The sequence below is a fragment of the Nesoenas mayeri genome (genome assembly GCF_963082525.1).
Source record: "Nesoenas mayeri genome assembly, chromosome: 12".
In the NCBI taxonomy this organism is placed as follows: domain Eukaryota; kingdom Metazoa; phylum Chordata; class Aves; order Columbiformes; family Columbidae; genus Nesoenas; species Nesoenas mayeri.
In genome coordinates, this window is record NC_137547.1 from 20477661 (window position 1) to 20723378 (window position 245718).

Here is a 245718-nt window from a genome sequence, read left to right on the forward strand (position 1 = left end):
CAGCATGGCTGCAAAGCTTAAGGAGGAGATTGAGGTGCTGAGGACCATCAGGGAGTGTGAAAAGGAAATGGACTGATGGAGTAACTCCCTGGCGTGGCGCTCACAGAGGCTCCAGGGGATATCCCCAAAAGGTGATGAACCTGAGACAGCCCCTGCCCTGTCACTGTTGGGCAGAGGTGGGGGACAGAAAAGATGATGAGGGTTGGAAGTTAGTTGCCATGGGCAACCCCCCTCCCTAGCTGCTTTGCTTCCCCAGGTGCCCCTCTGTAATAGGTTTGAGGCCCTGGATCTTGAAGAGGCGGTAGGTGAAGATGTGGTGCAGGGCCCACCTATGAGGTCACATAGAAAGAGGCCGTTGTGAACCTCTGAAACTCTTACTCATTTGTGTGTTTTCCAGTTCAAGCTGTGGTTGTCAAATCATAGCAAAGCTGGACCAGTACAGAACAAGTGCAGCTGTGGGAATCTCTGCTTTACTCGGGGGGAGTAAACTGTTTACAAAATAGAGAAAATTCATTCCTACAAGTTTCACCTTTCTTTGTTTTCTTTGAATTTGCATCAATTCAAAGTACCAGAAGGTTCCAATGATTCTCAATTCTCACTGCAATAATTTTATTTTTTAATTCTATATTTATTTCCGTAGAAGTAAAAAAAAACCTCACCAGATAAAATATTTCTTCTGTGCAAACTTTTCAATCTTAAATTTATTTTTAAATTCGTGAGTGTAACATTGGGTTTTTTTACCTATTATTATGCTGCAAAGCAGGCAATACCTTTCTGTTTATATACTTTGAAGCATGCACATGGAGGTGAATCCCTGTGGCTTGTCTCAGTGTAACATGCTCTTTATCCCTATTTTTAATAGCTTCCTATAATCATTCCTCTGGTACATAGAAAACCTTTTGTTCCCTTTTGAAATGTGCTTATCTTTCTTTCTTAGAAAACTATGAAACAGAAGTGATCAAGAGAGACTATTGATTCCAGAGAGAGTGATCTTGAAAGCAAAGGGGAAAACCACAAAGGGACTGGCATATTTTTGTGCTCGTTTCCATGGGCCATGGCACTCGATTGTGACGTTTGTATCATGTTCCCAAATGACAGATGAAGAGAACATTGTTCTAGGAGTGCAAGTAGTGCGATTCAACAGGGTGAAATTTCCTTTGATGGAATAATGTTTTAATGGGGTACATAGTGTGCTCCAACCATCAATAGAATAGGTGCTTATTGCATACCAGCATATTTACATTAAGTCAGCTTATAAAATAGATGATTGTGTTTGCTTTCTGTTTTGTGTCCTGTTATCGAAGGAGGTGCCACTGCATAACTGTTTCCTGGTAGTCAAGGACTTGGCAATAGATCTGTGGAAAATAGGGCCTCTCATTTTCCTTGCTGGTGTATAGTTGTGTCTGTAAAGTACACGATCTTTAGGCTAAAGCTGTCTTCCACAGATAGAAAGCTTGGAAACACAAGAGCGTCTTTGGCATCCTGTTATTCAAGGCCTGGGAATAAGTGTTCTACTGCAATTGGGAAGTGTGGATAAAAATAAAAGGCACTAAAATAGTCTGTGCCATTTTTTTAAATCATTTGACCTGGTTGCAGTCCATAATCTTAATCTTTTAAATGCAGGAGAACAAAGAAATCTAAGGTAATTCTTACTCTTCTAAAACTATACAAACACACCCAAATGCTTTTGAAATAATTGTTTTTAAAGATCCCCTGCACTGTTTCATGTGCTTTTAAGGTAGATGTTATTCTGCATGCTATGGTGATGCTTTCTGGAGCAATCGGTAGTCAGAATGTGTCAAGTCTCGCAGAATTTCCTTGGTGGGATCTTCCATCTGCTATGGATCAAAGGTCAGCAAGTCTCTATATAGTAAATACGACACACCTGAATTTCATAGCAAGAAGCTTCAAATTAAATTAATTTGACGATTTCATTTAAATACATTAATGAAATAAACAAAAATGTGTCTGTTCAGCATGCCAGCACTACAGTCTAGTAAGAGTTCCTTATTGCCAAGTTTCAAAGAAAATGTCATCTCCTAGTTATTCCATCTTTTAAAAGTTAAAGTTCACACAGCTAGAATACGCAGGTCACATTTGTATTGTTCTGTCACATTCATGCATAAACCAGTAATTTGACAAATGGCTTAAATTTTTTGCTCATAAACTGTTACTTCCATTGGAAGATTTAATTAAGTGCCTTATTTAGGGCACCTTTTTTAATACCATGATGTGGTGGCTTCACACTGATGTGGTGTTTTATGATGGAATACGTGCCAAATAAAATGGTTCTAATCTATCATTTAAGAGTAGGATAACTATCACAAGAAGTGAGACAAAAAATACATAAACCTCTTACATATTCTTTCATTGTCAAATCATGTTTTATTATGAAAATATAGAAAGAGAAGGAAGCACACTAGTTTGCAGCTTATGCACATACACACTTTTTACCTTTCTAAACATAAAAATGTCAAAAATAGAATATATCTGGTTTGCAATGTATTCTTTTTAAAGGCAAGCAGACTGTTAGTGCATGCAGCAGTATATTCTTGGGGGCTTGTTTGTGTAGACAAAGTAAGAGCATTAAAAGCCTAACTTGTCATTACAATAAAGTGAAATCTGCATCCTTTGTGGAAAAGACCAGGAGCATCTGTTGGTTCTGTGCCTCCTGTTCTGAAGTCTTCATGTCACTAAGCACAGATTTGCAGTTGGAGAAACCTGGTCCAAGTACACTCATTAACCAGTGCCTACTTGAGATGCTACTTTGTAGTGCACTAGTACTAGCAACGAAAATTAGAGCAGACAGAAATCTTCCTTGCTTGCAGGCTGTCCCCATGATCAGCTGGAAGATGGAAAGGTGGCTGAAATGTATTTCTTGGTATGATTGAAAAATAGCTGAGGTTTAATTGGATAGATTGTCCTAGTTTTTTTAAAAACAAGACCACTTCAAGTTTTCCCACGTCCCACTGTGAGAGGGACGTGTTTGAGGAGGGGTGGAGCTGCCTTGCTTTAAACTTTGACATACACGCAGATGTCTATTAAGTCACTCTTACATAACGGGTTTCTGGGTGTGGGAGAACATATAGGTAAGACAGTTTTGATTCCTTGTAACGCTGTGTGATACGTTTGCAAATGAATGTAACAAAACATGCATAACTGCAGGTTAGATATGTCTATACCTAGAATGTGTCAGCCCTAGGTGTTGAATTTAATTAATATACTAGTAATTAAACAAGTTAGTATTTTTAACATATGTTATATATGTGTGTTTTACCATTTTTAAATCTTTGTCTTCTGTGTGAAAGGATCTTTTTTTCCTTCTTCTCTGTCAAAATATTGTTGTAAGAATTATATGATCATTGACTATTCTGATCATGAGAACTTTCTTCTGCATTTTTCCTGCTTCAGAAATCAGTAACATAATATTACTGTGACAATTGTTAGACAAAGACAGCTTTCCTTTCAAAATTATGATGAGTTCTATTGTATTCATCACGGCTTCCTTTTAGTCATTGGCCTCTAAACATCCCTTCTAACTTTTTTACTTTGGGCTCTGATGATAAGATGACACGGAAGTGAGTCAATGAATGTGAGAGATCATTGGAGTAGGTGGAGTAATATTGTATTTACTTGTATACTTCTTACCCTCTGGTGAACCTTTTCATGGTTTTACTGCATAAAAAGGAAAAACCCATACAGTCAGGATCTGATTTTCAGTGTCACATCCTATTAATTTGATTTTGTGTTCTACTTTAGCTTTAAAAAGTGATTTTTTAAAAGACAGTTTGCATTTAAACTAAAAGAATAATGTTCACATTCAGTGGCTTACTTAGAAAATACTAATGAGGTATGCACTACTGTGATTTTATGTGTGTAAATTTATATGTAAAGATGAAGTTATGCCTGGTTTATCTAGAGTTCTTGAGAAGTATTTGTCTACAGGGCTTGGTTCCTTGTTAGTGGATTCAGAGACCAAAATGAGCAAGAACCATGTTTAATAATAATAGGCATTAAAGACTTCGCATTCTCATGGATATTTAGGACTTTAATTTGTCTTGAATATTTAAAACATGCATTTGATTCACATTCCTTATCAATATTATTTACATGTCTTCCCAACGAAGACGACTAAAGAGCATCTCCTTGGTATCTCGCAGTTCGGCATAGCTGGGGAAAGAAGATTGACTCTTCCTAAAGCCATGGTCAGCAATAATCAAAATCGAATTGAAATAATAGATTTAACCAAAATCATAGCTCGCTTTTTTTTTTCAGTCTTCAGCCAATACTATCTAACAGATAATAGTGCTCCTTTTAATTTACTGCTTCTGTTTGGTATCATTAATCTTCATATTTTAAAAGTAAGGTTAGATGAACTTAACACAGGTGATATTTTTTGCGGTGACAGATACTGTTTTTCTTCCAGAGTTACTTTTAGTATTTTCTTTGTACAACATGAGTTGGCACACAGATAAAGGTACCTTCTCTGAGGCCTCTAGGGTAATTTAGAACAGCCTCAGGATTACTCTAATTTTCGCCTATTTTTAGTGTTCTCTTTTGCTGTCTCTGCTCCTAATAAGTAAAGGAAAAAGCTACAGTATAAGGCAAGTTTTGTGCTGCACCTAATATAGAATCATAGAATTGTCTAGGTTGGAAAATACCTTTAAGATGGAGTCTAACTGTTAATCTAACACTGCCAACTCCGTCTCTAAACCATGTCCCTAAGCACCACATCTACATGTCTCTTAAATATCCCCAGGGATGGTGACTCAACCTCTTCCCTGGGCAGCTTGTTTCAATGCCTCACAACCTTTCCAAGTGAAGAAATTTTTCCTGATATCCAATCTGAACCTCCCCTGGCACAACTTGAGGCCATTTATTTTTGCCAAATTGCTTGTTAACTTGGGAGAAGAGACCAACATCCTCCATGCTACAATCTACTTTCAGGTAGTTGTAGGCAGTGATAAGGTCTCCTCTCAGCCCCCTTTTCTCCAGGCTAAACAGCCCCAGCTCCCTCACCCGCTTCTCCTGACTAGTGCTCCAGACCCCCCACCAGGTTCGTTGCCCTTCTTTGCCTACAGTGAGCCTGGTTTTAGCCCTTTCCCCCTTCAAATCCAGTTTAAAGCTTTCAATGAGCCCTGCTGGCTCCTTTGCAAAGATCCTTTTCTGAGACAAGTGTACCACACCTATTGCTAACAGGCCTGAGGTTGTGTAAGCTGACCCATGATCAGAAAACCCCAAATTCTGCTGGTGACACCAGGCTTGGAGCCAGGTGTTGATCTGCTGGGTCTTCTTGTTTCTCCTCTCATGGTTCCTTGCAACCAAAAGGACAGAGGAGAACACTGTTTGTGCACCTAAGTTATGAATATCTGTGGCTCTTATTGGACAAATTCAGGTCATTAGTTACCATGGTGCAGGAAGTATATTAATCAGAGGATGCCGCAGAAAGTTGGTTTCTATAAAAAATAGTAGCAAAGATGCTGTATTTCTTTTCACATTAAAATAGGATTATCTTTAATTCAGGTGGCTATGTTTGTCCTCTCATACTTTATCTCTCTAATAGTTATACTGCTTTCTTTGTGTTGTTTCTTATTTGACGTGTGTCTTTTACAAGATTACCTTTGTCAGAAAGATTTCCTCAGCGCCACTTAAAAACCTTTCCATCTTCTTCCCTGAGCTCTTATTTTTTCCTGTATTGCAGTTAATTTCCTGTTTAATCTTATCCTGTAGTGCAATCTACATTTCATTGCTACCCATGCTGGAACCATTTTTCAAACTTGCAGATACATTCTGTGTTCTTTCTCCTTCTCAAGCAATGTGCTGTATCTGACACATTCATGCTTTTCAGTTTATTTAGGCTTTCAGTTAGTTCTTTTCCATGTAGCTCCATATATCTAGTGACAGCTCAAAGCGTCCAGATATCAAGGTGTTATTCCATTTCCTCTGTCCTTCTACTTTAAAGCAAATGCATCAACAATGATAGGACAAGGGGTAATGGGTGCAAACTGGAGCACAAAAGGTTCCACTTAAATCTGAGAAGAAACTACTTCTCAGTGAGGGTGGCAGAGCCTGGCCCAGGCTGCCCAGGGGGGTTGTGGAGTCTCCTTCTCTGCAGACATTCCAACCCGCCTGGACACCTTCCTGTGTAACCTCATCTGGGTGTTCCTGCTTCATGGGGGGATTGCACTGGATGAGATTTCCAGGGCTGTTCCAACCCCTGACATTCTGGGATTCTGTTTATCGTTGGACATTAGCTGTGATAATATACAGAATTTGTATCATTTATGTAATCAAAAGTTTTCAAGGTGAAGAGTTCACAGAAGAACATAGAGCTTGTAAAACTGGTTCTCCAGATTATTTGGAAATATACCATTTTAGTGCTCTAAATACAATTAATTTTAGATCAGGCTCTCTGTTCCAGTATCTGAAGGGGAAAGCAGGAAAGAGAGGCAGCAGAGCTATATTCAAAGTGAATGGTGGGAACTTTTCCTTTGTTATGTATTAGCGATGGTTCACTGCTGACTTTTATCCTTCTTCCTAGGTTACTTTCTATATTGAACAAACAGTGCTTTCTCTGATCCTGAATATGTTTGCTTACCACTCAAATCAGAAAAGAATTAGAAACTAACGAAAAAGAATACATATCTGTTTTTAGATCAATTCTTTCTGACTTCTTTCCATTCTTTTGATATCACTAATCTATCTAATTTTAATATATTTTGATGGAATTAAAAGTCTAGCTCAATTATCAAGTCTGAAGGGAGAAGTGTCTACTGTGGTTAACATGGATTTTAAGGCTTCGCTAAGCTTGAGAAAGCATTGTAAAGTTGTTTTTTTTTTCAAGTTTTGTATGTCGGATACAGTAATTTAATTCCCTTAGCAGTGGTTTCTGAGTCTGGCATAATCCAGATTACAAGGAAGCGGAGTTGAATGCAGCAATGAAACAAACAGGTTTGTGAGACAGCTATTGATAAGTTCTGCATCCCTTCTGGTAACTCTCTTCCTTTTTCCCCCACCTACTTTTTTAGGCTTTGCTTTGGAGCACAGTTAAACCACTGAATGTCCAGACATTGCTGAGCACTTCATATATCTTTTATCACAAAAGACCATGTAGCATCATGAGAAGAATTACTGTCTTACAGACAATTGCACAGGTTAGGTCAGCTCTTGGCACCACAGGCTTGGAACTGAGGACATAAAGGAACACTGGGGAGCTCTGGTTACCAAAGTAGGACAGTAGATTGTATACACAAGAGCACCACAGGCTTAGATTGCTTCTTAAGGGAAAGCATCAGACACATGTTCCTTTTGGGTTTTGAATGGCTTGGAGAGACTTTAAAGGTGCACTGAATGAGGAGACTGCATGTGAACAGTGATTCATGCAAAAGAGAAAGCTGAGCACAAAGGATGAAGTAGGGGGAAAGAGAAGGCAGATCAAAGCTTAACAAGTGAAGGACTAATGAATTAAAAAAAATATCAGGCATGTCAACTGTTTGTAAAACTGCCAAGAAGAAAGTGGCTGTTATTGCCACAAAATGGATTCTATTATTTCAACACTTTAGTTTCTATTTGGGATATTACACAGGTGCATTGTAAGTCCTGGGAATGAAGATCATTTAGTGCTGCTGACATCTGTTCGAAACCAACAATGAATCTTCCTGTGATAGAGGTGAATGCAAGAAATAGAGTGGGGACATGAGACAGGCATAAGTCATCAGGGTGAGATTGCTCGCATTGATTTTTACCTACATTTTACTTGTGCTAAGGAGAAAGACTTGGAAATTTCTTCTGCATGAATGAAGATTTGATTCATGTTGAAGTCTGTAAAAAAAATCCATTGATTTCCATAAGCCAAGAATTCAAAGAGTCTCTACCAATGTATTAAGCATGAACATATCCCAATGACTATTGCCCAAAGTACTTTGATTTAGTAGATACAAGACCTCCTTCCTAGAAGAAAAGATGTTATGCTGATACTGCCTTTAGTTTTCATTACAATAATCATTAATATTCTCAAAAAACCCATTTATATTCAAATAATAGCAGTGCTTAGTATTTACACAATGCTTTTTGTATTGTTTTTTAGAAGCATGAACTAATGGATATTTTAAATCAGAAGCAAATGCTGTAAAGTTTCAGATACAGCTGCAAGGATTTCCTTAAATTAAGAGATTCCAAAATATTAGCTGCAATATGGCATTTTTATGTCGTTGGCTGATAATCATTCAGACTGGAACCTTAGTGAGTTAATCAGATTTTTTTCCCTCACTTCTGCACATTTGCTTTAATTAAATTGTCAGCTGAACTCTCTTTTATGTAATGTACGGTTTATACAAATGTATACTAAACAACGAAGCATTAAAAATCAGAGTCGGTTGAGATAGGAAATAATAAAGAGTAAATTCTGCAGTTTGCAAGCATCGATTTGTGAGAAAGCGAAGCTCTGGTTTCATTCAGGCACTTTGAGGATTTCCCTATTTCTCCAAGTTTCGTGCTTGTAGCTTTTGAAATACACAGCAAACTGAAACAAAACCCTCCACATGATGAATAGCATTAGATTTTTCAGACTGGCAAATTCTTCATAGCGTTTTCCCTTTCCCTGCCGGCGTTCTGCATGGTCCCCGCTGGCAGGGATTGCCTTCCCGTGCTGCATTGAGGCAGGACAGTCCGCATCAGCTCCGAGCCCGAGAGAAGAACCGCTCAACAATTACACATATCACTGTATATTTATTTCTGTAAGAAAATCCTCTGTCCCAGAAGTACTGTAAGTACTACGGTTTGCGGGGATAACCATGTTAAATACATAGTTTTTGTAGGACAAATGAAGAAGCAGCTGCTTCTAGCAAGGGATTGTTGTATTGTTTTTTTGCCAAACTTCTGCCCTTGGACTTTTATTTCCATATATATACATTTATAAATATATCAAACATAAAATAGCTATAAATATATATGTATGTTATATACCGGTGTAAACTAGCTCTAGAAAATACAAAATATCTATTCTTTTTTTAACTGTAATTGGAATATCAGGTTCCATCCCTAGAATTCTGAGTTGCCTATTGATGAACATAAAGTGGATCCCACGTATCACACAAGATCATATTTTTAATTAAAAGTCTACCTCATAGTGTCCCTGGGGAGGGTTTATTTGGAAATAATGGATGAATTATACACAAGTGTTTTACAAATCTTTTCTTTGCATTTCTTGGCTGTCAGTTATAACAAGACATAATGGAAAAAAACCTCTGAAAACTCAGTTTGGCTTAGGGAACGTCTTATTTATTCCTTTACAACACAGCCTCCAGTTGGATTGACATGCTTAATGAGTTGTAAAAACACTTTCTCCTTTGTCCACTTTCAACTCGGAGATCCAAATACTTTCTGTTTATTTTATAACTTCCCCCTCCAAAACTGTGTTAAAACCATGCAAAATAACAGTTTCATCTGGGAAGTGTTTATGCATTTGTATTCTTGAAATTGTAACCAAGAAACCTGAAGGAGCAAATAAGTCTGGGTAGCAAATCATTAGTTAGTTCAACATTGAGAACCGTATTGAAGTGAAGAGGTCTCATGTAATGAATGAGAAGTTCTGTTTTGTGTTCCATTGTGAACTAAATCTTCACTTGCTCATCTGGCATCCCTGAATTATTTTGTTGTTGCCCTTTCAGAAACCCTAAAGTGAGGAAATACCTCTTATAAGTTGAGACATCTCCATAAATATGGGAGAATAGTATGAAAAACTTTGAAGTTCACTAGAATATTTCAGATACAACAAGGCATCGATAAGAATCAGAACTACTTTTAGAAATTGCTTTGTTATTGCTGTGATTTTTGTCCTTAGAGAAGCAAGGTGTGCAGGTATTGGGCTCTTTCAAGCTGAGATTTTCAGAAAAATTACAGAAATTTGTTAAATTTGGATGATGACTGTTCGTAGGAAGTGGTAGTAACTACAGCTGAGGGTGGTAATCACTGTACAAATAGACTGGATTGTTAAACTGGTATGTACTTAAGTGTACTTAAGCTGTTTAACACAAGAACATCACAGAATCCCAGAATGTCAGGGATTGGAAGGGACCTGGAAAGCTCATCCAGTGCAATCCCCCCATGGAGCAGGAACACCCAGATGAGGTTACACAGGAAGGTGTCCAGGCGGGTTGGAATGTCTGCAGAGAAGGAGACTCCACAACCCCCCTGGGCAGCCTGTTCCAGGCTCTGCCACTCTCACCATGAACAAGTTTCTTCTCAAATTTAAGCGGAACCTCTTGTGTTCCAGTTTGAATCCATTACCCCTTGTCCTATCACTGGTTGTCACCGAGAAGAGCCTGGCTCCATCCTCCTGACACTCACCCTTTAGATACCTGTAAACATTAATGAGGTCCCCCCTCAGTCTCCTCTTGTCCAGCTCCAGAGCCCCAGCTCCCTCAGCCTTTCCTCACACGGGAGATGCTCCACTCCCTTCACCATCTTTGTTGCCCTGTGCTGGACTCTCTCCAGCAGTTCCCTGTCCTGCTGGAGCTGAGGGGCCACAACTGGACACAATATTCCAGGTGTGGTCTCCCCAGGGCAGAGCAGAGGGGCAGGAGAACCTCTCTGACCTACTGACCACCCCCTTCTAACCCACCCCAGGTACCACTGGCTTCCTGGCCACAAGAGGCCAGTGCTGGCTCATGGTGACCCTGCTGTCCCCAGGACCCCCAGGTCCCTTTCCCCTATGCTGCTCTCTAATAGGTCATTCCCCAACTTGTACAACGTAGGATGAGAATTCTAAATTACTCATTGTGTGTACGTAGTGGGTAGCTTATAGATATTCAGTCTTAAAATTCATACCCACAATAAAATTTAATATAATAGTTATGTTAACAGTATAAGGAATTAGTGAAGATGTTCAAAATACAAGAACAGTGTATACCCAAACACCCTAAAAGGTGCTGCTCTCTGGGCCCCAGCCTCTTACTCCTAAGGGTAAATGAGCAAATGGTTGCAGCTAGCTTGGCTATGTCTTGGATATTCCTACCACTCATAAACATACCTGCTGCTGTTATCCTACACAAGTGTGGGGCTTTATTCTGCTTTTTGTGGCAGTGGTGTAGCATTTGAATAGCGTTTTCAGTCCTGATCACAGTGTTCAGTCAAGCTTGTGTTTGCAAGACGTCAGTACTTGAAATAGCTTTTGGGTAGATTGTTCCTTGCCTTTTCTGCTGCTATTTGTCAAAGTGACGCAATGACTTCCTCCCCTGGTAGTCAGGACAACTTCCTTACAACTGGGAGCAAGGTGAAAGGCTTTTGCTTCCAATCTACTCTTTCCCTGGTTCAAAACAGAACTTTCAGATGGGTGGTGTATATTCACATGTCCTGTGTTAGAATAAATATTCTGTACTGGTGATGGAGAAAGAAAACTATTAGAGCATACTTTTTATCTTAAAGTTATTTTCTTGTATGAAAACAAAGCACACCCTTTTGAGTCCTACATCTCGTTCGTTAGACCTGAAACAAATTTACTGATGGTAAAAGCAAGGTATATTTCACATCGGCCCAACGAATTTACTTGTTCCTTTTGTTCAATTTTCAAAGTAAAGGCTTCACTCAACTCTGAAAATCATTGTATTTTGACAAGGTCCAAAAGTTTTCTTTGCTTTTTTTTCTTCAGACTGACTACAGTTTCTTCTTTTGCAACAGCTGGAAGTAATTATGTTTTATCATTTAGCTGGCTAAATGGTTATTGTTCAAGAAGTCTCTAAAGGAAGCGAAATTTTAATGGAATGAATTAAAAAAAAAAAATAACAACATATGAATATATAGAGAGTTCAATTTTTTCTCAGTGTTTGGATAGTCAAGCAAGGAAATAGGAAAAAACGAGCATATCTCATTTCCATGGTACAATACGGTTTGTTACTCCCATTCCTTCGAGCTTTGAGATGCTTTTCCACGCTGTTCCTCAAAATGCAGATGTATGCTGTATATTACCCTATTAAGGCAGCGTGTATTCCAGGGCAGATTACTGTATGGTTCAAATCCTTAATTTTGTATTGGGAACACAGGTGTTCTGCAGGAAGTCTCAAGTACCTAAGTTAGAACTGCAGTGCACTGCTCAACCAGGCCATTGGCCTACTGGAAGAGTCATCTCAATTGTTGACACGGTTAATTGTCCAAAGGTAAAATGGAGTGGGTGCTGTTATTGTACAGTGAATTGCTGCAGGGGAGTATTCTTTTTCATTAGGGAATTGCTTAAACATGTTGATTTTCCAAGGAAACAATCCTGCTTCTATTACAGTCAAGGATTTCACCAACTCCAGTAGAAGGCCACTATATAAAGTAACATATAAAAGCAAGTCATTTACCTTTTTTTTCCTAATGAGATGAATCATGAGGAAAAAGCCAGGTTAATGTTCCAAGGAGCTTAATTAGAATCAGGTGAGAGTTTGAAAAGGCAGCTAAGGTGCTTTCAGGCAATGCTTATATGAAAAGCCTTAATTAAGAAGACTGATGGCCTTTTATTTAAGTCTCTTCAAGAGTATACAGAGTCCTGTTTAACTACTCCAGATCTGGCAGAAAACCACAGTTGAAATTCCAACATGTTAGTAAATAAGCAGCATCTTTGTGGCTACAGTGGACTGCACAGGAACCGGCGTTCCCAATGCACCAACAGCAAAGCAGCGGCACAGACGGGTAGAGAAGAAAACACAATTAAATAGGAATTAAGTAAAAAGTTTACTGATAGTTGAAGCATTTATAACATTACAAGTCTTTCAGTACAACTGCAGTGCAAGCAGTCAAAAGGTAGATTACAAAAGTATTTTATAGTTATGACTGCTATGTTTTTTTTTTAATTTGCGTGCAATACGTAATTTCACATGGAATTCATTTAGGCAGCTTAAAAATCCATGTAAGCCTTAAATTTATCACTTTAGTCAAGAGTGGTTTTGTTTCTCTTTTTCCCTCCTGTAAGAACAATAAGGTATATGAGATATTTTAGCTGCAGGGGGCATATTTGGAGAAAGTGCTTCCTGCAGAGCTCTTCTGCCTTTCTTGTAAATTAACTGCAAAAAAACCCGGTCATGTTACAGGATGACATTTAGTTTTCTAATCGGTTTAATGCCATGGTTTGCACATGATGTGTTCTAATGTGCTTTTATGTTTGTGATACTAAAAAAACCACTTTAGAGTTGCAGTAGGGATTCTTTTCACAGACGATATCACTTGTAACAAATTGCATATTTCAGAAGAAATTTAACAAAAGACCTAATCTTTTATCATGTTCGTTATTCTAAACATACAGCCCGCATCATATTGTTCTGTTTGTTGATATAACGCATGAACACCGTTTTGCATGCATGTACACGCTGCATCCCTAATGATTGTATTCATGCATGTTTTAATGACTTAAAACTACAAGGAAGAGTGTTTGCATTTAAGTTGTCTCAACTAGTCACTTGAGAATTTTTGTAATCAATCATTCATAAAAAAGACTCCATAGAAGGAAAGGAAATGGCTTATTACACTCCATCCTCTTCAATTCTTACCATTTCAGACTAATCTTAAACCAGTTTTCTTGAAGCAGCACCAGTGGATTTCATCCAGCTTTACATAACTAGTGTTTCAGAACAAGTGCTAAAGATTTTTTTCCTAAAGGAAATAAATATTTTTGCTCTAAAGATTCTTATCTTCTCTTAAGATAATTTCAAAATACAAATATATGTAATGGGAAGGAGTCTGGGGTTAAGAGGTGAGAAAGAAGAACTGAAAGACTAGAAGTATTCAAAACAAAAACCGAAGACAACTTTTTTAGAAAATGTGACCTTATCCTTCTTCCCTCCCCCCGGTTTTGGTTTTGATCTGTGTCTTTAATCACAGTCTTGGAAATCCTCATGTGTACATGTGAAAAGCCTACTTTAAAGGGTATTGCCGTAAGAGAAGGAAAGAAATAATCCAGCTAAACATGCAGAAGGATTCAATCTCAGCAATGTACTGAAAATTAGTTACGACACTACTGTCATCATTAAATGAATTATTCACTGAAGAGTACTCAGCCTGCTAGCTGGCAGCTCTACTTTTGTATTCCTAGCCAGAACAAAGGATTGCAGATTTTGATCCCGCTTACATCAGGCACAAAATTTCCATGCACAACAAACCATCATCGTTTTTACACACAAATTAATCTGCACAACATACGCACCTAATTTCACGTTCAGCATTAGGTGATGGAATGATGAAGAGCAAGAACCTAAATTCCAAGGCACGTTTGTCTACCTGAGGCTCTGTGAATTCATGTGCTCTGCAGGAGGTGGAGAGATTGTGTCAAAAAGTTGCATTAAGCTACAGATTTAATATCATGCACTGAGCAAAACATACAGTGGAAGGTGATTCTTCCAGATCAAGATTAGTATTAGTAAAACTCTTTGCCTTTCTAAGGGATTTTTTTCCCTTAGCTTGCAAGTGTCCATCATTTCTGAAAGGTTTTGGTATCTGGGGAAGGTGCCTAATGACTGGGAAATTGCAAACATTATGCCAGGCAAGAATGGGGACATGGGGAAATACAGGCATGGAAATCTCTGAAAATATAATCGAGAGAGGAATTGCTGGGACAGAACAAGCCCATGGAGCTGTAAAAGTAGCACTGGCAAAGTGAGTCACCACCAACAGAGAGTAAGAAGGAGTGCCCATGGGTCAGCAGCATTCTGCTGCAGCAGCCGAGGCTGCCCACTTAGCAGCAAGGTCACTTCTAGAGACTTCTAGGGACTTCTAGAGAAAAGATTATTCCCCTACATCAGTAGTTTTGGGGAACCATCTTGAATTCTGTATCTAGTTTTGGGCCTGCGTGGGTAGGAGCAGGTCCAGTAAAAGGCTAGTAAGGCATTTAGAGGGCTGAAGCATGGGATGGGTGAGGGGAGGAGGAGGGAGCTGTGGTTGTGTAGCTTAAAGAAGAGAGGCAGGGTACCTCGTTGCAGTATATCACCTAAACAGATACACAGACTACATGTTTCTTCAATGAGCATTTTTACGATGTGAAGTTGTTTGGGAGTTGTCTGTTGCATAAACACTGAAGTTTGCTCTTCTCTTTACGGTATAAGCTTAGCATCAAAGCAAACAAAAACTTTAGGTTTTAAAATATTTCCCTTTAGTTTCTTAAAATATTTCATCTGTTGCACATTCTTTCTATCCCTGTCAATTGCTTTTCATGTGCTTGGAGTATTCAGCAACATAAATTTTCTGTTGTTTTTGCAGTCTACCATCTCAAGATTAAGAATAGTTTCTCCTTAATATGTAACTTCTACAATTGTAGTTTGAGTCAGCATGGGACAATTGCCACATATAATTTTCAATTAAAACCAGTGTACTGAATTTAGAAGCATTAAACTGCCTAAATTCTAGTTTAAGGAAGAGTTAAGCCATGGGTAAGTACCTGAGGTGCTGTGACATTCAAGGACACACAGTCAGGCATCACTGAGTTCTTTCCCATGGCCTCTGGCAGCCCAACCAGGCATCAAGAGCACCTTAACACTATTTAATCTAGAAGTCTTACTACATTCATTTGTCCTTTGGTATTTCAAAGAAATGCAACAAGGTGGCACTTGGAGAACACTGGTTTTGGGAAAGAAAAGGTTTTCTTTTTCTTTCAGAATATTTTCTTCTGTTACGATAACACATTGGGAAAGTAAAATAGACGATATAAATAGGTTAAACCAAATCTGAAGTATGAGGGTAAAGCACCAGATGTACAGCTCTGAAGAGGAAAAGGACTGAAGTACAAGAGCTCCCAGTGGTGAGGACAGACCCCTTCCAGGGAGGAGAACTGCAACATCTGGAGCCCTGACACTAAAAGCAAAACACATAGTGAGGGAGGTCATGTTTAATTTAATTATTATTACTGGTTATGTAAGACACTGTGTTAAAGCAAATAATATGTAAAATGGCCATTATTTTGCATATTATTTTCTTTTTTAAAGAATTTTCCATAACTTTTCACTTCCTAAAACACGACTCGGCAAAACTGTTTCTCCTACAGTCACCTCAAATCCAGATGTATCTCAACCATCTCTCACCTAACTTTAAAAGCCTATTGTGTTTGTGGCTTCTTTCAAGTTTGCCGTGGCTGGGTCTTACCTTAGCGCTGCCCTTTTCCAAGGGGTTAGCCAAAGTACTGCTTGTGCCAGAGGCACAGCCTTATCTAGACTAATTTTGGAGAGCTGAAAGGTCATAGCCACAAAGAAACAGCAGGTACAATTACTGCCACAGTAGAAGAGTGCAACAAATACATATGAATGCCCAACAGAGTTCAGTATTGTCTTTTGAAGTGGTATACATAAAGTCCCGATCTGAGGAACAGAATGGAAAGCAATAATTAGGGCCTTTAATTTATCACCGAAATGTTAAAAGAAGTCTGACAGAGTAAACATCAGTTCTGACAAAAAGAGCAGGAGTCATGTGTTTATGGCAAAGAGAAGCCTTGCGGGGAGTTATTCTTTCGCTGCTGGGCACAAGTCCCATTGACAGCTCCAGGAGATATTATTATTTCCTCACTTTGTTTCGCAGACTTGTGGGAGTAATAAACATAGATATTTTAGGTGAGTGATTCTGGTAATTAAGAGGACCTGAGCCTGCTAATAAAACATTAGCAGAATACAATATTTTTTTTTCCAGCAATTTCATTATTTATACTCTAAGAAGAGACATAATTGGCTGTACTAATTTAATTCACATAGCTTTTCGTTTCCCTTCCTGATGTGCCATGTCACATAAGATTGTAAAAAAGTGCCCAAAGAAAACGTAATGCCAGGAGGCAGAACAAAGTATTTCTTCAAACATAAAGCTTCCAAACCTCAGAAATGAGCAAATTTATGTCAGTCCCATTAATGTGTTTTCTCTTTCCAAAACATCTCATCATGGTCTTGAGTCCAAATGGCCTCTTCTCTTTTATCAGCAGAGAAGTTCGGGGGATATTTCAATGTAGCAGCAGCTTTTTAAATTTTGCCATTGTTTCATACCAACCCTTTTGATCGTTTTTGTCAACCAAAATTGCCCAAGTGTCAATTTTCCGATGGCTGTTCCCCGCCATACCAGCGGGACGTTGCTACCTCTTCATAGAACCCTCTGAGATGTTAATTCTGTATTCTGTTGACCTGATTTATCATACTAAATGTTAAATCAGATTCCTTAATTTCTTCACACATTAAGCACAATAACATTGAAATAGTCAATATACCTGTTCCAATTTCACTTGACAAGGATTTCCTCATCTCCTTGATCACAGGCTGCAGTTTTGTCCTGTGTCCGTGGGGATGTTTTGATGAGTGTTGCTGGCCATCAGCACCGTTTGGTGCAGATGAGCTCAACAGGCAGTCAGTGCTCGATACAGGTCCAGGGCGTTGTCTGTGGAGGGCTCAGGATGTCACTTGGCCATATCAACACTGTTCCAGTCAAAGCCTGAATCATTACACAGTGTTCCGTAAGAGACAGAACATTCCTATCACTGCTATAAGGAACAAAACCAAAGCCCAAGCTGATGAAATTTTAAAGAGCAAACAAAAATGCTCAGAACCACTCCATGGCAAATCCTTTTAAATAAAAAGCTAGTTTGGATTTTCTTATTGTTTTTTTGTTTTGTTTTGTTTTGTTCATTTTAATTTACTTACAAATAAAAAAGCCTTTTTTTATAGTGAACTGCAGAAAAATGATATTTTTTTTTACCTTTATTTGCCTATGGCATCATAGTTGAAATGACAGAATAAACAGAATTAATTAGTTAAGGTTGATGTATCATACAATATAGACTTGATAATTGTGAGAGCAAGCTGAGTATTTATAACATTTAACATATCCCGGGCACCTAATTGCAGCTACTCCTGTTCTTTTTAAAGTTATTGTGTGTTCACTATGGGGGATATGTCAGCAGAACTTTATAGGTTCACTGTAGCTTTGAGACAATAACAAGTCCCAGTAGTTAATGTAGGTAGAAGCACTTGCAGACTAGTTAAGCACAATATGCAATTATTGAACTTAATGTGACCTAAGAGAAGGTACCTACTGAGACCTGCCAAAATTGCAATGTTAGATAAATGAAGATGTTGCACTTTACACATTTTGCAGACCTCCGCTTTCCAAAGTCGGTCCAGAGCCTTTCTTAGGTGCAAAAGAAAAACCCACCTACAAATCAAAGCATTTTTAAAAATTAGGTCACTAAAAATGGAATGTAAAACAGCTGGGAGATTGGTGCGTTTTCTGAACTCGTGCCCTGTAGGATGAATTAGGCTGCCAACAGTATATTTGTTAATTGCTGCTGTTGTGATCCAAATAGCTTCTCAGACGTTGACGCTTATATTGAACATCTAAATTAAATTCCCTCTTGATGATGTATATGCAAAGGTATCTCAGAAGAGCTTTTTACATTACCTCATGAACATTTTCCACTCTAAAGGTCTATAGCAAGTTTTCTTCTTTTCATATTAATCTTTCTGCAGAGAAATTATTGTCTATACAGCTAGTGATAACATTTTATTAACTCACAAACTGTTTTCCAAATTCATTTCTGTCATTATTGGAATGTGATGCCAGTTTACAAAATTGTCTGGTAGTGTAGAGATAGGTCATTTTTTATTCACTGAAAACTAGCGAGTAAAATGTTAAGATATATTTTGGATATCAATAGATTACCTTACATAACGGTTTCTGTTTCAGCTGAATGAGATAATATTTTCCTTTAATATTTAATCGTGTTAGCTATGTGAAAACTCACTAGATCTCTCTGGATGTGGCTTTATAAATTACAGAAGTCTGAAGTAATGAACTACAAACACGACCTAGCAGAGGTTGCTAAGGTCACAATGCCTGTTTCTTGCCCATTGTGTTAATGATGTGTGTTTATTACTGTGAAGATAAAGAAGAGCTAAAGAAGGTCCAAACTGAATTTGTGCCAGATAGCCAAGCTTTACAACAGGTGGAAATCTGCATTTTGTATTCCTCATACATGGCATTTTAGCTTCAGCTAACGGCAGCCTAGTTCTGTGTCACTGTGCCTGGATGGAAAATGCTGGGAGTTAGTGTTACCTGCAGCTTGCAAGAACATCCTAAACTTGAGTTACAATGATATATGCCCCAATTACAAGTGAGATACGTTGGTTGTCTTTATACGAAATGTGTCTCTGTTTTGGGAACTGTCAGTCCCCAGATATCAAACATATGACATGGGCACGTGGTCATGGCTCCCATTGCCCCTGGCTGTGTATTGGTTCTCACACCAAAGGCAGCACGACTCCAAGCTTCCATCCGGGATTCCTGTGTTTGCCTCAAGCCACTCACCAGCATGGTTTTGTATCCAATTTTGACAAGTTTGGATTAAGGGATAGACTCAGGTTTATGCTTAAATGCAATTCTGAAATCAATACAACCATTTGCAGTTCTGCTTCCGTGTGTCAAACGTGTATCTCCAAGAAAAGAAAAACAATGTTAAGCTTGATAATACAGTTTGCAGGAGCAAAGCATTAAAAAGAGATGGGGACATACCCAGATTTTCTGTAAAAGTAACTCAGACATTAGAAATTATGAAAATACAAAATGACCCTCACTTTTTTCCCCTTAGTGAGGCAGCAGCCTCCTTTGTTCCTGTTTTCTAAGAGACTATTTTCAGATCAAAGACTTTATTATTCTACAGCATGTGGCTTACAAACTATGTAACCGCTAGGTGTTTAAAACATAAGATGATTATTGAAAGGGGTGCCATTGGAGTTGATTAATTTGTGTTTGGAATCTGCAGATAAGTTGAGGTGCACGTTGTGTAAATAAGATCACTACTGGTATTCAGACTGCGAGGTTCTGGTTTGGGGGGAGGGAATGTTTGCTTTCTCAAACAAATTTGGCAACTTCAGTACCATAGAGCATTCTATATAAAGTCACAAGGACTGTTCAAATAATAACAGAATCATTAACTTAAATTAGTCATGTGCGGGAAGTGTGCAGTTTCACTTCAACTTGGTAACAGCTTTATGCACAACTAGTGTTTTTGTCTTGGTGATTTCCCTCCTTTCCACCCCAGTTTATCAGTTCTCTTCTGCAGTTCTGCGAGGACTGGTTCATAATAGAGGTTTTACTGCTTGGGCTACTAATAGTAAGGTTGTCCTCATCTTCACCCTTATTCCACACATCCCTTCTGCAGATAAACATGCACACAGCCATACAGAGATGGAGTGTCAGAGTTGATGTACTGACTGGCTGTGTTGTTTCTTTGCTGCTAAGATGTTGTTCTTTAAGCAGGACGCCAAAGAAATCCTGTGCTCTCCAGAACAGCCGAGTGTTTGCTGGCTGTGCTCAGCAGTTTCACTATTTATAAAGCATTCAGAGGTTTTGTCCAAGAAATTTTCCCCCTAAGCTGCAATTGTGGTAGGAGCTTGCTTTGCAGTTTCATTCCAAAACAAACTGACCTCCCAGCTATAAGTTTAACACTTGCGTGGCACCAAGACCTTCAAAAGCACAAGAGCAACAAACACCCCTCTGCCCCTCAAGCAACAGTGAATAGAGACTAATATTCTCCAGTTCTTATTGGTTTGGAAACTAGAAAGCGGTGTAATGTGTAGCAGTACTGTTTGTGAAGAAGTGACTCATTTGGGGCAGAATGTAATTGAACCAAAGCAGCTTGTCACTAAGACACCAGGTCAGTGTCGGTGGCTGCAGAGGAGCCGGCTGCTCTGCAGGGGCAAGTGAGGTGAAGGCAGGTGGGGGCAGTGGTCACCACCAAGAGGTTCAATGCCAAAAAGGCTGGTGTGGCAAGGTAGCCTGACAGTCCGGTGACTGCCAGCTCTGTCTGTCGCCATGAGGTGGCTTTGAAATCACATCAGCAGGTCCACGCCACGGTCAGCAGCATGTGTGGCCAAGCACAGACAACTGCCCTTGTAGCCCAGGCTGCGACAGAAGCCTAAGAGTAATTGTGGCCCCCGAGCAAGACTTCTTACAGCTTTTTCTCATGTGGTTTTGCTTTTTCAAAGAAGTCTGACCAAAGACAATACAGCAGCACCATACCAGAGCTGGCCTTGAAGAGAGGCAGCTGAAAGTCCCTTGGGAAGGCGGTATTGCATTATCTCTACACCTTATTCAGAGCCCTGATAGTAATGGCTGAGGACACTAATGAGGATTCAGTTGTACCTAATATAATATGATCAGAACATTTATGTGTAATTGACACTATTGGCTCCAGGTTTAGTCATTTTCAAGCTTTCCTATAGCACATTGTACAGCAAGAGGTAATTTTGGTTTATTATTCTTCAGAGGTAAAAAAAATAATTTCCTTCAAAGTAGTTATTTTAACTTCCAGTTTCAAATTGCTGCTTTTGGAGTAATGATTGCTCAATGACTGGAGTAATGAAGACTCAAAACTAGTGCTTATTGCCTCAGTAATAAATGCAATTGGTTTTCCTAAGACTTTTGGATTGCTATGGAAAATTTTACAATGGAGTTATTACAGTGAGGTGAATTCAGATTTTTCTAGAGAAATGAAATCTGCTACAAATTGACTCATACCCAAGTCTGTCACCAGGAGAAAACAGAAAATTCTAGTGGGCTGCTATACCTGCCAAACCGGGGGAGGTTCTTCAACAGGACTGAAGTTGAGGACATTGTGTTTGGTGTCTTTTTTGCTCCTTAGCCATTCTCTCCTTTATTCCTCTTCACTTTATAGCAACATTTCTATTCCACTCAGATCAGAATAATAGAAAAATATTTAACTGCATCTTACTGGTTATGTTACTACTCTCTACTTTTACCATAGCAAGTAAATTTATTTACCGTGTAAACGTATATAAATTTGCAACTGGATATTGTCATCATGAATCAGTTGTCTCATGTGGGAACCCACATTCTTTGTTTACTTTGATTTGTGTGTCATGATCTTGAAAACTTCCTTTTGTCTCTGATATAGCTCAATTTCTGAACCTTTACGCATTTTAGCAACACCATTCCCTTTCTGTTCCTGCTGTAAACTGGTGGAGCCTGTCTGTCAATTGGACTAGATATTAACTTGAATATCTTTCCCATCCTCACTGCGTAACATCCATAGTTCTTGTTTAACTTGGAGTGATACTTAATTCTGTATCTCTTGGGCCCTGATACAACCTTTTTCATGGAATAATCCTCCTTTTTCTGCCCTTTACCTTCTCACAAGTTCACATCACCTATGAAACATGACAGGAAGTTCAGTTAATTCAAAGAGACTTTCATGCTCATGCAGGAATATTGCTGGGTACACAGATTTCACAGAGCTGGCACCTTCGACCAAAAAGTCTCCGGAATTCTCTCTGTGCAAGTCCCAGTGGTATTTAGTAACAGACAGACTTTGTTCTCTTTGTTTCTCAGTATTTTGCTTTTGTAGTACACATCCTTATGTAGAAAGCTACTTCTGTACTCTCCTCTGCACAACTGATACCTTGTGTGATAATTTTACATGAGGTTTCCTTTCTCTTCACCGTCCTACATGGAGCTCACCACTGCCTAAACCCAAATACATGCGTGAATCTTCAAGGTTCTTCACGTGAGCACTCACTGAAGACCTTTGATAGCAGTTCTATGTAAAAACACATGGTAATATAAATCGGAGCATTTGTTCTGAAGTTCATGTTGGGAAAAAAGACTCCTATATTAACAGTAGACAGGCCCATGTAAAAATTGTCAGCAGCAGACTTCCAGCACCACCTCAGAAGATTCACTTTACCTTCCTTCCCAAAAGGAATATGATACGGATACGATGGTTGTGATCACCCAACACATCGGAAAAAATGGAGATGACTTGGATTGGAACCCTAGTCCTTCTGTTTTTGAAGATTCATTTAAGAGAACACTGAATCAAGGTTTAAGAATGGCTTTATATGGGTAAATACTAAAAGGCAAAGTAACTACATTATCCATCAAAACTATGCTGGGAAAAGTTTTGTTGCTTTTAATTATTTTCACTGTCATTCCAAGTGCCAAATTTTCTGTGAAATTTGGAGATTACATTCTTGAGCAAACCAACAGAGAACTCTAAAGTCACAAATCAAATAAGCAGGAAAATCAATTCATTTAACTGAGGAAAATTGTATGAACAAGTAATCCTAATAGCATTTTTTTCTTGCAACCTTCCATCAACATATTGTATACTGACATAAAAATAGATTACACTATCTCTAAAATTGAAAATGGATTTGTATATATAGGTTTCCCAAGACATTCTGATATCGTACAGCATTTGATCAATTCTTGCCCTCTTTTATAACCATTGATGGAACAACAAATTATTCAGAAATAACTGATCAATATTAGAACCAGTTCCTGGACTTCTGTTATTATCTATGGATATGTCACTGCTTTCGAATTTGTGATTGTGTTTTCTTATTTATTGTTTCAAGGCTTGGGCATGTTTATATATCAAACCATCAGGAAATTATTTAAACACTTTTATTTTCTAAAACTCTGCTTAACGTTACATACATAACCTTGCCACACTGATACAGCATCCTCTCTGTTCTCATCCATTTATTCTAGACAAATCGGAGGGCAATTTGTTGACTGTGTCTTCAGCCACATACTTTAAAAAGAAAATGAAATACTCCAAATCATCTGCTTTAGAAGATGGAAAATTATCAATTAGTCTTTCAGAAAATGACTTTTCATTTGTTGGTGTGAAGATAAGTGTTTATTTCTATTCCATGTAAGTTATCAGTATAAGGCTGGAGGGGTGAATGTGAGGGCTTTTTAAAAGCACGATACCGGTGTTACTTTGCAGTGGAAAGGTGTGCTATGGTATTTATTTACATAGTGGTTACAGTAGTTCATCATGACACCATTTTTAAAATAGGGCAAGTGTGTTTATGGTATATAAAATCACCAGCTGTTTACTGTGAAACCCTGCAACAAGTGCATTAAACAGATTTTTGGCCACGTAAATCTACAACTGAAAATCTTTCATTATCATGTCTATTTTTAAGTAGACTGTGGCTTAGTATAGCACTTTCCATATTAAAGTTTTTAGAACAGGACTGTGCCATTATAGATATTAATCCATTTGTGCTCAAACTAGGATTTTCCTGAAACGTAATTAATTGTTGCCACAAGAGATCTGGGAATTAATATTTTTGTAATCCACTTCCAGTTTTAGACTTAATATTTTTTGAGTTAAAACCCCCTGTATTTGATAAAAACAAGGTATAAATGCTGGAGCAGCTTAACTTTTCTGCAGCCTTGCCTTCCAAAGGCGAACTCCTGAGGTAACTATCCTCTTATTCCTGCCCCATCCCTCCTCACCCCATGATGTGACATGTCCCAAAGCTTGTACAGTTCACAGCTGTTCTAATCTTCCTAAATTAACAAATTAACAATGCTTCCCTGTCTGTGTAACACTGTGGTACTTTAATTTGCATTGGCCCATGCAAATTAGAAACAGTGGCCTGGGTTGTGCAGGTGTCAATGCGTGAAACAAGAAAGTCGGAGTGTTTTAGAAGTACTGGAGAAAACACAGCCCTGTCCACTGTGTTAGAAGAAAGTTAAGGTTACAAAGACAGTCACAGAGTTGAAAAGTGCTGGAATTAAACTTACATGAAAAACTCTTTTAATGTAATTCCGTTAATGAAAAGCTGAATGTTAGGGTTAAAGTTTTCTCTGCTTTCAAAGCAGGAATTGTCTTACATGCAACCTTACCAAGCTCTGTATGATTCAGCATAGACATTTGCTTCTCGAGCAGCTGGAATAATAGCGAGGAGCCCCTGAATAGTAGTAGATTGTAATCAAATGCAGGCCAGCCACCTGGTAGTGTTGAAGTACTTCTGCACAGATGGGTTTTCCAGCTATTTACTGACTGCAGTGGATTATGGTGTCCTCTGTGGTATCTGAGGTTATGAGGAGTCATAAGATGTACATGTTTAGTAGTTACAGAGCATATAAAACTTGCTTCTAAATCTCAGAATCTGAAAATCTAACTTTGGAGTAAAAAATCTGCTTACCCATATAGCATAGAGAGTGTTGGTGTCTTCTCCCACATAGGAAGTGGTAGGACAAGAGGAAATGGCCTCAAGTTGCACCAGGGAAGGTTCAGATTTGACACAGTTTAGTGCCAGAGTCAGGTTAGAGTTGGACTCGATGATCCTGAGGGTCTCTTCCAACCAAAATGATTTTGTGATTCTATCACGTGGTAGGACCTAGACTTGAAGACTTAAGGATCAAAAAAGCCATTGTAGGAGTCAGGAAGGTACCCAAAATGTTTTCCTTAATTCAGATAACTAGACATGGGATCTAAGCTTCATAGTTGGAAAATGTCATTTGTCCTATAAGTTATGTGAAGTGTGAGGAATCTCTCGATACTCAAATGTATTCTCTGCAACATTTTCAAATGCTGATTTACTATCGAGACAAATTCCTGTTGTACTTTAGAGAAAAACTTGTCTGTTGGACAAGAAGCCCTTGGAGAGAGGGCAACAACTAAGCTTCTAACATAGAAATCTAACATGAGTTAGGGCTGGTTGGAGAATTTTGGCTGAGGGTTGTGATACACTGTATAGATACACTTGTATGTATGACTATATAAAATATACAAACAAAAAATTACAGTATGGAGTCTTTTCTTTGCAGAGAACTGCACAATTCTGGTGTATTTTTTCAAATAGTTACCCTGTTCTGCATGTTCGGTTCAGTTTCTGTCTTCCTTGGCAGTACATTAAGACACTGAATTAAAATGACCTTACCTAGTAAAACACATGATGCCGCAGTGCTAGCCGTTTTGCATTTCTGCCTCATTGGGTTTTGTGGATAAAATGGTAATAGATATTTGTCTTCTGAATCCAGTTTTCCACTAACAAAGGTTCAAGCTGTCTGTTTAGCATCATCTTTATTTTGTTAATTGAAAAAAAGTGTTCAGCTAGAAAAGTTCCAGAATTACAACTTCTAGTTGAGTCTTTTCTAGTACAAGCAGATGGGACATCAGGTACCCAAATGTGATGTGCATTCAGTCCATGCCTGAAAGCAAATAGCTGAGCAGAACCTCACAGAACAAGCAGCTTAATACTGAGATGATGTTCCAGTTTAAAGCAATATCGATGTATCGCATGGAGAGGCAGCTGAACAGGAAACAAATCTATTTAGGTTTCTGTTGTCCAGGAACGCATATCTCTGAAGACATCCCAGGCCAGGCTGGACAGGGCTCTGAGCAGCCTGATCTGTGGGGGGTTGGACTGGATGAGCTTTGAAGGTCCCTTCCAACCCAAACTATTTTGTGATTGTATAAAAAATAGGCAAAAAAAGACAAAAAAGAGTCATATACACTTGAGCTACTCTGATTAAAAAAAGGAACAACAACAAAAAAATAACCAAACCTGTTTCATAGATGTTGTTCTTAGGTCTCCTAAATGACAGCTGTTCTCATAACAGCCAAATAAAGTGCATATTATGTTGTCATGTCATGTGTTTTTGAAATGAATAGTAGCAATCATCTTCAAGGATGTGCTAGTATAATTATATTTCTATTTTTAATCCATTTTTAATACATGATTCAATTTACATTTGTCTTTAGATATGTAAATTTACATTCCATATACAAATATCACTAGGGCTAACTATAGTGTAGTAGGAATTGCACCATATAAATGCTGAACGAATTATGACTCTATATAAGAGTCTAAATGTTATAATTGAAATGTTCCTTATATAATATGGAATCCAAACTAATGGAAGAAAACCTTCTGTTTTCATGAAATATCTAAAAGCTGAGAGTCTCTGAAATTCTTATGTGAAATTCTTAGAGATTCTGCATGTGCTGTGATAAGAACCCTCAGCAAAGCGCAAACACATTTTTCCTGATATTCTGAAGAAAGGAGGTAGTGATACAGTCTATGGAGTTTCTATGCATTCTCAGACCAAACTGCAGTTTGGACATGAAAGCACTACTCTATATCAAAATCAGTTAATAATTAATACAAAATAGAATACATTTAGCAAATGTTGGCAGTGAGTTGGAATCTCAGAGTGATACACCCTTAGTTGTTTTTTCTTCAGTTGTGGACCTATTGCAGATTATTAATTTAGACCATCATTTAAACAGGTCCACTTTCTGCTACATTTGAAATTGCTAATCTCTGAGGTAAGAAAGCAACCTCAGATTTTGACAGTTTTTCATATAGCCATTGATGATAACTATCTTGTTGCCAATTTTACCATTTGGTAGGAAAGTAATGACAAAAGCTTCTTTCAGATTTGAAAGCCAATCATATTTTCCCTCATCTATTTTTTCCCAGTTCACAAAGTAGAGGCATTCTACTCTGAGGTATTATAGAAGGTAAATTGTATATATATGTATATATATGTGTGCATGTATTCCAAGGTACATTACAGCTGCAGTGATGAATATTCTGGCATACAGAGACTTCATTCTTGTCCACTGTAGATTCAGGCCTTCATTAGGTAATTTACCATATAGCAAAGTTGTATGTTGTCGATGTTAACTGATCTAGGATTTTCTCGCTATATGGCACTAGAAGAAACACAATTAATTTATTTCCCTCATTAATGCCTCTAGGAGCCATTTCAGCTTTAACCTCGTGCTCAAGATTGTCCCAAATACCTAAAAGCTCTCCCTGAGAGTCTTGCCAAGATAACATTGCCATTCGACAGCCAAAGCCTTGGGGGATCAGGAGAAAGACACCCAAGAACTGTTCTTTCCCATGTGGGTCTGTCTGTCAGTGCAGTTACACTGTAGTGACCAGTGCACATGGCTTAGGGTGTGCTTAGTCAGAACAATAGCTTTATCAGGTTCAGCAACAATCAAGTCTTTTAGTGAAACCTGTTCAGAGCACTGACAGATGACGGTATTTTTTGTTTGTTGTTTTACAGGCCACTATCTGGGGGCTTCATATTCTGTGAAATAAAGAATAGTGAGGTCATGGAGAGAGACGCTGCATGCTTACCTGGTCCCTGCTGCTGGATCTCAGTGGAGGGAGATAAGATTGGTCTTCCAACCATTGAGCGTGCTCGATGGAAGAAGCTTCTGGAGTGAAGGCAGAGGAACATGAGAAGGTGGGGGGTGATGGTGGCTAAAAAGAAAGGGAGTTTGGTACTGACCCCAGGCCTCTGACACAGAAGAAGACTTCTAAGAGCTGGTAAGGAAACATGGAGTTTGCTGCAATGTAGGAAGCAACCAAAATTGCTTAACTGAGCAAAGGAAAGGACCTGACTTTCAGAAGCTTAGTAGGCAGAGGAAGAATTGCATAAGTCTGTTATTTTACTTTTTTATTCACTCAACTAAAGAAAAAGCTGAGAACTGAAGCACACTGAAACCATTGAAGTGTTCTGTTTCTAAATTTCTAAGTTCACAGAAGAGTTGAAATTCAGGTTTTGCTTTCTTTTGCTATAGCAAAAGCTCAGAAAAGCTTTATGGTGGAAGGACACTGCTTACGATCATTAGCGCTTGCATGCTGGCAATCTAGCAAATGTAATTAATTCATGGAAAAGGCATTTAGAAGTGAGAAAAGTGCTTTAAATAGACCCAGTTAGAACAGCACTGAGTATAGATTTCACAACTGTGGAAGAAGGAACTTCTTGTTTACCACTCAGCCAAAGACAGAGCTCACAGAGTCACAGAGTGTCAGGGGTTGAAGGGCCCTGGAAAGCTCATCCAGTGCAATCCCCCCATGGAGCAGGAACACCCAGATGAGGTTACACAGGAAGGTGTCCAGGCGGGTTGGAATGTCTGCAGAGAAGGAGACTCCACAACCCCCCTGGGCAGCCTGGGCCAGGCTCTGCCACCCTCACTGAGAAGAAGTTTCTTCTCAAATTTAAGTGGAACCTCTTGTGTTCCAGTTTGAACCCATTGCCCCTTGTCCTATCATTGGTTGTCACAATTTCATGATTGTTCAGTGCACTGAAATGGATTCAGAATTTCAGGTGTTTTTTTTTCTGACAAAGCTAATAGACTTACATGAGTTTTTGTAATACAGAAAATATTTTGTGACTTTGAGTTTTGCAGGCTATGTTACATCAAAGCTTCCTCTAAATTCCTAGTTAATACACCCAAACTGAAATAGTTGCCAGGTTGGTGAAACAACATGTATTGGTTAAAACCTACTTAAACTCCTGCTTTGGTATTTATCTTCATATAGATTCACTCATTTAAGTTAATCTTAGACCAACATTTACAGCATATACTGTCAGTTTATTGGGTTGGACTGGGTGACAAGGCCATCAGGAGATTGGTCCAAAAGAATTAAAACAGAAAAACAAAAACAATAGAACTGCAAACCACAGCAAGAAAATAAAGCCATGAAACAAAGTCTTCATGCTTTGTGATAAGACAATATCATTGCAAGTATCAGAATATTAGGCAGAGGGTGGGACATAATTTGCTTAAATATTCAGGGCCTCACACACTTTGAAATGTGAATCACAATAACTGTAAATTTGTGCTTTACAGTAATTTCACAAAGAGCTGACATGGGGGTGTTCTCTAAATAGTACAGCAAAAAGGGAAGGAGCAGAGGAAAAAACATAATACAGATGACTCTTTTTAGAGAGAGCAGAAAAATCACAGTAATCCATATTAGAGAGCATAATACAGATGCTACAGAGGATTGGAAAACACTGGGGAAATTTAATTCAACTAGGTTTTGCTTCACTAGAGAAATAATAGTGATTCATTATATTAATTCCTTTGACATATTAGGAGGCTTAAGGTTTAGGAAGTGAGATTGAGTATCTAGATAGTACCGTGAATATTGTTTGGGTAGCCTGGTCAGGTCTACCACCATGTTTACCACTGTGTTTATTGGCTGGATCCCAGAGATCACTGGAATGGTAACAGGCATTGATCAGACCTCGTATGCGCACAGTATAGATAGAGTCTTTAGGGGCTATAGAATACAGATAACATCAACAACAAAGTCTTTACAAAAGATGGTGAAATTACAACTTTGCATTAGAATTGCAAGTGTTATAGACACACGTATTAAAATCCTTAAGTGAAAAAGAAGCAAAGCATTTTAATTTGCCAAGCCTTATTAAAAAATACTTAAAGGCAAATATGTTCATTTCATACAGATTTTAAACTGGGCAAGATTGTCAAACAGCTTAAATTACATGAATAGTGAGACATTTGCACTTCAGTAAACAACACTTGATTTTTTTTAATTACCTTCAGAGACTATTTTCTATTATGAGTATGAACATTTTAATCTGTACCTTTGTTAAATCAGCATATTGTCTTGATTAATTGGTTTAATTAATTAAGATTACATGATACATATTTACAGTCCACAAGCAGTGTTACAGTTATACCTATGATTACTTTTTCTCCATGTTATTTTAAAAGAGGACATGAGAGATTAGTTATTTGAAATTCTGGGATCCTTTTACCAGACTAGCATGCTCAGACTCATCAAAATGTTTTCTAGTAAAGAAATGCAAAAGCATCATTTATGATCTCTAGTTACCATTGTGATTCACATTTGAGTAACTGGCTCGTCTTGGGTAGAAGCCATTTCTTTGTTCATTAAAATTAATGATCAGAGTGGTTTATGAGAATCTGCTTTTAGTTCTGTGCCAGACTGAAGAGTTTTCCTGTCCCAGGAAGGAAAGAGGAATCTTTCCAAGATTTGTCATTGAGATTCTATTGCTCGAACTCTACTCAGATAGTTTTCCTAAATCATCAGTAGAGCTCTGTCTAACTTTGCCTGACTCGTATCAGGATTTTCTGAACTGTAGCGTTGGATGGAGCATCATAAATATTGAAGATATTATTCAGAAATGTTTAGCCATTTCCAAGTGGAATTTAACTTTAAACCAGATTTTTTACTTTCTTATTCTCATTTTGTTTGGATTCATGCTAAAAAAAATGAAGTTAATTTGAACGTTGACCAAAACAGGTTTTTGCTGTAACTAAAACACAGTGATGGAAAAAAATTGGTTTGAATTGGTTTTGTTTGGATATGGGGTTAAATTTCTTAAATTAATAAGTAATTTATTAAGTTGAATTCCCAAGGCAAAAGGATGCAGTGTTACTCAAGGAACTGCTCATACACCTCGATTGGAATTGTGAATTCTGAATATTCTCAGTAAAGAAATCTGAGTCTGCTGGGTTAGAAGTTATATCTACAAAAGATAAGTCACGCAATCAACAAAATACTTCAGGAAAGGTCTCTACCTTTGCTGAATACATATTTTACATTAATATTTCATCCCAATCTGCCTGTGAGCAGCTTGAGTGGAGATGTTCCAATGAGGCTGTTAGCTTATAGGGGCTAGAAGTGGTTATTTTTGTCCAGCCAAATTTGCATATTTTGCATGGAAATCAATTTGACCCCTGCTTGTAGGTACCTCATATTTTGTATTATTTTCTGGTGTCTTAGTTACATGCTAAGAGAAAAGAGCAAAAGGATAGATAAACATGACAATTAAAGGAGACAAGTAAGCTATTATCCATCCTTTGACTGTTTACACCGAATAAAATAGGCATTAGTATTCCAGGCTTGTGAGTCTACCTCTTGGCTCTTAGACTTTTAAATGCAGTTGCTAATAATCTCCAAGCATTCATGCATGCTGACAGATATGCCACAACACTTTAATCAGCACCGGCTACAAGGCTAATAAAGGTTAGTAATAAAATAAAATTCTATAGTGGCTCCTGCTTTACAGGCAATATCAAGCCCTATGAACTTCTAATGCCTACTCTGTCTATTTAGATAGTCATGGCTCGAAGCTTGTATTAAAAATAGCAAGGAATGCTTATTCTGAAGTGTTTGAAAATATTGCAAATTACACTGTAGTATTGGCTCACTCCAAACTAATCTTATAGCTTACTGACCTTTGCAGAAACACTTCTCTTTCATTTGGCAGTTTCATTTCCCTTCTTTCTTTCTGTCTTATTCCCCTGTTCTTTTACCTGTAGTTCATTTAGTTGTCAGAAATTGGTGTGATGTGGCCACTGCTTTTTAACTTTGTAGCTGATAGGCTTGTTGTGTTCATGCAGAAGCAAATACCTATTTCTCATTCCATTTCCATTGCAGCTTCATTTTCATCTCAATATCGTATTCCTCAGGAGCTGCACAATACATTTCTTTTGAGGAAAGCAATGAATGTATTTACTCTTCACTTTACCTCTGTGGAAGGCACTGTGGATTTTCCTGTCCTTTATTTCCCTGTGCATTTTATAAGAAAAATAAATTCATCAGAAAGCTAAAAATAAATGCAACAATGAGTCGAGAAATAAACACGTACACATGCATTTACAATAAAGGTCTTTCATTAGTGTTATTCTAAAAAAATATAATAGACTACAATAGCAGTGCAAAATTAGTAACCCCAGTGGAAAGCTAAAATATTCTCACAATGAAGGATGGATGTGTCTTGTATTCCTTAAGATCACCAAGCTTCTATCAGGCCTAATTCTACCCTGGTAGTCAATATAATTTCCCAGACTTCATAATGGAAACGAGATCTTTTTACAGCCATGAAGAAAAAAGTGAACTTGGAATAGTCTTGACAGACTGAGTGCGTTTAACTATGGAACTGCTATGTCATTTCAAACCACATAAAATAAAATACCCAGACATTGATCTGTACCATCCTGTTGCTTCATCTCAGACTCTTCACTCACGGGACCAGGAGATATTGGATTCTTGTTTCCAGGCTCCCATCCTAACCCAGCAAAGGGCTTGCCAGACTCCCATAAATCTGTGGCAAAAGCAGTCTGGCATTGACTGTGGTTGCATTGCAGCTGTTGTCATGTAGCTAGTGTTTGAGTTTATAGATCGTCTGATTCATTCATCTGTAATGACATTTTAATTGTATTCTGAATATAACTAGTTCAAGTTGTGCCAGAGCCATAGATGGGACACAGTTTTACCCAACGCTCCTCTAAAGGAATATTATAATGCTGTAAGGTATCATCCTGTTATGCTGTAGGCACCTCCAGTTTCCGTGGGTGAGCTCCCCATATTGTCAGAGTACTGGCTATATTTACTACCAGTGTGTTTTGGAAGGTCCTCCTTTGCCAGTAGCCTGGACTGTCCTCAGTGAAGTTTAAGGAGCAGAGGCTCACAGATGTTCTCACGTTGACATTCACACCTTGATGGGATCAACCTCCATCCTCAATGATAACATTTAAGATGCCTAGGGAACTGAATGCTCCTGGAGAAGAAACGGGTCTGTAGAACAGTTGCCTTCACTTTCAAGTACTAAAATTTGGGTAATCTAGAAATAGATGAATTGGTGTTCTGTTTCTACTCATCACGTGATGATGAGGGGCCCAGAATTATCCGAGAAGCAATGAAGGACATTTCTACCTTTTCAAGGCTACTTTTCAGTAGGTCACTAGTAAGTTTCATAACACTGTAAGATGCCACTCAAACTCAGATGTAGAGAGAACTCTATAGCTGCTTGAAAGGTCAGTGAATTCTTGTCAAGTCTTCTCTTTCTGATGACATCTGTCTTCCCTTATGGTGACAGAAAAGGTGTTGCGCTGGAGGATTGCTTCATTGAAGCCTTCTTCAGACTTTTCTACCAGATCCTGAGTTTTTACCCTTGGTATTGAACCTGAAGTATTCTCAGGATGTCCCAGAGCTGCTACGGGTAGTCAGAGAGGTCCAGAGCGTCCTTGTACTGACCATACTGCAGGGCTGCTTGCCGGTGATACTAGTGTGTCTGTCACACTAGCAAATACCGAACCGTTCTAGAAGTATCAGCAGTAAAAGCCAAAAGACTAGGAATTAAAAAACAAACAAACAAAAAACTTATTAAAATTCTAACCCAAAATAGCAATAAGCAACACAAAACCAGAGGTCCTAATTTTATTTTTTCCCAGTTTGGGATCTATTGCTTCGTATTACTGCATACAGCTTCATTTTCACTGGCTCAACCACTGCGTTCTTCTATAGGCCACAGATAATGGATAATCACATCTAAGCAATAAATCTCAAAATTCTAAAACCAAAACAAGCCTAGCAAGCCACAAACCAAATGCTTATGTTGAAATCTGTCATCAAGATGTTTTAAAGAATAAATGTGTGATCTATTCAAGGACTTCGGAGAGAAAAACTAGACCAAATTTGTTGATTACAGTATTTCTTCAGACTTTGTTCAAGTTAAGTACTAATTATCTTCCTTTCATTTAAGATTAAGGCAAAAAAAATAAATTGGATTAAATCAATTTCTGTGTGGAGGACCAGCAAAGTGGCTATTCTACTTATGTCCTATTTTGGAGGCTAAAGACGGATTTAAATGACATCTAAGTTTTTGTGAAGGTCATTAGCAAAGGTACGAGTCTCTTCCAGCAGTATAGCACAAGAAAAAAATGGGATATTTTAATATCCATGTATTGTAAGTGTTTGAAGATGTTTCCAGAAGGACTACTTGCAGACACAAGGTGTTATTCTTTTTTCCTTTGTGTTTTCAAAATGCTGGGGTTTTTTTTCTCTAATAGCTTTTACACTTTGTTCATAAAAGAAAATCACATACCGTCAGTTATCCTTACAGAGAAAGCCTTATGTTTTCTAATAATATGCCCAATTTACTGTACTATTTTTGCAGTTCTGCCAGTGTTTAAGATTTCACTATTCATCACAAAGTCAAATCCAATTTTTTCCCTGCTTGATTTCTTCACTAGTACTACAATTAGCATGTCCTTAGCCCTATTCTTCCATGCCTTCCTTTTTATCAATACCTGGCAAGCGTATAGCCTTTGTGGTACTGTAGTTCTGCAAACATTTACAGTGAAGTACATTAAGCATATCTAGGTGACAACTCTGGATATAGAAATAGAGTAATGCTTCTTTACTGCAGCACTTTCCTTTTGGTCTTATTTGGCTTCAATGCGGTTCTTCCTGCTGAGGAATCTGTACCACTTGTTGGCATCAGCATTTCCAACTGGAACTCCTGCTTTACCATCTGCTGGTGCAAAACCGATGTGCTGTGCCGCTACTTGGCCTGTGAGGTTTACAGTGTAAATACAAAACTGGATGATATTAACACTATAATGCAATATTGAAAAACAAAGCTCGTAATTTTTCCATGGTTGCTTTATAAAAAGTTAACATTTTCACCATCTGGTTACCAATTATTATTTTGTATTCAGGATTCAAAGGTGTAATTCTCAACATCTTTAACCTTAAAATTTGGTCACAGTTAAACCACAACTGCACTTTCTCTCTGAGAAGGATAATGCACTGGCTGAGATACATTTAGAACATGTCTATATCCCATCAGTACCAGAGCCCCAGTGTGAATTCAGATTTGTGATTTGCAATGAGTTGACCTGGAACTCTCTGTGATTCTTCACTATTTCCAACCAGCTATTCACACTCAGCCATGTTAATACATTTCTTTGTGCCTTAAGTACCCTGTAGAACGGGGTTATGTGGTGTTTCTTAAATATTCTTGTCTCTTCTCTGGTTACACTTCAAGGCCTGCATTTGTTTATGGTCTCCAGATACTACCAAAATAAAACTAAACAACAATAATAAAATAGTTCCATTTCTAAGTCTGAGATATAACTTTGCAATTTGTTAGCTGGCAGGACACTTATTTGTAGTGTATGTGTAGCCACTATGTGGCTGCTCAGACACTTAACAATGAATCATTTGCATATTTATAAGAGCTAATATAGTTTAAAGTCATAGATGATCCTACTCATTTTCATATTATCCATCAACATCAATAAAAGTGTTAAAATCCTTGACTGTTACATTAAAAAAATCTTTAGTAGGATATTTATTGTTTTTTCCCCTCCGTGTTCAGTGCTTGAAAATTACTTTGAGGTAACATAATGTTTGATGTAACATAATCTTTCATTATATCCATTATATCCAAGTCGTGTGACGCAGCACAACTGTGTCTGTAAAGCCAAAGAGTTGGTGCTAAGAGCTTGATCCACATTTCAAGCAAGCTTATTTCAGACTAGTTTTCATTTGATTCCATGGACAAAATATTCATTAGTGGTTGCATCTAATGCAGTCCCAGGTTACAACTGAAAGGAATGAAGTTTGTCCTCTCCATGGCTGCTCCCATGGCCCCTAGTAAATGTAGGTTCCTGGGAGATGGGCTTCAAAAGTGTAGTCTTGATGAAAACTAAAGAGCTAATGCAGCTGCACACAGTGATGAATGTATGGGCTTGCACTGTCTGGTTGCTAGAAAGATTTTTAGCACATTTAAGTTTAGGATTTGTATGCATTTTACAGCATAAACTTTGCATTCTAAACCACAAAGATCTAAAGCCACTTCTCCAAACAGGTTGAAAAGCCATTGGCTTTGGCATAGTAAAAGACCACACACGCACGTTAGAAGGGAAGGAGCGGGTCCCTAGACTGCTTTTCTTTCCAGTGTTACGCTTGCTGCAGACCCTGCCACAGAGATCTCTAAAGAACTGTCTGACAAGTCCATCCGCTCATTGATCATTTCAGCCTGGCAAGGAGGGTAATCACTCACTAACAGGATGGGTTTTGTCAGGCTGGTGTTAGCAGGGCAGGGTCTTAGAGCCAGTGTATCTTACAGATAAGCTTTAAAAAGGCAGAAGAAAACACAGCAGTAATCATGTCAGGCTGTCAGATACGCAGCTCTCACACAAAACAACAAGATCCAAGATGGTCAAAGCTGAGTGACCCAAGAAACTCTTGCTGAAATTGTTGTACGTAGCCTGACAGTTATGGACAAGCCCTGCTTTAATGGAATAAAGTCACTGCAGAGGGGAGAGCAACGTGAAGAGAAAATTACCATGTGAAGAATTCATGTTTGATTCTGACACTTTCTTTTTCCATGTAATTATTTACGTGGGTTTTGGAAGTGTGTTAACATTTTGTTCAGATTAAGATTAAATATAAGAGCAGAAATAAGAGTAATGCACTGAAAGATCCTGTGTAGACAATCAGTTTTAGGCAGTAACCTTAATGAAGGTTCATGTCATTTCAGTGCCCCATCTCAGATCCTCATTTTGTGTCTTAGGCAAGTCTGGCATTTTCGCTTTTTTCCAAGTAATCTGGTTTATTTGTGGTATGTGCTGTTGACTAATTATTCAGGCTTATCACATGTTTAAACAGCATCTGTAGTGGAAGTTCATAAAATATTTATTAATAAATGTAAAGTAGCCAAGATCTAAAAATATTTTTGCATTATTTTCTTTAAAAACAACAATATTTTGTGCAGACCTTCAAACCAAGTTATAAGTAACTTAAGTACCTGAGTTTTTTACTCTTGCTATACAAAAGTCTATAGGTAGTAATTCTGTCTCTAGGAATCACAACAAATAGCTCAGATTTTTTCGATCTCTGCAAGATCTCATCACACTGTGCACGTGTCCATTCCATTATATTAGTTCTAGCTCCTTAGAGGTGTTTTATTACAGCATGGATTCAATATAAGCCTCCTGATTCTGCTGCATAATACATCCTACTTAGGCAATCTAATTGACTGCACCGTGAATGTGCCCCATTGACAGTATGTGGTCTTATATCCTTAATACTTTTGGCTGGCCACTGATACTTTCCCAAAAGTATATGCAACTCAAATATGTGTGGTTTGATCCTTTGCATCAGGAGAGGGTGCGTATGACGCTTCTCAAGCTTTTCAGTTCTTGAAGATCAGGGTCCCTTTTCTGGCAAATATTCAAATTTCCATTCAAAATGCTGATCTGCCAAACTTTGTTAGATGAGTCATCCTAATTACGCAAGTGACCGTACTGACAGTGTCACATGCTGTGCGATTTAGGAAAAGATTCAAAGATTTGGTCATACACTGGGAGAAGGTGAAAAAAATTCTGCATTTATTTGAAAATACAGGAAACACTGGAACAATAAAATGTTGTAGCTTTTGTATCTAAAGCAGACTAAGGAAATTGGTTTGTTATTCGCCATATTTCAAAGGAGTAAAATGAGTTATGGATTCCCTATGTTAATTTTCCCTTTCACTCTGGAGTGTGTATTTTGGAAACGGCACCATCAAGTGGATGCAAAGATGGAGTTAAGTCACTTTTAGCTCCATTTTAAGAGCAAGACAAAATAAAGAGTTGTGTTTGCTTTGCTATGGGCAAAAATTTGGTTCTAGGTCAGAATGGATAACTAAAGTGTTTTCTGTAGAAATGCAATTAATGTGCTTGCATCTCACTCTGTTTGAATTGTACAGGTAGCTACCGTGTTCTGTGTTACACACGGATGTCTGAGCATTTACTAAGTACTGTTACGTGTGTTGGACAAGGCCAGGCCAGTAAGTTATAGATGTGCTATCAGATAAGTCACATTTAAGGGAAGTTTCAACTCGTGCAAAAGAGGATTTTGCAAGAAAAAAATCACCTTCCATCTCCTCCTCGTAATTCCATTTTTGACTACCTATTAGTACTGATTAACCTTGTTTGGAGCTGCATGTTTCGTTGAATAGTAGTTACTCCACAAGGCTGAAATGGGATGTATTCCTAGGCAAATATGTTGGGGATGAAATTTTGGGGGGCCTTTAGCAAGTGACGTGTGAGGCAAAAATATACACACGGTCATAATCTCCTATATCCATCTGATTTACTCTTATTTAATAACAGTACATTCTGATTATAGCTTTGACTTTGCTCCGTCTTTGCTGCTGTTTTCTATTGCATATCAAAAACTTTTGTCCGTTCTGAAAAATATTAAGCAATGGTCTAAGCTGTTCATCTGCTAAAAGCTACCCATATTTATCCACCTCTCTTGTTTACATGCATTAATAGCAATTGCATTTCACAATCTGACCTTGAAATGACAGTCTATGTGCATAAATTCTCCCTCCCTCTAACACACATACAAATACATGGTATTCATGAACACAAACATTGAGAAAAGTCTCTAATTTAGTACTGGAAAAATAAAGGTGTGAAGAAAGAGTACTTAAACATATTGGAAATGTTCGTGTAAAATATTGGTTTTAATTTTAAATTTTGCAAAATAATATTTGCATCCTTTCTGGATTTTTCCTCCCTGGTAGCACAAAACATCGCAAGTGCAATGGCACAGTTAGAACAGGGGTGTTGTGTGATTGTAGTGCTGCTCCTTAACAATAATAATAAAATAAACACTAGGAATTCGCTTTTCTAATAAAAACAAAGACGCAGTTGGCTCACTATAAAGAATTATTTGATGTACCTATAGGAAGTATCTAGAGACCATTTGATGTAAAACTGTTGTGCCTCCCACTTGGTAGTTAATTTTCGGATTATATTCTCTGTAAAGCTCCGTGTTCAACTGAGAACCTCTTTTCTGTTTCCCTCCTCTGTGAGCATGAAGAGACCTATAGCACTGCAGGTGAAGAGAGGATGCTCTGTCCATCCCATGGGCCGCTGTGGTTTTTGGGATGAATGAATGTTGCCGAGAGACATTATTCATTAAAACACCTGGCATAGGAATCCTTCAAGATAAAAGGCACTCTAGATTAACTTTTGTTAGAATTTTGTACCACATTTAAGTCTGCATTTTCTGAGGAATGTTGATAATGTTTCTCGTTATGGTAAGCACATTAGATTTTTCTAGCCTTATATTCAGGCACTGATTTAAAAGAAACATATCTTATAAGTACTTAGATCCTCTTTTACCAGCTTTCTCTAGGGAGTCATGCATTTTCCTTACCATAATGAGAGCCATAAAGAAGAAAAATGATGTGGCCTGGTATAGATAGGGAGTCACGTTACAGTAACTTTTCATCAGAACTAGAGTAGTTGGAGACTACTATATTATAGCAGAAGCAGGTAACTCTGCTACTGTTAAGAGCCAGCTGTCAACATTTCTGTTATAAACCCCATTTTTCAGGGCTTTATGACTCCTCTGGAAATTCCACTCGAGGTAAAACTTGGTTTAGAAAGACTAAGTCAGGGAGTGATCATTGGAAAATGAAATAGAGGGGACAAATCAAAGAAACCTGAAATCCATGCATTTTCTCGTCAAGTGCTGTTTTCTGATTTTGTTTCCTTTACCTTAGTATGATTGCTTTAGTTTTGGTATCAAGGACTTGCAGAGTTTTCAAAAACATTTCCGTGCTGATACTGGAGTGCTGTGTGGTTAGAAAGCAGCCTCAGTTGCAATGAGCAGCCTTACCAAGTGCTCCAAAATGGTTACAGAAACATCTAACTCTCCTGAGACAGTCTGTTATCAGAATATAAAAATAAAATGAGAGAAAGGAAAGAAAGGAAAGGAAAGATCATACCACAAAACAGTGCAGGACCAAAACGAGATGATGGAGATGATTCCTTTGGTCTTTCTGACCCAGTCGACTTCTCCTGGCCCATCTCAGCTCCAGCCTTGCTTCTTCATGTAGAGCTCTACCACGCACTGCATTTCTGTGAGGTGTAGAGGGCACAGAGCCTTTCTAAGACGCTTGACGCATCATTGCCAAGCAGAAGAGAGATCTGTGCAGGGAATACTCATTAAATAGACCATAGAAAATAGTAATGATAGTTCAATAGGTGTCATTTTTAACTCTGAAGTGTCTTACCCTGGCATTAGAGGGCAATGGAGGTGCTGCCTTTCCAACAGGACAATAACCACTTGTAGGAACTGGAGTTTTCATTGAATTCTTCTAAGAGCCAAACCGTTAGCCTTAACGTTGTAGCCAAATTTCATGTCAAGTGATCATTAGGACTAACAGTGACTAAACAGTGCAAAAATAAAGCTGTGAGGTTTTATTGAAATTCCAAAGCGAATTTATGACCGGCTTTTATGACCTTTTTAAATAAATCTCTAGAAGCATCCTTGCTCTCGAACTTTATTAGAATGCCAGTTAAATGTCAAACTTTAATGTTTTGTAAGATTTAACTTCTATCTGCAGTGTATCTTCTGGTGTGATTTGCAGCTTTGCCAATAAAAAAAACCCAAACAACAATTATTGCCAACCAGTGTCAAATATTATGCTTGAAAATAGGTTAAATTTGCAGGTATGATTATTTCTTACTAATTATCCACCAGCTCTAGTACTTGTCTACTTATCTAGAATTTCTCTAGTATTTATTTTACATGATGTTTTCTGTCATGCAAACAGTTTTTGTGTTCCAGTCTGGAGGAGGCAGTGTGGTGGTGCTGAATGATGGTCCTCAGGTGCTCAAGGGCATTGTAACCCAATTTTACACGCTTAAGTAACCATCAGTATGATTATATGAGAAGTATAGAAATAAGGAAATGTAGGAAAAAATGGCAACATATTTTATTCACATGCAAAATAAAAAGGATGGGAATGATACCTCCAAGATGTTCTGCTTTCTAATGCTGTTGAACATTCCTGATCCTTTGCGTTTTGGATTTCTGCCTTTCAAGTATTAACACACCTTGACGACCAGCGATGTAGATGAACGCTGGGACTATGTGCGATTTATTGACACAAGCTGCTGGTGCCTTTTCAAAATTGGCTGAAATTACTAATGGAATTTGTTGTCTGTAGTTCTGACTGCTGCAAATCAGATCTTCCAGTGAAGGATGATGAATACCTGCTCCGGAGAATAGTGAGGTGTCATTTGGTGTTTTCTTTGATAATCCTCTATCTTCTGGAAATGTGCTGGTGTTTCTGTAGCCTGGTGTTCCACCAATCTTTGTTGACAGCATCTTTCACCCAAGAGAGTTGATCCTGGGTCCATCCCTTTCTCTCTCTGCAAAACCCATACATACAAGATGTTTCTTTTGCAGCCTGAAGTTTCTGTACCATTCCTGCAACTGAACTTGTATCTTTCCATTGTATCAGGCAGATATTTTTACTGCAGTTTCTATTTATTTAAATTATAGTTAAAATTAATGCAAGGTAAAAAAGAGCATGCAGCAGCACAACAAGTAATAATTTTAGTCATGTTGTTTTATGCATATTTTATACTGTTGCTTGCCACTCGTTGATTGTGCGTTGAGTCAAGAAACATCCCCATTTCACCTCCTTATTTTTTATGATTCTCTGTTCTTTCCAGGACAGTAAGTGGAAATAGTTAATTGCTGAATTGCTTTGCTCTATGTTCAAATAGTTACTCACAGTATACCTGGCAGAAAAAAGTATCTCATCATTCCTGCATTTTTTTTACTTTATTTAACGTGTGTGCTCATTGTGGTAGAGAGACATGAAAGGGAAGAGATTTTGTTTTTCCTTCTATTTTTTTACACCCATCTTGAATTTGACAGAAAAAAATCAGGGCAGCTGATGCTCTCTGAGAGTTTGGGAGCTAAGGATATTTTATGATTATCAAAATCGCATTTCATTGCTTCCTTGCTGTTACGACAACACAAGATAATTGTTGCCTCATATTCAAGAGCCAGAATGTATTTCCAATCTCTTCCCTAGATTTCCGCTGTAAATGTAAAAATCTTCTTTTCCGAAACAGCCACTTAGGAATCTAGATTATTGCTGATAGCTTCCAAACTTGACACTGCCATCAACACAGTCATTTCAGTGTCCGTTTTGATAAGCATTTTGTATTGCTCAAGTTCCAAAAAATGAAACCAGCCTTGTATAGGTGGAAAAAAGCTTTTGATAAAACCCTTTTCACAAAGGGAGAAATTTTTGAACACTCTTTTAATCAAATCAGAATCAACAATCATTCTGTTTCTGACTTTGTGGTTTGAGTGATATATCAAAGCATGTAAAGCAATAGTCATCTCTGACATTAATAATAATCACCTTAGGGAGGAGAATTTACATTCTTCTGGGAAATGTGTATAAACCCAAGCAGTAGAGTCTACAGAAAAGTTACCCAAACAGGTTGTTCTGGCATGTCAGATAATCTGTATGAATGAAACGCCTGCTTTCAAAGATAATTGCATCTATATAGGAAAAATAAATAACCTTTTCTTTGATTTATAAAAGAATTATATTCCTGGTTGAGTGATACGAGCAGATTTATGTCTATGAGAATATGTTTAAATACTTAGTCTCCAATTCTAGGTTGGAATCTTCTGTTTTTATGTTAGGAGCCTGAGAAACTGCCAGAACAAAAGGATAGAAACACATTTTATTTTCCTATTTCCGCAACTCCTGAATGTGGTAACGTTATCAGCAGAGATAATAACACCTTTAAATGACTTGGAATTTATTTGGTTCACAAAATCATGTGAGGAGATTGACAGCATCTTAAACAGCAGCAGGCAGTGAGGATGTGGCTCGAGTATTGACAGAAGTGATTTTTCAAGTAATGAAGGAGGTTACGTGATGAGGTTTCGTGCAGCCCGCACCACCTGCCCTGTGCACACACTGTATGTTGTCACCCTCCCGAGCCCCACAACAGCTTCACTTGTTTTTTGGGAGGCAGGATCAATAGGATTAGGGGATTTGCGCTCAAAGCTCGCCCGTGGCTTCTTGTTAAGCATGTCGTGTGCTTTACAGCTGCCTTTGACTGGCTCTTTGCACTATTCCATTATATTTGTCACCTAAATAATATTCCTACATTCTGAATGTTTTGGTCATTTTTTTTCTATTAGTCATCTAAAAAATAAGATATTTAAAAAGAAGAAGTCCAATTCTGAAATTCACGTTTAGAATTTTAAATAATAGCCTGCTCCTCGGAAATTCTGAGTGCTTTTCAACTTTGGAGCAACTGGTCACGCTCACACTTTTTTCTTGTTAGAAAAGCTGTTTGACTGTAGCTGTTCTGCAGAAGACCTGTTGCCTTTGTGTGTCAAACAGCATATGCAGAGAAGTCTGCACAGCCCCACGGGTGCTGCGCTTGGCAGCCACAGCAGGTCAGATAGACAGATAGACAGAGGACAGCTTGGTTGGCTCCTTGCAGGTCAGCTCGCCCCCCACCAGAACTCACTGGGGAAGCTGGGGGTTGTGCATGTCTTTTGTAACACTTGATTTGCATGAAATGCTAAAGTCCACCAGTGTGCAACAGTTTAATGGGCTTCCATTCTTATCTCTAGTCTTTATTGTCACTGGTCTGAAGGTTTGGTGTAAAGTCACAACAAAAAGAAGTGATTACTGAAGAAGCTGAGGAGTCAAGTCCTTCCCAGAGTACACGAAGCACATAAAATGCCAGCTTTGAATGATCACACATAACATTTCATTTCCCCAGTTCAACAGCGAGTGAAGAACCCTGCTGTTTCTCTTACCTACTTAAACCCAATTTATAACTTCTGTTCTCTGTCTGCCCCTTTTTTTGTAGCTGGAGGCTGTTCAGACATACAGGTAGACACTTGAGAAATGTCACTCCACATACAGGGTTCCTGTAAGAGGAGAGAGGGTCAACTAAACCTGAAGCAATACACATTGGTTCGCCCCCATCCCTGTAGACAGTAAAAGAGGGGAAATGAAAAGGAAAAAAGACAAAGGAATGTACTTACTTGTGTGGTATATTTTTAAAAGGTTTCCTATTGAGAAGTTTAGCATACCTGTAGCTCTGCAATTGAGTAGTTCATTAGAGAGCTAATTAGATGAAGTGCCTGATCAGTGATGGATAAAATATGTCAGAACTTCTCTGAGCACTGGTTTAAGAATAGGCTTATCCTTTTTCTATGTTGGAACAGAAATAGACTCCAAAAGCAGAAAGAGCTGTTTCTCAGGAGAATTTGGCTTAAGAAATTCAATATTAAAGAAAGTAATTTAACTCAAGTTTATTGTTTTGGAGTCAAACTAATGGACATGAATTAAGCATTGTCATACTATCCAGGGAAAGGAGAAAACACATAATTGTATGTATAAAGCACATAATTGTATAGAGGAGTCCAAGAGGACAAGGACTGCATAGGGCAGTTTTGTTGAAACTCAGTATTTGTGGATTTGAATATTTGATACTTGAAAACAGACAGGTAATAGTGGCTGAAATTGCAATAAAAATGGACATTGGTGCTAGCTCAGTGAAAAATAAATGTACTGGAAAGAACTGGGCATGAGAAAAATCACGGTTATATATACATTCTCAGATATTTTATGAAGGACAAAAGGACATAGAAATCATTGAGAAGAGCGAAGTATCTGTCTGCTAAAGGATTAAGCTTTTTCTGATGTTCATTCTCTAGCAAACTGGAATGACTTTTGCAATGATACTATTCAACTGCAAAAAATGGTCAGCTAGAGAGAGTCAGAAACGTTTTTCACAGAATCCCCGAATGTCAGGGACTGGAAGGGACCTGGAAAGCTCATCCAGTGCAATCCCCCCATGGAGCAGGAACACCCAGATGAGGTTACACAGGAAGGTGTCCAGGCGGGTTGGAATGTCTGCACAGAAGGAGACTCCACAAGCTCCCTGGGCAGCCTGGGCCGGTGTCTGTCATCCTCACTGGGAAGAAGTTTCTTCTCAAATTTAAGTGAAACCTCTTGTGTTCCAGTTTGAACCCATTTCCCCTTGTCCTATCATTGGTTGTCACCGAGAGGAGCCTGGCTCCATCCTCCTGACACTCATCCTTTATATATCTGTGAACATGAATGAGGTCACCCCTCAGTCTCCTCTTGTCCAGCTCCAGAGCCCCAGCTCCCTCAGCCTTTCCTCACATGGGAGATGCTCCACTCCCTTCAGCATCTTTGTTGCCCTGCGCTGGACTCTCTCCAGCAGTTCCCTGTCCTGCTGGAACTGAGGGGCCACAACTGGACACAAGATTCCAGGTGTGGTCTCCCCAGGGCAGAGTAGAGGGGCAGGAGAACCTCTCTGACCTACTGACCACCCCCTTCTAACCCACCCCAGGTCCCATTGGCTTCCTGGCCACAAGGGCCCAGTGCTGGCTCATGGTCATCCATAGAATGGTTTACCAAATATTATGGTAAGAAAGCCTAAGGAGGGTTATTATTTGATTATGGATCATCTGGTTGTATTTATCACAGGGAAATCACTGCAACACATTTTTTAACTTCTTCTTTTGAGAAACATTGAGTGGGAAATTCCCAGCTGCAATTTACTGGGGCATTTAAGGAATCATTTTATATATACAGTGAAAATATTCAAAATACTAATCTAACTAAATCAATCTAAAAATACAAAAGACTAATCAGCAAGATCAGTAACTTACAAATTATGAGGAGCTCAAATAGATGCAGAACTTGATTAGATCTCAGTGACAGAGGGCAAATAAGAATGACAAGACTTTGGGAATTAGACATAGAAATGCAGGTGAACAAAAGATCAGGTTCCTAACCTGCTTTCAGATGTATTGGCTGATTTATGTTATAAATAATTTGGAAGAAGAAATGCATAGTTAGGCAAATAAACATGCTGAGGAAACAAATCCAAGGCAGGATGGTCAATACAAAGGGCAGGACGGTAACAGCAGCAATACTGGAGAAGAGGTTATGTCAGAGGCGTGCTGGTTATTAATGAATTAATGTTGAAAGATTTGATGTTTGAGTTGAAAACATTCAGGTGACAGTGCAAAAAGTAACCTAAATTTGAAAGCCTGCAAAAACTCCTTGGAAATGTAAAAAGACAAACCTTCTAGTGAATTTAATGGGCATTTTTTATTCTCTGCCATAATTGCCAATTTAGCTCATAATCAGAATACAACTTTTAGTTTTGAACTATTATATCCTTCTAAGCCAGGGAAAGGTTTGAAAGGTGTGATTCAAACCCAAGGATCCCACATGCTTTAGACGTGAAAAGCCATTATATGAGTTATGTTTGTCGCACTACAATATAAGTAACAAAACACTTTCAGAAAAGAAAAATCGATCTCAAGTGAGTATTGATTTTTCCTATTGTTAATCTTTAATTAGTTTTATTATCAACTTTTTACACAAATAAACATCATTACACTTCTGTAGGAAGTACTGTTTGAATTTAAACTACTTTTTGTAAAGATGTGTAATACTTAACATGTACAAACAAACAAGCAATATCTCCCTCCTTTTCATTTTATTTTGTAACTGCTTTGGAGAAACAACAAATAACAGGAATTTTTCCTCACACAAAAAATCATTGCATTAATCATGGCGTAGAAATTCCTATAAGGTCTTGTGTCACCTGCGAGTACGATGGAAAGTGCAGTATGCAGCCATGAAGAAACCCATCACAGCTTTAGAAGTTGCCTTTTGTTATAATTCTGACAATTTAAAATGTACATATATATAAGTATACTCACATGAATTATTTCCAGAAAGAAGCATTTCTATCAAATAGTTGCAATACACCTGAGTTTCAGAGTAGCAGTAAAAGAGGAATAAAGCACCACACTAACCTTTTGCTGAGACTAATAGCAGGATTGGCATGATCCATTCAATAATGTGAGATAATTATTTTGTATTAGAGGCAGAGGATTTTCATACAAAGCAAGAATAACATTGCAGCAGAATGTATGGACTCAGAGTGTACCTATGACTAGTACAGAAGATACAGTGTATGTAATGATTTTAAGATATTGGGGTTTTTTAAGCATCTACATAAGGAAAAGCATACAGACACCTGCTGATAGCTTTTTGTTTGCCAGCTTCCTTCTTTCACTACAGATTTGGTAAAAAATATAATTTTCTATTTTATCTCAAATTAGAGAAGGTGTTTTTCTGCCATTTTTCGTTTCTAGCAGGATGTTACAAATACCAAATTCACAGACCTCCCCTTGTTTTGGTCTCTCAACATCTCAGCATCACTAGAGAAGATGTGGTCATGTTCATCCCTGCAGTATGCCAAGGATAGCTTGGACTATGACTGTCAGGGTTTCCATCCCATATCCCTCTTATTCATACTGGTTGTGAAGATATAAATACCCAATATCCTTCTCAGGAGCACAATCATAGGGAAGAAACCAGTCCATAATATTTATTCATTTTACATCTGTCTATATGCACATACTCATGCACACAAACATGTTAGGAAACGAATGTGGAGTGAAAATCACAGGGTTCATGGCTTCACTGGCCCACAGACAGAAACCACATCAGACTTGAGGAGCCTGCGGGATTTCATTCCAGAAATATGTGTCGCAACCTGCATTTTATTTTTACTTGCATGCTTTTCCCCGTTAATTGACAATATAACACACTGTGACATCAGAGATGAAACACCAGAATGCACCTTTTGCTCTGATATCAGACACCCAGACATTTTTTTCTGATGTATAACAAATAGCAGCACAAATTTCATCTCCTTCCAATTCTCAGCGACAGCGCTGGGAGAATCATACAAAATGTCTTCGGGGCTGTCCACACTTTTTTAAGCTACGCTGGCTGGGGTAAAATACACAGCATGAGGAATTTTAGTTGGAAAGAGACTCCATTAATGTTTCTTACTTGTTTGAAACATATGCTGTTAGTGTTATCAAGTGTTGTACCCAGCTATTTTTGTATTTTTATCATAGAAAAATGTGATTATCATAGTAATTATGACATTAAACCTTTAAAATGAATGTCCTATTTCAACTTGTATAATTGTCTAAAAGGGTGTTTGCTTTGAGTCACAGCAAAATCGAAAATTATCGGGTAAACAGTCTGGGATAGACTTTTATGTTCAGGCTTATTTCTTTACATAGTTAATTTAATATTAAAACAAATACTCTTTGGGATATGTCCACCTCAAATCCACCCACATCTCCAGCAGAAGCTCAAAACAGCAAACAAATTAGATTTGCATTTAAAAAATAATAAAAAAAAGATACTTTAAAAGCCCTACTGGAATCCAACACAGCTATAGAATAATTTATGGAGAAGGGAAAAGATACCATGCTCTCCAAATGTATTTGAGTAGCTAATTACTAGTTATCCGTAAAATTGGAAAACACTTTTTATTTGAAATTATTTAACTTCATGAAGTTATGTATTTAAATAACATCAAAAGTAGAACTTGTCGTGTCCATTTTTTTCTTGTCAGTATTTAATATCTGAATATTTGTGTACTAATCAGAGCTACAGATAGCACTCTTCTGTGGGGAATTAGTGCAGCTTCTCCAACAGCATCAGACAGATATCTGTACCATATGTTAGACAAACAGAAAAATGCTGCTGTATTTCTATTTCTTCCCCAAGGGTAGACATTTTAAATATTTATTCTCCACCACCCACTCATTTTCTTGTGTTCGTGCTAAAAACACTTCTTACTTCTTCCTACTGTGTTCAACCGATTCAGTATCAATATGCTCATACCATCAGCTCTCTAAAAACAGTACAAGATAGAATATCTATGTCTTAGTTAAGAGAATGGAAAACCTTAAGTATCCAGATATTAATATCAAACCTTAATTATTTAGAGCGAGGTGTTAGAAAAGGCACAGTTTCAATTCCATCTAAATACTCTCCCTAGAAGAAAAAAAGGATTCTGAAAGTTTTATAAATAATAAGAGACAGCTTTTCAAGGACATGGTGTTTTGCATCATTTCCACATAGCAATTGCCACTGCAAATACTAATTAGTCACAGTATTAGGACTGTTGCCTATTTTATTAAAGTTATGGTGAGTGTGCCCATTAGCAACATACATAAACCACAAGGCATTTGGCATATCACATACCAGACAGGGAAGAATATTGCACTAGTGTCTTAGTACATAAGTCATTACACATGGTGGTGGGTTGGCCTTGGCAGGCAGCAGGTGCCCACCCAGCTGTTCTTGACTCCCTTGCCTCAGCAAGACAGGAGGAAAATGGAAGACAAAAAAAGCCCGCAGGTCAAGCTGAAGACACGGAGATCACTTACCTTCACAGGCAAAACAGACTAAGGGATAATTCATTGTGTTTATTACTAACTAAACTAGATGAGGATGGTGAGAGAAAGAGGCAAAACCACTTCCCCCTCTACTTTTCCCAGTCCATTTCACTCCCAGCTTCTCAAGTCCCCACCAAGTGCCACAGGGGGAAGGGAAATAGAGGATGTGTTCACTCCGGAACAGCTACTCTTGGCCACTTCGTCCTCCTCACACTTTTTCCATGCTCCAGCATGCATCCTTCTGTGCACTGCAGTCCTTCCAAGACAACCCTGCTCCAGCATGGGTGTTCAGGGACCTCAGGTCCTTCAGGAAACACCCACCTGCCCTGGCACAGGGTCCTCCATGGGCTGCAGTGTGGGTATCTGCTTCAGCAAGTCTTCCCACAGGCTGCAGAGAAGCATTGCACCATGCACTGGTGAGGCTGCACCGCGGATGATGCACTCAGTTTTGGGGCTCTTGCTACAAGACAGACATTGAGGTGGTGGAGAGAGCTCAGAGAACAGCAACGAAGCTGGTGAGGGGTCTGGAGCACAAGTCTGAGGAGGAGCAGCTGAGGGACATGGAGGTGTTTAGCCTGGAGAAAGAGGGGAGACCTTATGGCTGTCTACAGCTGCCTGAAAGGAGGTTGTAGCATGGAAGGTGTTGGTCTCTCCTCCCAAGTAGCAAGTGATAGGACAAGAGGAAATGGCCTCAAGTTGCCCCTCAGGAGGTTTAGGTTGGTTATTAAGAAAAAAAGTCTTCACAGAAAGGGTTGTGAGGCACTGGAACAGGCTGCCCAGGGAAGTGGTGGAGTCACTGTCCCTGGAGGTGTTTAAAAGTCATTTCGATGAGGTTCTTAGGGTCATGGTTTGGTGTTAGAGTTAGGTTAGGTTACGGTTGGACTCAATGATTCTGAGGGTTTCTTCCAACTGAGATGATTTTGTGGCTTAATGGTGGACTTGGCAGTGTCAGATTCATGATTGGACTCAATGATCTTAAAGGTCTTTTCCCACAAAAATGATTCTATGATAATCCTCACTAGAAAGGATTCTCTGATTCAGCGTTAGAAGCACATCTTCCCTCCCCTCAGGACTCACGATATTCATCACACTCACTGCCTCACTCACCATTTCTAAAATACCTTTTCCCAGAGGCACCACTGCCTTTGCTAATTGGCTCCGCTATGAGGAGTCCATTCTGGAACCAGCCGGAACCAGTCAGAACCGGCTGGATCCAGCTCAGGGCAGCCCTGACCTCACAGAGCCCACTACCAAAGCCCCGCAAATCCCATGCGTATATGTATTAATTGGTTATATGTTTCAGCTGAAGCCAGACTCCCAGCTGGCGTAGATTAATGCAGCTGCACTCCCATCTCTAAAGCTGCGCTAGGAGGAGTGTGCAGACGTTTTGCTGTGTTGGTGGTGAAAACAGCAGCAGGCAGGTGGGCTTTGGTTCTAGGCTGGGCATGGGAGCATGTTGGATGACCTTGCTGCTGCCCTCAGAGCACAGGTATGTCCACAATACTCCTTTTTGACTTTTAAACCAATTATATGCTTAAGAGTAGGATTGTGTTATTTTTCCAAAGAACATGAGCTTTCTTGAAGTGTTTTTGGGAAGTGCAAGTTCTGGTACACCAGCTCTGGTCCTCTGGAGCTTGGAGGTTTTGGTGGTTATAACTTGTGGAGGAAAGAGAGAAACGAATTGTTTTTCAGCCTTGTGTGATTGTAGTGATTTCAATCTGTCTTTATGCTGGTCTTTCCTGGTATAAATTTAATTAATTAGGAGAAATACGATTTGTTTTGTAAGTGGTACTTCATGATTTTATATATTCACTTATTTTAAAATTAAGAAGTGCTTAAAAGCCACATAGTATAGTGGAGTTCTATGAAATGATGTTATTTTATTAATATTTCCATACAAATGCTGATTTCTCTTTGACACCAGCAGAAAGGCTGGTAGTTGGGTTTCTGTGGTCAGTATGTTGTTGTGCGGGAAGAGCCTGTTATGCCATTTCTCCCCCAAGGTGTGGTGGGAACTGCCGTGGGGCTCTATGGCTGAAGCTTGTCTGCCTTCTGGAGATAACGGACTTTGTTGGTAGCTTGTTGGGACTGATATTATCTTTATTTGATTCTTTTAGTTAGGTGTTTTTAATTTTCTTTAATAATGCTGTTTTCCACAAAACATTCACCTTGCTATTTTCCCTCCCGCCTCCACCCCACTCTCGGTTACGGAATTTCTCGTTTTGTCCTTAATTGCCTCATGATATCACTGCGTTACTGCTGTGGACTTTCATATACTCCTATAGACAGCATGGCTCATAAAGCTTAATGAGAGTAAGTTCATTAAATTAATCCCAGTAATTATCAAACTTGCTACTTACTTCTCAGTTGTCTAATTTGTGACAGTCTTGGCAATTGGCTTCCACTGGAAGCAAGACTTGTGTCCAAAAAGCTCTTAAAAGTGACAAGCAAATTAATCTTCATTAGAATTGCATTATTGAATTTAAAATCTGTTGCTGATAACTATTGACTTAGAAATGGTTTTTTACTTAGAAAAAGTAAGCAATGAGAGTTCCTTAAAGTAGCTTTTCTTTCTCTATACTTATGACTAAAATATGCTCTGGTTACGGTGAATTTCCTTTAGTCCTGGTTCATTGGAATGCACCTTTGGGTTCTTCAGGAAGACTGTGTGGAGAAGGTATCTCAGTATTAAATAAGAATGTCAGTAAGAGTAAGATTAATCTTTCTTTAGAAAGCCACATAAAGAAGAGGTGATGGATCTGTTGCACCAGAATGCTAATCTTAATAACAGGCTGATTGACTTCGAATGTGCTTCTGGTTTTATTTTTATCCAATTGACTTCAGTGAAGTTACTTTATTTGTTTATATTCCTCTATCTGAAACTAGAGTTGAGCCTATTGAGGTTTTATTGTTCTGTTATTATTTTTGTTAAAAGGTTTTATCCCTGAGATAAACTTTATTCTTTGTTAGAGTTAACTGTGTGCCGATACAGAAAAAACTTTAGAGCCTATTTTCTTCCTCTCGTTAAAATAAAAAAAAAATATTGTGCTGTTTCAAGTATTGTATTTAGATTTCTGAAATAGGTAAGGGTTTGCATGTAACAACTGTTCTAAGTTTTCATAGTTTTTATTTGAAGCAGTAAAAAACAAGGTGAACGCATGCCAAGGGGCAGGTGTGCTGTGTCTGCTCCGTGCATGTCAAAAGAAGCAAAACCTTCACGCAACTATAAGCTGGATTTGGTGCTTAACTGTGGGAGCTGTAGTTCAGAAAATTGTTTGCCATTAGGATACCAATCCCGTGTAAATGTCTGAGTTCAGCTTAGGGGAAAGGGGCATTACACTAGTTTTCTGATGGTTGCGATGTGAAGTGGCAGTCACAGGGTGGAGTTGGAGCCTTGCTTCCTTCACTGTGGGAAGAGGAACCTGGTTGCTTCTGGAGAGCAATCCGTAAGCTGAACTTCATTAGAAACCCCAGAGCTAGCTAAAGATTGGAGAAAATCGCAGCTCTGTCACTACTGAAGCTCGGATTTGACTCGTAATGAGTAGCTTTCTCCTAAAAAGGGAATCACAGAGTGTCAGGGATTGGAAGGGACCTGGAAAGCTCATCCAGTGCAATCCCCCCATGGAGCAGGAACACCCAGATGAGGTTACACAGGAAGGTGTCCAGGCGGGTTGGAATGTCTGCAGAGAAGGAGACTCCACAACCCCCCTGGGCAGCCTGGGCCAGGCTCTGCCACCCTCACTGGGAAGAAGTTTCTTCTGAAATTTAAGTGGAACCTCTTGTGTTCCAGTTTGAACCCATTACCCCTTGTCCCATCATTGGTTGTCGCCAAGAAGAGCCTGGCTCCATCCTCCTGACACTCACCCTTTAGATATCTGTGAACATTAATGAGGTCACCCCTCAGTCTCCTCCAAGTTAAAGAGCTAAAGCTAAATGCCTGAAAAACATCTGAAAGAACTGAGCATCACCATTTTCTTTCTTAAATTACAGTGTAATGTAATGCTGTGCTCTATGTAATTGTGATGTGTATTCCTTAGGCTGCTTGCTGCTTAAACAGTGTTGTTGCTGATAAATTTTAATTCCTTACACTGAAGATATCCAGATGTCTGTTTTCTAACCTATAGACCCCATATGCAATCAGCTGGGGAGCCCTGAACAACTGTTTCTGAAAATGTGTGATTATGAGGCAATTCTAAGTTCACGGCAGAAAAGGCCAATGGGGAGTACGAGTGTGTCAGCCGGGACGGCGCTGCTGGAGGAGTTAATGATGCAGATTCATAGGATGCCCTTTCCAGGGTATAAGGCAGGATGAGCATTTGTGATAATCACATGGTACTTGATTTATAATTTTTTTACATTGGAATTTAGGCTTAATTCTATTTAACAAAGTTCAGGTTTCCAAATGTCAGCTGGTTGACCAATAGCCTGATTTCAAAATGAAAAAAAAGACCACCAAACCCACAAAAAACAAGATTAAAAACCACAAACAAACAAAAAACAACAAACACATACACAACAACAACAACAACAACAGAAACCCCAAACACACAACTGCTTTAATTGCAGAGTAAGCAACAGTGAAGACATTTGTCTGCTTGTAGAATAACAGAGAAGTCATGACGATATCTACTGTTGCATATGTTAACTTTTTGCATGGGTGACGGGTTAACTCTTTTTACTCTCCTTGTAATTATTTATACGGACATTTGTCCACGGAATAGATTCATGGTGCTTTTAGACAGGTGATCTAGGCAAAAATCTGCAGATGTGATTGTATCTGTCTGGGTTTTCAACAGCTTTATGGGTTCACAAATCAGTGATATGCATGTGAAGGGAAATAGTGGTTTTCTTTTTTTTTATCCTGATTTAATTGAGCTTTCCCAGGGTGATTCTGCTAATGATGACCCAATTCAAAGTAGGATGCTGGCTTCTAAGACAGGCTGTTTTTCTGTTTAAAGACCAACAGGGGGGGAATGCCCTAAGGCAGAGAAAGACTGAAAGCATCATATATCAGGGGAAAAAAAAACAAGAGAGAGAAAATATTCTAGGAGAAAACATTGTTGCCTGAGATCACCAAAAATATATATCTATAAAGCAACAAAAATATCTCAAACATGTAATCGAAGTGCCTCCTTTTTCTCAAAAGCCTATTGATAAAGAGGTTCCAGTGTGTGAAGCCCCACAGCCTGACTTGCTTTTGCTGTCTGGAACTGTAAGAACTCAGAACATCTTGAAAACTGCTGTATTATGAGATTTATGCTTCAATCTTTATTTTATGGGTTTTGAATTCACTAGTTGAGAAACACCTTTCCATACCTTTCCAATTTCCTTGATTAGCTGCAGTTAGAAGGTTCTGAATGTGTATCTATTTGTAATCTTACATAATTGACTTAAGGCAAAATGGATCAATGGATTTATGGATGTCCAGATTGCCTAACTGCTCACTCATCTAGGTGCTTTCTTTCATTTAATATAATGAAGTGGTTAAAAAACCCCCTGTTATATGTGAACATGTACTGCATGTCTGATTTCCTGCTTTTAAACATATAGAAGCAACACTGAAATGTAGACAATTTGAAATCTGTTAAAATATTATACTTAATATTGATCTAGGTGGTTTTGAATCTGTTCCTAGGCATGGTGTAGATATTAAGGGGGGGAGTTAGTTTTTAAAGTTTATAAGTGCTGAAGAAAGAAAGGGAATAGTAAATACAAGGATAAATGAGAAAGCAACAGTAGTGAAAGCATTTCAGAGCCAATATTAATTCTTTCAGTACTAGAAATTTAATAGAAGGCCGCGTAGGATTTCCAAGTAACTTTTCAGAGTGAAGTGATGTAATTTAAATGATCTGAGTCTACTTGGTATAAATTATGGCTATATACCAAAAGCTAGATCACGTTGAAGTGATGATAGGCAACATAGTACTTGATATTACATTTCACCAAGTAATATTATGTTTGGAGAGAAAAGGAAGGAAATAAACTATAGTATCTTTGGGAAAACTGTGAAACACCTTCCCTGAGTAGTTAAATAGTTAAACTCCTTTTTCAAAGGATGGCCGTGGATTAAGATACAAAGTGTTGTCTGTAAATCTTGTCTTGTAATCTTGCATGAACAACCTGGATAAAAGTCAAAGGAATGAAGGAAATTTAGCTACGCACAACAGGGATACAAATTGGTGCTGACAACAGTAAAGCCAGGTAAAAGTATAAACTTGAGATTTTTTTTAATTAGAATGCAAGAACTAATTGGCCCATATAGAGACATATGGAATTTTGTCGTGATCACTGTGCAGCAATAAAATAACTACTAAAAGAGACTTCTTTAGAAAAGCAAAGGAATGTTGTAACTACTCTAAAAATCAAATCCTCTGTGTTTCCCTTTACCCTATTTTTGTGAACATTGTATTTTGATAGAATGGATATATTAAGAACTGATGAATAAACAATGTTAATTTTCTGTTAAATAGAAGAGTGAAATTAACATCAGCCTTTTAATTTGGATGATCAGTTAAGACTAAGTAATTAAAATCATAGTTTAAATGCTTGATACTTGCTGCCAGTATCAGATGCAAGGAAACCTTGATGTAGATTGTCACTCAGTTCAAACTAAGCTAAACTGGTTAAATGGCAATGTGATATATACATAGAATACATCAATTCTATGCTTTGAAGCACAGAAGGCTCTGGTTCTTTTGGCTGATTACCAATTAATGATTACCTATTGACTTACAGGAACAATAAAATTATAGTAGTCTGTGTGATTCAAAATAAATTGTGTCATGTAATGCTGTGCTATGTACACTAAAGAGTTATTGTTTCTCTAGTTTTTAGCCTGCTCATTTGTTTGAATGATCTCTAATTGGTATATAACCAATTTTTCCATCTCTTGGTGCAGAAAGCAAGCGCTAACAGTAATGCTCATGATACTTGGGGATAAATGGGAAGGTTAGTGTCAGCGACAGCTCCTCTCTACTCCCTGGGCAGTGCTGTAGACCCTAAATATGACAGTTCCTTTGTTCCACGTTGCAATTCTAGCAGGAGAGAGCACTCCAACTTGGCTGCATAGTTTCCATTCTTTGAAGAATGCCTGTTCTGCCCTGTTAGTGTCTGAGAGTGCATGTGATTTATGCAGCCAGCAGTTGGTTTCAGCTCCACAGAACAACTCTTTTAGAGTAAGTCAGATTATTTACGTGTTGTTGTAGCAGCATTGCTTATATCTCTGCCTGGTGACTTCTACTTCAATTTATGTCACTGCAGAAAGCACCTGGTTGTTCTTTCAGTTCCCTGACAGTTCAGGTTTTTGTTTTACACTTAGCTTGCACTGTTTTCACATTTCTGCCTTCTTGGGCTGACTGTTGTTATAAATCAATGTTTGCTCAATGTCTTCCATTCTGTCTTGAGGCTCCTCTAGATGCATGTTGACAGTCCAGAATAGTTTCCTCGTGCCAACCAAAATGGTTACTCTTTGCATGCAGAACAAATTAACTTCTCTCTCTTCACTATGAGAAAAGAATGGATGGAGAAATTAAACCTAAACGGCATTCATCAGATAAGCAGTACAGAGATTCTTTACAATACTTTAGTAGCAGCCTGTGCTGCGTAGAAACTTAAAGTTCTGGTAGTTCTCTACGGTGGAAACTGTCACCAGAGCAATTCTGGCAAAAGAATGGTTGCTTTATCTAAGTTTTGTATCATAAAACAAAGCTCAGTGCAGAAGAATGGATAACATGTTGTTCACAATATCTGTTCCTTGGAGAATACCTAGATGTCCAGCTCTAATACTACATGTGAAGTTAATGACCTGGATGTAGTACAGGTTTTTAGTAAAGTGGCTTGTGGGTTACCTTTTTTCTTCTTCTTACTTGAAGGCATAAAGTTACTGGGATGTGAGTCCTACAGGCTCTTATGAAATGAATCAAACAAGCGAACAAAGTTTACGAACAAGTGGGCTAAGCATGCTTATTTACTGACAGGTAAAATAGATGCTTTCATTTGGAGTTTTCAGCTTCCTTCAGTCAGTACAACTGTACAAATTCAGCATGCTGTTTTGAAGTCTGCACAGGAAAGAGAGAGGAAGAATTCAGCACAGTTTTGATAAAATCAAATTAAAAATTAATGGAACTAAAACACTGTTCTGCCTGATCCAGTAGAAGAGAAGTTTGGGAAATAAAAAAAGCATTAGTAGGTGGAGAAGCCTTTGGTGCATTATTTTATTTCATTTCAGATGTAACTTGTCTATTTTGTGATGATTTTATCACTTGCCTCTTGAATATAGTAATTCTCAGGGGAATAATCTTACCTCCTACGCTGCTGATGCAGGAATGTGCTGTATTTGATCAACAGTAGTATACTCCAGAAAGGGCTTGGAGGAAACAGATCTTATAACAGTAGTAAATCAATACTTTCTTTTTATATTTGAGGAACGTATGTATTTGTGTTAGGTAAATATAGCACTACCTAGCTTTATTTAGTTTACTTACCTGCACAACTTCCAGAGATCTTCTCTTTCTTTTTATATGGGCCATTGTGAAGTCTGTTCAGAACAGAAAGCTACAATATTAGTGTTTGTGGTTTGGTTTTTGGTGGTTGTTTTTTTTAACATTCAGTTTTACATGGTCTAGAAAATAATCCAGAACTAATACTAAACCTTTGTTAAATTATCTAATGCAGTTGGGATTAGCAAGAAAAGGTAAATATCCCTTAAAGCAAGAATTTAGCTGTTTCAGTGGGATACCTCACAGATGACCCTTTAAGCAAGACCAACAAAGCAGGAATGCTATGTTACTCTAATTTGCAGCATAGTAGCTCAATTAAAATGAGGAAAAAAAAATACAACTGTATGGAAATTAAATGGTGTGATGAACAACTGCAAATTGTATCTCCAGTTTAATGCATTTTGATAATTACAGTTTCTTGACTAAGGCTGTGTCCTTACAGCAACGTGTCAGGCAATTTACAGGAGGAGAGAGAGAAGGTCAAGTTCAGTGCAAGTCCAAGAGTGGTCTCACATCAGTCCAATAAGTATAAATCAAGTCCTCTAGAAGTTTGGGGGCACTGAAACACATTCTAAATCCTGTGATCAAGAGCACATTGGTGTGAGATATGCAACAAGGAGAAACTCGGAACTGGGGGCTGAAGGGGCAGGGATGTGGTGAGGAAGGAATGCTGAGAACACAGGTGTACAGAGCATTCTCAGATGCATCTTCAGGGCACCATGGGCTGCAGGGAGGAGAGGAGGCATTTTGGTCAGAGAACATGGGAGTTAAGGGTCTTTGTTTCATTCTTTGTTCCCAACACTGTCCATATTTTGACAGAACAGTCCTAGCATCCAGGAATTTTATCTCCAGGTGTTGCTTGTGCTGTCTGGGCAACAAGACACTTTCAAAATTGAAGTAAAAAACAACCACCAGTGCCAAAACCAACATTGAGGAGAAGGGGGTTCATAACTACTTCCACTGCAAAATGGAGGTGTGTGTGTATTATGACTGCAGATCTTTCAGTTGCTTAAGTTCTGTGCTCCACTTCAGGTATTAATGATCTCAATGCAAATGCTCGATATGGCACCGTGATTCCTAGGATGTAAATGCTCTAGCCTAAAGAACTGGATTTCATAAAGTACTGGGAAATTGCTCTGCATTATATTCAGAGGAGTGCTATGTAATAGAAGCAGGACTTCAGAAATCACATGCTTTCATCTCAAGATGGAGAAATGTTAGTATATGTTTATTTTCTAAAATATTTAATGTTTGGGAATTCCCTACATGCTTTTCTGGATCGTGTCATAAATATTGTCTCTAATCTGCCATAGAAATGTTGCAACCTGTACTGTAGTAAATGAATAGTATTGTCTGAATTCTGTAAGTGGATTGGATTAAAAATGGTTAGATTCTGGCTTTGTGTGAAGCTGAGCAAACGCACGGCTTCTTATTGAGATAGCTGTCTGACTGAATAGTCCTTTTGAGATAAGGCATCAATAACTTCCTCCTAATCTTAGTTGAGCTTAATCAAACACCTCACTTATCAGACTTAGCTGCTCGCAGGTAAAAGCCTCCTTATCTTTCATTCACAGGATTTTATGGGAAGTTAGTTAACATCAAAAAGCACAGATTTTGAGCATGACAAAGTCACCTCTACTCTGCAGAATATGGACAATCACTGTTCACATCTGTGAAAGTAGTTAAATCTGAAATCTTGAGAGGTTCCAGCCACAATTGGTAAAATTTCCTTTATTAATAATGATAATGGCTGAGAATTTTGTTCTTTAGAGCTGAATATCAATGTTTCTGAACAGAATAGCACCAAGTTACATGTGCGTACCAGGTCAAATTCTTCTTGCTTAGGAAAAAAAAGCCACATATAAAGGACAGCGAAAAAGACATAAATTTACATTGTTGAACTATTGTTTTCATGCTAATTCAATACACCAATGGGTACGCTAAAAGGCTGACGTTGCCAAGTCAATTTGTGTTTAGCAAGCCAACTGTTAATTTTGATAGTTTTAATGCATTTTATCTCTGAATTTCTACTTATTGTCAGTCTATGAAGCAGAGGAGGGCTGCCTTAGTATCTGATTCTGCTAATGTTGTTGAGAACAGGGCCCTTTTTTTTGTGAGCAATTACCCAGAGAAGATCCAGAGGAAGGACCTTGTTTGCTAAATGGTAAAGGAGATAGGAGAGGACAGATGTAATCCAGAAAGGGAATTGACTTGGCACTGATGTAAAGTAATAAGCATGATATGAAAGTCTAAGGAAGATGTTTCATTTTGAAAGATAAAAAGCATTATGAAGATTTCAAAGACCTAGAGTGCTACAGAACTTTATCTGGTGAAAGAGGAGCGTGAAATATTAAGCATTTGAAATGTTTTGTTCATATGGGAATTAATTTGAAATTGTTGTTGATTTTTATTATGCAGTTCATGTTAATGGATATTTGACTGTAAGGTTGATTATTAATGAAGGACAAATGAAATCTCTGCCTAATGTTATGCCATATTGTATCACCTTGAAACTTGAATCGTAAAAATTCAGCAGGGCTGGACTTGATCAGGATTTCAATTGAAAACCATGAGATGTAAGAAGTGGGGCTGGTGGCTGGGCCAGGACAGCGTGATGACAATTCATGGCACCTTTAGAGAGAGACTGAGCTGCCTCTCATGACCTTTTAGGAGGGGGTGGGGGAAGGACAAGAAAAACCACAACTTTGGAAGGTTTAGTGACACACAAGTCAATAAAACCTGTGTCATGCTTCCTATAACTAAACAATTTCTTGCACTCTTACTAGCCTAAATATTTTTTAAACTACTTTCAGCCCATGACCTTCAAGTACAAATTTGCTTGAGCATTAAAGGCCAGTGTGTGAAATGTTTTGCATTTGGTACAGAAACATTCATAGAAGCAAGCCAGGATTTTTTCCTGTCACGTGGATGTTTAGAGTTGGAACTTTTTTATATTTTACTTGGTTTTTTTGTTTGTTTTGTTTTTTTCTGATAGGAAAAAATTGATTTGTTAGAGGTCTTTTAGTGAATATAAAATGTTAGCACTAGGATGGCTTTCTTCAGGACTAAAGAAGCCACCTTTATTCCCTTTCCACAATCCCAACACACAGGCCTCAGCAGCTCCTCTCGTAACCCAGCAGTCAGTGTTGCCCCTTTGCTTTCACAAGCATTCATGCTAAATGGGACCCTGGAGACTCTAGAAGGGGGAGCCTGCCCATGTCTGTGCCTGCAAGTGATGGCAGCAGAGCTCTAGAACAAAACAGCAGTTTTAGAGGACCTCTCATCCAACCTTATGTGCTCTTTTGTTTTTTCATTAGCTGTCATCTTGCTCCAGGGAAATAAATACACGTTTGCAGCTGGAATGCCACACTGCCACATTGTGGTTGTTTGAAAGATAGATCATAAGCAAGAAACTCATCTGTGGGCCCCTAAAACAGCAGTAGCTTTGGTCTTTGCTAATTGCTTATTTATGAGACAGCTTTGCATGAAGCTGATACCTACCTATGAAGAGCATCAGCATGACTTTCTTCTCTGTTTTTCTTTCATGTTTCATTGAATCTGGGACTTATCTTTGGGACATTGTCACGTTCTTGTGAGTAACTTGTTCTGAAGTAAGCAGAGGGGAATATCATGAGAACCAACATAAATTAAGTAGTCTTCAGTTTGTTCTTGCTATATATCCAGTTGTTTTCATCATGCTCCAGATGTAACCTGTGTATTTAATATAATCTAGTATCAATTTAAAGAATTCAAGTTTATGGTTCAGAAGTGCATCTGCCATTAGGGCTTCTAATGGATTCACTTAGGAGATCCCTGTAGAGCTTTTCCTCTTCAGAAGTCTCTTTCTGATTTAATCCATCTCTTCACCTGCACACAATCTAAGAACTAAGATGGGGTGGAAAGACAAACTAGTGTTTTAAAGCTTCATTGTTAAGTATCTGTGGCCCAAATTGGAGAGCGGTCAGTGTGTGCCCATTACGCAGCATGTGGGTTGGGAGCCAGGCCGGTACTGTCCCCAGGCAGTGTCTGGTGTGGCCGTCACCTGCTCCCTGGCACAGCCGTGTGCCCTGCTTGGCCCTGTTCTGCCTTGGCATGGTGGGATCAGCCATAGCCTGGCTTGCTTGACCGCAGATGTTGTTTGATTCAGGTCTGTAATACATAGAGCTTTTTTGCCATACAAGGCTATTTTTTGGTACATGACTAGGAGGTGAGGAAGCCTGATCACATCTGATCCAAAAATAAATCAAAAAGACGAAGCTTTTGAAATGCACCCTTTAATGAGGGCACTGTAATTAGTTTACTGCCTTTTTGAATCGGGGAGCAGCTCTATTGCACGTCCTAACTGCTGATTTATCTCATCAGCAAGAAAAGTAATGCTCAAGCAATTGTCAGTCTACTTAAACTACTGTATCTCAAACCTGACTTGTTTAGCAGCAACGTGGTGGTGTGGATCATTCTATTGTAACATTATTTATTTCAATCTTACAGGGCCTGGAGATGCTAATCCCACAAATTTCAAAACTTTTGAATGCTGGCAATTTGGAGATGCCTAGAGGCATAGAGAATAAAAGAAACATAGGGTTATACATGGCTATAACAGAGTTGGAAAGAGAATTAGGAGTTCTTACTCTGCTTCTAAGTATTAGGAGATATTCTTCAATGGTGTCAGGTCTCAACGTTTGGTATAGGAATTGAGGAGATCAATTTAAATGCTAAAATTAGAAATTTAAATAAGAATTGTTATTAAAAAAATAAATGAATGTTCCTTTGTGACATGGGATACTACTGGAACCTTTAGAATTGAGACATATGGCTCCAACACAGGTTAAGCTTAACCTGTGTTAGTGTAATTAAGGTTATAGAAGTCTTCTCAAGTTGTAATTATAGTTCAGGGTTCTAAACAGGGTTGTCTTTTTTCCATTCCTTGCAACCAGCAGCACATATGTGACTTGGCACTTTAACTGGATGCATTGTTCACATTATATCACGTTAATAAGGTCAGTGCACCTGCGGTAGAATGAGCTTTTGCACAGCTTTTCCCCCCTCTCCTTTCCCGCATGTGTCATAAGGAAGGCTCTGCAGGTCAACGTCTTGGTATCTCTGGGCTTTCTTCTGCCAGATGGCTGAGTAGCAAGTGTGAGGTCTCAATCTCCTTCCCTTTTTTTAATTCTTCTTCCTTTAGTGTATCTTTAATTCTGAAGAGTTTGTTAAATCTGAGTGCAGCATGTATAATTTTCTCATTAAATCAATGGACAAGGTCATTATATGTTAAAAGGAGGAAATAACTAGTTCACACGTGTTATCTTCACAAAAATATGAGCTGAGCAATTCTGTACTGACCTTTCAATATCATTCAAAATTAAATTCTATATGCACTCTGCTCCTGCATTCCGTTCCGATGCTGCTGTGCAGTCAGAATGCCTTTTTAGAAGAAAAATGTAAACTATTTTTTAACTCTTCCATTGCATTTGCTTATCACTGTGTGGTTTTTTGTTTGTTTGGGTTTTCTTTTGTTCTGTTGCCTTTATTTAACTACTTAATATACATATATTTTCCCTGTATCGATCATGGGGACATCAAGTAGCTTCTAATTGCAATAAAAACTGCATGAAATTTGCATGTACTGCTGTCTCTAGAAATACAGGCCTGGATATGCTTAAGAGTAACAAGTGGAAGGATTTGCATCATTAAATGCTATAGAAGAGACATTAATATAGATTTGTAGTCATGAAATAAATTGGCCTGTCTCAGTGGCAGGAAGCAATTTCTGCAGGGTATCATTCAGAGCACAAAAGAACATTGCTACAAAGGGGCTGCAAAGATGTAGAATGGCTACAGATAAGCCCCTAGAGTATACGTATTTACTAGAGGTATATTAGAGTGATTTGAGAATGTAGAAATGGAATAATAACACTCAGGGCTGCAGTGCTTGTATCTGTGAATATGCCGAACTGGGTTTTTTTGCAGTGCTTTAAATGTAGTACGTGACAAATAGAAATCTATAAGATGCTTCTTTATTAGGGTTTCACCTAAATCCTTAAGATGGAGGCATTTATCTTTGCTAGTAACAATGCAGGAGTTACTGTATGAGTTCTGTATGAGTTACTCATTTATGAAAATGCGTGGATACTATGCCAAGGAAGTCAGATACTTTGAGGAAAGCTTCGTCTTGCTCTGTTTTCAGAACCTAGCACAGCTGGATTTTAATATTTACTGTGGTCTTGGAAAACAGCAGAGCATACATGAATATTAGGGGGGTGAGGATGCTGATGACTACTACTAAAATCTTCCTGTGCCTAAAAATGAAGCGTTGAGGCCGGAGACTGTGCTGAATAAGCGGGTAGCATTTTACTGAAGTCTCAGTTTTGTCTTGACTGAGACTTGATCTGATGATGATGAAATTAGAGCTGAATAAAAAGGTGTTTCATTATAATGCAGATTGTCTTTGGAAGTTTCAGACAAAAGATTTGCACAGGAGCAGAACAAAACTTTGCCAAGGTTGAGGACAAAACATTAAACAGTAGGAAGCCAAGGGTGCCTCTGCTGAGACGCGGGAGTGCCACATTCAGTCAAGTTCTGCTCTAGACAAGATTAATGTCCTGACCTTCCCATTTTGTTAGTCTAGGATATCTCTATGTCTTTCTGTTTTGACCAAAGACCTTTTCTAGTGTATTGCTGAAGCTGGTCTATTCTCAGCCTTTTACGTGTTGTGCCTAAAAATAGTTTAGTTGAGCTAGTCAAGAATTTGGCTGTTTCAAATATAGACGGATAGGGTGACTTGCCAAACTGGAGAGAGCACAATGGAATGGTTTTGGTTTGAAGTGGAGTTCATCCCTTTGCTTTTAAGATAAGAAGTTCCTGAACGGAGAAGGCAGATAGAACTTTCACTTTAAGAAAGGACACCAGGAAAGGTCAAAACAATTTAGAAGATCTTTCTCTCTTCAAACAAGGCAAGTAGTTATGTTGTTTTAAAAAAGGAAATGAAATCTTCATTGTGGAGGACTTATTCATGTAAAACAGATTAAAATATGCATTCATAATATGTAAATATAGAGTCAATTAACCTGAAGCTTTTTTACAGTATAAGTGATTGTAACCTGGCAGTGTCCTCTGGGACGACTTTGAAACTGAAATGCTTCTTCTCTATAGTCCCAGTTAACAAAAATCAATAAACAGTAAACATAGAGCAGTCTGTTGCCAAGTGAGCAATACCTGAATAGGACAGTTTAATTTTCAACAGATGAGCAGAGTTCACCACGAACAGATCAGCTCAGGAGTCCACAAAGCCCTTAATGCATTCTAGGACCAATTCCAGTAGGCAACAGAAAGAGTAAAAATCACAGAGGATTAAAATCTGTGTGTTTGGATTGATTCCTGTCTGGTTTGCCTCTGATTTAGTCAGTTACACTCATGCGAAGTCAATATGAAGAGGGTGGGAAAACATGGGGCATTTATTTCTGCTTTTGGTTTGATCTTTTCTTTGATCCCAGAAAGATTTTGCCAAAGCAGGACAGTTTGGGTCTGTCGGGAGGCCCGTTGGTAAAGGAGATCGTGGTGTTTCAATCTAGCAGAAGTGACATCTCACCCTGCGAGTGAATCTGCCAGGAGCCTGAGATGGGGCAGGGAGGCAAGAGGCCACATTCTTAGCATTGCCACAATTCTTCATAAAACTGATGCTATCAGGAATACTGAAGTCAAAATAAAGAGATAACATTGTTTATACATAAAATTATACAGGTTGATGTCTTTCTTTCCCTTGAACACTAATTACTCTATTTGATAACTAAATTATACTGTGTAACATAGTCATTTAAGTGGCTGTGCTTTGCTCTGATTTCTAGAATTTAGCCTTTTTCACGTCTCCTTACATAAAAACATACAAAAAAGGTATTGAACTGTTTTTACATGTCTACTTATATACAATATTCTGTTCATAATCTCTAATTTTCGTTTAGCATATGGTCCTTGAAGTATTAATCACTACATTTTTAATTGCATCCATCCAAGTTGCAAATAACACGCGTGTTCCTGGTGGTACAAAGGTCGGCTCAACTAAGTACAAAACTCTTTAAGTAGATTGCCGAGGGTTTTTCACATTTGCGATGTTCAGCATTTGAAAGCAGTTTCTGCTGAAAGTCTGTCTACTTAAAATTCAAGCACTCTGCAACTAAGGAACTCCAAAAAGAGGTAATGAACCATAAATTATTGCCGTTAGATATTTAATACTCAATCAGTATGTGCTCTCTCATGCATATCCCACTGGCATTGCATTTATTCTGACAGTGTGGTACTGGTTCAATTACTTTGCTCATTTACAATAAAAGATTAATGAAAAGAGGTATATTTTAGTTCACAGAGATTAATTGCATCCCTTACTTTCCCTACTCTAGAAATATTCAGCCCATAATCCTGATAGCTTTTTCGTCAACAAGTGCATGGAAAATTAATAGACTTTCTTCTGCTGGAATCCTCAGTAGGCTTGCAGATACAAACATCCAGGGAAAAGCTGACTGAAAGTTGGCTTTCTGGTGGGGAGGAATTAATTTACCTTCTCTCCCTCGCTCTTTCTCTTTCCTTCTCTTTTTAATCCGCTCTGATGCCACTTTGAATTAGCCAGAATAAAAATGCTTGTGCAGTAAGAGTTTGAAACCAGCATGCTCTTTGTTTTAGGTAGTCCAACTAATACATGTTGTGTATTTTCCCCACTGAGATGCAGCCAAAGCAGCCAGTCATTGTGAGGGTCAATAGACATTTCAAGCACTTTCTAGAGTGTTAACTGCCTTATAAAATTTAACAGCCTTTATATTTGCAGGTACTTGCTAAGGTTACTAATAAAACTTATTTTTAATCTTGCTATGAATGTAGTTGATAGTTGTTTAAAATTGTAAAGGTTTTGATGTGGTTTAAGACTGAATAACCTCTTGGGTGTTTCAGTGTGGAGTTTTTACTCTGCTGTGTAGAGATGGTTGGGGAAAAGACAACAAAAAAGCATTCGCATGTGCCGTTGACATGTAGGGAAACAAAATGTTCTACTTGATTTTATTGGAGTGCTGTCTACATTAACAAGGAAACACATACAAGAAAAAGGTAATAATTACAGCATCCTGACCAAACTCACCAATGGTTTGTAAAGATACAAAGTTAAGAGGCATCCATGCAAGCTGCAGAACCTTAAGGCACCTTCAGCACTCCATGTTTGTAGCTGGACTTTGGCTTTGCCTCTGGAGCCATTTGTGATCTTACTGGAACACAAATACAGCAGGGCAGATTTCAAAAGGGTTTGCTTGGATTTCAGCTTAGATAAGAATCCAGAAGTTCAGAACTCAAGACAAATTTCTAGACGTCTTAAGCTTACAAAACCAGAAGGAAAATCTGATTAAAATAATCTGTTTTGCAATGTTTTCGCAATTCTGGTGGTGTTTGCTACTGGAAACCATTAGTGGAAAAAATACACAACATCTCAATATTTTGGACCTTAAACATTTGTTTCAGGCAGAAAAATAGATGTATGCTTTAGATATGTGTCTATACAGGCACTTATTTTACCTAACTTGTTTGCCTCTCCATGGTCACACTGTGAAGGCTCTTAGACCGAGCTTTGAAAATGCTTCCTGCACATCCTGCTCTAAATCTACTGTAAAATATGTAACAACTAGCTTAAAGTCTATATCCAGCTCAAGCTCAGAATGCAGTTTTATGTATTATGATCCTTTTAAATCTGTACTATTTTCCATCTTCTTAAGGCTCATCCTTAATTCAAGGTGAGTCTTGCTGAACTGGTTTATTACTGGATAGTACAATTTATGGGGTAGTTTAGACTAAAGTAAATGAAGAAGCATGACTTCAGGGAGCGGTTATTCTTCTGTGGTCATTACACAGCCAGATTTGTCTCCTGAGGGCTAAGCAAAGATGTGGATAAAATATTCAGACTTGGATTGTCACTGTCTTAATAATGAGACTTCGCAGGCCTGTTTAATCCATCTGGAGTAGGGCCTGTGCCTTTTTCTTCAAGGTTTGTCTTGCCGCCATTGGGCAGTAGAAGGGATTCTGAGTTCTTAGCTTGAAAAGAAGGGTGTAAATCGACTAGATGTGTACAAGCTCTGAAGAACTGAGGTTAGACAATATTACTTAATGCATCATTTTCTGCTTGTACGATCCTGTTGTTTGTTTTCTTCATCTTACTAGACGTAGGGGATCTTTCTGGAAATTATTTCACTGGGGAAAATGATGTTCTTTGACTGGTCTTCAGGATAAACTGGGTTTACTTTTGTGCTCACTTTATTGAGAGATACATAGTTTGCAGGTAGCTACATCAGATTTAAAAAATGGCAGCAAAACATGGCTGCTTATAATTCTTTAAGTTAAAATTGTATTTTAAATCTGAATAATTTAGCTTATTTTACTTCTGTCTGTGCCTACTATTACTTTGAATGGTGAACGATTCTATATTTAATTTCTGATCTTTCCACTAGTGGATGTTTTCATTTAATAATACAATAATATACTTTAGAGCTGCTTGTAATTACTTGGAAGACATGACTTCTTTTTGTGTAAGCTATATGCCTATAATTAAAAGGAGATCTGGCATATATATCTCCAGTTAATAATACTCATGATGATAGAAAACTTGTGTAGATTTTAATAGGAAACAACTTTTTAATTTGCTTTTATTGAATCTTATGTATATTGATACAAAACTATTTCCCTTCCATTACACAGTATGTCTTAAGGAGAAAATTTGATAAAGAGTTTTAAATTCTGCATAGACAAGTCTGATTCGAGCACCTTTGCAGAATGCCATGTGAAGTTGTTCCCCACCATTGAATTTCTCTATGGAAACATGATGCAACATCCTAAACCAGAAGCTGTGGTTTTGCCCAAGACAAAACTTTCAGTGCTGGAGAATCACACCTTGCTTAACCCTCGGAGGCACCAAAGCTGCACACACAACTCAAAATGTACCTTAAATCCTTTGTGTAGAGGTGGAATTGGAGATGTTTGTTCTCAGTGTTTCACTCTCCACAGCCTGAAAGATCAGCTGGTACCTTTGAGAGTAAGACCAAAGCAGGTGGGTTTAAACCTCCTGTGGCAGCAAACAGACCTGAGATAAGGATCCAACTCCTGAGACCAGCGTGACAGAGGACACCGCAAGAAGAAAGGAGATAATGGCAGGCGTTTGGGTTTGGATTTTTGTGTGTCACTTCCAAACTGTTTGTCAAGAAAATCAGCAATATTTTTCTGCCTTTGAGCCTGTGGGACAGTCTGAGGAGAAAATGCTGGTGGAATTCCTTTTTCTGGGCTTTCTACAGTATTGATGGTGATGAGATTATCACGTCAATATCGTTCAGTGATACTACAGTTCATTTGACTGCCATTGTTCTTTCTGTACTTATTTTGGAAAGTGATATGGCTGCAGTGCTTACAGCACATATTAATGTTGAAGGTAACTGTAACACTTGTACTACTTGTTCTTCTGCTGGGTCTTCCTCAGTGTGATTGCCCAGTTTGTTAATAATCTACATGAATATTTGTAACTCTGTGCCTGTGTTTCATACCACAGAAGAACCTGGTGGTCTACAATTCAAAAACGCAATTGTTCTTGTCTTGCAGAGACATCTCTTAAAGTACATCAATTCAGTAACAGTCTCGTATACTTGTACAAAATTCCATCTTATTGGACCCCAAATTTTGAACCAATTCATTCAGTGTGCTATTAAAAGAGGAGAGTAAAGGAAATTTGAGGGGGCAAAGGTCTCTTTCTGTCAGAGACCACAGCTTAAATTCTAATGTTTTGTATCTCTTTGAGACTCTTCAAAAAAACCCCAAATCTCATGTAAAAGTGTATTCTTTGTTCATCTTTAGTCCTAACTCACTCTTGGTTTAGAATTTTGGTCAAGTAATTTTCTACAACACTCATTGGATAAATCAGAGCATCTGGTACTTTAGGATTTGATTTTCTTTGTGTTGCAGTCAGGGCAAGATCAACCAAAGGAGAAAAGATGAACATTGATCTCTTTTCTTCTACTTGGCTGAATAATCTCTCTGGTGATGTTTGCTTCTAGGACTTAATTCAAAAGTTCAAGGACAGCAAAAGTCTTTCAATTTGTTTCAGAAAGCTTTGGATATGGCTTAGAGTGGATAATTACACATTTATTTTTTTGTAAATGTATATAAATATTAAAACCGGAAAATGTCTGTATAGGATCAGCTTGTTTAATTAAAAATCGACTTACACAGTTATTGATTCTTTAGCTCAGCACAAGCAAAAAGAAGGCAAAGAGCCAAATGATGATGAATCTGAAGGGGGAAAAAAACTCTAGCAGAATACTGTACATAAAGCAAGTGAAAAGCAACACGGAGTAAGAAACACGGCCTGTGTTGAATCCTTTTAATGATCTAGTATGCTTACTCGGATTGTACGGACTTCTTCATTTTATTGGGGTTTTTTTGGGCAGGCGGGGAAGGGAAATCATCCTGCTACTAGAAAATGTAATCAAGTATCCAATCCAATTCTGCTAGTCCTTTAAGAAAGTAAGATGGGATAAGTTATAGTCATTTTACTTTAGAACTAAACTTTATTGAAACATAGTGTTTATTTAAAACTTTATTTATTAATGCAATATTTTAAACCAGATAAACTTCACAATGACTTCTTGATACACATAAAAAGGCACAAAACCCTCAGTGAATTAGTAGTTGTACGTAACGGGGTTTCTTATTGTATTCTCAGAACTGTTGTCCTTTAACAATGTGTCTTTGTCTCTTGAGCCAAATGTGGAAGGTAGGGAAGGAGGAGTTGCTTGAATATATCTACATCAAGTATATTTTGATATTGTCCTAAGTTGATAAGTATATTTCAGAGGGTAACAGTATTGATGGTGACATGTGGCTCTCTTAAGTGAACACAAACGATCAGGAGCCTTCAGGCAACTATTGAGACTCTAGTGGCTCCAAGGTTTATGATTGATTTTATAAATATGTGGTATATATTTGCTAACTTTTTACAACCTTTTCTTCTTGTTTCTCCCATATGTTTCTAATAACAAGTTGAAAGAAAACACTGCACAAATACCACATGAATAGTATTTTAACCTTCTCACATAATGTAAATCATACTAAGAAAATGCATCTGTGTTAGAGTCTTGAGTTGCTGTGGTACCATGCAGCTGGTGCAGGTGTTTAGTATGCCACACATTTTCTTCTAAACTACAACAGCTGAGGTTGGGGATAAAAAGGAAAATACTGCATTAAAAATGGAAGAGGGGTGTGACTGATTCTGTGACTGAACCAAGAGTGCCAAGTGAAAATGAGTTGTAGTCAGCTAATGCAGATCATCACTTTCATGAGCAGACTAGATTTAGAGCATGGACCTTCTACATATTTAAAGCAAAATGGGGGGAGTTTCCTTTTCTGCTCAGTCTTCATCAGAGCGATGTTTGTTTTAAATAGACATTAGGTCTTTGTACTTACTCAACTGTACAGGAGTCCCAGTTAGTCTCTCTCCCCACTTGTTGATCTTGTTTTGAGCTGTGGAAGGGAAGGCTTTAGAAGTTTGATTTCTTCCTTCAAAGGAGTTGTGCACCATACCTTATATTCCTTGAGAAGTCTCTTACAGGGCACAAAAAGCGAATTTGCAGAAGTAAAACCGATGTTCATTTGCTTTAGGACTTTGAGGAGGAACTAACTGCCAAAGCTCCAGGAGAACGTCCCTGCTCTGAATGACCCAGGAGGTGCAGTGCTTCTCTGCAAAAGGAAAGAAATAGTGCGGGGTGGGGGGTAAATCAAAGTTGGGTCCTTGTTGTAGAATGGGTAACGTGCTGCTGACAAAAGGCATCAATAGGACGTACCTGTCAGATTTGGACCTGGAGAGAAACAAAAACCAATTGTATGAAAGTTAGTGACATTATTGACAAACTTATCAAATGTATTTTGGAATAAGACTTGGTGTGAATGTAACTGAAATGATCAGTTGGTGCATTTGTAATCCCTGAGCCTGTTGGTTTTATCCTTTTCCAAACCCTCGAGTGATTTGTGTTCTCTGAATTGTTTTTCTTTGCAATCTCTATCTCGCTATAGGGTTCTCTATTCAGAGCAGAAAATGGAGGAGTGGAAAAAGGAAACTGAAGCATTTCACAAGAAATGCATTGCAGATAGCAATTTGGGGGACTCATTATCCTAGTGTGAGGAAAACATAGTAGAATCCTAAGAAAGCCAACACAGTACAAATGCAGTGAATATATTCAGTGATTGAACAGATAATATAATTTTTCTGTTCAGGATAATAAAGACCCTAAATAACTTTGCTGTAATTGAATGTATCAAGTAAATATTAAGTACTAATTAGTATCCTGTTATTGAAAACGCGGGAAATATTTTATGAGATGTGTTGAAACTCGTAGAAATTCTGAAGTTATTGAGTAACTGGGAATGGTAGAACTAAAAGTATGGGCAGAAGTCTCAGGAGCAAAAAGATTAAAAATGCTTGGAAGAATTTTCCATGCAAGTCTAGTTATAAATATAAAATACATACAGTGCTGAGTTGGTGGAGAGGGACAGTTTTAAGACTGAAGCGAACAAACTAGACAGGCAATTTCAACATTGTCAGTGCTATTAACGCTGTTTTCTTGATTGCGGCAGTTTTAATATATGCTGCTTTCTGATGGATTCCTCCTTGTCTCCGCACCAAACACTTTTTTGAAATGCAAAGACGCTCTTGTAAATGGAGTCAACAGAGCTGGTCAAAACCAGTAAAAACAGCAATTTTGTTGAACGTATTCTGACTGGCTATAAAAATCAATAACACTTCAGACACTGCATTTAGATATATACTCAACTCTGTGGTATAGCTCAGCTTTTGACTCAATAGGAGGTGGTTGTGCTGCGGAGGTGCAAGCCGTGCAGTAAACTCTGCTGTCTGGAAATGAACTGTATTTGTCAAGAAGCTTTGACAGTCTAACCTTTGCTCTGCCCATCATTGCAGGAACGGCAGTTTTAATTTAGAAAGGTAAAGTGATAAGTAGTGCATCAATTTATTCTTAAAACACACATTTCAAACTGCTATCCACGCTGTAGCAATTATGGGCTCATATGAAAAATGCCATTTGCCTGACCAATAGCATACACACCAGAACGCTTTTCCTGCTGAGTTAACTGAATTAAACTTAGTCTGCTGACTCATTGTGAGTTAACAGAGCAAGTAATCAAAATATTCCTTGCTGTTACTGGAGTTCAGAAGATATCTCCCACATACAATCCACATAATTTTTCAAATGAATTGATTTTGCTAAGGGATACCTTCTTAATTAAACTATGAAGGGAGGACACCTAGGAACTGCACAGCATCCCCATATCATGAGAGCCATCATAGATGACCTTTCCAACGGACTGAGGATCACTCTGGTTTGGGCTCTTTTGTGCAATTCAGTGCGGTATATCTAGTGCAAGAGTAAAGGTGACTGTGTTAGTAAAAGGGAAGTATTGACAAAAGTAGTGTTTGTTCCAGTCTGGATAGAATCCATGTGCTGATAACAGATTCACTAGTACCAGACCAAATAGGGTACATTTGAAGTATGTGGTGCTGTGTGCTGTTACTACAGTAACAGAAAAAAACAGTTCTCACAAATAGCTTGTTCTGGTTTTGAAAGTTACATACAAAGGAAACTGTTTCTTGTATCAATGTGGAATTACAGTGGTTATTTGCAACCAGCTGCGTATCATTTGACACTTTATTCTTGTAATACCAGGCTAGTGTTCCCTGGAGAGAGGGGGGACAACTGACGTATGAGTTGGACGTGGTGGAGCTTGGGTTGAGCATGCAAAATTCCTGACTGGAGGAAAAGAAGTTCTTGAACTTTAGACCTTAGCAGCAGCATGTTCTTGACAGGAGATACTCAGCTCTTTGGCTTTTTTCCCCTCTCTTAATCCCAACTCAGCCTTGGCACCAAATGTCTTCTGTGCAGCTGTGATGTCTTGGCTTCCTTTTAAATTTACCTTCTTAGCTTGTAGATGTCCAGCCAGCAAAGAAAAGTATCTTCATCTCTAGGTTTCACAGCTCCTCTACTTCAGCTGTGCATGCATGTGGTTACTGCCCTAAATCCTTTCTTGTCACTTATCCCAACTAATAGCACAAAAACATGGGCATTTACTGCTTCCTGAGGGGTACCACCTACAAACCTAATTTCAGGTTTCTGGTGAACAATGGGCATAAAAACTGTTGCTGTTCATTCAGGGATTTCACCGTGGTGCTCTAAAGGCTGTAGCCATGTAACTGTTTTCTTAAACTTTGTTTCTGACTGACCTATTCAAATCTGAATGGCCTGGAGAGTATGGCATAGATACGTTAGTGACACAGACAGTAAATTGTAGCAATGCAGTCTGATGTCACATATTACTGCACTGAATAATTTAAAACTTGACAAGGTAGGCAAAAAGTGTTCTTTCTCAGCTCAATATAAAAGAGAGTAGACGAGCTTCATCCTTTCTCTGTCTAGACGAAAAATGTGTTCATATAATTAGTTATGTTAACTACTTGCCAGAGTCACTTTATACAATTCGAAGACCTTGTAAACCTTTACTAAATTGAGCTATTGAAATACACTTTCAGATAAACTCCCTGTAATGGATTTGTATTTGTACTGACAATGCATTCAAGAAAAGTTATTGAGTCCTTCTGTGCCTCTTTATCCATTCATTAAAACGGTGTCCATAGAAAGTGTTTCCTAGTGCTAATACTGTAATTTTTTATATTACTTTTTATAGACTCATTAAAATGACTTTTTATATGGATTTTCATCTTCTTGGATGACATTTTAAGAAGTCCTCAACTTAGGAACAGCAGGGAGAAAGTGCTTGTTACAGCGTAGTAGACTTGGTTCTTTTTCTTATGATAAAATGTATTTTTAGCAAATTAGGAAAACTTGTACCCAATCCGGTGTTTCAGGATGTGAGGTGGGGTTCTGCATGTGCTACAGATGTTAGAAGCCTTGTTGCTGTACTGATGCAAAATTAAACATCTAATATTCATTGAGTTTGCATGTAATGATGACTTCAATGGTAATTTACTAACTTTAATTAAAATACTTTCCAGCTAATCTTTGGACGTTATCCCTTTAATTATAAAAGGCGTCTGTTATTTTAATAGCCTTGGAGACTGCCTTATTTGCTTTAAAATGTAGGTGCATGTACAATTAAACTTTTGCCATGTTTCACTGTGTTCTGAGTAGGATCAGTGACCATTATGGATTACAAGGCTTACAGAGCTGTGATAATGGAGCAAATTTGAGCTGAAAACCCGTACTTCAAGGGAGTATTAAAGCTCATTAATTTCATTAGCTGAATGTATCTTTTTGAACATAATTTTAAAGAAATCTTGCGACACCATATAAGAGTACTGTGGCACTGCAGAATGGACCAATTTGTTTAATAACTGTGACTTTATAGCAAATAAACATTTTCACATGATTAGTCTAATAGTATGCTAAACCAGGATTTTCTTTCAAAGTTAAGCATTTTCTCTTTTGCATATTTCTTAACTGCATTCAGCAGTAACACATTATATTCCACATCATTAGGAACTAGTAGAGTCTCAGAAATGCCATTGCCTGGTACAGAACAAGTGAAGCGGACGTTATGCAGAACACGCTCAAGGCATAAGCAAAGTAAGTTGTAGTCCAGGGTGGGAGTACAAATCAATTTGATGTCTGAGGAGGCTGGAGTAGAATACTTCCAGCTCAGCTTCTTTCCCTGCTCTTGTGACTCCTTCAAGCTTCAGCTGTTGCCTTGGCCACAGTTATGAATTGGAAAAATACAATCTTTTGAGACTGCTGCTCTGGTTGTACATCTTTCTTCTGAGGTCTTTTATTTCCTGAAGTAAGAGAAGGCTTTTAACTTTTTAACTTTTATTATCTCTCTCTCCAGTGTCTTGGAAATCCACACAGTGTAGAGGAGAAAGGAAAGAGAAGTTGTTTCTTCTGCAGAGGGAGTTGGGGCTTGGCAGGTGCTTGAAGGTGAACGGTTGTGGGACAGAAAGCACAGCGAAGGGGTCAGAGGAGTTTATGATCAAGGAGGGGAAGAGGGGCAGTTGAGAGCGGGATCTCAGGAGTGAAGCAGACTGGGCAAGGAAGGCCTTGAGGTGTCTGTATCTCAGTTCTGTGTGAGGTGGTACAAAGAAGACCCAGAGTTCTTGGACTGTTCTTCCACCTGTTTGGGTGGGCAGAGGACATGTCATTCACTCCTGTTTGGGTCAGCTTTAAGTGCCTTCTCATGGTCATTATTTTGGGAGACCTTCTAGACACCCAAACAGAAAATCATCCCTTCTCTTAATGGACCCACTTCCGTACTGGTACAATGGAAATCATAGAATACCAGGTTGAAAGGGATCTCAAGGATCATCTGATCCAACCTTTCAGCAAAAGCAAGCGTTGATTTACATTTGTAAGGCTCTTGTATTCTGTTCTATGTGGCTGGCTCTGTCTTGAATACCAGAGGAACAGGTCGTGTGAAGTGCCACACATGCCACCCTCCTCCCAAAAAGGAAAAAAGGCAAAGTGAGGCCCTTGATTAAGAAAAGTAGTGTGAAGAGACTTCAAGGTTGTCCTGAGCCCAAATATCTCTCAAGCCTCCTGTGGCAACACCGTGTTATGCGTTTCCTTTGAATTAGCTAACTGATCTGATCACTTGTTTCTTCCAAAGGTCCAGCAAGGCATCTAAAATCATTTGCACTCAGCTATTCCGAGTTGTATAAATATTTGATGACATGAAGTCCTGTGGGCACTGCAATAATTATACAAATTGTAATGCTAATCCCTGGTATCAATAATGCCTTTGGAGAAAATAGCATTATATACTTCGCTCCCAGAGAATAATAACAATATTAACGCAGCACTGACACTTGGCAGAACTGCTTCCCCAGCCTGTGTTCACTTGGCAATTGGAATTGCAAAGAAGCATAGAAAGTGCACATTTCTGGCTGCGGTTCTGCTTCCAGAGTGGCAGAAAGAATTTGGCATTTAATGATATGCAAAGTGTTGTTCCCATTTGATTGTAGTCTACTATACATGCCTTGGAGCATGACTTAAAGTAATTTAACAACTGGAATAACAGGCATTTGGGAAGAAACTAATTTCATATGAAGGCAGATCAGTCACTAGGCTTGTTCATAAAACTGTTCCCTTGTCATGCTGTATGATGTTGGATATCAAGCTAGCAAGAGGATGTGTGGGGGGCAACATCCCTCAGTTCAGACCGGATGAGATCCACTTGACAAAATGACATAATTAGTGATATGTAAAGGCTGTAGCCAACCTGCTTTACACATCCATGGCAAAGGTTGGACTCTTGCGTCCTGGTTCTGCACGGCTCCGTGGCGACCCATCCCTGCCTGCTGCCTGTTCTATTCACTCGGGGAAGGAAATGCATCAGTTGAAAAGGGATTTTGGTTTTGGAGTCCCCTTGCTTCTCAACTGTTTTGCTGGTAGACTTGTCCAATGGAATAATCGTCAATAACTGTTGCCTGTGTGCACTGGAAACGTGACTGCAGCTGCTGCTGTATTGAAGTAGTTCACAGTGAATCTGGAAAGACAGGAGGAAAAACAAAAGCTAGTGGCAGCCTCTCCTATCGATGTCATTCTCCAGTCCTGAGCTGGATCTGGAGAGTTAAAGGCTTACAGTTCAGCTCCCATCTCCTCTTCATACCTGAACAGAGGATACAGGCTGGAGGACAACTGGATTTTAGAACTGTCAGATTGTTTCCTTCTCAGTCTTGCTCAAACTAATCTGACTTATTTTTATGCCAGTAAAAGAATGAGGATCAAATGGAAAAGCGGTATGGTGTGTCACGGGAGAACTCAGAGGTCGCTGGGTTAAGAGTCTTTAAGCCCTGTCCTTGGTGTTGTCATCAGTGCGGTTAAGGATTCTGTATTTCAACAGTTACTGAACTAAACAAAATCTGTGCTTGGTTTTGACACTCTCGGCACTAATCGAGGCAGAACCTCAAATTTTCCTTTAGATAGTGTATGTAAATCCCAGCTCTTAATCCTTCATATTTCCCAAGGTGGTTATAAGAGTTTTGAGATTTTTGAAATATAACTCTCAGGTTGAAAATATTTTAAAAATAGAAATTATTTACACTACTTTAGCAGCTTTCATCTGAGAAATTAAAATGCTTTACCAAGTGTAATAAAGTAAGCCACGTAACATAGTTGTGAAGTAAGGAAGGGATAGAACTAATTCCCTTCTTGCCATGAGAACAAAATGTAGCAAAAATGGCAAAGTCAGAGCCTCTGAAGAGAGACAGTTTTTTTCCATTATGTATGTTTTCAGTTCTTTCTCTGCCTTCATGTATCTCATGATGTAACTCTAAATAGATATATAAAATACCTTTCTGTGAGATGCATATGTATCCTTACTGAATGATATGTATCCTTACTGAATACATAGGATAATCATATAAAATAGGGTAGAAAAAGAATCAATATAACCCAGCCTTCAATCAGGGGACTTTACAATTCCTTGGTATATTATATGTTTAAATATGAGCTATACAGTATAATTGTGATAGAATGGCTTCTGTACATGGAGATAATTTTACTCTTGCACAGGAGAAAAATTACCAAGTGTCAATCCAATATTCCCTTTAAAGTGAATCTTAGGAAGTTACATCCCATTTCTGTGTCCTGCAGTGGGTACCATTTTAACATGTCAGTGCTCACTTGAGACCCATTTATCATATTCCTTTTAATTAAATAAAAAACAATTTAGTGTTTCAGGTGAAGTTGTAGATTAGTGTTCCATTTCTTCATGCTGGAATTTGAGTTCTATTTTAGCTGTGGTGGCCAATAAATCTGATATTTTGGGGACTTTTTTCTACATTAGTTCTTGAAGTTCATTGTGTATCAGTAAGTGATCCTTTTCTGCATTTTGAGTGGCTAATTTCTGATCAAAGGGATATAAAACCTAAACATCAAAGGTGCTTCTTAAGGGTTTACAAATCTCTGCTTTCCTCTGTATCACAGAATATGGGTGCTAGTTTTGAGGAATTTGCATTTTATCAGGGGAAAAGGAGGAGGAGTCTTCAGTCACTTAAATGGTATCAGATCTACTGGTAATTTTCATCTTTTTGTATTATATTAGCTTTTCTATTTCTTCAGCAGAGCCATCTGGACAATAGACTGCAATAGGGGTGCATTGAATGTGATTATAGTAATTCAGACAAAGAAGTGTTATTTCACAAAAATTAACATTGTTAAAAATTCTAGTACGACTTTGAATTACTGAAGAAAGCACCAGAATTGACCAAACTAAAAGCAAATCAAAGTAGTGCAGTAGGGTCATATAAACATCAGTGGCTCAGTGTTGGTCATCTCCCCTGTTACTGGCAGTAACTGAACATGTTAGTGCCCACATTTTTGTAGCAAAATGCTGCAGGATGTTTCATTTTTAACCTAGTATACAGGTTTTTCAGTATTCATTACTGCTCTTTTGTTCAGGAACTTCACCATTATGGGAAAAATCTGAACATACGTAAATACTGGGACGTTTATCAAAACTGTAGGTGTGAAGGACCATGGCAACAGCGTGCGACGGTGCATTTGTGCGTGCTGTTTGACATGTGCGGGGAAAACAGTGGGATCCTCACAACCGATGGTGTCCTTTTAATGAAAAAGCCAAGTGTTTGTCAGGAGAAAGCAACCTGTCAAAATCTTAGGTTCAGTGGTGTGGGATATATGTGCTGTCTTATTAATAGGATGTCTAACAGATCTCAATAGTTTTCCATCAGCTGTGCTTTTTTGAAGATGTTCAGTGAAAATCCCTAAAATCCTGTGCTTTCTGCCAAACTTATTGTGTTATTTGCCAGTGTGCTTTGCCACAGCACTGCAACTCTGAAAGCATATATGATCGAACAATCTACCATCCATGGAACAAAAATACATATAAAACCACCGAGAAAGAATAGTTATTTCACAGGCCAGCTGAGATCTCCAAGTCTGTAAGGCTCTATGTTCTCATCTCCCTTCCTTTTTACGAAGCTCAAGTGTGGTCTCTGGACTGGTTTGGCTTTTGTGTTCTTTTTGGACTCTGGACACAATCCAGTATGTCCTATTTTGCTCTGCTCCTGATACTAACTATTGCTGGTCCTTTTAATGATTATTCTTACTCTGTCAGTCCATGAGATTTTAATTTCTTCTCCTTCCTTCTTTCCTATGAGAGATTCTTCTTTGTCTTGTGGTTGTTGACATTTTATGTATTCTGAACGTGCCAATTTTGTCTCTTGGTTTCAGTCCCTCCCTTCTGCTCGCCGCTCCCCTGCCAAAGAACCGTGTGACAGGTCACTTCACGTGGGCATAGGAAAGAGTGACCTTTACTGCTGGTGGTTTGAAGTAGTTTGGTGTCTGTATGCTTCCAGCTTGTCCATGGTGCTACATTTCTATTGCCTCCATATGCAGCAGTCAACTCTATTCAGAAGAACAATGGCTTAAACCAGAATTGTGCCAGGTCATCACTTCACGTTCATGGAAGAAGAAATAACAAAGGATGTAGTAACAATCAATGGCTGGAAAGGGGATCTGCCGCCAAAACATACTGAGTAGGGACCTCTGACAGACTGCAATCTGCTTGTATGAAGCACTGACGAAGAAATTATTTACTGTGTTTCTGAATGAAACCATAGGCTGACCCAACTGTGCCAGGTACAGATTTTTAGGAGGTCTGTGGAGTTCACATAATTATCCAGTGTAATGGCACAAATTCTGCATGAAGTAGCAATGTGGCTCTTCCTGTCTGATTGCCGTTGTCCTTCAAAGTGGTGGTAAAACCCCGATTGATCTGTATGGGAGCTCAGCTGGACTAGCTCCTAATGCTTCTGAAAGTCCTACTGATTTTCCTTACACTTGGATTTATCCGATCTATTTTAAAGGGCAATTTCTGCCTCTAATAGATGCCATCGGTATTTTCAAATGAGGCACCTTTTAAAATGTGGAAATAGCTTTGAGAATAACTCCTGGCAAAGTAAGCACTGAGTGTTGGCTTTTTGTTGTTGCTGTGCAGAAAAACACAGTCTTGCTTGGGCTCGAGAAGAGATTGAAATGTGTGGTTAATAGTAAAAGCTGAAGTGGGAGTTACTTTAATAATGGGATGTCATGTGTGAGCCTATAAAATAAATAGTAATTATCACATTTCAGAAACTACTCTGTTAGAATTCATATTACTCTTGACAGCTTCATCTGTACATCAAGCCTTTTTGGATTATGCACTTGTTATTAATGAGCAAACAAATGAAACAGAAATTCCTACCCTGAAAGAAGGTGTTGATTTCAACAAAACCTAAACAAAAATAGATAAAAGAGATCCCGTATAGCAGACTGCAGGATTATTTCTTGCTAATGCATGTTGCTGTTACAAAACAAGATGAAAAACATAGCTATTGTTTTATTATTCATTTTTCTTCCACTTTGTGTGGTTCATGTTGAAGGAGGTGAATTGTACATATTATGTAGCCCAGATCAGAGAACACTTATGAACAGTAGTTAATTCGGAATAAAACTCCATAGGTTTTGCAAGGAAATAGTAATTTCTCATGTTAGTTACTCCTTAAGCTTTAGTATATCAAATGTGGAGGAGATGGTGAGCATTCGTGGTGATTTAGTTCTTTTTCTCTCTCTATACTCACACATCCACCATTTAAGGAACATTCCAACAATATCTGCTCTTTGAGGAAAATTGCTTTATTTTAGTGTGTGATTTAGTATATTATTAAAATTATGGTATTTTTTCAAATACAGCAAAATAATATCCAAGAAAATCATCTACAGATATTTTCCATATGTTTTTTCTAACTTTTATTTAAATATTTCAGGGAGTTGTTGTTTTTCTTGAGTATTTATAATGGGATTTACATGTTCTTTGCCTTCTTTAGGAAGACTGAAGGTGCAACACTCTTTCCAGCAATGTGAAACATTCTTTATCTTTAAAAGAACTCCATCAGTACTGAACTTGGCAGAACCCACTCCAAAGTGTATTTACTTTAGTAGTCATAAACTCATACTTGGTTATGAAGACAAAACTAACTTCAATAGCTATTTAAAGTTAGTTTATTTCTACACATCAGTTCTGAATTTAGTCTTCTGAGCTTTAGAGAGTCAGTGTTGGAGTTGTTCTATATCAAGAAAGAGGAAAATAGAAGTGAAGTCAAGGGAAGGAGCAGAAAATATGTTCCTAGAATCTCATTATGCCGCCTCTTTAAAGAGTTTTATCATTTTTTTTTTCTTCTATTATGTGGGACAATAAGTTCCTGTAATCTGAACTGGTCTGTGAAACTGAGGTGGTATGTGTAAACAGGATGTAGGGCACACTCTACATGTGTGGATTATCAGATCTGAATCACTGCATCGAGTGCAACTGAGGAAATGTATTTTCAGTAAAAGTTATTTAGGTGTGCTGATTTCATTAACAGTGATGTTAATGACAAAGCTATTGATGTTAACATTAGCAGGATTACAGAAGCCTTTACAGTTTTATCTGAATTTAGCCTTGTGTTTGTAGACAAACTCCGATGCCAAGGAAAATGGGAGATATATCTGTCCAACACAGCAAATATGGTGCTAACTTGTAGAAAAAGCACCGAACAGCAGAAGCGCTACTGATCAAGCTGTTCTAACTTTGCACAACCCACTTAGCAAGACATCAGGGGCTCCTGGATGGCAAACAGGTCTCAGCGGGCATGTCCTTGGCTTGCAGGCAGTGACAGCTTTGCAGGCCCCCCCCTCGAGGGGACGGGATGAGCTCTGTGCCCCTCGGGGTCAGAACAGCTGGTACTGTGGAAGCGCAGTTTCATTCCAAAATGTATGTTTGTCCTGCTTCAGCACAAATATAAGTTAAATTAATTACAGCGACACCCTAGCAAATGCCAGGTTGGTGCTGCCTGCAACTGTGGCTAAAATGCTGTATGTCACCTTTGAGTCGCAAGCGTGTTTGTGAGTCTCTGGCAAGGCCTGGGCTATCTTTGGCAGCACTTGGGTAATAGCAGTATTGCAAGGACTGTTTGCTAATTCCCTGCTTAGCTGCAACGCAGATACTTTTTGGATAAGGGTAAAGTTTGAGCTAAATTTCTAATGCAAACCTGGGAAGTGAGAGATGCATTTTATTTTATTTAAGCAGCCAAGGCATAAGTGTCAATAGGTTGGGCTGTGGCACTGTTCAAAGTGCTGCACCCCAGCTATTTGTGGTGTGTTTGTTTTGTGGGAATTGGTTGGTTTCTTGTTTGTTTGGGGGTTTATGTGGCGGTTTTTGTGTTTGTTTTGTTGCTGTGTGTGTTTGATGTTGTTTTTGCCACAGTGCTGGCTCTCAGTGCCCAACCGGAGTGAGTGAGGTATAGTCAGATGTTGATGTGCCCAGGAATATGGCACTGCATGTTGATCACGCTGAGGAGCGAGGAGATCAGGGCCAAGCAGTGCAGATGGCATGAGGGTCTGTAAAACCCAGTTACATATTGCTCACACAGTATTTAAGTAATAGGTCTCTACAGAGAAGACCCATATCTGAAATCTACAAAACACTGTGCAGAAGCTTGGGAATTAACGTTCAGTTGTGCTTCGCAATTCAGTGAGCAATCGGGTAACTGGTGCCCCAGCACTAGGGCAGGCGACTTGTTTGGTGTTGCCGCTGGCCCTGCTACCAGCATGTGGTTTGCAACTTCCTGGGTGTGTTTCACACAGCAAAGTCTTTTAACCTATTTGATGGTGCCTTTACAAGACATTCTTTTTGTCATTCTGGAGGTTGCCTTTGTGATGATGATGCAAAAGAAAAGTGCAGTAACGCTGGCACAGGTTACGCACAAGGAATAAATAGGTGGATTGTTGTTGGCGTTGCTGCGTTTTAGTCATGGAATAAAATCTCTGCAAGTGGTTCTGCAAAAATAGCTGTGATAAATCAGTGGTGGCAGAAGACAGCACAGCACTAAACCCTAATGATTAGGAATCTCTTGGCTAGTCTACCCTATCATGCCACACAGTGAAGCCTGTGCTCTGATGCGTTCTTTTTATATGTTGGTTTCTGTTCTGGCTCCAGTCTTGAGCCAACTGGATCATAAAATGGGGAAACTCTGGCATGGACAATAGCAAATGCTGCTCTAAAGGATAAGACAGGCTTACATTTGAGCTATGCAATTACAGGTAGCGTGGATACATCTGAATTGGAATGTATACGCACATTTGCTATAAAAAGCAAACACACCCTGGCCCGTGCTCCAAAGTACGGATTTGTTCTAAAAGAGATCAACTGTTGACCTCAATGTACTGAATGCTCAGTGGGCTTCCCCTTCTGATATAGAGTCAGGGACAGCCCTCACTACAGTGAGACACTTGCGTTCCAAATATCTTTTCCAGTTGTTCCCAAATAAAGGGAAACAACTTCCTATAGTGCTGGCATTTATTTTCAGTTAACACAATGACTGCTCTCTGCTTGGCTGTCTCTAAGAGCAAGGCTCATCCCCTGCATGGTGGTGCTATAGTTCTGCAGTAAATGTTACCGTAACTCAGAAAGACATAGAAATTAGTTTGCGTTTGGAGTAGAGGTGCTAGGTTTTGCTTTTAAAAATTAATATTCATAGATGTAACTCATATTTACCAATATCCTGCTGTGATGAGAATAACATTAATATACTACATAGCTTCAACTAAGCTGGATTTCCATTTTGTAATTATATTTTTGCCACGTGAATTTTTCTGTCCCTCACTGAGAAAATGCTTTGTATTATACAAGGGAGTTTAAAAAGCCTTAAACTTATCTGGATTTGTGATGAATAATTTCTAGTCACTTTTTAATGTATATTAATGTTAAATCTTGTTCTTGATTTCTGTAAATGACCCCCACAACATGCCAGACTTCTTCCACGTTTGAAACAGCCCTAGGTTTTGATGAACCAAATTGATAGGTATGAAATGAACAAAAGGCGGCTGATGGCACATAATGTAAGCCTGGCTCAAAAGTTGTGAATTTGTCAGATGTTCTGCCAAAAATTGATTATTTTTAAAAAATTTAAATGTGGCTGAGACACATTCTGACCGTTAATCAAAGTCTTTAATTTACAACATTGATGCTGTTAGGCAACTGATAATACTAGGTTTTAATTTCCTACAGAATTTGGCATAAGCATGAAATGCTTTATATAATTTAATATACAGAAAACCCCTCAAATAAAAGAATAGAATTTACATCCCTGTCAGTATAAGCTGTCTCATCTGATATAGATTGATATTATTATATAGCATTGGAATTTTCCTAGACATGTGGTATTTTGCTGAATCTTTGATGTTCATGCTTTCAAAAATGTTGATGCAATTTTATGGCCATCTTTAATAAGATACAAACTGTAGTATTTCATTTAATTAAACATTGTCCTACAATTTTCTTCTGACTTCGTAACACTCCTGCTCTTCACCCAGATTGCCAAGATGTCTCTGGTGGCTTGTGCATAAATCATAGACTTGGTGATCCTTTTGTCTTTGCTGGCTAGCAGTAAAACACAGAACATGTTATCAATGGGTCAGTCATTTAATGTGGATACATATTGTATAGCTTAGTGTATTTCTGGCATTGTTCTTCAGGTTTTGTTTGTACTATTTTCTTTTGCAAGGGATAATTAAAACATACAAGTTGGTAAAAACCCTCCTGAAAAAGTGGGTTTTGTACCTTCCATCATAATCTCATCCCCCAAAGCTCTGATTTCATCAGGAAAAAGCTTTCTGGTGACAGGCAGTCCTGCAAAAACACACAGTTTGAGGGAACTCACCGAAGCCCAACAAGCGTTGCATTTCCTGGCTGGGGCTGAGTCCCCTCCCAGGGTCCCTCGTGTTCTGCTGAGGTGCTGGGAGGTCAGGGATCACTGTTAGATCATCGTGGAGATGAAATCCCTAATGAAATGACAAAGAGACTGGCACAGGACCAATTAGTTCTGTCATAAAAAGGGACCTTCCTGTCCAAAGGAAGACATGATGTCCCCAGGGCGCATCCCCACAGGCCCTTTGCAGGGCCTGAGCAGCTGAATGAAACTGATATTCTCTGGGACTTAACAATTTATTTTACTTAACTACATATAGGGTTCCAGAAACAAAGAGTTGTCAAAGATTCTCTTCTTGTGTGTTATTTTTTAATGTTTACTGCAAAAATACTTTAAGCTTGTCTCTGCCTTACCTCAAAGCAGCTTGTTCTCTCTGCAGTTTTACAGAAAACTTTGTTTCCTTCCTGAGTTTTCCTTATTAAACATGCTTTTATCAATAAGAAAAGTATGCTAAGGATATGTAACAAAGTGTAAATCATAATAGTTCCATGTCCTTCAATTTATATTACTTGAGAATCTGACTGTATTCTAGCAAGTAAAACTTTTTTCTTAGTACTTTTTTATGGTCGGACTAATAACATATGAGGATCTGACTAACTTCATGGTGTAGAAAAGAACAGGTTATGTCTATTTCTAAGTAAAAGCTGATGTTTTGCATTTTAACAGGGAAGGAAATGAACAGTGGCAGTAAAAACACACCTGCCAGAGCGGAGCCTGGTGGCAAAAGTTACCTCTTGTTAGTGTGATGACAGTATCCAGATGTCACACAGTTAGGGGCATTTGCTAAAATAGTTTTGAAGTAGGAACACCTGTGACCATCAAAAGTGATTAATATTAGATAATAAAATACATTCCTGGTAGGTGTACTGTATAAACGAACATAGTCGCTGATGGAGCAGTCAAATTCCTGAAGCTAAAATGCCTGGAACTGCAGATTGGCTTAACCACTGGGACTTGAAGGTGCATCTTTCCTGTACAGCTGCACATTTGCTTCGTGTCGGGTGCTGCTCCATTGAAAGTAAGGAAATAAAGTACACTGGACACCTTGCCACGAGCTGTGCTTAAGCATTAGCATTTGAAATAGTCTGTGGTCTTTGCTTTCCTCAGTTTCAGTGAATCTGAAGTAGAGTTTTTAGGCTTTTGAGGAGGCAGCACCTACAACATGCCTGGGTTGTTCATTCATTTGAACTCATAATATTGCCTCACCAAAATCCGAACTCATTTGTTTTGAAATAGATCATAAAAGCTTGACCATTTGTTAGCCCTTTTGGAGAGCTAACCAGTGACATTTCTAGCTTGAGTGTGGCTTGTTTCCTCTGTACAGCTTCGAAGCTGCTGGCAACTCCTTGTTCACAAAAGCAACAAAGAAGGTAGCAAACCTCTGTCCCCGTTGCCTTGGAGTGACAATATTGTCTTCTAAAACTGCACTGCTTTCAAACATGTATTTGTGTATTTTCAGTTCCAAAAGGATATTAAGATATCCTTTGAGTATCTGTTAAATGGAGACTGATGCAATTCTGCATTGCGGGGGGTGGGGGGAAGGGTGTAAATATGATTACACTTTTAAATTTTGAATACACTTTTGTAAGTCCTTGCTATATCAAAATCCACTGTTTCTATCGGATGCATCAATAGTGACCTCTGGGGCTGCTGTTCTGCTTCTCAAGGGGATTCTGTGTCTGCTGTTCTGGCTGGACTCCAGGTTTGGATGACAGTTTCAAGGTTACAGTTTGTTTATTTTTCTTATCCAGAGGCAGGGGAGATCAATCCTAATCTATAGAGAGACTGAATCTCAAATGTCAGAGTGCCGAAGGCTTGACCCTCAGAAGCGCTGAGCACTCGGTGCTCGTAGACTACCATGTGGCATTCTGCACCTCTCAGGGTCACACTTGACATTACTATCCTCTGCTTTGCCCTGAGAACTGAATTAGTCTCCTACTTTGCTTTCATACAAGAGGATTTTCTTCCAATTTATATTGATGCCATTGAACTATGTCTTTCCAAGTAGGGCAGATAGTGGCTTTCACTAATTTCTCTTCATTCAGGTAATATTTGAGGCTTACTGGCTGCTTTTCTCTTCCTTAGATTGTTTTCCGCAGTTCTTTTCTGCTCTTGCAATCTCTGATTCTTTGCTCGGGAAGATAGGAAACCATGTAACCTGAATGACTAGCTCAGCCATTCCTTTTTTAGGAACTAACCTTGGGTCTTGGAGAGACTTAAGCAAATGCCAAATAACAGAAGGCACTACTGTATTATTGTTAACAGCAGCGAAGAGAAATGTAAAAACATTTTCAATTCTTTATACTTCATGTAAGTCTGGGAGGCGTTTTGTTGCGGTCATTTAAGTAGAGGGATCCTTCCACCTCCCCATGCTCTGTGACCTCTAGAAGTACCAAAAGGTGGCTCAGTCCTGGTGACAGCAGGGAGGTGCCAGCAGAGCCTTAGTGAAAACATCTGAGCACAGCACTCTTCCAGGAAGACTGAAATCCTATTTTTGGAGACAATAACATCATAACCTTTTAATTTTCCTTTCTATTTTTCTTTCCTTGGTGACAGATTGACAAGTCTGGAGAATAAAGTTGTCTGTTCACAGAGCAGGTTCCGCGGGGGCAGCAGCACTGATTGTTTCCCTGCTGGTGTTTCTCAAGTTTGACCTCAAGAGGCTGCTCCCAAGAGCTCAGCCCAACAGGTCCACAATCCTCCTCTCCCAGGCTGCCGAGGTGCCTGATGTGCATTGCTAGTGCAGAAATGGTTCTGCAGAGTAAACTGTTCTCTACTAGAAATCGCACCAGTCACTAATGGAATTGTTCTCTGCTTTCAGTTCTTAATAATCAACCTGATTTCTTCCCCTGGTCAAATGTTTTCTTCTGTCTCCAACCTTTTGTGCTCTTAACCACTGCTCACACTTCAAACATCGTAATTAAAATCTTGTAGTAGAACGTGAGTCTTCTGGACAATTATTCTAAGTATTATTAGTGTGGTAAAAGAAATAGACAAGAAAATGCAAAATCAGTTTGCAAGTTGTTTTTTGTTTAGTATATGTTTACTATAGACAGCAGGTTATTATTACACAGGTTAAACAACAAGTTAATCTCCTAAGTTATCCTTTTTCCATTTGATAAATAATTCCCCTGCTTTCTGATAATGAAGATATTAGTCATACAATTACTGGAATTGCTGCTTCTGAGCATTTATAAAAGAATTTGGGGGCCCCTGCAAGCCAGTACACAAGAGAATGTGCACAAAGCGGATGGTTCTGCTGTCCCTGCTCTCGCTTGTGAGTTCTCATCCACTGACTCTGAGAATGAATAGCAATAAAGAATATCCAGAAGCAAGATAGGATAATATCTAATAATTTCCTGCATGTACAAAAAAGGTTATGGTGACTTTAGATGATATTACTATCTCAATTTTAATGATATAATACTTCATATTAGTTTAAAACCCTCAACTTCAAAATATTGCTGTGGCCTGTGCTGTCAGTCCACACAAACCTGTTAAGACAAAGCACCTTTCTAGGCTGGAAAGAGCCATCAGTCAGCAGCACACGATACACATCAAAGACATCACAGTTTCAAAGGTATCATTAATACCAATATAGAGTAGAGTGCATTGCAGCTTTTAATACCCCATCCGAAAGAAAACCACACAGTAAATCACACTTTGCCTAGTTGAAAAGGAGGAAGGGAAGCATGCACTCTAAGATTTCTCAGGGATGAGCACAATTTATATCTGGTTAGATAGTGTTACTTGCGTTGATATTTGCCTATGGATCACTCCAGTTATTCCTTTAGGAAATAAAGCATTATACTGTCAGTCTTCAAAAATACGTATTGTTAACATTAGGTTTACTTTGCATTAGATATTTAAATTATATATGAGGCAACTCAGGGTAAGGGTGTTCAGTGAACTGTGGTGTGGAGACTAAAAGTCTGTCTGATGACACTTTAACAGAGCTTTGGTGAAAACCATACAGGCTTCCAGACACATCTGGGCTTGAGCTATAAAGCGAATGATAAATCCTGTCTTAGTCTCAATGACAGCAGGCACTGGCTTTTCAGAGGAGATCTTGCAATGTACTGAGCGTTCATGAATCTCTATGGCATAAGCTCATGTGCACGTTTACCCCATATATGCACATGTGTACTGATGAGGGGACCAGCACCTGGGAGGGAAGAGCACTTGGGCCACGTCGCTGAGAATCATCAACTTACGCTGAAGTGAGAAGGAAAAGCAGAATTACCATGGGAAAACATCTTTGGTTTGGTGGTTCTAGCATTCCTGTCTCTGCTGGCGGCATCTTCACATTTTCTTTGTCAACCTAACGAATATAGAAGGAAGATACGGCAGTGGACCCTTTTAGACTATACGTGCTACTAGATATCACTGAGACGTGCACCCCAGTGAAATTTTAGTGGTGACACAGCTGATAAGCGTTTTTCAGGGAATTTTTGACATTCACTTAATTGTGCTGCTTGATACACATGCCTGCTGCTTTACCTTGTGTTTCAGTAGTGGTATATTTGACCCACATTATATATTTTATTCCGTATACGTTCTACAGATTAAGCTTTTTATTTGTAAGCACAGTATCGTTTTTTGCTCTTCTGAACCTTGTCAGTTGGAAACAGATCCCTTATTTGTGGAAACTTCGAGGTAAAGTAAAACATAACAAGTGAGCTTCAACTATTGTTATTTCTGCTGCCTCTTGAGCCTTAGTTAAATGAAGTGGTAGGACAGATGCTGCTGGCAAACTTGTTTTTTTTTCAGTAACTATTCCAAATAATGTCATACCTTATTTCCAGGAGGTTGTTTATTAGGCAGGTGCTGAACTGAAAGCTCAGTGCTTGTTTTCTTTGTAGCGTTGTTTTATTTGTGCACTGAGAAGAAAACTGTAGCAATGTGACTGGCAGCTATACTTAATGGAATATGTGGTTATCCCTGTTTATGTTTTCAGCATCATGCATATTAATTAGAAGACTATCTCCAATGCGTTCTTAGCTGCCAAATAAACATTACCTAGTTTTAGATGAGGTGTCCAATGTATAAACAAGCAAACCAGACTTAGTTCCATCTTTTTGATAACTCTCAAGAATACTCTTTCACTAAGATTTGATTCATACTATTCTTTAATATTCCGCACAGTATTTGCACTGTGTAATGGTAGTGCTGCTGCCAGCAACCCTGTGAAGCTGTCTGAAGGCAAATAACATTTCTGTAATTACAATATGGGCGATGACGGATAGACGAGTGGGAAATGGTGAGGGATAGTTGTAAGACAATCATAGCAAGAGAACACACAGTCTACAGGAGACAAGTAAAAAGTATATTACAAAAATAAATGAGAATTTGCAGGAATTAAATCAGAAAAAGTATTACCGTGGTAAACTGAAGGAATGACCTAACTGGAAAAAGCACAAGAGCTAAACATATAAGACTTTGTATTGTGTGCTTGTACATGAAGAGAATTTCTGCTAAAGCATCATAAAATTGTAGCTTCTGATAAATCTGAAATGCTGATGAGTTAGATTTGATTTGTTAGTGTTTGCCATTTGATTTTAATCAGTGTTTCTGCAAGTACATGTGATGCATAGTATTCCAGTGGAAAGCTGAGCCATGCAGGCTAACTGGGTCTGGGGCTTTTGTCTACAGCCCAGGCAAGAAGAGACACAAATATTACTTCAAAATGCCATAATTATAGAGAGACATTAAAAGTTTTGGAGAGGTGCTGGAGAAGTTTTGTTCTTGGTCGGACTATAACCTTGTTGTGGGTTGAACTGTTGCCCAGCATTTAGTTTGATTCAAAGGTTTTTGCTGTAACCCTTCATTGGATTTCTCTTTGTAGAATAATAGTAGGAGTCTAGAAAGTATAAGCTGATACAAATTAAGCTAAGGCAAAGCATTTGTGACACTGATACAGGAGTTAGGTCATTGTACCCTCCAGCCCTTTGCAAGCAAACAGACCCTTTCTCCTGTTTGCAAGGTGCCGACTTCCCTGAAGATCTTCTGATAATTTCTAACTGTTGCTTTTACACCTGTGTTCTGTCAGTGATAGCAAGGGGAGGACTCATCAGTGCAGGGTAGAGGCTGATCTTTGAACATACTGCCCTCTATACCCTTTTTAATAGGGTTCTATGTTAAATGGAATGCTAGAAACACATATGGCAACAAGCTTAATTTGTGCTAGCTTAACTTGGTTCATTAGCACTGATAGAGCCAAGCTAGTCTTGGAAAAATAAAAGGATAATAGAAGAAAAATGTGTAGTAAAGATGCAGCCCATCCAGGCAAGAAGTTGAGGCTTGTGGAAATACAGCTCCTTCTGACCTTGAGTTGAGGAGGTAACATGGGGCTCCCTTCTCACTCTGTAATTGCATGGCTATCAAACAAAGAAGAGCTCTGCTGGGTTTTGGTTCATATCTTAAAGGCATTTTACTAAAGTAATAGATAAAAAAGAAATACGTTAAATAAAAACATTTATTAGAGAACATAATTTTAAATATTTAATGATATAATTAAGTCTTATTAATGGTCCTTATTCTTCAGCTTAAAAATTTACAAGGTTAATTTCCCTTACATCTTTATTATGCAATGTTTGCCACAATTATTTGTTATATATTCTTATAAATATTTGAATATTACAGATTTTTAATTTAAATAAAAATATGGGTCGTCTTTTACCACAGTGTTACTCCAGTGTTAAGCTGGAGTTAGGGAAATGAGCACCGTAGTGAATCAGGCCCTACTGTTCCTCCAGTTATGCCACAATTGGCTTAAATGACTCAACTGACAGCGATGCCTTTTACTACTGTCTCCTTACTTCAAAGGGCTCGCAAAGAAGCTGAGCAGCAACAAATAACAGGACTATTAGCCACATAATTTTCATGTTGTTTACTGTGAGGGTGACATTATTTCCAGCACGTCAGTCTCAGATACCTCTACACTAGATTTACTACAATTTATCAATAAACACCACCTACCAAAGCTCTTAAATCTGCTTTTTTTAGCTACTGAAAAAAGTACTTTAGCATTGAAGTCCTGGGGATTTAAATGATTTATGTTCTCCTTCACTAGTGATATTTGTTAGATTGCACTAGAAAATATTTTTTTAGGGGAAATGGATGTTTTATTTTACCACAGCTTTACCTTTTTTTAAGATTCGTCTGCCAAACGATGATGTCAGCAGTTGCTGAAGAAAACTACTTTATGGGCAATATGTTGATTTGCCTTCTTAAATAAAGACACAGAACAGGAATCTCTAGAGCAAAGTACTTTGAAATAAGCATGGACTCCTAATCCGTCACTGTGTTCAGAATGGCGAAACAAATATGATTTGGACTAGCAGCCAAATTTCAGCTTCTGTTGCTATTAGGTTTGGCTTATGGGTATGTGAAACTGCCTTCTAGGAGTTTCTTCAGGTGGTATATACTGAAACCTGAGGCTTGTGCTACTATTCCTTTCACTTCTGTTAAGTGAACACAGCTACCTTCAGTTTATTTGCTGTCATTGTCACCTTCACGTGGACCCAAGACAGGCTATTTCCGCTTCGGTTAAGGAAGGCACCTTCATAAAGAGCTGATCTAAACTCAAGCGATTTCTTGCTCAGAGTAGAGGTAACAGAATGCTGTCAGTTTTTAAGTTATCCATTTTATGGCAAGGGCACATCCTTGCCACCAAATGGCTTTATTCCTTTCATTATGTTATACCAGCAGGTATTATATATTTTGCTACTGCTGCAGTAGCAGTTCACCCATATCACTGCGTTGTAACGATGATGGTTGAGTGTAGTCTTGATAAACTTACTCAAATCTGTTGGGAAGGAACGCAGTTTATTTTCCCCAGTCACCACCAAGACCTTCTGGGCCCTACTAACATGTACATTAGTTCTGTACTTGCTCTGAAGCATGACAGCGTCTTTTCTGGTTTTGTTCTGGAATCAATCTAGTTGTTGCGTTACTGTAGTCGTGTTGCCGGGGTGCAGTGTGGCTATTAAGACAGATTAAAATAGGCCGTTAAGTGTTAGAAAACTGTGGATTGGTGTACTGTGATGATGAGCTTTCTGTTCTGTTAGCCTCGTGCATGCCAAAATTGAGTTAGAAAACTGAATTCTTGATGGAATGCGTGAGGTATAGTTAAGTTACAAAAAATATCATTCAGAAGACCCAACGTGCTAAGCAGGGAAGAGTCTAAGCGAGCAACCAGGGAATAATCCAGTTGGCTTCTCTCAGCACCTCACTTAGAAACCACAACCCTACAACCACAGCCCGAGCTCAGAGGCAGGGATGATGGCTCTTGCCAGTCATAGGTGGTGCTACTGATTTTACAACTTCTGGAAGATGCAATTCTCTCACCTTGTAGCGTATGCCTACTATTTGCAGGCATTTCATCTCTTCTGGGATCCACCCATCCCTCTTGCATCAGCTCTCACTTAGAAGTTCATTAAAAATCTGTTTTATTTAGAGTAGGCTCGAGCCTGCTATTGTAATGGAATTTTGTGGTGAATCCTGCTTGAAAGTGAATGCTTGGCTCTGAAGTTAAGCCACAATGAAATGAGGAATGGGAAGAGTCTTCAATGGCTCCCCCAAAATTAACTCATTTGTGCAGTGGAGAAAATCAGGTGGGTACCTCAAGTGCTAAATCTGCTTTTCAAATATAGGGGGCGCCCTTAGAAATACAATTAAATACGTTAAACAGCTACTTCTTGCAGGTACATAGTGTGGTCAGCAGAACAAGGGCAGTGATCCTTCCCCTGTACTCTCCATTGGTGAGGCCTCACCTGGAGTACTGTGTTCAGTTCTGGGCCCCTCAGCTCAGGAAAGAGATTGAAGTGCTGGAGCGGGTCCAGAGAAGAGCAACAAGACTGGGGAAGGGACTTGAACACAAGCCCTATGGGGAGAGGCTGAGGGAGCTGGGCTTGTTTAGTCTGGAGAAGAGGAGGCTTAGAGCTGAGCTCAGCACTCTCTAGAACTACCTGAAGGGCAGTTCTAGCCAGGTGGGGATTGGGCTCTTCTCCCAGGCATCAGCAATAGGACAAGGGGCCATGGGCTTCAACTCTGCCAGGGGAAATTGAGGCTGGAGATTAGAAAGCAATTCTGTGCAGAGAGAGTGGTCAGGCATTGGAATGGCTGCCCAGGGAGGTGCTGGACTCACCGGCCCTGGAGGTTTTTAAACTGAGATTGGACATGGCACTTAGTGCCATGATCTAGTCAATGGACTGGAGTTGGACCAAGGGTTGGACTTGATGATCTCTGAGGTCTTTTCCAACCCAGCCGGTTCTGTGATTTACTGATGTTTTTTTCATCCTTTGTTCTTGGAGCTGCACCTGGTAATTTTATCTCTTCAGACTGTTACCTCCCAATGTCTTCTCTCTTCCCATCCTCCCTTACTTCTGTAGTTGTTGTTGGGCAGCCATGGTCTGTTCTGCTGGTGTGAGGTCCACCAGCGGAAGGCGCCTGGCTGTGTGCGCTGCCCCGTGCAGCCAGCAGCCCTGCGCACAACCTCCAGCAATGACAGAGGAGACACAACTTGCCAGCCAAGCCGTGTCAGGGTTTTGATCAGGCCCATCAGTGTAACGGAATGACAGATCAATCCTGCTGTTGAGGACCTATGAGATCACACACAACTTGTTACATGCGTGCCCCAGTAATTTTTTAATTTATATCCCTGTAGGATTACTTATTTTTTTAAACTAGTGACAAAAAGTACTTCTCTTACGGCCTTATTCATTTGCTGATAAAGAATGGGATATATGCTATAAGAGTGCTTCCATTTTTCACAAATTAGTGTGTGTTTTCACAGGGTATTTGTGTTTGCCTAGAAGAGCTAAAAATACCTTTCAAAACTAGGATTATCAGTGGTGTCCGACACTTTAAGAGAAATATATTTGAAAAAAGAAACAACAAAACTCTAGATGCATAGTTGGGGGGGTTTGTTGTTAAACCTTGTTCTGGGGTTGTGTTTTGCTGATGAGTATGTTAATTTCCATTTGCAGATAGAACAGTTTTGATTTTGCTAATACTGAAAAGTGTATCCCAACAACATTTGCACAATGTCTGGAAGAATTATTGGGCTTTATTTTAACTACTACTTCTGAGAATAAAAACTTGACAGCAAAGGGGGTGATTTGATTTGACATAGAGGAGATAATTCATTTATATCCACACAATGCAGTGAACACTGAATTTCTCTTTCCTCGGAGAAGAAAAGCAGTGTTATACGTTACTTTGGGATTTAGAAGAGTGGCTGTTAGGAAAAAGGAGGAAAATAAATAAGTGAACCTGCTTAGTTACTGCACGCTAGAGGGCACTTGAGGTAGAGCAAAAACTATCTGCACAGCTATCGAAACGGATCCAGTCATCTCTATTCACAAGGCATATTGAAAACTAAAAGCAAAAGATTAACTTTCCAAATTGTATCCAGAGCATTAATGTACAAAAAACGGTTGATTGCCTCGCTCGATATAATTTTCTTTTGTCTTTATTTTAGTGTTCAATGTACAAAGCAAACATTTATTTTTCTGATAGTCAACCTGACAGCAACTAATCAAAATTGCAAACAGTACCCAAGGAATAATGAAACTTGATAATGTGGTGTTATTTTTATGCATTCCATGGTATCACTGGTGCATATGGTGCGCAAATTAGTAGTTGGGTTTTTTATATTTGAATTGGCCTCAGAACTAGTTATGTTTTATTTTACTAAATGGAATAATTTCGGGATGAGAAAAGCACTTCCTAAGGGCCCAAAAGCCCCAGTGCTGCTGTTGGGTTAAACCTTTGTTTCTGTTCGACAGTCCATGGGCTGAAAGTGGAATTAGCATGGTTATAAGAATTTATCCAATCGAGGTTAAAGTAACTTAGTCAAAATCAATGCATTTATTTCTTCTCATGTATTAAGTAACAAGGGAGTGGACTTTGATTGCATGTCTGATGGGAGACCAGACTGCAAAACAAGTACTTTAGGATGATTGAGAATCATTTTTGTCACTTATGGCTGTCTCTACTTCATAGTCTGTCTGTTCTTCAGTGGGGTTTTTGAAGCTTTCTGTTTCGGTGTTAGATATTGAATTTTAACCATTTTAGATCTCTATAAAGACCTGGCATTCCTTTGCAAATTCCTATCGCAAGTTCTCAGCATTTCTAGCTTTTTCTCTTAAAATGAAACCATGACGTTTTGTCAGTACAAAAAACCCCGAAACAAACACAACAACAACAAAAGACCCACAAAAACAAACAAAACCCCTACCTCAAACCATATACCTTTATCTCATGGGCCATTTGCATCATTTCACCTTTTTTAGTCTTTAGTATCAGTTGTAAGCATTATCCAATGGAACTTTTTCAAATTACAGCTATCTTTGGTGACTTTCCCAACACAGGGGATCATTATTTTTCATGATAACTGTATAAAAGCAGGTTTTAAAGGCTGCAAGATGGTGACAAGAAGGTGAGAACTTAGCTAAGTTCTAAAAGTAATTATGTCTCTTTACTGGCATAGTTAACTGATAAAAGCACGTATTTTATTCGGAAACATTCTGGAGTTATTTCTTCTTAGTTTATGGAATGTGAATTCTAACTTTTCAAAGCAAGTTCAATTTAGGAATAATCCCTCACATAACTTGAGTAAAAGATACAAACTGGGTTGAGCGTTTGGATATTGTCTGAGAAAACAGCAATGAATTTATTTAAAGGTTTAATAGAATAATGGTAACCGCTATTGTGTAAACTTGCTTTAGTAACTTTCAGATCAGTTAAGATTTTGATATCATTAATATTACTTTGAAGCGACATGCTAGCGGTGATCCCTGTAAGGAAAAGTTGCTTGCGATCAAGTCATTTATCTTAATCAAGTAGTTCATACTGGACTCATTAACCTCAGGAGATTTAGGATCAGGCTCTATATTTTGTATTAAAAACTGAAACCAGCCGCTGATATTTTGAGGTGATGGAATGAAATCTGAGTATGAGGAATGAGCACAGTGGTTTGTTTTCCAGGCGTTCTTCCTTTCTCTCTCCTCCCCGCCCCTTTCAAGTTCCTGGCTTCTGCATTGTTATTTAAATGAGATGACGCCGAACATTTCCATCAGCAGCAGCCCGTCTAAGGCTCTGTTATAATTGAGTTGCCCCTTCAGAGCTTATTTCAAGTCACTTCTATTGTATATTTTTAAGCAGTAAGGTCTAAATTCTGCCTTCAGAAAACAGTTTATTGCACTGCTTTGCAACGCTGAGGAACAAAGAATTATGTGATAATCAACTATTTTCACAAAAATATAGGAGGTTGAAAAGATGCTCGTGTTCCATTATGCCACACATTTTTAGATGATAGACAGATATTCCCTGTCTGCATATGAATGAGATGTCACATAAGGGTTTTAATCCTCCTTACTCATAAAAGGAAAGTAATATGGAAGAACATCTCCAGGTTCTCTTCCAAGTAGAAGGTAATTTCCCTCCCCTTTATTGGTCAGAATCAATCAGGGAAAAAAAGACACACACACAAAAATCGAACCCAACCCCCTCCACCCCAAACCAGTGCATTTTGTGAAGCTTCTTTATATTTTTCCTGATAAAAAGATTTATTAAAACTTGAATTCCAGATTCATCCACGATGCATTCAGTCACATTTGGCAGATTTTTTTTTTGCCACTTATTAAACCAACAATCTTGATCTCATTTCAATTGGAGTCAGAGCTGCTTTTTGCTTAAAAAAAGTGAAATGACCATTTAGGAGACAGAGGATCTAGCTTTTTTCTAATATATATTTAAGAGGAAACAATTTTAAGCCAGCATACTCATCAGTGCTATGTGTGTATCATATAATTTGGATAGGATGCAGAAAGTTGTAAGTATTTCTTTGCTATTCCAAGATTATTTTTAAGTTAAATATGAATCCATACACTTCCTGTCAAGACTTAGTCCATCATCTGAAATGTTTTCCAGCAGAGGAACCCATGGACGGCATAATCCATTTTAACAAGACACCACCCTCACCTCCAACTACTTGCAGATGAAAGAGCATTTGCCCCAGTAATTTACAACTACAAGAAAGGTCACGTAGAACAAATGTCAGAAGTCAAAGGTTGAAATCAAACTAAACTTGGAGGGTACAGCCTCAGCCATTAGCTTTCTTCCCACACACAACTGTGCTACCTGTTTAAAGCACAGACACAGTGCATCTAACCCATTCTTACAATGAGAATTTTTTATCCTTGTTTGCTTCCATCAGGTATTTTGACTAGAAATAAAAACAAGGTTTGCAACTTCTCTTACTAAAACCTTAAAAGAAGTTTGAAGACTGTCATTAATTACCAGGAATACAGGCAGGCTAAACATCCTCATGCTTCCTTGTGACAGCATCTTTATTCTCACTGTGGTGTTCATTTGGTGGAAGGATGAGGGAGAAAAATGCCCTTTGCCTCTGTGGAAGCCTACGTAAAGGGAAGACACATTCCTGGTGTTATCTATTGCACTGCAGAGTGTTCTGTATTTCTCTCAAGGCTCTCTGTTTGCTTCAAGTAAGTGCTGTGTGTTTTATATCCATCCTTTTTCAACGAATCATCCCAGCTTGGGAAGTAAACACTTGGGCTGAGGGATGTAAAGAAATAGATGTTTCTTCATTACCCTTGAAAAATGTCAAATTCTGGTTACACTTTGCTACATTCTGATGGATTTGAGACTTTTCAGAATAACTTGCATTGAGTTAAAGGGAAGCACATAAGAGCTCTAAATGCAGGTTGGTCTCTGTTCACTGTCTTGCATGCATGTACACTTAATATCAGCATGAAAAATTAAATTAACAATCATGAAACTAAATTATATTATATTCTTATCATATAGTGGAATACTAGGGTCTAGTTTCCATAATCTTGATCTTCAACAATACTGTCATCTTATTTTTTGCTTAAATTTAAAAGGTTTTCAGATTACGAGTTGAAGATGACCAGCTATTTAAAAATAAAATTGAGCAATGAACTAACTTTAATAATACAGAATCACACAATACTGAAACACAGCATGATACTGGCCAAGGAAAATTGGAGAAAGAGGATGGAACTGAGTGCACTTAAGCTTCCACAATAGTCCTACTTAAGTGTTGAATCAGTCCTCCATTTTAAGAGTCTCAGTCTGTACCTGAGCGTGGCTATACCTTGTGCTCCTGGCATGATGCTGACCCCTTCTCTATTGGTGAACATTTAACTTGGGGAAAAAAATACAGGTGGTGGTACCATTTAGAGCTATGATGTATGTAGTTATTAAATTGAATATTTAATCTGCTAATAGGCAATACATGCAGCATAAAAAAAGAAGTCGTAAACTCAGTTGATAAGGTGGGCAAAGGGGTGGGTTTGAGCTCTTGCATAGCGTTGACCATGATATTCACCTGCCCTCCCCAGGGACACTTCACTGCTGGACCTGTGCTGAGCCCTCGGAAGGGATGAGCGACCTTCAGCTCTTTACAGTCAAAGGCAGCTCAGGATACTCAATGTTTAGGGTCCATTTGCCTCTTTCCAGCACTTCACAAGCTGGGGCTGTGCAGGACACCAGCACTGTCAGTCACAAAGAGGATCTGGGAACTGGGTGACAGTCAATAACTTACTGTACTGTGGTTGTGCCCTTCCGTGATCTCTTGCTGTGTGGAGGTCTTGGCTCTGTTCTGCATTCAGGCTGGTTCAGGCTCCTATCTTACAATTTGATCGCCACCCACCATTGGCTTTAAAACAGTACAGGAGAAAATTTAAATACCTGCACTTCTTTGGGGTTTGTTTGGGAAAGGGTTTTTAAGGATGCCCACTCCGTCCTCGGAGCGTCCGTCACGGAGAGGGGAGAGGAACAGCTGCGGCTCGCGTCTCCCGCCGGCTCCTTACCCTCCGGGCTCCTGCCTCCTCCCGCCGCCCTCTCCGCGCCGCATCCCGCGTCCCGACCCGCGGTGTCCGCAGCGCGGCCGCTGCCCGTCTCCCGGCGGCCCCGGCCTTCCGTTGGTGGCGGGCATCGCCTCGGAGGACGGGGGCTTCTTCTCCCCCGCCGCCTCCTGCGCCCTCTGCCCTGCGGCGCTTCACCGCCGCCGGTCCTCCCTCCCGGCGCTCCGATCACGTCCCGGCTCCGCCGCCCCGGCGGGCGCCTCCCCGGTGGCCCAGCCTCCCCCTCCCTCGGCGGGTGCCGCCTCGGCGCCCGCCCCCGCGCCCTCCCCGCCCGGCCTGAGGGAAATGCCCCGGGTCGGAGTTGGCGGTGCGGGCATCTGCCGCGGCTCCCGGGGAACGAGTGGCTCCTCGGGTTGTGGAAAAGTTGTGTGCTTCCCGGGTGAAAGGCGGGGTGGGGGAGTGCGAAGGAGAGGGAGGGGGAAAAACCACCACCCAAAACTGCTTACATGAATTTCCAAGCGCTAGACCTGCCTCCGAGATCAGCCCAATAAGAGCTGTCAGGGGAGGCTCCTAGCTCACTTTTCCACATCACTTCACAGTTACATTTGGCAGGCAGGCACGTTGGAGCGCTCAGACCCGGAATTAGTGGATTTATTTGGAATATCCCTGCTTTCCTGGAGACGTGCTGCTGCCACTGGCTTGTGCAAAGGGAGAAATTAATAACTGCACTTTAGCATGCAGGCACAGAAACCGGAGAAGCTAAGTAGCCAGCATCTCCTCCAGCATCAGCAGCCTCAAAAAGCATGAAAAGAAAATCTGGAGAATCCTGCCTGTTCCCAGGGACTGGCTAATGTTTTTTACCTCACCCTTTCAATCCGTGCGTGAAGTGGCTGTCTGCAAGCGGTCTCCTCGGTCCTTGAAAGAGTGAGTATTCATTTTATTGATATTATATATGTCTCGGTGGCAGAGGGCTGTCTCTCTGCAGATTTCTTTTTGACTTAGCGTCTGTGTTCTCGCAAGGTGTGCTGTGCGAGTGCCTTCCTCCTTAATAGGTACAGTATTAGGCTGGACTGTAGCGCCTCGTTAAGTCGGATGTTTTTAAATGTCTGATGATGGAAATGTCATGGGATGCTGGTTAAGGTTTTTTTAATTCCCTTGGGAAGAGGAGTGGTAGTGGTGTGGCTATTTCTCCTCCTTTATATATATATATATGTATGTATTTTTTTTTTATTATTATTTTTTTGGGGGGGGAGTGGTATTTGTTTGGGGTGGTGATTTTGTGTTTGGGTTGGGTTTTGGGTGTTGTTTTGTTTTCCCCCCCACACACCCCCCTCCTTTTCCCCCCCCCACCCCTTTAAAGGATCAGGAGGACTTTGAATCACAGAAGATTGCTACCAAGGCTGGAGAACTGGTTTCTTCTCCTTGTTTTCTTATTTAATACAATAAATCTCTAGGCTGTTGAATAGATGCAGGGCTGCATTCATGCATTGAAATAGATTGCCGTTTTCGTGCTGAGAATAAAAATCACCCACCAGCCAGATATGTAAATGAGGGAGGAGGAGGCTCAAAGAACCATGAGGGGGGGAAATCCCCCTGATTTATCACCACCTTCCTTTCCCCCAAAGCTTTGCACCCCCTAGATATATAGGAATGGTATGACAGCTTCATTCCCTACTCTTAGAGAGGAAAGCATCCCAGAAATATTGCTCTTCCTCTTAATAGCTGAGATGGGCATGAATCTTTAACCATAACTAGCCGGGAGTCATCCCTGTCCCACAAGTTGTTTTCCTTCCCTTTTTTTGGTTGACTAAACAGATAATGCACCCAGCTGAAACTTTGGAGAGGAAGAAAAACCCCTTAGCTCCAGTCGCTCATTAGTTGCATCGCTGCTAAGGCTCCCAGAGAAGAAATGCAGGAGTCTGCGACCCCTGAAGCTGGCTGTTCTGCTAAACACTTCATCTTCTCTTTGAGGAAGGCAGGGGAGTAACATATCCTCATATTCTGCTTGGCTACAGTATCTCCTGGGTAGCAGCATCCCAATCGGGAGCCCCAAGCTGTCAGACAGCATCCCTGCTAGACAGTATCAGACCTGTGCACGGAGCTTGGCTGGGGAGCCTGGGAGGCACTGCAAAGCTTCAGCACTGAAAGCCTGTGGCAGTTTCTCTGTGGATATTATAGAAGAGATTAATTCAAATCCTTATTTAGACACTGCCTACCGCCATGAAGGTGACACCACTTAACATAGGCAGGAATTCCTTTGTGGTTCGTTGCTGCTCAGTCATGTCTTGAATCTGTCTCATTTCAAACAGTTTGCATTTAGTACCAGAGTAAATAGAGTGGAATCAATCCAACCTGGCACATAACGGTGTTACACAAACCTGCTGGTGTTGCCAACAGGTATCAAACTCTATGCCCTCTCTTCTCCCTCCCTCCCTCCTCTTCCAGACAGGCACAAACACTCATGCTCTGCTTGATGCAAATTATTCTGTCTTTCTTCTGAAAGCAGGAATAAATACTCCTACAACTTTCACAAAGGCTGGTACTTCTAAACAGCCAACTTGATCGCATAGGCGGCTCACCATTTGTGTCTCCGGGCATCACAGACAGATGTTTTTTTGGGGCTGCTGATTTTAGGAGATCAAATAGCATTAACTGTTTATTGTTTCAAATCTACCATGTTAGTGCTTAATAGGAGGGAAGCTAACAGCTGCTCACTTCAGTTTCAGTTAAAGAATAGAGCTGATAACTACCGGAGCTGTAGATAAAGAATCCTCTTAACTTCACTTATCCTCATTTGGAAATTCTTCAAGAGTTTCTCTGCAATAAGGGTAAAGAGAAATATGCAGTACTTCTGTATGAATGATGTTCCTCCTCTACATTTAATACCAGACTGCTATGAATAAGAAGCTTCTCAGTAAATAATACATACATTTAGAAGAATGAAAAATTAGTATACGTTTTACCTATCTTAAATAAAATGATAAAGCAGGTAGAAGTGATTATTTTGCATGCTTGTGAAATTATCAGATTTCACACACATTAAATGTCATAGCATCAAAACACAATAGCTGTCTGTAGCGTCACCTCCTAGCCTAATTGCATGAATGTTTGCAACAGAAAAACCCTAGGAAAGGAAGTTGTTATTATTATGTGATATTCTAATCTAAGGTTTCCATCTCCTGAGCCTTATTGTTCTACCTCACTGCATACAGAATGTGCACAGCTTTCTGCTGGCTTCTTCCTAGGCTTGCTATTTACTAACTCTCCGTTCTTTTTTTCAAACCTGCATCCTAGCTGTAAAGAACTTTGATTTCCATGTGTAGTTGTGAGCTGAGGGCCTTCATTTTCCTCTGAGATTGACGTATTTCATGAAAGTTGGCTCTTAAGATATACAGGTGAGCAATTTGTTAACTAAGGAGGCTGCTAGCCAACAAATTAACTTTGGACATTTTCTTCCATATTAAAATCAGTAGTATGTGTGCCTGCTTAACAAATACAGCTGGTTTTAATACATACCTCTCTATAGGACATCTACTATTTTTATGCATTTCATTAAAAAAAGAAAGTTTTCATGTTTGTGAGATGAAGCAGAATCTTCCTTAGATGAGGTTGCTTGGTGCTTTTTCAATATACTGTAGTGATTCCCATCATCAGCTCCTGCTACTGAAGTCCAGAACAGTTGGAAAGGGGAAGTACTCCCATAATCAGATTTAAATTTACTATCTTTGCCATTCGTAATCTTCAGGATTTTTCCAACAATGTTGCACCTTTATCAAATAAATGGATTCCTGGACACTTTAATTGTATCACCATGAACATACACTGCATCGTCTTCTCTAGAAAAAATACACTTGTATTCCCCTCTTCAGGATATAAGCTGTTATAAGTAAGAAGACAGAGTCAGCAATGGATATGCATTTAGGTCTATCACCCCTTGGAGTACTTCCTAAATTTTCTTTCTATTTATTCTCACATAGTTGCCGGTTTCATCTTTTAAAATCTTAATTTCGGAAGACCCTGGTGCACTCCAGACTTCAGCTGGGACTTTTTCAGCCACTTATTGAAATGAGGGGCCTGGAATCCATCCACTCGATCCTTCTTACATAATTTAATTTCCAAACCTTGAGAGACTTTCAAGATGAAAAAGATACTGACCTCTAAGTTTATGAACAAGAAGGAAATGTGAACACATACTATAAGCTCTAGGTGCTGCATATCTCTAAGTGATGATGATGCATACTCTGTAACAGAAAGCAACTGCTCATGCTAGATAGTAAAAACAGGTATTTTTATAGCATATCCAATTACCATAAGATACTCTGTATCTTAGCAGTATTGTTTTTCTATTCTGTTTTCTATTTTGATATTATTAGAGCCTGACCTTTTGGATATACTATTGATAATGACGATTGTATGCTTACAGTACATGTTATAGTTGTATCATAAGTCTTTCAACTATGAGTTTAAAATGATACAAACTAAATTCTTTCAGTGGGAGGGAAATGCTAAGGCATTTTGAGCTTGGAACACTTTAAGCATCATCACTACCATAATATCGCATCAATAGAATTAAATTAGATGATGGAAACTCAACATTTTTTAGTGTTGTTGCCATAGAAAAGGTGGCTCACTTCATAGCTTTCTGAACATAGCTATTTAAGCAGTAGGTAGAAATAGAACAAAATAAAGTCCAAATTGAGATTTCAAATGTGTGTGTGTGTGTGTATATCATATTTATATACACACACATATATATGCTTCCTCCCCAGACAGACCTCTTTGTTCTGGAATCTGCTCAGCACATTGCTAATTTTGTTAACCAAGTAAATAACATCAACACAGTGACATTTCAACTGTATTAATAATGTTTCCTGGGAACAAAATTTTAGGTACTGGTGATATCTGAAGCTGAAAAGGAAAGATGATTGTGAACCAGTTCAGTTACCAAAAGATAGAGTTTAAAGCATCTGACTATAGGCAAGAGACTGATTTCAACCTGCCTTAGTCATGAGAGTAGCCTTTATCCAGGAGTTGCAGTGGTAATACTCACGGAATTGATTTTTCCAAGGTGTTGAGCATGATGTGTCTTGTGCAAATCATTTAAATTGAGAATGATCAGCACCATGGCTCGGATTTGAAATTAGTCATGTCAACCAGTCCTAGATCTGAATAGGTGAAACCTTCCGTGAGAAGCGTCTGCCGTACCCTGCAGCACCTAAGTCACAGACAAGCTCAGAAAGGGGTTTCTCGGTGTGTCTCGCTCAGGTCTCTGCAACTGGATGCGAGAGTTCAAAATGTTATGGAAGCCGTTGGTCTTGGCAGCCGTTAGTTCCTAGCTTCAACTTTCTGATTTGGGATATGGTTGGTCGAAGCAGCTTACTCCTGGGAAGCAATGCTCAGCCTAACTGAGGAACTCAACCATTTAAATCCACTTACTTTGCAGTCACTGATAATCATATACACGTGTATATTTTATATTTTTATGGGATTTTTATATATATATATATATGTATATATACACATAAAAATCATTATATTGAAATCCCTAAATGCTAATGCAAATAGACTGTGTGCATTCAGAGGTAATTGCAAAACTCAACTAATAAATTGCACTGAGCAACACTTCAGATGCGAACCTCTGTCATGGATTAAATGTAACAGCTACAATTGCATTCGAAGTAACAGATCAGCAGAACTTATTCCTTAATGCTGCTGAAGTTTCGATTGAGTTTTGTATTCTAGTCTGTGGGCTTTATTTTTTCTGCATTTCCAAAAGTTAGATTGCAACAAACAGATGAAAAGAAGCCACTGAAACAAACCCCTCAGCCTGGCAACTGCAAAATAAATGTGTTTCCTGTTGGAGGACCCTAACTCTTTCCAAACGAGTCATTTAAGTTGATGGTAAAACTGCCATCAAATTCAACGATGCAAAATTAAAGACCTTCACTTTTAATTTCTTATGTTTCAGCAAAAAAGGTTGGAGTAGATTTACTGCAGAAGTACTGTCTGTAGTTGGAAAAGTCCAGTTATGTTCACATTTTTCCTTTTTAAAGATTTTTTTTCATGTACACACACATTTATGCATATGGATGGAAAGTGTATTTATCTTTCATTAAATCATGATGAGTAGTCATAATTTTATATTCTTAGTTTAAATGGAATACACGTCAGGAGAACTTTTGAGCTTCTCCTTAATTATTATGTTTCATTTAATTATGTAGAGAATGCCTGGTATTCTTTAAAGAAAACCATTGAAAATGAAAGGTTTGTTGTATATCAAAAAAAGACTGCAAAAGGAGCCCAGATATTTATGTCCTCCATTAATATTTAAACATTTTCCAGCAAGTACAGGATAAGCACATCCCAGCTGCTGAAACTCGCATGATAAACGATGCCCTAGGCAGAGCATGGTTAACACCTCATTCTCAGTCGCAGGCCAATCTATTTGCCTTTTTATGAGCTCTTTCCTGTTGTGCACAACTTGCCTTTTTTCCCCTCTCTCCTTTAGAAGTGATGTAGGTCTCCAAATTATGTAATACAGCCTCATAAAAATGAGCATTGCTTTGAGAGATGAGGTTGGTATGAGCTGAAGCTATTAAATCTATATGTAATGCAGTTCTATTTTAGTCAAAGGAAAATCACTTTAATCAGTGGACTGCAGAGAATAAAAATTACTTTGGGTTTTTTTCTTTCTCTTACTATAGGATGAAAAACAATGTGGATACAATTATGTTTGTCATGTGTAAGTTTCTGGACCACCTTATTTGTTCAAATATATTTGGACTTCTCTCTCCATTTGAGCCTGTGTTATGGGCTTCTCAGCACAGTGGTGCGAGGTGAACTGATGTTTTGACGTGCAGCAGTGGAGTATCTGACCTCTGGAAACCCAAAACCAAATCTTTCACTGCAATCAAACAAGTCATATTAACGCAACTGCAAACTGTGTGCACATCCTGCCTTTGTCCTATGTCCGTACAGCACCTAGCACGGTTAGATTCATGACTGGAATTCCTGAGTGCCACATAATGCAAGGAATAATAAAATAAAGTAGAAAAAAATTGTTTGGAAGTGCTGACAACATAGTTGATGTTTAAGTGCATTCCGGTTCTCTAAAGCATCTAACAGTTCTGAAAGGACTGGCAGCTTTACATACAGAGTATCGGAGCCTTGGCAGCTTTCAGGTTGGCCCATGTTGATTTTACTATTGAAAAATAACAAAAATAATCCCAATGAGAAATGTTGTTGATTCCAATAGACATGAAACGATAAGCGTGGCATGGTAGGGCTGGGATACTCCTCTCTCTTCTCTCTTTTTCTTCTTTTCTTAAAGCATTTCCTGAAAGAATGCCAAAGAGCGTAGAAAATATTTAGGTAGTCACTAACATAAAATAGACTGCATAGATAGGATAGCGTCATGTTAAGCAATCAAAGAATAATGGACAATTTGTTACAACATGCAACTTTGATTAAAGAAGATGTATTTCAATGTGATGTATATATCACTTTCTCTTTATCCCAAAGCATTAGTCAAGTTGTGTAATGACCTACATCCTGTAGCGGCCTCATCTCTACTTCAGAACAGCACTCATGGGTTTTCCTAGTTCAAGCAAAGGAGTGAGGAAACTAAGGAAGAGGAGTTCATCTTAGAATAGCTTTTCTTAACCCTTCCTTCCCTTGGCCTCTGAAACAGAACCCTAAAACTGAAGTAACCTCCTTTTGATAATAATAATCTTGTAGATAGATTAGATAGATCAATAAATCCCCCAATAAATATTAGACATCCAAATACTGAAGAAACTGTTGTATTTCTGTATTGGCATATATATTTCTGCATGTCTATATTACCTCGATGCAAGTGTATGGATTCCATCAGCTTGTATGCCCAGTGCAAAGGCTGATGAACACTGTGTTTAAAACAGTCCCTTCACATTTGACACAAGCTTAATAAGTTGCTTAATAACCTAAAGAACTGTTCAGATGTCTTTAACTATGAAGAGCTGCACTGCATGACTAAGTGTAAAAAATAAGGTGATGTATCTTAGCACACTGAATTACTTTGTGTGTGTGTGTAGGACAGAACATCTAAGACCTAAAGGAGAGAGGTAGCATCTGTTACCATTGTTGCTGAAATAAGTAGTTCTTTAGATAACTGCCTTTGATCCTCCAAGCAGCCATAAGCAAATTGCCACACATAATGTATCAAAATAAATTTGGAGAATTGATTTGCACTTGTATTGGTAGAATTCTCTCCTGCATGTCTCTGACAGCACACAGTATACTTCAAGTACACGTCACCCTGCTGCTATAGCAGAGTTAGCATAACATTTCCCATCTCATTTTCCTTCCTTTGAAATTTCAGGTGTGTGGCCGAAGTAAAGAACGTGTGGATAATGCTTTTCTATGTTACAGTTAACTCCAGGTGACATAACAGTCCATTAAAATCACTGTTAGTCAGTGAAATTTAGAGCAGCTACAAAGCATAGTTATGATTTGGGGCCATGCCTGGAACATGCATGGCCCAGAACCCGGCTGCTGGCTCCCTGCTGTTCCCAGTCCCTCTGTGCTGTGCGGTACCGGTGTGTGCTGGCTATGAGCAGGGTCTCGGGGGCTCCCCTCTGGCCAGACCATTCTCAGCATGTCCCAGTGCAGCCTGGCTGCAGCTCGCATGGTGGGGGAGATTCCCATCCCTAAAATGCTGCAGGTCCATTCATTGGTGCTGGCAGAGACTGTCATGGTTGTATACTTAGGGGTCCATCGAAGTTTTATTTAAGTAGTTTCACTGTTCCTAGTTGCCTGTTCTCTCCCCTTTTCCAGAAGTTATCCTCTACTCAGTTTTGTTGATTCAACTCTTAGTCTGCTCTCTAAAGCATATAGTCAAACTTCATGTGCCCTTTGGCAGCACAGCTCTTTCCAAAACTTTCTGTTGTTGTCCTGTAGTTGATGGACTCTTTAGGTGTGCTGATGCACACCCAAACGAGATCAGTTCAATGATCTGGGTTATAAACTGGAAGGAAAAGACTTCTTGAAACAAGGTTTTGTTGCAGGTCTCTCTTTTTTTTTCCAAACTCCACGTTTCACTGATCTGGCTTTCAAGTAACACAATTGCAGGTATTGTAAAATGCAGTGAAGAAAGGAGTGGGAATGGTGAAGGGTTATTGGCAATATACAGCAGGCATGTTAGGGAGGGTGCAGTGGGGGCAAGAACCTCTGAAATTCAAGTTGCTCTTGGTGGAAGAATAGCATGAGCAATGGTCTAACCCAGCTCTGTCAAAATGATTTGGTTTAAAAAACACCTTACTATTAAAAGCGTTTAAGTTAACAAGATCATTTTGACAGAACTGGGTTAGGGAGCAAGTGCACATACAGTTATGCTGGCAGATAAGAGATGCAGTGAAGTCTGGCCAGGGCATCCAAGTGACACTTTGCAATGGGCACCGTAAGCATCCTCTTTGCTACTGCCATAGCAGCATGTCTGGGTACAGCCATAGTCCCTCTTCATCTTGCAGGAACGTGGAGAATTGCTTTATAATTTTTTCAAGGGGTATGTGTAAGCAATCTTTACACAAATGAGTAAACCACTGAAGAATAAAGATATCTATTTATGGTAAGAAGTACTCATTCCTTTGCAATGGAAACATGAGAATGATATCTTCTCCAAAGTTATTTAAAATGAAGTTCAGAAACAACATAAGGAGTATTCACTGGAATCGGGATCAGTATGTAACGAAGTTATGCGGGCAAGGATGACACAACTGTTTGTTGGTTATGGTGTCTTGATGTTTCTACTCTGATGGACTTTGGTTTTGTTCTGCTCTAACAGCAAATTAAAATGCTCAACACAGTTCTCTTGTAAGAATTATTCCTACAAGTGTGAGACTGGAGTGCTAAGGCCTTATATTTTTATTATTGAAAACTTCAGGCTCTGTTGTGCTGCCAAGAGGATCAATGAAGGAAAGATAATCGTGCCTCCCCGGTGGGAAGGTTTTGCATCACGTTACTGCTGTTGGGACTTGGAAGCGTAAGTGGTAGCGCAGCCAATACCTGTAGTAGTAAAACTATAGCTACTGTTGGGCCAAAAAAACCCCACCACACACCAAAAAAAAACCCCAACAACCAGGAAGGAAAGAAATGATCAGAGACAAAACCTAAAAATAGTAATTTGAACAATAACAAGGAATTTGCTTGGGTATTAACAAAGGAAACACTACAAGCTAGAAAATACCTGTACCTGTGTGGGAAGAATGTCAAAATGGATCCCATGTTTGCAGACCTATTGACAAGGGAAATACAATACCTGATCACGAGCTGTGGAAAACTCGTGATACTGTAAAGAGAAACTCATTGTTGCTTAATGAATGTCAGATAAAGGAAGCCACAAGATGCAAATTTTTGTCAAGGACACATGATTAACCTTCTTATTTTATTCTCCTAACCTATGCTAAAGCTATGATACACAGCTCTGTTTTTCAGGAATGAGGATCCTTATTCCTGACTGAAATTAAATTAAATTAAATTAAATTAATTCTCCGAACAAGAAAGCTCGTGCGGGTCGGATGGGATGTCGAGGCTCTGAAGGAGGCTGCTGCCACACCGTGCTGGTGCAGCTCCCACTGATCACTAAATGAATGCTTCTCATCAATTATTTGAGGCTTATATTGTTACCTGGGTTTGCTTAGAGTGAATTAGTATCAAAGGTGGAGATGATGCATGAAGATATTGAAAACTATTTTGTTTTTACCACTGCCTATATGTATTGTTTGCTTCCTCATGCTGTTGCAGTTTGGTATCAGTCTGCTGAAGGGGTCATTGAATGTGCAAAATAGACAATATTCTGAAAATTCTACATGCTTTAGGAAAGATCCCCAGCTTTTGTCTGGTATCTCTAGTGTAACTTATTGAAATAAAACAGTAATTAAGATTTTTTTTTTTAACCTTAATAACAGTTGTTAATTAAGAATTAACCCTACCCTAATGAAACAAGGAGGTCAAAGGGCTGAGGTGAGGTGTTGCGTATCATTGCTATAAATGAAAAAGTAAATGCAGAATGAAATCAAGAAAAGACTTTGTTGCACTTGTTAAGACAACCCTCTGTGCCTCTTATGTGAAGAAACACTGGAGTGGCTCTAACATCTTTAAAATAAGATCATGGTGCAGATCAATGCACTAGCATTGTAATAAAGTGATCAGATAGATATTCTGTGCTTTGAAACTTAAAAATAAGTCAGTTTTTTAAAGCTTTTAATGATCTTACTTTGCTGCTTTTTCAATAAGAAGTTTATATCTTAGACTATTTTTATTAACTTTATTATTCTTTTTAACTAATCTACTTACAATGTTCACATTTTAAAGCTACAAGATGATTCTAAAATCACTGTGGTGGAATTAGTTCCATCAGAGGTGGTAGCCATCATAAAGGTTTCCACCACTCAGACAAAATTAGGCCTCTCATCAGTTAGTATATCTGCTATAACCATTTACTGTCATACTTGACTCTAATTTAATGCAGGCAATTAACTTACACAAGTAAGCTACACAGATTTTTAAAGGAGTTTGCAATGTATATTAAATTAATTTCTGAAGCTGGTACGTCAGTTATGTTCTGGTGTTAGGTTATAAGCTTCTACTTCATTGTAATTGCTTTTTGTGTTGTACGTGTATAAAACTGCGCTCTGTGGCCCCGAGATGTGTGAGTAGTGCTAGAAGATGCATGTTCCTGTTAATAGAAAACTACTTTTCTAAAACTATATCAGCACATACAGTAAGTACAAAACAAACCACTCAGCTTTATCTGTGTGTCTATATAGGTTTAGCATGGGGAACCAAATTTATGAACACAGTCTTATGTTTTTGAAACATTAAACGGTTATCTGAATTTCTGCTACCTATCAAAGTGTCATGTTTTATTTCATCTATTTAGCAATGTTGAAGAAATTCCTTATATTTTAAATATCACTTTGCCCTCTCAGGAATGAATAAAGAACAGACGCTTTGCGGATAACAGTTGTATCTGTAGTTGTATATATCATACACTATACAGGCAAACAATTTTGGAAGAGCAGTGAAGTTTTTCAAATGGCCCTGGGCTGTTTCCTTTAGCAAATGTGGAAATTCAAAGCAAAAATCAAACTTTTATCAGATCTTCAAGGTCCGTGCGCTTGTCCTCTGTCAGTTGTGTAGCAAAAGGTAGTTCTGGATTCGCTGGAATAATTTTGCTCCCATTTCATACTTTAGACCACGGTGTAATATAAGAGAAACACATCTGCTGGTCTTCCCCAGTTGCCAGACATCTCTTTACATGTGGCTTTCTAATGTTATTGTAGTAGGCTGATTCAGTAGCTATATCAGATTCTCCTATACATGTAATCCAGAGGATTATAATTTAACTACCAGGAATTTCCTGGTTTTTGTATTAGTCAATATGAAAGTTGCAGTGCTGAGTATTTAATAATGCTTTCCATCAGCTCACCACCACTGTTCTGCTCCCAGGAACGGAGAAAATTAATTTCCAAATTTGATAAAGAAATTTGGGGATAGTACAATCTCTGTGCATTGCACGAAGTAAATGCCACATTTCCCTGGTAGAGCAGTGAATCCCAAACGAGAGTCTGTTTCTCAAATACATCTCAAAAGGCTCCAGCAGTCTGAGTTGAACTGTAGAGAAATGTACCCAGCTCGAGAGCTGAGCACAGATCATATTCCCCTGCAGAACATTCGTACACGCAGAAGCCTCAGCGCATTTTTCCTTTATGCTGCACAGTCTAACACTTGCTGAACTTTCCTGTAAGTGCTTGAGAATCTCACGGTTTTGGCTCATTGAGCTTGTGTAGCTGTACCGGGTTATTTCATTGAATTAGATTTAATGACATGATATGTGCTTTCCTAGTATTTTTGGTGCGGTTTTGACTTGTTTGCCTTCAGGTATTGCTGAATAGGGAGCTACTGTGAGCATGGTCCAGTCACAGTGGAGCTTATGCATTAGTGCTAGAGGAGAGGACCCAGTTTTGACTGGAGTGAGTGAAGAGTAACAGGCAGGAGGTCTGGGGGTGGAACTGAAGAGGGATGCACTGCAGTGAACGTAATGCTCGCCAACGAGTCAGAGCAGCATCTGAAAACCAAATATCCTGTTCTTTCTTCAAACAGAAATTTTTCTGTGAGCGTCATATTGTTTTATCTCATTTATTTAATCTCTTCTAGAAGGCAGCCTGTGTAGATTAATTAGGAATTGTTTTCAAAAGGCTTCTTGAATATGAAAAGAAGTGCGTTACCTTATTATTAGGTCCTGTGAGTAAAAAGAACTCTACCAATTTGTACTGGAAGAGTAAGAAAATCAGTAATGGCTCACTTGGGTTCTTTTTAAGGGGTTCTTTTTAAGGCTTTCTTGGGCAAATGTATAACATACTGTTTCTGGTGGCCCTCTATTTCTGGGTCAAAAATCACTTTTTATATAAAAACTGAAAGCTCAGCCTCAGAAAAGGACTCTCAAGTTGGGTTTTCAGTTTTACAGTTATTCTATTTCTCCTGTGTTTCAGTTCTTGCCCCATTGAAGAAATGGGAAGAATCTGTCCCCTGCCCAATACGTGTACTCACAGGTCCACTTGCGGACACATATGGGTACCATACAAATGAACTTAACCACTTCATTGAGAAGTCTGGCTGCTTCTTTCTCTTGGTACCTTCTACCACCAAATCTGCATTTCAACACACACCAGAAAGCAGCAGCGGTACCTCTGATTGATTCCCTAGACCAAAGAGGGTTTTCACAACATGACTTGACAGACCCTCCCCATTACAGAGTTAGTGTTTGCTCCTTGTCCTTTCCCTTTAATGAGACTAAGAGGATGCCAACAGGCTGAAGTCTCTCTTTCTTCCCTCACACTTCCCCCAAAAATTAATTGCAAGGCTTACTGTACTCTCTGATTTCTTTCTTTCCATCTCAGTTGGTAATGGGGTCTAAATGATGTGTCTAATCCACACAGTTACATCTGTAATGGATATTCACCTCATTCTTGATGCGTTGTCAAAGCACTGCACTATTAGCTTACCGTTCTTCCGTGCTACTTGAGATACTGAGTTTTAATTTGATCACAGCTCTTCTTCTCTTCTAACAAGACAAGTTTCTCAGTTTCAGATTTTCGTGCAACAGATTTCACAGTTGCTTTGGCAATTACTGAAGTTTAAACAAAAATACTTTGTATATTGTTTGCTTTTAAAATAACAGCTGACTTTTACTGCTCTTACTCATGTTTTTAGAGATTTTCTTCTATGACTGTATGAACCTAAAAAAAATACACCAAACCAAAACCAACACTAGGAACTTATTTTAAAGTGGGGAGGAAAAAACCAGCCCAAGACACAGTGTAACCTTAACAGTAGACGTTTCTACCCATCTTGTATATAGCGGTTTCTTGTGATATGACTTGGATATGAATCAGTCAAAGAAAACGTGTCAGGAATCTTTTTACATAACTCCAGCCTCATTAGGGGAGCTGTAGTGCACCCTTCTCCCCGAGCCATGCCCATCTATCTTTGTCAGTGATCCACAGCTGCATTTCAGGTTTGTCAGTCACTGTGCCATGAGAAAGCCCTACTATGTGAACTTGTTTGGCCATTTTAATGAATATTTACAGAGATGAAACCTGATGTGGCTTCCTAATACATGAAAGGGTGGGTGGGGAAAGAAGGCCAAGTTCTCCCAAGTGTTCATCAAGGCAAATGTCTTTGAAATAAAATCTGACTCTGTGTTTTCTCTGGAAGCGAGATAGAGACACTGAGAGTTTTGTAGTGCAGATGTGAATAAATAAGCTCGCTTCGGTTCTGGGAGTGGTTTGGTTTGGGGATCATGGGTTTCACAGTGGACTTACCAGTCCTGTTCCTCTGCTGGGCTGTGAAGGTTTTGCACAGCTGTGTGCAGCTGCAGCTGGATGGTTACTGAGATGAGGATGTTCTGCCGGAGCCTTGTACACTTAGGAGAAGTAACATTTTTTTAATTATTATTATTTTTTTTTGGTGGAGGAGAGTAAGTCTGTATGCAAGAACATTATTTTGTTTAACTTTTATTATTTGACATACTAAGTGTTTAGCTGAGGGAGCTGGGGCTCTTTAGCTTGGAGAAGATGAGACTGAGGGGTGACCTCATTAATGTTTACAGATATCTAAAGGGTGAGTGTCAGGAGGATGGAGCCAGGCTCTTCTTGGTGACAGCCACTGATGGGACAAGGGGTAATGGGTTCAAACTGGAACACAAGAGGTTCCACTTAAATTTCAGAAGAAACTTCTTCATGGTGAGGGTGTCAGAGCCTGGCCCAGGCTGCCCAGGGGGGTTGTGGAGTCTCCTTCTCTGCAGACATTCCAACCCGCCTGGACATCTTCCTGTGTAACCTCATCTGGGTGTTCCTGCTCCATGGGGGGATTGCACTGGATGAGCTTTCCAGGTCCCTTCCAATCCCTGACACTCTGGGATTCTATGGTTCTGTGACTACATAAAGAGTACAGGCTAGCAAGAAGGCCAGAAGCTTCTTCAGACCCTATGACAAACTGCAAGTAAAATGTTTTCCGGTGTGTAATCATTTACCTGAGTCTTCTCTCACTACTTCAGGAAATAAAGGAATTCAGAGTTGCTTTTATTTTTCTTTAGCCCATTTAATATGCACTGATATTCTACACTACAAATTTTAAACTTAATACGGCTTGTTTATCATGTAAAAGTAAATGAGATCTTTCAGAAAGCTTTCCTAAGCTCTTTAGTCACTGATTTGACTTTGTTCTATTTATTTTCCCTCCCCACCAGGAATGTTTAATGACTGGAAAACTCAATGGATCACGTTTTTGTAATCCAAGCTATTTTTACATTCACTGTGCTGTAAACACATGGAGGAGCTGTAAGTAAATGTTCAGTACTGCATGATGAATTGGATTGCTACAGTCTGGAGGAAAGCGAAATAAGAATTTCATTTCTGCGGTGATTTGCGTAGCTTGTGGTACAATGCCAGAAAGACTAACGGAAATGCTTATGGATACATGGACTCCATTAACAATATTATGGATTACTGTCCTTCCTTCCATTTATATGGCTCCAATGAATCAATCTCAAGTACTACCAATTGGATCCAGTACAGGACTAAAAATGCTAACTGAAGAACAAAGAGTTTTGAACCGTTCCAAGAGAGGCTGGGTTTGGAATCAAATGTTTGTATTAGAAGAATTTTCTGGACCTGAACCAATACTAGTTGGCCGGGTAAGGCAACGTTTGTTTTTCCTCTTTGAGTGTGTAAATGTATAGCGTGTGAAGGTCTTCGGTCATTTGGACTGAAGGTGCTCTGTTATTCTTATGTTTTCCTCTAATATTCATGCATTTGTGCATTTTAATGTACCTCATTTTAAGGATATGGTTTCCTGGTTAGCTAATCTGCTGTTTACAACATAATTATACATATTCAATATGACAGAAGTACACAGGCATGTCCACATCCTTCCTTTCATACTGTTAGTCCCCAATCTTCACCTCTGTCTGCTGAACGTTTTCACCAAAGCAACATTTTGTAATATGTTCCTAGTCATTCAAAATATGCTCCGTACATTCAGAAAGGTTGTTACACCTATAGAAAATGACTTATCTCCTGCCTGATTACAAGGAAGTTATTTATAGTCCGAGAATTTTTAAAAACACAAACAAAAAGGGAAGTGTGATATATACAGCAAATTATAAGATACTACTTTATAGGGAGGTCATGATTTGCACAAATATGTAGTAACATTATTGCCACAGATTTGGTAATTTACTTTCAACGTTAGGAAGACAATGAAAGGAAAATGATCATGTTTTTCTATGTGTCCTAGCTTGCCTGTTGCCTTCAACCTTTCATTGTTGCCATGCATTAGGTTATTCTGTAGCTCAGTGAATTATCCCCAGTCAGTGAATCAGCCTTGCGGTTTCTCTGAAAAGAGATCATGGGCCATCTGCATTCATCAGGAATTGAATTCTCTTCAGAATTATCCTTGGAAATAATTACCTGTTCCTAAATGCTTGTTTGACCTATAGTGAGCAGTTATAAATACCTTGATTGTTTATCGCTGAAGTTCAGTTCTCTTTAAATAAGCAGGTACATTACTCAATTTCAGTAGCCGGGTAATATGACAATAAAACATCTGGAGAACAAAAAATTATGGATATCAGTTAATTTCATGATTTTTTAAAAATTCTCTGGCTGAATGAATAGCATATAGTATAACATAGGGACTGGCACTATTGCCATATCTATTACTGGAAAGAACACAGAACAAGTGCATTCCTAAATTCTCCCTGGTGTAGCCCCTTTCCAGTCGAAGCTTAGGGTCAGAAAATGTAATGAGCTTTACATCCAGTGACTTCTGAGTGCTGTGTTAATATACATTTATATCAGGTATTATATATCTCTTCTCATTTGGTTTTCTGTGGTTAGTAATATGTCTTAATTTCAGAGAGATAGCAATATATCTTAATTTCAGAGCGATAGCAATATGCTGATTTCAGATCTTAAAATATTTTATCCAACCCATTCTTTTTCAGAATATTATGGTCAAGCTTTTAAAATGGTTTTGAGTTGTTTTTGAGTAACTAGGGAGAATCCAGAGTTTGTACTTGGAAGTACTTTGATTTTCAGGATGTAGCTTTTTTTAGGTGGATATGATATTCTGAGTTGTTCAAATTATTAAGCCAAACCAATAAAAAAACCCAACATTTTCCCATCTTCTGCTGGTGTTTTGAATAGCATTAGCTACTCTAAAATGGTGTGATAATCTATTTGTTGAGACTGCTGTATAATAAAAACACTGTATGATATAGATGCAAAGGAGCAAAAAGTGACATGTGTTCCCATAGGGAGAAAACATTGATTTATTCATGAAAATGGCTTAAAATATTCTTGTAATTCTTGTCTATATTTTTTTCCCTCTCTCCAGAAAAATCATCCATACTTTCGACTTATTTTTCTTTCCTAAGGTTTATGAGTACTGTAGGCACCTTCAAACTCTGCTGTAGTCAATGGGAACAGAGGTGCTCTGCATCTTTCAGAGCTGCACTTAATCCTTCCTGACCATAAAGCAGCAAATCCCTCGGTTGTAGTTCTTGGGAATCCTTCTTCCCAAAACGTGAAGGTGTACAGAACATCACAAGCTAGATTCTCTCCTGGTCCACAAAGCTGGGCAATGGTTTGCCCTCTGTCACCCTCATTGGTTTCTTATCCATTGCAATGTAAAATACATAATATCTTCTATTAGGCTTCTCCATTTTTCCGGGATAAATAGCTTCTAGGTGTCAAAACCTTTTTCAGAGCTTTAAGTGTAGCAATACAACTGCACGCTCTTCAAAAGTATTTACTCGTTGCTGTTCTGCGTGCATATATACTAATAAATGCATTCCCAATATATTTGCTTTAATAAATGAAAGAGTCTGGGGTGAGACTAATAGGAGGGTTTAATGTGACTTCTTTCTTAAAGCATGGTGGTTTGCTTCAGTGGCTCGAGTAAAACACAGAAGAAAATGCTTTGCTTTCATTCACGAACCTTCTTACAATGAGTTTGACATTATAAGTGCATATTGTTCATTTTTCATCATTATGTTCAGTAGGATCAAGCTCAAACTTAAAATAAACAGCTCTACTTGAGTTAACACATCTGTAAAAAAGGTATATGAATACTCATCTCTTAGGGTGCTTTCTGAATTTGAGATTTCTCTAGAAAACGCGATGAACGTTCTAGTTTATATTAATGCGTTTATTTTGACACATGATATTGTAATAAATTCCATGTACATATAGAAAGGTATACACGCAGTTCTGAGAAACTTAAGAAGTAACTTTGTTGATGTGACATACTTATTTTCCTTTTCACCCATTGACGCAGGCGAGTGCTTTATGAAGCTACGGCTTGTCCTTTAGCAGACTCCATGCACTGGATATTGCTGTCAGCAGTTTTGTGGCCTCTCAGTGGCCGGCAACCTCATTCCAGTGTAGACCGATATGTCTAGTGACGCCGCGTGCTGTCCCTCTGGACTTGATTAGTTAGACAGAACTTTTACTTGATATACACGGCTGCATTTTCTCGCTCTCCCCTGCATGCGTTTCCAGCACCACGGCAGATGTGCTGGGAAAGCTGTGCTGTAGCAAATGCCATTTTTCTTCCACAGGAGACAGCCGCTGAATTCACAGTGAAATAGATAATAGAGTTAAAAATCATTGGAAAACTGGGTTTGGGGTATATAATTGTACCTCCTGTTTTACCTAACATATTACTTGTGATGTTTTAAATGGGAGAGGACCTGGTTTAAGAGTTTTTTAGGCAAAAACCTGGGATAGTTAACGTGTTAACAGCTGTTTGTAAGTACAATGCATGGAAAGAACAAAAGAGAGAAAGAAGGTGATCAAAGTTTTGGATTTGGTTGTGTTGGTTTTGGTTTGTTTTTTGGAGTGTGTGTGTTTAAATATTCTCTGGCTTAGCACTAAATGAATGAGCAGTGAAGTCCAGACACGAACACTAAAGATCAGTCAGGTAGGTGCTGTTGCTGTGATAACGCTCCTGGGCAGCACTCCCGAGTTTCTCCCAGAACCTCCCTCAGACTTTTAAAAATGTACTTATTTCCAGTCCCAAAGTAATACATTGCGGATTTTACACACAGTCCCTGTGATGAGAGGTGTGTACAATGAGCTGGGCAGGGACGAGCAGCACATGTGTCACCTGCGGAGCTGCGGTGTCCGGGCAGGGAAGAGCGGCACATGTGTCACCTGCGGAGCTGCGGTGTCCGGGCAGGGAAGAGCCGCACATGTGTCACCTGCGGAGCTGCGGTGTCCGGGCAGGGAAGAGCGGCACATGTGTCACCTGCGGAGCTGCGGTGTCCGGGCAGGGAAGAGCGGCACATGTGTCACCTGCGGAGCTGCGGTGTCCGGGCAGGGAAGAGAGGCACATGTGTCACCTGCGGAGCTGCGGTGTCCGGGCAGGGAAGAGAGGCACATGTGTCACCTGCAGAGCTGCGGTGTCCGGGCAGGGAAGAGCCGCACATGTGTCACCTGCGGAGCTGCGGTGTCCGGGCAGGGAAGAGCGGCACATGTGTCACCTGCGGAGCTGCGGTGTCTGGGCAGGGAAGAGCGGCACATGTGTCACCTGCGGAGCTGCGGTGTCCGGGCAGGGAAGAGAGGCACATGTGTCACCTGCGGAGCTGCGGTGTCCGGGCAGGGAAGAGCCGCACATGTGTCACCTGCGGAGCTGCGGTGTCCGGGCAGGGAAGAGAGGCACATGTGTCACCTGTGGAGCTGCGGTGTCCGGGCAGGGAAGAGCGGCACATGTGTCACCTGCGGAGCTGCGGTGTCCTGGCTGTGTGGTTGGTGGAGCAGCCGTGCTGGCTCTTCAGGAATTGCTCTGAAAAGCCTCAACAGGTGAAGAACCAGACAGAGTGACGGAGGCTCAGAAAGAACACAGCCCAGTCAGCTCTTCAGCAGTGCAGTCTCAGGTAGACGCTTTTTATCTGTAACTGTGGAGTTTTGTGTCCTTGCTCCTGACTTACATGGTATGTGTCTCTTCACTCTTAAATGCAGAAGTTTTTGTGTATGGCGGGTAGAATGAGGAGCTAGAAAGCTTTTGCTTTTTAGAGCAACAGAGATTTTTCCCTTGGTGTATGGGCTGAGGTTCAGGCCTTTAGAGGAGACATAATTTTCCTGTAGGAGGAGCAGTAGAGAGGCATCATGTTTTCACAGTTAAGTGCTTCAGGCTGCGCTACTGTAAAAACCAAACCTGGAAACGCAGAGAGCACTTATAAATAGCTTCAAGCTGTATGTTCTACATTATACATGCTTTATGCAATCTTTGATTTCATTGCCAACATACATTTTATCTCTTAACAAGGAAATGGTAAAATCTCGCTTGTTTAAAATTATAAATAGTTCTGTTGAAGTTCTAGTGATACATATATGCAAAGTAAACAAGGTTTTAATTAAGCAAGTTCTTTCCATATGTTTTCATTTTTATTCCTGCATTGAGCTTGTGATTGTAATGGCTGCCTGGAAATATTGTTGTACTCAAGTGATACAAACTAGAAGTATTTGTAGCTTAGGCTCTTATTACTTTGGGGATGAATTATTGGGAAACATACATGTAGTATACCCCCAGCATAGGCTACATAGGGTATTACATGGTCCTACATGAATGCATTGTTAAAGTTTCCACAGTTAGAACAACAGACATCAGAACACCATATTATATAGATCCTCCTCTTTTTCTTCTAATATACACTTGTATGTTTTGCTGTCTATGATTTAAACGCATGCCATAAAATATTCAATATCGGAAATGTTGCTAAGTCAACATTGCTTTCTGAGCCTTAGCTTTTTGTTGTTGTTTTGCAACCATAATTATACACTAATTTTCCTACTTATGTTTAATAAACTCCCAGAAGCTGAAATGTATCATTTATTTTGCTACTGTATTCTTGATGGAAAATATTAATTCCCCCAGACTTTGGTGCTTGTGAAGGAGATGACTGTGTATGCTTCAGAGAATGCTCCACTTTACATGGTCTGAAGCAGCTTAGTAAGCAGGAGTAGAAGTAGCTCTGAGAAAAAAATCATCTTAATTAAATTTTGCTGAAAGACAATAAATATAGTATACATTTTATAGAATCCTGATAAAAGTAGTGATTTTTAAACATGTATTTCATTTGTTTCTTTTCAACTAAGTAGAAGTTCCAAGAAATTTCTTCTCAGAACATATACATTTAAACAAGGGCAGTTTGAATTAAGTGAGCCAACTGCGTCTACATTTTCTAATACAGTGTAAAAATCATTGTACTGATTTCTCTTAGAGTTAACAAACGTGCTATATCTCCAAACCCTAAGATCTTATTTCTGGAAGTATCACTAATAAGGTTGAATGCTTTCATGCTCCCTCATCTCCAGTCTGGGGCATGATATATACCAAATTCAAGTAGAGTCCCAACACTCGTATGCCAGCTAATACCACTGGACTGGTAATACATTCAGAGACCTTTTATCTATTGAAACAATAGAGTAAAAAAGCGGCACATGCCAGTATGGGCCATTACTATGGGAAGCATTTAAAGGAATGCATTGCAATGTCAAGGTGCTTGTGCAGGGTCAGCCTGCGGAACACCAGGCGCCTTCTGAGCCATCCGGATTTTGTTCGCTGAAGTAGGAACATCTTTGTGATGTGGTTTGCATTCTAAGTTTTAGACTTCATAGACAATAAGTATATAGAGTAACTTCCAAAAGTTGGGTCGGGGGTTTTTTTGTTGTTTTTGTTTGTTTGTGTTGTGGTTTTGTGTGTTTTTTGGTCTATTTTTCAAATTGTATCCACGGTGGACATGATTACACAGTGTGTGCTTAGGCATTTGGATCCCCTAATGCTACTTTAACATCATTCTCTTCAATTTCCTTGTCGTATTTTTATAAAGCCAGAAAGATTTCTAATCTTCTGGAAAAAAAAAAGTAGCTAACATAGAAAATTTCTTTTGTTTGTGAAGAATTAGAAGCTCGTGTACTTTTCTTCAATATATTGATCTCAACACTTTATCTTTCTCACAATGAATTGAAATGTTTTCCAAGTCTGAATGCAAAACGCTGAAGTGACAGGATGAAAAATTAAGTAGAGCCTTGCACATGATATTGTGCAGATGCCCTATGATCGTTTACTCTTTCCAACATCCCTTTAGTAAATGGTTTTCAATTTCTACCTGTAGGGCCCACCTCTGGTGCTGTCAGGATGCTTCAGTTCCACTTGTCAATTTAACTACCAATTAGTGCCAGTTTTGATGGTGTTTTTTTGCTAAAAGTTTGTCCTTTCTGAACTTGGCAAACAAATTTCCTATAGGCCACCAAAAAGCTATCGGAGAGTAGCGACTTCCCAAAAGTGACAGAACAAATTGCCTTTCAAGCAGTCAAGTGAAAGGGTGTATTTGTTTTTTTCAAGTCCTGATGGGGTATTCCTCAATTTGCCAAGGATTCATGTAATGAAAACCTTAACAATAATTCTGCATTAAAATGAGAAATGGTTTGGCACTAATTCCTTTAGTGTCTGCAGGCTTCCACTAAGAGCTCAGCAGCTCAAGTGGGTGACAGCTAAAGAACTGAATTACAGCAGAGAAAAGCTGCCTCTTACCTGCTGGACGCCTCTGTATCTTTAGGGTACAACAAATACCCATTCACAGTAACCACAAGAAAGATTAGTTTGCATTGAAAATGACAGGGAAGAGTTTGCATATATTTTGTTTCTTGGAAGTTCTGTTTTAAAAGAGCGGGTTTTGGGTTGTTTTTCTTCCTATTCTGGTAAAGTAAAAGAATGTGTGTTATGCACCAGACCAACAACTTCACAGCTTGAGGGTCTTTATTTTTTGATGGGTTTTTTTGGACAAAGCCAGGGACGTTGATACTGAGCAATTTAATCTGGGTATGAAGCAGTCAGCTTCACTACAGAAATAATTTGCTGCAATAATTATTTTAGGCAGTGTCTAAAGGTAACTATTATTTGAAAACCACATGTGGAGTATGTGGCATTGAAGATAAATGTGGATAACTTTCCTAAAGGTATTTAAGCAAATATTTAGGTATCTGAGTAGCCTCTTGGTGATACCTGAGGAAAATACTTGTAGTGATATAGAGTAATATATAACTTTTCATTGAGGAATCTCTGTTAGTGTAAAGATCCCCCTTCGCTGATTTCTTTCAAAGCCCTTATTTTCCAGCAGTCATGCCAGCGGCTAAGAAAAAGTGTAGCTCTCCCTGGAGAATCTCAGTCCTATTCCTGAATTAACCAGAGGAATCATTAGGGGCAACATAAGAAATCCCTTTGCTTGTCTCAGGGGCTGAGCTCGGTAGCTGTTCCGCACCAGCCCCTGGTGAATAGAAGCAAAGCGGCGGGTTTGTGTGCTAACTGGCCGTGCTGCTGTTAGATCGCCCTAAGGAAGGGGAATGGCTGCAATAAGACTGACTCAGAGATCACCGGAGGCAAGGAGCTCAGCTGCGGCACAACCAGCAACAGGCGTTTCTTAGCGGCTCAACCCACTTGTATGCTGGTTTAAATCCAGAAACCATATGAGCTGATTTTTTTCCCTTGCTGAGCTAACTGCTTACATATAATAGGGGGATTGTTAGCAAGTGAGAAAAGGTGAATTTCAGTGTATGCAGTACTGGTGCTGGGCATCCAGACATGAGGCACACAGAGGAAACAAACCATAGTTCTTCTATCAGACTATTTTCTAAGGTCATCGACCTACAAGCATCATTAAGTGCTATGACGTTATATATCCAACATAAGAAATCATGATATTAAAGTGAATGAAAAAAACCACCCTGTATTTAAATTAATTTGGGATAGTCTGTCAAATAATTGATGCTACGTGTAATTCTTTATGTTAAAGCATGGCACAGAATACTCAGAAGCTGATATTACTCAACTTAATGAAAATCTACTGTATTTTTAGAGAATAAGTTTTCTAAATACAATTACTGACATACTTGCTATGCCCTTCTCTATTTTTTTTAATTGCCTGTTTGCAGGAACCTGTTCTCTGATTACGGTGCAGTCTAAAGCGTTTAATGCAGACCACTGGCACTCTTTGCAATTCCTGTTGTTGTCATACAGACAAGAAAATACAACGTCCAGAGGCAAATGTTTGTGTTTCTTCCTTCATTCTAAATCATCTGAAACAAGACTTAATGCCAATACAATATTTCCATTTTTTTTTCTGTTCATTAATGGGTCTTGATTATTTTGTTGGATAACCCAGGTACTTGTTTAGAATATTTGATTAACCCAGAGCAGGTGCTAATCTAAATATAAAAGGACTTTTTGTTTAGTTTTCATATGAATAAACAGAAGTGACTTAAATTATTTAGAGCATACACCAGGATTTTACTTGGCATAAAAAGATTTACAGACCAAAGTGAAATGTAATCCCCAGATACCTTTAAAGGGGCCTCAGAATGGACTTGTTTCTTGTGCAAATTATTGAAGCAAAGCACTCATGGAGGGCATTTCCATAAACTGAACTACAGCAAATGAGGAATGGTCCACCAGCTCACAGTAAATGTGAGAACTGGTGATATGGTCACTTATATTAAGAAGCCTTAGCTATTTTGTTTTTTTCCATTTTGTCGAGTAGGGGACAATTCCCACCTCAAATCAGTTATTGTCTAAAGAGGATAAGCAGACTGTAACTGAGGAAGAAAACATAAATGCAGAAAGGTGGCATGGGGAGATGTTATTTTCAATGCCCACAATGATGCCTCACAATGTAGCACCAGAGGACAAGCTTTCCCATTCTCTGGTGCTGGCTCTTGCTAAGCAGCGATGGTATCGCAAGGTGGAATATGATCAGGAACTCTAAGAAGCCATGTGATTACTTTTCAAGTGTGGGACATGCTGCAAGAGATGTGTCCTATGCAATTTATTAGCAACTTAAATGTGATATAATAACAAATATATGTACCTTTAAATATATATTGAGTATAAGGCTTACTGACACAATGGGAGTTACCATACCTCAAAAATAGAGAAAAATCGTTAGGCAGAGTTAGGCTGCTTATTCTGTATAGAAGGCAACTGCACTGGTGATCCCATTAAGGAATCATTTTGTAATTGGTTTAAATTCTGTCAGTTCAGAAGACCACCTGCTAGTTACTGCACATTACTGATAAGCAAAGGAATGCCAGGAATTGTGTACTGTATATGCGTAAACACATATTTGAATTTCAAGGGAACTTTTTGTGAGTAATGTTTCTATCTAAATCACATGCTTTCTGAGCAAATACTGTAAGAGGCAGTGGGACAAAGTCTGATGGATAGTAAAGGAAAATTTTGCTCTAGTCATGCTAGAGACCCGCTCTGAGGCAATAGGTTCCCTGCAGTGCTTTGAATGGTATGAAATGTTTCATACTTGCAAAGTGAAAAAACCCAGTACTATGACTGAGTCAGTATTTATTCCAACTGGTATCTGTATAGAATCAGGAATACATTTTTAAATTCTGCAAATTGCAGAAAGGCTAGAAAACATAAGAGGTACTTTCCCCACTCGAAAACAGGCGAACGTGGCGCTGTTCTGCCTTAAGGTGTAGTTTCCAAGCACAGTTTCTTTGCAGGAGGAAAGCTCTGATGTCACCTGAGGAAGGCAGATTGTCAGCCTGGAAGAACACAAGTACTGACTCACCCGCTAGTCCACTTGTGTTTAGCTCTGAGCGTCTCTGCAGCCCCGGCGGGTCACAGCTGCTGGAGGACACAGCGCTGACCTCAGGAGTCCCTTTTCTTGGCGACCTTCCTGCTGTAATAAACACAACACAGTCATCAAGTGCTCATGTGTTTCATTGTCCCCATGAGACACTATCAAAAGAAATCTCTCAGGATCGGTTGTTTGAAAATTTTCAGGGAAACCAACAATGCAGTAATAGTTAATCCTTAATTTATTATTTTCTCAGCCACTTGATTTATAAAGCACTTGTCTTTATTATGTCCCGTGATACGTTCTGTTACCAAGCCTGCATTTCTGCTTTGTGAAGCTGCATGCTTTGCAGTAGCGCTTTTAGTTAATAAAGATAATGTTGAGGGGTCCAGCCTTCCAGATACTTGGAATTGCTTCAGATTCAATAGGTCAAATTCATTCCAAATTTGGTATTGAGTCTGTCTTAATGTACCTAATGTAAATCCTTATGTACAGTTTATGCAGTGTCTGGTGGAGGCAGGAACATGAATGGAAAAGCAATGACTACCCTGAGATGAACACGGGTGTGTGTGTTGTGTGTATGCACAGATGTTGTGTGCATTTAAGAGAACACTGAAAGATTGTTGTTAAGAGGAGGGAACCACACTGATTGGTAGGGCATGTGTTTCATTAGTGAAGCTGTTACCCTTTCTGCAATTAAGCACAGGAGCATGAGGAACCCTCAGGACTCGCACAGCTTCCTCTCTGTGTACATTGACTCTTGTAATGTTCGTGACCACTGTCATGCTTTTAGAAATATTGGTAACCTTATCTGCAGTGGCTGTGACTTCACACTTGATGCAGCAGCGTTGTGAGCCAAAATTTCTCTTAAATGTGGCAAAGGTACTTTTGCATGGTGCACCAAGACCTGTTTTGCAGCAGGAAAAGAGCTGCAGCTACTTAAAATCCGTTTCATATCATCTTTTCTATTGATCACACCTGTATTGAAATACTGCACGTGGAAGCTCAAATATTCTTTGCTAGAGCTTCTCAGAAATAATTGAGTCGTCGTTTGTTTCATTGGAGAATCAAAAAGTCATAGCGACACATAATTTAATTTCTAAAAGTCATAATCTTGTCTCATTCTGTGCCTTCCCAACCTAACGTTAGTCTGAACTCTTTCAGAAGTGTGGCTCGCTCCTTACGAATACGTGAAATTAAATAATTTTATAGAGTAAACATCATATGTATTTCAAAATCTGTATTATTTTCAATTGACTTTTAATATGAAAAACTTCTTATTAAGCCTTTCTTGAGAGGCATAAAGCATTTTGGGTCTTAAATAAAAGCTGATACAGTTTCATTTATAGGAATTAATCATGGGCCATGTAAGTAGGAAAGGTATTCTTGTATATAATGTATCACAGCCAAACTGTGGAAGGGTTTGTCCTTGGTACTGTTCTGGCCTTTTATTACAAAGAGCAGGAAGAACAGTCAATAACCACTTATTAATGTTTTTCTCTCTCCTTTATTGTAGCTTTAGGTACATCAGGCTCTCAGTAATTATCTCATTCATAATCCTCTATCACAAGTAATATTTTCTGCATCTTGTGAAGCATAATTGGAAAACATTTTCTTTGGATGTACACTATTTCTATTCCCTCTTTAATATAACTTTACCCAAGAGTATCTTGCCTAGGAAAAACGAGCAAGCGTAATTTTATACAAGTAATCAAATATCTCAAATGTTGGCACATTTTCCTTTATCTCCATGGGACCGAGCGCTAACCTTCAAACAGACCGAGGCATTCAAAGAGAGAGTTTCAGCACACACTTAGAACTCAAATAAGCTTGTAGAAGGCAACTCGAACAGAAGTGCTATTTTGAGTTATTAGTACTGCATTTCTACTACAGGGTATTCCATTTGATTAATACAGAACTGCAGGAGAATATATATATTAGTCTAAGTGTGTGTATATGTGTCTTGGGGTGTGTGTATATATATATAGATATATCTAACATATTACTTAACCACTTTGTTCTGACAGGACTTTACTGCCTTTCTATAATAATTCTAGTTTTTTCCCACTGAAGACTCAAACCCAAACTCAATATAGGTTTTAGCTTATGAGGGTTGAGCAAAATTAATGGGGGGGGGTGGGGTAAGGTATGAAAAGAAATCAGCATGTCTTTAGAATCATGTTGGTTGCAATACACTGTCAAACAGTTAATTTATTCCAAACCTTCTGACATAAATGGTGCTGAAGTGAGAGACAACCAAAGCCATACAGAACTGCACATCCAAAGCCAAGGACTGGTTTCAAGGCAGAGCAGGCACGTTTAAGGCTACTGTATGGTAGGCCTACGATGAAACATTTCAGTCTCTATTTTTGTTGTGGAATTGAACATTCTTATTTCTATTTTCACTCATTTTGGCATCGAGGGCTCTCGTGAATACAGAACGCGTAGAAAGATGATACTGAGAGATGATATGACTCTCCAGCTGTAACCAATTTACCAGGATTGTGAGGATGTATAACCCAGCAAGGTACCTGTCATTTTCACAACGCTTATTTGAAAGGAGATACTAGATCTCTCAGTGAAGACATTCTTTTTCCTGTTCTAGTTTAAAAGTTAGGCTTGATGTTATTTGCGTATTTAAATGCAACGGTAGGCTTATGTTGGGAATTGAGAATTTTGTGGTGTGAATATGCTTATTCTCCAAGATCAAATTTTGGATTATTATTAAATTTCATTTTCAGGTGGCCAGATTATTCCATGGTTATCAAATGTAAAGCCTGGTAATTGATGTCTGGATTTGGTTTTCTATGTGTTTGTGTCAAGATTTTTCTATTTTGCATTACCATGAAAATATCCACTGAGTTATTCCAATTATAACACTTGAGTTCTGGGATAATTTGCTTAGTGAGTTGTTTGTTAAGCCTTCAATAACAAAGTTACATTTTGTTAACCTGAGTTAAAACAGCGATGGAGGTGAGGTAGCTTGACCAATGGTTTTGATAATCTCTTATTTATGGTAGAACAAACTCAGACCACATCGGTCTGCTTGGAATTTCAGCCAAGGTAGACAGGACCCCTGATGCAGGTCAGTGCGGATCCATCCCTATGCTGGGCTCATAGCTCAGGCCAGCATTCCTCTTCCAGAAGAGAGAGGGTCTTCATTCAAAGGGTCCCAATAGTTTGAAATGGGTCTGTTCTTAAAATTCTTCCCATTGCACAAAAAATTAAATATCAACGAGCAAAATAATAAGGATAAAGAGAAATGGTATAACCTAGGGGAATGGAAATAAGAGGGGTGAAAGCTGCTGTTCAGAGTTCTGGTCTTGGGGGAGAGGGTTTTCAAATACCTGCATAATTACACGAGTAAAATGTGGGATGAGGGAATTGTCAGCACGCTTCCCGTGTTCTCTGAAGTCGGCTGCGTGACTGTAAATGAGGCATTCTGTGAGAGGGTGTGCCTATTTTTACAGGCGAGTGACGTGGAAGGCTGAAATAGATGCAAACTGACGGCTGTCGGCTTTTGCGCAAACCTGGGAAAAGGCATTTAGTTGTTTCAGGGCTAGAAAGAGAGTTTAGTTACAGTTGCCTAGAGCTGCTGGTGGATTTCTAAGTCTCTGTAAATCTCAGAAGCCGTCTGCTAAGGGCCATATTAATGCTAGATAGTGGACCTGGGAGCTAATTGACCTGAGAGTTGCTTAGGAAATAAAATGTTGTAATCCTCTGCTGACACTACTTCTTTGTAGGTGAGATGACCTCGAACATTCCTTACTTTTCTCTCAATGCTGTTTGAATTATACTTCAGCCTATTTTGTATATAGCTGCTTTTAATATTATTCAGTGTTTCAGTTGCTCTTGTGAAGCCTACATGCACTTCAAGCATGTTTGTAAATCAGGCCCTGTAGGTAAAGGAATGCTTATTTATACATTTGGTCAAGTCTTGGGGCTGGGTAATGTATTCAGTTTTAAAACCAACATTGAACAATAATGGGAAGCCAGCCCTGCAGTGCAGACACCGCGCAGGCCCCAGCAGTGAAGGCAGAGGTGCTGTGCTCGTTACATGTGGCAGGACATGTGCCGTGCCGTCCTCCTGAAGAGCCGCTCCATGAACTCGTGCAAGCATATTGTATTATTTGCTGATATAGAAATGCTACTGTACATCCTTTCCGGTTGTATATTGCTTTGCTCCTACTGAAATGAATTTCTACACACTTCAGTATATTTGACATTTTGATTGTGTTTGGATCTTTTTGTCCTGTAAAAGTGGCCTTTGCACATTTTATTCGTAATTCATGGGGTCGTCTTCAAAAGGTTCAAGAACTTAGTGGCTGTACATCTACTGCAAGAACGTGAAACCTTTGTTCCTCATACTTATTTTTCGCCCTCTCTATGCTCCTTTATGTTGATAAGAAAACTTGAACTTGAGAGATGTAAAAAAATAAATCCTGTTTACTTTTGGTTAAAATACAGCAATATAGCATATCTGCACTGATCCCATGGTCAGTATTATTTTAATTAGGACCAATTAGGGAGTGTGAAGAAAAGTTTGTGGGAACAGCAAAAAAAGAAGATTTCAAAGGAATTCATTTTTATTTTTACTGAAAAATATTTCCACGACATCTTTGAGCTATTCATTGTTATTTAAAATATGAGTCAACCTCACAGATTTGAGATTTCTACTGTTGCAAATAGGAATTCCTGAAAATTAATTTCTTTCTAAAGAGAATAATGTTTGAGATGAGTAATTATTTATTTTGCTTGAAAAGGTCCATTGTTCTTATGCTCTTTGAGTTCAGTGAGGCGTTCGCATTACAACACACCTTTCATGACTTAGTACTTTTACATAGCCATGCTGGTCTGTAGTAGGGAACTTGCTGCTTCTCTCTTTCTCTTAATCTTAATTCATTACATTGAGCTCATGTGGCATAAAAATGTGATGCACTTCACTGAAAAACTGTAACTATATACTCAGAAATACACAGTTGTATGTACCCTGAGATGAGAGAGTCACTTTTAGTATCTATATTGGCTTTTCAAGTAGCAATAAAGGAAACTCTGTAATAATAACGGAACACTTGTGACTGACAAACACCCTCCTGCAGTTCAGAACTGGAATATGAATGGACACCATGGGAAGCTGGCCCATTTCTGATGAAAACAGTTCTTAACAGCAGGAATTTATGAATCTACTCAGTGCAAATGAGATTTTATTATGCTGAGAGTCTAAAAATGATGCTTCATTTATTAAATTAATACAAAAATTGTATTCAGATACTGCTGGAGAGTCTTCTAAGACCTTCGTGAATGTCAGAGCTGAGGCTGAAACTGTTGACTCTGGTTATGGGAGGTAACAGTGAAAACAAGACAAGCTGCCAAAACCTTCTCATTCTTTGCTTGATTGAAATTAATATGTGTTTGGAACAGCACCTGTCACTGTTTCCCAATTTGTGTGCTAGAGAAAATGATACTTGCCCATTTTTAAAATGCTGGGGTTGTTTAATTAAAGCTTTTGGTAATTATTTTGCCCTAAAAAGCCCCTTTTGCCCTTTTATCCTCCATGACATGGGTCCGCTACATCTAATTGCTGCAAGATTAGAAACAAGGGCATCTACTGTAGTAGAAGCTGAAGTAACGTCAAATTTACACTGATACAGTAGAAATCAGAACACAAATTCAGGCAAATTTGATACCTCGTCACATATAACTCCAAGGCTTATTGCCAAATTTTTATATCTAATCTGCCAGCTGTACTGTGCACTGCCCAGCTCGTTCAAACCATATGCCTCGGACAAACAATCAGCAAAGTGTGTTAAAAGCTCTGGAAAGTACCATATTAGCTGTAAGTCAACCAGCTGCATGCACTGCCCTTTTCATTTGGATAAAACCTTGCCCCTTCAAAATTGATTTTTTTTTGACTTCTTTGTTCGCAAAATATGGCTTAAATATAACCTGTGCATCCGCAGTTGGGTTTATAGCAACAATTTCATACTAGCTGCAAAATATTATTGAAATTCTGGTTAGGCTTTAAAAGTTACCCTAGAGACAGGGAGTTGATTACAAGCTTTACTGTAGCTCCAAAGGAAACGTTGATGGAGCACCTAAAGCCTTTGTAGTTCACCCTTCTTGAAAGAGTCTTGGTTTAGAGTAGGTTGTTCATTCTTGTGCCATAAGCAAAAGGAAAGATGTATGCAGTTTTTCCTCTTTTGCTTGAATTTGGCTGCTGTTCACCCTGGTCGAGTCACTATCCTATGGCTATTTGCAAGAGCAAGTCAAGAATTCACTGGCACTAATATACACATATAACAGTTTACATGTTTGACTTCTGGCTTTTCTGGCTTTGTCTCTACACTTCTATATTAAAACGGATTCTCTGATATTTACATTTATGTAGCTACCGATCATTATTACCTGCGTATTAAAATAGAGTAAATATGAAACTAAGGAAACAGCATTGCCATTATGTCTGGTAGAAAAATCTTACATTCTCAGCTATAATCATATTTCAGAATCCAGAGTAGGAGTATTTTTAGATTCGAGTTGTAAGGTTTAAAAAGAAAGAACAATTCATATTAATAAAAATTTTAGCAGTATCTTTGAGCTAGATTGAAATATTTTGCTCCAAGCAGTCTTAGCTAAATAAAAATCAGTAGCAAGTAAATTGTGAATGAAACATTTTCTTTGCTGCTTTTTACCTACAGAGTTTTCTGCTTTCATCCTCTCAAATATATTATCAGGAGAAATCATAGTTGCAACTGATAAGCCAGAAGAGCAGAGCAGCCTACTGGGCTTGGTTGCCTGTTCTTCATAGCGTTTACAGTTAGCTCGAATTGAGGCATAATTAGGCAAATAAATTTGATGTACTTTCTATCAGTTAAACAAATACTCTGCACTGTTATTAATATAATTCTGCAAGGTTAGAAAAAAAGCTTTCTGTATAGGGGTAGGAGCAAACCTGACAGACTTATTGTTTTACTTATCTGTAAACTGGTGCAAGTTCTTGCAGCGAATATGAACAAATTAGCAGAGCACTGTTCCACTCAGCAGTTTGTAGAGCATATGAAACGCATGTAACGTACCCTTGTTTATCCTTTGTTGCTCTTCATCTTATTATATCACAGACCCGTAATGACTTAATAACAAATATGTTGCTTTCCAGTTTCCTTCTGCCTTCTATTCTGGGTCATTGCAGACAGAGTGTATCTTGAATTAGTGCAAGATTTCTCACTGTTATACATAGCTAAAAAGGGCTAAAGTTCCTTCTCATTGATGCAGGAGTAGCTGCTGTCCTGCAAGTTCTGGTCCCCAGCACTAACAAAGTCAAACATGTAGTTTAGACAACGAGGTAGAAGTGGCTGAAAGTCAGAAGTCGTTTTGCCAGGTCTTGACTGTGGCTCTGATGTTCTTTAGGACTTTTAGGTCTGCAGAGACATAATAACTGATATAAATGTGTGTTTATAAAGTTCACTTAAAAGCTGGGGATGCGGCTCCCTGCAGAAGTATTCCTCCCGTGTTAAACTGATACTGCTCTGGATGAGAGCCAACAGGCTCTTAACTTGCTTTTAAAAACTGAAGCCGGCAAGCTTTTCACAGAATACATCTGTATTTCTAATTTGCACCTTGAAGGATGAAATCGACTGGCGAGTTGGTGAGAATGAATAAATTGATTCACAGTGGGCTGACAACTCCCTGTGTCTCACTTTCTCTGAAACATCTGTGGGTGATGCCACCACAAAATGTGACTGCTGGCGTGCAGGCTGCTCTGCTCGCAATGCAGGAGGAAAAACCTGGTACTTGGAAATGCGCAACTCAATTGTGGTCTTGGTTTCCAGATTGCTTTGTATAACTTTGAATGGATGGAACTAGAGCAGAGCAAGGAAGACCTGTTTGCTCAAGAAATGTCATCTCTGCTCTGCTGGCTCTCATAGGTGTGCAAGTGGAATAATGCAGCAGAAAATCAAGCCCAGAATAGAAAGTAATAATCTATTAAGAAAATATTTTTCTTTTTAAAAAGCAATTTTCTTGTATTTTTTCTTTTTTACGACTTTAGAGAGAAAAATAATGAAGATGACTAAGTTTCAACAAATATTACAGAATGAAATTTCTAGCAGCCAAATCATTACGTGCATTCATTTGTAAATATCAGTGATGGAGATTACAAGTTATGTAGATCACAATTCTTCCCGTCATGAGGAGCAGTAATTTATTATTTGAGTAACCACCCAGCACAGCACGGAATTTAGATTCCCCAAGAAAAGATTCACAATGTTTATGAATGTATCATTATGAGGTTATAAACCCAGAAGTCATCAATTTCTACAGTCCCGTGCACATACCCCGAATGCAGCTGTTGTGTAAAGCACACAGGTATACCTGCCCTGCCAATCAGATGCTTTTGCGCATCTTATAAAGATTTTGTTCTAATTTGTTTCTATTATAGACAAAGTATACTCACCTTCGTGCCACTTTAGTCTATGCTGAAGGGTCAGAATGTGCTCAGAAAGCATCCTTATGTGGAGCACACTTAATATGTAGAACTGCACGATTTGGCTCGCTTTCATCCCAAGAACAGTCCAATTTCATGCAGAGACAAAGTGAGACAAGAGACTCAGATGTCCTGGCAGTCTAAACTTGGTGCTGAAGAATGAATTAATTAAATACAGGAAATTTTTAGCCACTATCTTTTTACAAAGGAAAACATAAAATTATGTAATTATACAATATTGGTATTTAAATTTATTCAGCTCTTGTAGAATCTGTCTGTGACTTTTTTTTTGTTCTTTTCTTTCCCCCAAACAGCCATTATTGTGGCTTTATTATAAGGAACAATTTGCTGTATCCCAGCTGGTCATCAGTGAGGCATTGTAGACTTAATTCCATAGATGGCCTTCAGCAAGGCATTGTCTGATTCACTCTTAGCTGGGCAGTGCAAGCACACAGACTTGCTTACTAAAACAATGGGAAGAGTTTTATGTGTATTTGGGTGTGAGTACACGCTGTAAGTTTATTTGTGGAGGCGAAGGGGAAGGACTATTAACCACAAACTCTAGAGCTTCTGATTTTATAATTAGAAATCAATTGGGCAAAGCTTAGTTTTGCATATGTGACTTCTTCCCATAACTGCATCCCAGAATGGTTTTCTGCTGAAATGATTTGCTTAACAATTTTACATTAACAGCTAATCTATTCGCAAAATCAGTTTAAAACACTAAATTGCCTGTGGTGACCACATAGAAAAAAAAGTATAATCAACATGGAATTACCTTAATGTTTGGGGGTTTTTGGTTTTTAATTCGCGTGCTCTTCTCATTGTTTGTTTGTTGGAATTAAAAGCCGCTACAAAAGTTGTTAGTGCTACAGCGTGGCACCGACTTTGATAAGGTCACGGCAGAGCTGGTTACTTCTGGAGTTCCTGTTATTCATTTGTGAGCACAAGGAGGGGAAAATGCAGCTGGACGATGTTATGCTGGCCAGATTGCTAAAGTAGGTTTACTCAGCTGGTTTGGACACCATGGGCGAGTATGGTGGTGTGGATTCATTTCTGCGCTGATTGCTTGGTATTTGGGAATCCTCAGATGGCACAGATGCAGCATTTCCTACTCCACTTATTTTCTGGCGTTGTGTGCAGAAAGTTTTTTAGTTCTCTAAAAAGAAGGTATCTGACCAGTGATTTTAATTCAAAATCGTTGGGGGAACAGGACCCAACAGTCTGGTTTGTTGTTGTTTGTTTGTTTGTGGGGCTTTGTTTGTGTTTGTTTTCCCTGGAAAGTAAACTGTGGTTTGTACCTGTTCGCACATCTGAGTTCCTGCTGTAGGGAGGACTGAATGGAGGATAGTTCTACCGTCGCTCTTTTTCCTCTATGGACGGTGCAGGTCAGCCAAACTTGTCAATGGTGGCCAACTGCACATGTAACAAAAAGGTAACATATAAAATATGCTGCTCTTCTGTTTCATCTAAATTCCATTGGGAATGGAAAGCTCTCTCCATGTTAAAGAGGAAACCTCCAATGAATAACTCAATTAAATTTTTTTGAGATTTTCAGTTCACAACAATGAATTTATTGCAGTGGTAACAATTTATATTCTGGGGGAGCAAGAGCCAAGAAGTAACTTTTTTTTTGGTCTGAGATCTCATTATCTGTGCAAACTTATTATTTACTACCCCACAGTAACACTAGTTTAAAATGTGCAAAAATATGAGAGATGTGTGGTGCGATAGGGCTGGACTGAATTGGATCTAAGTAACCGCAGATGCAGCTGGTTTCATCTTTATCAGCTTATCTCAGCTTCTGCACTTAAAGGCTTCTGTCAGTTCAAAGCACAGACACTGCTTGGTTGAACGGAGCTAAACTATGGTTGCGTTTCTTAGCCTTTTGAAAATAATGCTAACTTAATTCAAACTGAGGCACTACAGAACTTGAGGGAGTTTAACTATGCATCAAGTGAAAATTCCTTTCCATTTTTATAATACAAGCAGACACCAAAAAAGTGAAACGTATCGAAGCTCTTAAAGTTTAATTTTAGTTTTCTCAAAAATGTTTTTGCTTTCCTTGTGAACAAATACAATTTGGATTCTTCCCCCGTTTCCTTGCTTAAAATAAAGAAATCACTAAAATATAAATCAAAATTTAGTATCAAATAAAACTTTGTCAATAGAGCCATTTAGGGAGATTCTTAGAATGCTGGAGTAATTATAACATTGGATTTCTATTCAGTGTAGAGATGGGCAAAAAATTGCTACTACGTGGCATAATGAGATATCTAAGTACATGTTCTGCATTTGGAGTGATGGGAGAGCCTACTAATGCAGCAGAGATAAAAACAGGTTTATTTTCTTGCCTTGGGTTTTTGCGGACACCCACTTTCCCCCTGCCTTGGTGAGATGGGGAGAGAATCACGAGAGCAAAAGTGAGAAAACCCATGGATTGAGATAAAGACAGTTCCATAGGGAAAGCAAAAGCTGCACACACCAGCAAAGCCGAACTAGGGATTCATTGAGCACTTCCCATGGGCAGGCGGGTGCTCAGCCATCTCCAGGACGGCTGGATTGCATCACACGCAACGGTTACTTGGGAAGACAAATGTCATCACTCTGAACATCCCCCGTTTCCTCTTCTTCCCCCAGCTTTCCAGGCTGAGCATGACATGGTACAGTGTGGGACATCCCTTTGGTCAGTGGTGTCTCATCACAGCTTCTTGTGCCCTCCCCACCCTTTTCCGGCAGGCCAGTAGAACCAAAAAGCCCTTGACTGCCTAACAACATTCAAAACGTCAGTGTGTTACCAATGTTATTCTCATACTAAATCTAAAACACGGCACTATAGCAGCTACTAGGAAGAAAACCAACTCTACCCCAGCCAAAACCAGGACGTTTTTGGTTTGGTTTTATCTCCGTTTCTAGCAGTTTGAACTTCAGCTGGGCACTGCGACACATTCAGAGGACAGTTGGTATCCTTTCTTTTGGTTGCACTTTTTGAAAGGGCAAAAATTTGATTCATACCACAAATATGGTTTTTTCAGGAAAAAAAACCTCAAGAAATAGGACTGAAGATTTCAAAAATACAGAGCAAACTCAGCCTAATCCATTTGCTAGTAGAATATATTCAAAGCAGTAACACAACGGGCTGTGCACAGGAATGACTGCATTTGCACATCTGTACTTGTATTCCAAAATCCTTTGGCCCAGTTAGGATCCGTGAAAGATAAGCAGGAAGAAGTGATTAGGAAGAGACTGTTGAAGAACTAAGATGGTATCAGATTGAATAACGTCTCTTCCTTTGCCCAAACTCAGTCCATCAGCTTTCAAGCATTGACCTTTCACCATAGGTTAAGTTTATCAGGCTCCTATTGATATTTGCTGTTTATGAAAACCTGGCATTCCTCGTAACGATACCCTATATAAGATGACAGTATGCTTTGAAAATATCATTTTCTAGTCCCTGGAAAGACGGAGCTGTTGGATCGCTGGTGGTATTTGTGGATTCAGGCTGGGCAGATGAGCGCAGAGGAGGCTGAGTCCAGGGGACTGCCTGTGGCGCCCTATGGGTCAGGGGGATGGCACCAGCAGTGACCCTGTCTAAGGGATCGTTCACCTCGAATGGCCTCTGTCATCTTTTCCTTTGGTGCAGATGGTTTGCACGTCCTAGTTAGCAGAGTGCTCCACAGAAATTTTACATGAGTATTAGAGCAGTGGGATATTCCCTTATGCACAGTACCCCAAATAGCATCAAGAAAAAGAACACTAGGAAATAGAGAGGTTTGGTGGAACATCTGAGGCTTTGACACTGGGGTATGACCCTGTCTCTGAATACTGCCAGTTGTGCTTGGTGTCAGGGGGGGACCCTTCCCGTCCTTTTCAGAGGCAGATGTCCACGGTGCCTTGTGCCTAATGTTCTTTTGGATCATGACAACATGTAGATGCGATTAATAGAGATTGTTTACTAGGGGAAACTATTGTCTTCACAGGTTAGATTGCTTTGTGTTGATTGTGGATCTCTGAGTTACGGGAAGGGAAACCTGTCTCTGGGAAAGAGAGGAAAATGATTTAGGAGACCACAGTATGTGGATGTTTATCATCTCATCATATAGTTCAGGGACTTTCATTACAAACTACAGAAAAAATGTAAATCATTTAAAGGTCTTTCTAAATCTTACCCAAGTTAAGAATTGCGCTCAGGAAGTGCTACAAACATGGATTTTACTCCAGTCCTGTCCTGCGGTGATTGTGCGGGCAGGTGCCAAGTCATAGATGTGATGGCCTTTGTCACAGAAGCACAATACTTACATTTTGTTCATGAAGATATACTAGTCAGAGATCTCTTGATCTGTGTTAATTCTAGAGCACAATCTAAAATCTTCATTTAGAGATATCAATATGTACCAGATGAATGATTACAGTGCTCACTTAGCTTCTGTTAATTTGAAGTCTTTAAAGCGTTCAATAACATGGGTGTTTGCTGTCCACCCGAGTGGAATGACAATTCTTGTTTATAACATTATAAAGTTAGAAAGTCCAATAATTGTCTCTAGCAGGCTCATTTGCATTATTTCTTCATAGCAATTACATGAACAATAGGGATTCTATACCTAAGAGCAAAATATATGCTGATCTGTATATGCTGAAATATAATCACAGCAGATATGTTTTAATTATGTTTGCGATGCTGCAGAAGGAAAGGCATGGCAGAAAGCTGCTCTAATAGCTACAGAATGAGTCAGAGAATGAAAACACTAAAACATTTAAACAAAGCTCAGTCTAATAAGGAAAATAACTAAATTATGATAAACAAAGGGAATGAAATTGCTTTATTTTTGTAGGAAGGAAAGGTTTAATTGGGGGATTTGTGTAGGCAGCAGAAATGGTATTTTGCTTTTAGAGCAAATAAAAATTTAATTCTGCTGGAACTCAAGAGCTGCTTCTGAGATGAGAAACAGATTTTCATTTCATGTGCAGTTTTGAGAAGTTGGGAAGAAAAGGTATTTCTGTGTCACTCTGAATACAGATTTTTCAACTATCAAAAAATGTTTCAGGCTAGGCATAGTATATCTGTTATGTGAAAGAAAAAGCCCTACCATGATGACAAATAAAACTAATTTTAAAGGAAACATTTTGGTTAACTTTTTAATGCGTTCAAAATGTAAATACTTTAAAAGAAATAATTTAATGCATACAGAGTCATAAGAAGCTTTTGAATGTAAAATAGCATTGAAGCACTCTGGGCAGGAAATGTTCAGGAAAAAATACTCCATTGCTTTTTTCCCCAAATATGTATTTGCTTCCTAGATCAACGTTTCAGTAATACGCAGGCGAATGGTTGAAGTGAGTGTGACCGAATCATTATTCTTGTCCAAAAAAAAGATGGGTAAAAATACAAGCAGCTCTAAGGGTAAGGCTGGTGTTTGGGCTGGGGCTTCATGGGGTCTCCACAGCTGCTCTGTTTGTGCTGAATATGGGGCTCTGTTACTGCAGCTCTGCTTCCCGTTCAGGTGATTGGGAAGAGAAATTGAGGTTTGCTTTGCAGTTTTGTGGGGATGCTCATCCAGTTACTGTGGTGATACATTCAGATGGTGGAGTAATGTGGAGAGCAACAAGACTGGCGAAGGGACTTGAACACAAGCTCTATGGGGAGAGGCTGAGGGAGCTGGGCTTGTTTAGTCTTGGCAAGAGGAGGCTCAGAGGTGAGCTCAGCAGTCTCTAGAACTACCTGAAGGGCAGTTCTAGCCAGGTGGGGATTGGGCTCTTCTCCCAGGCATCAGCAATAGGACAAGGGGCCATGGGCTTCAACTCTGCCAGGGGAAATTGAGGCTGGAGATTAGAAAGCAATTCTTTGCAGAGAGAGTGGTCAGGCATTGGAATGGCTGCCCAGGGAGGTGCTGGACTCACCGGCCCTGGAGGTTTTTAAACTGAGATTGGCCATGGCACTTAGTGCCATGATCTAGTCAATGGACTGGAGCTGGACCAAGGGTTGGACTGGATGATCTCTGAAGTCTTTTCCAACCCAGTTGATTCTGTGATTCTGTGTAATGTACATAATGTCCATGCATTAATATTTAGATGCTGAATAACTTTAACTTGATTGCAGGAAGACAAATGAAAGGTTATTTCTGGTTTGTGCGAATCTCCGAGTGAGTCACTGGTGTTCAGGCTGTGTGGTCACTGTCAGCATCACACCTGGGGCTGAACGACATGGCCGGTTGGATGACGACTCTTTGCTTGGGCTGTCAATACACAGCGTCACTTCTAGAAGAGAATCAGGGCAGAAGAAGGCTTTAGCCACAGGGAGGGAGGAGAAATGAGCTTGGCAGGAAGATTCCAGGGAGAATAAATAAGATTTGGGAGTATTCTTAGCAAAGAAATACACTCACTATTGAACATAATGAAATCCAAATCAGGTATTACTTCTCAAGGAGGAGGGGGGGAAAAATACATTGAAAAATCCCAACAAAACAAACAACCAAAAACCTCAGAGGCTTTCTCTTGATCTCATATTCTGTATCCGTTCATTAGCTATCATGTGCAGTCAAAGAAGGTATTGAAATCTGTTACGTTTGCAAACAACTTGTGGCCTGCCTTTCAGGAATGCAATTCCCTGTATTCTTGTTTTCAATTAGCTGCTATTCTGATTCTTTTTCTCATGCAGATTTCTTGGAAGAGTTGCTTCCCATCAAGCAGCTCCCCCTTTCCTTTGGTGGTGAGGGACTGGTTCCCCACATGGGCTTAACAATCCAGTTATTGTCAAATCTCTTGCAAACAAGAGCAGGAAAAAGCAAAAGCATATATCAAATGTAAAACTCTCTGGGTAACCCTTAAAGTGAATATTATCACAAACATACGCAGGTTGGTGGGGGCTTTTTCCTCTTTTTTAAGGTATCCGTAAGGCTATGGTTTGTCTTTTATAACAAACAAAAACCCTAGCCATCTAAAGTAGCATCTGGAAGTTAAATATTCTCAGCTCCATTTTCTCTGGCAAGATTTAAATTGCCTAACATTCCTGTAACTTTTTTCTGTGTGTTTTTTCAGAGCCATATGTTTGGTGTTTGATTCCTTTTGGTTCTTCCTGCTTTCCTATTTGTTTACTCTGGATATTTATTTTTCTTGATTGTTTTCATGCTCCAAAGTGGAGCATGTTTGGCTGATGTTTGATGTTTGGCTGATGTTTGATATCCCCCCACTACCTCCATCCCTTTGGAACTATATCTCAGCCGATAGAAGAAAGCTGAAATATGAGCATTTTTTTTCCTTATGACAATATAACCTACTTTAAATGGAGGAGGTTTTACAGTCTTTTCACATTTTCTCTATTATCCATCACGTAATCTGTGTAACCTCACTCCTTTTTATAGGTAGAGGACAGATGCCAGAGTTTTAACTATTTAACTCCTATATTGAAGTTCTTCTTTAAGGAATAAAGAGTAGGGATATTGTATATAAGACAACTTCACTACTATCTTCCATTCTGTGTTACAAATATACACTTTGTTCAAGTCTAGAGAATATGTGGAATCGATGTAGTATTCATCTAAACTGTTAGAACTGGACTGAGTAGAGACTGACCTTGCTGGCGAATGTCATACCAAGGTTTAAAATGACAAGGTAACTGCAAGAAATCCATGGTGTTCCCAGATGAAGAAGTGGAACTGAATCTTTAAACGGTGATTTCTAGCAATTCCTATGCATACTGCAGTCTCCTTGAATGTGACTCATGTGTGAGGGCCTGCTGGTGACCTACTCAGAGCAATTTACAACCATCATAATTTCTCAGTCTTTCTGAATTCTTTCAAAGAATTGGAACTGTTTGTTAAACCTGCACATCGATAATACACGAAACAAAAGCACAATATGTAGCTTGCTCAGGGACTCTGCTTTTCATGCAAATTCCTCTCCTATTATAGGAAATGTAAGTGGTGCAGTCCCGCAAAATAACTGTGTCTTTTCTTTGGCGAGTTGGAATTGCTTGGGTTTTGTGCTGCTTATATCCAGGCTAATTATTTTTTCTTGAAAGCAGTGCCTGAGGCTGTTGTAGCACTGTGTTGTACTTTCTCATAGCACATATGGGAAGGAGACTGGAGAGCTCATGGGGTCCCCCTGTTTGGCCACTTTGTCAGCGTTGATGCTGTATGATCAGAAGCAGTTACGCACCAGACTGGAGAAAATCGGTACTCCAAGCATTCTTGTCCTATTGGTGCAGCTGGCACAGCTGAGATAGGGAGCTACAGTCCAGCTGATATATACAAACTCACAAACAAATTGTGGCCAGTATTGATATATTTAATGTGGCTTTGAATTTTCAATATGGATGGGGGGAAAAAAAAGTTTGGCTTAATCATGCTATGATTTTGATTTTGACCGGCCACCATCCTTTGTGTCAAAAAAGAGTTAACATTTGATAAACCAAGATACATTTGTTACCCGTATCAGTTTTTGTGTGGGAATATCCACAGCAGAGCTGAGCAACAGTGCTTTTATACTGCTAATATTCTGTTGAAGAACATCATACAGCAGGTTATCTTTTCAGTTAACTTTGCCATCAGTGTCCATTTACATACCCAGTGATCCCATCTCCATCGGCAAACAAAATATTCCATCTCCTGTCTCCTGAGTAAATGTGAAAACTCAGCTTTACTGACTTGATAAATAATCTCAAATATTTTACTTTAGGGTCTTGCTATTTTCAACACTTTATCTCATAGTCACATAATTATTAATCTCGTTATTTATCTAGTTTGTACGAGTCAGTTACATCTGATCTTTAAGTTATCAGAAAACTACAAAAAACGTGTAGGTTAGTGGTAAATTCTGAATTTATTTGGACTTTAAATTTTGGGGTCATAGTATGAATTTAATAACCTGGTGTCGGTTGTGATTTTCTTTGTCTTTTTGGGGGATTGTCTTTGGTCCTGTATCTTTCTTTATAAATCTCTATATATTTCAAGTAAAGAGTTTTGTCCAGTGTCCCTAGAATTTTGAGACAGAGACTCCTACTGAGTTCCTGGCTCTCATAGCGGATCCTAAAACCATTCACAAAAATAAAAGTCAATTTTTTCCATTATTTCAAGCCATACTGAATCTATATGAGAGAATCATAGAAATTAGCCATTGGCTTAAAAACTCATTTCTAAAATTACATATTCTGGGTTCATTCTTCATTGTCTCTTGTTCAGAAAAAGGGAAGGGTGAAAAAAACCCCACATTTCATATTTCCCCATAAGCAGAGGACAGTTAATTAAGGTCAGCGAAGGCTCCAGCACACAGTATAACAGACCCTTGGTGTCAACAAGGACTGTGATGTGTTATTGTAATACAAGTAATTAATAATCGTTATTTATAGATGACTACTGACTCTGCAGTTGTCAGCTGACCAGCTGTCATTTGGCTGTTAGGAGATTTATTTCAGATGTATAGCAGGAATGTACTTAAGATATTTGGATTTTGACATTCTTGTATATAAGATATCATTTGGATAATTTTAAAACTTCAGTTCTCAATATTGCATCTTTCTCATATTTTAAAATATTTTTTCTTATTTACTTTTTTGTTGTTGTTGTTCTTTTTTATTATGATTTTATTTTTCCTGAGCCCTTCCAATAGGCACCTGAACTCATTTTATTAGAGAAGCTTCAGCAGAGTCCTTGGAGCAATTCAAGGGTCTCCCTTATGCAGCTCTTTATCTCCTTTGCTGTTCCTGTCACATCCATTACGTTTTCTAGTTGGCAACGTAGAAATCAGTTCTTTGAAGGAGGGAGAATACACATATCATTTGAAAAGAGGTCCTGAGAAATCATGGTTATGTTTCTTTGCCTCTTAACTTCAGTCACGTGTGTACTGTGCATCTTCTCTGCTACTCAGAACCCCAAGAGATAGTAATGCAGGATGGCCGGTCACCCGTCCTTTTTAGGAAGAATGTGTGATTAGAGGAATGTGAAGAACAGCTGAATGGGGAAAGGCACCATAAGGGGTTTTGGCTGGTCAGTGACATGAGCACTACCAAGCTTGTGTGGGTAGAGAAAACCGACAGTGATTCAATCACCATTAAACTAGTCCAGATGTCTCCTGCAGCCTCCCACTGTAGTCTTCACCATGAGCTCAGATGATCTGGATAAAGGTCTAGACTAAATCATTGCTAAGTCTGGCTGGTTTGAGATTGACATATGTTATACACTTGCAGCTTTTGTGATACTGATTTGTGTGCAATTTGTCTGTATTCACACTGAGTCACCGTTTCTTTTTTGATGGAACATTGACCCCAAATTTCGGATGTTTTGAGTGACAGGTAGGTCAGGTGTTTACAGCCAATGACATAAATCCTCCAAACAGTGCCCACACTTACAGTCATAGAACTGCTATTTTTCCCCCCTTCGAAACAGGTCAGGTTCTCTGATGTGCCAAAAAAAAGTGATAATTATCACAGAGACTTTAATCTCCATATGTACTGAGAAGGGGACTGCAGGACTCAACACAAGTTGCTAGAGAATCAGAGATAACATATTACTAAATACCAAATAGTGCCGGAGCGGGCACAGTTCTTTATTTCGATGTATTTAATGTTGTCTGAGTGCAATGGTTTGTGTTCTTCCCACCTCTGTCCGTTTTTCCAGAAGAGCACTAACAAAGGCAGAAGCTATGAGCTATCGCTAGTGGGGTAAAAACAGTTCAAATGTAGTGGTATTGCAAATTGATCACATTATGAGAGACACAACCTTTGCCAGTCAGTTTGTAAGGAATTCACAGGAGCGCGTGACTTAGTGGAAATGCATGGGAAATTACATTAGGAAGCTTTGAAAACCACACAAGTGATGTGGCAAATAATTCCTTGTGAAGCTGCACGGAATTGTAATAACTAATTTCAACCAGATTCTTCTGAATAACTTACAATTCTGCATGAGTTGTCCCTAATAAACATCTAACTGCAAGAAAATAGGGAAAATAATTCAAATTATCCTCATGTTAGATCTGTTTATTCTGATGTATGACACTGATACTACCATGTAACTGCAAACACTGTAATGCTGGAGAACTAATGTTTTGTTTGATATCGTGTAAGGAATTTGCTTTGTAGCATTTCCAAGCTATGTTTATTTTCACATTCCAAGTAACTTGAAGAATATTTGTACTAAGAAGAAATTATACTGTAGCCATCTGCACAGTTCACAGGTTAGTGTAAGTACACTAGAATAAGATATATTATCACATGTAAGCCGGTATTTTACAAGATAATCAATATGTAAGTACTCAGTTCCCTTTATTTCCCTCAGTTACCTTCCCACCAGTGTTCAGTTTTGGCTGGGAGGTGGCTGCATAGCTCATGTTCATATTTCCGCACTGTAGATGTGTTTGACAGCCAATTGCTAGAAAAGAGCTTCCTATTTGCACTGCCAGCTTTCCACGTTATGTGCTTTGAGACGGTGCTTACTTATGTTCAGACACCCAAGTACACTAAGCAATCATCTGAAGTTTGAAAAATCACCTTCAAAAACAGGCATTTGAATGCTTTCAGGTTTGTTTTATTAAAAATTATTAAATAAAAGAAGGCATTAAATAACTGAATGCATTCTGCATGGATTTGAAATTCTTTTATTAAGAAGGAAGACAAGTTAAATATCACTGAGATCCTCCTAGTCCTTGTGAGCAACGCATGTTCAGAAGCCAGGGTGCTGAAAGCAGCTGAAAGCAGAGCCTTGAAAGACTATAAAATCATGAAAACCAAAATATGCTTAACTAAATAGAAATATCCTGTTACCCTTGACCACACTGACCTATTGTACTTTTTTCTGACCTAGGATATAGCATGTCTAGTTTGACAGATTTTGTAAGCAGCCTTCAAATTAGCACTCTGGGTATGTAGTGATTAATGTTTTCATTCCTCTTCTGCAATGCTAAGAGTATGCATTACAAGATATTGCTCTGACATTCACTTGAGAAAATCATTTGAAAAAACACAAAGAGGTCTTGACGCTCAAGTGCAATGTACTCTGTGCCTGAGAATGAAACCTAGCACATTATAATAAGCTTTTAAAGAGGAGAGAGAAAAATACATCTCAAACAACATAGAAGAAAAGCTCAGAACAGTGTAAATAAGATGATGATGATTAAAGGAACAAAAGAGAAGGATTTGGTATATAGGAATTGACGGTCTTCTGGCTAGCACATCGAATGGGACATTCCCATGGCTTAGGGGTTTTTACAGCCCTTACCGTCTTTTGTCTGCAGTGAGGAAGGAGCAGCAAGAGGCTCTGCTGGCAGCAGCAGTGACAGCCAAAGGGAAGAGGCTTCTCAAGTTGTGTTCGGAGATTTCACAGTTTTATAGGTAGTAGAAACTACAGCACGGTTTGTGTCCAAGACTGACGAGATGGAGGAGGGAGTGCATGGCTTTACTGCTATTTCAGTGAATCGGGAAAAGAGTGACAAGTGCAGGAGATACTGTTAATTATAATGCCTGAAGCACTGGAATTGTTAATGTAAGTGCTTGACCCCAAACAGTAGGAGATGACAGACAGATACTTTTTTTCCCCATAAAGACACAGAAGAGGGAATATGTTTTACAGGACTAAAACTGCGTGTGATTTTTGAGGCTCTCTATACCTAGCTTTCAGATCTCCTGTGGTGAACCGCAGTACACTATAGATGAAATAATAGAGAAGTAAATGAGATGGGAAAGGATTCCTCTTTGGCAATACGACACAATTTCATTGCACGTTTCCAAGTATCAGAAACAGTTGGGTTAAAAAAATCAAGACCTTTATACAGGAGTGGTGTCTGCTGGAACACAAGAAAGGAACGGCGGTCTGGGTTCAGAAATAGTTACGTGAACTCCAAACCAGGCAGAAAGCCAACTACAAAAAGGTGCCAGCCACCCAAGGCCACTCGCCACAGGACACTTGGGCGTTAAATAGCTGCAGAGAGCAGTGACTACAGGCGGCAGTCCAAGCTGTGGTGGGACACAGGTCATATGTGGTGGCGGCGTTCTCAGGACAGAAGGGAAGACAGATGGTATTCCCAAATGGGAAGGGCCAAGGCCAGAACTAGGAAAACAGAAAGCTTTAGCTGTTGTCTGGCTTAACACAAGGATTCAGAAGAAGCAAGATATGTAAGAAATATATACAGAAAAATCAACCTGACACCATGCTTTTGAATGAAGACAGCAAAGAGTAGAATAAAATGACCTTGTTGCCATCACAGCCACTGAAGATGAGCATGTGATTGTGGATTTGGGGAGGATTTTCCTCTGGGTTCCTCCGTCTTAGGGAGTTCCCTTGGCAGGGGGAACAATTTATTTGAAACAGCACTCACAATGCATAAAAATTCTGGTTACAAAATAATAATACTGTGTTTAACTGGAGATAAATGTGTAGAGCTGCTTGGGAATGGCTTGGGCAGACCTATGGTCTGGATGGTTTTTCCTAATATGGATCTTGATGAGATCAAATGTGTGGTTATCTCTTCCTCCCATCTGTAGAAACAAGTATAGCTATCTTTTTTCCCCCAAGACATTGAGCTAAAATAGATATTAAAAATCATTAATTCAGCTTGACGAGGACGGTGGTACATGACACATACAGAAAGGACCAATGTCCTTCTAACCAGGAAGGATTTAGATCAAGATTCAGTCACATTCCCAAGCTCTTTTCCTGCATCAGTTGGTCATAATCAGTGAATTAGAACAAACAGATTGTTAGATCCCAATCTTGTCTCCAGTTTTTAAACAACAGTTCACTCTAGTGTATTATAAGATGATACCAAAAGGTAAGCAATAAAAAGCAGTTTGTGCACAGTTGCAGTATGAATATAAACAGAGGCAAAATTAGCAAATCAAATAGAATAAAAAAGCAGTAGCAAAGAATAAACAGAAACATAAAAGAAGCCATCTGGAATCAAAGATACTCAGATGACATGCTAGGAAACTGAGGCAGACAAAAGCAGAGATTACACTCTTAAATGGAAGTGTTAGGGATATTATTGCTTTAATTCTCTTTGAATATGGTTATGAAACTGCAGGTGGGAAGTGTGAGCAGTAATGTCTTTTGACAGTTACTCCAGAGGCTTCAAGTTACATGATTCTCATATCTTAAATGAAACCTTTGTCATCCACATACTTGCCTGTTTCCTTTCAGAAAGTGTTCCAAGGATTGACGTTATCAGGTACATCAAGTGTGTGCCCCTATTTGTCATTACCCTGAATAATAACGGCAGGTACTTGGTTTTCCTCTTCCCCACTGTGCAGCTTTTAGTTCCCGTTATTAAAGATGGGATCAGCCTGTCCATGGAGAAAATGAAATTACATTCACTTTATTAATTCTGCATTGCATGCAAATGAATTGAATCTTTGCATAATAGCTTAATTATTGACTTATTTTAAATGTGTGTTATCAATAAACACACTTGTCCATTTTATGTCAGAGCACATCAACAATACACACAAAAATATTCTGTACCACCTAATGACGTTCTTATTTTTAGAAAAAAAACCCTGCAAAGTTACATACAGAAGGAAACACCTCATGAGTAAGGTACAATTTTTAAAACATTTATATATATATATATATAAAAATGTAAATATATATATATATATATATATAAAAGTGGCTGTAAAGGTCACTAAAATTGTCCCATACTTTGACAGAATGAGCTGGAGCTTCTTAGGACCCAGCAGTTTTGGAAAAGAGTGATAAAAGCTGAACATTGTGTCTCTAAGTTCATTGAATGAGGTCTGCCTCATAAATTAGTTTCTAATAGGTAACAAAATAGAAGCACCTAAAGCAGTAGCACAGTGTTGATATGTTGTGTGTTCATCTGTGGAATGTTGGGTGAAAATCTGATGCACTAGTTAGTCCCTTAAAAAAGGTTCTAGAGTTCAGAAGGACAAGAATGATGCAGAATTTAAAATGAAGATTTAAGATCAGATTATGCCTTTTCCCTTGAAACAAGTAAGGGATAATTCCCTTGTAATTACACAAGGATGAATTAATTACTTTCTAACAAACTCAAATAAAAACTTGACTACATAATGCCGCCTTCTCTTTTCTTAATTAAAAATGTCCAGCAGCATCTTCATAGCATGTAGATTTTCCCCCTCTTGTGAATTATTTATATATTTGTGCTTTTTTGCTAATACGAGGAAGTCAGGGTTACAAACCTTCCCTTTTAGGCACCTCATTACGAGTTTGTCTGTATCAAGTTGTGCATCAGCAGCACACCTGGAGAGGGCTCGAAGTGCCCGATCTTCCTGCAAAGGCCACTAAGCAGCTTTCTGCTCATTCTGGGCATGGACCGGCCCCACGTGCTTTGAGTACTTTCCTGGTGGCGAACACATGGCTGGAACACGAAATGCCTTGTGCTGAGCAAGCTGGTGCTGTGACTCCCAGGTAGCTGCCTGAGAGCAGGTGAGACAGTTCCCATCTGCATAAGAGACTCATCTCTCTGGCTGCTCAGAATTACAAAAGAACTTCAAAAGCCTATCTCGGAGCTTCTGCAGCCTTCGTCCATACATTAACAAATGGCAAACTGGAGAATCTTTGAGCATTTTCAAATATCTGTGTGGGATATATAGTTTATCCAGCCACTGCTGCCTTAGAAATTCAGATGACAGTTTTCCACTTCAGGCTCTGTGTAGCTGGTTGGACTGAGACGTTCCTAAACGCTTCACTGAGTTGTGTGTGTCCGGATGTCATGATATGACATCACCGTAATTCAGCTAGGAATATTCTACTAAAACCTTCATATGCAATTTTAAGAACATATAGATTTTATTTGGGGATCAAACAGATGCTTCAAGTGTAAACAATCTGTTTAAAACACAAACAGATTCTGGATTGATCTTGACAAGCTCTGGGACCCTGCAAGTCATTTTTTTTTATATTGCTGACACCTAGATTGAATATAATCGTGCTCATAAGGAAAATAATCTTTAAGACAAAGTTGTATTAACATGTCTTGCTGAGCAGACAAAACTGCAGTACCGACCAACAGGACACTGCTGTTAACTTACGTTAATGTAGCGTAAATTATGCTGATTGTCATCAAGTAAAAGCTAATGGCAACTACAGAAAGAAAAGCAGAATGAGGTTTTGGCAAAGGCCTCAGCTGTCACTGGCAGTCTGTGTGTGTTCTTGTGGGTCGGGTAGGAAGACTGAACCGGGTTGGGTCATTCCTATTCACAGACACTTAAAGTGCTTTTAAATAGTTGTTAAAATGATGGTGTCATAATAACCAGTACGGTAATAACATATTGTCCAGCAAAACACAGAGGATGAAGTTACACCTCTTGTAGCCAGTGGGAGTTCTGCTATTATTGCAGAGCAGAGAATACACTGGTGGCCCAGGTCTTTGTATGTCTAATAAACCAGATCAACTGAAAAATCAGCCCTGACTGCTATTGACTGCTGTGCTCATTGCAACAATTCGAGATTCCTTTTTGTAAAGTGTTGTTAATGAGTTTTCTAAGCTCGAACAGCTATTTTGCAGATATAACTGTATGTGACCAATTACCTACTGAAAATCCTGCAGAGCTTACTCCTGGTATGACATAAAAATCCAGTTGTGGCTTGCTTGGAGCCAGTGTTACAAAGCTTTTGTCCACACTTATTTTAATATTCTAATACAGGTTCTTATACCAAATGATAATGCTGTCCAGCCCTAGCAACCACTGCTCTCCATTGAAGAGTAAAATGCATAACCAGCAACATTTTCTGTTTAACTGTCTGCACAAAAATAAGCAGAGAAACAGGACTGGTGGGAGTTGTTGCGCTGTCCTGAGTGGGCTGCATGAATTTCCTTCAGACTGCCTTTTGTAGGGCAGAGATAAAGGACAATAAATGCAAGTTACATTCTTAACGATGTGTTATTCACTTCTTGTTCTTCATATTGAGTGTGTTAGATTCAATGGTAAGTAGAATGTAAAGCACTATTACAGTATAGTTAAGTTATTATCCTGTATTTTTGAATGTGTTGACACTAATACATATGGTCCACCGATTGGGGTGCTTGCCCTCGCAAATGAAAAATTAGTGGAGATAATATGATATTTAGCACTTGGCTCTGAGCCTACCAAAGAATCAATGAAGCCCTTTGTCTCCAGTGTTCTTTGGTTCCGGGTTTTAATTATAAAAACAAAACACAACTTATTTTTTCCCGTTCTGTTTGAGATTCTTATAGTTCTGTCTTGGTTTTTGAAAAGCTGAGTACAAGCTAAATATTTTTTCTCATGGGGCATTAAGGAGAATGGGAAAATTAACAAAGCTTTGTCTCAGGGGAAATATTAATACTTCTAGAATAGAGATCTTGGAGCCTTTAAGTTCTGCTAACAGCTGAGTTTTGGTACAGTTATAAATTTCTGTGATTGCTGCCCATTACAACATCTACATAGATGCCAGTGTTCAGATATTCTCAGTCATCTGAAAATAATAACTAAAACTAAGAAAATTGATTAAAATATATATTATTGTTAATCCTTCATTCACCCTTGCATCTACTAGGTTAGGACATTTTGTGCTTGTTCACTTTGGCTGATAACAACCACCAAGACATTTACATTTTAGAACAGGGGTTTATAATATATATAACAGCTACCTTTTAAATAGGAAGTCTAATTATGCCTATGATTACATTCACTTTTGATTAATATGCATACAAATCCCTACTCCACTTGTGTATTCAGGCTGAGATATAGATCACTGGTGCTAAGATTAAAATACAAAAGAATAGCTCGACAAAATGCATGGTTCAACCAATGTAAAAAAGAGCTGGGTGTAATTTTTGTCTCTTAAATGCCTTTTTTTTTCCTTTTAGTTACATACAGACCTGGATCCTGGCAGCAGCAAAATCAAGTATATTCTGTCAGGAGATGGAGCTGGAACAATCTTTGTGATCAATGACAAGACTGGGGACATTCATGCAATGAAAAGGCTTGACCGCGAGGAAAAAGCTGAATACACTCTAACAGCTCAGGCAGTGGACAGGGACACAAACAAACCTCTGGAGCCTCCTTCAGAGTTCATTATTAAAGTTCAAGACATCAATGACAATGCCCCAGAGTTTGTCGATGGTCCGTATCACGCCACGGTTCCCGAAATGTCTGTTGTAGGTACGTATGTCTAAACATTGATGAACTTTGATTACTCACAGTTTAAAATGTGCCAGTGTGCTATTGAGTTGTTGATGAATAATAAGATATTTGTTATGTTGTTAGCATTAATTTGCATATTTTCAAATCTCTTCCTGGCCAAAGCTTTCATCTGCAGCACAATAAACAGTGAAGTCCCTTAGTAGTAAGAAAATTACTAACAGATGTATTAATGTCTTTCTTTGCCCAACAACACTTTAATGGGCTGAATTTATATTCCCCTTATGATGCTGTATTCAGAGTATTGTTGTTGAGAAGGATTTATCAAGATGCGTTTCAATGTGACACTCTAGTCCTATTGATATTTTGTTGATGTTTAATTATCTGTTTCTGTATTTTCATACACAGACGTAGCGCTTGCGGTATGTTGATACATACTTATTTGTTCTCCTCTAAGTGCAACTTTAATCAGCCAAAAACATTGAAATGAAAGATCCTGTGTCTAGGAATTGATGGTTAGACTCTAGAGTGGACTAAACCAATTAGCCATAGGATTTGCACAGAAGATGGAAGGGGAGAGCAGAAAAAGCTGCGGAAGAAGATGGTAAAAAGGGAAATTAATTGTGTGAAAGGGGCGAAAAAGAAAGGAGTAGGAAATAATCTTCTTAATACATTTTACTTAGATTCACACTAATCCGACAAAATGAATAAATATATGTCCTCATGGATTAATATATTAGATTTTTTTTCATAGTTTGTCCCTTGTTCTGTATTTGCGAATGTATAAGCATGTGCATATTTATTTAGTCAGGTCCCCAGTTCCTCCTGATAGGAACCTATCCAGTGCAGGTATCTTTGCTGTCAGGAAGGCAAAAGGGAAGTAAACCCATCCAACCGAAAGAGTCAATTTCAGGGTAATGTAAGAATTGTGTATAAGCAAAGACATCAAATCTGGCTATGAAATGCAGAGTAAATTCTAATGTTTTCTGGTATTAGGTTGAGGATAATGGGCTCTCGGCAATTTGTCTACATCTGTCAAAGCAAGATAATTGAAGGAGTGCCAAGGTACTTTGTAAAACAGAGCAGCACCCTATCAAGAAGTTTCAAACCCACCATTCTGTCTTATCTATTTCAAAAGAGGAGGAATGTGAGGAGCCAGAACCGTCCTCTGTCTCACGTTCAGTACAATGAGGTGTACCAGGTTGTTTTCAGATATAAACATGGTGCTGACTAGGCAGTGATAGCCAAGGCTCCATTCTTTTATCAACGCTTCTCCAACAGATTTTCATATCCCAGTTGCATTGAATTGCTTTAGCCGAAACTCATCTGTGAAGTTTCAAGCCTCACATCAATTCTTTTACCGAAGCAGAGGTTTCATTTGTTAAGTTACTTTTAATTATACAGCAGCGCAAATGTAATATGGACCTGCTTTCGGAAGATATTTTGCCAAGCTCTAGGCAAGAAAATGGCTTAATTAAATAATATAATTATTTTTGTTTCAAAAAAAGGAAGAAACAAGGAGGAGGGAGTAGGAGAATAAGGAAGGGAAATTGAAGGCAGTTAATGCTTATACAGATGGGAATTGTTTGGTGGTTTAGAAAAAAAAACAAACAAGAAAACCTATACACAGACAAGAAAATAAGGTTTCTGATCACAAAGGCTACTATCAAAATAATTTCCATCTCTGCATATGGACAATATTTATAATAGTTGGTTAATATGAAGCTTAAAAAATGGGAAAAAGTACCATAAGAGCAAGAGAGGTAAAACTCAGTTTTCACTGATGTGCGTCTGAAATCATGTACTTCCACATGTTTATATATTCTTAGGCTGCAGGGAAGAGTTTGGTCCAAAATGAGTTTATTCTAGCAACACAAATATAGGTAGAGATTTGTCATAGATTCTCTCCAAGGTCTACCATTTAGTACCTTTATTACTGAAACTATGCAAGTTTGGTACATTCATCCTTTATGATCCCTGAACCTTGCGTGTTGATGTGACATTGCTAGAAGTGAATGTTTTCAAGCTGTTTCTCTAAAGAAGCACAAACATACAGTCCTGCTCTTTTGTTGAAAAACAAAATCTAATTCTCAGCTGCCACTTCAAGACTCAGAGTGTATTTGCCATTACATTGCATGACAATGACTGTAAAATCCATGCAGCATATGCAGTGAAATCTGCGTCTTAATGTCTGATGGAACCACATTTCAAGGCTGGAAAGCTGAAGATCAGAATGTTACCCTTTCACTAGTGTTGCTGTTACTATTTCCTTCTGCCTTTCTCTTCTAACCCACAGGCAGCAACATCAAGACCTGTAGTAAATGATGATCTTGATTTTAACTTCAAGTTTTGTTAGTCCTCTTAAAATTACATTAGCTCCCCTCTAATGTTGATAAGAAAACTCTGTCTCCTTTCAGAGTTCAAGGAAATTTTTTTAAAATGTTTTTTCCCCACACTAAGCGTATTTCGCTTCCATTATCCACTTACTTAATTCCCCGTAAAGAGATCTCCACCCACGGCTAATTTCAGCCTTGACATTTCTACAACACAGTCATTACTAGGCCATGTTCTTACTCAGGATAAAACAAAGTTCTACTAAAGCTCTTCTTTCCTCAAAATGCTTATAGCGATTCTGACTGTTCTGAAACAGAAGAGGAACTCATATGCTATATATAGTACTTATATAATGAGGTTGCAGTACGAGGCATTTTATTTTTGAACCTCTGTGGAAAGCAATGCATAAAATACAGATGAATGCTTTAACCTTTCATTATTCTGTAACGTAATGTTGAGGTTCTAACACAATGCAGTTTTTCTAATAGCTGTATTAGATACTGGTCTCATATTCCTTCTTAGAAGAGATGTATGTCAGTGGTATTTTTGCCTATCTAGAACGTGAATGATGCAGTATGGGGATGTGAAAATCGCAGTGTATGTGCAAACTTTCCATATGTCATATGTATGAATGTGTACATATGCCAATAGATGAGATTATGACATGGACATGGCCACAATGTAGCGTGTTTGATTTTTGTTATATATCAGAGATGTCTGGAAAACCCTGCTTCTCTACTAAAACAAAAGAGAAGGATTTGCATGGCTTTCCTCCCACTACTCGGTACAAAGACAATTAGTATAGGCTGTGTTATCTCCGGTAGGAATGATGCTCACTTCTCAGCTGTCTTCCAGAACACACACCCACACACGTAGCGAGTGGTGTGTAGCGTCACCATGTTCAGGCTTATTTTGAAATCATTTATTCTTCTCTTTGAGGAAAGAGAGAAGCACATTCCAGAAAAAAGTTTTGAGAACTAAACTGAATTTTTCCTTATTTCATCCTTGTGTTCTTTTCTTTTTTATTTTTAAACATATTTCCTATATAATCTACCATAGTAAGCCCTGTTCCCGAACTCCAAAATGATGAATTTGCCTGTGAAAGCTAGTAGTGTATATGGAGAACGTGTTCTTTGATGACACTAAGTGCTTTAATATTTTAATCTTGATACTATTTTTTTTTAAGAAATTAAAGGTCAAAAAGTGCAATCTGTGGAATCACTTCATTGTAGCAGTTATTTCACAAATAGGAAATAATTTAATTTGTTGTAAATCTTGTTTAATCACTTTTAGATGTAAAGGGACACACTGGGAATGAAACCCAGCTAAAACCTTTTAAAAAGAGATTCAACTAAGCTTCCGTGAGGAAGAACCCCATGACTATTTTTTCTGTCTATTTGCCTATAAACTCTGTATATATACCTGCAATGAGGTATATATGAGCACAGTATGGAAATGAATGAGCAATCTTAGAAGATCCGCAAGGGTCATTAGAACTTGTCCTGTAGCTTATGGAAGAAAAGCAAAACAAAACAAGAACAATAAAGCACCACCAAAAAAAGCCACTACCCCGATCCCCAGGATGTTCTCTTTCTCTGTTGCCTTTTCAGCTATGCAGAGGTTCATAAATTCCCTGAAAGCAGGGGTGATAATGGGAGCAAAAGGGGATATTGTCTCCCAACAGTAAAGTTTCAGGATCCTTATTTCCAGGAGAGAACTGGGGAATGAAATGTCTTGATTTCATTCTTAGTGAAGCCAAGAGTGTTTAGACAGCTGGTGTCATGTTGAAAGACAGGAGATGACAGAAGGAGAGTGACAAATGTGGTGATGAAATAAAAAGGACACAGATGGAAAAAGAACAAAAGCCACAAGGGAAGAGAATTCTCTCATAGTTTACCTGAATTAAGGTAAACAGGCAAACTTTGATGATCTGCGAATGTTAAGAATTTCCCTGACAGTCATAAAAACTCCCATCTTAAAATACATACAGTGGAATTTAGTCTCTCATTGCTCTAGAAATGCTTTTGCCTTTAACAATTGAAAAATATTAACAATGTGAAAAAGCTTAGAATAATATTTCTGTCCTTAAATTCTTCCATGAAAACCATTTACTGGGGGGGAAATGGTCTTTATTGGAAAGGATTTAGGCTTTCAGTTGAGTCAAAATATCAATTTCCCATTTTGGCACAAGCACATGTACTTAGCGATGTTTTCATTTGGATCAAAGTTTGCCCTTGATTACACCACTGTAAACAAGAAATCATTCCTTTTTGTTCCTTTTAAAGCGGAGTCGAGTCATTTAGTATAGCCACGGATAGGAAAAGCGGTATAGTACACGGTGTAGCTTTTCTTTCCAGCTCTCCCAAAGACAGTAATTCCCTTCCAGTTACAAACTGTTTGCAAAAGGACAAATCTGATTAATACAAAATCAACATGCAATGTCTGATATGAATAGTGATGAAATAACTTAATAAATTAGAAAGTTGTGATGAAAACCTGACTTGAAATGTTATCAAGATCAACCATACCGACTTACTGATTTTTTTTCCCATGTATTCATTGATTTTAAGGCACTGAGCATGACTGTTAAATCAATGATAGTTTGTCACAGAATTGTAGAGTAAAAGGACTATATTACTGGGGTCAACTACAAATTAGCCCAAAGGGTAAATGCAAAGGGAGTGCAAAAGCCAAGGAAAAAACCAGCAGATGTTGTAAAATATGGCAAGAATGTAACAGCTGTTAGAAAATGTATATCTTCGTGTTGTCTTGTTCCTCTACTTGTTCATTTTGTGCATAATCAAATGCACTGGCTGTGGAACCGAAGAGTGTTTTACGTGAGAGATTTACTTAGTGAGCGTGCATGTGTTTAAAATAGTGTGTGCATTCTGTGTGACTGAGACACAGTTCCAAAAGCAAAGTCATAAGCAACTTTAAGTAATTGGTTAAGATATATTCAACAGCAAGATAGTCTTCTCCTTAATTTGACCTGTTATTGAACCTTGTCAAAACATATTTTTGAGTATGTGCTATTATTTTTGTACTTTCCATTGGTTATGAGTTCTGATTGAAAATGTCATTATCTTTTTTATTGTTCTTCAATGACCATTATGAGCTCCAGGACCGTGGACAAAGTTGTGATATTGCTCTTTAGGGATTTATAGTCTGACCCTTTAGTTGCACTGACCTAAATTGTCCTGAGTGTACTAAGCTATAAGAGTTCACTGACTTTATACAAAATCACTGAAATCAGAGGGATGGCACAAAATACTTTGTACCAATGGCAGGAAGTACTTAAATGTTCAGATTCTGAAGTCATTGATTCTTAGGAATGACCCCTGAATTACCTGTGCAAACTATGGAGCTATTAATGTGCAGTGATTTCTTAGAAAAACCAAAAACACCCTGTCTTTTTTCTTCTTCATTAGCTAGCGGTAATTTGTCACAAATGTTCCACCTTTGGCACACGTGCATTCATTCCCTTTGCACAAAGGAATGTTGTGCAAATGACACGTAGTGAAGATAAACTCCTCAGGATTAAAGCCTTTTGGATCAGAATTGAAGTCATAGTTCCATATGGAATTACATATAGAGCAACAGATCTTCATATGATGCTAGTTTCACAGGATGAGGACAGACAGACAGACATAGCTGTATGTTGATCGTATAAGGGCAGAGCACAGAAAATGTTGGCAGTTTTAGGTGGGTGCTGCTTTATTCCTATGTAATCTACAAGAACCTGCCCTCCTGTCATTTTTCGAGATGATTCTTGTCTCAGTCACAAACATGTTGTTCTTTTTGCAGATATTCTGCTTCTGAAATGATTTGCTGTTGCATTCATTTGTACATATCAAACATACCATATTTCTGTCCTGTGGCTACGTGAAAATAAGTCTTTGACTCAGGTTTCCGATAGATTCAGTTACAAGTTTAAATCTGCTCCTAGCAAGGATTTTTAACAATTTCCCCAAATTTGAAATGTTGAAGAAAAAGAGGTTTAAAACAGTGGTAGGGGTTGGTTTTTTGTTGGGTATAAAAGCAGGGCATTTCCTTTTTCCAAACAGCTATGCTAGTGCCATGAGCCCATGTGCTGGCCAGTGCATGGTGCCCAAGTGGAAAAGAGACTATTCTCTTTGTACAATTGTGGGAAATGTAGAGAAGTTCTAGTCATAGGTAGAAAGTTCTAGGTCTGAAAATAGATCAGTGTGGTAATATTTTCACAGCAGCTTCTATTGGTATAACTTACATCACTCTGCTACCACAAAAGATTTAGCTTGAGAACATTGGGGACCAGTGCTCCTCAAACTGTTAATTCAGATGGCCTGTGTTAGACGTCTCTTTGATGGACGCGTTTGACATTTGGGAAATGAGATTCAGATCCAATTCAGAATCCATTTTTTTTCCCTGGCATTGGTCATTCCCCGCCCTGCCCTGAATTGGTATCTCTCTCTTTGTTTAGTTGCTGAATCCGCAGCACTTAATGTTTCTTCATGAATACAGATAAGCAATTGCCTGTGGAGCTGATGTCAATACGGCTTTCTCCTGAATCAGCCGGCAGAGCACTGCTGGGTAGCCAATTCAACTGTGCCCTTTCCCTGGGGCCCAAATGGGCTCTGCTGCCATATGTTGGCTCCACGGTGGCCTGAGGGAGCAATATTTCAGAGTCTGCTTTTGCAACCTGGATTACAGTTGCTGGCTTTATAGGCTTCACTCTACCAAACAAAGCAAGCAAAACATCAAAGCTGCAAGATTATAGCAGCCATTTTCTGGTTTCACAACAGAAAGTTGTAAATGAAAGAATTTCTGCAGTAAACAGCCAGGCCTACTTTATTTATATTTTTATACAATACACCTGAGCATAACCTGAAAATTCCAACAAAATCAACAAGCCTTATGGTACTTTTTTTTTTCCCTGTTTCAAAATATAGTTTACAGTGATCATCCAATTTTACTGTCTTTGCCTGGGGACCTCGCAGAATGATGGAATAGTCAATTGATTAGAGATAAGCAGCCTTTCAAAAAGTCCTGAACAAAAGAATAGCTATTTCCCATACCTCTCACAAATATCAATTAATATTCTATAGTGAGGGTAGGATCTAAAGGGAAAATTAAAAAATAACATGAAAACATAATTCTTTAAGCCAAACATAAGATACGTTTTACCCTTCTACCAGTGCCTGTGATGTTACAGACTCTATTCTAATCCTAACAAACAGCCACCCGGGAGGATTTATAAAGGAATACCTGCAGGCTCTCTAATGGCACCATCTTATAAGTTGTAGCAAGAAAGAACTGCCAACCTTAAAACTGAAAAGGCAGTGTCCTTTCTTATTAGATTCACACAAGCTAAATCCAAGCAGTAGGTAACATGTGCAAGGATAATTGCCAAAGAGTTATCTGTATCACTAGATCTGAACCTATATTTCTGTTGTAAACCATTTTTGTTTCCGAAAGATCGTGTTAAAAAGGCAGCATCAGAGTTCTAAAACAATTAGTTTAAGCAGAAAAATGCAATTCATTGGATTTCACGGCCGTGCTTCCTACAGTCCTCATTTTACAGTGGTAAAATGCTGAAGGCTGCCAGCTCGCTCCATTGTCTGTGGGCTGAACAGAAGGCATTTTTCTCGTATGCATAGCAAGCACCTTTCATACTGCTGCAGTTACGCATTTGCATACAATGTATTTTTCCTATTTCCTTCACATGATAAAAAGTCCTTAAAATGACATATGAGCAATCTAAGAACATTGTTGTGTTACTTGTGGTAGGATATTCAGTTGTGCAGAGATTTCTGACTCATACGGCATGATATTAACATTTTTAAGATTTCATTAACTTTCCAAACTATCTACTCTAAAAATTGCATTAAGAAATATGTAACACTTGGAAGAAACAACTCAGATTTTTCTTCTGCTTGTGGCGCTAATCCTGACTTAGTCTACCAGAAGTCTATGAAAAGATTATTTTCTTGCTGGAAGCAGTTTCTTGCATTTTCCTGCAATGTACTTCATAATCATTGCACTTGCTATTTCCTACTGTTGACCAACCTGCTCCTGTTTGATTTTACAGATCTCTTTATCACACCACATTTTTCAGGTGTTAAAACTTTTGGTTTCGACTATCAATTCTTTGGGGCAGCATCTGCCATTTCCTGTAGGTCTGCAGAGTACTGGGTTCTCAAAGCTTTTTGAATCATAGAATGGTTTGGCTTGGAAGGGACCTTTAAGATTCCAGTTGCAACCCCCCTGCCACCTTCTACTAGACCAGGTTGCTCAAAGCCCCGTCCAACGTGGCCTTGAACACTCCAGCGATGGGACATGCACAGCTTCTCTGGGCAGCCTATGCCAGGTCCTCACCACCCTCATGGGGAAGAATTTCCTCCTTGTATCTAATCTAAATCTACCCTCTTGCAATTTAAAGCCATTACCCCTTGTCCTGTCATTACATGCCCCTGTAAAAAGTCCCTCTCCAGCTCTTTTGTAGGTCCCCTTTAGATACTGGAAGGCTGCTACAAGGTCCCCCTGGAGCCTTCTCTTCTCTAGGCTGAACAAGCCCAGCTCTCTCAGCCTGTCTTGACAGGAGAGGTGCTCCAGCCCTCCGATCATCTTCATGGCCTCCTCTGGACTCACTCCAACAGGTCCATGTCCTTCTTAAGCTGGGGGTCTCTGAGCTGAATGCAGCACTGCAGGTGGGGTCTCACAAGACCAGAGTAGAGGGGGAGAACCGCCTCCCTTGACCTATTGGCCACGCTGCTTTTGCTGCAGCCCGGAATACAGTTGGCTTTCTGGGTTGCAGGGGCACAGTGCCAGCTCGTTTTTCTGTGCATTTCAGTGAAATTACATAGCACTACTTATACAAAGCGCACATAGGTGTTTATGTATACATATGGGAAATAATGTAAATGAAAACAGAAGTCTTGCAAGATTTGTACTTGTCCTATATTTTGGTGTGTCAGCTGGTGTGGTTGAAGTTCCTGGAGGTTAGTGTTATAGACTGGTATGGTTCATTTTGAGTACATACACATAAGAGAATACTCATATGACTTAAATTTAGACATTCATATTAGCTGGTTAATTTAATTTGGATTCCTATCTTGTCAACCGAGAAAGAAGGATCCCATGAGAGGATGATTCTGCCTTCCTCCCTTAGAGCAGAAAGCTCATTCAACTAGGCACCTAATTTAGCCAGTTGAGCCTAAAACCAAGTTGTATAAATAACCCTCATTTCCTTCTTCCTTAACTTAATCATCATAAACAAGACCATGACAGCATCACAGTATTTCACTACTTAGAGTCAAATAAATTACAGCTGGGAAAGACAAATTACCCTATTAGTTAATCTTCCTGTCTTTCTAGGGTTTTCCCTTAGAATACATTATCTGGTATCCTGTGAACTCTTCAGTGAGAAGGATTCTGTTATTTCCCTTGGGGAGCTATTCCTCCTTGTACAATATCTCGTTGTAAGGAAGCTTTTATTGTTGTTTTTCTCTTTGCAGAAGGTTAAGTGAAGTCTTGTATCTATGTATTTCTATGATTCTCATCACCCACACATCAGTATTACATCTGTAAAGTACATGAATTTTCTTTCTCATTTCTTCCTCTAGGAGCGGCTGTATACAGGATTCTGCTATAGCTATAGGTGAACGCATTCTGGCCTTCCTGCCTCTCTAGCATGTCAAGCACATGTCAAGCCCACTTTTCCTTTAGTGGACCATTCTGGCCTGTATCTCTACTTCTTACCACTGCTTAGGATGTCATCTTCTATTTGCATTAACTTTTTGTTACTGAAAGAAGGGGTCCACCAGACACTTAAAAAGCAAATACTCCTCTATTTTTCACATGCTTTCCTATAAGTGTGGGAAGATCTCCTGAAAAACCCACACAAGACCTCTGTCATTTCATCTCAAAGCAATACTTAAAACTCTTCCGTGCTGCCTGCGTGCCATAGCACCGAGGGCTTGTTGTGCGGAGCCGGCAGCAGGCAGGTGAGGGAGCTGCACCGCTGTGTGCTGCCGCCGCTGCCCAGGGCGATGCGCATCCCCTTCTCACCTCCTTGGCTCTCCTCTGGTGTCCCTCTGCATTCGTCTTTGCTGCTACTTGGCTCTTGGAGTCTTTGAGGAGAGGAATTTCTTGCATTGTGAGACCTGAGCCACATATTGGGATTTCTGAGCTTTGGCAATAGAATAACTACTACTACTACTACTAATACATTCAAATACTGATATAGAAGGCAGGAGAGAAGTAACATATGATGTGCAAAAGAACCCTAAAACACTCATACAACAGACCCACGTATATATGAGTGTATATACGCACGTACATCAAGCTATGCAATATAAAATACCCATGATAATATTTTATGAGTATTTTGCATATGTTAAGAAGTCCTAAAGTGCATTGCACAGATTTCTGTTCCATATATGTTTTCTTTATCTGGCTAGTGACATCTCTGATTCTTAGATTTAGTGTTTAAAACTGGTCTCATATAGAAGAGTGTAGGATGATAAGGCTTAAAACTGTGGTTTTGTATTTAAAAAAATCAGCAACAATGAAAAACAAGGGGAAGTTTCTTCAGCTTTGAGGCAGTAATAATTTACATGTCAAGAAGTTATACGGGTTTTTATGAGATTATTGCGGTTTTATTCAATAAAAATAGTTACCATGACAACAACTGTCATGCTACCTGTGAGATTACAGCAAAGAAGGACAGCGAAGAAAAGGCTTCATTTTGGGAAGAATGCTTATCTGACCTGCTGAATGCAAACAATGCTTTGCTCTGACCACTGCTGACTGCATGGCTACTATCAGCCACACTCAAAATCTAGCTAGAGATTTGGAAGTACAGTGATCCTCTTCGAGAAACAAAACAGTTGGTAAATAACGGTAGGTCTTTTTCATGCAAATATACTCCTGGTGTCCTGTCAGATTGGCAATGAGATCTTCTGAACGAAATGGAGATTCCAGCCTGTCAGGATTTAGGAAGAGTAGGAGAGAAAGGGTGAAGGAGACCAAAAAGGGCATCAGAAAAGGGAAGAAACACCAAACCAAACAAGTCCCTGGGAAGATGAGAAAACACGGTCCCACTGGGTTGCATTATGGTCACATTTTTTATTTCTAGCAGCCATTACAATCTTTCAACAAAATGGTTTCTTCATTGCATATGTATTAATGTAAATTTCTGGTGCCGTCTGTGCGTTACCTCCTCTAGAACATACAAGTTTGATTTGTATGGTTTTCAGTGCGCACATTTCACTGCCACACCAGAAAATTTGCTTTCCTACTCCCTATGGCAGCATATGCATTTTTCTTTCTGACTAATGCGCAGAATCTGTACCCTGACTTGCACATAAAAACACAACCAAAACAACAGAAGAGAACTAGCTGAGCACACACATCTTATTTTTATGATGGCATTTAATCTTAGTTTGCCAGTAAATACAGGCTTCCTTACCTAGCCATATAAAACCACTTTTATTGTTAATTGCATCTCTGATTGCCGGCCTGTTGCAAAGAGAAACTATGAAACTTGACACTAACGAAGTAAAACAATCGGCGATGGTTAATGGCCAAATCACATTAGGAGCGTTCATTAACTAAAATCTGTTGAATCTCTTTGCAGTCCATATTTAATCACAGGGTCATTAGTATTACAAAATTGTTCCTCGGAAAAAAAAAATGCACTAAGTTTTTTAATCGAACATCTTAAAATTTGCCTCATCTATTGGAAAAACGGTTTTGTTCCATATAAGGCAATATTAGGTGCATAAAGAAAAAAAGAAACAGTGATTATCTTGTTGGGCCAGATTATATAGAACTGCTATATTATTGTAATTAGGACGACAGTGACTTGGACTATAATAGGTGACTTTCCTGTAAAAATGGCTCTATTTCAAATTTTTAATCTCTAGCTAAATGAGTCTGTTTTAGCACTGACGAAGAAACGAAAACAAGCCAAATATAGTCCAAATTAAACACAACAGGAACTGTAGCTGTTTATTTACTAGGTAGATCCCAGAATGTTGTTTTTCAAAGAGCATTTACCTAAGAAATGCTCTTCCCTGCATTCTTCCTGCTTTTTCAATACAAAATTTTTATCTTCAAAACTTTAAGCATATTATGCATGTAAAAATATTTATGTATGTGTAGTTTATAACTGCAGTGTCTGTAGTGGAGTAAAACCCTACTTAAATATTGATAATCCAAAGCTCTGGACCAAAGCACGGGGAGTTGGGCTGTGTTCAGGAGATTGCCCGAATAACAGCCGTGGTGGCTGTGAGTTCCTTTATTCTGCATTCGTTTTCACGCTCGGTAATCTCTCAGTTCCCTGAGTCTTCTGCTCGTGCTTAGTTGAAAAGGGCTCTGTCACTTATGGGACTGGGATAGTTGCTGCTCCTTGTGGGCCCTCGGCATCTGGCAGTGGAACCAGAGCAGCACTGATGCAGCTGCAGAGGGGACAGGGCTTGCTCCTTTATAAACTTATTGCCAGTGTGAGCATATCACTGCAGCGTGCTTCACACCTGCACAAGATTTGGTTCATAAGACAAAACAATTCAGATTAAAGGTGCTAAGTATGTAAAAGCTTAACTAATTTCCATAGTGAAAGTAATTTCTTTAATTTCTGTTTCATGATTGCTTACGTCTTTCATAAACAATTTTCATCAATAAGATGTTGGAAGCAAATTACTGAATTTGAGAGACCTTCTCAGAACTGTGTGTGATGGTTGGAAATGAAGATCTGAGACTGGCAGTGTAAGAAATTGATTATGGGAGTGGAAGAGTATTTTATTTTTCCATTCCTTTCATTAATTTTATTAGGTGAGATTATAGTTGCGCTTTGTTGACCTATAAGGGAAAGAAAGGTATGCCATTTTCCCTCTTCTTATATAAACAGTGAACGGGAATAATGGCTATTACATATGTGTTTTTAATGTATGTATAAGTTTAAAATAAACTTAGGGCCTCAATAACTGATTATTATTTTATATATATACATATACATATATATATGTATTTTATATAACATGAAAAAATCTTGAGAGCTGAGCATCAGGATGGGAAGCAATGTTAGACACTGCCTGTTGTATTAAGGCGTATTCAACTTCAATGTCTAATGAACACTTGGGATAAAGGATGCATTTATCAAAGAATCAGCACATGCATTTAAGTTGAAATATTGAAATAAATATCTATAAAACCCTGGGAATTCTCAAGTGAAATAAGAAAAGAATAGATGTTATATATCAAATCTTTCTAAACAAGCAGTGTAATTATTTCTGAAGTCCTTTGAATAGAGAGCCAGCTAGGCAAATCAAACACAGTCTCAAAGAAGTCAACAGTTTCCTTTCTTTATTTTCCTTTGTGTATAAAGTATATCATGAAAACAAAACGGAACAGCCTAGATAAAATACTTTTACAAAAATGCTCACTGTTCTGATGAGCCTTGTCTGATTCCAGCCCTGTTGTATAGTATGACGTTCTGCACAAGCCTCTTTTGTCTTCCAAGGTTAAAACCAGAAGTTTTATAGTAGTAGCCACTTCCACAGAACTGGGTACATCACCTGCAATGTCAGGTTGGATCCAGCTGAAGATGTCTCCACTCATATTTGGTAGCACACTTGAGGGAGCAGTTGTGACCCGCAGGGAGTGTCTGCTGGGATGGTGGGGCTGGAGCTGGAGTTCTGAGGGGGAGGTACAGCTCAGCAAGGGACCAACACAACAGAGAACTCATACCTGGTGTATGAGCTATAGAAGGTGAGACAACAAAACTTAAATACGTGAGACCATTCTAATAACTACGTCTTTTCATGCTTTGTAACTACTGTGGACAAGCCACAAAAGGTCCTTCAGTTCCTCTGTTCCTGCAGCATCCAAACTCAGACTTTCTTTGTGCTTCCTTCTTATAGTTCCCTATTTAATTTATGTTCTGTAGCCTATGCCATGACCTTGAGTGTGCCTCTTGGTTGCTGCCTGTTACTGGTTTTATTCTCCTGTATGTGAAGACGGTCATCTGGGATATCATCTATAGGCTGAGGCTGCTGTACTTGCTACAAGGCTGGGGACCACATTTGTGTCATCTTAGCCCCTTTATCATTTTTGCTTAAAGCTACCAGACGTTGTCTGTTACTCTGAGTATTTAGCAAAATTTATAATTGCTCAGACAACAAATTTCTGATGTTAATTCCTTAGAAACCAACCATCAAGTTAAGGATAAAGTCTATTTCTTGTGCCCAGTGGCAGGCCAAAGTTTTATTGTATTAAAGGTTAAGTATAAGATCACCTTTCAACATCGAAAACAGTTAAGCTTCAAAACTTTTACAGTTTACATGGTTTTGAAGAACAAGTTTGGCAAGCATCTGTCAAAGATAGATGCAACATAATATTCGTCAGGATTGCATCTTTTCCACATGGTGCACACCGCTGCGGGCCATATGCATTCCTCTGGACCCAGCTGAGCAGCAGGAGAGATGCTGGTGGGGCACTTCCCTGCCAAATGGGGCCATGGTAGAGCTTGCACAACACTCAGATGAGCCTTCCCTTCATTGATATTCTCTCCTGTAAGAATGGATAAATTTACAAGCCGCAGGCTTTTTTTCCTCCAGCGAGATCTATTTCTGCAACACGTATTTCTGTCCCTGGGAATTACCCATTTATTCCCACTCAGCAAACCCTCCTCAACTTGAGGCGCTGCAGAACTTGCCCTCCCTGAGCAAGGTGTCATTCACCCCTCCAGACACTCCCGAATCCTGCGAGCCCCATCTCTTGCTCTGATGCTCAAAGTGGCCAAGTGGGAAAGCCTGAAATGGAAGCTCTTGGGTAACATGCAAAATATCTCTAAATATGTAAATATTCCTCTACATGATTTCCATATACTGTAGTACACAAGTGCCTAAAGCCATGACACTAATGTGGCATACAGAGAAAGAAGAGAGCGCAATGAAAAGACATGCCAAAGGGATCTTCTCCTGCCCTAGTTTACCATTCCTGTCCCCAGGTGTTGTGTGGTTTGGATTCAGCAGCACACAAAGTACAAGAGGAAAGAGGAGTCTGTTTTTATTGGCATATCCAGCACTGAGGGTGTTTTGGTTGGTGCTATAATTCTTTTCCTTTTTGAACATAAGAAACATAATTCAGGCCTTAGCCTCTCTCACTCTCTGTAGATATTGTCTTTATTGTTAGTCTAATAAATGTCATCATTATATTTTTAAATCATTATAAAAAGTCTTTTCAGCAATCTTAATGTAACCTACTGAATTTCATTTGATTTCTCTTTTTACAGAAGTGGGAAGTTCTATGTTGGCTAAGAAATGAAAAGGGCAATTTCCTTAATATTTTCTTCTATTTTCTTTGCACAGAGTATGGAATGTATAACTCTTGCTGGACAACGGCCCTCTCAGTGGCAGAGACTCATTTCAGAGACAATACATGTTGTCCTGACTCTGTCACTGTGGCCACATCAAACCGTTAGTATGGCTATAAGCCAAGAGAAGCAAAAAGAACCCTTTTTATTACTGCTTTTCTATGCAGTCATTGTAACTTGGCAAGCTTCTTTCAAATGTGATTTTGCAAATCTTAAATGCAACATATTATATTGTATTATTAACCTTGTATTCCATATCCCTTTGATATAATTCCTTTGCAAATGCTTGAAGTCTACACAGATCTATCAGGTAGCTTTAAATGCATTCTACAAAGGATCCTTAAATAATACAGCTACTGAAAAGGCTTTTCCTTTGCCCAGAAATTCAGTCTGCTGGCATTAGCATCTTGAAGGAAAACGTTTTGTGTTCCACAAGTAATGTTTTGAGTTATTACTGATGTTCTTTCTTCTTTTTATTATCATACACCTCACAAATTTCTTCAGAGTTTCAAGGAAGCTAATATTTGTTTCAAATGATTTTTGAACAACTTATGTCAATTCCTAGTAAGAATGTAAACATTAATTGTATATATTACTTTTATTTAGGTACCTTTGTTACTAAAGTCACAGCTACAGACGCCGATGATCCGGTTTATGGAAACAGTGCCAAGCTGGTTTATAGCATTCTGGAAGGACAGCCCTACTTCTCTATTGAGCCACATACAGGTGAGTGACTGGACATGGATCCCTCGGTTATATTTACAGAGGTGACTATGCCTCTTACGTACTTCGTATAGCATACTTAAACACGGAGCGTAAACAGCTGTCTGTCAGTATTACCAAGTTGTAACACATGTCCCACTTCTAGTCCAGCAGAGTTTGATCATGTGAAAAGACAAAGAAAAATCCCAATTACTGCTAATGTGAGTAATGGTGATGCTAATATTGTAGAAGTTACTGAAGCAAAACCGAAGGCAGTGGAAGTGCTGTGTGACTTATAATTAGGGACGGAAAGACTTGGCCTGAAGAATTTAATGAGCATAATGTAATTTTCAATATGAGTATTTCCAGTCAAAGTACAGTTTAGTTTGGGAATTTTAGTGAATATATTGTGTGTTTTCATTAAAAACTATTTTTCTTGATTGGATGGATTGGGGAACAGAAAGAACATGATACTGAGTGTTGGTGTGAAGTTTTATTAACATGCGTTTAGGATGATTTTATTTCTCTGTGTTTTGGAAGTCTTGAGAGTAATCTGAAAGTATCAATAAATTAATTCCCTCTTGTTTCCTGTATATGCATCATACTTAAAGCAAACTCATTTAGTTAGTTATGTCTTGAAGTGCTTTTTTTAAGTGATTTGATATTATTTCTTATATTCTTTCAGCTGTTACTTGAAATTCTTTTTAATCACTATGAGTCAAGAGGCTGTGATCTCCTAAGGAGAAGAGAAGTATAACTCATTTTAAAACATACAAAAAGCCACGTGGGTTTATATGACCATAAAAGAGCAAAGCAGGAGGAAAAATTCTTGTCCTCATGAAGATTAAATTAAAGTTATGAAATAAATGCTAGGAGAAATTATTAAAGGATGGTTTTGATAGCTCAAGTGTGCTAAGTTTTCTCACCAACGTTAAAGAGAGTATTCTTAGACTCTTTGAAGTCTGGAAGTTCTTTAAGTCTCTCAGGTGAGATTGCATGCAAAATATTATTTCCCTCTCCTAGAAATGTCCTAATTTGCAGGGGCTTTACTCAAATAGAGTAGGCAAATAAATATTCATAATTTAATGGAGTGATAAATTAATGTATTTTCTCCTGGTTGAAGGACAGCTATACTAATTGCAGAAACAATCTCTGGAATGTGATTCAGTATTTTATTGCATGTAAAGGAGAGTTTTACAAAGAATAACTCCACACAATGGAAAACCAGTAGCTTGTTTGAAAAACAAGGCTATCAAGGGAGTGTTATTAGTGAAGCCCCTTATTGATGCTGGGTGATTTGTTACAGGACATGCGGAAATATAATTCTGAACAGACTCCAACCATATATGATTTAGTTTCCTTAATACTATAAATTATTGCATGCAGTAATGACTTCAGTTAGCTGTGTTAATTAGAAGGGGCTTACCTGTTGGGTCTTGCTCAGTTTCTACTAGACATAGTTAGTGCTTTTGCAGGGGAACACATCAGCTTTCACAGAGGAGCTGAGAGGTGTATTCTCCACCCACACAGAGGATTTTTCCCTTCTTTCACAAATAATAGCCTCCGAGAAAATACTGCAAATATCAAACATTGGTTAATTTTACTCAGATTTATTATTTTATTGCATTAAAACCTTATGCTTAATCCATTGAAGTAACTATTAATCACCTAGGAAAGTGATTTCCATTATTACAAAAGCTGGAGAAAACTCCAAAGCTTTTTGGTGAACCTGAAAATTATTATTTTTCTCCTGTTTCACTAGCATTAAATTCCCCCTCCTACCTTTGTTTCCAGTTATAAACACCGCTTTGAGTAGCAGTTCAGTTACCATGAAAATGGCGTGTAGTTTCTAAAGGGAATTTAATCATACAGAATTTAACTGTGGCTTTTCCACAGTCCCTGAGTAGGCGTCTTCATCTTATGGAGCTGCTTCTCAATGAATAACTGGTTTGAGATTCCTCACTTTTCTAGATGTATGGAGGACAACAATTCCGTTCTTCTCTAAACCGTAACAACTGAATGAGTTCATGTAGAGTGTTCCTCTGTTTGTTATCTCTGTGTCTCTTAATCTGTAGTGTAACTACCATACTACTCTGAGAGCCACCCATGAAAGAGTTTGTGAAATCTGGAGAGTATGCAGTTGTTTCTGTGATATTAGATGGACCCGTCCATTGCTTGTGATGATTTAAAACTTGTGGAATTTGTCAGTGTGTCCAAGATGTGTCATCATTCCCATGGAGAAATCTTAGCCACACGGTCAAATGGTGTAAACCCCTCCAGCATGCCTTTGTTTAGAATATGTAAACAGTAAATATACATTAAAGTCTGGTCATCGAACAAACCAGATGTAGGTGGTCATGTAGAAATTGCGACCATATGTTATACAGTGTGAAAACCAGTGCTCTAAAAGCCAGCAGCTTTACAGTTACGGTTCTTCTGAAGAGAAGTGTTGATTTCAGAAAACATAAGGAACTATGAAGCAGATTTTCTTGGTAATACCAGGATTTATTACATACCAGAGAGAGCTTTATGGCTTGTTACATGCAGTCTCAAAATGCCAAAAGTATTATGGCAAGACGGCTACAATTTTGCAGTACCTTGTGACACTGTATTTCACCTTTTAGAGATAGTGGTGCACAAAACATACACACTGGTTTAGCAGCTGTATAAGTTGGACGGTAGCGCCGTTATCATGGTCAAATAGAGTAGAAGATGTATTTTAGCAGAAAGATGTCCAAAGCAAATAGAAAGTATGTAGCTATTTATATTTATATTTGTATTTATCTAACCTTAGCAATGTGAAGCATCACAACTAATATTTGCTTCATTTTAGTAAGCAGGCCAGGAAAACAAATTATCTTCCATATTTGTGCGCAATACTCAGGAACCTCAGTGAAAGTTTTTGTGGGAGAAGATGCTTGGATGCTATTGTGACAGTGTACGAATTACACCAGAATAGCCAGCTATAGTCATGTCTTATCAAAAACTAATCAAACCCGAAGGTGGTCCTCTAAGTGTGGTAGATTTTAGGTTTTTAGGGTTCGTGGTTTATTTGTTGGGGGGCAGGGAGGAGTGGGAGAGGGGCTGGTGATTTGTAGCTACATTTTCTCTGTGGTCACATTTCATTAGTGCCCCTGCTAAGCTCAAAGCATTTCCAACTCGTTTGAAATAGAATTGTGTCTGAACACAGATATTGTGTCTAGAATTGTGTCTTTCCCAAACTGGAATCACAGAAAGGGACTGTGCTGAAGTGATCCACTTCAGAATGTAAATACTTTCAGTCATTCAAGGGAGTGTATAAAATGTTACCAATAAAATAGCCACTTAGAGCTGATCTACTTACTATTTTTCTATCTGACTGGGCTTTTGTTAGCTTTGTTTATTAGAAATTAAGGCTAGATTTAGATCTGTGGAGCAGACATGGATGGGCTGTACTGCCTGTAAGTTTTTCATTTCCTGGCTCAGACTACAGATTGTGGGACCTTGCTGCTTTGTTTTAGTGGGATGCTGAGAGACGACCATCAGGAATGATCCCGATAATGTCTCACGATTCTTCTCCCTTCTTGTAGCATTCTGAACAAAAAGAGGGAGCAGAGGTGTAGGCTATGGGTTCCTGCCTAGGGTAGAAAGGTTTGCAGCACCTCAGGGTAAACCTGAAGAAAGCACTTGCTTACTCTTCTGCTTTTTCGTTCCTACTAACTTGACATAAACTAGGTGTAGTCCTTCTTTGAATCACACTCTGACAGTACTCTCAACCTTCTTGCTGAAACAATTCTATAATGCTGGGTGCACAGAAATAAGTACTGGTAAGTGACCCATAAAACAATAATTTTCCATTACCTTAGATGAAAAATGCATATGCTTCTGCAGTTCTAGTTTGCGAATTCTTCTGTATGAGTTATAGACATATGAAAGAAGGTAATTCACGAGTTATTTTTCATTCAGTGCTCTGAATATGGCTCAGGGTAAATGCTTTTTTGATGGCTCGTTCTGAATATTTTTCATTTTTCATAGGTGAATTTTAATATGACCACTGGTTTATTGGATAGAGAATAAACATAAATAATACATTACAAAGATACAGATTCAGGTTTTCTGTGAGAGGCTAAACCTACAATGTGATGAGATCAGATTAGTAATGAAACTCATGCTAGACTAAAGTATATTCCATAAATCGCTATCATTACATCTGACTAACTGATGTCAGGTTTCCTGACTAATGTGTATTCTTTATAAAGGTATACAGGCTGTGTGTATTCTCTCATAATCCAAATAATGACAGTCGAAATGCTGGGGAAGAGGGTTTCTTAAGGCTGTTAAAAGTAGCTAAAGTATACTTCTCACCTTTAAGCTTTCTCAAGGATATTAAATCATGACTGTCAGCTTTAAATAAGATTATCATAATGGAACATAATATGAAATGACACTGTGTTCTACAATATGGGGATGGCAGAAAAAATACATTTTCAGCTGTGTCTGACTTATTTACATTTCACTTGAACTTAAATAATGTCATTCCTACACATACCTGGAACACAGGCAAATTACACCAAACACTCTACTGCACCCTACTTTTTTATGGTCATTTCTTACAAAGCCAAAGCTCAATTTAGTAAAACTGAGATGAACAGAAGATTCAGGAGACCTGGAAAAATAAAGACTTTCCTAAGGAGGAGAAGGAGGGTGGATCAGAGAGTGAAGAATAGATATTGTTTCTATACCTAGCTTTAACTTCCAGGTGAAAGTACAGATGCTTCAAGTTGTGCCAGGCAACAGGCACTGGTTGTCAGGCACTGGAACAGGTTGCTCGGGGAAGAGGTTCAGTCACCATCCCTGCAGGTGTTTAAAAGATGTGTGTAGATGTGGTATTTAGGTACATGGTTTAGAGGTGGACTTGGCCATATGATGTTAACTGTTGGACTCAATCATCTTAAAGGTCTTTTCCAACCAAAATAATTCTATGATTATGTGATTCTATGCTTTATTCAACAGAACTTTTAATGATTGAGCATATAGCCCTCTCTGGACCACAGTGTTGAACCTGTGACAGCCTGCGGTTCTGAAAACAGACCATAAATGAGTAGGTCTTGGAGGAATGAAACCAGCATTCAGCAGAAGTCAGCTCTGAATCTTCTATTTCAATTTGCAGTCTTCATTTCTCTTCCTCCACCTAGACCTTGAGATACAATCCAGCAGAATTAAACAAGTAAGGTAGTGACTGGATAAATGACAGCAGCTTTTGAGTTACAGGTATTTTGGTGATGATACAGGCTATTTCTTCCATCTGGTTGTTAATGTCCAGTTTATTAGTAATGGTGCCTATCAGTGATAGCACAAGCTGCCCTCAGAATATTTCCTGTACTACCAATGAGACCCGTAATCATAAAAAAGGCTACTGAGATACAGAAGAAAGTTCAAAGCAGGGTAGGTAAGGTGAGAAGAATATTACTTACAATGAAAGATTGATGGAACTTAATTTGTATAAACTGGATAAGAAGTGATTAAAAGAGGATATGAAATCACTGCACAAATATTTGAAAGGTGTTAATAAAAGAGAGGCACAGGGACTATTTCTGTAATTACTCATGATAAAATGATAAGGTAGCATTTTTAAACTAGAGAGAGATGGAGAAATAGTTTTGATACAGGAAGTAATCTGCAACTGTAAGGGGAAAGTAATGAGCTGCTAGGAACAGAACTAACTCATGTTCAACAGAGCCTTTCTAAATAGTTCAGTTTTTAAATAGTTTAGATTTACACCCTCAAGGGATTAGTGTAGAGAAAGAACTTGTTCGACATTAGTCGGAGCCTGGATTGAACTGCTGCTTTCTAGCTCATTTTATTAACTAGTGCGGCTGTGATATCTTTGCCAATTACTACAGATTTATTGAAAGTTGACTAATCTTTTCACTGCAACAATTTGAAGAGGCCTGAGCTGGGCTGGCTCCATGTTGTTCTGAGCTGGGCTGGCTCCATGTTGTTCTGAGCTGGGCTGGCTCCATGTTGTTCTGAGCTGGGCTGGGTCCATGTTGCTCTGAGCGGGGCTGGCTCCATGTTGTTCTGAGCTGGGCTGGCTCCATGTTGTTCTGAGCTGGGCTGGCTCCATGTTGCTCTGAGCTGGGCTGGCTCCATGTTGTTCTGAGCTGGGCTGGCTCCATGTTGTTCTGAGCTGGGCTGGGTCCATGTTGCTCTGAGCTGGGCTGGCTCCATGTTGCTCTGAGCTGGGCTGGCTCCATGTTGTTCTGAGCTGGGCTGGCTCCATGTTGCTCTGAGCTGGGCTGGCTCCATGTTGTTCTGAGCTGGGCTGGCTCCATGTTGCTCTGAGCTGGGCTGGCTCCATGTTGCGCTGGGCTGGGCTGGCTCCATGTTGCTCTGAGCTGGGCTGGCTCCATGTTGTTCTGAGCTGGGCTGGGTCCATGTTGTTCTGAGCTGGGCTGGGTCCATGTTGTGCTGGGCTGGGCTGGCTCCATGTTGTTCTGAGCTGGGCTGGCTCCATGTTCTGAGCTGGGCTGGCTCCATGTTGTTCTGAGCTGGGCTGGGTCCATGTTGCTCTGAGCTGGGCTGGCTCCATGTTGTTCTGAGCTGGGCTGGCTCCATGTTCTGAGCTGGGCTGGCTCCATGTTGTTCTGAGCTGGGCTGGGTCCATGTTGCTCTGAGCTGGGCTGGGTCCATGTTGCTCTGAGCTGGGCTGGCTCCATGTTGTTCTGAGCTGGGCTGGCTCCATGTTCTGAGCTGGGCTGGCTCCATGTTGTTCTGAGCTGGGCTGGGTCCATGTTGCTCTGAGCTGGGCTGGGTCCATGTTGCTCTGAGCTGGGCTGGGTCCATGTTGTTCTGAGCTGGGCTGGCTCCATGTTGTGCTGGGTTGGGCTGGCTCCATGTTGTTCTGAGCTGGGCTGGCTCCATGTTCTGAGCTGGGCTGGCTCCATGTTGTTCTGAGCTGGGCTGGGTCCATGTTGCTCTGAGCTGGGCTGGGTCCATGTTGTTCTGAGCTGGGCTGGCTCCATGTTGTGCTGGGCTGGGCTGGCTCCATGTTGTTCTGAGTGGGGTGCAGAGCTCCTTTCCCAGCGGAGGAGGCAGGTGTGTGTGCAGCCTCCAGCAGGAAGGGCCCCCAGCCCGGGTTGCTGGACTTTATACGTGGTCTCTTCTGTTCCAGCACCTTCAGCTCTGTCTTGCCAGCGTTTGATGCACTTAGGTGTACAGTGCTGGGAATAAAGTATATTTTCCAACTACTATAAGCCTTTTCTTGTCATTGTGTACTAAGTATGCTGTGCAGCCTTAGGAGTTGCGTTAAGGTGTTTGTACAGAGATTCTTTGGTAATTCTGAGAGTTGTCTTGGTGACAGCCCATTAGAAGAGAGAGTTGTACTGACAAACCGCTAGTGCGGCAGACCTGAGGGTCAGTCCTGCAGTTCTTGCTTTGTACTTAGAAGTATAAAGTGCAACTATTATGAATAAGGTATGTAGGATTGAGTCCTTCGGTAGCAGCAAGATCTGTCTTTTCTGATTAATAAAGGAAATATAAAATCACTGCGGAGATGTTTGAAAACAGTTGTGATGGTCTGTAGCTGGTAAAGATGAGTGGCTTAAGATCAAGACAGATCGGCTTTTGAAAAAAAAAGTGCTTTCTGCTTCTAGAGTTTAATAGTAGCAACGAAAAAGCTGATACCACACATATTTATTGCATTTCAGAACAATATCTCTATCACTTTAGAAAGCTAGCGAAACAGTTAGGACTTAACCATTTTCCTCATGCTGAGCAGGAATAGAGGAGCTACATATCTAAATAATATTGTGCTTCAAGTGACTGAATTAGACAGAGGAATTTGAACTACACAGCTAGAGTTGGAAAAAGAATCCAAGGCTGCTTTCTGTAAAGTGTCTAGTATAATTATAGGTATTAGAGGATCATTACAAATGAAATCTTAAGGAAGCAAGGTCATAAATGCAGTGCAGATGTTTATTTACTACATTCATTCTCAGTTGGTGTGAGGGTGATGCTTTCATTATGCCAGTGAAACTCCATCCCAGGGAAAAGGTAATGGCTAGTAAATGGAGATGGCAGCCTATTACCCACGCTGTGAAACTCAGACCAAGCTCATCTGAATTAAAAAGACAGTATCATAATAGGTGTTATCCAGTCATATCCTATATGATATTCTTCAAGCAGAATACATATAGTGAAAGGTAGGTAGTGTTAATTTACACCTAGTGGCAAACTTGCAAGGTCTGCTTCAGGATGAAAGCAAGATCAGAAAACACAAAAAAATGAAGTCATATGGGCTGAAAAAGGAAATACAATAGATTGTGGGTCACATAAGAAACAAGAGAATTAATAATGGTATTTTCAACCTTCATCTTGCAGTTTAACAGAAAGGCAAGCAGTGCCACCTTCCCCAAACACGCTAATACGATACGTACACTGTTAGCTTCTCTCTTAAAATTGCAAATACAACACAGAATCAATCCACATAAAATGGTATGATACAGTATTCAATTCCTCACCTAGTGATAATTTTTACTGTGGCTAATGTATTCAATTTGAACTATATCTACATCCGAATGTAGTTCAGACAACTCTTGTAATTGATAATTTTTCTAGAAATTCAGCCAGCTTTGCTGGAGACTGCAGGTACTTTTCTTGTCTAGCTATAATAAAACTAAGTAATTAGAAATAAATAAGGAATGAGAATATTTTATTATAATTTTTATTGAAAATACTATTTTTATGAAGGGTAAAATGAATTTAAAACAGTGCATTGGTATGGCTATATCACATCATAAACCTACTAGAATTTTTTTAATCTTCAAGAAAGTTCGTTGTGATCTATTAATTTTTTAGGCAATATGGTACAGGTTTTCCACAGGTCTTCAAGTGAACCTTTTGCTGGACTGCTAAAATATCACCGGAGTCAGTGCGCTTCATGGGAATACAAAGCAAGCATCTCACAACTCTCTGAAGAAATGACCAGGCTGATTTTGCAGGAGTTTGGGTCCTAAGTGATGGTTATATTTAATAAGACTCTCCACCAAGGTTTTAACATGGAAAGAAGATCAAAGCAATTACTTAGCTCTTCCAAAATGAAGAAGGGAGAGTTCCAAAGTCTGCAAGTTGAAATAGCAGGAAGTCTTCATCAAAACGTATGAGATGAATGAGATGCTTAAGAAAGGCTTTTCAGGGCCAGATTCCAATTTTGCATAGTGCTTGCTTGGTTTTGTTCCATGTTCTCAATTATTATTATGTGTAGTTTTACAGCATTAACATAAAGAGATCCTTAAAAATATAGAGAGGAAGGTGAAAAGTGAAAAGCAGATCCTTATTTCTATTGTTCCTTTTGCTACTTTTCTTCATCAGCTCTGGGCTCTGACACATCGCTTCTTTTCCCCTGATCTTTTTCAGTGTGAGACAGTATATATTCTTCCAAATAGGTTTTCGAAAGTAGTCCACAGGGGTGCATTTTACCCGATTCAAGTTGTGAGGCAGATTGTGCAAATTGCTCAGTGTATGCGTTTAGGACCACTGTAAAAGTAAATCCCGTTCTGCAGCTGTTTTATTTGCTATTGAGCAGTGTGACACCAATAGCTGTTTAGGAAAAGCAACTCAGCCAAGGGGAAAAAAAAAAGGTACTTCCAATATTGAAAGTGTTTTCATTGTTTGAATAAACAGATTACTTCTTGATTTCTTCACCTTCCAACCGGCTTCTTGATGTTTCCAGCTCTAGTCAGAGGATCCATAGCCGAATTATGATGCATCTGTTCAGTGGCTTCACCACAAGTCCATCCAATGTTTTCAGAGGACAAAGATTTGTAAAGTATTTCAGAGTACATAGAGATAAAGCCTTATCTTCGACAACAGGGAAAGAAGGATCCTCCAGTGAGAATGCAGTGAGTGCCCTTGCCCCCCAAAGGGGTCAGGTTTATCCCCTCTCAACAGATGTGTGTCTGATAGGTTCTTAACATCTTTCAGTGATGGAAATACCACAAGTTTTGCAGGCAGCCTTCTGTCTGTACTTATCTTCTCTTTTAGAAAGTGTTACCCTAATGTTTAACTGAAGCCTCTCTTGCTGCAATTAAAACCCATTATATGGTTTATATTTTAGGCCCGTAATTTCTTCTCTTACCCCCAGCAGAACAGGAGAGTAGCTCCTAGTAGTTTTTACATGTTTGACTGTAAAGTCTTTCCTTGTACTTCCCTAACTCTAGGAACCGTTTTTGTTCCAAACTGGACACATCATTCCAGCTGCACCACAATGGTCTGAGCGACATGGAAGGGTTATTCCACAGCTCTTCCATATACCATAACCAGCTAATACACCAGGAAACGTTTGAGCACTTTTATCAGCAAAATGCTGTTGACTCATATTCAGCTCAGTTTGACTCCACATTCTTTTCTGTCTTGTGAGTCATCTGCTCTATTGTAATTGTGAAGTTAATTGTTTTACCCACACAGAATACTTTTGACTTGCCAAATTGAGTTGCACCCTGCTGGTTTAGACTATCCAATTTGTCAAAATTGTTTTGACCTCTAATCCTGTTCTTCCAGTACTTGCAATGGCTCCCAACTTTGTGTGAACTTGATAAGTTCTTCCTGTCTTCCATCATTCGGGAAATATGGAATGATGCTAGAACAGAACAAACCCTATGAACCATTTCATCCATCTCTGCACTGTGACAGTCAGCCATTGATAACTGTTCGGAATGCAATCTTCCAACAGACGTCTCCTTGCCTTACATTAGTTTGTGGTAATTCTCAGCTCTCGCTTTTAAACTCCACTCCCGTTTGGCACATATCATGTTCATCCATCACAGCATGCTGAAAGTGATTATGTCTTTCTTTGTGATTTGTTTCTGGGTTGAATTGAAGTAGAGCAGGTTGAATGCTCAATGAGTTAATGTTCTGTGTGCTGTATGCCTATTGGTATTTGGTAAGCCTGAAAATAGAGTTTCAGAACTTCCTGCCAGTCTGGTCTGAGAACTGTGAATAAAGCAAGAGAACAAATAAACATCCTTGAAATTTTCTATGCATAACTCTCTTTGTCTTTATCACATTACTGAATTCAAACAGTCAACTTTTGGCTTTTTATTGTATTTGAAACTGAAACTTGACTGACTCTCAGCTTCTGGCAAATGGTTAATGGTCTGAAGCAGGAGACAGAAATATGTGTAAACTATGGAAATAACAGGTTGTGTTAGTAACTTGATACAGAAAAAAACCCCAATTTTTATATCTTACAAGTCAGAAACCATAACTCTGGTTTAGGCTCTTTTTAAGGTATTTAATCTTCTTGATATCTTTCAAACCATAGACAAGGGCTAGACTTCCATACATTAAGAGACAAATTAAAATACATGTCTAGGAAAAATCATCACTTTATTGAAATAATGAACTTGTCTCAGAGGAAACCGCAGAATACAAAATGTGGCATTTTATACAAGTCATCTGTAAGCTAGATTTAATGATGTGCATTAGATTTTGGAGGTTTTTTTGTTGTTTTTTTTAAAAAAAAAGGGAAACTGTCTAAAAATAATAGTGGAGAAGAAATTGTAGTAGGCTTAATACAAAGGCATTGAAATAAGGTTTCACGGAACCTTGGATCAGCTCTATTAGTGAAAAAAATCAATATGGAACAAATTCTGATACCTTTAGGTTTGCATTAGCATCCTTTTAATGAATCATCTCACTTCTCACAATAGAATTATTTGCTGAAAGTATCATTCTTATTGCTAAATAGTAAACCAATCAGTCCAAACCAGTCACAACTGCCAAGTGCTTTTAGAAAGAAATACAGTTTACTCTCTTTAAGCAGGCTGCTGTCGAGGAAACGGCCCTACTCTTTTACGGAGTGCATTTTGCACCTATCATATCTGATAAATGGGTTTTACTCTTCCCTGGTTTTCATTCAAAAAAATTAACAGAAGCATATTCTTCCAGGTTTTGCAGAATAACTTATGTCACCTCCTGTAGATTGTATGGAATAGTTAGATTACACGAATGGTGTACTTCAAGACCACTTCATTGGTTTTACAAGCACTGGATTACACTGCATGTCAGGGTGCTGAGCACAGCCTGCTGCCCGGAGTGGTGCTGGTGATGTTCAGAGGCGTCGTTCACAGTCTCGTATTTTCTGGGTTCTGAGCCAGGCTCAGACCCTCCAGCTGGGTTTCCTGGCCTGGCCTTGTTGCTGTGGGCTCACTGGGTGATCATCAGGCTGTGGCTCAGCCTGGCCACTGTCTCTGGGTGCCAGGAGGACCCTGGCTTGCTATCCTGCAGCCCCGGCTCCTGCCTGCCTTGTTCCCACCCTTAGCTGCACTGCAGTTGGCCGTGCTGCTCCGAACCCCCTGACCCCTTGTTGGAATGAAAAATCACTGATTACATACCGAGGTCCTTGGGAACAGGAGATTACTCAGGCTTGGCACTTACAGACATAATATAGAGGTTTCATTTTCATCCAGAATTATATTATAAAATATGTAAGACAACAACCCAAAATAGTTTATGGAAATCATTACAGAAGTGTAGGTTACCAGACTGCTATTATGTTATCTTTGGTGATTTATGCAGCAAGCATATTTGCTTTATTCCACGGGCCTTGTACTCCCTTGCTCTCAGCTTGGTCCTGTACTCGGCCAAGAAAGGAAAGTCTGGTCAGTTTTTGAGTATTACAATATTAAAGATAAGTAGATTCTAGAATTTATTAAAATGCATCTCTAATAATGATAAAGACCAGGAACATTTCTTTATTCACCATAAATACATGAATGTTGGCATTTCAGCCAGAATATCATTTCTAAGAACCTTGTTTAATAGCAACTATCCCATGTGAAAGCAAAAGAGCTGTTTGAAGTCTCCACAGCTATGCTAGGTCCCAAGAGAGAAATCAAAACTAGCAATTTGCAATAAGTATTGATTGACAACTAAAACCTCCTGACAATACTTAACAAAGAAAAAGTAAAAAAAATACAGAATGAGAGCTAATGAAAGGTATGATCAGACCCAGCAACAGGTATATATGAACCACAGTGTTTTTATATACTGCAGATCATTTTACTTCTCTGTCTTTAAAATATGTAGTGAAATAGGTGATAGCAGCTTACTTGTCCAACAAGTGGCTTTCCTGGAGTAGGGACAATGGAGTGACTTTGGCAATTTGCAGTACCAGTGACCATGCTGAAAGACCAGAAGACATTCTGGCATTGCACAGCCGAACTTTAGGCATTTGATTTAAGACTTAAAGGAACAGCTGTAGCCCACCTTATATACAAGAGCAAGTTAAAACATGGGGTTTGTTTTCAATATTTGACAGTGTTTACACATGAATTTACTGTGTGATTGTCTTCTGTTTGTGAATTCCCTGAGGAAACGCTGGATTTCTGTGGGACGTAGGACAGAAACCACAAGGTTTATCGGGAAGAAACTGTAAAAATTAATATGGTTCACAGGTATTATTAATTCTTGGGTTTTGGACTGCGATTTCATTACACTTTTAATTAAATCAAGGTAGGTGATCTCTAATATACTTTTTAAAAAAAATCTCAAGTTCTTTTTTATGTTTGGCACTCACAGGCAACTTCACTGGACCTTTAACAGTTCGGTTTTTATACCAATATCTACACATATCCATAAAAATAGCTGCAAAACTGAATTTGGGTCTGTACCTGACTTTTTCCCCTCCCTGTTATTGTAGCTATAATTAAAACAGCTCTTCCCAACATGGACAGAGAAGCCAAAGAAGAATACTTCGTGGTCATCCAAGCAAAGGACATGGGAGGACATATGGGTGGACTCTCTGGAACTACAACAGTGACAATTACACTCACCGATGTTAATGACAATCCTCCGAAGTTTGCACAGAGTAAGTGACGTTATGTATATGTGTTCTCCTATATAAGAAAGTAATATAGTGCGGGGTTTTTTTGGTTGGTTGGTTGTTTTTTTATGATCAAGTTCTTTTTTTATCATAATATTGCCTGGGTTTGTAGTGCAATTTAAACATTTTTAGGCACTACTAGGAAAAGATTAATAGTTCTCTGCCTGATTAAGAGCTTAGGAAAGAGGGAACCGTGTCCACAACAGTGTACACAGCTTTCTGTGTCCTCGTTACCCCTCTTACATCCACAGAAAAGGGCTCGGGAGGTTTCGTTTCATATATTCACTTGCTTTGAGTGCAGTTGTTTCTAAGTGCTAGTTCAGTTGCTGTTAGATGTGCTTCTGTCTCATGCAGACACCACCAGTAAAAGACATATATAACTGATAAAAGAAATAAAGGTTTGACTAATTAGGTAATAGTGAAGAAAACAAAGAAAATAAGTCTGAGTCTAAATAATTGCTGATCTTTAAATCAAAATCTATATTTGCTACTGTGGTTCCAATGGATATCTTGCTGGGCTAGGTTAAAATGATTTGGCATCCTGCTGAGATCCTCCACAAGCTTTGTAGTCTATTTCAAAGATGAAGACAAACAGAAAAAAAGAAGAGAGAAGAGCATAATGACTGGATCAATTTTATTTGGAACAGGTACAACGTAATGCACTGCTAAAATCCTACCTTTTCATCCAGCTCCTTCTGAAAAACTGAAGTCGTGTGGTATTAAAAGTCTGGGGAAGGTTCAGATCTAGACTTTACATCATTTTTATTCCATTAGAAACATGTTTTTCTAATAAGGTACTTATGTACCCAATGTAAAATTAACTCTTTTCCAAATATGTATGACTTGAAGTCCACTTCTGCCCTATTCTGAAGACACAAAGAGTGAAATGGGTTTGTCCTAGTACTCAGCATGTGATCAAATAGACTCCTATAATGTAGAAAATGCACGTACACATAGAGAGAGCAAGCAGTATAAAATAAAAAAGCAAAGATAATAGCTTATTTGCAAAATATATATTTTATTACTTCATCCTAGTGGCTTTTAACAGATGAGCACAATAAAAGGTTTTCTGTCATTATAAAATAAGAAATGCATTGATTTTTACATCGCATCATATTGCATTTCTTGCACTCGTATAGTAGTGGTTTCCAACATGTGATGAAAATTTCTTTAATAATGTAAACATCTATAGATGAGACTTCTGGCTGAACTGTATCACCAAAACGCAGAGGGACGTTTCCTTTATACCTGCGATATCATGTAGCACTAACTCTGTGACTACAGACCTACCTTTGCCAGCTTACCCGGCTTTTACCTTTGTCTCAGCACTTTCTGTCTCAAAATGCCTTTGCCTGCCAGTGTGAAAAAAGCTGATCAGAAAATCAGCACCACAAGTGGTACTAATTGGTGCGTTTGCTGGAGGTGTCAGCAGGAAGCACAGCGTGGATGCCTGCGGAGATGGGCCTGTCCTTGCCCTGTGCCGCTGCTGGCGTCCGGCGCGCGGTGCCGCACTGTGGGGCAGCACCGGGAACGCTGCATCACACATCCCTGAAATAGCCTTTCTATGTGGGAAATGGAGACGAGCTTTCCTTCAACAAAGAGTGAATTGCAGCCAGTGCATTCCAGTGCGGAATTCAAGCGACTGTCTACGAATAGCCCCCGTTATAACACTGACCATTATGCAATTTCATTACAAATAACCTGCATGTACTGTAACTTTGTATTCTGTATCTATTACGTTTAATGACGATGAGCAATAGCAAATATTGTCACTGGATGCTATTGCAAATTCTGCCTTTTAAAACTTCATAGCATGCTGCTTAGCGTTACAGGTTAGTCGTGGCTCTGGCCTTATACAAGAGCTGATAGAGTCTTTAACGTTTTCTTACACCATTGAAACACAATTCATGTCTGTCTGGAAAGGAAAATAAGAAAGGATCAAACTTATAATAGAGCCTAATCAGAATGAAATAGAAAATCCTAAGATGTAATACATGCTGCTTTCACAATAAATTGTAATGAACTCAGAAAGCGGTGTGTTTTATCGGTTTATTGTTTCCAGGCAGGACAGAAATGTATATTTATGGTTTGATTTGGAAGAGTGGGAGCCTCCTGGGTTTTAGAAATGAAAAAGATGAACTTTCACTACTTTTATGATCTCTTTGAAATAATTTTAGAGGCATTTTATAAGTCACAGAAGCTTTTAACCTGGCAGTTTACCATAGGATTGCACTGAGAAGAACCGTGCGCGGCTGTGGAAGCCGACGGTTTCCAACGATGCAGACTGTGGGTTTTTGGTCAGTTCTGCCCTGTCACGTCTTGACAGGACAATTCATAATTCTCGAGAGCAATTTGTGTAAGAGAGTCAGCTGCATCGTAATAATTATGCTTTTACAATATTGTGTAAACTATCTTAATAAATCTGAGAGAAAAATGCCAACTTAAAAATGCAATCAACTGTGTCTGGAGACTCAAACCACAAAGTGTGGACAGCAGTATGAATTATGAACACATAACTCAGTCTCCCGAGGCACTTGATTGCTTTGGCTGCTCATTGTTTGGGAGCCATTCTGAATATTCTTGAGGAATCTTGATGACCTCCAAATTAACTCTAATCATTTAGCCTAAAAGCATGAAGAACTTTGGGAGAGACTATATGTATAGCTCATATATTTGTGAATTCCTAACAGTTTCCTTCCTACTTTCAACTGTTGCTACTGCAATTAGCCTGCAAGTAAAGCAATCACTCCACAACATTTTGGTTTTCGAAAAGTACTATCTGAACTTTAATGATCTCATCTGCTAACCTTAGATTCCTTTTTGACGATTTGGATTCTGAAGTAGCGCTGCAGTTGATTAGATCATGTATTAACCATAGCTCTGAGAAGGAAAAATTACCAAAACGTAAAGAACCAGTAATTCCATCAAGAATTTTTGATGTAAAGGACGCATGTGTCTTCTGATTTTTCAGCAAATCGTTAAGAACAGGGAGATATAATAATAAGATATAATAATAAGATGGTTATTTTGATTTTACTTTAAATATTGCTTACATAAAAAAAAAGTTGCAAGATCTAAATAGACTTTTGACACTTGGGTCAAAAGTGCTGACAATTTGAATAGCACTTTCTAGTGGATTTTAGTCTAACCCTACAAGGAAACAGTAAATAAACTAATGACCACTATGAAAAGTTATTGTTCCCTTTAAAACATCAATTTTGGGAGGTTCCTTGAATGTTTCTTAATTTACTTCTTAACACAGAAAGGAGATGGAGGTGGCTAAAAAAAGACAAACAAATCAACTTAAAAGTGTCAACGTAGTAAAGATCTGAACTTGTGTAAGGTATCTTTTATCTAGTTTCATCTCGTTTTTTACAGAGTAAAAGTCAAAGTTTCATAGTAGAATTCTATAAAAAAATATAACTACATTTCTGTAAATAAAATGGTAAGTTGAAAGGCGCCTGCAATAGAGAACATTGCATACTTTCAATGTTTAAAGTAACTTAATACTTGTTTGCCAACACCAAGCATCCCTGCAAGGAAGAAATAGGAAACTACTATAATGAACTGAACATTCACATACAGTAAACTGAATATTCCTATATAAGGAATATGTTGTGCTGCTTTCAGTAAATAACTTGTGTAAATGTAGTTTGTGTCAGTTGTACATCTCAAGAGTTTGCATTGGGGCAGTATAAACAAATGAAGAGCACACGATATACTGGAATCAGGTGTAATGTGTAGTCTTTTCCTTTTATTTGTAAGGTCTGTATCACTTCTCAGTAATGGAAGATGTTGCTCTTGGTGAACCAATAGGAAGGGTGAAAGCAAATGACCTGGATATTGGAGAAAATGCTAAATCATCCTATGATATTATTGAAGGAGATGGAATGGATATATTTGAAATTACTACAGATGCCCAAACTCAGGACGGCATTATTAGAGTGAGAAAGGTAAATGATATCTCTGTTAAACAAAAGAATGAAATGTGTATTGTACATACAACTACCCAGCCAGACTGTGCTCTGTGAGAGGATGCTGGATTTCCAAGCATTCCGTATGCCATGACAAGCCAGTGAAGTGATAAAAAAGAGATGTATTAGCCATGTCCCCCAAAATTGCCATTTAGATGACAACTGGGAAGGCATCCATAGAACTATTTTCTGTGCTGAGCATGTGTTATTCTTATCTGGGCTTCCATGTGGTCAAATTGCTCATTGCAGGGGGGTTGGACCAGACGACCCTTGAAGGTCCCTTCCAACCTGAACTGTTCTGTGATTCTGAATCATACAAGTTTTGCTTCCTTGGTTCCAAAGGAGAGTAATAGATTAGAATTTGCTTTGTTGGTGGCATAAACTTCCATAAAATCTTGGCTGAGTATTCAGCAAATACCTTTTCTCCATTATTTGATTTGCTATAAAGTTGGTCAAATACTGTTCAGAGTAAAAAAAAGGATATTATTTAAATTATATGATGCAAGAGAGGCTTAATCTTCTACCTTTCCTCATGTTTAACTCTCCTTGCTTAATGAATAGTGATTTCAGTGAACCTTAGCAAGGAGATCTGTCCTTTTTCACATGAGAAATGCCAAATTGTGGGCCCTAAAGAAGGTACAACTCTGTCACCTTTTCTTGGCTTTTACAGTCTTGTTGCATGCAAGATGAGGTATTTGTATGTACACAACAGAAAGACCACTTAATTCTATACAGAAATATGGGGAGAAACAGCATGTCTAGAACAAAACTTAGCTAGTAAAGTCAATGAAATATTAATTGCGGATTTATTTTTCATTATTTTCTGGGGAAGGAGAGGAGAGCTGATTCTCATGCTGCGTTCTGAAAAGGGATATGAATATAAGTTATGAAACTGGCATAGAGGCCTTTAAATATGTAGCACAGAGCATCTTGGGTTTTAAAAAAAAAAAGAAATAGAAAAAAACCAGACCATAATCCCACAGCTATGATATTGTGGAAAATAACCCAATGAGTACAGGTAATTAATATTCAACTTGTACCTGTAATTAAAGAGGTCAGGCAGAGTACCTGTTGAAAGTTCGTATTTGCTGTTTCTCAGTGAGCAGGTCAGCACTGCGGACGTATAACCAAACGATGTATATTTATCTACATTTAGAACTGTTTTCCTAAAGAGAAAATTATGATATACATCCCCGATCTTCCTTACTGTTATTTATTGTATGCCGTGGCCTCTTTTGTAAACTAAGGCAATTAGCCTTTTGCCCCAGTTCCCTTGGCGTTATTTCATAACTGAGTCTTTAACATAATGTAGTTTCATATATTCATTTTGACAGCAATAATCATTTTCGTTCTGCTACACTAGATGATGTATGGAGGGTACTGTTTGCCAATAGATTTTCTCCAGTGTGAGTTCATGGGTTTTAGACAATGCAGAGTAAATTTTCAATATGATATTCTGATTAAGTATGACTAAATGTATTGGGGTGTAAAGCACATAAACAGCTATTGGAAAAAATTATACAGGAGCTATGATTGGCAAATTGTGAATATGCCGATTTCTAAACCACCATTCATAATTACAAAAGCTTACTAATTTAAGAGCTGTTAAAGAAGTAAGGTTTTCTCATATTTACTAGAATTGGTGAGAAAGAGCAAATCCCACTAGAGCTTGATTCACACCTGAAAAAAAACTGAACGAAATTTGCAAGTATCTGTATTGAAGGCTTTGACAGGCTTCTTGAAGGCTCCTATTTGTGCTCTTGCTTTTATTTGCATTGCAGATTCAGAGTTTCTATGTCCTTTTCTTTTTATCCCTGGGACATTGTAATGCAAATCTTAATATCTTTCCAATGCTTTGCAATTTGCATCTTTGAAATTTGAATCATTGTGAGACACAAGAGAACTATATAGTGAATATACTGATGTGCTTCAAGACACAAACTCCAATCTCCTATAATGAAAAATTCTAATATTCAAAAGTGTCACAGATTTGGGTTTTATTTGTTATTTCATTCCTTTAAATCCACTGTGTTTTCATCCTTTACGTTTTAATATGGAACTCTAAAATAGTAGAAACAATGGTAGCATGGCAAGGATATGGAGAGAATAAAGTAATCGGGTTTGTCTTTCTCTCTCTGCAAAAAAATATAAGATACAGAAAGAGGAATTGCTACAGTTTTCACAAATTCCTGAGAGATGTCTACCTCATTTACCCCTGTCAAGAGAAACACAGAGTGATCTGAAGTGCAATCATATTGAAATACTTTCTTATATGATTAGCTCTATGTTTTTCCACATAATGCCTCTCATGTCCGGCGAATCCTATTTGCTAGTTCTTTGCACTTCTCACATTGGTCTGGAAGTAATAAAACAGTTATTCTTTGTGGAACTAGTATAATTTTTTTCTTATCTGCAACCAACAAACCACTGATTAAATGTGGGATTAGGATGCAAGTCATGTCAGCACCAACAAATTTATAGTGTTTATCTGATATGTAATTGTAATGGTATAATACATGAGCAAGAATATTTTCATAAATTGCTTGTGAAAAGCAAGAGAACAAAAGTGTCAGGGTTTTTTTCTGAGGCTGGTTAATAAACAGATATCAATATATGGCCAGAAATGTTTCAGGTTGGTTTTCTGGGAGGGGTAAGAGATTTCATGAAAAGTCACCGAATGTGCTTAAATGCACATAATTTTCTTCCATCAGGATTATAGTCACTTGTTCTTTCTCTGCGGCCATTAGTAAAACACACTTATCTTTGTCATTCTTACAGCCACTGGACTTTGAGACCAAAAAGTCCTATACTCTGAAGGTAGAAGCAGCCAATGTCCATATTGACCCTCGCTTCCTCAGCGGAGGACCATTCAAGGATACAGCAACAGTAAAAATTGTAGTAGAGGATGCTGATGAGCCACCGGTCTTTTCATCACCCACTTACCTACTGGAAGTGCATGAAAACGCTGCTATTAACTCCGTGATCGGCCAGGTGACTGCCCACGACCCCGACGTGTCTTCCAGCCCTATCAGGTAGTGCTGCTGGCAGAATACTCTTTTCCCATACGTTGTATGACACTGTTGTGCCGCCGCTTCATTTCTATGAAAATACTTCTATAGGATCTGTTTAATGATATTAGATTTATCACTTTGGATCATTTTCAAAACCACAAAAATGCTCCTTGCCACATGAGTAGTCTTACAAAGCAGTAAGAATACAACGAGAATAAGAAATGGGATGTACGAGATCAGATGGAGTTGAATCATCCCTGTGTATCTCTGCAGTACTTTAAAATCATCCATTAGCGTCTGCACTAACAATACTGGGCTTGTTCCATGTAGTTGTAAGGTAGTAAAAAATATTTCGTATACCTTTGGTTAAACCTATTTCTGGTTTAAAGACAGAAAGTCAGAGATTATTATGCCCATATGACTTTTGCATCTTCAATTTACGATATTTTCCGGTTTTGATTTTTGCTTTTTTGGTTGGTTTTTCTTTGGTTTTGTTTGGGGTTTTTTTGGTTGTTGGGGGGTTTTGGTTCTTTTTTTTGTGGTGTGTGAGGTTGGTTGGTTGCTTGGTTTATTTGTTTCCTCACCTGATTAATTTAACTGGATTTTGGAGAGCTCTGAAAAGTCCAAATTCCTTTGTTTGTGTGTGTGTTTTGCTTTTGGTTTGGGTTTTTTTTTTGTGAAAAAATATTGTAAGGCAGAAGAAAAAGAGTTTTCAAGTTAGCAGTTCTCTTATTGGAGCAAAAATATTCATCAGAGAAAAGCAGGGAGCAGATAACTGTAGTAGATAACAGTAGATAACTGTAGAGAACTGTTCTACCAATATTTTGGTTAGACAGAGCTTTTTGTGTACATTTGTTATAGAAACCCTAGCAACACGAATAGAAATATGAATCACCTTCTGTCCTAGCATTATCACATCTGCTGCATACTTAGAGTATTGCGTAACATATGGATATCTCTGAACATGGAAATAGTCTGATAATTGAGCCATGAGAAAAAACATTAAAGAATTTAGAAAAATTATTATAGAAAACAGCCTGGAAAGAAGCTTCTCCCGTGGTATTTTGTTTGTGTTTATCCTCGTTTCTACTAATACAAGAGAACTTTGTTTTTATGCTTGCTTAGAAGAGATGAAATATATTCTCTGAGCTTTCCATCACTTGATCTAAAAGGCATGAAGCCTATCACAGATTTACAACCAGGTGTATAGATGGGTTGTCAGTCTGGTTCTGAATGATGTGCTCACCTTATGGAAACACCTGAGGAGGGTTATTTAGCAATGGCTGGTGTCAAATGCAGGGGTTTGGCAGTGCTTATTAGTCTGACATCTCTGCACCAGCCAAGGAAATTCAGACACCTTTAGATAGATGGGACTAAAGGATGAATATATTGTATGGGCCTTTTCACATTGTTGACGTTGAGCCCTAATTGTGGATCAGCAAATGCATCTTTGAATGTCTAAGTGATGATGTGATATATAGCTGAATTATGCTTTCATTATCTATTTCACCAACGAATAGGAACTCTCTCTTCATACCAGTTGTTAGGTTAGTCTGACTACAGTGTATCTTCCATAACCAAATATTGTTAAAATAAACAGCACCATTTCTCTTGTATTTGCCATTCCGCTGTGCGTGTTGTGAAGTGCTTGCTCACTTCTAAGCCTGGTGGAGAAAAGGGTCTACAAATCTGGTTTATAATTGCAAGCAGAGTCCCAGGTTGGCCTGACTGCAGCCTCGTCGTTTGAGAAGCGCGGATCAGGAGTTCACATCTCGCCACACGCAGACCGTGCGCATCCCTCTTGGGAAAAGGGGCCCAGTGGCTTCAGCTGAGCTACTTGTAAAGCTTTACGGCAGTTTATTTCGTAAGGGTGCTACGTTCTGTCTTACAGTATAATTAGGCCTGAAAGATCATTATCTATTAGTATACAGATCTATTGATTCCAGTAGTACTTATTTCATGTTTCTGTTGTTATTTTATAACCGTGGTCTGTTTATCTGTAGTAAATTATCTTGCACAAAACACGATTCAAGTGAACAGAAAAAAGCACGAGTAACAATCTTTCTTCCTATACTGCCCTCCAGTAAATCAGTGTCCTTCAGTGTCTTTCTCTGTGGGGAGATAAGCTTCACTATGGCAGGTTTTCCCTGTTCATATCAACAGGGATTTCATCTTTGGTAGCACTGGATCATGTTCTTAATTCACAGCAGGCCTCAAAAAACTAGCTACAATATTTTCTGCCCCCCTAATGGTACAGCTGTTTATCTGTCCCTAAGTAGCATGTCCAGTCTGCCTGCCATTAATAACCAATGGTGATTTACCGCTGATGAGGTATCAGTACTATGATTCAAATCTCAGCAGGTGCAGCCAAAAAAGATTTCTGCTCTTGTTTACATTGGTGCAAATAAAGAACAGATCAAATTAAGTCACAACAGCAATATCAACAGTGCAGGAGCAGGACTGCAAATCATTTCAAGTCTTCTCTTAAACCACTATGGGGTTGTTCTTATAATTGTCATAGCAAACCCATAAACTAACCAAAACTTCCCAATTACCTAGGCTGGTTTTATGGCAATTTTAAAAGGTATTTTTTCCCAAGATATTAATTTCTCATTTTTAGAGAAATGTGTGTTTTATGTATAGCTTATAGATCTGACAATGCATTCCCATTAAAAAGAGCTACAATATCATTATCATGAAAAGGAAACTGCAAATGTACTATTAGTTTTCTCAGGTTTATGGCACTGCAGATTTTCTTTTTTGTTTTGTACCAAATATTTATCGAATTAAAATCAGGAGAGGGTTTCACTTCTTTGTAGTCTGGCAAAGACATGTAACTCAGGTTGAAAATGTTTCACTGTGAGTGGTGGGTTTGCATTGTGAATAAATACCATTGGGATGAGATGAAATGCAATATAGTAAACTCACAGATGTTACGCTCCCAGTTTTATACCTTCATAAAGTGTTCTGCAGGAAGACTGTCAATGGAAGTTCAGAAAAGGATTGATCCTTAGAGAAAAAACGTGTCTCACCTCCATGGAATTAATGTCAAGTCCAGGTCAACTAAACATGAAATGGCATATAAGCATTTCATATTTTATTTCATTTGTGGTCTGTAAAAATTTCATAGATGTTTGCTATCAGAAGAGTTCTTTCTGCATCATTACGTGAACATCAAGAATTGAAAGACAGTTTTAAGTGATGACATCTTTAAAAAGTTATCCTTGTGGCTGTCCTTATATTTTCTTGAGTGAAATCTTGAACCTGCGAAAGTCTGTAAAGTAGTTTTTACTGCCTTCACTAGTGCTAGAATTTGACTTCTAATACTTTAATTGGAACTAGGGAGGCATCAAAATAAGGTTAAGATACATTTCAAAAATGATTTCTTGAAGTTAGGCACCTACAGCTTCATTCTTCCACACAAGTGACCTGATTTTTCAGGAATGCTGAGGATAATATTCTACAATTACCATTAAACCATTGAGAACTGAGTATGTGGAGCTCACTAGAAAATCAGTTTACTTAAATATGCAAATATAGATGCATGTGCCTTTTACTTTGTATTTTTTATGGTACTCTTCTTAGCCAAACTACTGGTTTATAAGGGGGAAAACTATTTCTTCTTAGTGTTTAAGAACAGAAAACTAAACTGTCTAAAAAATGCCATTTCCTAGTTAAACAGGGGTTTTCACTCTTAGGTCCATTAGTTGTTAAGTACCTTATCGGTCTGGTCATGCTAGGCTTGATCTTTAGTAATACAATCTTTAAAATCTAAACTTCCAGATTTTTATGCATTTTCATAATTTAGAACTAATTTCTTGAAAGTGAATTCACAGAATCCCAGAATGTCAGGGGTTGGAAGGGCCCTGGAAAGCTCATCCAGTGCAATCCCCCCATGGAGCAGGAACACCCAGATGAGGTTACACAGGAAGGTGTCCAGGCAGGTTGGAATGTCTGCAGAGAAGGAGACTCCACAACCCCCCTGGGCAGCCTGCGCCAGCCCCTCCTTCCATGATCTATAAACTCTCCTCTTCCACTTGCGCATACCCAACAGTTCCCTGTTTAACCAGCAGGTCTCCTGGCTCCCTTCCCTGACTCCCCATGTGTCGGGATGCTCTGATCTTGTGCCCAGTAGAAACAGTCCCTGAACACTAACCAACTATCTTGGGCCCCTTTACCTTCAAGCTTCTTACCTTTACCTTCTATCTTACTGAACGCATTGCACAGACAATCTAATTGCAATGTATCTTTCATTCTAGATATGAAAATATCCAACACTGATATTGAAAAAGATGGTTGTATTAATCTTAAGCTCTGAAATCAGATCTTAATGTCCATCAATATCAATGGTGTTACATTGGAATGAGTTTAAGTTCATCTAAATATGTTTATTGTCGCATATGAAGGAACTTCTGAATCAGAATGTTTTTTGAAATTGGTTATGATAAAGCATAAAACAGAATATGGAATAACTGATTTTCAGATAACTGTGCCATTGTCACTGTAGCGAAATATACTCTTGTTCTTTTATCAGTGAATTTAACAGGATATTGGCAAAAAGTAGAAATGTGATGAGCAGCTGACGGTCAGAGTACCTTTTCTGACCACTAGATAATGTAATCCAGTCTGATACTGTATCCTAACTCACCCTATTATGCCTAGATATAATGCAGAACAGATGTAAAAATTGTCAGTGCATGCTGTTAGGTTCTGTGATACAAAGGTTTAAAAGGCTTTTATACAAATCCACAATTAGGATTCAGTAAAACCCCTTGAAGTCAATTTTTGTTGAACTGTATCAGTAGTTTATCACTAAAACTTTCTCATTTCATACTTTTCCTGTCAAAAAATAGGAAGGCTTAATTTTGCGATTTAGTTTTGTTTTGCAAATAATACATTAATAAAATAACTCCGTGAAAATGTACCAACAGAAAAGCTTTCCTGAGATCTGATTCTGAGCTTTAGAACATCATCCTGCTCAGTGCCCCATTGGAGCGATGTGCTGCAGCCCTTTGTTGGGCTGGGTCTAGTTAGGCTGCATCACTTACCTGGACATTCCCAGCTGCAAACTCTGACTGCCGGTCAGATGAATCGTGTTGTGATAAAATCAGTGATGTCAGTCAGTCCATCAACCCATCGGTCCTTCAGTCTTCGAAGGGTTTTATAGGAAAATGGGGTTTCACTAACTGCATTCTGCCCATGGAGCTGCTTGAACCACAACTAAATAATATGCTTGGTGAAAAGTTCATGCTTCATTAAGCTGAAACGTATTGGTAAAATAATGTTATTCAACCCTTTTTTAAATAACCACGAAGCCCGCCATTTTTGTGCGCTTAATACATTCCTGTTGAAATTATCATCGGTTGCTGTGAAATACCATAGAAACTGTCTAATAAATGTGATGAATTGTGTAATTAACTCTTGATCAGCATCGTTTTTCAAAGATGTTACCCAGTGAACCTGAGGGCATTTTATAACCTTCACACTGGGTATACAGCTAATTACTCCTTGGGCAATAATTATTAAGGTTTTTTTAGTCTCAGTTTGTCATTTTGTCTGATAAATTATTATGCTATTGAGCTTCTCAATCCATTTGGCTATAAAACTGCAGCCCTCAGAGGGCTCCCTAAATTGTCTTGTGATTGTATGGATTACACCAACTTCATTAAGTAGATTACAGGGATGTCTGTTTTGTAGGTTTTCCATTGATCGGCACACTGACCTTGAGAGACAGTTCAACATTAACGCAGAAGACGGGAAAATAACTTTGGCAACACCACTGGACAGAGAAACAAACATGTGGCACAACATAACTATTGTAGCTACTGAAACCAGTAAGTATTTGTGTATAATAACTTTTAGTTCTGTTGGTTTCGTAATTAATTTTAACAGTGTGTACAGTAGAAACTATATAATTAAGTAAAAAGTAAAGCACATTGAATTTTTAAATTACAGAATTTTTGAAAGAAAACTTAATTTCTGCTGAAGTTCCATTTATTTTAGTTATATTAAGACATAAAAAATAAAGTTTTGCTATTGTAGAAAATCAATTGCAAACTCAACACAGAAGTCCTTAATGCTGAGTGATGTTTCAGTACCATAAATGATTAAGCACGCAGGTAATGTTGGTGAAAGTAGTCCTGTTTGATCCATATGAATAAATTTGCACATATAAAGCTATAGGCAAGAACATGGATTGTTCAGATCCACAAAACTATTGTGACTGATCTGTGCACTTAAGTCAGTGGGTGCCAGGAGTACCTGGGAATGTGGGTCCTAGATGTCAATAATGAAGAATTCCTGATTAATTTGGAATTGTAAGTGCTGCTGACAGGATCATGCACGACAATATAATTTATTATTCACAGTAGCCCTGTATTTTACACTACATATTTGAAATAAACATACTGCAGCAAAAGAACAGATTCAGAACATAGGTTTATCATCCCATGTCATCTTAGCTGAAACACAAACTATGAAAATGTTCCTGCTGACGCATCTATTCTGCAACGTATATGCATAATTCCCATATGTGCAGACACACTTGACACCTTGTTTGTCTTCAGAGCCTGATGATCAGCGCTGCTAATTCTTGCCTGTAGAAAATAGGGTGATGTTAGTGCTCGCTTTTCTCCCCAGTGTATCTTTTTTAAAGAGTATAATATTACGACACAGAACTTTTAATGCTCAGTTTGATAATACTGTAGCTATGACCATAATGAATGGGAGGATCAAATTTACTTATTTGGCCCATTTTTGTTGCCCCATATTTTTCTGTGGTACTTGGTTTCAAAACCAAGCATGTTGGTGCTATGTGGCAGGTGGCTCAAATGGCACACGGAAACGAGAGACGGGTCTGAGTATAAACTGAGCTCCCAACTTACAACCCTGTAAACTGTATTCCTGTCACCTGCCATCATAATTTGTGTATTTCATAGCCAGTAGTTCCAATGGTGCCCTGTTAATTACTGTTAAATCTTGCAGGCACACACTAGTTTGATAAACTATTATAGCAAGAATACTTTCTGCTTGCAAGAAAGCCGAGCCAACACAGGGAATCAGACTGCATAATGAAAGCAAAGCAAGCTGTGGTTTCATAGGGCATATTTTGCCCAGGTTAATATCAAGCCCGTTAATAATTATTATGCTTTTAAAGGAGAAAGAAATAACATTTCCATACCAATTTTCTCAAGACATGAGCAATATCAGATCCTGAGATTTACCAAAGGCATGGAAAGCTGAATTATTACTTTGTGATGCAAACTTTTCAGACATTGGAATAGTAAGATGTTATCTAGTTTTACCTTTTATTTCCTCCAAAAAGTCAAAAAAGAACAAAATAAACAAAAAAATCAACAAATTCCTCCAATTGATTTTTTTATGTCACTTGTACGTGTGTGTCAGAGCAAAGTGAACAGAGTGTACCTGGGTGAGCCACACCAGAACCAAGTCTCCCTGTGGCATCTTCAGATTCTTAAAACTTAATTATATTCAAGAATTTTGTAAGAAATGGGGTTTGTCATTAGACTTCCCGGGAGCCTCAGCATCCCCCACTGCTGTAAAACGGCCTGTTAGCAGACTGGCTATGAAAATAATAATGCCAATCTCGTTGTAAGCATTTGTGTTCCTGCTGATGGCTTATTTTCGCATTTCCAATATAATTATTTGACATTTACGTAAAACAAGAGCTTAATTTCATAGACTACTATCTTTGCTTATTTAAGAGAAATTATTTTTAAACTCATGCAGAAAATGAGATTGTTCATAGACCTGTCAAGCTGGGGAAAGTGGGCATTTTTAGATTTGTTTATTCCCAACACAATAATGAGCAAAATCTCTGTTATAAAAGAACAGAAACCTGTTGGAGGCACATAGAAGCACCAAATGAAAATACAACGTGTGTCACTCTGAGGCTTCACTGACAGTAATATTAACGGACTGCTGATCTTCCCCATAAAAATAAATATGTCAGCATCATTTGTACAGGAGGATTTTCACTTTCCAGGCTCAGTTCAGGGCTCACCGCTCTCCCTGTGGTGCGATCATCAGGCTGTTTCATTGCCATTACACTTGCTCGCTAATCATAAGCCACGATATTGTTTTCTCTTCTTGATTCTTAGCATGATATACCCCGATCTATCAACGCTTTCATAGCTAAACAGCAAGTTTTGCCCAACCATAAATCACTATTTCAGAACTCCATGGTGTTAAGTTCCCTGCAGCTGAATTTGTGCTTTAAGCACAGGTAAATGTTGGCAGTTTTCCGCTGTCACCGTGGCAGAGTCACTCTGTTACTCTTTGGTACCATCTCTCAAGCAGGAACCTTCCAAGACAAGGCTGATCTGGTGGAACTGACTCTGTGTTTTCACCTGGCTTGAGGATGAAGATGTTTAGATTCAGGATGGCTGATCTCTTTGAAAGCAATCAGGTTTAGAATGTATCTGATTTAGAATGTGTGTGAACAATTTTAAGCATGCTACATCTTTTTAATTCCAGTGCCCCAAAATGTGAACTTTCATGTGTAGCAGAACTCGGACTAGAAACACAAAAGCATGAGCCAGTGGGGACTGTGACTCTTGTCTTTAAGCACTTAACAGGCAAAATACCAGTTTGGTTTTGTTTAGGAGAACATTTTATGTTCCCATTCATAGGCAAGTGTCTGGCTAGTTCTAATTCAGAACAAATCAGTCCTATTGGTGACAAACAGTATTACCATCATATTCGGAGACCTGTGCAAAGAGAGACATTTTGGAGGGTGCTATTTTGCTCCTTTCTTTTTGGGTGGTTAAATGAGCCAGACAGACTAAGGAACAGTGGCTCTGAGTGGCTCTCCCTCAGCCAATGTTTGTATTGCCTTCATGTTCTGGTTCTCAAAACATGGAGACAAATTACATATAGTTTTATGTCTCTTGTTTAAACCACTGTAACTACGTTGCATACCGGTTGCATGGCTCCTAGAGATAATTCTTCAAATATTTCATCCTATTGAATCTTTTTTTGGTTACTAAAGATGAAACAAGGCAGAGAGTGATCAGTGAAAAAGAATGCTCTGAAAGTGATTTCATGGTACACGTGATATTTAGGTGACAGTTTCAGGATTTCAGATTTAGTTATACATTTTCTATTAATTTAGTGAAAAACTGGTAGATAGATTCCTTCTGCAACTTTGAACCTCTGACCTACTACGCTCAAATCTATCTGCTCTTGTGAGTTCCATTCCTATCGCGCATTTGTTTCTGTTGTATGATTTCTTACACTTATTTCTTGTATCGTCAAACTAATTTTTGCTTCTTTGTTGTTCAACTTTTCCTCTCTGGTCATGTGGTGGCTCCTCTGTGTTGGTGATTTGTGTCACATGGAGTTTTAAGAGAAGATAATATTGCAAAGAACTTGGACCTCTTTGCAAGATCATTCTGCAATACAGGCTTGGGATTCACAGAGGAAATAGATGTATTAACACTCATGGCGAAGAGATACTGAAAGTTATTGTGTCTGTGAATTGATTCTCACATTTTCTTTCTACATTGCCAAGTTTACTGTGCTGAATGAGTCAGGAGCAGGTGATCACAAACTAGAGCACTCAGGCTCACTGGCAAAATGACCTTTCCCTGAGAAGGTACCTTTTGGTGCGTGGATATAAAAGGTGAACTTTGTTTTCTGTCACTGACTCTGGACTCAAATAGTGGACTAAGGAGATTTCCCACTGTTTTGTTGTGCAGTTGAGAGTTACGTGAGCTTCAAGTTGTATGCTGAGGTTGAGAGGTTTAGTTTAGCTAGATGCTTGGCAGAACAGGGATGGGTATGGCCTTGCTTGGTAAGTCAAGGCTGATTGAGCTGCTGGTATGTTTGGGCTCTCTGGAGCTGTGCCTTGGATGGGAAAGGAACTGAGTGTGTATGCACATGTCCTCTGAGAGCCTGAATTGCAGTGCAGTAAGAACAAATTATTAAGATTTCTTTTGCTGTATCTTTTTTGTATGTACAAAAGCTCATCACATCTTGGGTTCTTTGGTACTTCCTTGAAATGGAATTTTACGTCACTCAGTAAAATCTACTAAAGTCAGGATCCTCATAGTCATACGTGGTGCCATTCATCGAAACACAGAAATACATTTTTTAGTTTATATAAGTTGCAATTATAGCTATAACTACTGTTCACATTGCAATGCTTGGGTTGCCTGCATTAACCGGTTAGTCATTTAGCTGGGCAGTGAAGCAGAGCGGAGTTCAGGCTGGGCTGACCTCCTCAGTATTCTCTGAGTTTCCTGGACAGGTTTTGCAGTGCTTACTGAGTTCTGCCTTCTCCGTGCTGCTCAGCTACTGAAAGAAAATCAAATAGCTGTGATTTATTTATTAGTACATTTTTGCTACATTTTTCACAGATTCTGAATGGAGTTCAGAATCACTGGTCATTCAGGCTATCAGATTATCATACATGTATAAGGCATAGAATAACTAAACTCTGTTTTCTTTCTGCCTCCAACTCCATGGATTTCGATTTCCATCTTCTAATGGCTGGAACAGCCACATTGCAGATATTTCCCTGGCACCCTCACTGTGTGTCCCGCATATGCTAAGGAAATGCCATGTACTTCAGCCATTGCTGGTTAATTGATATAACAAAAGCAGTGATAAATGGAGAACGAAGGCAGTTTGAAACCAAAGCAAAGACTTATCTCATAGAAGCTGCTCTAACTTAGGGAAGAAAGAAGTGCATTAGTAACATAATTTAACTGTACAATATTTCTCCAATTTAAATATGAATATCCTGATATTTGCATACTCATCCTTCCTAAACTGTAGCTGAGATCTGCTTGAGATACAGGATTCTAGTGAATTCTTTGAAAACAAAAAGTATGCAATAATGCATTCACTATTAGCAATGCTTATCTGGAATTATCTTATTTTAAAAAGTGAGGTAATCCTTTTCTCAAGAACATGGATTATGTAGCAGAAATTCATTGAATGATACCATAGATTTCAACAAGAAAAAACTTCTGAACATCTTCCAGTTGGCAGCCTCCGGGATTTGTGAAAAACACACCACCAAGTAACAGAAACCATGGCTCATAAACTTTCAACTCAATTATGATCTCTTAAAAGTGCCCAAGCTTTCTTGCATCTGATGTAACACTGAGTGGCTACTCCAGGTTTATGTTTTCTTCCTACCCTTCTCATGACCACATGCAGCACCAAGTTCCTCCAGCTGTGTTCAGGTCAAATCTGAGTTACCATTGTGAGGTACTACCCTGAGCACATTCAAACACAGGCAGGTTCTTTTATAAGGGACTTGAACACAAGCCCTATGGGGAGAGGCTGAGGGAGCTGGGCTTGTTTAGTCTGGAGAAGAAGAGGCTTAGAGGTGAGCTCAGCACTCTATAGAACTACCTGAAGGGCAGTTCTAGCCAGGTGGGGATTGGGCTCTTCTCCCAGGCATCAGCAATAGGACAAGGGGCCATGGGCTTCAACTCCGCCAGGGGAAATTGAGGCTGGAGATTAGAAAGCAATTCTGTGCAGAGAGAGTGGTCAGGCATTGGAATGGCTGCCCAGGGAGGTGCTGGACTTCACCGGCCCTGGAGGTTTTTAAACTGAGACTGGACATGGCACTTAGTGCCATGATCTAGTAAACGGACTGGAGTTGGACCAAGGGTTGGACTGGATGATCTCTGAGGGCTTTTCCAACCCAGTTGTTTCTGTGATAATTACCATAGACACAAGTGTTTTCAGATGTACCGGGAATACGGCGATGAAGTGTGCATCCATTTGCTCTGTTGTGTTAGGTTACAAAAAGGCTCCTCTACAATCTCTCCCTCTTCCCACACTCGGTGCAGCATCACATGCACAGACATGCAGGAACCCACTTCGCTGGGGAATTCCAATGCCAGTGCAGAACTGCCTGGGAGGGATTTCTTTCAGCCTATGGTAGTGCTCTTAGCCAAGGTATAAATCTCCGAATGAAGGGTTTTAATGGAATTTCTGTTTTCCTTATTCTCCAGGCACTGCAGTCATGGAGCTATTATTTTGATTTTGATTGACTGCTTTATCAAATGAGTCTTGGCTATTCAGCTTCACTTGCCAAACAAAAAGCAGAGCGGTGGTTAGCTGAGCCCCCTGCCCAAGGACTTGGCAAAGCACCAGAACTGCCACAACCAGTCGAAATTCTCATGCATTATTAGGCAAAGCAATAGATGAAAATACAGACAAGAACTTGAAATGGAAATGGTGATTTGACCACAAGATATATTTTCCAGGCATAGAGCACAGGAATCTCAAGGACAAAGCTGTGGGCTCTATCTGACAAAGGTAATTACCCATACCAACTGCGTTCTTTGGAAATGAAGAAGTATGAGGCAATTTTATCACCTAATGGGAAAGGGCATAAAGCCAGAAAGACTCTTTGTGGTTTACCAAGAACATAAATACAATAATTGAATCATCACCTGGCACATGCTCTGCTAAAGTTATCTATATTGTATATTCCCTTAAAAAATACAAGGACACTAAATAAAAAGGAAGAGAGACATAATTAGTCCTCAGAATAAGCCTTCAGCTACAATGTGCTTTTTAATGCCATGAATACCTTTCCTCCTGCTTTCATTTATTTAATTTTATTTAGCCTTTTATTGTAAAAATGACTATAAGCGTTATTAGCAATAATTCTAACATTTTAGGAAGTTACTTTGGTGCATCATATAATTACCTCTAATTTAGGTCTGGGTAAATTTCAGTACATTTCAGAAAGAGAAGGAAATAAGGCTTTATGGAGGTTTAAACACGAGAAGCTAAGGAATATTAACCTTTTTCGCTTGACCCTTTTTTCTCTGGCTTAGTGGAACTCAAACTAGATAATCCATCATTTTTGCACAGAAAGACAGAATTTAGTAAGGTAGTTTTTATTCATTTGCACACAAATACAGGGTTACACAGAACTCCATAGATCCTAAGGGGTCGTGGAGCATTTGCCGTTGGTCAGCGAAGGGCTGGTGCATCACCCAAAGCTGGTTTGCAGTTCTCAGCTATGAAAGTGCATTCAACTGGAATTCAGGTATGGGATGCTCAATAGAAGTTAGCAACCTTTGATTTTGGAGGAAAGCATGTAAGGCAACTGTGAAGCGAGCATCTGAGTAATTCAGTGCAAAAAAATAAAGAGGTAATAAACATAATTAAGGCAAGAAAAAGGAGAGAGAGTTGCATCAACAGTCTTAATGGTTTTTCTTTTAATTTCGGGTTTCAGGGCATTTTAAAGCCAGGCTAGACATCTTAGACCTAGATTTGCAAATGCTGATTTCCAGAAACATACTGGAATTGAGAACACTCTTCAAAGCTTAAAACACAAAAGGTTGGGATACAGGTGGTGTTTGAGAAGGCAAGAAGGCTTTCTGGGGCACAAAACAGATAAAGATTCAAGTAAGGAATACAGGAGTCGTTAGTGATAATGTACTTGACTAATTCACGTGAAGTATGTTTATTAATTACTTAGAGAAAACTGGAGGCGTGGTTAAACTGACCATATACGTATTAGGAAAATCAGTAAACTGTTAAACTGAACAACTCACAATTGCCCATCTGCACTTTGAATGTTTGAATTAGAATTTCTGAAGAAATTATGATTAATCTTAAGAATAATGTGTAGCACTCATCTAGCTTGATCAGCTGAATTCATCTACTTCTAAGCAGCATGCGACTGCCGAAAATCTGCACTGTTTTTTCTCTGAGGTTGAAGCAGGTAGGTCAGGCTCTGCAGTTTTATAGCTGAATATCATCTCCGTCATACTCACTTCATTCTAGAATAAAGACTCCGCTCAGAGCAGCATGTTTGAGCTGCTGCTAAAGTTGCTGCATAGCAAAGAATGACAGTGTTTTCTGGCTGAGAAACAGAGACGGTTTTTTAAAGGTACGTGCCGATACGCTTGGTTATTGCTGAAGGTTTGCCAGTAAGAAGGGTTTCTGCTGAACTCCTGGCACCTGACTCAAATCCAGCATTTCTAGCAATATTTTATCCATGAAGGAAACATAAGAGTAATTAAAATGCACTGTTAAAGAAAATCAGTCCCAGAAAGGAACACGAGCTCTAAAAAGAATGACTTTAAATATTTCTGTAAGAAATTCTTATTTAATATTTTTTCTTTCAGCATTTTGATATTTTGTCTGTCAGTAAGGGAGGGATTTGATTTGAGGTATTGTTTTGCTTCAACCATGATACCATTTAAAATAGTCAAAATATTCCAGACAACTCGTCCTCAATCAGTCTGCTTATTGTTATTATTATTGTTGCTAGTCATTATAAAATTTCATAGCTAACTATAATTGACAATAAGACCTTTAATAGCTAAGTCAATATTTTATGACATTTTAATATGCATGATGTATTAGCATATTAATAATATAGTTGCTCTAAAGTGTGGGCCAGATTCCTGCCTGTTTCATGTTAGTGCGGCTCCCTTGATTAAGCTGAGACTGAGCAACACAGCAGCAAGTCATCCCCTGGTCCATTTGTTGTGTCTTAACACTTTTCTTCAATCAGTTTTATTCCTGCCTGTTCAGTGATTTATTTCTTTAAGGCAAATCCTTCTATGTCACTTAATGGCACCATATTATTTTCTGGAAATGTTGTGTAATTGTTATACGTAGAAATTAAAACCTGTTAGTTCCTCACAACAATTGAGGGACTGCACTGCCTCAGAAAATCTAGAATCGTCATTAGGTTTGTGGTGAAGAAGTGAAGGTCCAGTGGCATTTCATCACACTGTTATCACTGCTTTCCTATGGTTCCCTGTTTCCTGGTACTTTTTTCCTTCTTATTGGTAGTTGCCACAAGGAGATGGAAAAAAACTCTTTTCAAAAGCATTTAGTAGACTCAAACTTTTGCTGAAGTGATGCAGCTGTAGAATAATGCTTCACAGTTGCAGGTGGTTCCAGAGATGAGCAATGCTGGTTTACTATCGCTGCTTCTTGGAATAAGGTATCATCTTTTTTTATTTTATTTAGCATTGATTTTTGACCAAAAAAAAAAAGTGACTGTATAACTTCAACCATTTGTAACTTGCCTTTATAGTTTCTAAGTCCATTGCTAATAGTTGCTAAAACATAAACCATATTTTTCGGTTTTGAACCAATAACAATTCACTGCAATACACAGCACGGTTCATTTACTCAAAGTGGCACAACCGCAAACTACACCCTGACTTGGGGCCTTGTTGGAGACCAGTAAGACTCAATAACACGGTACTGTATCAAAACTGCAGGTTGTTTTCTGGCAGCGTTAGCTCCAGGCTGGTCTCTGGATGCACATGTGGGTGGGAGGATGTTGGCAGCGTACATTCTTTAAAAAGTATTTTTATTACTTTTTCCCTTAAGGATTTGCTGAGGATCTGTGAATAAAACACAATTCTTTTCATTGTCATAAAGCTGACATGACTATAGCAGCTTCCAGTACAAGTCGCTTAAGTGGCTACGGTAATAGTTTATTCTGAGTTATGCGTTTGTTTACTCATATTGATGTGTCACATGTATCTTGATTATGTGTCGCTATGAATACAAAGCTCATTGTGGTCAAAATTAGATATGCAGAACAGTGCCTAAGGACGCGCTGTTTGCATCCAGAGCTTCTGACAAGAGACAAGTGCCCATAATTGCCACTCGAATATTGAAAAGGTGCTATAGTTTCTGCCTAGGATGCCCCTTCTAACTCTTTTCAAGTCTCATCCCATCCCTTCGTTCCCCCTAGTTTACCATCCTCCTTTGTCTCTCCTAGCGCACATCCCATGCTGTCTTACCACTCTTAGGTGATATGTAATTGCATGTAATGAACCCTCATGTGTGACCTACTGCATGTAGTATCTTCTGCACCTTTTAGGGTTTCCTTTTTGGAGTCCATGCAAATGAATAGGAAGTGGTGAAACTAAGGTGGATTTTCCAAAACACAAACATCATGATTAAAGGGAGAATGACATTCAGAGAGATTTATACTAACCAGAAACCCTTGTGTTTCTGGGTTGTTGGGTTTTGGGAGGGTGGCACGAGGAGCGGGGGCTGCCTGTGCTGCTCCCCATTCCCCTCCAGCTCTAACATGAATATGAACTGGTTTCAACATCCTCTGCTTCCTCAAGGACAAAATTACAGCTTGCTTACTGTGGCCCTTGGTTTTCTTTCGCATTGCAGCCGCAGATACTTTTCCTCTCTTATTGTGCATCGCTAAACTTAAACAGAACAGTGTATTTTGATTTTCCCTTATAACCGAGGGTTATGGTAGAAGAGACCCTCTTCACAGCTTTAACTACATTGGAGGGGATGTTTTGCTTTTCCAGTCTAGTTTTGCCTTTCCAGGTCCTTTTGATCTCTCTGTGAGTTCAGACAAAATGATATCATGCTCCTACACCAAACAAAATGTGATAGTTGTGAAAAAAATACAAACATTTCCCAGTTTTGCAAATGGATCTTTCAGCTCACGGCAGATCAGAGGTAATTACAGAGTAACTGTTTGTTAGGCTGCTGAATAACGGTGCAGCTGACTGGTATGAAAAATAACAGAGAGGTTGCATTTGAATGTCAAATTATAGCCTGCCCTCAGATAAGCAACATGGGAATTGATCCCATCGAAATGTGTTGTATCTGTAGGAAAAGAATACGCTAACTTTTAAAAAATACAGTTTGATTATCAAGTTTTATAAAAGAATACTGATACTTTGAAGTTAACAAAGTACCCAGTCTAAGTCCCTGTTTTAATTTAAATCAGATTTACATTTAAAATCTTGAATTATTTTAAATAGAGGAAACAGATAATGTAATATTTAAGGACAAGGAGTCGATTAAACTTCTGGAATAGGAGAAATGTGACTAACTTCAGCAAGAGCTGAATGAAGCCTTGAAGCGAAGGGGTGAACTCCATACCAACACAGGCTGGTTACCTGGCTGTGCTGCTACAGTGCTAAGCAAAGAACTCGGTGCAGGGTTAGGGGCAATGTCACCGATTCAGTTGGACTCAATGATCCAAGGGGTCTTTTGCAACCTAAATGATTCTCTGATTAAGGAAAAAATGATCCATTTGGTCTTTTTGCAGGCATGTTTCATTCTTCTACAAATTTGTAGATGATAGATTAAAAATTCATGTCAGTTCTGGGCTATATAAAACAATTTCTATTTTTTGCATGCACTAATGTGGAGTAAAAAATGAACCAAACCAAAACCAGAAGATGAAAGTGAGTGAAAACTTTGTGTGAACAGGGCCTGAAGAATATGGCTTTATTTAATTAATGTTTTCTGGCATGGCTTGTGCATCTGTCACAGAAATTTTACTCCTTTTTTCCTTTGCTATTATCAGCAACCTGAAAGTATAGTCTGCCCTTACCTATTGATTTAAGGTAGGTGTGTGGCCTATCTTAGTCACTGATTTACAGACAGAGTTGGTGAACTTTGGAAACCTCAACTACAAATTCAGCTTTGAAGTGAAGGGCTAGAAAATGTAGTCTGTCCTCAGGCTCCCCTTCTTGTCCTTTCCAGGCTACGCAGTTGAAATAGAGTCCTCACGCCCCAGCTGGTCAGCAGGTACGTATGGTTCTTCTGCCTTTGTCCATGCCCGTGGAAACGTGTTGTGCAAGACCCTGACGCTTCTTTCATGGCAATGAGATGTAGAAAAATGGACAAAAATTAAGGAGGTGGAAGATATTGAGCAAGTCTGACACTCTATCAGTGAGGAAGTAAAAATAGAATGTAACATAGTCTTGTTCTTGACTTGTTCACCTTTCTTCTGGAGACCATAATAAAATAAACAGAGTGTTCTACTGAAAGGCGACAAAACTTTTCAACTCCATTATTATTTTTCTCCCAAAGAATGACTTAAGGAACAAACCCAAGAAATATGTTTCACATCTTTTTCTTTCTGCCTCCCTCCCACGCACATGCACACGCAGAGGCTCCCACAATCTGTGCTCCTCTAATATGTCCCAGCATGCTGAAGTAAATATAAATGGAACATTAATTTTGAAGCAGTGTTTGTTTCTTGTCTTAGCAACTCGTACAGAAGCGTTTCTGCTGTGCACTGACACCTCTCCATCATATCCCACAACTCTTAGTATTTTCTCATCCTTTAAAAATCCAAGGGGTTCAGGGAGGATCTAAACCTTCAGGATGACCATTCCTAGTTGGTTGTTTGGTTTTGGTTTTGTTTCTTTTAATTTGGTTACTTGAATTTTGTCTTAATTCAGAAATAGCATATGTTCTGTTGTTTTTAACAGAAATATTGCCAATTACTGATGTCTTTTCCCGACAAATTCCAAGTGAGTTTCAGGTGCTCAGTCTGTCTTGAATCACATCATTACATAACGGACAACTGAACACAGTATTTGCGAGCTAAACTTCAATATGAATCAAATTCCAGTTTCACGATAGCATCTCTTTTTCTCAGGATTCTTGGTGTTAGGTTTGTCAGTTTTACACGTAGCAACCTAAAAGGTTTTAAATGTAAGGGATGTAAAGCAAGTGCTGTTGATTTTATTAGGTCGGCGATTCAGTTTTTATTTTGGTTTCCTTGTTAGAACTAAGATTTCCTTTACTTCTGATTTAAAATATTATTACAGTACAAATGTCACTGAATGAGAGAAGCATGAAATAGCCATTTCCAAGCCATGTGGTGATGGCAACAATAATAAAAATTGTGTTATTTTCTAGGAGTCTCTTTTAAATTCAGGTTAATTAATTTTAGTTAAAATGCAAGACAGCTTATGACTTTTTAAAGAGAACCTTGCAGTGATTTTTGGATGATTTAGTTAAATAAAGGAAAACTGGATTAAACTGTACTTCTTTGGGTTAAGCAAATGAACAACTTCATTCTGTGCAACCAGTAATTCTCTCCCTCAAAGATATCTGCTCTTTGAGACCACTTGTACGTTTCTCTATCAAGGAAAGACAGTGGAGAAGTGTTTCAAGCGTGTTTATGAAGTGTTTAAGTGGTTCTGGGAGTGGAATGGCTGCATTATATTCTGTTAGTTATGGCACAAGACCAAAAATGTCATTGATAAGCTCCAGTTACCCCTAATATGACTTGCTGCATGCATTAACAATGGTAGCAATGCGGAATGCTTCACATTACAAATTTCCAGTGATACACACACATCTCGGATGTGAAGGGTTTTTCCAGGAAAGAAGAAATGTGTTGATCACAATAAGAAACACTGTCTGTAGCCCCTGAAAGTTCAGCTTTGGAGACACTAATTGGCTTGATAATGGTTTATTATTATCATTATTGTTGTTGTTGTTGTTGTTGTTGTTGTTATTATTATTATTATTATTATTATTATTATTTCTTCTGCCTCTTCATTTTTGTATCACACTCTGCAGCCTTCTCTTTTAATCCTGAATTAGTGTAAATGTATATGTTAATCATAGATGGGTAACAGCAAGGTGTGTATTTCACACATTTGATGTTCCAATAGAATCTTGAGAACTGAGGACAAAACATAAGAGCTATATACGTGCTTCTCATTTCTGTAAACCTTTCCATAGGTATTTCTAAACTCAGGTAGACTTTCTATTATTTTGGAAAATTTATTTATTACCACTAGTAAATTGCACTACTTTGAGTCATCCTGTCCTTGTATCTGTCTAGATGTTCCTTTCTTTGTGTGTGTTGTGCTCATCTGCTACAGGTTACTGGATCTTAGAACTGTGGGCAGTAACTGAGATTGCAGCAGAGACATGAAAGTGCTGCACTCCTAGGAAATGATGTACACAATTTGCATAGGAGTTCCTTACAGTTACATGCTGTGCTGCAGCAGTGGTGTCTGCAGATGACCAAGTGGATGTAGTTGAAATTAAACACTAAGTCCTGTGCAGATTACTGCGCAAAGAGTTCTGGTAAACTAGACTAAATTGTCTCTTTTTATTTTTTAATCTTGCCCCTCAATGTGCTAGGTTTTCAAACCAAGCCTTTGCTTCTGAAGTGACAGTCCTAAACTGTGCATTGCAATAATTATAGGTAATGAAGCTTCTACAAATTCAGTTAGTTCCTCAGAGAGAGTGTCTCTAACTTTACACTCTCTCACAGAATCACAGAATGCTGGCTCATGGTCACCCTGCTGTCCCCAGGACCCCCAGGTCCCTTTCGCCTATGCTGCTCTCTAATAGATTATTTCCCAACTTATACTGGAACCTGCCTTACTCAAGTGAAGATATATCACGTCTACCTCTCTTGTCATGTGTTTGCATAAAATAATGGTTGGAACTTAATCAGTTTTACTGTATCTACCTGCTACATGCAGGAAGACTCAGTCTCCCTTAGTTCTATGTGACTGGGTGGTTCATTTTGGGGGGGTGAGAGGAGGAGGGATGTGAAATCTAGTAATTAAACCCCAGTTTTGTCAGTAGTTTAGAGCAAACTGACTGACCGTTCATACAACTGCAGGAAAGTTCTAAGCAATGAATACGGATCAGGATGAAGGCCAATTGTACGAAGGAGAGTCACCCATGCAAACGCACTGGTCTGTGCGCTGGGGATCAGAGTGGATCCACTGCAGTCATTTTCTGCTTTTTGTTGAAGGACACTGGGGGTTGCTGACAGCCCTGGATTTGGGAGGGATGTCCTCCGCGTACGTGTCTTACCCCTGGAGTCTGCAGGCATTGGAAGTATGAAAATGGGCAGATTAAATTATGTCATCTGGATGGTGTTTCCACCCCTGAGTAAAATCTCACTTTGCTTAGGAAGAACTCATTAAGTAGTTTGAATAGGTCTGCTTAGGGTGATTCTTCTTTACAGGGAAAACACTGAGCATAAAGTGGAACCTCACTGAAAGTTTTGCAATGACAAAACAATGCGGAGTATTCAGTGGTAGATAAAATTCCCTCTCCAGCTCTCCTCTCCCTACCTCAACAATGAATTTCATCATGGTCACAAGAACCCTAACAGGAGGTGGATGTCCCCTTCTTTGGAGGTTTCAAGCCAGTTGAGTCTCAAATGTGTTTAGTAAATTAATTTTTTAAAATTAATTCTCATCAAGTTTCTAATTATAATATCTTTAAATTTAATGTTTGTATTGCTGATGAAAGACAAACATTTGGGGGGCAGTCACAAGGGACATGAATAATTTCCTTAGAAGCTTATCTAATTAATTACATTTCTGTGTAATGTCTTTAAAATTTGAACTGCCACCATTTCATTAATTTAGATAAAAGTAAATCTTTAGTGTTTAAATATGACACTAGTGCTGAGAATTCTGATAAGCTCAAGATTCATTGTCTATATTCTTATCAAGTTAAGGTAAAAGAATGTGTTTAAAATGTTGAGGATTCATTATTTGCATATTAAATTTTATTTGATTTCAAATACATTATTGTTTCATGGCATAAGTGTTCACCTCTAGTAGTAAATAAGATCATAGGATGCAAAGTGGACATAAATATTACTCTTACAATAATTTGGTGGCGATTTCTTTTTCTTCTGTAACATGTTTCTTTCTGAACTAAAACTTCTGATTCCTTCAAATGGGAAACATTTAAATCTGATGTCTTGTAAGTTCTCACAACAACTATAGGTTGGTAGCCTGGTTTATGGCAGCAGCTTTGTGCCTGCAGTAATAATGTAGGCAAAGCCATGTAGTTCAAGACAAGTCAGGCCCATGCGCAGTTTTTCAAATTGTTGATGATATAAACAAGCTAAAATACTGTGGTTGTGAAATACTAAGAGATAGATATTGAAACTAGTACTGAGTTACTTGCTGGGTGTAAACAGTGTTTTAAAAATCTTCATATTAGCTGCTCTCGTCAGTTTAAAGTGAACTCGTGTTTTTGCTCTTTGGGGAAAAACAATCTAGAATATATATAAATAGTCTATTAAAATAAATTAGCTATACTGAGTTGAAGGAAAGACACTAGAAACTGACAGTGAAATCTCTTCGAGGTACAATGTGAACTGTTGATTTAGCTTTTCTTTCCTTACAGCTTAACGAGGTTATCCTACTTCTTATAGTGATGAACACTTTTATGCAAAATAGATCTCTATTATAAATAATGAGGTGAAGAAAGAAGTCCACGGGTCATATTTCTGGTCAGTGGTAGATGAATCAAAGTGCTTTAATAGTCCTAAGTACTATCTAGTTTTGCCTGTGTAAATCTACCATCTATCTTGTGGGTCTCCACATTAATTGTATTTGTAATGAAGAAATAATAGATGTGCAGTCAGAACAACTAATAGAGTAAAATGCTCTTTGCTCTGTGAAAGATAAACAAAGAAATAAATCTATGTTGTTTACAGCCTTCCCTTTTCCATGTGTAAATGGACTTTATCAATAAAACAATACAAACTTCATCAAAGAAAAATCTTACCAATTTAGTCCAAGAAAGGTCTTCATTGAGCTAATCTCCAACAAATGCTGTTTGCAAGGGGGATCTGTTTGTTCTTTTCAACCATAAAATACTGACCATCCTTCTTTATCTCATGCTCCAACTCCCATGATCCATTACAGATAAGACAATGCAATTAGGCAAGAACAGAAGACCGGAAGATTATGGTTACTAAGTAAGCATTTATATTTCAGTCCCAAATTAAATATGTTGACCTTTTATGCTTTGATTTCTTTTCTTAGGGAACCACAGTCAAGTGTCCCGAGTGCCTGTTGCTATCAAAGTTCTTGATGTAAACGACAATGCTCCCGAGTTTGCATCAGAGCACGAAGCGTTTTTATGTGAGAATGGGAAGCCTGGACAAGTAAGTATCTCCGTGTTTTCACATTGTGTGCTGCCATGTGTGACAAGGGGGTGCAGTTTCTTCCTGTGACCTTATCTTTGTTCCCAAAGTGCATTCATAATAACAACTCTTAACATTCATTTAAGATAAACCTATAATTGTATTTCGTGGTACATCCCTATATATGGGCGTACATGTTTTTTTAAAGTTTAGGTTTTAAATTAAAGGTAGGTATCTTTGCACCATATCCAGAAAAAATGCTGAATGTCTCTATGTTCCCACTGTTTCCACTCTGGTGGAGCTCATCACTTCCTTGGTTCATATTCATTAATAGGATAAAGTATAATCCAACCTGAATTCCAGTTCAGTTATTGGAATATTGCAACTGGTCCAGGTCACTTTTCTATGACAATTGGGGAAAAAACAAGAAAGCAAATCAGAACTTGTTGGAAAGTCAAGAAAACTGTAACTGTGTTTAAAGTATCTAAAGAGGGAAGTGGTGTTGAGGGAATGGGGATATTTCCTTCTTGATTTAATGAAATAAAAGGGTTGGCAATTTACACAACACAAGATGAAGTAAACACAGCAAGATATCAGAAGCAAGATTTAACCTGTATAGCCCTTTCCCAAGAAAAGGCAACAGATTTCTTAAAAGGCATCTCGTTTGAAAGACAAATGTACAGAAATAGGGAAAAAAAAATCTCAAATGCCACAAATGAGAAGGTGAAGATTCAAGAAAATGTACAGACTTCCAGAAAGTAGTGCAGTGTGAATGAGATTTCTCATTTGTCCAGCTTTAGAAACACTGTGTGTTACAACAATTCACTGTTTTTAAACTAATTTATTTCTAGATTGTGACATTTTGTTTAAATAAACAGCAGCTGATAGCATGACACTAGTCTTGTTAATCCAACTATTCCTGTGTCTCATGTGGGTGTTAGGCATTAAATTCACTATTCTCCAAAGAAGGTTACCTGACAAGAGAGCTAGAAATTATTTTCTTTTAGTAGTGTTAAATGACAACCTCTGTAGTAGTAGATGACAACCTACCTTTGCCAAGCCTGGATTGTTACAGAGGATGATTTGACTTCTAGCACCTCTTTTTGTTTATTAAAAAGGTGTCAAAATGTGTCATTTAAGAAGTGAGAAATCTCTTTAACCACTGAAAAGCAGAAATGTACACTTATGGGCAGACAGTTATGTTACTGTTGGTATTTAAGTTCTTCTAGCTCAGAGTGGATTTCTGTTTAGCTCACACACAGAATCATCCATCCGTCTTATGTCCTCATAAAAACCAATGAGGTTGGTCAAGCACAACTTCCCCTTGGTGAAGCCATGTTGACTGCCCCTAATGACCCTCTTATCCCTGATACGCCTTGAAATGGCACCAAGGAGAAGTCGTTCCATCAGTTTCCCAGGGCTGGAGGTGAGGCTGATCGGTCTGGAGTTACCCGGGTCCTCCTTCTTGCCCTTTTTGAAGACTGGAGTGACATTTGCTTTCCTCCAGCCCTGACACCTCTCCCGTTTCCCAAGACTTGGCAAAGATGATGGAGAGTGTCCCAGCAATGACCTCAGCCAGTTCCCTCAGCACTCACGGGTGCATCCCATCCGGACCCATGGATTTATGGATGTCCAGATCACCTAACTGCTCCCTGCAACCTCTGACAACAGCCTGATATTCTCCCCAAGTGGCCAGCCCCTCCTTCCATGATCTAGAAACTCTCCTCTTCCACTCACAGTGGATTTCAGATTCTGAGTAGTTATGTCTTCTGAGATGTATTAAACTCTAATGAGCATACGTTGATCCAGGGCTCAGTAAGCTTCCCTGACATCAGAAGGATGTGTTGCACAGTGTTTTCTGAATATATTTAGGTATTCCTATCAAATCTCCTGTGGTTTAAGAGATGGTGAAAAATGTTCACATTTCATTTTGGAATAAAACAATAACTGAGATGATTAAGAGTCAGCTGGTAAAAGAGGCTTTTGTTGAAGCACTTAGAGAAAACTTCCATTAAACCATGATGTTTTTCAACTTACCATCTACAGTCCTGATCTGATGGCAGATGTCACTCTTGAGCATGAATCCTTTTGTGAACTTTACAGATGGTTATTAAATATTTGGCTGCCAGCATGGATGAGGTGGCACTGATCCTGCCATTTATTCTGTGGTTTAAACAAATAACGTTATTGGAACAGTAACCAATCCTAAATAATCACTAAGGTTAGGTTCTAAATTTAAGTCGTCATTCAAAAATTATCAGCTCCTGTACAGATTTTAGTATCTACAGCACCTGTTTGTTTTCCCTTATGCTGGTTATTCTACATTCACATTTTGGAAGAAATCACATTCATCAGTTAAGATGCAGAATTCAAAATATTAAACATGTGAGCTATGAAATAGCTAATATGAGAAAGACATGACTCTCTTACATAGCAGCAAAAGCCTAATTGGGATAGTTCTCCAAAGTTTAAATTGGAATGTTACATGTGCAGGAAAGACACAATCGTGTTAAGGTATTCTAATCTATTTACAGTTGCAGCTCAACTTAAATCTAAGTTTAAATCAAATTTGAATTACCATAAGGGAGATTACATTTGAACCTTTTATAAAAGCTTATTTGCAGCCCCTAAATATATTGAACCATCTATGCCAGTTCAGTTTCTAAGTGTTCTATTTTGGGTTCTGATATAATTGCAAGTGGCAAGTGCAGCTGCTGGTGATGTGACAGGATGTATTAAAAACTGTTGATGTATAACATTGCCAGATGCATTTTCTTTGCTTTAACCTACCTCTAACCATAGAGGTGCTACAGCTACTAGGAGAGGAAAGAGAGGAGGAAGCAGCGTATTTTTCTGTGCACATATTTACATGCTCCTTCCACATTTTTACACGCAACAGAAAGCGACCAGAAACATTTTTTTTCATCAGTTTGTTGATTTTTTGGTGTATTTTTTTGTTGTTTGTTTGGAGTTTTTTTTGGGGGAGCAGGAAGATTTGAATGTACTTTTACAGTAGCACTAGGAAAAACAAAAACCATCTCATGCCTTTTGCTATTATTCCCTTTTTGCGTAATTCCACTTAGTAAAGCCAGAACATTGATGGTTTTGCTGGCTCTGGCCCTACAGCTGATTGTTCTGCAGCCCCGCTATTAGACATTACTGTCCTACACTCCTAGACCAGAACAGCTGTGTTGTTGAGTAAGAAAAGCGCCTCGCTCACTGTTCCCAGTCCACACGCAGACTGGGTGACTTCAGTGAAGTGCTGTTTGCTCCAAACAAAGCTACCAAATTTCCAAACACTTAAGTAGTGCAGGTGGTGATGTATCAGCGCTCAAGTCAATGTTTAAACTAGAGCAATATAAAACCGAGTACAATGTTTCATCAGTCTCTGGCAATTTGACTCTGTTTTATTCAGTTGTCTTAATAAAATTGGCTTTTTCTAATGGAAGGAATCTTCAGATGGATCTTGATCTCTCTGAAGAGTCAAAGCTCCTTCACATGGCAATATGCAGTTCTAGCAGTAAAGGTCTGGCTCCAGCTGAAAAGGCAACGTTAGAATTGTTAGCTGGGTCTCCAGCTGATGGTCTTGTGAGTCTACAAGGCCATTCAGAAATAACCATCAACACCAATGTAACCACACAAGTTTTATCAGAGTTGGAAGAACAGTTTTAATAAAATTAGGGAACAGTTGACTAATGACAAGGAGCCATTCTGGGTCAGGTTCAGTTGGATTGCAGGTAAAGACTTTCAAACAGTATCATATGTTAAACTCGCACATAGATAGATATAATACATTGATAAGAACTTTGTTTTTCCATTGATCCTTCTCCATCATTCATCATGATTATATTGGTCATATTTTATAAATACTATTTCAGCCATATGTGGTTTTGTAGAAATGCAATACAAACCTGCAGACTATAACACCGACCTGTCCTAGGAGTTCATTTAACTACTTATTTCAAACCAGAGCTGCCTGTTAAGCAAAATATGCTGACTTGATGTGTTCCTACTACATGTATGTACAGAATCAAATATATGCATGAATTTTTAATACAATATCAAAGCTGAAATTTTAGATGGCAGAATTTCAGAATTTTCAAGACTGAACAGCCAAAGGCTTATTAACTTTCACTGTAGTGCTGATAGTGAAACAAATCGGTTTTTGATTTCTTTATTATTAGTATTGACCAAGTTTGTTATATGCAACACCTTTGTTACGCATGTTATTACTGGGAAAGAAGAAACATGTGTAGCGATGGGTGAGGCAGCTCAGCCCTGGAAGATTCTCTACCATGTTATGAACCACAAATGAAGAGTTGGAGAATTACTTGAGTAGTGTTCCATTACATGATCACACAACACCGAGCAATAGAGTACGCCTATCAGCTCACTAATAAAGATGTGGTAATGAGAATTACTGGACGTTTTTCACCCCTATGGAGTAAACGATACAGCTTTGTGTCACTGTATATATGTTGGGTTTTTTTAAGAGCTTATTTTAATGCAAACGCACAAAGAAATAAGGTTGCTATGGGAACACTAACTCTTAATTCCTTGATGTGTGCATGTAACACAACAAATGTAGTATTCCACTAACCCTCTCTTTTGCATATAATTTTTGCTGCATTTTCAGAGAAAGAATTATTTGGTAAACAATGAAGGGAATGGATGGAAAGAACTGAAATATAAGAGAGGATTCTATAAGATATAAAGAGGTATCTATACTTCCTGGAAAGAAAAAAAAACACAGCAACCATGAATATGCCTAGTTTTTTTCTTTAATTTTTCCAATCTAGGTGATACTCTAAGCTTATTTCATAAAATTTCCGTGAGCTGAAAGCCCATATCAGGAGTGCTCTTGGCTGCCGGCTTTCAGGTGTATTAATTGAAACACTGGAGACAATGAAGTGATTTTTTACAGTCAGGTTCTTACATAATGCTGCAAAGAATTAATAGTTATGTAGCCAGTAGAGATAAAATTGCATAACCATCTGATAAACTGTTCCTCCTATGTGCATTGGACCTTCTAGACTTTGCTCTACCATTATCCTTTTTCCTGTTGCTTTTCCATTCTAGCAGTGTTTGGAAAATGGGACAATCATAAAATATATCTGTCTAAAGATTGTTTGGGATTCCATTCTGAATTACACTTACCTGTGACACAGAATGAGTGGTGCCTAGTCCAGCCCCGCACCTTCTTTAAACTAAAGCTATGTTAGGCCTTTTTTTGGCCATCTCTTCTAATACATGTGTTTGAAAACATGCCAAAGTTTCCACCTTGGCAGTTGCGATTATTAAAAACAAAATCGATTTATACAGTTTTTAAACAATTTAAACTTTCTCCAGTAGAGATTTTTTTTTTTTTAACCAAATCTGATTATTTTAAAATAATATTTTCTCCTTTTATATTTCTCTGCAACTTTGTACGATTTGAAGGTGATCAACTGCAGTATCTTTCTGAGTAAGGCTGGAGGTAAAAGAGGTAAATGGAGGTAAATACACTGCAGATACTGTGGCTGGTCATATAAATCATATGAGGTACTTCATACAAAGTTATTTTATTATTCACATTTATTCTGGTTATCCAAACACTTTCTCCTCTCCTAACCTTACTGTTCATGAGCACATGTCTGATAGAATGGGATGGTATTTTCAATACTGTATGTTTATCAGGAGTGTGAATACGTAATGAGAGTGTTTTCTCTTGTAGGTAATTCAGATTGTCAGTGCCATTGACAAAGACGATCCTAAAAATGGCCATTATTTCCTGTACAGTCTTCTTCCTGAAATGGTCAACAATCCAAATTTCACCATCAAGAAAAATGAAGGTAAATATAAAATATATGTAATGTGTATCTGAACAAGTTTGTTTTGAATTGCTTTGTTGACTTCTGGTTACTTTACCAGTTTGTCTCTTGGGCAATTACAGTGTAGGCCATGTGTTTAACTATACCTTTATTATATCTCTTAAGCTATTTCCAATATCTTTATAGTAGATAAGAAACTAAAATGAATACTAAATTTAGATCCACTGGCTTAAATAAAATTAAAAATTTACTGGTTGGGGTTTTTTTTGTTTATTGGGGGGAGGGTTAATTAATTTGGCATATCCAGAGAGATGCTCTAAGATGAAAATCTGAAACTATGTTGGTAAATAAATGTCGATCCTACGTCAACTGGATGTAGATGGGAGCATAAAATTTAGTATCTACTAAATCCCCCAAAGGAAACACCTTTTAAGCTTGTTTGTTGTGCGTATGGATGTTCCAGAGTATTTCAGTTGGGCACTTTTACTAGAAAGATAAATCCTCTAGGTCAGCAAAACCCAGAAGGGCACTTTGCACCGCTGTGCTTTCCAGCCCTTCTGGAAGGGCACAGTGTCATTTCGTAGTAGTAGAGAAGTGGAATTTCATGCATGATAGAAAAAAAGACCCATTTAATATTGCTGAGTAATAAATTTACACTGATCCTTTTCTTTGGCAAAGAGGTTTATTTGAAGGTCATTGTGAGAAAGAGCTGGGAATGATCACAAGAATGCTATAAATAGTGCTTTATGTATTTGTACTTACTTGAATATTCAGGAAAGTTTTTCCATTTTGGCTTTTATTTTTAATAAAACACTACCCTGTCAGGAATTTTAGTCAAATACAGTCTCTTCTTTCTCTTATTTGAAATAATGATGAGGGAAATCCCTATTTAGTCCTCTACTAATAGGCAGATGTATGTGTGAAGTGTAAGTACATGAGTGTAAAATACAGGACAATTCAAATAAAGATAAAATGGCGTTTTCATTTTTTATTCTACCTGCTCCAACTAAGAAGAAGGATGCCTCCCTTTTGTTAAATTATACTAGAAACACCTAAATTCTTAAATCTGCTTAAATACATCCTGAATTTTAATTTTCATTAGATAAGGTTTTTTCGTATAGTATCCACGAAGTGCCTCTCTACTTATATTTGTACTTTCATCTAGGAAATAAGTCCCTGTATGTTGTCTGCACTTACAGGAGAAGATAAAACAAACATCTTCAAAATGCATTTCATAATCATCAGTAGTGTAACACAAATTGAATTAAGCATCCTAAATGTGAGGTGGTTTGCTTTGCACAGCATGAAAAGTAAAAAAGGCCTTAGTGTTTCACATTTCGCTTTGTGTTTAAATACTTAGGTTGCATCACTAATTACCCATGTCCTTCCAATCTGTTACCCATTTAAGACCCACTTTTACTCCTAGTGACAGCCAATGGCAAAATGACTCCTGATCTGAGTGGGAGTAGGAACCTTTCAGTTTAACATGGTTCAGAAAAAGGAAGCCCAACTTTGTTACAACATTGCCACTCAGTCTTACACAGTGTTTTAATGCATTTGAATCAGTTAAATGTGTAAATCCTTTTAAAACAGTGAATCGAAATATTTTGAAATTGCAGATCCACTGGAGGAGGCTTTTCTGATTTAATCTTTCAGCATCCAAGAATAAAATTGCAGCGGTGCATGCCAACCTTCTCTATCAAGATTGCTCAGCCAGGGATGCAGTTGATGCTAGAACATGATCTCCCATAGGAAGCAAGTATTCCTGTAAAAGCAAAGTCAGGGTATAATTTAGTTGAGGTGAGACTTCATGTCATTTATACATCATAAATCTTTAAGTCTTTATGTAGCTATGCCACTTAAACAATGAACTTGGCCATGACTTGGTCTTGCATAGATCTAGGTAAGCACGAGTGATTATTCTTGTTCAAAAAAACTCCAGTATTCCTAAAAAACCTGAACTCTCAAGTCAATCTCTCCGTAGTGTTTGGGCTGTCCAGAAGCCTGCTTGGTATCATTTGTTAGAAGCAGTGTAAGAAGACGCCTATAGTAGAGCTGACTCTGATTTCTGGAGAATCGTGTTTCTGAGGATCAGATCAGTGCACGACCTGCTGAGGCCTGGAACAGACAAATGTTTCCTCATACTGGTGTGCAAAGGCCGGGGCATCTTCTGACCATGACCTCGGCCTCGACTTCCTCCCATCTTCTTGGCCCTGCCAAATTCTTCAAGGCAGCAGAGACTGACTTGACGGCTACTGAAGAAATGCTGTCCTCTTACACATATTGTAAATGGATTTCCTTTTCTCAGGAAACTCGATATAAGAGCCCACTCTTTTATTTACTAGAACTATTTTTTGTTCTTTCTTTAAATTATTTTTCATATCTTGCCTTTCTCCAAAGTTCTCTCAAGTGCAGAGATAAACAGAAGTGCTCATCCTCCAGAGCAATGTGAAATGATATTACTTTTGGATTGTTTTTTCTTTACATAACGTTGTGGCATTTGGCAATGGCTGCTCTGCTTCACGCAGTAATGTCGTTCTCTGATTGGGTGGCACTAGTATGCAAACAACACAGTTTGGCATTTGCCATGGGAAGAAAGCTGTGATGTTCTGTTTCTGTCCCTCATACTAACAAATACATAAGATGCATGTATTTTGGAATTTTCTCTTGCTATATGGAACATAAGCATAACCATTAATTAATGTAGTTTGTTGCCTACAAGCTAATTCTATTGTTTGAACTTTCCAGATTGCCCTAAGGCAAGTTCACATGATACTTCTGTAATTAACTGTGCTGCCCAAATATGCTACAAATATTATGATTGGCTATGTGTTATTGCTAAATATGTTTAACTGAGTGACACAACACTGTATCTTCATCAGAATTCACAAAAAACCCACTTCTCCTAAGATTATATTATGCTTTATAGAAATTATCCTGTGATCATAGCGGAATCTGTTCCTTGAAATTATATACTGGTATCCTTCCTTTGTTTTGTCTGTTAAATTTGCATATTTACAATCCCTTCTGTAGACACGATGACCAAAACCGTATGGGCCGTAGTGCCTTTCTGATGTTAAGTAGAGTAAAAATGTAAATTTAGAATGTCATCCTACATTTCACTGAATGGCTGTAGATCATCTCTTAGCAATCTTTATTTTCCATAGCTCCTTACCTGTTCTTTCTGTTCTTTTCTGAGCTCAAATGTTGGTTACCAAGCTAAACTGAGGGAGTGCGGTCTGGATGAGCGGGTAGTGAGGTGAACTGTGAACTGGCTGAAGGGAAGAAGCCAGAGAGTCGTGGTCAATGGGGCAGAGTCCAGTTGAGGCCTGGATCTAGTGCAGTGCCTCAGGGGGCAGTGCTGGGGTCAATATTATTCAATATATTCATCAATGATTTGGACGAGGGAATAGAGTGACTGTCAGCACGTTTGCTGATGACACCAAGCTGGGAGGAGTGGTGACACGCCAGAGGCTGTGCTGCCATCAGAGACCTGGACAGGCTGGGGAGCTGGGCGGGGAAAAATGTAATGAAATCTATTTGATGTTAACGCAGGTGTTGAAACACTACCAACGTGTCGTAGATTCCTTAGCTAAATGGAATTAACTCTTGCAAAAAAAGCTGTAGGACCACAATAGATGACAAAAACTGTAAGAGATTTAGACAACTGATAAGGATTTTGTACTGTCATGGCATCAATAGATTGAAATGAGGCCTCTGGAACTGGAATTAGCATTTGTTGACAGTCTTTTTTCAGGTGAGTGGTCTTCACAAAGCATCGCCTAAAATCTAATGGCAGTACATGGATCGTCTCCTGCATCCCAAACAATGCACTCACAGCAATACCTGTTTTCAGCACTGAATTCCCAATGTTCTTACGGTTTCTTTAGGTTGTTCAAGTGAGAACAGAATTTTGTGATAAAAGCGTTTTCACAGATGTAAACATTTTTCTATGCTGCCACTGCATTTTTTACTTTCAAAAACTAGCAAATACATCTCTGCCATAAAGTAAAGAGACTTAGCTTTTTTCCCAAAAGATGTTTCCATTGCTATTCTATTTTTCTTGTGCCAAATTCTGTTTCCTAATGGAATAAACCCCAAATCAAATGTTCTATGGTGCCTTTGGATGCAGTTAGCTCTTCTTACAGAAGAAATGTTGCATCTCTACTGTATACATGTGATATTACATACCTTATCTAGGGCTGATGCAGTAGAAACTATCACGGGGTTGCTTGGAACATGCGCAGGCCTTCTCTTTGGCCAAAGAGAACCATCTTCATTGCATGCGTTCATATTCCTGCAGAAGTCAAACAGATTTATAAGTCATCAGCCTCCTTTCTCCCCAAAATATGCCATGTCCATCTGGTGAGTTTGAGCTCTGAATTTGAGCCAAACTGCTTTTAGTGAGTGCATAGTGAAGAAGGGTTCTTTTCATTTTAAATGCATTATATATCCTTCCGTAATGAACTGTTCTGTTGGTTCTCTATAACAAACTTAAAATTTATTCTCAGCCATGCTTAGTCTATTATACCTAGGATACCTAAATGGCTCCAAGCATGTTCACGTTTAAATGTCCATTTCTATTGTTCTTTCAATCTAGTGAGTTTAATCTGTCACTTCTGTCCTCATTGTGCTGTCTTGAAAATATAGGCAATGTGTCATATATTTAAAAGGAAAGAGCCTGGTATAATCACTCCAATTACTAACTGACTTGCATGCCTTTGTATACTGTTGCACATCTTATTTTAAAATACTTGCTATTCCTTATCACCTCTTTATCATTAGTAAAAAGGATTTCTAAACTATTTAGAAATAGCTAGAGAAGACAATTACAGGCATTTAGATATCCCAAATAATAAAAACAAATGATCAGCGGTACTTCATTTTTGAAAGTACTTCTGTGTCGCTGTGTTTTTAATGTAATAAAACCTAGATTTCTTCCACATCTTTTTTCCCGATAATATTTTTAGCAGCATCTGTCAAATGCATACCTGGAGGGTGAGGTTTTTGTTCCCACAAGAGTGACTCTCATGTGTTAAGATGAGTGTCTTTCCATGAATCAGTTTCCTTTTGCATTCTGCACTAAGTGTCTCTGCCATTGTCTCAGCTGCCAGCCAAAGCTCCTCCTGTGTTTTTGATTGACTTTTCTTTCCATATATATACCTCAGAGACCTAAGAGGTGGCACTGCTATTTCATTGCCCTCCTTCCACTTTGCCCGACTTCAAAGTTAACCCAGTGACCTCAGATACAAATTGCCTTAGGAAGGACATCATTAAACCCATCATTTATTGATGGATGTACAATGAACATCTAGAATAACAGCACCCATATGGTCTCTTGGATATGAGCAGTAAAACCTCATATATTTTTGCAGTTTCAATGCAATTTTTCAAGAGCCTTGGGAAACATGCCCCAGCTGCCACCTATGCCAGAGAGTGTCTCACAATGGCAATTCTCAAGGGAAAGCACATGCTTATATACTTCTAATGTGCTTAATTAACATCTTCATTTCTTTTATATGTCAATAATTGACTTTCAAAGTACAATTCTAAAACATACCAAATCACATCCTTGTTAGTGATTTTCTTGAAAAGTAAAACAGAGGTGTGTCTTGCATCTGATTTCTATTGTGTTGGTCAATATTAATGGTATGCAATAACATTAAGAAGACTGCTCGAAAGTTGTATAAGAATATGCTGTATAGTCTAAGAAACAGCATTGATCAGTGTCTCTCTTAATGGGCATAGTTTTGTCACCAGAAATCACAGGGAAATCTTGCATAGCAAGGTGCGTTCAGTGTGAAAGAACTGGAGTTAAAAATACATGATTCCAATGTATTAAAACCAACCCAAACTAAGCTACCAGCTGGCACTCCTGTGCCAGGATCTGCCAGCCACAGCCACACGTGTTTCCCAAGAAGTGTTCACAGTCTGAAAAAATATATTATAAATATCATACTATCAATCTTTTCCCAGCATGGCATTAAAACCGGAGCTGTTTAAATAGCAAAGTTCAACATTTTTATAAACTGAGGATTCCAGAACAACCTCAGATTATTGATTTTTCTAGGAATGATGTAGTTAATAATGACATTGTTAATATAAAGTTATTGAAATATTTCCTTTTACTGTGGTTGAAAGATTTTCTTCAATAAGTTATTTTTTTGCTTCTGTTATAAACTTTAAGTTACGGAAGTTAAAACAGGGAAGTATGAAGGTGTTGGTATTTTGCTGAATAAAAGGTCCACATTTTATCAAAACAAATCATGTGACAGTTAAGGGAGCTAAGACCCATGAAACATTTTAGTTCTGTGGATTTAGACTATTCTGACGTGAAATCATATTTTAGAAAGCTCTTAATTATATTTGCATACTTACCTTTCTCAGTTAAAAACAAAATGTGGTTTAGAGACCTAAGCTACCACATTCTACACACGATCTACAAGTTATACTCCACTGCTGGCTCCGAGTCCGTTTCCAAGAATGGCATCTCAGGTGTGTTTTGATCCGTCTGCTGGAAAGTGCATGAGAATTCTCATCCAGCTGTGCGGTGACAAGAGAACACTGTGCTACTGCACCTCCGTCACTGTTGGAGCAGGCAGACAGCGATCTCAGGGCCTGAAAAAGGAAAGGACAGATTCCAGCTTGCACTTGATTCATATGCAAAAAGAAAGGTATTCAACCAGTGCAAACACTTCTCCTGTAGTGGGTGTTTGTGCATTAGGTGGCAAGTGTTGAATCCCTGAAATATATATCTTTTTTTATACCAGAGGAAATGCAGTTACTCGTTTATCGTAGTCAGGTTCCGTCATCCTTAGTCCTTAGACAACTGACCTGATTGAAGCTGCTTTGGATCAGAAACTACGTTAGATCGTTCTTTGTAGGAATAGTAATCGATTTTCATATTTACATATCTGACAGAATTCTAAGATGTAATGGTATCCTACGAAGTAACAGACTGTGTCTAAAGACTCAAAAAGATGAGCCCTTTTTGCTAGTGATCAAGTGATAAGCAACATGAGGTGGAAATAGGCACTCCAGAACTTTAGACTACTCTCAAATTCTGGAAGACTGGTAGAATTTCAAGTTAATGTTACTATTACTGAGGGACCCCAATACATTACAGTAATACTCAAAAATTCTGCTTGCCAGGCACTGAATGCATTTCCATTTCCATCGTATGATTTCACGTAGTAGTTGAATAAATTCAACTCCTTTTACTACACCATTTTGTGTTCCTAGCAAGGTTATATTTTTCCATGGTACAGTAGTGTTAGTCCCATCTAGTCTGCGAATGTTGGTGAAAATCTTCTCAGTATGTATCTTTCATACCTGATAGCTTTCTGCTTCCTTTCCCCCTTCTTTCTTTATTATCATCACTATTGACTATGTTCTGTTATTCCCTGATGTTCTGTTTTTCCTTGATGTTGAATATCAATTGAATGTGATTTGAAACATCTTCCCTGGCATAGAAGATTGTGATATTATTTTTGGAAGTGAAGATTACATTAATGTAGATGGGAAACCAGCATTTTTCCACTCCAATCCTTTCTGTGCCACTTCCTTCACTGACACCTGCTTCTGCTGTCTTTCCATCTTTCTTCTTGCATGCAGATCACTGCTCTTTCTGGATTTCTTTCTAATTAGAACCACCGAACAAGTGAAGACTAAGTGCAGTTTCTCTGCAAACATACTTTTTAGCCCTATCTGGGTGATTTACATCTTCTTACAATGGTTATATGCTTTTCACCACTTCAGTAGGCTAAAGAGATTAATTCTTCTTGGTGCACGTAGCTGCTCTAGCTGAAAATGAATGGCAGAAAAATAGAATCAACTCTTCAAAAGCTAACTCGGCTGCTAAGCTCCTCCACACATTGACGACTGTCTGTTCTGTCCGTCTGAAACCTTATTCACTCCTCTCCTGTATTCAGGATGCAGGGCTCCAGACAGATTCCCTCTCTCCTCCGCCCTAAGCCAGATGTGATCCACCAAGTCTTCATTCAACTGGACAGGCCAACCTGATGAATGCACCAGCAAGGAGGGGGCCATCTGGTAAGCCGATTGTCCTCTTTTAGGCATCTTTAGGCTCTTCGTCAGCTCTGCTGTGCCACACAGCACGGCTGTACTTTTTATAGTTTTGTAGCTGGCAAAGTGTTTCTCTGGGAGCACTTCTGTTCCAAATGCTGTTTAACTTTTCAATCCTGTTTCAGTTTAGCTCGGTGATGACAATGTCTTTCGAAGCCTCACTTACACAAACTCTCAGACAACTACAGAAGAGTTGTATATGCACACTGGAAAATAAGACTAATTTCCACTGCTTGGCATCCTTGCAGAAAGGACCTTTTTTATCATGTGAATCAATCACAATTACATAGCAATTTCAGGACGATTATGTAAACATGACCCAGCCCAAAACAGTATAAAATGTGAGTGATGAAATACAGGCTAATGCTGTAGAAAGGCAGCATGACATTATGCATACATGACTAAAGAGACTTTTATTTCACTTGTTCTTGATTTATTATTTGTGCTGCTAGCAACATAATGTTGCCAAGGCGTCAATTATGTTTCATTTTATAAATCAGACTAATTAAGAACCAGATGCAATTTGAGTGAAAAAGATCTGAGGTCAGTGTTGTGCACCATATGTAGGACCGTGCTTACTCATGATGAGGAGATGCATTGGACAGCTGTGAATTTTTTTCCTGCAGGACTTTCATCATGCTCAGATAGTGTAACATACTGAACTTTTTCCAGTTTATTTCTTTAATTTTATAATAAAACTCAAGGCAAGTGAGCAACATTGCCGTGACTTTAAAAGACTAAGCAAGGGATAAAGCGTCATGAAAACAAATCAGAAGAAAAAAAGAACTTGGTCAGCAAATTAGCATGAAAATAAATCTATTTTAGTAACAATATGGAACAAGGATGAAAGAAACAACAAAGATAAGAACAAATAGCATCTTCAGTGTGACTTAATTTCAGACACATAATGGGGAAAATAAACATTAAATCAGGGTCTCAAAGCTGAACTGCTTAGCAGACAGAAAGGCGTTGTTCTTAATGACCCCACTAAGTGCGCTCAGGACAACAGTAGAATCCACAGGACCAAACCTCTGGAATTTGTTTTCCAACGAAACATTGCTCCAATAGCCCTTTAATTTTCAAAGGTTCCCTAAGTATTTGAAAAACATGAACTCCATGAAAGCTAACAGCATTCTAAGACTTCAAATGTATTCCATGGTTGTATTTATAACTGAATATAGATTGTTAATCAGCTATCTTCTGAAAATATGCTGTGAGACTTCTGCCAAATTACCACTTCTGGTTTCATGGGTGGATCTAATTCCTCCAGGTCTTCTGAAAGCAGCAATTCCTATAGTGGAAGTGTTCATTGACAATACACCGACTATGGTTAATTTCTCCTAAATGGGTTTAATTTACTGAGTAGAATGAATGATGTCCTAGAGCTGAAGGTTCTGGTTCGGTCTCTACCCCTTCACCGCCTCGGTATATTGGCTGACAGACACCTAGGGCATCTTCAGAAACCCCCCTTTGTTTTCACCTCATTGAGAGGTTTCATTTTTAATATTTGCATTTTCATTCTAAGTACCTAATTGGTAATTATGGCACAAGACCGTTTTTCTTCCTTCTTTTGCACCTTGTGAATGTGTTATTTGCTCTCATTATGGAATGTTTCTTTGTTTTATCATGTTCTAAATACAGCCAGTTGAGGAGGAATAACAATTAATTTAGTAGTTGCTCTAATTGTACTTTTGTCAATTAATCATAAAGTAGACAGGGGTCCCATTTTAAAGTTTCAGTTGTACTAATGATTAGAAGAACCCCAATACTGTTGTACTAGAGGAAGAATCTAAACCGGCTAAAAATGCAAACAGTAGGCAGGAATCATCACTGTGTAGCTGTTAAATTTTCCTTTGATTAGTAAAAATCTTCTTGTGTCATTACAACAGATACATACGGGCTATTTGCACATGGATCCTCCATTAAAATAGAAGGTATTAATTTTTCACATTTGGCCTCAAGGCTTGTCTGAAAAACTGTTGGGCAACTAACATTATAATGTGAATTAAAAAGACAAAAGCCATGTTCCAATTTGCGTCTTGTTTTGAACCCATTACACAAGCGGTGTGCAGGAAGGAAGTCGTTATTATTGGAATCACAGTCATTCTTCCCATTAAATGACCATTACATTGATTATGATGTGAACTCTATATCTATGCATTCTCTTGAACCTGCCTGGTGTGGTCACATTTATTCCATGCCCTTTAATTTCCTTCTTACTCCTCTTAAGGAGTAAGAATGGGCTGTATTTCTCTGGAAAAAGCAAATACAGCAGTGACAAAATGCAGGAAATCTGATTTTTTTTAAATCATTTTGACCAGAACTTCTCATATCAAGCTTTAAAGAGAGAAAATCCTTTATTCTGTTGCTTGGGGGTTTTTTGTACCACTTACGATATTTTCCCATCAACTTCTAATTTTGTAATTTGTATGGGTGGCCTTGCTGTAAAATGAGTCACTTTGTTGGTCTTCATTTAATTCTGTCTAATTAGGATGTATTCTGTTTGGCAAGCATCCAGTAATTAGTGATATATTTATGTAATTATTAGCATTTAATATTTATATAATAAATATGCCTAGGAGGCAACCCATTCAGAGGCCAGAAAAGAGGTAGAGTATGTGATTTTACTGAATGCAAAGATCTTCCATACTGAGACAAATGCAGAAAGGAAATGTAACGCGTAAGTTGACCCGTCTAGTCTGGCGAGAGAGTTTGCGTATCCTAAAATGATAGGATGTGCATACTTGGTAATCAGTGCTGATTATAGAGGGAGTGAAGATGGGCCCCTGTGTGAAGTGAGATAATAAGCCAGCTTGTTAGGGAGAGATGAATAAAAGAACTTGAAGAAAAGGAGCAGATGTCTGCTTGATGGTGTTGGAGAGGGAGAGCTAGTGGGGCCCGTCCACGGTGACACGGGTGGATGCACAGTCAGGTCACACTTTGTCAGCCAGGCAGTGGTCGCTCTCTGCCCATATTAAGATAGCAAAGGCAGATCATCTGAGTCTGGTCTAAACTAACTGTGCGTTCAAGTTAAGTAAACCTCACTTTTGCTATAGGCTAAGGGCTATGTACATTCTGGAGCAGTAACTGTAACACTATAGTAACATTTTTTGCATACATCTGATTCTATAATGAGAGATAAGTCAGGAATAAAGTCTTACCTATGGAATTTTGACTGGACTTAGCTATTGTGGTCATAAAACTTAAAAGGAGCATCAATAATAATCACTGAATTTTGATGCAAGGACTCCGCTGTATTCTGTACAATGTTGGACTGTCCCGAATGTGAACACTGACTTGTTTTCTTCTCTTTAATGTTTAAAATGTAATAAATGACTTAGCAGTTTCACATTAATATAAACATATAGAACTCTTTGCTTTTGCTTTTGTTTTGTTGGGAAACTTTCATTCAGTCTAACCTAAAATTAAAGCTAAAATCTAAGTTATAGGAAGTAATAAGGAATAAGATAAAAAATATCTCATGTAGCCTTTTTGAACTTGTCACTCCCTAACCTTGCTTAAATGCGTCATGTCACTTTCTATAACATTGTCATCCATTATGTATGACCCTTCTGTAAATTATATAATGCTCATCCCAATAAAGATTAGACCGTTGTGATCTAAGAGCACTCTATAGGAGTGATGGTTTTTTGGTTAAGGAACTGTTCTGGGGGTCAGAATTGTTTTCTATAGCTTGGTTACAGGTTTCCTGTATAATTTTGGACAAGTCACTTAATCACTGTGCCTGTCATTGTGCCATGCACGCACTGCAGACATTCTAAACCATTCATCTGATACTCATATATGACATTAATGACAGCTAATAGCAGCTGCCTACGGATTGGTAAAGACTGAGGTTTTCAAGAGTGCATCATGGTGTCTCTTTGGTTCTTCTGAAACTCCCAGTCAGAAAACAAGTACAAGTTATGGTGAAGATGAGGGAAGGAAATGGTGGAGCCCAGTCTAACGACAGCTGTAGCGAAAGCTTAACTGCAATACTGCATACAGAGAAAGGTAGTTTAGACTCAGTTCTACACCATATGTCCCCTCCTATAACATCTTAATCTATGCCACAACATTACAACTTCCGTCTTTGTACTACTATTTTCTATTTTTAAATGAGACAAATATTTTTTGTAACAAATCAACTTTCTCTGATTTTATGTTTTTCTTCTGCTAACATGCAAGACCAAAAGATGTATTTGCTAAAAACTCTAGAGTTCTGGTGCAATCTGTCTAGCCAAACCACTTGCTTCAAAGCTTTTTATCAAGAACTTAGCTTTTTCTAGATTAAAATTGTCTTTAAGCTTTCACTCATGATCATGGAGGGGTTTTTTGCATATTAAGATCTCCTTTGCCAGGATAATTGGCCTAGTCTCTTGTAACTCTTATACTTGATCCTGCTTCATATTTTTATTGCAGCTTCTGCCTATATGCTTCATTTGTACTTTGCAGACTCTTCATCATTAATTAGAAGACAATAGGGAACAATTTAACTGTGAAATGCAAGCTGCTCTCTTGCCATAGAGACGTACCTTATAGCTTCTCAGTTTGATATGAAGAGAATGAATGAACAACACGTCTTCTGTTTTGTTGCACACGTATTGTAATTGTGACTAACAGATGTTTCACTATATACGGAATGTCCATCCTTAGAGATGTTCAAAGCTGCCTCGACGTGGTCCATGGCTGTAGGTAGCTGTGCTTGAGCAGGAGGGTAGACCAGGCGACTTCCAGAGGGCCCTTCCAACCTCAACAATTCTGTGAAGACTCTAGAACACCTTATGCTATAGGACACCTGCTCTAGAACATCTAATGTTATCGTTTGGAGATATTTACCAATTTGAGCAATGAATTTGTCATATCTCTACAGTGGTGAGGCAGGATTCAAATGCTGACATCTTTCCCTGGCTCCTCCGTTTTTCCAAGTTCCATGTTGTGTCACACAACATACACAGCGAAGTTAGGGTCTTGCAGTACTCTTGACATTTAAATGCATATGCACGTGTGTTCTTGGTGACGTGCTTTGATTCTCAGCAATCTCTGTATGCCGGTTTGGAACTTCTGGTATAAATTACTGCCATTAATGACCTCATGATAAGAAATCGTTATTGTTATATGTAATCTGCATATGAGAATATCTTCAAAAAGTCATTATTGTGCTGCCTGCGTGCCCAGGGGCAATCTTATACCGTAGCATTTCAGTTTTTCAAATTGCAAAAAGCTAATATAACTCTTGATGACATTTACAAAAACGTACAATGGCACTCCTCTCATTTCTCTCACAGAAATTATTCTCAGTGAAGTTAAAGAGAGTTCTGTGTATATAAGAACTGCAGGATCTGCCACTTCTTCAAATCAAAGCCACCTTTTTTTTTAAGTGGCACCAGCTCAAGAAAATGTTAACTCAAAAAAATGTTTTTAAATTTATTTTCTGACTTAAAATGCCTCAGCCAATGTAAGTTGTATTTAACTTCCAAAGCTTTTTGGCAGAGAATACACATTCTAAATTTCTTCTCATAGTAAGTTGTTATGTCAGAGTTATAAAACCCTGAAAAGTGGCATTTTGTAATGGAAGTGCTGACAAGACCTTTATTACACCAGTACAAATAGGCAGCAATTCAATAAATGCTGGTTGTTCTCTTTATAGTCTGGTAGTTGCTTTCTGCCACTGTATTTCAAAGTAAACATTATAAAAAAAGTAATAGCATAATAGAAATACACTGGTATGGCTTGAATTTGGCTCCCTAACTGTTGTAACAAAACTTCAATGTGGTTAATATGTCTGATTCCAGATTCAGTTTTAAAGGACTGTTTTACAGTCTACTGGTAATCTTTTAAAAATTCTTCATATGCTATTGGAACAGCAAAGACAATCACCATGGCACAGAGAAGTGGATGTTCCGTTGCTTTGTGTAAAACTCACTTAAATGCCAAGAACACGTTTAAAAAGTAAAATTTTCCGGCTTATGTTTTATTTTTCTCACTACAGTATTCACAGTTTATGTTCTAGAAAGAAAGATTCACTTCTGACACCTGGGATTGTCTTCATAGTCACTGAGACTCTGAACTTTTCCAGAGCCTAGAAATAAGTCACTCAAGTAAGAAGTGAAGGATGTGTGTCAAGTGAGAAAGGTGAAGAACATAGGATAGTGTGCTTGGAGCTCTTCCATCACCTACCAAAAGTACTATAAATTCCGTTGAATCTGCTTGAGATTCAGCTTTACATATAAGAGAACCCCAAATCAACAGAACATGTGAAACTATAAATCTCACAGTGACCTATGGGGCTCAGATACCTGTCTGACATCGGTTTCACCTTCTAGACTGCACTTGTAAGTGCACATTCGTAAAAAGAATCCATTATCCCCAAAGAGAAATACAGATGGCAAAGCCTTGGGATGTTTTGGCTTTTTCATTTATCTTTGCAGCATTTTGTTGCAATTTGGTAATACAGTAATGGAAATTCTTGCTTCAAATGCAAAATATAGCCATTATTGTATCAAGTAATTATAAAACACAGTATTACTTTCTGAAACTTTTTGGTTAAAATAACAAGATAATAGAATTAACTAGAATATGTAGATTTAAAAAATGATCCATCAGTCTATGCAAATTGCTGTGTTAATAATGTATTTTTAATGCTAAGCACATTTGACAGCCATTTCATCTCTCTGTCTAAACTAGAGCTTGGCAACCTGCATTAATTCTTACACTTTACAGATGTAACATTCAATGCACATGCCATGTAGTGATGTGATCCGAATAAAGTAAAGCATGTCAAAGCAATGTGGTTATTAGTAAACAAGTTTGTGGCTGGCTTGTTGAGCACAGAAAAAAATGAGAGGCAAAAGCCGGTGCTGTTTTAGCATATCTTACATCTTCACTGGCCTGAATTTGCTTCAGATAATGGGAGTGTCAATCATAACTTGCACCAGGGGATTCAGAAGAGATAAATGGGCATAGCATCAGAGTGGGGGGGCTGAAATCAGGTGTGTTGGATAGGGTTCAGACAGCTGCGGTAGCTGCGCAGCTTAAACAGACCCAGAGCACAGAGCTCCCTGGTTTGACTTGCCTTAAGTATCTGTAAACTGAAAAGAGATGTACTATGTCCTAATTATTTCTCTCCTCCATTAACAATAAAACTCGTAGTGCTTCAGACTCAAGGCATGCTTCTACATCATTCTTTCAGCAGCAGGGGTTTTCTCTCTTTCCTTCAATGGGTTAAAAACCTAAGGCACAAAATATAAGAGTTGCTGCTAAACTGCAAGTGACCATATAGATATGTTTGATTATAGCTCTGCTGGACTAAAGGTCAAAGGAAAGTTTTAGAATACTTAAGAGACAATTATCTAAAGTTCAGACTTTTCCAAAGGAATAGAACTAGAAATTATACAGACTATTATCTAAAGTTCACATTTTTCAAAGGAAAAAGGTAGGAGGAAATGCTTATTCCATCACTTTACTGTTAATTTGTCTGGGTTTTTTTATTATTGTCCTGTCAAGAATTTATTTCCTACAAGTTGTGCATCACAGTAGTATTAACACGATTATTCCCATTTCCAAGCAATTTTAACATATGAGAGTGATGTATTCTTATAGATGAGGAAATATTACTTTGCTCATGATTCAAAATGCCTAACAGCACTTTTTATTTCTGCAAAGGAATACATGACCTGGAAATGTGTTTGGGTTTTTTATTCATTGTTTGATTCAGCACTTCGATTCTGGCATAAGCTGCTGTTATTTAGGCCAACTGGTAAAGAATAAAAATAATCAAAGATCCAAAAAAGTGATATTTTCCAATTCTCTTCCTCATCAGTATATATTATCCCATGAAATATGTTTTTTCCCTGTGTTCTTATTGCTGTTTTATGGGATTCCAGAAAGTCCAGATGTTTGCCAATGTGTCATAGGAATGTTTAGCGAATTGCCATGATAAGTGTCACTATGGCCTGTGGGTTACTATGGTGCAGGGGACACTGTTTGATCCGTCAGCTGAATTTTGATAGCACAAAATCTTTTTTCTTTTGAAGCTGATGTCTGCTATCAAGTTTGATAGCACTCATCAATCTGCTTTTTTGAAGACATCACAAAATTCTGACATTCATGAAAAACAAGCCAGTTTGAAATACCTGTGAATGCTTCAGTGCCCATATGGTTTGGCTATCATAAATCAGACAAAATGTACTATAAAAATGGCATCTTTTTATTTGCAGATTATTTTATAAGGCTTCTGCTTGAATAGCACATTTATGCCTTTACCATACAGATTAGGCAAAGGGTCGTCTTCCTTGTTAACTGCTGTTCAACAGGATCTTGTTAGAGACAATCATCAAGGAAGATCTAGTACATACGTAAAATATTACACAACACAGTCATGTATATATATTAAGATATATACATGTGAGTTCTTAAATAATGTGTTTAGTGTGTATAATTACATCCATGATAAATACTAAGATTAATCGTGAAACAAAATTATTGTACTAATCAACAACAACAGGTTCCAGTAGAAGTTGGGGAATGACCTATTAGAGAGCAGTGCAGGGGAAAGGGACCTGGGGAAATAAATGCACTATCCTTGTCTTTTCATTATCAAGAAAAGCAGGAGTATCACAGTAAGGTTATTCTTGCTACTCTTCTACTTATGCCAAAGGACTCTGTATTACAGAGAGTCTGTTTTAGACTAAAATAAATGTACAAAAAAAAGATAGCTCTAATAAACACAAAGAAACCTATTTCTGTTGTTGTAGTGTTTCCAGCTGTAATATCTCCAATTTAGTCTTTCTTCACGTAAGTAACATATCCAGTACAGATAGCAATTTCTACCATGAAGTCCTTAATACCATTAATGATTTGATCTTTCTGAGAACACAATAAAAGGGATAGAAGAAGATGGAAACAGAGCTATGCAGGTGTAAGGTTACACAGCAGGGAAGTCCACTGATCTCAAAATATTACAGAGACTATGAGGGAATTAAAGAAGTGCAGTAATGTGTGCAGAGAAAATGACACTTGGATGCAAACTGACCAACTGCTTCTGGTTTTTACTTTGGTTGTGTCATTGTATTGTCTGACTTAAAACTGCAACACGTACCCTTGTACAAAGTGGAAGATGAAGAAGTTGACTCCTGCCTGCTAATTTCACGTGCAGGTTGCTGTCAATGCCATAAAGTCACTCATGACCAGAAAACACAAAAGTAGTTTTGGATTAAAACTATTACAGATGCTTTTTCTCAGAATCTTTCATGCAAGAACCTCAAAAGAGATCAGGGCTCCTTGAGAACAGTTGGGAATCTGCTGCAGGCACTTGGCCCAGTTGTAGGCAAGTCCTCGGTTGGGGTTATTCAAACTACTTCTGTCTAGAAATCACGCTGGACATCTTGTAAAGACCTTCTGCATCGTCATTCTTTGTTCCAGCTGTGAGGGAGATACTGCAACACCAGTCTATTTCATGGTTGTTTTGCAAATCTGCTTGTAAACTCCAGAAACTGAGAGTCATCTGGTGATCTAAATGACTGATTTGGTTTTGTTTAAAAAAGCATAAAAATGAGCTCCAGATCTAAATTGTAGTTATATATTCCTGGAGCTGTGTTGCTCTGACCTTACAGTGATGCAAAAAACTTTAATGAGCTAAGAAAATTATGGACATGACTTATCTCACAGCATTCCTCAAGCCTGCAGGACAGAATGTAGCTCCTAGTCCATCCCGTGTAGTTGGTACGTCATCAGTGAAATGGCATTTAGTAGGACTCTGGCATTTCAATGAACTTCTTCAATCCCCTCCCCATATAGATGGGTACAGAATTCAGGGAGGCTCATTGGACTGAGAATGTCAAAGGAGCTCCTGAATGTCCCTCGCTGACTGGAGGTACAGACTTAGTGTCTCTCTTTGCCTGTGGCAGGTTCCCTCAGAGCTTTATAAACAGAGAGGCTGGTTTTCTTTTTTCTCCTGCATGTAATTTTCCTTGTTTTGCCAAAAGTAACATGAATAAATAAATAGCCTAAGCAGCGCTATAATGAAGGATCAGTGGGTTAATTGGAAAGATGAGTGGAAAGTGATTGTCCCCTCTCCTGCTGAGCACCTGCTGCCAAGTTAATTCATGCAGCCGCGCTGGAGGTTGTTCCTGGAGGAGATTCCTGCTGGTTTGTCAGCTACGGGTAAGGGGAATGTCCACAGAGAGGAGAAAGCAAATCAGATAAATTGAGTTTATTGCTAATCAGCTGCTAGGAATTATTTTCAAGTTCTAGGAACCAACTAAAATGTCAGTTAGAGAGTCACTGTTCTTCACTCAAGAGTCACATCTCCAGCAACACCAAGGTATGTGTATTTCAGGACACAGCAAAGAAGGGGAAGGAATTTGTTGTTAAACAAAATTCCCAAGGAGAAATGGAATACTTGCCATCCATTGGCAAAACATTTCAGTCATTCCCTTTTGCTTTTCCTGTTGACTACTTCTGTTTGCCAGTTTCTTTCTGGGCACCGTAAATTCAACTTCAGTCTAACACAGCAGTTTTTACCAAAAAAAAACCAAACCCGTATCTCTGTAACGTAAGTAAGGTTATTGTATCCTCTCCTTGCCTTGCACCTCTTCTCACCTACTGCCAACTATTTAGCCATTACAACTTCTTTTACACTTAAATAGTTCAGCTAAATGTCCCAAATAACTTGTGTATCTTTCACTTTATCTGATCTCTCTTTCAGCTTGAATTGATAACCATTACTGGTACTAGGTAGTTTCTTATACTCAGCATAGCTTCACAGAATGCAGAAATGGACACTCTATTTTCTCCACCTCTCCTCTTTCCTCTCATTTTTCCTGCCCTTTTCAATTTGTCTGTTAATAATATTCTTCCTTTTTTACTTTGTTTTAATCTCTGATTCTGACTTAGGCGAATGTTCTGAAGCAGGCAGTGTAGGCAGGGTGCCAGAAAGGTGGAAGGGGTCTGAAGCTGCCACCAACAAAACCAGTTTCTTTCTTTCATTTCTTCCTCAAGCAGGTGCCTCACTTCTGCACACCTGTGAAGGGCAGGGGAGCGAGGGCTCAGCATCCCAGTCCTTTCCTCCAGGCTTAGAGGAAGGAACAGGCTGTATCAGTACAGATTTCTACAGCACAAGAAATCAATGTGTAATGTAACTGTAAAAGTCTCCGGAGTTCTGAATAAATGACTGCAGATGTGACACTTCTGAGTGGGATTTGTCTTAAAGACAGAAAGAGCTGGAAATTGGGCCCCATATAGTCTTTCTCCTTTGAAAGGTTAAAACAAAAGGATTAGTGATGCAACTCATGCTGAGATATTTTTAATTTTGCAAAGTCAAATGGGCAGATAAATTTATTTTTCAGTATTTGAAAGGGGTGGAGGGAGGAAAAGAATGCTGTCCAATATGTACTTGAACGTATTAAAATAGGTGTGGTAGTCATTCCTACTTTGGTAAAGCTATACATACTAATATTCAGGAAAACTTATCTACAGTATTATTTTACTGCCATACCATTTCCCTTTGTTCCTTGCAGTTCAGCTAGAGAGCAAATATGACACTGGAAGTGGTGTGACTTGCACACATGTGCTGACACATTCAGCCAAGGAGGAGGAGTCCAGTTTTTCACTTAATTCTAAATGGGTGCTAATTGTTGACTTAAAACATACTTGACTTTTCCACTGCATCAGAGTGGCATATATAACACTGCGTATCATCGAGGAGTTTGGTCCCGTTTGAGTTGTCACAATTCTTAAGAGCTTATTTCTGAACTTTATCTTCAGTGAGCACATATGCTTCCTTTAATTTTAAAAAGGGCACAAGGAAAGACTAGACTATTTATCTAGCTCCAGGGTGCCATCAGTTTTGATGTGACTGTTTCCAACTTGAATAGATAAAACCTCCGGATTCCTGGAAAGAAAATCATTAGGAACCCTTTTTGTTCTGCAAAGGTATTATAAAGTGACCACACTTACACTGCTTTATAAAGCAGTTGATTTTGGGTTGATCTTCGTGTGTTATGTACTCTAAATGCTGTGACAAATGCTGAAATGATTATATAACCTGCAACATAAATTACAGTAAGAACATCTCTAGGCTGCAAGAGTGTGATGGGTAGGTGGTTCCAACTTGGAAGGGATACAGTAAGACTGCAGAACCAAAGAGCCTGAACTGCAGGAGGGACCTACTTGAACTTCAGCTTCTTAGTCACTGAAAGGGAAAACAAGCCTGCTTTCTTCTCTTGTATGAGACAATTACACTATGTGCTTACATATCAAATCATCTTTCTTCATCTTTTGTTTTATGGCCCTAATGAATTAAATATAAACGTTATCTGCTGATTGATATCTTGATATAGTTTCAGGACATGATAAAGTTTAGTAATATCTCATTCTGTAATCATTATGTTCTGTAACTACCTTTATGCCGTATTAATATGCCTCCTTGCTAAGAAGGATTTCAAGAATACTGCCTTTTGAATTTATTTTTTTGGATGTGAAAAATGTCTTTACAGTATTTGCTTTGTGAATGTTTTCCCCTTCTTCCTTCTCTGGCTTTTGTACTTCACGGACTGCCGGCTGTTTCAAGCATACACGTGTGCTTTATGTTTGCGCAGTGATACCTGCTGCCCAAATACCAGGGGCTATCAGAACCGTTCCTGGTGATCACAGTTAGTACAAATTAAACAGTTCTAAACTACTTCATGTTTTCAAGTGAGTACTTGACCAGTGCCAAGATCAAAGTAGAACCAAAGCTTTCTTACAGTCTCTACATGTATATCCATACACATTTTGTCATGCTCTTCAGGTATCTTTTTGGTCGGAACTCAAGAATCAGGTCTTTATTTGTCATATGAACATGGCCTGTGTTCCAAGTGTTTGCTTACTTATGCCTGTCACATAGCTGTCAGGGATTGCTTTCCTTCCATTAAATGGCATTTAGTGATTATATGTGCCCATTGTATAGCATGAAGTACCAGGGGACTTACTTCTGTTCATGGTACTTCAGGAAAATTAACTTGGGTAGCACAGAGGAAGAGAGGTTAATGAAAAGAGCAACAAGCTCCTTCTCCCAAATATTATGTGCTGCTTTGTTTTTAAATTGTCATTGGATTCTTCAGTAACACACACGTGTTCATATTCTGCGTGCGTCGGAATCTTTTTATTAATTTGTGGTGTTATTTTTGATGAAAGAACACACAAAACAAACTAGTCCGAGTCAATGTGTACTCTCTTAGTACATAACTCATAATGATGAATTAATTTTTTTAATTCCACAGAATAAAGCAGTTAAAAGCTACACTGAATATCTAAGTATGTAAATAAATCAAAGTGTTTTGCCTATTTGACATGCTCACTAATCATGGTTTATGCCTGAGCATTCTGGCACATACAAGATAATTGATATTTGATAGTAGTATGTTGTTAAATGGCTAGAATCTATAATTCTTACAACTGTACAGAATAGAATCTATAGGATTACTGTAAGTAAAATCAACTTGCAATTGTTTTGATGGTGAACTGAGAACAGAGTGACTACGAGGGATTTAACTGTATAACTTTGTGTCTGATCAGGATGCCATGTAGACAGACACCTCTTTGTTTCTAAGATTAGGTATCTGCATATGTGTGCAGAGGTAGGAATGTCCCAGCCTCATTTCCTCTGGCTGTGTTCTGGTTTGGTTTGTTCTGTTTTCATCATTCAGGCCAAATCAATGTTTAGACTGCCTAAAATTAGGCCTGAAACTTTTAATACATTTACCTTTCCCTTTGTTTGTCTTTATATTGCTCATTAATTAAAAAAAAGAAAATAAAAGAGAGTGAGAAGAATTTTATGGCAGGGCTAAATATTGTGCAATATGCGCTAAAATGCACAGAACATTAATTTTAGTTGATGAATGTGCATTATTAAGTCTGACTTTAAGATTTCATTTCTCTCTTTGTTGTACTGGTTGAATTTTCATGACTGTGTGACTTGAAAAATAGCGATGTCATGATGCAAAGATACCTATAGGGATGTATGCAGAGAAGAAATTGAGGGGCTGCCATTGTGATTATGCCATATGACACAAGAAAATGCATATATTGCACTCATTCGTTTGGGGCATGAACAGCCAGACAGAAAGGGGAAGGATTTCTGTGTCACATGCTGCTGGTATAATGAGAATAGTAGAATGCATATGTGTTTGTGTAGAAGTTTTCTGAATGCATTAAGAAAAAGCTGTGGTTTTAGCAGTTACTCTTTATGGTGAAACAATGCAAATTTTCCTTTTTTCAGATAATACTCTCAGCATATTGGCAAAGCATAGTGGATTCAGCCGGCAGAAGCAAGAGGTATATCTACTGCCAATCATAATAAGCGATAGTGGGAATCCTCCCATGAGCAGCACTAGCACGCTCACCATCCGGGTCTGCGGTTGTAGCAGTGACGGTATCGTCCAGTCTTGTAACGCCGAAGCATACGTCCTGCCCATCGGACTCAGCATGGGAGCCCTAATTGCCATATTGGCATGCATCATTCTACTGCTAGGTACGTATGCAATTCACAGCCCGGTGTTCCAACCTGTTCTGATTCCTGGGGGGCTGTAAGTGAGCACAGAAGTCACAGGGAAGGACACACAATCTAAGACAATGTCATGTGTGGCAGAACTGAGAAACCTGGCAGGACTGGAGCCCTACTGTACTAAGAACTCAACGGAAGGATACAGAGCAAAGTCCCAATCTGATATAGTCTTACACACAAGTTACATAATGAAAAGGTAGGTAATAAGAAACCAAAAATCAAATTGGGTACGTTAAGTAGCAAGGTGAACACAGTATATGCTGCACATGAGGGAAAATGGATTTGTTGTATCTTCTAAGACTTGTATGAGTTTACCCCAGATTGTAATGACATCAGAGACAAGAGGCAATGGCATCAGTTCTACAAGATAAGAAGCACTGTGTATTTTAATAAAACACACAAAATTTGTATATGACATCAAGCAAGCAAGGGAGAGAACAGTGAAGGAAGAGACCTATTTCTGCTGTTTGCGGCTTCGTTTTGTAACTGAGATTTACATCAGTAACTGAGATTTCAGCATTAAGGTGCAAAAACAAGTGTAGCCAATTTAGAGCTTTAAATGCATCTCTCCGTGATTCTCAAACTGATGTATCTAAGCTGCTTCTTTCTCCCTCACTGTCTCATTCTCTTTTCAGTTATATAGTGTGAGTCTGTTGCAACACATAAAAAGAACACACCGATTCTCTTCTATCATCAGGGCTGTGTTTTCAAAAAACCACCCTCTAATTATGGAAAACTCCATCCATGATGTAGATCATTACAGACGATGTTCAGTGAATAGTGATGATGTGACTTTACCTAAGTGTGTGACTTTTCCACGGGGAAAAGTTGTCTAAATTCAAGCATGCAAAATCTTATTCCTTACATAAAATTTAGGTTAAGTTCTAAGTATATGAGCTGAATAATAGAAAACTAAGGGACTAACCGGAGCTTCTGATCAAATTTTCATTACTTGAATTAAGTTGAATTTATAGGCCTTCCAGTTTTTCACCACCTTTATTATTCTTACTTTCACAAAAAGCAACCTATCACCTTTCACAGCTGTGCATAATATGTAGTGCTTTGATTGGAAATCTTTAAACTTATCAGGCTGTGATGCTTTCTTTGCAGTCATTGTGGTGCTGTTTGTAACACTAAGAAGACACAAGAATGAACCTCTAATCATCAAAGATGATGAAGATGTGAGGGAAAATATTATTCGCTATGATGATGAAGGAGGTGGAGAGGAAGATACAGAAGCTTTTGACATTGCAACTTTGCAAAATCCAGACGGAATTAATGGATTTTTGCCTCGTAAGGATATTAAGCCTGATCTTCAGTTTATGCCCAGGCAGGGTCTTGCACCTGTTCCTAATGGTGTTGATGTTGACGAATTTATTAATGTAAGGGCTTCATGAAGCCGATAATGATCCCACAGCTCCACCATATGACTCTATCCAGATTTATGGCTATGAAGGAAGAGGGTCAGCGGCTGGTTCCCTGAGCTCATTGGAGTCCTCTACATCAGACTCAGACCAGAATTTTGACTACCTCAGTGAATGGGGTCCCCGCTTTAAAAGACTTGGAGAACTTTATTCCGTTGGAGAAAGTGACAAAGAAACTTGACAGTGGATTACAAACTTTTCATTGTTGACTTAATGATCATGTAATATTCTAGGGCCACTGCTGTTAGTTAAAACTAATGTGGCTTTTTGTTTTAGAGGCAAGTTTAGCGCCAGTCATCTATAAAATCAACTACATTGTAATGTTGAACCAAAAAAAAAAAGTATATGTTAGGAGGTTAAGTCTTGTGGAGTGTGAAGTAAAGTATGTGGAGTGTCTAGAAGTCTTTGGATATTTGATATTCACTTGGCCACTCTGAAGATGGAGATTTGGATCTTTGATTATCTTCAGCGAATTAAAAGAAATTGGTGCTTTCTTAGAAAATGGACTTGCAGGGACTTTGCTGTTGAACAGTAGCTCCTGCCAGTATGCATAGAGCTAATGGTTTGTTTCTGCATTGCCAACAAAGATCCTGGCACAGAAATGTTAAAAGCAATATCTTGGTCTTCTTAGCAATGCTGAATAGAAATAGCATTGTAAATTCCTACTGGCTTCTACTGTGCAGTGACCATACATTGTACATACAGTAATTGTTGGCCACGTAACCACAGACTGAATTTCATCTTTAAATATTGTGTCAAGCCTTAAAATATTCACATGTTCTTAATCCATTCCAGTGATGGGTAATAAATCCTACTAATGTGCAGAGATTCAGAGGCAGGGCTACAAAACCTTGCTCTACAAAAGGATCTTTTTTATAGAAGAAGGATCAATCCTGTGCTTCGTCTTTTGAAACTGTGAAAAGGGATGGACTTAACATATATTAAAGAATTGCTGATTTTATTGGTGAAGATCGAATTTATTTGTTTAATCTTTAAAATAAATATTTTATTGATGTCCTTTACTGATTTTATTTATTAAGACTGATAATCTATAGGGTAAGATTATGAAGAAAATGAAATTATCTCAGTTAGATTTTTTTTTTTCTATATATAATGAATGTTTAATACATGTACATTTTAAAAAAGAAGAAGAATGACGTATCGTTGCAGGTTAAAGGAGTAACCTAATCCATCTGCAGCTGAATTTTAAGAGAATGCTGTCAGGAATAAAACTTTCCCAGAGAAAATTTTTGACAGTTTTATATCTTCATAAATCTAGTACGTGGTGTTTTTAATACAAGCACAAACAGCTGGAAGTAAACTGGTTCATGTGAATATTTAAACTCTAGACTTTTAGAAATCCACACATAACACAGTACAGTATAAAACATGCTTATAGTTCTCCACTGTATTAGAGCAGGAACCAGTGTGTACATAATTTTACTGCTTCTGTTATTAGCATTTCTTTTCTATAATATTCATAGTGATGCACCAGGGCTCTTGCACACAGAGAAAGAACAACACTAGAAGCTGCAAGCATACTCAATTTGTAATGCAAACTTGCCATTTAGAAGTAGCAATTGTATAATAAAACTACGTATTACATGCAAATCATTTTAATTTTCTACTTTGTTTTGAAGCTATATTATTGTTGATTTACTCCATGTATTGTATTCAGAGAAACTCCTGTATTGTTTCCTACTTTGTGAAATATATTTTTATAAATACTTTTCTCGTTATTGCTTTTCTTTCAGTTTTACCTGTACGCTGCAGAAAGGAATCTGCCTGCCTGACTTCATAGTTCACTGAGGAATGTAGCTCCTTCAGCATCATTTGGTACTTGAATACAGTCAAAACACAAAAGGATAATATTTGAAGCAATTTTTGACAGCGTTTGCTGAATTAGACATGCAGCAGCCTGTGACCATGGGAGTTATGTGTGTCTAATTCACTGCACCATGCTGAAAAATAACCTCATACTTTTTCTAAGTATTGCTAGTAAAAACAATCCCTTCTCTTTAAGCTCGTCATTAATGTATGTTACACAAACAAAAATGTCTTAGTACATAACCCCCCCCATTTTGCCTGTGTTTCAAAATGGAAACATTTACTTTTCTTTAGCTGCAGTGTAGCTGGTTTTAATGACTGTAGTTTGTAGACCTAATATACCATATATATATATATGTATTATAAAGATTTTATTGAAATTAGTATCCATTTAAGTTACACTATATTAAAAAAAAGCACCTCTGAACAACTTTATCTAGCCATTTTAGTAATACTATAAACTAAACAGTGAAGTCATCTAAGATGGAAAAGAAGCAGTCATGAAGATTGCAATGAAATCAAACATATTTATGTAACAGACTGGAATAACAGCCAAACATTCTTACTAATCACTTGCACCAAGTGCCAGGATGTTCTGAATTGCCAGGCCAAATCTAATAGTAGTGTAAATGCTAAAGTCTGATTCAAAAGTTAGGCTGAGCCAATTTCTCATCTACTTC

At 38.6% G+C, this 245718-nt stretch overlaps 1 protein-coding gene across 1 annotated transcript; it reads left to right on the forward strand.

The window, feature by feature from the left end:
* Positions 1-116489: 116489 nt before the first annotated feature.
* On the forward strand, positions 116490-243392 carry CDH8 (cadherin 8; the record flags this gene model as incomplete). The annotated part of the gene is given in 13 exon segments (XM_080351891.1): positions 116490-116571; positions 116665-116927; positions 153163-153457; positions 169731-169850; positions 183508-183675; positions 187456-187643; positions 190443-190696; positions 196373-196509; positions 213247-213368; positions 219061-219178; positions 241503-241754; positions 242898-243175; positions 243177-243392. Coding segments are annotated over 13 exon segments (2493 nt in total).
* Between the last annotated feature and the right edge of the window lie 2326 nt (positions 243393-245718).